The sequence below is a fragment of the Ranitomeya variabilis genome, chromosome 1 (genome assembly GCF_051348905.1).
Source record: "Ranitomeya variabilis isolate aRanVar5 chromosome 1, aRanVar5.hap1, whole genome shotgun sequence".
Lineage (NCBI taxonomy): Eukaryota > Metazoa > Chordata > Amphibia > Anura > Dendrobatidae > Ranitomeya > Ranitomeya variabilis.
In genome coordinates this window covers 1,166,644,816-1,166,933,173 of record NC_135232.1, presented here as the reverse complement: position 1 = coordinate 1,166,933,173, position 288,358 = coordinate 1,166,644,816, and the positions used below count along the sequence as shown (strand labels likewise).

The 288,358-nt window shown below is 45.5% G+C and overlaps 2 protein-coding genes and 1 long non-coding RNA gene across 3 annotated transcripts in view; 2 read left to right on the top strand and 1 right to left on the bottom strand.

Moving 5' to 3' along the window:
• LOC143801336 (matrix metalloproteinase-21-like) overlaps positions 1 to 38,786 on the top strand; it is a 119,124-nt gene extending 80,338 nt beyond the window's left edge. The window contains exons 7-10 of the mRNA XM_077281241.1: positions 28,319 to 28,373; positions 28,424 to 28,527; positions 36,694 to 36,866; positions 37,057 to 38,786. Coding sequence (XP_077137356.1) covers positions 28,319 to 28,373; positions 28,424 to 28,527; positions 36,694 to 36,866; positions 37,057 to 37,350 — 626 coding nt within the window. The 3' untranslated portion in view covers positions 37,351 to 38,786. The remainder of the gene's footprint in view (positions 1 to 28,318; positions 28,374 to 28,423; positions 28,528 to 36,693; positions 36,867 to 37,056) is intronic.
• A 69,085-nt stretch (positions 38,787 to 107,871) lies between these two features.
• Positions 107,872 to 279,734, bottom strand: TLX2 (T cell leukemia homeobox 2). Its single transcript, XM_077280476.1, has 3 exons — positions 277,802 to 279,734; positions 133,174 to 133,408; positions 107,872 to 109,576 (listed from the first exon to the last, which is right to left on the bottom strand). The coding sequence occupies exons 1-3, from the start codon at positions 278,190 to 278,192 to the stop codon at positions 109,387 to 109,389; spliced, it is 816 nt and encodes a 271-aa protein (XP_077136591.1). The 5' UTR covers positions 278,193 to 279,734; the 3' UTR covers positions 107,872 to 109,386.
• LOC143793477 (uncharacterized) lies at positions 138,125 to 139,346 on the top strand. Its single transcript, XR_013220133.1, has 2 exons — positions 138,125 to 138,197; positions 139,268 to 139,346. It is a non-coding gene; the product is annotated as an uncharacterized LOC143793477 (long non-coding RNA).
• Positions 279,735 to 288,358: the final 8,624 nt, after the last annotated feature.

Genomic DNA, 288,358 nt, shown 5'->3' with positions numbered 1-288,358 from the left:
GACCCGGGTCCCCCACGGCGTCATCAGATAACCACGCCCCTATGAAAGCCCGCCCAGGCAATCACGTGAGCGCAGGATCCGATGGAGACGCCAGTGAGCGACACACAGCCAAGTAGCGAGGGGCGCGCACGCGCACAAAGGCAGCCTCCTACGAAGCAAAGCGACCTTCTGAAAACAGGTACTGGCTTACAATTCTAATCCTACCCGAACGCCAAACATGGATGCCGGACTGCATGAATCCCATACATTACATATCAAAAATAACGTGCAAAATACAACAAATACATAAACATAGTGCACAGAAGGTATATATGAAAACATATATACAACATAAAAAATAAAAATATATTTTTTTATAGTATACACCCCATAAGAAAATAATAAGAAAGCCAGTCCCATTATGGAAATGGCTTCAAATACATTCCTTCAGGTACCTTAATAAATAAGTGTACAATATGTAAAGTGCTATTAATAAAGTGCAAACCGCCTGAACCAGCAGGCGTACTAAAAAATAATACTAGACAAATATCATGTACACATGAAATAAAAAACATACTTTCAAAATGTAGATATATATATAAACAGTGCAATTTTATTATAGAATAGATGCAATGTAAGAATTCTTCCGTATATCATCCGACTTCAATCACAACTCGCGCGGGTCAAGAAAAATCCTGGCGGAGACTACAAAAATAATAACAACAATTAAGATCAACATAAAAAGAAAGAAAGAAGTTAAAATCCAAAAAAAACACAAAATTAAAAGCAACACCCACATTAAAGAAAAGGGGCAAAGCTCAAGGTTTCATTTAGGCTGCCGTCACATGATCAGTATTCGGTCAGTATTTCACATCAGTATTTGTAGCCAAAACCAGGAGTGGAACAATTAGAGGGAAAGTATAATAGAAACATCTGCACCACTTCTGTATTTATCACCCACTCCTGGTTTTGGCTACAAATACTGATGTAAAATACTGACCAAATCCTGATCGTGTGACCGCAGCCTTAAACCATCAGGTTTCAAACTACGGAGTTCCCAAATCCAGCGGGATTCTTTTTGGGCCAACATTTTGCTCACACTCCCTCCCCGCGGATTTAAAGGGATACAATCTATCCCCTTAACCCTCAAACATGAAGGATCACTGGCATGAAATTGTTTCCTAGGGACACTTTTCAAAAGGTCTAGATTGTCTTCTTCCTTCCCGGCAATTATGTCTTTCACATGTTCTCTGATTCGTATCTTCAGGGCTCTTGTTGTTAGCCCTACTTTACATATTGTACACTTATTTATTAAGGTACCTGTAGGAATGTATTTAAAGCCATTTCCATAATGGGACTGGCTTTCTTATTATTTTCTTATGGGGTGTATACTATAAAAAAATATATTTTTATTTTTTATGTTGTATATGCAGCGCCCCAGAGTCCTGGTCGTTGCAGTACTGTGGCTCCGCCACTATGGGGAGCTATGGTACGTTTGATGGCACTGAAGGAGTTCATCGGATCAGGTATCACAGACACCAATACATTTCACAGCCGGGCCTCCGGGGGGAGCTAAGGGTTCTATTCACTAGGCCACTCCCCACCATTGTGGGTAAACTGGGGGTTAGGCAGGAAGTTAGATCAGAAAGCTGACTGGGTTGGAACCAGGCAACACCTTGTGGCAGAGGGTGTTGTGGGGGAAGATACAGTAGGGTCTCTGTCAGGGGTGGGATCCTGACAGGGGCTTGGCAACAAGAACGAACGTAACGGGACCGTGCCTGCTCAGGATAGCGGCGGTGCCCAAGAAAGGATTAGAAGCGAGATAGATTGTGCTGAGTGAGAAACGGGATCACGCAAAGGAGAAATACCAGTAGGAGTCGTGCTGTAAGACCGAAGCAACATCCTACTGAGGCGCACTACCGGTGGCCGGAACGCCGAGGGAGTATCATAACATTCAGCTTCAAGCAATACTCCAAACAGCGGCAGGACAGTCAGTCTGAGGCGGGCTGTCTAACCTAAATCACCTATGCAGTCTTGGGGGGCAACTTGTGGAGAGGGGCGACTCTAGGGTCCCGGAAGAGCTCCGAGCCTACCCGTCAAACGGGTGCCGTCCCAACCATAACACCAGGGAGGGACGGAGGATTAGCAGAACATCATCTAATCGAGTTGTGAGGGAACTTAAGAAACAGACACAACAGTTGTGGGGACTTTCTGTAAGCACAGCAGGGAAGGACCACAACACATAGCGCTAGCAGGAAGGCACAGATTTCCACCTGCTAAGAGAACTCCGGAGGTGCCATTGGGCCGGCCGGACTTGCGCAGCCTGGTTATCCGGATTCCGGACTGAGGATCCAGAGATCTTCAGTAAAGAGGTAAAGAGACTGCAACCTGGTGTCCTCGTTATTTACTGCACCGCACCACCACAGCCTCACCACCACTATCATCCGTCACATCTTTCACTGTGCGCCCCTCGGCAGGGTCACGGACTGGGCCTAGCCACCGTGACAACCCCAGAGCAGAGACTCAGAGGCCCGGTACCGGGTACCCCTCGGCCCTGCGGCAGTGGGGGCGCTACATATATATGTTTTCATATATACCTTCTGTGCACTATGTTTATGTATTTGTTGTATTTTGCACGTTATTTTTGATATGTAATGTATGGGATTCATGCAGTCCGGCATCCATGTTTGGCGTTCGGGTAGGATTAGAATTGTAAGCCAGTACCTGTTTTCAGAAGGTCGCTTTGCTTCGTAGGAGGCTGCCTTTGTGCGCGTGCGCGCCCCTCGCTACTTGGCTGTGTGTCGCTCACTGGCGTCTCCATCGGATCCTGCGCTCACGTGATTGCCTGGGCGGGCTTTCATAGGGGCGTGGTTATCTGAGGACGCCGTGGGGGACCCGGGTCTCGTGGCGGCGGTCGGAGCATGCGCCGCAACAAGGAGGTGGCCTCATGACGTTAAGCATTCTGATTTAATATGATTGGGCAGGAGTACTATTTAATGTGGTTAGAGATCTGATGATGCCACTCCCCTGGAAGAAGGCTGACGCTGCCGAAACGCGCGTAGGGGATCTGGCACCATCAGATCTGAGGTAACGTAGCGTGTTATTGATACATGTATTTTATTGCCGCACTGGAGATATGACATTACATTGAACAGGCCATTGAGCATAACGAGTGATTTCATGTATGGATACTGATATGTGTGGCAAGAGGGATATTGATGTTTACACGTGCCTCAGGTCTATGGGGCCATTTTTATATTGGTATATGTCACCATCAATGTTGTCTTTAGGTAACGTTTTGTTTCTTAATAAAATCTGGTATTTTTTGGTACTCTGAGGTCTGATTCGTACTTCTTTTGTTTAGGTTGGAACATCTCTATTAGTGCGGTTACCACAGCTGCAGTTCGCATGCAACACACAGTGACTGCACCAGTAGAATAGTGAGTGCAGCTCTGGCGTATAATACAGGCTGCAACTCAGGTTCAGTAAAGGTGGGGGCCGGAATGGGCGCAGCTAGATGGAGGCCCCTCCTGACTGCGTTGCCATGGGAGGGTCCTTCCATATTATTTTTTAAATGAACACTGGAGGTGATTGGTTGTAGGGGAATGGGGGAGGAGTCTGGGGGCTGGGGGATGGGCGACAAAGGGGGGGGAAAGTGTGGGAAAAGGCCAGTCACGAGGAAGAAGACAGCGGGGAAAGAACTCCTAGGAGAGACCCGCCATATTAAGCCCTTCCACAGACTTACCATGGATCCGGTTGAGGGCTTGGTGGATAGGTTGCGGGAGGTGGCGAGATCGTGCAGGGATGGATGGCTGCAGGAGCAGCTGGCCTCCTTGCTGGGCAGCACGGAGCCACGAGGCAGCCGGACGCGGAGGACCAGACCCCCGGAGCGTTTGTCACCTGAAATCGGGACGCGCGGCAGGTGGAGGCTGCGGAGCCCCTCACGGGACCCTGCGGAGGCTAGGTGTAGCGGTGCGGCCAACCCGCCCGGCGCCGCCTCCGGCAGGAATCCTGGCTCCCGACCTGCTGGCATGGGACGGCGCCGCACCACGGAGACGAGTAGCACGGCGGACAGGCAGGCATTGCCATAAATGCAGGCCGCATCGGTAGTTCGGTCTGCACCTGCACGCCGGGGGCCGGCGCAGACTAGGAGAGGACCCAGCAGCGGCGGTGAAGCTCCGGAGAGCGCGGCCCGGCCAGCGACGGTGAGAGGGAGGCAGGCAGCTATGACAGCTGCAGAAGGGAGCACAGCGGTGTCTGCGGCCGCAGGCACCAGTAGAGCTGCAGGAGGAAGGGCACCCGACGTCGCGAGCGGCATGCAGAGCAGGCTGAGGGGCAGGCAGCCTCCATGTGCTTCGCCTGGCTCTCTACCCGGCAATAGCAGCAGCACATCAAGAGGCACCAGGTTATGCGGGGCTGCGGCTGATTGCAGATCCCGGTGAACCAGATGGTCGAGGGAGCGATGAGGATCCCCTGCTCCGGTCCCCCTGGTGACGAGGAGGCCAGGGGCGCGGGCCTGGAGCTGCAGGGGGACGACTTCAGGAGCGATTCGGGCCTTGTGAGTATACGTCCATGTCTCGTTTGTCTCAGTTGGGGGGTCGGGTATTTGAGGTCGGGGGTAGTCAGGCTGCGGTAGTCGACGGCAGCATGCTGGCGGGTGTAGGGGGCCCTGGGGTGTCGGGAATTAGTGAGGTTCTAGCCGGGGTGTTGCATTTTTTAAAAAGTCTAGAAGGGGGAGTCGCGGAGGGGACGGGTGGGTCACCTCTTGGAGCTTGGCTACACGGTTTGGGTATTGGATCGCAGATGGCGAGCGACACAGCCAGGTCAGGGGGGTCAGCACAGGCATCGTCGGCCGGGGTATCGGTGTCGGTGCAGACCGAGAAGGATAAAGGGGAGGCAATAAAGTTGGATGACAGAGCAAAAGGGGAGGTGTATGTATGCTTTGAGGGTCCGCTCGGTGCGCATTTAAAGAAGGAGGTGAAGGAGAAAATTTGGAAAGATGAATATGTGGAGATTTTCTCCCTCCTTCCTTTAGAGAAGTTCAACTTGGACAAGAGTAAGAAGGAGGATAGTAAAAAGGAGGAGGAGAAGAGGAGGTGGCGGTTGATTCCGCAAACCTTCGTTAATTGGCAGCAGGCTTTTGCCATCCTGGCTAGCGTCATAGGGGAGAAATTTACGGATAATTGTTTCGGCTTTTTTGTTACTTTGACTCGATAGGTGAGGCATATCATACGTACGGGGGTCAGGCGTGGCTGCGTTCTGACGAGCAGTTCCGTCAGAGGAAGGCGGTTAGGCCAGAAATAAAATGGGAGCAAAAAGATATTGGGCTTTGGTTGAAAGTTATGGCCCCGGTGAGGTATGGGCAGTCCTTTCACGGGAGCGGAGGAGCCGGGAACCAACAGTCAGGACATGCCAGCAGAGGTCAGGGGGCCCAGGGAGGCAAAGAGAAGTTGGGAACCTGTTGGCAGTTTAATGACTGCCAATGTAAGTTCGGGAACTCCTGCAAATTTAAGCACGTTTGTTCCCATTGCAACGGAAGCTCCCACGAAACGTCAAAATGTTTCAAGAAAGCCAGGTGTAAGCCAGGAGTGGGTGGCAGTCAAGGGGGAGACCCCAGTGAGGCTTCAGAAGATGGCCCATTATCTAAATAGATACCCGGATCAAGAAAAGGCGGGCATTCTTTTACGCGGGTTTTCTGAGGGTTTTCGGATTCCGGCTCCTACTCATGCGGTCCTCTTTACAACCAAGAATTTGAGGTCAGCGGATCTACATGCAGCAGTAAGTTGGCGAAGGAGGTGGAATTGGGTAGGATGGCTGGGCCTTTTAGTTTATTGCCAATTGAAGGCATGATTGTTTCACCACTGGGCGTGGTGCCCAAGAAGGAGCCGAACAAGTTTCGGTTGATTCAACATTTGTCGTATCCCCGGGGTAGGTCAGTTAATGTCGGCATAGATGAGGAGTTATGTTCCGTGGTGTATACTTCGTTTGACGCAGCAGTGCAATGGGTACGGCGGTATGGCAAAGGGGCTTTATTAGCTAAGATGGATATTGAATCGGCCTTTCGGTTGCTCCCGGTTCACCCGGATAGCATTCCTTTGTTTGGTTGTTTTTGGAACGGTGGTTTTTATTTAGATAGATGTTTGCCTATGGGCTGTTCGATTTCTTGTTCACTGTTTGAGACGATTAGCACTTTTCTTGAATGGGTGATTAGGGACGTTTCCGGAGTTCCTTCAGCCATTCATTATTTGGATGATTTTTTGTTTATTGGCCCCCTGGACTCTGCAGTATGCAGGAATTTGTTGGCTACCATGGAGTGGATGGCTGGGCTTTTTGGCGTACCGTTGGCCAAAGAGAAGACGGAGGGACCGGGCAAGGTTTTGAGTTTTTTGGGCATTCTTATTGATTCGGAGAGAATGGAGTGTAGGTTGCCTGAGAACAAACTTTGGTTGCTGGTACAAGAAGTACAGAGGATTGGGCGGCTGCGTAAGGAGACTTTGAAGGAGTTACAGTCCCTTTTGGGGCGTTTGAACTTTGCGTGCCGGATTATGCCCATTGGTCGGATTTTTTGTTGCAGGTTGTCGTTGGCGACGGCCGGAATCAGGGCGGCACATCATTTCGTTCGTTTGACTAAGGAGCATAGAGAGGATTTGGTGGTTTGGCAGTGTTTTTTATCAAATTACAATGGTCGATTGTTGATCCAGTTGGAGACCGTGAATGATTTTGATTGTGAGATTTACACGGACGCAGCCGGTTTGGTTGATTATGGTGCGTATTGTGGAGGTCGATGGAGTGCCGGTATGTGGCCAGAGGGATGGCGGAGACAAGGTTTAAATAAGAATCTTGCACTCCTGGAATTGTTCCCAATTGTGGTGTCGGTTGTGATTTGGGGTGACATCTTTCAAAATCGGAAGGTCAGGTTTCACTGTGATAATCTAAGTGTGGTCTCTATTATCAATAGTTTAACTTCTTCCTCTCCCTGTCATGTCGACAGACAGCGGTAATTCCGCTTTTTTCCACTATGTGCTCAGTGGCGTCGGCTAGATTTTATCTAGCTGGTCCGGGGTTAATTTAGCTGGTGCTCGGATTGGAAGCTGGCGTGGCCCACTGCCTTTAAATAGTTCTTCTGAACGCCGATTATAGCTTCTGTCTAGTGCTTGGTTATCTCGGTCTGGAGTGGTGAGCTAGGAGTTGGAGTATCGTATCTGGTGGTGTATTTCCCGTTGTCTTATTTACTCCTTCCTATATTTGCATTTATTTTGCCCTGCGCATTTATAGTGTATTCCTGAGTGACTGCGGCGTGGTGTATATTTTCCGTTATCCTTGTCTGTGCTAACTGTGGGTATTGGTGTATGATCTTTTCACTGGGTGGTGGGCGGTGGTTTCAGCCTAGGGTTGAAACAGGAGACAGGGTGAGGGTCGAGGCCTAGACATGCACACCATCAGTGTAAACTCTAGGTAGAGGGTCAGTCAGGATTTCCCTAGTCTGAGAAAATTGCAGGGGCCCGGGTTATTAGCTCTTGCCCACCTAGTTATTCTGGATTATCTCAATGAGAATAACTGTGTAACTCCATATCAGCATGGGTTTATGAGAAATCGCTCATGTCAAACCAATCTAATCAGTTTTTATGAAGAGGTAAGCTATAGGCTAGACCACGGTGAGTCATTGGACGTGGTATATCTCGATTTTTCCAAAGCGTTTGATACCGTGCCGCACAAGAGGTTGGTACACAAAATGAGAATGCTTGTTCTGGGGGAAAATGTGTGTAAATGGGTTAGTAACTGGCTTAGTGATAGAAAGCAGAGGGTGGTTATAAATGGTATAGTCTCTAACTGGGTCGCTGTGACCAGTGGGGTACCGCAGGGGTCGGTATTGGGACCTGTTCTCTTCAACATATTCATTAATGATCTGGTAGAAGGTTTACACAGTAAAATATTGATATTTGCAGATGATACAAAACTATGTAAAGCAGTTAATACAAGAGAAGATAGTGTTCTGCTTAAGATGGATCTGGATAAGTTGGAAACTTGGGCTGAAAGGTGGCAGATGAGGTTTAACAATGATAAATGTAAGGTTATACACATGGGAAGAAGGAATCAATATCACCATTACACACTGAACGGGAAACCACTGGGTAAATCTGACAGGGATAAGGACTTGGGGATCCTAGTTAATGATAAACTTACCTGGAGCAGCCAGTGCCAGGCAGCAGCTGCCAAGGCAAACAGGATCATGGGGTGCATTAAAAGAGGTCTGGATACACATGATGAGAGCATTATACTGCCTCTGTACAAATCCCTAGTTAGACCGCACATGGAGTACTGTGTCCAGTTTTGGGCACCGGTGCTCAGGAAGGATATAATGGAACTAGAGAGAGTACAAAGGAGGGCAACAAAGTTAATAAAGGGGATGGGAGAACTACAATACCCAGATAGATTAGCGAAATTAGGATTATTTAGTCTAGAAAAAAGACGACTGAGGGGCGATCTAATAACCATGTATAAGTATATAAGGGGACAATACAAATATCTCGCTGAGGATCTGTTTGTACCAAGGAAGGTGACGGGCACAAGGGGGCATTCTTTGCGTCTGGAGGAGAGAAGGTTTTTCCACCAACATAGAAGAGGATTCTTTACTGTTAGGGCAGTGAGAATCTGGAATTGCTTGCCTGAGGAGGTGGTGATGGCGAACTCAGTCGAGGGGTTCAAGAGAGGCCTGGATGTCTTCCTGGAGCAGAACAATATTGTATCATACAATTATTAGGTTCTGTAGAAGGATGTAGATCTGGGGATTTATTATGATGGAATATAGGAATATAGGCTGAACTGGATGGACAAATGTCTTTTTTTGGCCTTACTAACTATGTTACTATGTTACTTACTAACTATGTTACTAGTCTTCCCGTGACACTCCCCCGGTGATTAGATTGGTTAGAGAGCTGGTGTTGCGATGCTTGGATTTAAATGCATACATTTCTGCAGTACATGTACCGGGTGTCCAAAATTCTATAGCAGATGCTTTGTCTCGTTCACAGTTGGAGCGTTTCCATGAGTTGGCGCCAAAAGCGGATGCCTCAGGAGTGGTATGCCCTTCATGTTTGTGGAAAATTGTTGCGGATGAGGAGGTCGGTTGATTCAGTCCTCGATCTCGAGGGCAACGTGGCTAGCTTATAAATCTGCTTGGGAAATCTGGGAGAGCTGGTCTGGTCAATGGGGAGGGTCTGAATCTGACAGTGACAGGACGCTAGCGGTGTTGTTTTTGGTGGGCAAAGCGGAGGAGTGGGGTTGGTCCGTATCAAAAGTGAATACATTTATGGCGGGTTTGGCTTTTGGTTTTAAGCTGCAGGGGTCGGTCGATATTACTAAAAGCTTTCTTGTAGTGCAGGCCCTGAAGGGCTTTCGTAGCGGGCACGTTAGCGTCGACAAGCGCAGACCTATTTCGTTTGGATTGTTAACTAGGATGGGAGAAGTTATTGGGAGAATTTGTTGTTCTCATTTTGAGGCTTCTTTGTTTAGGTTGGCATATTCTTGGGCGTTCTTCAGGGCTTTGAGATTGGGGAGCTGGTGTCCCCAACAAATTTAGGGCTGGAGGTTTGTTGGCAGAGGATGTTGATTTTTGGGCAGGAGGTATTTCTTTTTTGATTCGGCGGTCGAAAACTGACACGTATGGAAAAGGTAAGCAGGTGGTTTTAGGGAGGGTCGATGGATGTTTGATGTGCCCGCAGAGCAGTTTGGAGATGTACTGGAGTCTGTGGACTGGTAGGTCGGGCCCCCTGCTTTGTCACCAAGACGGGACCTTTTTGTCCTGTTTTCAATTTTCGGCGGTTTTAAAAAAGGTTTTGGTTGAGTTGGAATTTGATTCTGGGTCCTACGGGTCTCACTCTTTTAGAATTGGGGCCGAAACGGAGGCAGATGGTTTAGGTCTAGGGGCCGACGAGATTAAACAGATTGGGCGATGGAATTCTAATCGTTATTTGACTTACGTACGTCGTTAGGTGTTTCTTGGGGCGTATTTAGTCTGCTGGTATGTAATTGTTGTTCTGTTTTTTAGGTCGTCCCCCGTTATTGACCTGGATTTTCGGACATTCGTTCATGTATTGGGGTGCGGCGCTGGCCGACGCCAGGCCGGACGGCAGGCAGTTAGGATTTAGCCACGATACAGTAGTGATTCGATGGTTGGGGTTCCGGGGCATGTTATGGAAGAGGGTGTTGCCGGAATTTTCCCGGGCCACGCTTCTGGATAGGGCTCCGGACATCTTACTGGTACACATGGGGGGAAACGATTTAGGTACAAATTCGGTGAGGGAGTTGATCAGGGACATCCACTTTGATTTATTGGGATTGTGGGTCTCCCATCCGGGAGTTCTGACGGTGTGGTCTGACATCGTGCCTCGGAAGCAATGGAGGTTCGCTCGATCCTTGGAAGGTGTCATGATATGGTATGGAATATCATATAAGTTTAGTTTCTCTTGTTAGCCCAGGCTGTGGGCTAAAAACCCCCCTTCTCTTTCACTCAGGCAAGAGCTCGCCTTGTCAATGTATGTGGGGGAGTTTTATTGAAGAAAGGTATTTACGACCGGCATAGCTACAGTGGAAAAATTGTGCTAGCGGAAACTGGTCTGATCTCCCTTTTAATCCATGAGGGTCTTTGTTCTGTTTTAGTAAGATATTGGGCCAGCCATTTAGGCTAAGAAAATAATAAATACATATTGTTAATGTCCTTCGGCGGACCTATCAGCCACTCTAAACAAGTGCTTCTAACTCCATCAGGTAAAAAGTAGGGGTTTCTCTGTAATTATGCATCACAAATAGGACATATTTGATCTCATTAGAATGCCAACGTTAATACGAGATGAATGCTGGGTTTGTTATGACTATGACATGTTCTGTAGCGGAGATATAGGCATTAGACAAATTTAGGTTGAATTTAGTTAAACTGAAGAGATAGGAGGGTCTGGGAAAACCAACCCTTTTTGTGATGTCACCGAGCTACACTTTATAAGTTTCTACCCTCACCCCAGCCTGAAGTCTGTCTGCTGGAGTCTGTGTGAGCCTGAACTTAATCCAGAGCCCTGATGAATTGGGACATTGGGAACTCCGCCCACTAGCCTGGTTGCCTCAAATGATCTGAACACATGTAAGTGTTGTTTATCATTTTATCCCTGTTTGTTTTATAATTACCTTGTACATATTTGCAATTGTCTCCTTTGTAACATCCTTGTAATACCTTTTTATAAACACTGCCTTAAACTTTCGGAGTAAAATATATAAATTACTAGTTTGTTCTTCCTGTTCTAAAACGTACCTTAAGCCTTCTGAAGGGAATTACGCTACTGTTTTGGGTTAGCTTCGGACCCGTTTAATCGAAGCTGATGGCAGCAATACCATGCACTGTGCCTTTGGGAGTCGTTGTAGCGACGGCGACATTGATAATTATTGTTCCTGCCTGAGCGGGAGTAGTTAAATCGCCTCGCTGCAGCGTGCCCAATAGCCAGTACATAGCAGGCAGCCTTTCTGGCGACTAATTATCCTAGGTGCAGTACCTAATCTGACCTGAGGGTAAAGGGGACGCCAGAGAGCTGCAGGGTTCAAGTGGAACTTTAAGCGGGATATACAAAAATCCCTGCAGTTCGTGGTATATTGAAGAGCAGTGGGATAACTAAAACACGCTCCTGCTGTAAACTAAGAGGTCAATAGCCTTGTGTGTGTTTTTCATCACATTGCAGCAGTGGAGGGATAACTAAGATAAGCCCCCCTGCACATGTGATAACCGTCTGTTGGCCTAAAGTCACCCCGATCCGTGACGTAGGGGTGACGGTCAAGGTGTGAATCGTGACATATTGGCGGCAGCGGTGTGGATTCGTGACAAATTGGTGGCAAGGCGGTGGGATATTAGAGCATTAGTGATTTGGTTTGAGCAATCATTCCTCTCACTAAAAACTTGCAGAAAGTTCTTGCGAGGACTCTGCACAAATAAGTTTGGAGAACGAACTCAGTGTTTATTAGTCCTGAGACAATTGTGTGTACTGGTAATTATCCCTTCCCTTTCTCTTCGTTTTTCTATCATATCTTTTATTTGGCAACCATGGCTGCGAAAGGAGAAGCCTGGTACGCCCAGCAGAAGGACACTCTTGTTGGGATATGCACATACCATGGCCTGAACTCCCAGGGCAAGTCCAAGGCTCAAATGGTTGCTGAACTGGTGCAATTGGAACCAGACCAAGCCAGGCCACAGAGCCCAGAGGCCACAGAAGCCAGCACAAGTGAACATGGTGCTGCAGCAGAGGTCCAACCACTGAATATGAGCCCTACTAGCAACCAGGGCGGTTTGGACCCCAGTCTGCTGGCGGTCTTGGAACTACTCCCCACTGATGACCGTGATGGACGTCAGCAGCTGATCCAGCAATACCAGGAGCGGGAGTACCAGCTGCAGTTAGCCCGACTGCAAATGCAGGGGTCGTCCCAGTCCAGCCGTGAGCCCAGAAGCGCTCAGATACTGAAGCCCCGGCCTGATCACTTTCCTGTTATGGAAAAGGATGGGGACTTGGACACTTTTCTGCGGGGCTTTGAGAAAGCCTGCAGGCAGTACCAGCTGCCTACACAAGAATGGGCACGATACCTGACACCAGGGCTGAGAGGCAAAGCTCTGGAGGCGTTTGCTGCCCTCCCTCAAGAACAAGATAGTGACTATGAGGCCATCAAGCAGGCCCTGATAACCAAGTACCAGCTTACACCTGAGGTTTACCGTAGAAAGTTCCAGAACCACCAACGTGGCCCACATGACAGCTACAGCGATGTGGCGCATGGACTGGAGACCCACTTTGACCAGTGGACCCAAGGACTGTCAGTGACCACCTTTGCACAGCTGCGAGACCTGATGATCAAAGACCAGTTCTTACATCTTTGCCCAGCTGAGGTGTGACAGTTCGTGATGGACAGAGAACCCAAAGACGTGACAAAAGCAGCGCAGATTGACTGTCATGATCTCAATGGCAAGAGAACATAGCATAAGCATATATAGGAACTAGCTCTTGGAAGATGGGAACTGAGCTGACCATGAACTAAACCTAACGCACAACTAGCAGTGGCCGGGTAGCATGCCTACGTTGATTCTAGATGCCCAGCACCAGCCGGAGGACTAAATAAAGCTAGCAGAGGAAAATATTAGTCCTAGCTCACCTCTAGAGAAATACCCCGAAAGGAGACAGAGGCCCCCCACATGTATTGGCGGTGAGTAGAGATGAAATAACAAACGTAGTATGAAAATAGGTTTAGCAAATTTGAGGTCCACTTACTACATAGCAGAAGACAGAAAGGACACTTTCATGGTCAGCTGAAAACCCTATCAAAAACACCATCCAGAAATTACTTTAAAACTCTGGCATTAACTCATAACACCAGAGTGGCAATTCCTGTTCACAAGAGCTTTCCAGACACAGTAACGAAACTACAGCTGTGAACTGGAACAAAAATGCAAAAACAAACATGGACAAGAGTCCAACTTATCTAGTAGTTGTCTAGGAGCAGGAACAAGCACAGAGAGGCTTCTGATAACATTGTTGACCGGCAAGCAACTAACAGAGCAGCAAGGTTATATAGCGACTCCCACATCTTGATGGGAACAGGTGAACAGAGAAGATGAAGACACCAGTTCAATTCCACCAGAAGCCGCCGGGGGAGCCCAGAATCCAAATTCACAACAGTACCCCCCCCTCAAGGAGGGGGCACCGAACCCTCACCAGAACCACCAGGGCGATCAGGATGGGCCCTATGAAAGGCACGAACCAGATCGGAGGCATGAACATCAGATGCATTCACCCAAGAATTATCCTCCTGGCCGTATCCCTTCCACTTGACCAGATACTGGAGTCTCCGTCTGGAAACACGAGAGTCTAAGATTTTCTCCACAACGTACTCCAACTCACCCTCAACCAACACCGGAGCAGGAGGCTCAACGGAAGGCACAACCGGTACCTCATACCTGCGCAATAATGACCGATGAAAAACGTTATGAATAGAAAAGGATGCAGGGAGGTCCAAACGGAAGGAAACAGGATTAAGAATCTCCAATATCTTATACGGGCCGATAAACCGAGGCTTAAACTTAGGAGAAGAGACCCTCATAGGGACAAAACGAGAAGACAACCACACCAAATCCCCAACAGAAAGCCGAGGACCAACACGACGGTGGCGGTTGGCAAAAAGCTGAGTCTTCTCCTGGGACAACCTCAAATTGTCCACCACCTGCCCCCAGATCTGATGCAATCTCTCCACCACAGCATCCACTCCAGGACAATCCGAAGATTCCACCTGACCAGAGGAAAATCGAGGATGAAACCCCGAATTACAGAAAAACGGGGACACCAAAGTGGCAGAGCTGGCCCGATTATTGAGAGCGAACTCCGCCAATGGCAAAAAAGCAACCCAATCATCCTGGTCAGCAGACACAAAACACCTCAGATATGTCTCCAGGGTCTGATTAATCCGCTCGGTCTGGCCATTCGTCTGAGGATGGAAAGCGGACGAAAAAGATAAATCTATGCCCATCCTAGCACAGAATGCCCGCCAAAATCTAGACACGAATTGGGTCCCTCTGTCAGAAACGATATTCTCAGGAATACCATGCAAACGAACAACATTTTGAAAAAACAGAGGAACCAACTCGGAAGAAGAAGGTAACTTGGGCAGAGGAACCAAATGGACCATCTTAGAAAAACGGTCACACACCACCCAGATGACAGACATCTTCTGAGAAACAGGCAGATCTGAAATAAAATCCATCGAGATGTGCGTCCAAGGCCTCTTAGGAATAGGCAAGGGCAACAATAATCCACTAGCCCGAGAACAACAAGGCTTGGCCCGAGCACAAACGTCACAAGACTGCACAAAGCCTCGCACATCTCGTGACAGGGAAGGCCACCAGAAGGACCTTGCCACCAAATCCCTGGTACCAAAAATGCCAGGATGACCTGCCAACGCAGAAGAATGAACCTCAGAGATGACTCTACTGGTCCAATCATCAGGAACAAACAGTTTATCAGGTGGGCAACGATCAGGTCTATCCGCCTGAAACTCCTGCAAGGCCCGCCGCAGGTCTGGAGAAACGGCTGACAATACCACTCCATCCTTAAGGATAACTGTGGGCTCAGAGTTACCAGGCGAGTCAGGCTCAAAACTCCTAGAAAGGGCATCCGCCTTAACATTCTTAGAACCCGGTAGGTATGACACCACAAAATTAAACCGAGAGAAAAATAATGACCAGCGCGCCTGTCTAGGATTCAGGCGCCTGGCGGTCTCAAGATAAATCAAATTTTTGTGGTCAGTCAATACCACCACCTGATGTCTGGCCCCCTCAAGCCAATGGCGCCACTCCTCAAAAGCCCACTTCATGGCCAAAAGCTCCCGATTCCCAACATCATAATTCCGCTCAGCGGGCGAAAATTTACGGGAAAAGAAGGCACAAGGCCTCATCACGGAGCAGTCAGAACTTTTCTGCGACAACACTGCCCCAGCTCCGATCTCAGAAGCGTCGACCTCAACCTGAAAAGGTAGAGCAACATCAGGCTGACGCAACACAGGGGCAGAGGAAAAACGGCGCTTAAGCTCCCGAAAGGCCTCCACAGCATCAGGGGACCAATCAGCAACATCAGCACCCTTCTTAGTCAAATCGGTCAATGGCTTAGCAATATCCGAAAAACCAGCAATAAATCGACGATAAAAGTTAGCAAAGCCCAAAAATTTCTGAAGACTCTTAAGAGAAGAGGGTTGCGTCCAATCACAAATAGCTTGAACCTTGACAGGATCCATTTCAATGGAAGAGGGGGAAAAAATATATCCCAAAAAGGAAATCCTCTGTACCCCAAAAACACACTTAGAACCCTTCACACACAAAGAATTAGACCGCAAAACCTGAAAAACCCTCCTGACTTGCTGGACATGAGAGTCCCAGTCATCCGAAAAAATCAGAATATCATCCAGATACACAATCATAAATTTATCCAAATAATCGCGAAAAATATCATGCATAAAGGACTGGAAAACTGACGGAGCATTAGAAAGACCAAAAGGCATCACTAAATACTCAAAGTGGCCCTCGGGCGTATTAAATGCGGTTTTCCACTCATCCCCCTGCCTGATTCGCACCAAATTATACGCCCCACGAAGGTCAATCTTAGAGAACCACTTGGCCCCCTTTATGCGAGCAAACAAATCAGTCAGCAACGGCAATGGGTATTGATATTTAACAGTGATTTTATTCAAAAGCCGATAATCAATACATGGTCTCAAAGAGCCGTCTTTTTTTGACACAAAGAAAAAAACGGCTCCTAAGGGAGATGACGATGGACGAATATGTCCCTTTTCCAAGGACTCCTTTATATATTCTCGCATAGCAGCATGTTCAGGCACAGACAGATTAAATAAACGACCCTTTGGGTATTTACTACCCGGGATTAAATCTATGGCACAATCGCACTCTCGGTGCGGAGGTAACGAACCAAGCTTGGATTCTTCAAAGACGTCACGATAGTCAGACAGGAACTCAGGAATTTCAGAGGGAATGGATGATGAAATGGAAACCACAGGTACATCCCCATGAGCCCCCTTACATCCCCAGCTCAACACAGACATAGCTCTCCAGTCGAGGACTGGGTTGTGAGATTGCAGCCAAGGCAATCCTAGCACCAAATCATCATGTAGATTATACAGCACCAAAAAGCGAATAATCTCCTGGTGATCCGGATTAATACGCATAGTTACTTGTGTCCAGTATTGTGGTTTATTATTAGCCAATGGGGTGGAGTCAATCCCCTTCAGAGGAATAGAAGTCTCCAAAGGCTCTAAATCATACCCACAGCGTTTGGCAAAGGACCAATCCATAAGACTCAAAGCGGCGCCAGAGTCGACATAGGCGTCCGTGGTAATAGATGACAAAGAGCAAATCAGGGTCACAGATAGAATAAATTTAGACGGTAAGGTGCAAATGGAAACAGATTTACCAAGCTTTTTAGTGCGCTTAGAGCATGCTGATATAACATGAGTAGAATCACCACAATAGAAACACAACCCATTTTTCCGTCTAAAATTCTGCCGCTCGCTTCGGGACAGAATTCTATCACACTGCATACTCTCTGGCGACTTCTCAGTGGACACCGCCAGATGGTGCACTGGTTTGCGCTCCCGCAAACGCCTATCGATCTGAATAGCCATTGTCATGGACTCATTCAGACCCGCAGGCACAGGGAACCCCACCATAACATCCTTAATGGCATCAGAGAGACCCTCTCTGAAAGTCGCCGCCAGGGCGCACTCATTCCACTGAGTAAGCACAGACCATTTACGGAATCTTTGGCAGTAAATTTCCGCTTCATCTTGCCCCTGAGATAGGGACATCAAAGTTTTTTCTGCCTGAAGCTCCAAATGAGGTTCGTCATAAAGCAACCCCAAGGCCAGAAAAAACGCATCCACATTGAGCAACGCAGGATCCCCTGGTGTCAATGAAAAAGCCCAGTCTTGAGGGTCGCCCCGGAGCAAGGAAATCACAATCCTGACCTGCTGTGCAGGGTCTCCGGCAGAGCGAGATTTCAGGGACAAAAATAATTTGCAATTATTTTGAAAATTCTGAAACCCGGATCTATTCCCCGAGAAAAATTCCGGCAAAGGAATTCTCGGCTCAGATACAGGTGCATGACAAACAAAATCTTGCAAATTTTGTACCTTCGTGGCGAGATTATTCAAACCTGCAGTTACACTCTGAAGATCCATTACAAACAGGTGGACACAGAGCCATTCAAGGGTTAAGAGGAGGTAAGAAGCAGCTAGACAGCAATTAAGGGCTAGGCAGCAAAACTCTGAGGGGGAAAAAAAAAAAAAAAAAATTTCCCTTCAACACTTCTTTTTCTCCTGCTTCAGCCCAAACAATTAACACTTTGAGGGCCGGTCAAACTGTCATGATCTCAATGGCAAGAGAACATAGCATAAGCATATATAGGAACTAGCTCTTGGAAGATGGGAACTGAGCTGACCATGAACTAAACCTAACGCACAACTAGCAGTGGCCGGGTAGCATGCCTACGTTGATTCTAGATGCCCAGCACCAGCCGGAGGACTAAATAATGCTAGCAGAGGAAAATATTAGTCCTAGCTCACCTCTAGAGAAATACCCCGAAAGGAGACAGAGGCCCCCCACATGTATTGGCGGTGAGTAGAGATGAAATAACAAACGTAGTATGAAAATAGGTTTAGCAAATTTGAGGTCCACTTACTACATAGCAGAAGACAGAAAGGACACTTTCATGGTCAGCTGAAAACCCTATCAAAAACACCATCCAGAAATTACTTTAAAACTCTGGCATTAACTCATAACACCAGAGTGGCAATTCCTGTTCACAAGAGCTTTCCAGACACAGTAACGAAACTACAGCTGTGAACTGGAACAAAAATGCAAAAACAAACATGGACAAGAGTCCAACTTATCTAGTAGTTGTCTAGGAGCAGGAACAAGCACAGAGAGGCTTCTGATAACATTGTTGACCGGCAAGCAACTAACAGAGCAGCAAGGTTATATAGCGACTCCCACATCTTGATGGGAACAGGTGAACAGAGAAGATGAAGACACCAGTTCAATTCCACCAGAAGCCACCGGGGGAGCCCAGAATCCAAATTCACAACAATTGACGATGCCTATGAGGCCAACTGTAGATCGGAAGTGCGGAAGCCAGTCACCACCAGCTGGAGAGGGGTTAAGCCTGCAACCAACGCCAGTACCCCTGCCTGCCAACACACCAGAGGTCCTGTCCCCATAGCCAACAGCATCAGACCTACCACTGAACCTCGCCACTGTTACGTCTGCAAGCGGACTGGTCAAATCAGTCCCCACTGTCCAGACAAGCAGAAGAACACCTCAACCAAGGTCCCAGGGCCTAATGCAGCAGTTCTTTTGGTGGGTGGTGTGGCTGGGAGGGTGTGTGACAACGTACAGCACGTCACCGTGGGAGGCCATGTTGCTACAGGCCTTAAAGACACCGGAGCTGAACGAACCCTCATCCGACCCGAACTGGCGGCCCCTGAAGAAATCATTCCGGGGAAAACCCTAACTGAGTTGCATACTACGTCCCTGACACCCCTCCACAATCTGCTAATAAGGGTAACGTTAACCCTGATGATGTTGATGATGATGATGGGAAATCGCATGTGTTACCTGACCATCCTTTATCTTATAATGATGCATCTGATAACCATTTTTTCCCTAGGATTGATGGATGGGGAGGTAGAGCCCATAGCAGCGCCGGCTGATGGGTCTGTAGAAATCCCCGGGGAGAGAGCCTACGTAGCTGCTGTCAACCGCAGTCAGAGTGCCCGGAACGCGGATAACTGTCTGCCTTCCGGACTCTCCTCAGTCATCACCGTGACTGAACCAGAGGTGGACCCAGAGCAGGTCCCAGAGGGTTCCCGTGGGGAAGGGACCCTGACATCGCTTCTGGCTTCGCCTAGCCAGGAGTTTCAGGCAGATGCGAGCCTAGAGAGTTTGAGACAACTTGCCGAGACGCTCATCGCCGAGACTGATAAGGAGAGGGTGTTCTGGGAAAGAGGAAGGTTGTACCGGGAGACAATACCCGGAAAATCGCAAAAGGAGTGGTTGAGGGAAAGACAGCTAGTCGTCCCGCAGCAATTCCGGGGTGAGTTGTTACGGATTGCCCATGAGATCCCGATAGCTGGACACTTGGGGATCAGCAAAACAAAGGCCCGGCTGTCTCAACACTTCTATTGGCCTAAGATGGGGACAGATGTGTCAAACTACTGCCGCTCCTGTGTCACCTGTCAAAGAGTGGGGAAGGCGGGGCCTGCTCTTAAGGCTCCCCTGATCCCTTTGCCAGTGATAGAGGAGCCTTTCCAGAGGATCGCGGTGGACATTGTGGGCCCGCTGGCCGTCCCCAGCAGCTCTGGAAAGCGATACATTCTTACTGTTGTGGACTACGCTACCCGGTACCCAGAGGCAGTAGCTCTGACGTCAACTAGGGCAGATAAGGTGGCGGATGCCCTGTTGGCTATCTTTTCACGTGTAGGATTTCCCAGGGAGATGCTCACTGATCAAGGGACCCAATTCATGTCTCGCCTAATGGAGGCTCTCTGAAAGAGAATGCAGGTGAAGCACCTGGTATCGAGTGCGTAACACCCACAGACCAATGGCTTGTGTGAACGCTTCAATGATACCCTCAAACAGATGCTACGCATGCTGGTTGAGACACAAGGGCGCGACTGGGAGCGGTACCTCCCACACCTGCTGTTCGCTTACCGAGAGGTTCCGCAGGCCTCGACGGGGTTCTCCCCCTTCGAGCTCCTGTACGGCAGGCGAGTCCGGGGACCCCTTGGATTGGTCAGAGAATCCTGGGAAGAGGAGCCGAACCCTTCTGAAGTGTCCATAGTGGAGTATGTCATGCGCTTCCGTGACAAGATGCAGACCTTGACGCAGTTGGTGCATGACAACATGACGCAGGCTCAGGCTGATCAGAAGCACTGGTACGACCAGAACGCCCTTGAGCGGACCTACCACGTGGGTCAAAAGGTGTGGATGCTGGTCCCCGTGACAACGGATAAGCTTCAGGCAGCCTGGGAGGGCCTGTACGTCGTCCACCAACAGCTCAACCCGGTCACCTACTTGGTCACACTTGACCACGCTCGGGGTAGGCAAAAGGCCTTTCACGTCAACATGATGAAGGCTCATCACGAACGTGAACCTTTCGTCATACCGGTCTGCAGCATGCCCGAAGACGGGGAGCTGGACATGCTGGCCCAAGCCAAGGCCGGTGGGTCCATCGAGGACGTGGAGGTAAGCACCTCGTTAACTGAACCACAGCGGTTGCAGTTGCAAACCACACTGTAACCCTTCCAGGTCGTGTTCTCCAACCGCCCTGGAAGGACTGAGTTAGCAGTCCACGAGGTGGACACCGGGAATCATGCCCCACTACGGCAAACACCCTATCGAATCTCCGACCAGGTGCAGCAGGTTATGCGCCAGGAGATCGATGAGCTGTTACAGCTGGGGATGATTCGACGGTCAAAGAGCGCATGGGCATCCCCCGTAGTTCTCGTGCCAAAGAAGGACCGGACCACCTGGTTCTGCGTGGACTACAGGGGGCTCAACGCCATTACAGCCTCTGACGCGCACCCAATGCCGCGCATTGAGGAGCTGCTTGAGAAGTTAGCTGGCGCAAAACACCTGGCAATAATGGATCTGAGTCGAGGATACTGGCAGATTCCCCTGAGCCCCAAGGCGCAGGAGAAGTCCGCCTTTATCACACCCTTTGGACTGTACGAGTCCACGGTCATGCCCTTCGGCATGAAGAATGCCCCTGCTACTTTGCAGCGGATGGTCAGCCTCCTGCTTCAGGGACTGGAAAAGTACGCAGTGGCGTACTTGGATGACATTGCCATCTTCAGTCCCTCCTGGGAGGAACACCTGCAGCATCTCGAGGAGGTGCTCAGGTGAATTCACCGAGCAGGACTGACTATCAAGCCCGGAAAGTGCCAGATGGGCATGAGGGAGGTTCACTACCTGGGGCACTGGGTAGGCGGAGGCACCCTAAAGCCAGAGCCTCAGAAAGTGGGCGCAATTGTCCACTCCCGGGACCAAGAAACAGGTGATGTCCTTCCTGGGCACTGCAGGGTACTATAGGCGCTGCGTACAGCACTATAGTAGCATGGCAAAATCTTTGACGGACCTCACCAGGAAGAAGCTACCCCACATCGTCAACTGGACAGATGGCTGTGAGGGGGCCTTCCAGGCATTGAATACCGCACTGTGCAACGCCCCTGTGTTGAAAGCAGTCGACAGCAGTCGACCGTTCTTGGTACAGACTGATGCCAGCGAGTTTGGCCTTGGTGCTGTGCTCAGCCAGGTTGACTCGGAGGACCAAGAGCACCCCGTGTTGTACCTGAGCCGGAAACTTTTGCCGAGGGAAGAGGCCTACTCCACCATTGAGAAGGAGTGCCTGGCCATAGTCTGGGCCCTGCAGTGCTTGCAGCCCTACTTGTACGGTCGCAGCTTCACTGTGGTGACCGACCACAACCCTCTGCGCTGGCTAAACGCCATGTGTGGAACCAACGGCAGGTTGCTATGCTGGAGCCTTGCCCTTCAGCAGTTTGACTTCACCATTGAACACAAAATGGGCAGAGAGCATGGAAATGCAGATGGACTGTCCCACCAGGGTGAACCTACTGAGGTGCGCATGGAGGCATACTGAGAGGTTCTGCCTCCGTAGCACACACCAAAAGGGGGAGGTGTCACGATATGGTATGGAATACCATTTAAGTTTAGTTTCTCTTGTTAGCCCAGGCTGTGGGCTAAAAACCCCCCTTCTCTTTCACTCAGGCTAGAGCTCGCCTTGTCAATGTATGTGGGGGAGTTTTATTGAAGAAAGGTATTTACGACCGGCATAGCTACAGTGGAAAAATTGTGCTAGCAGAAACTGGTCTGATCTGGTCTGATCTCCCTTTTAATCCATGAGGGTCTTTGTTCTGTTTTAGTAAGATATTGGGCCAACCATTTAGGCTAAGAAAATATTAAATACATATTGTTAATGTCCTTCGGCAGACCTATCAGCCACTTTAAACAATTGCTTCTAACTCCATCAGGTAAAAAGTAAGGGTTTCTCTGTAATTATGCATCACAAATAGGACATATTTGATCTCATTAGAATGCCAACGTTAATACGAGATGAATGCTGGGTTTGTTATGACTATGACATGTTCTGTTGCGGAGTTATAGGCATTAGACAAATTGTTGAGGGGTTTAATAATAAATGACCCTCTGAAAAAACTTTTCACAATTTAAAAAAAAAATAAACAAAGAAATAACATTCTTTTTTGCTGCAGTGCATTTCACACTTCCAGGCTGATCTACAGTCCAAATGTCACAATGCCAAGTTAATTCCAAATGTGTAAACATGCTAAATCTGCAGGAGGTTGAATACTACTTGTAGGCACTGTAGGAGGGTCTGGGAAAACCAACCTTTTTTGTGATGTCACCGAGCTACACTTTATAAGTTTCTACCCTCACCCCAGCCTGAAGTCTGTCTGCTGGAGTCTGCGTGAGCCTGAACTTACTCCAGAGCCCTGATGAATTGGGACATTTGGGAACTCCGTCCACTAGCCTGGTTGCCTCAAATGATCTGAACACATGTAAGTGTTGTTTCTCATTTTATACCTGTTTGTTTCATAATTACCTTGTACATATTTGCAATTGTCTCCTTTGTAACATCCTTGTAATACCTTTTTATAAACACTGCCTTAAACTTTCGGAGTAAAATATATAAATTACTAGCTCGTTCTTCCTGTTCTAAAACGTACCTTAAGCCTTCTGAAGGGAATTACGCTACTGTTTTTGGGTTATCTTCGGACCCGTTTAATCGAAGCTGGTGGCAGCAATACCGTGCACTGTGCCTTTGGGAGTCGTTGTAGCGACGGCGACATTGATAATTATTGTTCCTGCCTGAGCGGGAGTAGTTAAATCGCCTCGCTGCAGCATGCCCAATAGCCAGTACATAGCAGGCAGCCTTTCTGGCGACTAATTATCCTAGGTGCAGTACCTAATCTGACCTGAGAGTAAGGGGGGCGCCAGAGAGCTGCAAGTTTCACGTGGAACTGTAAGCGGGATATACATAAATCCCTGTAGTTCGTGGTATATTGAAGAGCAGTGGGATACCTAGAATAAGCCCCTGCTGTAAACTAAGAGGTGAATAGCCTTGTGTGTGTTTTTCATCACATTGTAGCAGTGGAGGGATAACTAAGATAAGCCCCCTGCACATGTGATAACCGTTTGTTGGCCTAAAGTCACCCTGATCCATGACGTAGGGGTGACAGTCACGGTGTGAATCGTGACATATTGGCGGCAGCAGTGTGGATTTGTGACAGAAGGCATTAACAAGGCTAGGATAAAACTTAATAGGGCTGTGGCGAAGTTTGTTTCCAAGAATGGTGGAATTGCGGTGAGGCATATCGAGTTGGAGGATGGCGCCGGTAATTCTTGGAGGATGGCTTGCACCTGAATGATATTGGTATTGATTTCTGGGCGCTCGGTCTCCAGGAAGGAGTCGAAAGGGCGTTGGCTGTGGTGGGGCACTCACGAGCCTGAGTTGGTCAGGGCTGTTCGTGGTTGGCGGGGGGCGGGGGTTCTTGGAGTTGGTGAAGTTTTAATGGAGGAAGGTCAATTGGATTGGGGTGGATCTGGCTTGTGGTTACGGGCTCTGGACGGGGATTGGCCTCGGGAGCTTTGGGAGTTTTTTGGTCTGCCCTGAATAGGGTTACATGGTGCCCTCGAGCTGGTGCTTACGGCTGAGGGTAAAAAAGTGTTGGTTAAAGAAGTTTGGGGCATTTTGCCTATATATTTATGATGCCAGATATTTTAGCTCCAAGAACCCTCCCCCTTAATTTTTCAGTTAATTTTGTTATAATTATAATAATTAGTTGTTGTTTGTTAATAAACTGACCGCTGTGGCCAAAATTTTCCAAAGAAGTTAATGAGTTATGTTTTTATTTCATAATTAACGTTAAGTTGGGGGAGGTGGTTTTTGTTCAGTTACAAGTGGCGGGTTTGGGGGAGGGATGTTGGGAAGGAAATCCCAAAATGGGCTATACGCGGTCATGTAATGTATGTACACAGTGACTGCACCAGCAGAATAGTGAGTGCAGCTCTGGAGTTTAATACAGGATGCAACTCAGGATTAGTAATGTAATGTATGTACACAGTGACTGCACCAGCAGAATGGTGAGTGCAGCTCTGGAGTTTAATACAGGATGCAACTCAGGATTAGTAATGTAATGTATGTACACAGTGACTGCACCAGCAGAATGGTGAGTGCAGCTCTGGAGTATAATACAGGATGTAACTCAGGATCAGTAATGTAATGTATGTACACAGTGACTGCACCAGCAGAATAGTGAGTGCAGCTCTGGGTATAATACAGGAGGTAACTCAGGATCAGTAATGTAATGTATGTATACAGTGACTGCACCAGCAGAATAGTGAGTGCAGCTCTGTAGTATAATACAAGAGGTAACTCAGGATCAGTAATGTAATGTATGTGCACAGTGACTGCACCAGCAGAATAGTGAGTGCAGCTCTGTAGTATAATACAAGAGGTAACTCAGGATCAGTAATGTAATGTATGTACACAGTGACTGCACCAGCAGAATAGTGAGTGCAGCTCTGGAGTATAATACAGGAGGTAACTCAGGATCAGTAATGTAATGTATGTACACAGTGACTGCACCAGCAGAATAGTGAGTGCAGCTCTGGAGCATAATACAGGAGGTAACTCAGGATCACTAATGTAATGTATGTACACAGTGACTGCACCAGCAGAATAGTGAGCGCAGCTCTGGAGTATAATACAGGAGGTAACTCAGGATCAGTAATGTAATGTATGTGCACAGTGACTGCACCAGCAGAATAGTGAGTGCAGCTCTGTAGTATAATAGAAGAGGTAACTCAGGATCAGTAATGTAATGTATGTACACAGTGACTGCACCAGCAGAATAGTGAGCGCAGCTCTGGAGTATAATACAGGAGGTAACTCAGGATCAGTAATGTAATGTATGTGCACAGTGACTGCACCAGCAGAATAGTGAGTGCAGCTCTGTAGTATAATAGAAGAGGTAACTCAGGATCAGTAATGTAATGTATGTGCACAGTGACTGCACCAGCAGAATAGTGAGTGCAGCTCTGTAGTATAATAGAAGAGGTAACTCAGGATCAGTAATGTAATGTATGTACACAGTGACTGCACCAGCAGAATAGTGAGTGCAGCTCTGTAGTATAATAGAAGAGGTAACTCAGGATCAGTAATGTAATGTATGTGCACAGTGACTGCACCAGCAGAATAGTGAGTGCAGCTCTGTAGTATAATAGAAGAGGTAACTCAGGATCAGTAATGTAATGTATGTATATGCAGCGCCCTAAAGTCCTGGTTGCTGCAGTAATATTATTCTTCCACCAGGGGGAGTGATATTACGTCTGATGGCAATAAAGGAGATCTTCCTACCAGGTATCACAAACCATACACCACACTTCACACTCCAGACCACCAGGGGGAGCCTTGCACCTATCTACCAGGGCACTCCTCACAGAAGGGTAAAACTGGTGGTTTGGATAGAAAGTTAGAGAGAAGCTGACTGGGCTTTGCCCAGGCAACACCTGTCAGGCAGACAGGGGGGAAAGGATGAACATCTGAGCTGCAGACAGAGGGTCCCTGACAGGGGTGGGATCCTGTCGGAGGCCTAGCAAGACAGAAAGACACGGAGCTGCGCCTGCTCCACGTGCGGCAGCATCCTAAGAAAGGACACGAAGAGAATTGTATTGTAGAGGGTGAGACACGAAGTCATAGCACAAGGAGAAAACAGCTGAGGCGCGTAGCCGGAACACCGAGGGAGCAACCGTCTCCAAGCCTTGCTCCAGAGACCGGCAGGACAGTCAATTCCAATTTGGCTGCCCGACCTTAATACCTAGGAGACACGGTGGCAACTTGTGGGGGTCGGGGCGTCTCTAGGGTCCTTATAAACAAGCCTCAGGCCATCAGTCATACGGGTTTGTCCTGTCCATACCATCTGGGGGACAGAGAGGAAGAAATAACATCTAGAACATCTACAAGAGTTGTGAGGACCTTACCGAGAAGCTCAGCAGGGAGGGACTACAACACACAGGCGCTAGAGGAAGGCTACTGATTTCCACCTGGATAAGGGGACTCTGGATTTGCCTTCAGACTGGCCAGACGCTGCCTGCCCTGTGGTCTGTACCCTGGACTGTGGATGCTGAAGTCTTCAGTAAAGGTAAAGAGACTGCAACCTTGTGTCTGCGTTATTCCCTGCGCCTTACATCGTCCACCATCACCATCTACACTCCTGGGAAGCCCTGGGGATACACTTCACCTGTGGGAAGGTATACCATCTTGCTGCCATAACATCACCCCAGTGGACCCCTCACAGCAGCGTTGGTCACCCTGACCGAATATCACAGGTGGCGTCATGAACATTATCCCATACAAACTTTCCCTTTTCTTGGACGTCCCTCAAAGGGCCACGGACCGGGTCGGGCCACCGTGACATCCCTACCGAACCGAAGGACCCGGTACCGAGTACCCCATTGCCCTTACGTGGGGGCGCTCCATATACAGTTACTGCACCAGCAGTATAGTGAGTGCAGCTCTGGAGCATAATACAGGGTGTAACTTCGGATCAGTACAGGATCAGTAATGTAATGTATGTTCAACAGTGACTGCACCAGCAGAATAGTGAGTGCAGCTCTGGGGTATAATACAGGAGGTAACTCAGGATCAGTAATGTAATGTATGTACACAGTGACTGCACCAGCAGAATAGTGAGTGCAGCTGTGGGGTATAATACAGGAGGTAACTCAGGATCAGTAATGTAATGTATGTACACAGTGACTGCACCAGCAGAATAGTGAGTGCAGCTCTGGGGTATAATACAGGATGTAACTCAGGATCAGTAATGTAATGTATGTACACAGTGACTGCACCAGCAGAATAGTGAGTGCAGCTGTGGGGTATAATACAGGAGGTAACTCAGGATCAGTAATGTAATGTATGTACACAGTGACTGCACCAGCAGAATAGTGAGTGCAGCTCTGGGGTATAATACCGGATGTAACTCAGGATCAGTAATGTAATGTATGTACACAGTGACTGCACCAGCAGAATAGTGAGTGCAGCTCTGGGGTATAATACCGGATGTAACTCAGGATCAGTAATGTAATGTATGTACACAGTGACTGCACCAGCAGAATAGTGAGTGCAGCTCTGGGGTATAATACAGGATGTAACTCAGGATCAGTAATGTAATGTATGTACACAGTGACTGCACCAGCAGAATAGTGAGCGCAGCTCTGGGGTATAATACAGGATGTAACTCAGGATCAGTAATGTAATGTATGTACACAGTGACTGCACCAGCAGAATAGTGAGTGCAGCTCTGGGATATAATACAGGATGTAACTCAGGATCAGTAATGTAATGTATGTACACAGTGACTGCACCAGCAGAATAGTGAGTGCAGCTCTGGAGTATAATACAGGATGTAACTCAGGATCAGTGATGTAATGTATGTACACAGTGACTGCACCAGTAGAATAGTGAGTGCAGCTCTGTTCAGCTGTTGCTCATTGCGGTGATTGTGGGTGCGGTCGCTACTGATCCTGCTGTGTGCTCCTGACCTCCAGAGAACCACCACCTCTCCACCCGGGGACCAGCTCTCTCTCCTACCCAGGGAGGGAGTGGATTTTCTGGGATGAGTGAAGGAGCCAATTCTGTTCTTCTGTTTCCCGGACCAGCCCGGCAGGGGGCAGAAAAAATCAGCAACCAGCTTGCACATCAGAGAACTCGGGGGTGAGACGCTCCACCTGGAGTCTCAGCAATGTGGATCTTACTCCCCCCAGGTCTACGGAGACCCAGAGAAGTCGCAAGGCTTCCAACATGGAGGAGAAGCCTGCTAGCGTGCAAGATGGCTGTCCTTCCGGAGAAAAGCTGAGTACTCACGGACGTTAGGCTGACCTCACAGAGGAAGGTTGGAGGCGGCAGAGACCCAGGGAGTTGTATCCACCTATGCCTCCCAGGTCATGGGCCACCTCCGTGAGTATGAAGAGGTGAGTAAGACTCTAAGGAGGCTCCGGGAGGAGCTGCACTGCACAAATGCTAAAGCTGCTGGCACCTCCAAATCCAGGAAGATGCAATTCCAAGCAGAGGTAAAAAGGCTGAAGTTTGAAATCAATGAGCTAGAAGTACAAAAAGCGTTTATTAGAGAGAAAAGTGGACCATTTAAAGAAAAACTGTTGAATGAAGATCGATTCAGAGAAATGGCTGATAATTGAGAACAAAGGCAGATGGGGCTGCAGCCTTAGAGCCAGATGGATGATGATGATGATGTGACTGATGGGATACCAAAGCTCTTCAGCTCCAAGGACGTCCACCCATTTCTTCTGATACATGTTGGCACCAATGACACCGCAAGGAAGGACCTACCGACAATCTGCAAGGACTTTGAAGAGTTGGGGAAGAAAGTAAAGGAACTGGATGCACAGGTAGTTTTTTTTTCTATCCTTCCAGTAGACGGGCATGGCACCAGGAGATGGAACAGGATCCTTGATGCGAACAACTGGCTAAGACGATGGTGCAGACAACAAGGATTCGGATTCCTGGACCACGGTGTGAATTACTTGTACGATGGACTCCTCGCCAGAGATGGACTACACCTCAACAAACCTGGGAAACACACATTCGCCAGAAGACTCGCTACACTCATCAGGAGGGCGTTAAACTAGAAGAAGAGGGGACGGGAAGAAAAACATTAGACTCGAACAAAGAAGACCCAGGAAAACATACTCAGAAGGGAGGTAAGAACATTTCTAAAACAATCCACAGCGAGGAGATTGGAACAAAACAAAATCCTCTAAACTGCATGCTCGCAAACGCCCGAAGCCTGACAAACAAGATGGAAGAACTAGAAGCAGAAATATCTACAGGTAACTTTGACATAGTGGGAATAACCGAGACACGGTGAGATGAAAGCTATGACTGGGCAGATAACTTACAGGGTTACAGTCTGTTTAGAAAGGATCGTAAAAATCGGAGAGGAGGAGGGGTTTGTCTCTATGTAAAGTCTTGTCTAAAGTCCACTTTAAGGGAGGATATTAGCGAAGGGAATGAGGATGTCGAGTCCATATGGGTCGAAATTCATGGAGGGAAAAATGGTAACAAAATTCTCATTGGGGTCTGTTACAAACCCCCAAATATAACAGAAATCATGGAAAGTCTACTTCTAAAGCAGATAGATGAAGCTGCAACCCATAATGAGGTCCTGGTTATGGGGGACTTTAACTACCCGGATATTAACTGGGAAACAGAAACCTGTGAAACCCATAAAGGCAACAGGTTTCTGCTAATAACCAAGAAAAATTATCTTTCACAATTGGTGCAGAATCCAACCAGAGGAGCAGCACTTTTAGACCTAATCCTATCTAATAGACCTGACAGAATAACAAATCTGCAGGTGGTCGGGCATCTAGGAAATAGCGACCACAATATTGTACAGTTTCACCTGTCTTTCACTAGGGGGACTTGTCAGGGAGTCACAAAAACACTGAACTTTAGGAAGGCAAAGTTTGAGCAGCTTAGAGATGCCCTTAATCTTGTAGACTGGGACAATATCCTCAGAAATAAGAATACAGATAATAAATGGAAAATGTTTAAGAACATCCTAAATAGGCACTGTAAGCGGTTTATACCTTGTGGGAATAAAAGGACTAGAAATAGGAAAAACCCAATGTGGCTAAACAAAGAAGTAAGACAGGCAATTAACAGTAAAAAGAAAGCATTTGCACTACTAAAGCAGGATGGCACCATTGAAGCTCTAAAAAACTATAGGGAGAAAAATACTTTATCTAAAAAACTAATTAAAGCTGCCAAAAAGGAAACACAGAAGCACATTGCTAAGGAGAGTAAAACTAATCCCAAACTGTTCTTCAACTATATCAATAGTAAAAGAATAAAAACTGAAAATGTAGGCCCCTTAAAAAATAGTGAGGAAAGAATGGTTGTAGATGACGAGGAAAAGGCTAACATATTAAACACCTTCTTCTCCACGGTATTCACGGTGGAAAATGAAATGCTAGGTGAAATCCCAAGAAACAATGAAAACCCTATATTAAGGGTCACCAATCTAACCCAAGAAGAGGTGCGAAACCGGCTAAATAAGATTAAAATAGATAAATCTCCGGGTCCGGATGGCATACACCCACGAGTACTAAGAGCACATGGAGTACTGTGTCCAGTTTTGGGCACCGGTGCTCAGGAAGGATATAATGGAACTAGAGAGAGTACAAAGGAGGGCAACAAAGTTAATAAAGGGGATGGGAGAACTACAATACCCAGATAGATTAGCGAAATTAGGATTATTTAGTCTAGAAAAAAGACGACTGAGGGGCGATCTAATAACCATGTATAAGTATGTAAGGGGACAATACAAATATCTCGCTGAGGATCTGTTTATACCAAGGAAGGTGACGGGCACAAGGGGGCATTCTTTGCGTCTGGAGGAGAGAAGGTTTTTCCTCCAACATAGAAGAGGATTCTTTACTGTTAGGGCAGTGAGAATCTGGAATTGCTTGCCTGAGGAGGTGGTGATGGCGAACTCAGTCGAGGGGTTCAAGAGAGGCCTGGATGTCTTCCTGGAGCAGAACAATATTGTATCATACAATTATTAGGTTCTGTAGAAGGATGTAGAACTGGGGATTTATTATGATGGAATATAGGAATATAGGCTGAACTGGATGGACAAATGTCTTTTTTCGGCCTTACTAACTATGTTACTATGTTACTATGTTACCAGCAGAAAGCCCCACCTGGCAGCCTGCACAGTCACCCATAGGCCACGTGCAGCGAGCTCACTGAAGGACAAGTGGCCTTAACATCTGGGATCAGTTCTGCTGGCTCTGGGGAGGACAGTGACAACAGCAGCCAGGGAGGGGCGCTAATGGCAAAGATTAAACTTCTGGAGTCCCCGGTGTGCCTTCAGAACTTCCACCATTGTGATGATTTTCCAGAGAAAGCACCTGGGGTCCAGAAGAAAAAGGCAAAGAAGACCACCAAGCCAAAGCTGCAGGAAGCAGAAAGCTATGTGTATGCCCCCTCCCTGTGCCCCCTGAGTCAGCTGCAGGGTTAGCTCACTGTATAAGCCCCCTTGCCCAGCCCAGCCCGGGTTCTGCTGTGGATCCGGTGCAAAGGCGCGTGGAGATTAAAGAGCACGGTAGTGAGGTGCAGATCTCCGTCTCTGCTTATAGTAGCTGGAACGTAGCAGTAAGTGCATCAGCCGAGAGGCTGTTGGTGTGGATGTGGTTACTTGTCCGGTTGCCTCCCCCCGATGGTGGCAGAACCTGTCAGGAGTTATGCTGCTGTCACCTCCATGGGAAATAGGGCATCCTCCTCATCTCCGGGCTCTGGGGACAGCATGTTGCAGCCGCGTCTCCTGGAGGCTCTAAGAAGGGGGAGAGATAACTAATGATAGAGAGTCGAGAGGTTCATCTATCCATTTGGATAGAGAGGCATGGCCTCGGGGCCTTCCGAGAGCAAAAAGGGGGGGTACAGTGCCGTCCTTCCCAAGAGATGGGCCGGGTAGTGTGCATATAAATGTGATTGGTCTTCGGTGGAGGGGCAGTGATGCGTGTCCTCCAAGGTCTAAAGTTGTGGAGCTCCTGCTGAAGGTGGGCTACAAGGCAATTGACATCTACGCCTTGATACATCTCTATTCCACGCCTGAGTTTGATGTCAGCTTCGTTTGGCCAGAGGGGCTTGAGCTCTTCTGGTCGAATTATGAGTTGGCAAAAAATGATCCCGGCTGATGAAACTTTGCCATTCAGGCGGTGTCTTGCCAAAACCAAGTCAAGAAAGTGACCGGGATGACTTGCAACAAGTCGCTTTCTTGTTATGACATCATGACGTGGCTTGGCCGATATGGAGAGGTGGTGGAGATGCCAAAGAAAAACTGTGACGAGTTTGGTATCTGGTCAGGGGCCTGGGCGTTTTTGGTAAAAATTAAGAGTTCGGGTGGTACGGTTTCCCACATTCCATCATCTGCCTTCCTGGATAGGGATTGTATCCTGGTCTTCTACCAGGGACGACTGAAGTGTGTGGCGACCCCACACACTTCAGTGCAAACTGCACTGTGCAGAAATGTGCATTGTGTGGGTATATCGGTCATCTTGCTGCATCTTGTGTGGAGATTGGGTGCAACCTGTGTGGTGAGTTAGGTCACCCATTCAGTCGTTGTCCTCGCTCCTTCGCTAATGCAGTCGTGACCCCGGTGGGAGAAAGCCATGAAGCTGATTCTGCTGGGGAAGGGACTAGCAGGGGTGAGGGAGCTGAGGGGCCAAGGAGGAAAAGCAATAAAAAGACGCCTGCCCATCTGAGGCGTCTAGACAAACGCAGACAGTAAAGGGAGCTGGGCGAGCCCCAGGCTACTGTGGCGGCCCCTGTCCTGGATGCCAGTCTTGCTGCTGAGGTTTCGAGGGATGATGAGTTGGATGAGGAAGTCAGGAGGACCCACAGGGAGGAAAGGGCCACTGTCTCCGAATCCTCCCATTATGAAAGTATGAATGAGGATAATAGGCAGTGGGTAGATGACAAGCGTAAGCTTGGCACCAAAAAGAAGAGAAAGAAGGGAGATACAACATCTTCTCCCGCTCTGACCAACGTACCTAAGGAAGGAAAAACTGAATCCCCTCTGGTTGGTCTTTCTAACCGGTTCCAAGCCCCTGAAAACATCTCTTCCTCTGAGAAGGAAGCTGAGGGTGAGGTTCTGGCTTCGGCAGGGCTTAAGGGGGTGCCAAGTCTCCTTTTTCTGGGAATGTAAGGGCCTTGGAGGGAGGGACTGGCCCGGATCTCAGAGATGAGGACGATAAAAAAACAGGTAGGAATGGACACCTCAATGTCTTTAAAGAGGGGGAGAGATTCCTCCTCTGAGGCAGAAGGTAAGGGCAGTGGGAAGAAGGAAACCATCTAACTCAATCATCAATGATAATGGTACTCACTCCGTTGACGCTGACATCTATTAATGTCGCCAGCATAAAGTCAAATACAGCTATATTTGCGGCCTTTTCTGACATTTTCTTTTTGCAAGAGACCAGGCTGCCAAACATGGCAGACATGTTTAAAGCTAAGAGGGAGTGGAGACTCGGGCCCTCCTATTGGTCTCTTGCGGCCGAGCCGTATAGCGGAGTGGCGATCTTTTTTACCGCACTGGTGGAATGCCGATGGGTTATTGAGTTAGAAATGGGGTGGTGACCTTAAATGTCCTCATGAAGGGACAAGAGCTCCGGCTCATTAACATCTATGGTCCCCAATCTAAGTGGGACCGGAAGTGTCTCTTTATGAAGAGCAAGCCCTACCTTTTTACAAGTCGGCAGGTTGTCTTTGGAGGGGACTTCAATACTGTCAAGAGGCCCCAATATAGAGGAGGTTCCAGAGACAAGCTGACTTATGATAGTGTCGTCCTTAATAGTATAGCTAGTTGTCATGATCCAGACCTGGTTTTGAGTCCTGTCTTCCCTTTTCCCGGTCTGATCATGTCAGGGGTTAACTTTTCTCAGCCTCAGTCTGTTCTCAGGTTTGCTGTTTAGCCCACTGTGTCCGGCAAATCATGTCAGTTATAGTTTCTGCCTAGTGCTGCTGTAGCTGACTCTGATTGCTCCGTTTTGTCCTGCTGCGTTTTCTGTCTGAACCCGCATCTCTGTTTTCCCCTGTTCCCGTCTTGACTCAGTGTTTCCCTTTAGTGTGCAGACTCCCCGGTTTGACTTGGCGTGTATCCTGACCTATTTCTGTCCTTTGTCTTATCCGCTCCTGACTGTTACTGACCCACTGGCTTGTCTTCGACCTCGAGTTTGCTTTTTCCTTTGGTACTGTGCTACAGTCTAGGATTTGACCCGGCTTGTTTTGACTCTTCTGCTGCCACCTGTGGTAGCCTCACTGTTGCACTGCAGGTAGCTGCACCTACCTGCATTGCAGCAGCATGACACTATTGAAGCTCGCCTGGTGGATGTCCACAATCGGCACACATCAGGCCACGAGGGGTTCCCCTATCATAGAGGTAACTGTAGGTCCCAGATAGATAGGTTTTATTTAGAGGAGGAAGCTGTCTCTTCAGCAGTGTTTGGGGGGGGCAAACTGGCACTGGCTGATCTGTCCTATGGACGTTGGACATGGACTGAGGCATGAGACGCAGGACCAGGTCTCAGGTCAGTGCGGGGGATGGTGCGCTTGAGTGTGTGGTGGTGGTTAGCTTAGTATTGTATATATTTGTATAGTTTGTAGTTATTTTATTTAAAATTAAAAAAAATTATGATAAGTTAAAATTAAAATTATTTTTTTTTAAAGTTTATGTATATAGTTTTTGATTGCTATTGTTTATTTTATTTGGTAGACAACAATATATTTAGTGGCGCTATTGTAGATGCACAAAATCAGTGGCAAGTATAGCCCTAAACCACATAGGGAAATACTGATACTACAAGAAGGAACAAATGCTGTACTTGTGCTATATAAAATGCAATGTAATGTGATTCCCGATGACATAGGAGTCTGCTTTATGGGAATTTGGTGCTGAATAAATGCGGATAGGAATATGTCCATCTGAACTGGAGTCTAAAAAAATAGAAAGAAGGACTTAACATTTCAGGTAAACGCTGAGAACAAAGGGCACTTTCCCCTAGTTACACTATATATATATATATAGACACGTGCCATGGAGCAATCTGGTGGCTAGACACGCAGACTGACATGTAAAGGTTCAGTACCTGTGTCCGGGCACAAGTGTAGCTCCATCCAAAAATGTGAAAACAACCTTGCTGGAAATGAACAGAAGACTTTCATATACGTCACTTCCTGGGCAGGAGACTGGTGTAGGCGTCCTGAGCGCACTGTCCTGGCCGGTAGGCAGTGAGGAGATCAGATGCTTAGTTTCCCTGCGGCTGGCAGGACCTGTGTAGCATTCGGGTCACGTGGTGCCAATGTACGGAACACTGTAGGAGCCAAAATACAACCAACGCGTTTCAGGATAACAGCGGATTCCTTCATCAGGGTTGGCTCCGCCGTGTTGAAGGGCTTTATATACCCGTGGCTCCACGTGTGGATATCAGTCAAATGCAAACAATTCGACCTCATGATTTAATCCTTTAGGTTTAGGAGTGTCCAGTTCACAAATATAGCGGGTTTCCTCCCTGGACACCTGGTTAATGTAATCGCCATTGCGCCAGTCTCTTTGAACCACCTGTTCCAGTACATTGGCACCACGTGACCCGAACGCTACGCAGGTCCTGCCAGCCGCAGGGAAACTAAGCATCTGATCTCAGTTCCTACCGGCCAGGACAGTGCGCTCAGGACGCCTACACCAGTCTCCTGCCCAGGAAGTGACGTATATAAAAGTCGTCTTTTCATTTCCAGCGAGGTTGTTTTCACATTTTTTGGATGGAGCTACACTTGTGCCCGGACACAGGTACTGAACCTTTACATGTCAGTCTGCGTGTCTAGCCACCAGATTGCTCCATGGCACGTGTCTATATATATATATATATATATATATATATATATATATATATATATATATATATATATATATATTGTGTAACTAGGGGACAGCGCCCTTTGTTCTCAGCGTTCACCTGTCCCCCACACTATCTGCTTTCTTCTTTTTTTGATATGTCCATCTATATACAGCAGGATACCTTCTAGTAGGTTTTCATTTATCTGAAATGTTAAGTCCTTCTTTCTATTTTTTTAGACTCCAGTTCAGATGGACATATTCCTATCCGCATTTATTCAGCACCAAATTCCCATAAAGCAGACTCCTATGTCACCGGGAATCACATGACATTGCATTTTATATAGCCCAAGTACAGCATTTGTTCCTTCTTGTTTATTTTATTTGTTATTATTTAGTCTGGTGACCGGAGCAGAAGGTGTAAGTACTTAATGTCAGTTATTATTCTGTATATATAAAATGTGTGGGAGGAGAGACCAGTGTTCAGTATACTGATTATTTTCTGGCTGATATTTCTATTTAGTATCTGTTGTTATTATTAGTGTTATGTTTTTCATTTTTATAATGCAAGATCTTCAGGATGCAGCTCCGCAGTAAGAACTTCCCTTTCTCCCTCTCCAGGCACCCAGTACTGGCGTTATGACAATGAGAATGATAGGGCCTATGTGCTGGACCCTGATGGCCATGTCTATCCACGCCTCATTTCTGAAGGCTTCCCTGGTGTCAGTGGGCCCATCGACTCGGCCTTCTATGACCACGAGGAGAGGATCATTTATTTCTTCCGAGGAAGGAATGTAAGTTAATGATTTAGTCAACTTAAATCCTAGAAAGCTATAGGGGCAATTATAATGCACAATTTCTAAGAAACATCGGCAAACTAATGATATCAATGATGTCGGCCTCACACAGAGATAACTCTAGATGCCACGGCGCAATCGTCCTCCTCACTGATCTCATGCATTATAGTGTTTCCTCTTTCCCCAGGTCACGGCTTTCAGTGTGACTAGCTATAAGGTGGTCCCCGGCTACCCTAAAGCCATCATTGATGTGTTCCCTGCATATGTTCCTGGAGATCATCCCCAGAGTGACCTGGACGCTGTCTACTACTCATTCACTCATCGGAATGTATTCTTCATCAAGGGTGTACATGTCTGGAGGATGGCTGGAGGTCAGCAGGAGAGTGTGCACCATAATGCCCTTCTTCCACGAATCCCTATTAATGAGCAGTGGTTGGATATATGTGATGTCCATCCATCAATGCTTAGTGCACCCAGATGATAAACCTTCCGTGGACCCTGACCAACGATACTGTGTACCTGATCAAGGGTACAATGGACATGACCAAGGACACTATGGACCAGATTAACAATACTATGGACCTGATCAAAGAAACTATGGGCCTGACCAAGCATAATACTGACCTGGCCAAGGACACAATGGACCTGACCAATTATGGTCTGTGCACCTTAACCAAGATACTATGGACCTGATCAAAGATATTGTGTAGCTAACCAAAGATACTATGGACCTGACTGATCTTGTACGTTCTGGACCTGACCGTGGACTTTCTGGACTTGGCCTTAGATGTTCTGGACCTGACATTGGACATTCTTGACCTGGCATTGCATGTTCTGGACCTGATCAATAATTCTGTGCATCTCGCTGAGTATATCCTGGAGCAGAATTTTCACAGGACCCATCATTACAATAACTGATGAACATCCTAGTCATGCCTTAGCCACACAAAACGAGGCTTTGGGTATGTGCATACTATGTTTTTTAGGATAATTTAGAGCTGCCTGCTCTGAAAACAGTCTGAAAATGATAAAAAAAAAAGACCATCTTCACTTCTATGTAAAATGTATTTCTGTTCATAATATCTGGCCTTTGAACATCTTCAGGTTTTCTAAACACCAATCGATTAATAGAAGTGAGTGGGCCATTCTCCAGATGTTTTTCACTTTGAAGATGCTCCATATTTATAATTCAATTCAATGGAAAGGCTATAAAGACACCTAGAAGATGAACAAGAGACTTTTGAAGTGGTTTGTGAGCATTTTCACCCTAAAAATAAAAAAGCTCATGTTTTACTCATTGCTTAATGCACTTGTAAAACCACCTCAAAAGGTTCTACAAAAAAAAATATATTCATCAACAAAAAATGTTTTCTAACTGTTTTTGGAAGCATCCAGATCTGTGCAAAAAGACAAGTCAGACTTCTACTTGTAATCCTTGTCGGTTTTGCCTGCTTGGAAAAAATGTTGTGCGCACATACCATTAGTGGGATCACCTCTGGTACAACATAGGACAGATGGCTCAGTGGGATCAACTCTCGTGCAAGTGGGGCTGGTGGTTTAGTGGGACATTAAACACTGAAGTCTTGGTGGGGTCATCACTCGGTGGGGTCATCACTCGATGGTGGTCATCACTTGTAGGGTCATCATTTGTGGGGTCATCACTTGGCAGGGTCATTGTCACGCAATGAAGGCCAAAATGCTTGTTAAGGCCATTAGATATGTCTACCACTGCCCAGTAGAACACAAAATCCAAAGTTGTTGTTTCCAAAGTCCTCCTGCTCTCTCTAAGCCTTTCTTGTACCCTTTCCTACAGACCATAGCAGACTGAGCATAGTTTACCCAAGACAAATAGACCCAATGTCTTCTTGGTCTCATTGTGTCATATCCATCTAGGACAAGATTCCTTCCAGGAGTTACTCAGGCAGACAATACTTCTTGTTGCAATAAATTATAATATTCATTTTTTCAAACAATCGTTCTTCATTTCAAATGTAGATGATCCAGTACTGATAGTTCTGGTGGGGAGCTAGTGGGGCAACATGGGGGATGAAGCCAGATGGTCAGCTCTTACCTGAAGTCTAAACCTATAGACAGACGGAAGCATCTGCCAAATAGTTTAAAAAAATAACAGTTTTTATAAAACAATTTTAAAAAGCATAAATTGCATTCAGTGGGTAGATACACATATATGGACCTGACAACACAGGTATGATTACTCCATATGTTTGGTTAGGACTGAAGTCAATAACAGAGCAGATATCTGTCACGGGAAGACTAGGTGAGCTAATAACCCGGGCTCCTGCAATTTCCCTCAGACTAGGGAAATCCTGACTGACCCTCTACCTGGAGTTTACACTGATGGTGTGCATGTCTAGGCCTCGAACCTCACCCTGTCTCCTGTTTCAACCCTAGGCTGAAACCTCCGCCCACCACCCAGTGAAGAGGTAATACACCAATACCCACCGTTAGCACAGACAAGGATAAAGGAAAATATACACCACACCGCAGTCACTCAGGAATACACTATAAATGTGCAGGGCAAAACAAATGCAAATATAGGAAGGAGTAAATAAGACTAAGGAAAATACACGACCAGCAACAAATCTCCAACAACCAGCTCTCCACTCCAGACCGAGATAACAACGCACAAGACAGAAGCTATAATCGGCGACGCCCAAAGATCAGGAGAACTATAAAAAGGCAATGGGCATGGCCCAGCTTCCAATCCGAGGATCAGGTAAATTAACCCTGGAACAGCTAGATAAAATCTAGCCGACGCCAATGAGCAAATAGTGGTCAAAAGCGGAATTACCACTGTCTGTCGAACGACCTGGTCTGAACAGCGTCCGACATGACAGTACCCCGCCTTCTACGAGGGACCCCAGGGCCCTCACAGCTTATAGGACCCGGCTTGTCTGGATGGCGACGATGTAAAAACCTGACCAGCCGATCCGCATGAATATCCGAGGCTGGTACCCAGGACCTCTCCTCAGGCCCATAACCACGCCAGTGTACCAAGTACTGTAAAGTGCGACGCACTACACGAGAGTCAACCACCTTGGAGACTTCAAACTCCAAATTACCATCCACCAAGACTGGAGGTGGCATAGGCGCCGCGTCCACAGAACCCACCACCTTCTTTAGAAGAGAACTGTGGAACACGTTGTGTATCTTATACACCGTAGGGAGCTCCAATCGGTACGCTACTGGGTTAGTGACGGCGGTGACCCTAAATGGACCAATAAACCGTGGACCCAATTTAAGGGACGGTATTTTGAGTCTTATGTTTTTTGTGGATAACCACACCCAGTCATCCACACTCAGGACCGGACCTGGCACACGCCTACTGTCAGCCATAGGTTTGTACCTAGCACCCACACTCAACAGGCGCTGTCTAACTCTCCTCCAGACTGATGACAATTGTGCTCCTAACTGATCCTCCTCCGGAACGCTGGAAGAGCCCCTCTGACTCAAGGTACAAAATTGAGGATGTAGCCCGTAAACACAAAAAACGGAGACTCCCCAGAAGACTCCTGGCGGTGATTATTGATGGCAAACTCAGCCAAAGGAAAAAAGGTAGACCACTCCTCCTGGTTATCAGAGACAAAGCAGCGTAGGTACTGTTCCAAATTTTGGTTCATACGCTCAGTCTGACCATTTGACTGAGGATGGAACGCCGAAGAATGAGACAACTTGATCCCCAGCCGTGAACAAAATGCTTTCCAAAATTTTGCCACAAACTGAGACCCCCTATCAGACACGATGTCAGACGGAACCCCATGAAGTCTGACCACCTCTTGCACAAATACCTGAGCCAGAGTCTCAGTGTTAGGCAACGAAGGCAAAGACACAAAGTGCGACATTTTAGAAAACCGATCAACAATCACCAAGATGACCGTGTTCCCAGCTGATGAGGGCAAATCAGTGATGAAATCCATGGAGATTTCCGTCCATGGCTTACTAGGTACTTCAAGAGGAAGTAGTGTGCCAACAGGACGGGAGCGGGGCGTCTTAGCCTTAGCGCACGTGGTACAAGCTGACACGTATGAGACCACGTCCTGTCGGATCTTGGGCCACCAAAACCGAAGTGACACCAACTCCAAGGTACCTCTAACCCCTGGGTGGCCAGCCAGGACAGCATCATGATGCTCCGCCAAAACCTTTAAGCGGAGATGAAACAGTACAAAAGATTTGTTGATGGGAAGCTCAGATGGTACCTCCTCCTGAGCCTCGGCAATCTCAGCCTCAACCTCGGTAGTGAGAGCCGAAACCACAACACCCTTTTGGAGGATGGGTACTGAATCTTCCCGAGGTTCACCCCCCGGAAAACACCTGGACAGAGCATCCGCCTTAGTGTTTTTAGACCCCGGTCTGTAAGTGACAACAAAATTGAACCGCGTGAAAAACAATGCCCAGCAAGCCTGCCTGGGGGACAGACGCTTGGCTGACTCCAAATACAGCAGATTCTTATGATCGGTAATAACAGTAACCTGATGTACCAACCCCTCCAAGAAGTGTCGCCATTCCTCAAAGGCCAACTTGATTGCCAACAACTCCCTGTTGCCGATATCGTAGTTACGTTCGGCGGACGACAGTTTCTTGGAGAAATAGGCGCACGGACGTAAACCACTCAAAGATGAGCCTTGAGATAGTACCGCCCCCACACCAACCTCAGACGCATCGACTTCCACAACAAAAGGTTTCGATACATCTGGCTGCACAAGAATGGGGGCTGAAACAAAACTGTTCTTAAGAAATTCAATTGCGCGCACAGCAGCCTCAGGCCAAACAGAGAAATTGGTACCCTTTTTAGTCATGTCAGTTAGCGGTTTAGCAATGATGGAAAAATCCTTGATAAATTTCCTATAGTAGTTAGAAAACCCAAGGAACCGCTGAAGTGCTTTCAGGTTATCAGGACGTTCCCAATGTAGCACCGCTTGCACCCTAGCGGCGTCCATTTTAAAACCAGAAGCAGACACAATGTAACCCAAGAACGGCAACTCTTGAGCAAAAAATACACATTTCTCAAGTTTAGCATACAGCTTATTCTCTCTGAGAAGCTGTAACACCTGCCTGACATGATCTAAATGAGCCTCACGGTCGCAAGAATATATGAGAATGTCATCTAGGTACACGATAACGAATTTCCCCAAAACATGCGAGAACACGTCATTGATGAAATGTTGGAACACTGCAGGTGCGTTAGTCAACCCAAATGGCATCACCAAATTTTCAAAATGACCCTCAGGGGTGTTAAAAGCCGTCTTCCACTCATCACCTTGACGGACTCTTATGAGGTTGTACGACCCCCTGAGGTCAAGCTTGGTAAACCACTTAGCACCTGCCACCTGGTTGAACAAGTCAGGTATCAGTGGCATAGGGTATGGATCACGAACCGTAATCTGGTTCAACTCCCTGAAATCCAAACACGGGCGTAATCCGCCATCTTTCTTCTTCACGAAGAAGAACCCTGCTGCCACCGGCGAGGATGACGGCCTGATGTGCCCTTTGCTCAAGCTTTCAGCAATATAATCTTTTAACGCTTGTCTCTCCAGTCCGGAGATGTTAAACATCCTTGCTTTCGGCAACTTGGCCCCTGGTTTAAACCTGATAGAACAGTCATAGGGATGATGTGGCGGCAACTCTGAACAACCCTTTTCAGAGAACAGATCCACAAAATGCAGAAGTGACTCCGGAACGCTTGAAGTCACCGCAGCCACACATGTGGCCAGGCAATTCTCCTGGCAGAACTCGCTCCACTGAATTATGTCCTGAGTTTTCCAGTTAATTACTGGGTTGTGTGTTGTGAATTAGACTTTTTTGGCTCCCTCTTGTGGTCACTAGTGATATGACTCTGGGATTGTCTTTCCTCAGTTTGGCACCCACCTGGGTCGTTAGTCCAGGGGTGTTGCTATATAAACTTCCTGGTTTCTCAGTCCAGTGCCTGGCATCGTTGTAATCAGTTCCTTTCTGTTTGCTCCTGTCTGCTGGTCTTGGATCTTGCAAAATTAAGCTAAGTCCTGCTTCCTTGTTTTTTGGTTATTTGCTTTGCTCTTATTTTTTGTCCAGCTTGTACTAAATGTGATTCCTGATTTTGCTGGAAGCTCTAGGGGGCTGGTGTTCTCCCCCCAGGCCGTTAGACGGTTCGGGGGTTCTTGAATATCCAGCGTGGAAATTTTGATAGGGTTTTTGCTGACCATATAAGTCATCTTACTATATTCTGCTATTAGTCAGTGGGCCTCTCTTTGCTAAATATCTAGTTCATTCTTACGTTTGTCTTTTCTCCTTACCTCACCGTTATTATTTGTTGGGGGCTTGTATCCAACTTTTGGGGTCTTTTCTCTGGAGGCAAGAAAGGTCTATCTTTTCCCTTCTAGGGTTAGTTAGTTCTCCGGCTGGCGCGAGACGTCTAGAACCAACGTAGGCACGTTCCCCGGCTGCTGCTATTTGTGGTGCTAGGATTAGATATATGGTCAGCCCAGTTACCACTGCCCTATGAGCTGTTTTTTTGTGTTTGCAGACTTGGTATGTACTTTTGAGACCCTCTGCCATTGGGGTCATAACAGTATGCCAGGCCAAGGTTGAATGTTTAATGCATTGCAGAAGTGGGATTACAAGAAAGGAAAGTCTGAGTTTTTTTTTTTTTCTTTCCTCTCTTTTTTTCCCTCCCCTTTACCTCTGAATGGCTTGTGCTTGCTGCAGACATGAATGTCCAGACCTTGATTACAAGTGTGGACCAGCTTGCTGCTCGTGTGCAGGGCATACAAGATTTTGTTACCAGTAGTCCTATGTCTGAACCTAAGATACCTATTCCTGAACTGTTCTCTGGAGACCGATTTAAGTTTAGGAATTTCAGGAATAATTGTAAATTGTTTCTATCTCTGAGACCCCGTTCATCTGGAGACTCAGCTCAGCAAGTAAAAATTGTTATCTCTTTCTTACGGGGCGACCCTCAGGATTGGGCCTTCTCGCTAGCGCCAGGAGATCCGGCATTGGCAAATATTGATGCGTTTTTTCTGGCGCTCGGATTGCTTTACGAGGAACCCAATCTTGAAATTCAGGCAGAAAAAGCCTTGCTGGCTATTTCTCAGGGGCAGGATGAAGCTGAAGTGTATTGCCAAAAATTTCGGAAATGGTCCGTGCTTACTCAGTGGAATGAGTGTGCTCTGGCCGCAAATTTCAGAAATGGCCTTTCTGAAGCCATTAAGAATGTGATGGTGGGTTTCTCCATTCCTACAGGTCTGAATGATTCCATGGCGCTGGCTATTCAAATTGACCGGCGTTTGCGGGAGCGCAAAGCCGCGAATCCTCTGGTGGTGTTGTCTGAACAAACACCTGATTTAATGCAATGTGATAGAATTCAGACTAGAAATGAACGGAAAAATCATAGACGTCAGAATGGGTTGTGTTTTTACTGTGGTGATTCTACACATGTTATATCAGCATGCTCTAAACGCCTAACAAGGGTTGTTAGCCCTGTCGCCATTGGTAATTTGCAACCTAAATTTATTTTGTCTGTGACTTTAATTTGCTCATTGTCTTCCTACCCTGTTATGGCGTTTGTGGATTCAGGTGCTGCCCTGAGTCTTATGGATCTGTCATTTGCCAAGCGCTGTGGTTTTGTTCTTGAACCGTTGGTAAATCCTATTCCTCTTAGAGGTATTGATGCTACGCCATTGGCGGAAAATAAACCGCAGTTTTGGACGCAGGTGACCATGTGCATGACTCCTGAACATCGGGAGGTGATACGTTTTCTTGTTCTGCATAAAATGCATGATTTGGTCGTTTTGGGTCTGCTATGGTTACAGACCCATAATCCAGTCTTCGATTGGAAGGCTATGTCTGTGTCAAGTTGGGGCTGTCAGGGAATTCATGGTGATTCCCCGCCGGTGTCTATTGCTTCCTCTACTCCTTCGGAAGTTCCTGAGTATTTGTCTGATTACCAGGATGTATTTAGCGAGTCCAGGTCCAGTGCTCTTCCTCCTCATAGGGACTGTGACTGCGCTATAGATTTGATTCCAGGTAGTAAATTTCCTAAGGGAAGATTATTTAATCTGTCTGTACCTGAGCATACCGCAATGCGTTCGTATATCAAGGAATCTCTGGAGAAGGGGCATATCCGTCCATCCTCTTCCCCTCTTGGTGCGGGATTCTTTTTTGTGGCCAAGAAGGACGGATCTTTGAGACCTTGTATTGACTATCGGCTTCTGAATAAAATCACTGTTAAATTTCAGTATCCTTTGCCTCTGTTGTCGGACTTGTTTGCCCGGATTAAAGGTGCCAAGTGGTTCACCAAGATAGATCTTCGTGGTGCGTACAACCTTGTGCGCATTAAGCAAGGAGATGAATGGAAAACTGCATTTAATACGCCCGAAGGTCATTTTGAGTACTTGGTGATCCCTTTCGGGCTCTCTAATGCTCCTTCAGTGTTTCAGTCCTTTATGCATGATATTTTCCGGAAGTATCTGGATAAATTTATGATTCTTTATCTGGATGATATTCTGTTTTTTTCTGATGATTGGGACTCGCATGTAGAGCAGGTCAGGATGGTGTTTCAGGTTTTGCGTGAGAATGCTTTGTTTGTTAAGGGCTCAAAGTGTCTCTTTGGAGTACAGAAGGTTCCCTTTTTGGGTTTTATTTTTTCCCCTTCTGCAGTGGAGATGGACCCAGTCAAGGTCCGAGCTATTCATGATTGGACTCAACCCACGTCAGTTAAGAGTCTTCAGAAGTTCTTGGGTTTTGCTAACTTCTACCGTCGTTTTATCGCTAATTTTTCTAGCGTTGTTAAACCTTTGACGGATATGACCAAGAAAGGTTCTGATGTTGCTAACTGGGCTCCTGCAGCCGTGGAAGCCTTTCAAGAGTTGAAGCGCCGGTTTACTTCGGCGCCTGTTTTGTGCCAGCCTGATGTCTCACTTCCCTTTCAGGTTGAAGTGGATGCTTCTGAGATTGGGGCAGGGGCCGTTTTGTCGCAGAGAGGCCCTGGTTGCTCTGTAATGAGACCATGTGCTTTTTTCTCTAGGAAGTTTTCGCCTGCTGAGCGGAATTATGATGTTGGCAATCGGGAGTTGTTAGCCATGAAGTGGGCATTTGAGGAGTGGCGTCATTGGCTCGAGGGTGCTAAGCATCGTGTGGTGGTCTTGACTGATCACAAAAATCTGATGTATCTCGAGTCTGCTAAACGCCTGAATCCTAGACAGGCCCGCTGGTCATTGTTTTTCTCCCGTTTTGACTTTGTGGTCTCGTATTTACCAGGTTCAAAGAATGTGAAGGCTGATGCTCTTTCAAGGAGCTTTGTGCCTGACTCTCCTGGAGTCGCAGAACCAGTTGGTATTCTCAAAGAGGGAGTTATCCTGTCAGCCATTTCTCCGGATTTGCGACGTGTGTTGCAGAGATTTCAGGCTGGTAGACCTGACTCTTGTCCACCTGACAGACTGTTTGTTCCTGATAAGTGGACCAGCAGAGTCATTTCCGAGGTTCATTCCTCGGTGTTGGCAGGGCATCCGGGAATTTTTGGCACCAGAGATCTGGTGGCTAGGTCCTTTTGGTGGCCTTCCTTGTCACGGGATGTGCGGTCATTTGTGCAGTCCTGTGGGACTTGTGCTCGAGCTAAGCCTTGCTGTTCTCGTGCCAGCGGGTTGCTCTTGCCCTTGCCTGTCCCGAAGAGGCCTTGGACACACATTTCCATGGATTTCATTTCAGATCTTCCGGTGTCTCAGGGCATGTCTGTCATCTGGGTGGTATGTGATCGCTTTTCCAAGATGGTCCATTTGGTATCTTTGCCTAAGCTGCCTTCCTCTTCTGATCTTGTTCCTTTGTTCTTTCAGAATGTGGTTCGTTTACACGGCATTCCTGAGAATATTGTGTCTGACAGAGGATCCCAGTTTGTTTCCAGGTTCTGGCGATCCTTTTGTGCTAAGATGGGCATTGATTTGTCGTTTTCGTCTGCCTTTCATCCTCAGACTAATGGACAAACGGAGCGAACTAATCAGACTCTGGAGGCTTATTTGAGGTGTTTTGTTTCGGCAGATCAGGATGATTAGGTGACCTTCTTGCCGTTGGCTGAGTTTGCCCTTAATAATCGGGCTAGTTCCGCTACTTTGGTTTCGCCTTTTTTTTCAACTCTGGTTTCCATCCCCGTTTTTCCTCGGGACATGTGGAGCCTTCTGACTGTCCTGGGGTAGATTCCGTGGTGGATAGGTTGCAGCAGATCTGGAATCATGTGGTGGACAACTTGAAGTTGTCACAGGAGAAGGCTCAGCGTTTTGCCAACCGCCGCCGCGGTGTGGGTCCCCGACTTCGTGTTGGGGATTTGGTATGGCTGTCTTCTCGATTTGTTCCTATGAAGGTCTCCTCTCCTAAATTTAAGCCTCGCTTCATCGGTCCTTACAAGATATTGGAAATCCTTAATCCTGTGTCCTTTCGCTTGGATCTTCCGGTGTCGTTTGCCATTCACAACGTGTTCCATAGGTCTTTGTTGCGGCGGTACGTTGTACCTGTGGTTCCTTCTGTTGAGCCTCCTGCTCCGGTGTTGGTTGAGGGCGAGTTGGAGTACGTGGTGAAGAAGATCTTGGATTCTCGTCTCTCCAGGCGGAGGCTTCAGTATCTGGTCAAGTGGAAGGGCTATGGTCAGGAGGATAATTCCTGGGTGGTTGCCTCTGATGTGCATGCGGCCGATTTAGTTCGTGCCTTTCACGCTGCTCATCCCGATCGCCCTGGTGGTCTTGGTGAGGGTTCGGTGACCCCTCCTTAAAGGGGGGGTACTGTTGTGAATTAGACTTTTTTGGCTCCCTCTTGTGGTTACTAGTGATATGACTCTGGGATTGTCTTTCCTCAGTTTGGCACCCACCTGGGTCGTTAGTCCAGGGGTGTTGCTATATAAACTTCCTGGTTTCTCAGTCCAGTGCCTGGCATCGTTGTAATCAGTTCCTTTCTGTTTGCTCCTGTCTGCTGGTCTTGGATCTTGCAAAATTAAGCTAAGTCCTGCTTCCTTGTTTTTTGGTTATTTGCTTTGCTCTTATTTTTTGTCCAGCTTGTACTAAATGTGATTCCTGATTTTGCTGGAAGCTCTAGGGGGCTGGTGTTCTCCCCCCGGGCCGTTAGACGGTTCGGGGGTTCTTGAATATCCAGCGTGGAAATTTTGATAGGGTTTTTGCTGACCATATAAGTCATCTTACTATATTCTGCTATTAGTCAGTGGGCCTCTCTTTGCTAAATATCTAGTTCATTCTTACGTTTGTCTTTTCTCCTTACCTCACCGTTATTATTTGTTGGGGGCTTGTATCCAACTTTTGGGGTCTTTTCTCTGGAGGCAAGAAAGGTCTATCTTTTCCCTTCTAGGGTTAGTTAGTTCTCCGGCTGGCGCGAGACGTCTAGAACCAACGTAGGCACGTTCCCCGGCTGCTGCTATTTGTGGTGCTAGGATTAGCTATATGGTCAGCCCAGTTACCACTGCCCTATGAGCTGGTTTTTTGTGTTTGCAGACTTGGTATGTACTTTTGAGACCCTCTGCCATTGGGGTCATAACAGTTGTGCATGGACAACCAAGGAAAACCCAAAACCACCTGAGCAGGAAGATTCCTGAGCACCTTACATGTAACCCGCTCGGAATGTAGAACCCCAATGTGGAGTTTCACCTCAGCCACAAATTCAGTAATCTCCCCCTGAGAGAGAGGAGCAGCATTGATGGTGACCACACGGATAGGATGAGACAGTTTTTCAATCCTAAAACCTGCTGTGCGCGTAAACTCCTCATCAATGAGATTTGTGGCTGAACCACTATCCACAAAAACAGTAATTGGCAGCTCACTGCCAGCGATAAAAACCTTAGCAGGGAGCATGCATTGAGAAACCACCATGGAGGATATACATAAGCTCAGATTGGACTCCTCCACACCCTCTGAGCTTAGAAATTTTCCGCCGTTGCATTTTTCTTAGACAGCAGAGGACAGATATTACTAAAATGACCAATTTTACCACAGTAAAAACAGGCTCCCTGCTTCCTGAGCTCAGGGGCTCGACGCTTCACATGTGACACCCCTGCGATTTGCATAGGCTCCGTGGGCTCACCTGCAGCAACCTCACGTGAACCTAAACCCTCTCCCATAGGCGGTGTCTCATGCTCCCCCTAACGCAAACGGCGATCAATGCGGACAACCAGACTCATAGCGGAATCTAGAGAAGCAGGAGTCTCATACATCAGAAGGGCTTTTTTAACCCTTCCAGAAACCCCATGAATAAACTGACTCCGCAGCGCTGGATCATTCCACTGTGTATCGATCGCCCAGCGATGAAATTCAGAACAGTAATCCTCTGCAACTCGCTCCCCCTGGTGAATAGTGCGTATCTTAGATTCTGCTAGAGCCATTCTGTCAGGTTCATCGTAGATTTTTCCAAGAGAGGAAAAAAAACTCTCCACAGAGTCAAATGCAGCAGAATCAGATGGCAAAGAAAACGCCCATGCTTGGGGATCCCCGCTTAACAATGACAACACCAGGCCCACACGCTGAGCCTCATTACCCGAGGAGATCGGGCGCATACGGAAATATAGTTTGCAAGCTTCACGAAAAGAAACAAATTTACTGCGTTCCCCAGCAAATTTTTCAGGCAAAGGGAATTTAGGCTCAGCAACTCTTCCTGTCGCTCCAGCTTGCACACTAGATACTGCTAGTCCCTGTTGCTGAACTGCCCCCCTCAACTCAGTGACCTGTAGGGACAGCGCCTCCAACTGGCGGGTTATGGAAGTCTTGGGATCCATGACAAAACACAAAAAAAAAGAAACCCCTTTTTTTTGGGGGGGGCCTATTATAATGTCATGGGGGAACTAGGTGAGCGAGAGCTAATAACCCGGGCCCCTGCAATTTCCCTCAGACTAGGGAAAACCTGACTGACCCTCTACCTGGAGTTTACACTGATGGTGTGCATGTCCAGGCCTCGAACCTCACCCTGTCTCCTGTTTCAACCCTAGGCTGAAACCTCCGCCCACCACCCAGTGAAGAGGTAATTCACCAATACCCACAGTTATCACAGACAAGGATAAAGGAAAATATATACCACGCCGCAGTCACTCAGGAATACACTATAAATGTGCAGAGCAAAATAAATACAAATATAGGAAGGAGTAAATAAGACTAAGGAAAATACACCACCAGCAACGAATCTCCAACAACCAGCTCACCACTCCAGACCGAGATAACAACGCACAAGACAGAAGCTATAATCGGCGACGCCCAATGTTCAGGAGAACTATTTAAAGGCAGTGGGCATGGCCCAGCTTCCAATCCGAGGATCAGGTAAATTAACCCTGGAACAGCTAGATAAAATCTAGCCGACGCCAATGAGCAAATAGTGGTCAAAAGCGGAATTACCGCTGTCTGTCGGACGACCTGGTCTGATCAGCGTCCGACATGACAATATCCTTCAGCAATATTTCTATTAAATAGACCTTGGAGAGGGGACAGTTAGTGCTCATAAAGCTCTATATGTGAGCGAGTTACATCCTGTTTTCTCAAAGTGCAGGATGTGTTAGTTTTAATTATTGCTGGTATCAGTACAAGTGTTGTAGGGAATTCACATATACAAATGTCTCATCATGCGGAATTAGGACTGGAACTCCAGTGCCTCCTCGTGTAGATAGTTAATGTTGTGATGTCCTATCTGTATATATTATTCATAAACAACTAATACCAAAAAATACCTTTATTTAGAAAATTATTTAAAATTGTAGTAGACAAAACCCGTAGCCCTACAACAATGTGACCAAAATTTAAAACCAAGTACTTAGGACTACCGTTACCATATCCTTCCCTAATGTACTTTTCTTATCTATTAGGGGTGATACCACATCCGATATCTCATATCACCTCCCTACTTATTAGTTGTTTGTACACGCCTACAAGCAGTGTATGATGATGACCGTATGCTGCATCTCCGCATAGCGGTCTCTCCATCAGCCTCCTGATGAACTGGTATCGTGGCAGGGAAACGCGTTGAGGCATGAAATGATCGTCTGGACACCAGATAAGATAAATGCATAATATTATCAATCATTATGTGGTATATTTATGTGCTGGGTAGAGTATAATAAAAGGAGGCGGTTCGTTTGGTAGAACACAAAGCATATTAGTACGGTATTGGATGCACATGACATAGAAGGATGGTATCATTGTTGCATTAAGTAATTTTTTCTGTGCTTTGACCTTATTCTTATCTAAATACTCCCCATACCTACCTGTGTTATCATTGGTCCCTATATTATCTCATACCTATCCTCTTTCCCTCACTCCCTCTCTTTAGACCCATTATCCCATTGTATTTATGGGCGGCATATGGGTCAGGTAAAGCATAATAGGGTTACTGAGGGATAGTCGACGAGACCGGGGGCGCCATTTGCGTGATTATTTAGGGGTGCCAACCTCCGCATGCTAGGTAGGGACAGGGGCTATAGGGATTGGTAAGGTTAGACTATAGCACCTTTACAGCACATTATTAACCCCTATTCCAAATATTGCGGGTGTCCTACTATCATCTGGGAATATTAGGCTAGTGTGTACTTTAAACCATAGATAAAGCAATAGGTCTGTGGTATCGTGACAATTTGTTATCATTATTGCACATATCTTCTTTATGTACCATCTATCTTCCGTTTGCACATTTCTGTAGCGGCATACCCCTATAGGTACGAGATATGTTGTAGTCCTGGGGGCATTAGGGCCTACTATTGTTTTGGGTACAAACAACTAATAAGTAGGGAGGTGATATGAGATATCGGATGTGGTATCACCCCTAATAGATAAGAAAAGTACATTAGGGAAGGATATGGTAACGGTAGTCCTAAGTATTTGGTTTTAAATTTTGGTCACATTGTTGTAGGGCTACGGGTTTTGTCTACTACAATTTTAAATAATTTTCTAAATAAAGGTATTTTTTGGTATTAGTTGTTTATGAATAATATGTTTGATCACTACACCAACTCATTTGTTATTTGTATAGTCCTATCTGTATACTCAAATATTCCTAACCCTTAGGAACAGAGACAATTCTGATCTTAATGCACATCCCCCAGTTGAACTGGAGTCAGTGGGATTGTCAACAGTTAGGGAAGCTGTCCCGCTGTCCTGGGAGATCAGGGCTATGTCCCGCTGTCCTTTGAGGTCAGGGCTAAGTACCACTGTCCCAGGAGGTCAGGGCTATGTCACACTGTCCTGGGAGGTTAGGGCTAAGTACCACTGTCCCGAGAGATCAGGGCTATGTCATGCTGTCCTTTGAGGCCAGGGCTAAGTTCCACTGTCCCAGGAGGTCAGGGCTATGTCACGCTGTCCTGGGAGGTTAGGGATAAGTACCACTGTCCCGAGAGATCAGGGCTATGTCATGCTGTCCCAGGAGGTTAGGGCTAAGTACCACTGTCCTGGGATTTCAGGGCTATGTCACGCTGTCTTGAGAGGTCAGGGTTAAGTACCATTGTCCCAAGAGATCAGAGCTATGTCACGCTGTCCCTGGAGGTTAGGGCTAAGTACCACTGTCCTGGGAAGTCAGGGTAAGTACTGCTTTTCCGGGAGGTTAGGGCTATGTCCCGCTGATATGGATAGTCAGAGCTATGTCACACTGTCCTGGGAGGTCAGGGCTAAGTTCCACTGTCCTGAGAGGTCAGAGCTATGTCACGCTGTCCCGGGAGGTCAGGGCTATGTTCCGTTGATCTGGATGAGCAGGGCTGTGTCCCAGAAGGTCAGCGCTAAGTATCACTATCCCCAGAGGTCTGAGCTATGTTACGCTGTCTCGGGAGGTTAGGGCTAAGTACTGCTGTCTCGGAAGGTCAAAGCTATGTTATGCTGTCCCTGGAGGTCAGGGTAAGTACCACTGTCCTGGGAAGTCAGGGCTAAGTACCGCTGCCCCATGAGGTCAGGGCTAAGTACCACTCTCCTGGGAGGTCAGGGCTAAGTCCAGCTGTCCCAGGAGGTCAGGGTTATGTCTCGCTGTCCTGGGAGGTTATGGCTAAGTACCACTGTCCTGGGAGGTCAGGGCTAAGTACCGCTCTCCCGAGAGGTCAGGGCTACTTCACACTGTCCCAGAAGGTCAGGGCTAAGTACCGCTGTCCCGAGAGGTCAGAGCTATGTCACGCTGTCCCAGGAGGTTAGGGCTATGTACCGCTAATCTTTATGGTCAGGACTATGTCCCTTTGTCCCAGAAGGTCAGGGCTATCTCCCATTGTCCCAGAAGGTCAGGGCTATCTCCCACTGTCCCAGAAGGTCAGGGCTATATCTCGCTTTCCAATTACATTGTCTGCACCAACTCCTACAGTAATGGCTTCACTCGTCTTTAGTGCTTCTCCATTGTTCTTCCTCCTCCCTGGACTCAGAAGCAGGGTCACCAGCTGTCTAGAAATTCCTGTACAGGCCATAAAACAAGGATACGTTTTTCCCTGTCGATAAAAAAGTGATGCAGCTGTGATTTTTTTGAAGCTGGAGAAGATCATTCAGATGATTGACTGTAATTCTCTAACGTGGTGCGGGGCAGTAGCCATGGACGAGGCACGCTACAGGAAGATTGGGGTTCTGGCTGGGTGTGTAGGCTTTGTCTATGGAGGTGTTAGGCAGGCCACATGATGCCGGCGACTTTGGTTTGTCAGGACTTGATGTTAAACAGTTCATGAGGGAGACTACCACTCGAAAATAAAGAACCTTTTACTTAACATTGCCTTGGTGGGAAATATGTACAATAGATAGCAGGAGTATAACTTCAAAGACCTAAGGGGAAGGTGCGTGTGCAGGGGGTGCTTGAGCAGATTTAATCGAAGTGCTATATTTTTCTATGTGCCAGGCAGTTAAACATAGCAATTGGCCAGGCAGGAGACAAGTATGAGATTGAAAGAAACTTGTTTCCAGGTCACTTGAATTGCATTGTATGTATTTGAACCATCTATGTTCTAGCTGCTGCAGTCACTCACATCCACCATCCTTTCACACAATCTGTGCACTATATCCATATCAGCCCCTCTCTCATCTCCTCTCCTATGTGTGGCTCTCTTGTTCTTTTCACAACCTTAAACTGCACAGATCCATTCACTTCCAGCATACAACACAGGAGACGCTCTCACAAATCACTCAACCTTCTGCTCACTCTCTCTATCCTCCTTCTTCTAGTTTCACCTAATTATCTACACTTCCGTCCATCAGACAGTTACAAAGTCTCTTAGGGGCAATGTCCATTCTGGATTGGGATCAGTGCTTAACTGATTGTGTAGGGCCCTCTACTCGCTGAACGCCTCTCAATCCAACAGGGGAGGTACAATAAGCACAACAAAACTGGTGGGTAAACAACTTCAGCCATCCTCAGCTATCAACGTACGGGAGTCCCAGACATGTGGGTCAAATAAAAACTATATCAAAAACTTAAAACTGTTCCGGACTTTGTGGGTGCAGCATACACAATGTTGGTATTTCCAGCTTCCGACTCCATTTCATATTTTCTTCAACTGGACTTCCTATGATCTGGCTCAGACCCAGGTATTCTTTGGCTCCACTTCTCATATGTACAATATGAAGTGAGCATATTGGGTCACATAAACAACTGGATTCTCCATTACAAAAAGCAGCCCTGTGGGCACTTCACCTGCAGTCTCTAATTCCTCAGCAGAACTGTGGAGACTCAAGGTTGTCTCCCTGGCTTTGTACGGGTGATGGGGCTATGGTCTGTCTCCTGGCACTCTAAAGGGTTAAGTGTACTTGATATTTATGTATGTTATAAGAGGGTGACACACTAGCCCTAGCTTAGGCTGGGTTAAATGTAATGGCTGGCCCAGTTTGGGAGGGGGAACTGAGTGTTAGTAGCAAGTCCATGAAGTTACAGTGTGTGGAGAGCAGTGTGTGAAGCAGCAGGCTTAGGTCAGAGGCTGCTAGGAACAGTGTGGGCCTAATACTCGGGGCAGTGGATGGCCTGGCTGGGACGCACTCAGCCTGGGAAGCTACAAGGAAAGATGCACTCAGAATACATGGGGCGGAAAGTATTGCAATACGAATACACTACTAGTGGTGGAGGTGATTCTCTAGGGCTAGAGAAGCCAGTAAGAGGAACATTCTACCTTTACCGATAACCAGGGCTGAAGTTGTATCCGGTACCTGAGGGAAAGATGACAACCCGTTGGGCCTTATTATTATTATTATACATTATTATTATACATTTTATAGCGCCATTTATTTCATGGCACTTTACATATGAAAGGGGCAAATATAGAGAAGTACAATAAACATGAGCAAAACAAGGCACACAGGTACAGAAGGAGGGAGGACCCTGCCCGCGAGGGCTCACAGTCTGCAGGGGATGGGTGAGGATACACTAGGAGAGGGTAGAGCTGGTTGTGTGGTGGTTCGGTAGATTGAGGATCACTGCAGGCTGTAGTCTTGTTGGAAGAGGTGAGTCTTCAGGTTCTTTTTGAAGGTTTCCGTGGTAGGCAAGAGTCTGATGGGATAGAGCATTCCAGAGTACGAGGAAGCACGGGAGAAGTCTTGGATGCAGTTGTGGGAAGAAGAGATAAGAGGGGAGAAGAGAAGGAGATCTTGAGAGGATAGAAGGTTGCTTGTAGGTAAGTACCGGGAGACCATGTCACAGATGTATGGAGGAGACAGGTTGTGGATGTCTTTGTATGTCATAGTTAGGGTTTTGAACTGGATCCTCTGGACAATAGGAAGCCAGTGAAGGGCCTGGCAGAGAGGAGAGGCTGGGGAATAGCGGGGAGACAGGTAGATTAGTCGGGCAGCAGAGTGTAGGATGAATTGGAGTGGTGCTAGAGGGGAGGCCAGAGAGTAGGAGGTTGCAGTAGTTGAGGCGGGAGATGATAAGGGCATGCACTAGTGTTTTTGTGGTTTCATGGTCAAGGAATGCACGGATCTGGAAAATATTTTTGAGTTTGAGTTGGCAGGAGGAGGCAAGGGCTTGGATATGTGACTTGAAAGAGAGTGCAGAGTGGAGGATCACCCCGAGGCACCGAGCATGTGAGACTGGGGAAAGTGAGCAGCCATTGATATTGATGGATATGTCTGGTGGAGGGGCAGAGTGAGGTGGGGAAAGATGATGAATTCTGTTTTGTCCATGTTCAGTTTTAGAAATTGAGCAGAAAAGGCGGCTGAAATAGCAGACAAACATTGTGGGATTTTGGTCAGTAAGGAGGTGAGGGCAGGTCCAGGTACCGTATATATTCGAGTATAAGCCGACCCGAGTATAAGCCGAGACCCCTAATTTTGCCACAAAAAACTGGGAAAACGTAATGACTCGAGTACAAGCCTAGGGTGGGAAATGCAGCAGCTACCGGTAAATTTAAAAAATAAAAATAGATACCAATAAAAGTAAAATGAATTGAGACATCAGTAGCTTAACTGTTTTTGAATATCCATATTGAATCAGGAGCCCCATATAATGCTCCATACAGTTCATGATGGGCCCCATACGATGCTCCATACAAAATATGTCCCATATAATGCTCTATAAAGTTCATGATGGGCCCCATAAGATGCTCCATACAAAAATATGCCCTATATAATGGTGCTCAAAGGTTAATTATGGCCCCATAAGATGCTTCACAGAAACATTTGCCCCATATAATGCTGCATAAAGGTTGATTATGGCCCCAGAAGATGCTCCACATAAAATGTGCCCCATATAATGCTGCATAAAGATTGATTATGGCCCCATAGGATGCTCCATAGAAAATGTGCCCCATATAATGCTGCATAAAGGTTGATTATGGCCCCATAAGATGCTCCATAGAAACATTGGCCCCATATAATGCTGGATAAAGGTTGATTATGGCCCCAGAAGATGCTCCACATAAAATGTGCCCCATGTAATGCTGCATAAAGGTTGATTATGGCCCCATAAGATGCTCCATAGAAACATTTGCTCCATATGCTGCTGTGATTTAAAAAAAATGACATACTCACCTCTTGTCCTGAGCAGGCGGGGACACCGGCACTTGCAATATTCACCTGTCCCCTGCTCTATCTTCCGTCTCTCTGCAGTGACTGTTCAGGCAGAGGGCGGCGCGCACTAAGCACGTCATCGCGCCCTCTGACCTGAATGTCACAGCCAGAGGACGTGGAAGACGGAGTGGCGCGCAGCAGTGGAACAGGGACAGGTGAATATCAGAATGCTCACCCTCCCCCGTTATACTCTCCTGCTCCCGGCGCGGTCCCTGGCAGCTTCTCACTGACAGATGGTCTCCGGCCACCAGCAGCTTGTTCCTATGTTCAGCGGTCACATTGTACCACTCATTAAAGTAATGAATATGCACTCCACCCCTATGCGAGTGGAGTCGCGTCCATATTCATTACTTTAATGAGCGGTACCACATGATCGCTGAACACAGGAAGAGCTGCGGGTGCTGGAGAAGCAGGGACATGCAGAGACGCACAGGGAGCAGGTGAGTATGATTTGACAGCTGCCGCTCCCCCTCCCCCACGACCCCCTGGGACAATGACTCGAGCATAAGCCGAGAGGGGCACTTTCTGCCTAAAAAAATGGGCTGAAAATGTCGGCTTATACTCGAGTATATATGGTAGGTAGATCTGCGTGTCATCGGCGTAGAGATGATACTGCAAACCGAGGGATTCTATGAGCTGTCCCAGGCCGAAGGTGTAGATGGAGAAGAGTAGGGGTCCTAGAACTGAGCCTTGGGGAACACCGAAAGACAAGGACCGAGGTGAGGAGGTGGTGTGGGAGAGGGAAACACTGAATGTTCGGTCTGTTAGATATGACGAGATCCAGGATAGGGCCAAGTCTGTGATGCCATGAGATGAGAGAATCTGTAACAGGAGGGAGTGGTCCACAGTGTCAAAGGCAGAAGATGTCATGGTTCGATGGGTTTGCAGGTTAGGTGGTTTAAGAGTTAATGTGGATGGCCTCTCTTTGGGATCTTGGGAGGGCCTCATTGTGGGGTCATTCTCTGTCGTTTATACTCTGAACTGAGTGTGTCTGACCCTATTCTGCCTGTGCTTCGTGCCTATCTTTGTATATCTGCTTGGTTTTTTATCTGGTCTCGTCCCTGTTAAAGTCTTCCGTCTGCTGATTCTGTACCTCGCCGCCCTCTCTGTGTGTGACCTTTGGCTACGTCTTGATCTTCCTTTGGTTGTGTTGTCGCAGGTCTCGACCTACTTTCTGATGAGTCCACTGTAGAGATGACGTCACGGCATCGGAGAGACATGACACAGTACACCAGGGCTGTATCTGAAATATCTCTAGTTTATTTAAGCTTACACACACTTTTTATGCATTCTTGTGTTGGAGGCGGATTCTCCATATATTGGCTAAGCGTCGGAGTGTATTACTCCCTTGACTCCCTATGGTTTCGCAAACACATTTTTACACAGTACATTATTCGTTATTTTACCAAGGACATTCACTGCTACAATTAGTTCTTATGAATCAGCGATAACAGCACAATGAAGAATAGTGAATTATGTCTTATTTTGCTGACCTTAGGTAACACTTATACAAAATGGAGGCGAGCAAAATAAAATGGATTCTGCTCTAACATTCCCCCATTTTATTCACTATTCTGAATAAGCTGTACTGTTTCCTGGCTGTAGGATTTGTTAGTATATATCATCATCAGCTGTGTGAGTGCAGAATTTTCCAGCGCGTACTACACCAAGGACAGAAAATACAGAGAAAACTGGAACGCAGCTACGAGCCCCCTCCATCAGGTATTTTAGAAATTTCACACAGAAACAGAATACAGCAGTTCTCAGACTTAATTAATGTCTACAAAACCTTCATCACACAAATTCAAAGTCTTCTTCTTCCACGGAAACTGATTATCTAGCAGGGAGACCCTCTGTCCCAAATGTTTAACTGTTTGCTTTCCCGACACATTAATCTCAGTCACTTTCTCAGTTCCTTCTTGCACCACAAAACATCCAGTTTTTCATCATAGTAATAGACAACTTTCCTTTTTCAACGTGACAAAAACAATCAGAATTCACTTCCTCTGTTGATCTTCAATTTGCTATATATCAACCTCTCAACTTGAAGCAGATAAATCTTTTACCAATCTTTCAATCACACTGATAACCATCAATCACTTACAAGTTTCCTTCTAATACTAGGCACCATATTTCAACTTCCAACTTCAACTTACAATATTTCTTTCTACTGCAAAACAATATTGTTGCTTTAAACAAAACACAGATCTCCCAGTACATACAGAGATACACTTAAAAACTATTTTGAACACTATATATGCAATAAGGACAATCGCAACTATATGCAATAAGCTTTGTAAAATCCCAGCTACCCAGCCCCCGATCCCCTTAAACCAATTGGCTGGGCTTAGGAAAGAGAAAGTATCTGACCACCAGCTGTCCGTCGGTAGTGTTCCACAACTGAACATTGTTCGTGGCATTGTTGGCAAGTGTGTCAGAACAATCAGTCCAGGCAAGCAGTTCCTCAGGTGACACAAGGATAGCTAGGAAGGGGATACTTGTGGCTGACGTCGGTGAATGCGTACAGATCCAACTAGGTTTTCCTTCGAGCTTGACAGCTGTGGCTGTGGTCAGGAGCACTTGGTATGGTCCGTCAAATCTTGGTTCCAGGCTCTTCCGTACGTGCCGCTTTATCACTACCCAGTCTCCTGGCTCCAAGGGATGGTGTCCAGGAACCTTGTCTGGGTCTGGAAGAGAACTGAAGACAGTTAAATGCACTTTGGCAAGGTGTCCATGTAAGGCCTGCACATAGCTAGTCATGTCCTGGTACTTGAGCTGCAACTGTTGTGGAAAGAAACATCCAAGATTGGGGCCCCTGCCAAACAGAATCTCATACGGTGACAGTCCTGTCTTCCTGTTTGGGGTATATCTTACTGAAAACAAAGCTAGAGGAAGGCATTCTGTCCATGGTTTACCAGTCTCTGCCATTGCCTTCTGGATTTTAAGCTTAAGAGTTCCATTTAGTCTCTCCACTTTTCCACTACTCTGCGGATGGAGTATGCAATGCTTGACTTACCCCCAGTGCTGCCATTACCTCTGACATGATCTCTCCAGTAAAATGGGAACCCCGATCGCTTTCAATGACTTCAGGAACTCCATACCTGCATATGATCTCAGCCATCAGTTTCTTCGCCGTTGTCTTAGCCGTAGCTTTGGCAACTGGGTAGGCTTCTGGCCAACCTGAAAATAAATCAATGCAGACCAACACATACTCATACGTCCCTACCCTGAGTAACTGAATTTAATCAATCTGCAGTCTCTGGAATGGGTAAAGGGCCGGGGAGTGTGCTTGGATGGGGTTTTCACTGTCCTACCCTGATTATGTGTGGCACATATCATGCAGCTCTGTACCTGCCTTTCTGCGCAGGTGGAAAACCCGGGGGCAATCCATTGTTTCTGTAGGGTGTCACACATGGCCGTCTTCGAGTGGTGCACATTCCCGTGCAGAACCTGTGCCATCATTGGGTACAGTACCTGTGGTAGGCAGACCTTTTCATCCCTCCCCCATAACCCAGTGATGGTATCAGAGCAAGCCCCTATCTCTTGCCACCTATTTTTCTCCTCCTTACTTGCCTGTTCTTGTAACCGGGCTAAGATGTCTTTTGACACAAGTGGAGATGGTGGGGTGTCTAGGTGATGTACTTTAGAGGCTACAGGAGTGCTTGCTGCTTTCTTGGCAGCCTGGTCTGCCCAATGGTCTGGTCCATTTACAGTCTTACCTTCTGCTAGTTTGCACGCTTCTGTGAGCGCCTTGAGCTCTGCTTCTTGTGCAGACATATGAGCTGGCATTGACTCTGCCTTGATTACCTCATGTTCTGAGACCACAGCATATCTGGTACAGAAGCGTCCTTGGTCATCTTGGATCCATCTACAAAAAGCTCAAAATCAGCATTAGATATGGGCACACTAGAGACAGTAGGGAGACCAGCCGTTTCCTGAGACATCAATTCTAGACAATCATGTGGTTTGGAAACCTGATCTTGTTCCTCTGGATCCATTCTAGAAAGAAAAAGAGTGTCCTTTTCCATGTCACCTACCCCTCCCCCATTTGGATCCATGGGAACTGGGAGAAGAGTAGCGGGGTTCAGGACAGTGCACCTTTTCAAAGTCACATTAGTAGGCATGCGAATAGCACACCGAAGTCGCAGCTGTCTGGTCATGGACATGTGGCTAGGTTGTACTTGGTTAAGGATACTATGTACATCATGTGGGGTGTGGACCATCAGTGGGTGATCCAAAACAATCTCTGACGACTTGTGTAGCAACAGCTGGACAGACAACACAGCCCGAACACAGGAGGAACTTCCTCTTGCCACTTTATCCAGGCGGCCGCTGTAATAAGCAACAGATCTCTGTTTGTCTCCATGAAGCTGAGTCAGCACACCCGTAGCATGTCCTGCATTTTCATGAAGAAAAAGGATAAAAGGAAGGGCATAATTGGGGATGCCCAAAGCTGGAGAAGAAACAATGCACAATTTCAGAGAGTAAAAACAGTCAAGTGCCTCTGGTGTAAGACAGAAGGGGACAGATTGCATACAGTCATATAGAGGCTGCATTAAGATGGAGGCAGACCGAATCCATGGACGACAGTAGGAAGTTAGTCCTAGAAACACACGGAGGCCCTGCAAATTCCGCGGGGGCTGCATGTCCATGATAGCCTGTTTTCGCTCAGGGGTGAGGTGCTTTTTCCCTGGAGAGAGACAATGTCCTAGAAACACAACAGTACTTAACTGTAATTTTTGTTTGGATACCTTGCACCCCTGTTCATGGAGGAAAAAGAGTAAAGAGATTGTGGCCATTTTACACAGAGAACGAGAAGGAGCACACAGCAATAGGTCATCAACATACTGAATGAGAACTACTCCTTTAACATGCCAGCCTTGTGATACTGACAATCTGGGTACAATGGAACACTGAAAAAGGCATTTGCTAAGTCAATCACTGAAAAACAAATACTATTAACAGGTATGTGTGCCAGCAAGGTGTGTGGGTTAGGAACCAAGGGAGCAAGCAGTTCTGTGCGGCATTGACTGCTCTGAGGTCATGGACCATTCTATAATTCACCGGCTCCCCAGCCCTAACCTTCTTCTTTACTGGATACAGGGGAGTGTTGCAAACGGACTGTGTAGGCACAATAACCCCTGATTCCAGCAATTTTTGTAACTGTGCGTCTATTGCAGCCTCCTGAGCAGCACTCAGAGGGTACTGACGCAATAGGGGTGGTTCTACCCCTGGTTTCAATTTGACTATTATGGGAGGAACTTTGAGTTTTCCCACATCAGTTTTGCCTTTTGCCCACCGATCAGTGGGAGTTGATCCAAGGCAGGTGCAGTGAACGGATCACTTTCTGCAGTACTTGCAGCTGCATCCAGGGCCATAATCTTGCAGAGGGTACTGGGTTTAAGTTGAGGGGTCATAGTCACTGTTCCATCATCATGGTAAGTAATAACCGCCTGTAGTTTCCGTAACACATCAGCACCTAGCAAATTGGATTGTCCCCTGGGGGCTACCATTAACTGTGTCAGAATGGTCTTCCCACAAATGGAGAGGGGAATGGTTTCCGTCATTCCCAAGGTCTGGGTCGGCGCTTTGAAAGGTGTGGCCATGACAAAGTCGGTGGTGTCACGGAAGGGTAATGGACAGTCTGAAAGCGTGATTACTGAATTGTCAGCTCCTGTGTCAACCTGAAAGTCAGCTGTAGTTCCTCCTGGCAGGCTCACCTGTACTGTACAGTCGGGGTGGGAGTTAGAGTGACTAGAGGACACAGTTGCAGGCTGCCAGTTACCTATTCGTCGGTCTGGGGGGTAGCAGGGGTGGGATCCTTATCTGGGTATGGATTTGTGCGACAATCTTTCCTAAAATGTCCTGGTTTCTTACATCCGTAACACAATCTAGGACCCATAGTGGGTCGTCCACGTCCTCTACCTCTCTGTGAGGGTCCACTCCTCTGAAAGTGAACCTTAGTGTTTTGCTTCTGTGAGTCCAAACTGACTCCATGTGCAATCTTAGCAAGATCCCCTGGGGGCAGGATCTCCAATCTGGTCTACTTGTCATCACCTTCTCTCTCACATACTTATCAATCCCTTGCATATATGCATTACTTAACAAACGTGTCGCAGCTCTATCATCTTCACCATAACCCATATCAGACCACCATTGTTGCAACCTGTAGAAATAATCAATGGGGAGCTCCTTCGGGTCCTGGACACAGTGTTCTAAATGCACCGATACTTCCTCCTGTCTAATCTTACAGGCTTTTTCTAGTGCTTCAACAAAGTCAGACCCTGACCTGGCATTGTTAGGTTCTCCGTCTTGGGGACCATTTCCCCCTGGGTACATTTTAAATGTCTCAGCTGTCAGTCGGGTGGAAGGTGCTTCCCCCAGGGCTGAACGCACTAACTGTTGCATGTCCTGTCTGGTTGCCTGGTAAGTGTGCTGTATCACCCCACACTGTCTGGCAAAAGTCATAGGTCGTTGGTTAATGTCTGGCAGCTGGGCAGTCAAAGACATCTGTTCTGTGGGAGACCATGGCTGATACCTACTAGTAACATGGTAAGTCGGAGGTCCACTGTCAGCTGCGCCGTGTGGGTTTTCATGAAGTCATGCCATTTACCTGAATCTAATTCCCCTGAGGGGCGGAAGCCTCCTGCCTTCAAGAGCACACTAACCTGCTTCTGGGATTCCTTCCCTTCTGGACTATTCTCTGGACTAATTCTCTAGCACTATGGAACCCTGTACTTAGTTCCCAATTCTATTGCTAGTATACGTGCAGGCTGAAAACTATCAGACAGACCTTTCCTCCTCACCTAGAGTAGGCTATGTCCTCCTACGATACATGCAGGCTAAAAACTTATCAGACGGACCTTTCCTCCTCACCTAGAGTAGGCTATGTCATCCTGCGTTAGTCCTAAACCTAAACTATAGGTTTACTGTGCTTACAGGTTACTGTATTAGCTTGCTTCCAAGATTGATAACACAGGTATATGAACAGACAAACAACAAACACTCCACAAGCACAACATACAAAGAGTCAATCATTTTAGTCTAACAGTGGAGTCATCAGTAACCACACAATGAGGGTTAACATCTGGGTTCAAGGGTACCTGAGCCGGGCAAGCCCGTGATCTTACCTGGTCCCGGTCGACTAGAAGCAGGGGAAAACCCATCCACAAGTGGAATGACGTAGGCAGAATATAATCAGTATTCTCACCCCAGCGCTGTGTGATGCCACTAGTCCCGGGAAGTCCCCTGGTCCATTACTGGAGTCAGTCGGGTCCCAGATGAAGCACTCAGGTCCCTGTTCGGGCAGCCAGAATTGTTGTCGCAGGTCTCGACCTACTCTCTGATGAGTCCACTGTAGAGATGACGTCACGGCACCGGAGAGATAAGACACAATACACCAGGGCTGTATCAAAAGTATCTCTAGTTTTTAATAAGCTTACACACACTTTTTATGCATTCTTGTGTTGGAGGCGGATTCTCCATATATTGGCTAAGCGTCGGAGTGTATTACTCCCTTGCCCCCCTATGGTTTCGCAAACACATTTTTACACAGTACATTATTCGTTATTTTACCAAGGACATTGCCTGCTACAATTAGTTCTTATGAATCAGCGATAACAGCACAATGAAGAATAGTGAATTATGTCTCATTTTGCTGACCTTAGGTAACACTTATACAAAATGGAGGCAAGCAAAATAAAATGAATTCTGCTCTAACAGTTGTCCCTGCTGTACTTCGCCGCCCTCCTTGTGTATGACCTTCGGCTACGTCCTGACCTCCCTCCGCCCTCTCAGTGTATAACATTGTTGCTTTGCTGACCTGACTACTGTTTCCTCCTCTTCCTCCAATTTGGAAAACCATTTAGCCCCAGAAAGCTGATTGCAAAGATCTGGAATCAGAGGCAGGGGGTATGTGTTCCTGATAGTAATTTTATTAAGTTCTCGAAAGTCGAGGCAGGGACGTAGGCCGCCATCTTTCTTTTTAACAAAGAAAAAACCTGCTGCTACTGGGGAAACTGAAGGTCTTATATGCCCTTTACAAAGACTCTCAGCAATACAGGTCCCTCTCAAAAAATTAGCATATAGTGTTAAATTTCATTATTTACCATAATGTAATGATTACAATTAAACTTTCATATACTATAGATTCATTATCCACCAACTGAAATTTGTCAGGTCTTTTATTGTTTTAATACTGATGATTTTGGCATACAACTCCTGATAACCCAAAAAACCTGTCTCAATAAATTAGCATATCAAGAAAAGGTTCTCTAAATGACCTATTACCCTAATCTTCTGAATGAACTAATTAACTCTAAACACATGCAAAAGATACCTGAGGCTTTTAAAAACTCCCTGCCTGGTTCATTACTCAAAACCCCCATCATGGGTAAGACTAGCGACCTGACAGATGTCAAGAAGGCCATCATTGACACCCTCAAGCAAGAGGGTAAGACCCAGAAAGAAATTTCTCAACAAATAGGCTGTTCCCAGAGTGCTGTATCAAGGCACCTCAATGGTAAGTCTGTTGGAAGGAAACAATGTGGCAGAAAACGCTGTACAACGAGAAGAGGTGACCGGAACCTGAGGAAGCAGTGGACTGAGTCTGGTGTGGAAACATCCAGAGCCACCGTGCACAGGCGTGTGCAGGAAATGGGCTACAGGTGCCGCATTCCCCAGGTAAAGCCACTTTTGAACCATAAACAGCGGCAGAAGCGCCTGACCTGGGCTACAGAGAAGCAGCACTGGACTGTTGCTAAGTGGTCCCAAGTACTTTTTTCTGATGAAAGCAAATTTTGCATGTCATTCGGAAATCAAGGTGCCAGAGTCTGGAGGAAGACTGGGGAGAAGGAAATGCCAAAATGCCTGAAGTCCAGTGTCAAGTACCCACAGTCAGTGATGGTGTGGGGTGCCATGTCAGCTGCTGGTGTTGGTCCACTGTGTTTCATCAAGGGCAGGGTCAATGCAGCTAGCTATCAGGAGATTTTGGAGCACTTCATGCTTCCATCGGCTGAAATGCTTTATGGAGATGAAGATTTCATTTTTCAGCACGACCTGGCACCTGCTCACAGTGCCAAAACCACTGGTAAATGGTTTACTGACCATGGTATTACTGTGCTCAATTGGCCTGCCAACTCTCCTGACCTGAACCCCATAGAGAATCTGTGGGATATTGTGAAGAGAAAGTTGAGAGACGCAAGACCCAACACTCTGGATGAGCTTAAGGCCGCTATTGAAGCATCCTGGGCCTCCATAACATCTCAGCAGTGTCACAGGCTGATTGCCTCCATGCCACGCCGCATTGAAGCAGTCATTTCTGCCAAAGGATTCCCGACCAAGTATTGAGTGCATAACTGAACATTATTATTTGATGGTTTTTTTGTTTGGTATTAAAAAACACTTTTATTTGATTGGTTGGGTGAAATATGCTAATTTATTGAGACAGGTTTTTTGGGTTATCAGGAGTTGTATGCCAAAATCATCAGTATTAAAACAATAAAAGACCTGACAAATTTCAGTTGGTGGATAATGAATCTATAGTATATGAAAGTTTAATTGTAATCATTACATTATGGTAAATAATGAAATTTAACACTATATGCTAATTTTTTGAGAAGGACCTGTATATTCCTTCATGGCAAGACGTTCTGGGCCTGACAAATTAAATAAACGAGCTTTGGGCAATTTGGCCCCTGGAATAAGATCAATAGTACAATGAAATGGCCTATGCGGGGGTAATGCCTCTGCCTCACTTGCAGAAAACACATCCTCAAAGTCTTTTAGGTACTCCAGAATACCCGACAGAAGACTCTGAGACAGATTTTACAGGTGTCACACAAAGGACACATTTATAGCAACAGTCAATACATTTGGACCCCCATTTAACAATCTCCCCTTTTTACCAGTCAATCACCGGATTGTGCCGTTGAAGCCACGGCATGCCCAGTACCAGCCCCGCGGGCAATTTGTCTATAACAAAACATTTTATCTCTTCCTGATGAGAAGAACTGATTTGCAGAAAAAAACTTTCTGAAACACAAAGGATCCCAGTATGGGTGAGGGGGGAAGAATTGATGGCCACAATTTTTAGTGGAGTCTCCAGCCTTACTGTCCCTATCTTGTGTTGGGAGACGATACAGGAGCTAACCAGATTGAGAGATGAACCTCAGTCCACCAGTGCTGTAGAAAAAAAACAGTTCGACCTTAAGCAAGATTTTAGGGCATGAGGAAAGAAGAACCTGAACGTCTGGGCAGCCTCCTCGACCACTACCCAGACCTAGTTGTTTCCCTTTGCCTTAGAGGGTGACGGACACGATGGGCAATCCCTTCTCCAATGTCCAGACTCTCAGTAATAGAAAGAGTTGTTTCTCCCGACAATGTTTTCTCTCCTTTGAGCAACGTGACGCCAATCTCCATGGTCACGGGAGTGACATCAGACTCCCTACTACCAGAAAATAGTGATTATTCTGAGAGCATGACTCCTCTAGCCCGTAATCGGTGATCCATTCGCATGGCCTGAGTCATGGCATCTTCCAGAGTGTCAGGTGGTGTATGTAAGGCCAAAGCGTCCTGAAGGCGTTTGGATAGGCTTCTGCGGATTAGCCCCCGAAGGGCGGCATCGTTCCAGGAGACTTCCGCTGCCCACCGTCGGAACTCTGAACAAAACCACTCAGCTGAGTGTGGACCCTGACGTGCATTCATTACCATATCCTCAGCCAACCGGACCCCGTCTGGTTCATCATAGATGTGACCCAGGGCCTCCAAAAAGCCATCAACAGTTATCCGTTCAGGAGCAGTGGAAGCAAGAGAAAAAGCCCAGGCTTGTGGGGCACCCCAAAGGGAAATAATGACACCCACCCTCTGAAACCCATCCCCAGATGAACGGTGCTTCAGGGAGAACAACAGCTTACATCCCTCCCTGAAAGCCCTGAATTCCTTTTTGTCTCCAGAGAAGGGGTCAGGCAGTTTAACTAGAGACTCGGGGGACATAAGTGATACATCCCTAGCCCCAGAACCAAGAGCCCCCACAGAAACAGCCCCCTGCACAGTGTCCACCAGCTGCTGCTGGGTATTAACCATTGTGTGCTGTTCTACGTTTAGTTTCTGGGACATTTGTGTCAGATGTTTTACTTGATCTGACAACACCTGCATGGGATCCATGATACAAGTTTTGGTTTTTTTTAAAGAAAAAAAAAAACTGTAATGGTCGTTTATAATGTCAGATGAAGACCTTCGGTAACCACTATCCCAGCTACAGAGGACACAGAAAGGGAAATGCAGAGGACTCTTACCCGCAGGTACAAGGGGTCTAGGGTCCGGTGTCTATCGTAAGTATCAGCAGCCAGGAGCCGGGACCTGAGGGGAGTGTAGGTGCTCTGAATACTCTGCACCAACAAGACCTGCGGTCACGTGACCGCACTTCAGAGAAGGGGGCGGAGCTACTGCAAAGCCCCACTGGGAGCCGACAGCAGCTCAGGAAAGAAAAAGTGAAGAGGAAGAAACAGTAGTCAGGTCAGCATATCAACGTCATACACTGAGAGGGCGGTGTGGTACAGCAGGAATAGTCGGAGGGAGGTCAGGACGTAGCCGAAGGTCATACACAAAGAGGGCGGCGAAGTACAGCAGGGACAACCAAAGGAAGATCAAGACGTAGCCAAAGGTCATACACAAAGAGGGCGGCGAGGTACAGAATCAGCAGACAGAAGACTTTAACAGGGACGACACCAGATCAAAAACCAAGCAGACATACAAAGATAGGCACGAAGCACAGGCAGAACAGGGTAAAACACACTCAGCTCAGAGTATAAACGACAGAGAATGACCCCACAAAGAGGCTATAAAAACCCTCCCAAGATCCCAAAGAGAGGCCATCCACGTTAACTCTTAAACCACCTAACCTGCAAACCCAGTGAACCATGACAGAAGACAGGTCCAGGAGAAGGAGGACAGAGTAGTGTCGCTTGCTCTTGGCGGTTAGTAGGTCGTTGGTGACTTTAGTTAGGGCAGTTTCAGTTGAGTGATGCAGTCGGAAGCCTGATTGTAATTGGTCAAAGAGGGAGCAGGAGGAGAGGTAGGAGGACAGTTCAAGATGGACGTGTTGTTCCAGTAGTTTTGAGGCATAGGGGAGAAGAGATATCGGGGGATAGCTAGACACAGAGGATGGGTTGAGGGAGGGCATTTTGAGGATGGGTGTGATTGAGGCATGTTTGAAGGATGAGGGGAACACATCATTTGTAAGTGAGAGGTTGAAGAGGTGTGTTAGGGTTGGGATGAAGACTGTGGCGAGGTTAGGGATGAGGTGAGATAGGAGCGGGTCAAGCTTGCAAGTTGTGAGATGTGATCTTGACAGAAGGGTGGAGAGCTGATCTGTCATAGTGGAGAAACTGGTTTTGGAGGAACAGGGCTGAGCAGCTAAAAGGGGCATTGGGGCTGCAGGCCAAAGATTTTTCTTATCCTTTATATCTGCCTGTAAATACTGTACAAACTGCCATTTGCCAAGTAAAAGTCTGGTTGCTTTTTTGAACCTCGTGTCTCCTGGATTAATTGCTGTCCTAGTTCCAGAAGAGGAATTCCTGGAGTCAGAAGAGGCCTGCAGCCCTGAAGTAAGTGTGATGCACCTCACACATAGTAGCACACCAGGACTGGGGCACGAGTTGTCTGTATGATGCCAAAGCCATTGGGAACACAAGCTGTTCTGTCCTCACTAAATGAGGTAGGCTCATGTAGCTATACAGGCAGATAAACCGCTATACCGGGGTTCAATAAGGAGACTGTGGTCGAGTCTGTGCTTTTATTGAAAGTGATAGTATATTGACATAGTGAAACTGCAAACAATCATAAGACATACAATCAGAGCATGATACAGCAGAAATACATATTACACATGTTATATATTATGTATGAGGTTTACAAAGCTAGTAACTGACCCAGGGGTACGACTGACTAAGCTAAGCTAACATTAGAGCAGAAATTAACTATAGAAAGTATAAATAAATACCGGCAATGTAATCGCAAATGGACTGAAATGGAGATGTCCCTTCCTGAATCCAGGGTGAAGGGAAATGGAGGCTCAGCTACCATAATGCATTGCAAAGGGGAGGAGAATCAGGCATAAGGAATAGAAAATAGGACTGCAAACATGACTTTGGCTGCTAGAGGGAGCCAAAAACACTACAGACTAGATAAAGGTTATAAACTACTGAATATGCAAGTTTCCTATATTCGTATTAATTAATAACTGCAGCATTATGCAAACAAATAACCAGAGATAACAAATTATATGTCGGAGACAGAACACAAGCCCTCAGGTATGAGGAAATAAGGGCTATTGGAACTGGCACGTCCATTCCGGGCTGCACTGCCATTGGCTTTTGTTCAGTTTCCGTTCCCATCCTTACTCCGAGACAGCTACAGCGAGCCACCACCCCCATGGATCGTCTCCCTTAAGGAACCGTACCTGTTCCATTCCATGGACTGTAGGCTCTGGGATTTGGGGGGAAAGAGACTTCATTAGACTGAATGAAAGTTTACATAAACCGTGTGCTTGGTGCGCTCGTCCTCCAGGAAGCCATACCCCCTCTCCCGATGAAAGAACAGCACCATTCCCCACAACAAATGGCTACTGAGATCTTCACCCTTGGGGCTGTCTAACTGGGCTTACACCCATTCCTCCCTCTTCTTATCTTGAATCACATATGCGATCCAACATGACCTTGTAGTCTTGGTTTCCTTCTCAGGGGTGGGGACCAGTTTCTGAGTCAGTGGGGGGCTCATTGCTATCTGGGCCAGTAGGGTTTCCAGCTGTTTGGCTCTTCCATTGTGCGCAAACTAAACCAGGGTAAAGGTACCGTCACACTAGGCGATATCGCCAGCGATCCGTGACGTTGCAGCGACCTGGATAGCGATATCGCTGTATTTGACACGCAGCAGCGATCTGGATCCCGCTGTGAAATTGCTGGTCGCTGCTAGAAGGTCTGCACTTTATTTGGTCGCTAGGTCGCCGTGTATCGCCGTGTTTGACAGCAAAAGCAAGGATACCAGCGATATTTTACACTGGTAACCAGGGTAAACATCGGGTTACTAAGCGCAGGGCCGCGCTTAGTAACCCAATGTTTACCCTGGTTACCAGCGTAAAAGTTAAAAAAACAAACAGTACATACTCACCAGCGCGTCCCCCAGCCTCCGCTTCCTGACACTTACTGATCGCCGGCCCTAAACTGAAAGTGAAAGCACAGCGGTGACGTCACCGCTGTGCTGTTAGGGCCGGAGCTCAGTCAGTGTCAGGAAGCAGAGGCTGGGGGACGCGCTGGTGAGTATGTGCTGTTTGTTTTTTTAACTTTTACGCTGGTAACCAGGGTAAACATCGGGTTACTAAGCGCGGCCCTGCGCTTAGCAACCCGATGCTTACCCTGGTTACCCGGGGACCTCGGCATCGTTGGTCGCTGGAGAGCGGTCTGTGTGACAGCTCCCCAGCGATCAAACAGCGACGCTGCAGCGATCGGCATCGCTGTCGCTATCGCTGCAGCGTCGCTTAATGTGACGGTACCTTAAGGGTCATACAGTATTGCTCCTCTCTGGTTTTCGACCAACTAATGGCGCTGGCCTTCTTGCCGCTCATTGTCCCACATCATTACTCCTCCTTTCACTGTGTGGGGTCTCTTCAAGTACTCCTTCCAGTGTCATTAATGCCTGCACTTGTTTTCTTTCATGACGCCTCACTAGGTGGGCCTCCTCCTTCCACTTCACTTTACTCGGGAGGACACATCCCACTCAAGCTGGCACTTCCAGACAAGACACTGCCTTTGGTAGGCAAAATCTCTGGAGGGCTGGACGGATCTTTTGCATCTTTGATGCCCACGATGGGCAGGACCCTCTTTTTGTTCTGCACCACTAATTGCCATTTTATAGTTCTTGCTTGGCGCCATCGTAGACTGCATAACAGTTGTCACCCTCCATGTAACTCGAGTAGTCTGCACATCCCTTCCTTCTTCCTAGTACGAGACTGTATCCTGCCAACTACACACAATGCAACGAGGAGCTGGGCAGTAGCCCTGGGCGAGCTACTGTTAAATATATTTATCTTTTATATTTATTTATTCAGGACTCTTTACCAGATGCAATACTCCAAAGAAAATGTCACGATGATTCTTATTAAAAATGTAGTGGTTTATTGGATTGTCCACCAAAAAGCGTCATTGCAGCAAAACATAAAATAGGTGCAATAGTTACAAAGAGATTGTCCATTTGTCCAAATCCAAGTTCATTCCCCACCTTTCCTGGGATCCTGAATGGTCTGTCTGTGTCAATAGCATGGATATCAGCTGTCCAGCATCATACAACCGGGTGTTCATCTGGTGTCTGTGGTAAAGTGTGCGCCCCTCCTGTGGGTCACGTGGTTATATCTGTCCCACATAGCACGTGTTCTCCATATATGATGTTACCGTCTTCCCTGAGCTAAATGTACAGGAATAACACATGTGATGTCGGCTAAACCTTCCACGGGGCAATGTGCTCAGTACTGACTGAGAGAAATCAATAACCATTCATTAATATTTAGCAATTCCCACTTTTAAGGGTGACAGACATTAATTGGAACCTCAAAGTAGATATGTTTATCTTTACGATAATAAGATTTTTTTTCTTATTCTCTTCCTTTTTGGAAAAATAATTTAACGTTCATAATAATAATAATAATAGCATCAATATCAGACTATTGTTATACATACTCAAAAACATATTGATGTGAATTCATGTTCAGGTCAATTTGACTAATATTCATATAAAATGTATCATTATACTTCCCTAAATCTGAATGGAAGCTTCACAGGTCCGATCATCATCCTCTGATGTTCCCTGGTCTTCATCTTTATTCTTTTAAAGTACAGTCTTTATATGATAATTCCTTTGAAATAAATTATAGCATGTAGATATTGTACAGTCCATCATTGTATTCTCTATTGTTCAGTTCATAAATAGTTTTTCTTACTGTAGCAGCCGTGTGTCATACGGGCATCAGTGGTTAGCACTGCAGCCTTGCAGCGCTGGGGTCCTGGGTTCAAACCCCACCAAGGACAACATCTGCAAAGAGTTTGTATGTTCTCTCCATGTTTGCGTGGGTTTCCTCCGGGTTCTCCGGTTTCCTCCCACATTCCAAAGACGTACTGATAGGGAATTTAGATTGTGAGCCCCATCGGGGACAGTGCTGATAATGTGTGCAACCTGTAAAGCGCTGCGGAATATGTTAGCGCTATATAAAAATATAGATTATTATTATTATGTGTCAATCAAAGTTCATAAATTCAAATGTTGATAAGAAAACAAAGTCCATATGTGAAATGGAGCTTTAATATCTGTGCAGTGTCACCTAGGCAGACCTGGACTTACATTGGCTCGTCTTGGATATTTCTGGAATCCTCCATGTCATCTTAGAACAGCAAGCACAGCAAGGGTTCAAATGACTTTTCCTTGCTTTACATAGAACCATAACCAGTCCTTAGTTCTAATGCACAGGACACACGTCAGGGCTGTAGCTTCCTGACAATTACCTTATTGTTCACCAGCTTTCATTGAAGCTTTATAGGTGATAGGAAACCACTGGAACTTGATAAAAATGTGATGACACAGTTCATCTTAGCATTATAGGATCATCATCCTCTGTAATTGTGGTTGTCAGTTTACATCATCGTCCCCTGCAGTCGTGGTTGTCAGTTTAGATCATCATCCTTTGCAGTCGTGGTTGTCAGTTTAGATCATTGTTCTCTGCAGTCCTGGTTGTCAGTTTAGATCATTGTCCAAAAAATTAAAAATTGTAGCCAGCTCACAAAGTCTGTCGTCTTAAGGAGACCTGCTCACTGCCTGGAAGCCACACGGAGTTGAAATGGGAGAGGCACACCCATGATGCAATAGCCACAGGAAAGAATAAATAATTCCAGCGGATCTATCTTACTTGGCAGTTAAAATCCATTTTATTATTTCATCTTTAAAATAATCCATTTTGCAGAAATCCTTGATGTACACAGGGGGGGGTCAAAGAAAGGGCACACTGCAGCTTTATGAGTGCAGACAATGCGTTTCGACCTTTTGGGTCTTCTTCTAGGTCTGAGACCTAGAAGAAGACCTAAGAATGTCAAAATGCATTGTCAGACACCAACGCTGCTGCTGCTCTCTCACATGGTGGACTACACTTTTCTCATACCCCAAGATCGGACAACAGAGCAGGTGGAGGCGTTGATCTGCTCCTATCACCCAAATGTACCTTTCTGGTTATCCCCCAAGTACCCTCACTTGTATTCCCTTCCTTTGAGGTCCATGCTGTCAGACTCTACGTCCCCTTCTCCATGCGAGTGGCGGTGGTGTATCGTCCTCCTGGCCCCTCTCATCAGTTCCTGGATCACTTTGCCACCTGGCTTCCACACTTTCTCTCCTGTGACACCCCCACCCTTATCATGGGTGATTTTAACATCCCCATTGCTTCTCCCCTCTCCCCGTCTGCTTCTCACCTTTTATCTCTAACCTCCTCTTTCGGCCTCTCGCAGCATACTAATTCTCCAACACATGAAGATGGAAACTATAACGGCTTGGTCTTCTCCTGGCTTTTCTCAGTGGATGATTTCACAAACTCCCCTCTCCCGCTCTCTGACCACAACCTCTTTTCTTTCTCTATCAAGAACTGCCATCTTGCTCAGGTCATCGCCACTTTCCACATTTATAGAAACATCCAGGCCATTAACACCCAGAAACTTATGAAGAACTTGCAGTCCTCATTGGCCCCTATCTCCTCCATCTCAAGTCCTGATTCTGCTCTGGAGCATTACAATGAAACTCTGCAAAGTGCCCTGGATGAAGCTGCTCCTCCTATACATAGAGCAACTCGGCACAGACAGCGACAACCGTGGCACACGCTGCAAACACGTTTCCTGCAGCAGTGCTCCAGGTGCGCCGAACGTCTGTGGAGAAAATCTAATCTACCCGAAGATTTCATCCATTATAAGTTCATGCTAAAAACATACAACTCTGCCCTTCACCTCTCCAAACAAACCTATTTCAACACCCTCAACACATTGCTGTCCAATAATCCGAAGTGTCTCTTTCACACTTTTCATTCCCTACTCAACCCAAGAGTGCAGGCCCCAACCACGGATCTCTGCGGTGACGATCTCGCTCTTGTTATCTGCATCTCAAAAACATTTCTAGAATTCGCCCTTTTCTTACATTCGACACTGCAAAAACTCTTACTGTTTCACTTATTCATTCTCGTTTGGACTATTGTAACTCTCTACTAACCGGCCTCCCTCTTACCAAACTCTCGCCTCTTCAATCTGTCCTGAATGCTGCAGCCAGGATCATAATCCTCACCAACCGTTATTCTGATGCCTCTTTTCAGTTTTTGATTTTCCACAAAAATGTAAAATAACCAATAAATTTCGTTCAACTTCACAATTGTGTTCCACTTGTTGTTGATTCTTCACCAAAAATGTACATTTGGTATTTTTCTGTTTGAAGCACAATATGTGGGAAAAGGTTGAAAAGTTCCAGGGAGCCGAATATTTTCCCAAGACACTGTACCTTCTCTATATACAATATGAGCCCTCACTTAGCCCCTGTGTACTGTGTGTGGCCCCCCATATTCTCCTATATTCAGTACAGGCCAAAAGTTTGGACACACCTTCTCATTTAAAGATTTTTCTGTATTTTCATGACTATGAAAATTGTACATTCACACTGAAGGCATCAAAACTATGAATTAACACATGTGGAATTATATACTTAACAAAAAAGTGTGAAACAACTGAAAATATGTCTTATATTCTAGGTTCTTCAAAGCAGCCACCTTTTGCTTTGATGACTGCTTTGCACACTCTTGGCATTCTCTTGATGAGCTTCAAGAGGTAGTCACCGGGAATGGTTTTTACTTCACAGGTGTGCCCTGTCAGGTTTAATAAGTGGGATTTCTTGCCTTATAAATGGGGTTGGGACCATCAGTTGTGTTGTGCAGAAGTCTGGTGGATACACAGCTGATAGTCCTACTGAATAGACTGTTAGAATTTGTATTATGGCAAGAAAAAAGCAGCTAAGTAAAGAAAAACGAGTGGCCATCATTACTTTAAGAAATGAAGGTCAGTCAGTCTGAAAAATTGGGAAAACTTTAAATGATCTCATCTTTAAATGAGAAGATGTGTCCAAACTTTTGGTCTGTACTGTGTAGTATGAGCCCCGTTTAGCCTCTTATACACAGTATCATCCCCCACATAGCCTCCTAAATAGAGTATGAGCCCCTAGAAAGACTCCAAAATACAATGTGAGCCCAAAGTCTCCTAAATGCAGTAGACTCATACTGTATATAGACGGTTATTTGAGGGCTCATACTATATTTATGAGGCTATGAGGAGATGCATACTGTAAATAGGAGGCTATGCGCGGGATCGTACTGTAAATAGGAGGTTACGGTGTGGAAAATAAGTTTTTGATACACTGCCGATTTTGCAAAGAATGAAGAGGTCTGTAATTTTTATAGTAGCTACACTTCACCTGTGAGAGACAGAATCTAAAGATAAAATCCTGAAAATCACATTGAAGGATTTTTACATACCGTATATACTCGAGTATATGCCGAGATTTTCAACCCAAATTTTTGGGCTGAAAGTGCCCCTCTCGGCTTATACTCGAGTCATGATCGGTGGTGGGGTCGGCGGGTGAGGACTGTCATATACTCACCTAGTCCCAGCGTTCCTGTCGCTCCCCCTGCGCGTCACACTGTCTTCGGTGCCGCAGCCTCTTCCCCCGTTCAGCGGTCACCGGCACCGCTCATTAGAGAAATGAATAGGCTGCTCCACCTCCCATAGGGGCGGAGCCGCATAATTCATTTCTCTAATGAAGCGGTGCTGGTGACCGCTGACAGACGAAGAGGCTGCGGCACCGAAGACCAGCTGTCCGGGGGAAGGAGCGGGACGCCGGGAGCAGGTAAGTATGACATATTCACCTGTCCTCGTTCCACACGCCGGGCGCCGCGCCATCTTCCCGGCGTCTCTCCGCACTGACTGTGCAGGTCAGAGGGCGCGATGAGGCATATAGTGTGCGCGCCGCCCTCTGCCTGATCAGTCAGTGCGGAGAGACGCCGGGACGGGACGTGAGGAGCTGCGGCAAGAGAGGTGAGTATGTGTTTTTTTTTTTTTTTATTGCAGCAGCAGCAATGGCGATGGGGCAATAATGGACGGTGCAGAGCACTATATGGCACAGCTATGGGGCAACGGTGCAGAGCACTATATGGCACAGCTATGGGGCAACGGTGCAGAGCACTATATGGCACAGCTATGGGGCAATAACGGTGCAGAGCACTATATGGCACAGCTATGGGGCAACGGTGCAGAGCACTATATGGCACAGCTATGGGGCAATAACGGTGCAGAGCACTATATGGCACAGCTATGGGGCAACGGTGCAGAGCACTATATGGCACAGCTATGGGGCAACGGTGCAGAGCACTATATGGCACAGCTATGGGGCAACGGTGCAGAGCACTATATGGCACAGCTATGGGGCAATAATGGACGGTGCAGAGCACTACATGGCACAGCTATGGGGCAACGGTGCAGTGCACTATATGGCACAGCTATGGGGCAACGGTGCAGAGCACTATATGGCACAGCTATGGGGCAACGGTGCAGAGCACTATATGGCACATCTATGGGGCAATGGTGCAGAGCACTATATGGCACAGCTATGGGGCAATAATGGACGGTGCAGAGCACTATATGGCACAGCTATGGGGCAACGGTGCAGAGCACTATATGGCACAGCTATGGGGCAATAATGGACGGTGCAGAGCACTATATGGCACAGCTATGGGGCAATGGTGCAGAGCACTATATGGCACAGCTATGGGGCAATAATGGTGCAGAGCACTATATGGCACAGCTATGGGGCAACGGTGCAGAGCACTATATGGCACAGCTATGGGGCAATAATGGTGCAGAGCACTATATGGCACAGCTATGGGGCAACGGTGCAGAGCACTATATGGCACAGCTATGGGGCAACGGTGCAGAGCACTATATGGCACAGCTATGGGGCAATAACGGTGCAGAGCACTATATGGCACAGCTATGGGGCAACGGTGCAGAGCACTATATGGCACAGCTATGGGGCAACGGTGCAGAGCACTATATGGCACAGCTATGGGGCAACGGTGCAGAGCACTATATGGCACAGCTATGGGGCAATAATGGACGGTGCAGAGCACTACATGGCACAGCTATGGGGCAACGGTGCAGAGCACTATATGGCACAGCTATGGGGCAACGGTGCAGAGCACTATATGGCACAGCTATGGGGCAACGGTGCAGAGCACTATATGGCACATCTATGGGGCAATGGTGCAGAGCACTATATGGCACAGCTATGGGGCAATAATGGACGGTGCAGAGCACTATATGGCACAGCTATGGGGCAACGGTGCAGAGCACTATATGGCACAGCTATGGGGCAATAATGGACGGTGCAGAGCACTATATGGCACAGCTATGGGGCAATAATGGTGCAGAGCACTATATGGCACAGCTATGGGGCAACGGTGCAGAGCACTATATGGCACAGCTATGGGGCAATAATGGTGCAGAGCACTATATGGCACAGCTATGGGGCAACGGTGCAGAGCACTATATGGCACAGCTATGGGGCAACGGTGCAGAGCACTATATGGCACAGCTATGGGGCAATAATGGTGCAGAGCACTATATGGCACAGCTATGGGGCAACGGTGCAGAGCACTATATGGCACAGCTATGGGGCAACGGTGCAGAGCACTATATGGCACAGCTATGGGGCAACGGTGCAGAGCACTATATGGCACAGCTATGGGGCAACGGTGCAGAGCACTATATGGCACAGCTATGGGGCAATGGTGCAGAGCACTATATGGCACAGCTATGGGGCAATAATGGTGCAGAGCACTATATGGCACAGCTATGGGGCAACGGTGCAGAGCACTATATGGCACAGCTATGGGGCAACGGTGCAGAGCACTATATGGCACAGCTATGGGGCAATAATGGTGCAGAGCACTATATGGCACAGCTATGGGGCAACGGTGCAGAGCACTATATGGCACAGCTATGGGGCAACGGTGCAGAGCACTATATGGCACAGCTATGGGGCAACGGTGCAGAGCACTATATGGCACAGCTATGGGGCAATAATGGTGCAGAGCACTATATGGCACAGCTATGGGGCAATAATGGTGCAGAGCACTATATGGCACAGCTATGGGGCAACGGTGCAGAGCACTATATGGCACAGCTATGGGGCAATGGTGCAGAGCACTATATGGCACAGCTATGGGGCAATGGTGCAGAGCACTATATGGCACAGCTATGGGGCAAAGGTGCAGAGCACTATATGGCACAGCTATGGGGCAATAATGGACGGTGCAGAGCACTATATGGCACAGCTATGGGGCAATAACGGTGCAGAGCACTATATATATGGCACAGCTATGGGGCAATGGTGCAGAGCACTATATGGCACAGCTATGGGGCAATAACGGTGCAGAGCACTATATGGCACAGCTATGGGGCAACGGTGCAGAGCACTATATGGCACAGCTATGGGGCAACGGTGCAGAGCACTATATGGCACAGCTATGGGGCAACGGTGCAGAGCATACCTCCCAACCGTCCCGATTTCAGCGTGACAGTCCCGCTTTGGCACCGGGGTCCCGCTGTCCCGCTTCGGGCATTTAAAATCCCGAATTTGCGGCCGCCGGTGAAGCCCCGCCCACTTCCGGGACGTAGAGAGAGCCCGATTAGGTTTGTGGCTGTTTTTTTTTTCTTATACATGCTGGGTCTCCTCCCGACCGATCCCTCCCCCGCCCCCGCCCCCGCCCCCGCCCCCTGTGTGTGCGGCGCTGCCACGCTGAGGCAGAGAGCCAGCAGCGATCAAGATGAGAGGTCAGCGACTCACTACCTGAGGTGTGTGCACAGAGCTCCGGCGTCTCCTGCTCTTAGCTGCTATCCCGGCAGAGAAGGAGAGACGGGGGAGGTGCCGGGACAGTGCAGAGCTGTGAGCAGCCGGAGAAACTGAAGAGCTGCACATGGACAGATCAGCCGCCCCTGCACCACAGAGGAGATTGTGTGTGTGTGTGATGTGTGTGTGTGTGTGTGTGAGATGTGTGATGCTGCATTTGTGTGTGTGTCATGTGTGTATGAGGTATCTGGTGTGTGTGATGGCTGTGTGTGTGTGATGGCTGGGTGTGTGTGTGTGATGGCTGGGTGTGTGTGTGTGATGGCTGAGTGTGTGTGTGTGATGGCTGGGTGTGTGTGTGTGTGTGTGATGGCTGGGTGTGTGTGTGTGTGATGGCTGGGTGTGTGTGATGGCTGGGTGTGTGTGATGGCTGCATGTGTGTGATGGCTGCGTGTGTGTGTGTGTGATGGCTGCGTGTGTGTGTGTCTGTGATGGCTGCGTGTGTGTGTGTCTGTGATGGCTGCGTGTGTGTGTGTGATGGCTGCGTGTGTGTGATGGCTGCGTGTGTGTGATGACTGCGTGTGTGTGTGATGACTGCGTGTGTGTGTGTGATGGCTGCGTGTGTGTGTGATGACTGCGTGTGTGTGTGATGGCTGTGTGTGTGTGTGATGGCTGCATGTGTGATGCATTTGTGTCAAAGCTGCATGTGTTTGTGAGCTGCGTTTGTGATGCTGCGTGTGTATGTGTGATACTGTGTGTGTGTGATGCTGCATGTGTGTGAGCTGCGTGCCTGTATGTCATTATACAGTATGGAGAACTGTGGCCATAATACAGTATGGAGCATCATGTGGGGTCATTATACAGTATGGAGCATCATGTGCAGCCAGTATACAGTATGGAGCATCATGTACGGTCATTATACAATATGGAGCATCATGTGCAGCCAGTATACAGTATGGAGCATCATGTGCGGTCATTATACAATATGGGGCATCATGTGCGGTCATTATACAGTATGGAGCATCATGTGCGGTCATTATACAGTATGGAGCATCATGTGCGTTCATTATACAGTATGGAGCATCATGTGCGGCCATTATACAGTATGCATGCGGTCATTATACAGTATGGAGCATCATGTGCGGCCATTATACAGTATGGAGCATCATGTGCGGCCATTATACAGTATGGAGCATCATGTGCGGCCATTATACAGTATGCATGCGGTCATTATACAGTGTGGAGCATCATGTGCGGTCATTATACAGTATGGAGCATCATGTGCGGCCATTATACAGTATGCATGCGGTCATTATACAGTATGGAGCGTCATGTGTGTTCATTATACAGTATGGAGCGTCATGTGTGGCCATTATACAGTATGGGGCATCATGTGCGGTCATTATACAGTATGGAGCGTCATGTGTGTTCATTATACAGTATGGAGCGTCATGTGTGGCCATTATACAGTATGGGGCATCATGTGTGGTCATTATACAGTATGGAGCATCATGTGTGGCCATTATACAGTATGGAGCACTGTGTGGCCATATTTTTTTGTTTATAACTATTGTATATGAAACAGTGTGATCAGCAGTGCTAAATGGGTGTGCTTGGGACGTGGATATGGGTGTGACTAATTATGAATGGGTGTGGTCAGAGGCGTGGCCTAAAATTTGCCGTGGCGCGCTTTGCGCGCCGCAAACTTTGTCCCTCTTTCCCATCTTCAAAAGTTGGGAGGTATGTGCAGAGCATTATATATATGGCACAGCTATGGGGCAATGGTGCAGAGCATTATATATATGGCACAGCTATGGGGCAACGGTGCAGAGCACTATATGGCACAGCTATGGGGCAATGGTGCAGAGTACTATATTGCACAGCTATGGGGCAACGGTGCAGAGCATTATATATATGGCATAGCTATGGGGCAACGGTGCAGAGCATTATATATATGGCACAGCTATGGGGAAACAGTGCAGAGCACTATATGGCACAGCTATGGGGCAACGGTGCAGAGCACTATATGGCACAGCTATGGGGCAACGGTGCAGAGCACTATATGGCACAGCTATGGGGCAACGGTGCAGAGCATTATATGGCACAGCTATGGGGCAACGGTGCAGAGCACTATATGGCACAGCTATGGGGCAACGGTGCAGAGCATTATATGGCACAGCTATGGGGCAACGGTGCAGAGCACTATATGGCACAGCTATGGGGCAACGGTGCAGAGCACTATATGGCACAGCTATGGGGCAATGGTGCAGAGCATTATATATATGGCATAGCTATGGGGCAACGGTGCAGAGCACTATATGGCACAGCTATGGGGCAACGGTGCAGAGCACTATATGGCATAGCTATGGGGCAATGGTGCAGAGCATTATATATATGGCATAGCTATGGGGCAACGGTGCAGAGCACTATATGGCACAGCTATGGGGCAACGGTGCAGAGCACTATATGGCACATCTATGGGGCAATGGTGCAGAGCACTATATGGCACAGCTATGGGGCAATAATGGACGGTGCAGAGCACTATATGGCACAGCTATGGGGCAACGGTGCAGAGCACTATATGGCACAGCTATGGGGCAATAATGGACGGTGCAGAGCACTATATGGCACAGCTATGGGGCAATGGTGCAGAGCACTATATGGCACAGCTATGGGGCAATAATGGTGCAGAGCACTATATGGCACAGCTATGGGGCAACGGTGCAGAGCACTATATGGCACAGCTATGGGGCAATAATGGTGCAGAGCACTATATGGCACAGCTATGGGGCAACGGTGCAGAGCACTATATGGCACAGCTATGGGGCAACGGTGCAGAGCACTATATGGCACAGCTATGGGGCAATGGTGCAGAGCACTATATGGCACAGCTATGGGGCAATAATGGTGCAGAGCACTATATGGCACAGCTATGGGGCAACGGTGCAGAGCACTATATGGCACAGCTATGGGGCAACGGTGCAGAGCACTATATGGCACAGCTATGGGGCAATAATGGTGCAGAGCACCATATGGCACAGCTATGGGGCAACGGTGCAGAGCACTATATGGCACAGCTATGGGGCAACGGTGCAGAGCACTATATGGCACAGCTATGGGGCAACGGTGCAGAGCACTATATGGCACAGCTATGGGGCAATAATGGTGCAGAGCACTATATGGCACAGCTATGGGGCAATAATGGTGCAGAGCACTATATGGCACAGCTATGGGGCAACGGTGCAGAGCACTATATGGCACAGCTATGGGGCAATGGTGCAGAGCACTATATGGCACAGCTATGGGGCAACGGTGCAGAGCACTATATGGCACAGCTATGGGGCAACGGTGCAGAGCACTATATGGCACAGCTATGGGGCAATGGTGCAGAGCACTATATGGCACAGCTATGGGGCAATGGTGCAGAGCACTATATGGCACAGCTATGGGGCAAAGGTGCAGAGCACTATATGGCACAGCTATGGGGCAATAATGGACGGTGCAGAGCACTATATGGCACAGCTATGGGGCAATAACGGTGCAGAGCACTATATATATGGCACAGCTATGGGGCAATGGTGCAGAGCACTATATGGCACAGCTATGGGGCAATAACGGTGCAGAGCACTATATGGCACAGCTATGGGGCAATGGTGCAGAGCACTATATGGCACAGCTATGGGGCAACGGTGCAGAGCACTATATATATGGCACAGCTATGGGGCAATGGTGCAGAGTACTATATTGCACAGCTATGGGGCAACGGTGCAGAGCATTATATATATGGCACAGCTATGGGGCAATGGTGCAGAGCATTATATATATGGCATAGCTATGGGGCAACGGTGCAGAGCACTATATGGCACAGCTATGGGGCAACGGTGCAGAGCACTATATGGCACAGCTATGGGGCAATGGTGCAGAGCATTATATATATGGCATAGCTATGGGGCAACGGTGCAGAGCACTATATGGCACAGCTATGGGGCAACGGTGCAGAGCACTATATGGCATAGCTATGGGGCAATGGTGCAGAGCACTATATGGCACAGCTATGGGGCAATGGTGCAGAGTACTATATTGCACAGCTATGGGGCAACGGTGCAGAGCATTATATATATGGCACAGCTATGGGGCAACGGTGCAGAGCATTATATATATGGCACAGCTATGGGGCAACGGTGCAGAGCATTATATATATGGCACAGCTATGGGGCAATGGTGCAGAGCATTATATATATGGCATAGCTATGGGGCAACGGTGCAGAGCACTATATGGCACAGCTATGGGGCAACGGTGCAGAGCACTATATGGCACAGCTATGGGGCAATGGTGCAGAGCACTATATGGCACAGCTATGGGGCAACGGTGCAGAGCACTATATGGCACAGCTATGGGGCAACGGTGCAGAGCACTATATGGCACAGCTATGGGGCAATGGTGCAGAGCACTATATGGCACAGCTATGGGGCAACGGTGCAGAGCACTATATGGCACAGCTATGGGGCAACGGTGCAGAGCACTATATGGCACAGCTATGGGGCAACGGTGCAGAGCACTATATGGCACAGCTATGGGGCAATGGTGCAGAGCATTATATATATGGCACAGCTATGGGGCAATGGTGCAGAGCACTATATATATGGCACAGCTATGGGGCAACGGTGCAGAGCACTATATGGCACAGCTATGGGGCAACGGTGCAGAGCACTATATGGCAGAGCTATGGGGCAACGGTGCAGAGCACTATATATATGGCACAGCTATGGGGCAACGGTGCAGAGCACTATATGGCAGAGCTATGAGGCAACTGTGCAGAGCACTATATGGCACAGCTATGGGGCAACGGTGCAGAGCACTATATATATGGCACAGCTATGGGGCAATGGTGCAGAGCACTATATATATGGCACAGCTATGGGGCAATGGTGCAGAGCACTATATATATGGCACAGCTATGGGGCAACGGTGCAGAGCATTGTATATATGGCACAGCTATGGGGCAACGGTGCAGAGCATTATATATATGGCACAGCTATGGGGCAACGGTGCAGAGCACTATATGGCACAGCTATGGGGCAACGGTGCAGAGCATTATATATGGCACAGCTTTATGTGGAGCATCTATGGGGCCATAATGAACGGTGCAGAGCACTATATATATGGCACAGCTTTATGTGGAGCATCTATGGGGCCATAATGAACGGTATGGAGTATCTATTTTTAATTTTGAAACTCACCGGTACCTGCTGCATTTTCCACCCTAGGCTTATACTCGAGTCAATAAGTTTTCCCAGTTTTTTGTGGCAAAATTAGGGGGGTCGGCTTATACTCGGGTCGGCTTATACTCGAGTATATACGGTAATTAATTTGCATTTTATTTCATGAAATAAGTATTTGATACGATGGAAAAACAGAACTTAACATTTGGTCCTGAAACTTTGTTTGCAATTACAGAGGTCAGACCTTTCCTGCAGTTCTTGACCAGGTTTGCACACACTGCAGCAGGGATATTGGCCCCCTCCTCCATATAGATCTTCTGTTAGTCTTTCAAGTTTCGGGGCTGTCACTGGGCAACATTGAGTTTCAGCTCCCTCAAAAGATTACCTATTGGGTTCAGGTCTGGAGACTGGCTAGGTCACTCCAGGACCTTGAAATGATTCTTACGGAGCCACTACTTAGTTGCCCTGGCTGTGTGTTTCAGGTCATTGTCATGATCAAGGATCCAGCCATGACTGATCTTCAATACTCTTTCTGAGGGAAGAAGTTTGTTGGCCAAAATCTTACGATACATGACCCCATCCATCCTCCCTTCAATGCGGTGCAGTCATCCTGTCTCCTTTGCAGAAAAACAGCAAGAAACTCCAAAGTATGATGTTTCCCCCACCATGCTTTACAGTTGAGATGGTGTGCTTGGGGTTGTACTCATACTTCTTCTTCCTCCGAACTCGGCAAGTGGAGTTGATATCAAAAAGTTCTATTTTGGTCTCATCTGACCACATTACCTTGTCCCATGCCTCATCTGGATCATCCGGATGGTCATTTGTGAACTTCACAAGGGCCTGGACATGTGCTGGCGTGAGCAGCAGGACCTTGCGTGCCCTTCAGGATTTTAATCCATGACCTCGTAGTGTGTTACTAACAGTAATGTTTGAGACTGTGGTCCCAGCTCTCTTCTGGTCATTGACCATGTCCTGTCATGTAGTTTTGGGCTGATTTCTGACCTTTCTCAGAATCATCTTACTTCACGATTTGATATCTGGCATGGAGCCCCAGACCAAGGAAGATTGACAGTCATCTTGTGTTTCTTCCATTTTCTAATAATTCTGCCAACAGTTTCTCACCAAGCTTCTTGCCTATTGTGCTATAGCCTATCCCAGCCTCATGCAGGTCTACAATTTTGTCTCTAGTATCTTTAGACAGATCTTTGCTCTTGGCCATGGTGGAAGGGTTGGAGAGTTGATTGAGTGTGTGGACAGGTGTCTTTTATTCAGGTAATGAGGCCACACAGGAGCAATTAATCCAGGTAATGAGTGCAGAGTAGGAGGGCTTCTTAAAGAAACACTAACAGGTCTGTGAGAGACAGAATTCTTGCTGGTTGGTCGGTGATCAAATACTTATTTTATGAGATAAAATGAAATGTAATTATGTAAAAATCCTACAATGTGATTTTTTTATTTTTTCTTTAGATTCTGTCTCATACAGTGCAAGTCTACCTATAATAAAAATTACAGACCTGACCTTGACTAGGGTACTGAAAAACTTTATACGGCAGTAATGAAATAAATGACATGCTGCTGAGTGACAATGGAGAATAATGGCTACAGCAGACTTTATTGATTACAATATAAATATAACAAAAACTTAAATCACTCTTTTGTATGACGTGATCCTGAATGGCCAACAAAAAACACAATGGGCAGTACAAGCTCAAACACTCCCCAGTCGCACCGCTCCAACTCGGGGTTGACAAACTGTCGTAGTACTGCCCACACAACCATTTCTCTGTTCCCCGTAAACCGTCCCAGCGGGAACTAACCACACAGATTGATTAAGGGTCATCATCCCTCTGATGTGCCCAAACCATAATTAACCAAGGCCATCTCTGACCTCCTTACCTCTAGAGATGAGCGAATATTTCAATGTTTGGTTCGGATTACGTTTGCCGAATTTGCAATATTCGCCAATTAATTAGTTGAATATTCGCCAAACATAACCGAGCGCCATTAAGGCCAATGGGAGGCAAAAACAAACGCATGCACAACACCTTGTAACGGCCCCAAAAGCAGCCAAACACATCAAATGAGGGACAGACACCAGGAAAGTGGCCTCAATCCACCCACAGTACAGATTGTAGCATGGAACTGCAGCAATCAGCCAGGCATGAGGTATCGGGGTCGGGGACAGCATCTACAGCTTTCCAATGAACATCACAGTAAGATGAGGTGGGTGAGGGGTCGGTGTAGGCCTCCTGTGCTGGGTGAGGGGTCGGTGTAGGCCTCCTGTGCTGGGTGAGGGGTCGGTGTAGGCCTCCTTTGCTGGGTGAGGGGTCGGTGTAGGCCTCCTTTGCTGGGTGAGGGGTCGGTGTAGACCTCCTGTGCTGGGTGAGGGGTCGGTGTAGACCTCCTGTGCTGGGTGAGGGGTCGGTGTAGGCCTCCTTTGCTGGGTGAGGGGTCGGTGTAGGCCTCCTTTGCTGGGTGAGGGGTCGGTGTAGGCCTCCTGTGCTGGGTGAGGGGTCGGTGTAGACCTCCTGTGCTGGGTGAGGGGTCGGTGTAGGCCTCCTGTGCTGGGTGAGGGGTCGGTGTAGGCCTCCTGTGCTGGGTGAGGGATCGGTGTAGACCTCCTGTGCTGGGTGAGGGGTCGGTGTAGGCCTCCTTTGCTGGGTGAGGGGTCGGTGTAGGCCTCCTTTGCTGGGTGAGGGGTCGGTGTAGGCCTCCTTTGCTGGGTGAGGGGTCGGTGTAGACCTCCTGTGCTGGGAGCCCTGATACCACATGTAACACCTCTACCTGATCTCATGCTCAGCCACACTCAGGTGGCACAAATATCAGTTTTCTAGACTACCATTGTCAGAAAAATGTAAGGATAGTAACACGGGGAGTTGAGTACATGGTAGTGGAGGCCTGATGGTGTCGGTGGCCTACTGCTACAGGCAACACGCATGAAGGAGACCCAACCAGGAGTGTTCATATTTTCAAAAATTATCGGCAGACACCACAAAAGTGGCATCAATTTCACCACAGCAGAAATAGTAGAATAGGGAGCGACAGGTCTTCCACTACACCCAATCCAGCAGATGGACACCCAACCAGAAGTGTTCACATTTTAAAAACTGAGTGCCTGAAGTGGAATAATTGTCACATGAATAGAAATAGTATATAGTTGGGATTGACACGTCTTCCACTACAGCTAACCCAGCTGATGTAGACCAATAATGACTGTTCACATTTCCACAAATTTTTGTTAACATCAGCAGCAGCAGCAGCCACAGAAGCCACACTAAAGATATCACAGAGTACAATTACATGACATTAATGCATCACACTAAAAAATGCAATATCACCTAGTTAGTCTGCGATTGGGATGCAAACGTCCTTGGAGATCTATGACTTGTTCATCTTAATGAGAGTTAGGTGGTCTACACTTTCAGGGGACAACTGTATGCGCTTATCCATCAGGAAACCACCAGCAGCGCTGAAAACACATTCCGAGAGAACGCTGGCTGCCGGGCACAATAAAACCTCCAAGGCGTGTGAGGCGAGCTCAGGCTACTCCTCCATTTTGGAAGATCAAAATGTGAATGGGTCCAAACCCTCCCTGATGGTATTGATATTCAGTTCTAGATACTCCTGCACCATCCTCTCCATTCACCACATGTAAGACTTGGACTCTGTTGTGCTGGTGCACGAGCTGATCTAAAAAAAAGTGTCAAAGGACTCACAGAAATTGCTTTTTCCACTTCCACCACTGCTGCTGCTAATGTTTTGCCGTTGACTAATTAATGGGCCAGAGGTTGCAAGTCTACAGCTGCAATGCGAACTGTGTGTTTCACTGCTGTCTTGGGGAAAAGCTCTCTAAAGGTTGTGTAAAATCGTGTTTCGATACTCCAGCATTCGCGGGTCCCTTTCCAGGGTGGGAAGCATCTGGCAACATTTGGTGTTATAACATGAATCTAACAGAGTGGCAACCCAGTAATCAGCACTATTCCTAATCATTACTATACAGAGATCATGTTGCAGATAGTACAGCAAGAAGGCGCTCATATGTCGGGCTCTACCATGAGGTCCAAGCCCATGCTGTTTTGATGGCTGGGTAACAATGAGGCTTGCTTCCTCCATCCCCTCCCGTCAACCCCGAACAACAGAGAACAGAGAGGGGAGGATTATCCTCTTCTTCCTCCATTTGTTCCTTGGATCTTGCACCTTCTATAACAGTTTGTCTGTTATCACCAGCCCCCCACGATTACAGTAATCCACCCTCCCTTAGCACCCGCCTGTGTGACGACAGTCTTGAACTTAGAGACAATGTTATCCCTTCCGCATCCTCCTCTGCCTCCTCCTCTTCTTCTAGGACCACCATCTCCTCCCGCAGGCTATTCAAAGTCTGCTCCAGCATAAAGATGACCAGAATAGTGATGCTGATGATGGCTTCATCAGCACTAGCCATCTTTGTAGTCTTTTTGAAACAGTGCAGAAGTGTGCAGAGGGCCTTCATCTGTGCCCACTCTGTAAACGTGATGTGCGCCATGTCCGTACTGCGTTGGCCTATATGACATGACATACTGCATCAGGGCTCGTTGCTGCTGCCATAGTCGCTGCAACATGTGCAGAGTGGAATTACACTGTGTCGGCACATCGCATATGAACCTGTTAACTGGTATGGACAAAGACCACTGTATCGATGCAAGTCGATGAGCAGAAGGGTGCGAACAGTGGAAATGAGCACACAGCTTACATGCTTTCTGAAGCAGATCACCCAGGCCAGGATAGTGGAGGAAAAAAATGCTGTACCACCAGGATGAGGATGTGAGCCATGCAAGACACATGCTTCGCTGTAGGGCCGCCACAAGATTCACACCGTTATCAGACAAGGCCTTCCCTGGATGCAGGTTCAACAGAGACAGCCATTGATCAAACTCAGTCTGGAGAGCTGTCCTCAACTCTTCAGCTGTATGACTGCGATCTCCAAGGCATATCAATTTTAATACTGCCTGATTGCGGTGAGCCCTGGCTGTGCAGTACGGAGGTGGTGGGGATTCGCTCTGCACTGTTGGAACGCGTGTCTCATTAAAGCAGGGGTTGAGGGCGCAGGTGGATGCCCTAGAGGAGATGGAGGAGGAGGCAGAAGCCTTGGGGATTCCAAGACTTGTAGAGCAGCACCGGTCCCCACCGCCCCAGAGTCACCGAGTGCCCAGTCAGTGAGATGTAATGCACTTGGCCATGCCTACTCATCCAAGTGTCTGGTGAAATGCACCCTGGCAGACAGAGATTTAGTCAAGGAACGGGTGATATTGTCTGTGACAGGCTGGTGTAGCGCAGGCACAGGTTTCTTAGAAAAATAATGGCGACTGGGCAATTGGCACTGGGGGATTGTGATGGTCATCAGCTTTCGGATACCATCTATATCTACCAGGCGGAAAGGCAGCATTTCCGTGGCCAACAGATTGGAGATGATGGAGTTCAACCTCTTAGGTTTCTCATGCATAGGAGGAAACAATATTTTACGTGACCACAACTGCAGAACCGTGGGCTGGCTACAGTGCTGAGAAAGGGTGGAGTATGATGAACCAGTCAAACAGCTGGACCGTGAGAGAGGTGCAGGGGAGATGTTACGGTAGATTGATAAACTCGTGGTGGCTCGTTCTCTGAGATAGGTCAAAAACAGCAGGCATGTCTGCTTCCGTTACAGCTGAAGGCTCTCAGTCAGCGTGACTGGAGCCGGTAAAGAACCCAAGATTCTGCAGTCAAAGACCTGAGTCTCAATAGTTGGCACAGTAACAGAGGAGGAGGAAGAAGCAGCAGATGCGATGGGGCGACTGATGGTTGTTGAGGTCTGCTGGTCGGCATTTTTGCGCAGTGAGATTCCCACAGTAAAGCATGTTGATTGCGCATGTGAAGATTCATACATGTAAAAACTGAGAGGATAGCGGCACACCACTGATGAAAAAATGAAAAAAAACTTTATTCAGGCATAGCAAGCCATATTAACCCCTTCCCAACCTTTGACGCATACGCTGCGTCATGAAAGTCGGTGCCAATCCGACCTGTGATGCACCGTATGCGTCATGGAGGGATTGCGTCCCTGCAGATCGGGTGAAAGGGTTAACTCCAATTTCACCCGATCTGCAGGGACAGGGGGAGTTGTACTTTAGCCCGGGGGGGTGGCTTTGCCCCCACATGGCTACGATCGCTCTGATTGGCTGTTGAAAGTGCAACAGCCAATCAGAGCAATTTGCAATATTTCACCTATGAAAATGGTGAAATATTGCAATCCAGCCATGGCCGATGCTGCAATATCATCGGCCATGGCTGGAAATCCTGATCTGCCCCCCCCCCCCACTGCCACCGATCTGCTCCCCGGTCCTCCGTTCAGTCCGGTACTCCCCTGCGTCCACCTGTCCGCTCCCCCGTCCTAGTGTCCGCTCCCCACTGTGCTCCGATCCACCCCCCTGTGCTCCGATTCACCCCACCACCACCCCTTCATACTTACCGATCCTCCCGGAGTCGGTCCGTCTTCTCCCTGGGCGCCGCCATCTTCCAAAATGGCGGGCGCATGCGCAGTGCGCCCGCCGAATCTGCCGGCCGGCAGATTCGTTCAATGTACATTTTGATCACTGTGATATAACCTATCACAGTGATCAAAATAAAAAAAATAGTAAATGAACCCTCCCCTTTATCACCCCCATAGGTAGGGACAATAATAAAATAAAGAAAATATTTTTATTTTTTTTTCCACTAGGTTTAGGGTTAGGGGTAGGGTTAGGGGTAGGGTTAGGGGTAGGGTTAGGGGTAGGGTAAGGCTATGTGCACACGTATTGTGGTACTCTGCGGATTTTTCCGCAGCGGATTTGATAAATTCCGCAGTGCAAAACCGCTGCGGATTTACCGCGGATTTACCACGGTTTTTCTGCGTTTTTTCTGCAGATTTCACTGCGGTTTTACAACTGCGTTTTCTATTGGAACAGTTGTAAAACCGCTGCGGAATCTGCAAAAAGAAGTGACATGCTGCGGAATGTAAACCGCTGCGTTTCCACGCAGTTTTTTCCGCAGCATGTGCACAGCGTTTTTTGTTTCCCATAGCTTTACATTCAACTGTAAACTCATGGGAAACTGCTGCGGACCCGCAGCTGCGGAAACGCTGCTGCGGACCCGCAGCTGCGGAAACGCTGCTGCGGACCCGCAGCTGCGGAAACGCTGCTGCGGACCCGCAGCTGCGGAAATGCTGCTGCGGATCCGCAGCGTTTTCCGCAGCGTGTGCACATACCCTTAGAATTAGGCTATGTGCACATGGTGCGGATTTGGCTGCAGATCCGCAGCGGATTGGCCACTGCAGATTCGTAGCAGTGTTCCATCAGGTTTACAGTACCATGTAAACCTATGGAAAACCAAATCCGCTGTGCCCATGGTGCGGAAAATACCACGCAGAAATGCTGCGTTGTATTTTCCGCAGCATGTCAATTCTTTGTGTGGATTCCGCAGCGTTTTACACCTGTTCCTCAATAGCAATCCGCAGGTGTAATCCGCACAAAAAACACTGGAAATCTGCGGTAAATCTGCATGTAAAACGCAGTGCCTTTTACCTGCGGATTTTTCAAAAATGGTGCGAAAAAAATCTCACACGAATCCGCAACGTGGGCACATAGCCTTAGGGTTAGGGTTGGAAATAGGGTTAAGATTAGGCTTGTGGTTAGGGTTATGGTTAGGGTTAGGTGTTGTGAACTCTGTTTTCGGGCTCCCTCTTGTGGTCACAGGTGGTATTGCGTGAGTTTTATTTTTGGGCTCCCCCTGGTGGCTTTGTTTGTTATCTTGCGGGTCTGTGGCTGGATCAGCTGCCTCGTTATTCTCTAGGGAGGTTCCTATTTAGCTCTGCTTTACCTCCACTTGTTGCCGGCTGTCGATGTATTCAGTGCTATTCTGATTACTCCTGACTATCTTGGTTTTCTGTCTCTTCATGAGAAGCTAAGTTCTGTTTGATTATTTTTTGCTCATCTGTCTGCAATATGATTTATGTGTATGATGAGTCTAGTCCAGCTTGCTAATATGTGAGTTCTTGCTGCTGGTAAGCTCTGGGGTACGGAGTTGCTTCCCCCGCACCGTTAGTTGGTGCTGGGGCTCGAGCAATCTCTGCGTGGATATTTTGAATAGGGTTTTTCATTGACCGCACAGTACTCTTCCTATTTTCTGCTATCTAGTGTTAGTGGGCCTCATTTGCTAAATCTATTTCATCTCTGCGTATGTGCTTTCCCCTTAACTCACCGTTAATATTTGTGGGGGGCTTTTCTATATCTTTGGGGGTCATTTCTCTGAGGCAAGTGAGGACTTACTTTCTCTCTAGGAATAGTCAGTTTCTCAGGCCGTGAAGAGACGTCTAGGATTTTCAGGTAACGTTCCACGGCTGCCTATAGTTGTTTGCGGATAGGATCAGGTTGCGGTCAATTCAGTTACCACTTCCCCAGATCTAGTCGTCGGTTCAGTTTCTTAGCTAGTCAGATTTGCGATCCTTGCCACTAGGATCATAACAGTACAGCCGGCCTATAAAGTGTTAATTGCATGGCAGAAGCAGGAGAAGAGAAGCCTTGAGAATTTTTTTTTTCTTGTTGTTGCCGTGTGTCTAGCTGCTGTGTGTCTGGCCTCTCTCCTCCTCTTAATCTTGGTGTGGCTCTGAGTTCAGCTGCTGATATGGATATCCAGAGTTTGGCCTCCAGTGTAGATCATCTTGCTGCAAGGGTACAAAGTATTCAGGATTTTGTTGTTCACAGTCCTATGTCAGAGCCTAGAATACCTATTCCGGAGTTGTTTTCTGGAGATAGATCTAGGTTCCTGAATTTTAAGAACAATTGCAAGTTGTTTCTTTCTTTGAAACCTCGTTCCTCTGGTGATTCCGTTCAGCAAGTTAAGATTATTATTTCTTTCTTGCGCGGCGACCCTCAAGATTGGGCCTTCGCATTGGCGCCAGGGGATCCTGCATTGCTCAGTGTGGATGTGTTTTTTCTGGCCCTTGGATTGCTCTATGAGGAACCTAATCTTGAGAACCAGGCTGAAAAAGCTTTGTTGGCCCTCTCTCAGGGGCAAGATGAAGCAGAGGTGTATTGCCAGAAATTTCGGAAATGGTCGGTGCTTACTCAATGGAATGAGTGTGCCCTGGCTGCAAATTTCAGAAAAGGTCTTTCTGAAGCCATTAAGAATGTCATGGTGGGGTTCCCTACGCCTGCAGGTCTGAATGAGTCAATGACTCTGGCCATTCAGATTGGTCGGCGTTTGCGGGAGCGCAAACCTGCGCTCCATTTGGCGGTGTCTTCTGAACAGACACCTGAGTCTATGCAATGTGATAGAATTCTGACCAGAAGTGAACGGCAAAATTATAGACGGCAAAATGGGTTGTGCTTTTACTGTGGTGACTCAGCTCATGTTATCTCAGCATGCTCTAAGCGCACAAAAAAGATTGATAAATCTGTCACCATCGGTACTTTACAGCCTAAGTTTATTTTGTCTGTTACCCTGATTTGTTCCCTGTCATCTTACCCGGTTATGGCTTTTGTGGATTCAGGTGCTGCCCTGAGTCTGATGGATTTGTCATTTGCCAGGCGCTGTGGTTTTGTTTTGGAGCCTTTAAAATTCCCTATTCCACTAAGGGGAATTGATGCTACACCATTGGATTACGAATAAACCTCAGTACTGGACGCAAGTGACCATGTGCATGACTCCTGTTCATCAGGAGGTGATTCGCTTTCTTGTACTGCATAATTTGCATGATGTCGTCGTGTTGGGTCTGCCATGGTTGCAGACTCATAATCCAGTCCTGGATTGGAAAGCAATGTCTGTGTCAAGTTGGGGTTGCCAGGGAATTCATGGCGACGCTGCTGTGGTGTCAATTGCTTCATCCACTCCTTCTGAGGTCCCTGCGTTTTTGTCGGACTACCAGGATGTATTTGATGAGCCCAAACTCAGTTCTCTACCTCCTCATAGGGATTGTGATTGTGCTATAAATTTGATTCCTGGTAGTAAGTTTCCTAAGGGACGACTCTTCAATTTGCCAGTGCCGGAGCATGCTGCTATGTGGAGTTATATAAAGGAGTCTTTGGAGAAAGGACTTATTCGCCCCTCCTCCTCCCCTCTTGGTGCGGGGTTCTTTTTTGTGGCTAAGAAGGATGGTTCTCTGAGACCTTGTATTGATTATCGCCTTCTAAATAAAATCACGGTCAAATTTCAGTATCCTTTGCCATTGTTATCTGATCTGTTTGCTCGCATTAAGGGGTCTAGTTGGTTCACCAAGATAGATCTTCGTGGTGCGTATAACCTTGTGCGTATTAAGCAGGGTGATGAATGGAAAACTGCATTTAATACGCCCGAAGGCCATTTTGAGTACTTGGTGATGCCTTTTGGACTTTCTAACGCTCCTTCTGTCTTTCAGTCCTTCATGCACGACATCTTCCGCGAATATCTGGATAAATTTATGATTGTGTACCTGGATGATATTCTGGTTTTTTCTGATGATTGGGAGTCCCATGTTAAGCAGGTCAGGATGGTGTTTCAGGTCCTGCGTGCCAATGTTTTATTTGTGAAGGGCTCAAAATGTCTTTTTGGAGTCCAGAAGGTTTCTTTTTTGGGTTTCATTTTTTCTCCTTCTACTATTGAGATGGACCCAGTCAAGGTTCAGGCTATTCATGACTGGACTCAGCCTACATCTGTTAAGAGTCTTCAGAAGTTCTTGGGTTTTGCTAATTTTTACCGTCGCATCATCGCTAATTTTTCTGGTGTTGTTAAGCCTTTGACGGATTTGACCAAGAAGGGTTCTGATGTTACTAATTGGTCTCCTGCGGCTGTGGAGGCCTTTCAGGAGCTGAAGCACCGGTTTTCTTCTGCTCCGGTCTTATGTCAGCCAGATGTCTTTCTTCCTTTCCAGGTCGAGGTTGATGCTTCTGAGATTGGAGCGGGGGCTGTTTTGTCGCAGAGAAGCTCTGATGGCTCTGTGATGAAGCCATGTGCTTTCTTTTCAAGAAAGTTTTCGCCTGCCGAGTGGAATTATGATGTCGGTAATCGGGAGTTGTTGGCTATGAAGTGGGCATTTGAGGAGTGGCAACATTGGCTCGAGGGAGCTAAGCATCGTGTGGTGGTCTTGACTGATCACAAAAATCTGATTTATCTCGAGTCGGCCAAGCGGCTGAATCCTAGACAGGCTCGTTGGTCGTTGTTTTTCTCTCGTTTTGATTTCGTGGTCTCGTACCTGCCTGGTTCGAAGAATGTGACGGCTGATGCTCTGTCTAGGAGTTTTGTGCCTGACTCTCCTGGAGATTCAGAGCCGGCTTGTATCCTCAGAGAAGGGGTGATTTTGTCCGCCATCTCCCCAGATTTGCGACGAGTGTTGCAGAAGTTTCAGGCGGATAGACCTGATCGTTGTCCACCGGATAGACTGTTTGTCCCAGATAGATGGACCAGTAGAGTCATTTCCGAGGTTCATTCTTCGGTGTTGGCGGGCCATCCTGGAATATTTGGTACCAGAGATTTGGTGGCCAGGTCCTTTTGGTGGCCTTCCTTGTCGCGGGATGTGCGTTCCTTTGTGCTGTCTTGTGGAATTTGTGCTCGGGCTAAGCCTTGCTGTTCTCGTGCCAGTGGTTTGTTGTTACCTTTGCCTGTCCTGAAGAGGCCTTGGACGCACATTTCCATGGATTTTATTTCAGATCTTCCAGTCTCTCAGAGAATGTCTGTCATTTGGGTGGTGTGTGATCGTTTTTCTAAGATGGTCCATTTGGTGCCCTTGCCTAAGTTGCCTTCCTCCTCCGAGTTGGTTCCACTGTTTTTTCAAAATGTGGTTCGTTTGCACGGGATCCCTGAAAATATTGTTTCCGACAGAGGATCCCAGTTTGTGTCTAGATTTTGGCGGACCTTTTGTGTTAAGATGGGCATTGATTTGTCTTTTTCGTCAGCCTTCCATCCTCAGACGAATGGCCAAACCGAGCGAACTAATCAGACCTTGGAAACTTATTTAAGATGTTTTGTTTCTGCTGATCAGGACGACTGGGTCACTTTTTTGCCATTGGCCGAGTTTGCCCTTAATAATCGGGCTAGTTCTGCTACTTTGGTTTCTCCTTTTTTTTGTAATTCGGGGTTTCATCCTCGTTTTTCCTCGGGTCAGGTGGAGCCTTCTGACTGTCCTGGAGTGGATATTGTGGTGGATAGGTTGCATCAGATTTGGGATCATGTGGTGGACAATTTGAAGCTGTCACAAGAGAAGGCTCAGCGCTTTGCCAACCGCTGTCGCTGTGTGGGTCCCCGACTTCGCGTTGGGGACTTGGTGTGGTTGTCTTCTCGCTTTGTTCCTATGAAGGTCTCCTCTCCTAAGTTCAAGCCTCGGTTTATCGGTCCTTATAAGATTTTGGAAGTCCTTAACCCTGTGTCATTTCGTCTGGACCTCCCAGCATCGTTTGCTATTCATAATGTGTTCCATCGGTCGTTGTTGCGGAGGTATGTGGTGCCTGTGGTTCCTTCGGTTGAGCCTCCTGCCCCTGTGCTGGTTGAGGGTGAATTGGAATACGTGGTGGAGAAGATCTTGGATTCTCATGTTTCTAGACGGAGGCTTCAGTATTTGGTTAAGTGGAAGGGCTATGGTCAGGAGGATAATTCCTGGGTTGTCGCCTCTGATGTTCATGCGGCCGATTTGGTTCGTGCCTTCCATGTGGCTCACCCTGATCGCCCTGGGGGTTTTGATGAGGGTTCGGTGACCCCTCCTCAACGGGGGGGTACTGTTGTGAACTCTGTTTTCGGGCTCACTCTTGTGGTCACAGGTGGTATTGCGTGAGTTTTATTTTTGGGCTCCCCCTGGTGGCTTTGTTTGTTATCTTGCGGGTCTGTGGTAGGATCAGCTGCCTCGTTATTCTCTAGGGAGGTTCCTATTTAGCTCTGCTTTACCTCCACTTGTTGCCGGCTGTCGATGTATTCAGTGGTATTCTGATTACTCCTGACTATCTTGGTTTTCTGTCTCTTCATGAGAAGCTAAGTTCTGTTTGATTATTTTTTGCTCATCTGTCTGCAATATGATTTCTGTTTATGATGAGTTTAGTCCAGCTTGCTAATATGTGATTTCTTGCTGCTGGTAAGCTCTGGGGTACGGAGTTGCTTCCCCTGCACCGTTAGTTGGTGCGGGGGCTCGAGCAATCTCTGCGTGGATATTTTGAATAGGGTTTTTCATTGACCGCACAGTTCTCTTCCTATTTTCTGCTATCTAGTGTTAGCGGGCCTCATTTGCTAAATCTATTTCATCTCTGCATATGTGCTTTCCCCTTAACTCACCGTTAATATTTGTGGGGGGCTTTTCTATATCTTTGGGGGTCATTTCTCTGAGGCAAGTGAGGACTTACTTTCTCTCTAGGAATAGTCAGTTTCTCAGGCCGTGACGAGACGTCTAGGATTTCCAGGTAACGTTCCACGGCTACTTATAGTTGTTTGTGGATAGGATCAGGTTGCAGTCAATTCAGTTACCACTTCCCCAGAGCTAGTCGTCGGTTCAGTTTCTTAGCTAGTCAGATTTGCGATCCTTGCCACTAGGATCATAACAGTTAGGGGTGTGTTGGGGTTAGGGTTGTGGTTAGGGGTATGTTGGGGTTAGGGTTGTGATTAGGGTTATGGCTAGAGCTGGCATTAGGGTTAGGGGTGTGTTGGGGTTAGAATTGAGGGGTTTCCACTGTTTACTCACATCGGGGTCTCCAAACGCAACATGGTGCCACCATTGATTCCAGCCAATCTTGCGTTCAAAAAGTCAAATGGTGCTCCCTCCCTTCCGGGCCCTGACGTGCGCCCAAACAGTGGTTTACCCCCACATTTGGGGTACCAGCATACTCAGGACAAACTGGGCAACAACTATTGGGGTCCAATTTCTCCTGTTACCCTTGTGAAAATAAAAAATTGCGGGCTAAAAAATCATTTTTGAGGAAAGAAAAATGATTTTTTATTTTCACAGCTCTGCGTTGTAAACTTCTGTGAAGCACTTGGGGGTTCAAAGTGCTCACCACATATCTAGATAAGTTCCTTGGGGGGTCTAGTTTCCAAAATGGGGTCAATTGTGGGGGGTTTCTACTGTTTAGGCACATCAGGGGCTCTGCAAACGTAACATGATGCCCGCAGGCCATTCCATCAAAGTCTGCAATACAAAGCGTCACTACTTCCCTTCCGAGCCCCGGCATGTGCCCAAACAGTGGTTTTCCCCCACATATGGGGTATCGGCGTACTCAGGAGAAATTGCCCAACAAACTTTAGGATCCATTTTCTCCTGTTGCCCATGTGAAAATGAAAAAATTGAGGCTAAAAAAATTTTGTGTGAAAAAAAGTACTTTTTCATTTTTATGGATCAATTTGTGAAGCACCTGAGGGTTTAAAGTGCTCACTATGCTTCTAGATAAGTTCCTTGGGAGGTCTAGTTTCCAAAATGGGCTCACTTGTGGGGGAGCTCCAATGTTTAGGCACACAGGGGCTTTCCAAACGTGACATGGTGTCCGCTAACGATGGAGATAATTTTTCATTCAAAAAGTCAAATGGCGATCCTTCCCTTCCGAGCCTTACCGTGTGCCCAAACAGTGGTTTACCCCCACATGTGAAGTATCGGTGTACTCAGGAGAAATTGCCCAACAAAATTTAGGATCCATTTTATCCTGTTGCCCATGTGAAAATGAAAAAAATTGAGGCTAAAATAATTTTTTTGTGAAAAAAAAAGTACTTTTTCATTTTTACAGATCAATTTGTGAAGCACCTGAGGGTTTAAAGTGCTCACTATGCTTCTAGATAAGTTCCTTGTGGGGTCTAGTTTCCAAAATGGGGTCACTTGTGGGGGAGCTCCAATGTTTAGGCACACGGGGGCTCTCCAAACGCGACATGGTGTCCGCTAAAGATTGGAGCCAATTTTTCATTCAAAAAGTCAAATGGCGCTCCTTCCCTTCCGAGCCCTGCCGTGAGCCCAAACAGTGGTTTACCCCCACATATGAGGTACCAGCGTACTCAGAACAAATTGGACAACATCATTCGTGGTCCAGTTTCTCCTTTTACCCTTGGGGAAATAAAAAAATTGTTTCTAAAAATCATTTTTGTGACTAAAAATTTAAATGTTCATTTTTTCCTTCCATGTTGCTTCTGCTGCTGTGAAGCACCTGAAGGGTTAATAAACTTCTTGAATGTGGTTTTGAGCACCTTGAGGGGTGCAGTTTTTAGAATGGTGTCACTTTTGGGTATTTTCAGCCATATAGACCCCTCAAACTGACTTCAAATGTGAGGTGGTCCCTAAAAAAATGGTTTTGTAAATTTTGTTGTAAAAATGAGAAATCACTGGTCAAATTTTAACCCTTATAACTTCCTAGCAAAAAAAAAATTTGTTTCCAAAATTGTGCTGATGTAAAGTAGACATGTGGGAAATGTTATTTATTAACTATTTTGTGTCACATAACTCTCTGGTTTAACAGGATAAAAATTCAAAATGTGAAAATTGCGAAATTTTCAAAATTTTCGCCAAATTTCCGTTTTTTTCACAAATAAACTCAGAAATTATCGACCTAAATTTACCACTAACATGAAGCCCAATATGTCACGAAAAAACAATCTCAGAATCGCTAGGATCCGTTGAAGCGTTCCTGAGTTATTACCTCATAAAGGGACACTGGTCAGAATTGCAAAAAACGGCCAGGTCATTAAGGCCAAAATAGGCTGGGTCATGAAGGGGTTAAAAACATGAAAAGCCTTACACGCTTCAGGTGCATGCAGCACCCTTAGTCATAGGATATACAATTAAAATCACAGCCAGAATAAATATCAATGAACAACCAATCACAGATGACAAATAATTAATTACATATTCACAAGGTGTGGATGCAAGCACAGCAGCAAAAAATAAAATAAAAAAACATAGAAAAAACCATATCAATAAATATAAAATAGATTGTTTCTTGAGTTCATGCCCATCGGATATCTCGTGTCCAACTTTAGAATCCAGAAATCCTCCCTTGAAGTTAATAGTTTGTTTGTTTCCACCCCGATCTATTTTATTTTTATTGATATGTCTTTTACTATGTTGTTGTTTTTTTTTTTTTGATGCTGTGTTTGCATCCACACCTTGTGCATATGTAATTGATTGTCATCTGTGATTGGTTCTTCATTGATATTTATTCTGGCTGTGATTTTAATTGTACATCCTATGACTAAGGCCTCTTTCACACATCAGTGTCTCCGGTACGTGTACTGACAGTTTTCTCACGTACCGGAGACACTGACACACGTAGACCCATTCTAATGAATGGGTCTATGCACATGTGCGTGTTTTCACACGGACCGTATGTCCGTGCTGAAAACACATAGACATGTCCGTTTTTTACCGGCAGCACGTACAGCAATACGTCCTGCACACGTGCACACGGAGAACAGTGTGCACTCTCCTCCGTGTGCACGTACCGCCCGCAGGAGAGACAGCGCTACAGTGAGCGCTGTCCCCCCTGTGTGGTGCTGAAGGCGGAATACATCTCTTCTCCCCCGCTGGAGAGAAGAGATGAAAGATCAAGTTTTTGTTTTTTTTGTGAAAAATAAAGTTGGCATGTGCCCCCCGCCTCCCCCCCCAGTGCGCCGCCCGGCCCCTTGCAGAAGAAATACTCACCTAGCTCCCGCGATGTCTCCTCTCTCCTCTCAGCGCTGGTAGCGTCTCCTGTGTGAGCGGTCACGTGGTACCGCTCATTACAGTCAGGGAATATTCACTGACTAATGAGCGGTACCACGTGACCGCTCACACAGGAGACGCTGCCAGCGCTGAGAGGAGAGAGGAGCCATCGCGGGAGCTAGGTGAGTATTTCTTCTGCAAGGGGCCGGGCGGCACACTGGGGGGGGAGGCGGGGGGCACATGCCAACTTTATTTTTCACAAAAAAAACAAAAACTTGATCTTTCATCTCTTCTCTCCAGCGGGGGAGAAGAGATGTATTCCGCCTTCAGCACCACACAGGGGGGACAGCGCTCACTGTAGCTCTGTCTCTCCTGCACGGTCCGTGTGGTCCTCAGGTGGCACACGGGCGGCACACGGATGCCACACGTGTGCCACACTGATGTGCCACGTGAGCACACGGACACGGATATCTCCAGTACCGGTTTTTCCAGTACCGGAAATATCAGGACGTGTGAAAGAGGCCTAAAGGTGCTGCATGCATAAGCATAAGGCTTTTCATGTTTTCAATATGGCTTGCTATGCCAACATTACATTTTTTTTTCATTTTTTCATTAGTGGTGTGCCGCTATCCTCTCAATTTTTCCTGTTTGGCTGTGCTCACTAGTCTTGAGAGCACCCACCTGCCTTCTGATTTGGCTCTACCCATGTGGATCCTGTTGAAGCTCCCAGACCTCCTTCTCCGTTCATATATGTAGTAGTCAAATTATTGCACTTTTTACTTCAACTTTGCCAGTTACGTGAGTTGACTCATCCTTTGCAGTTTCAAAAAAGGCCCAGGCTAGGCAACCCTTGCTACCCCTGCGAGCTGCACACCCATGGATGCTGCTGGTCACAGGCACAGTTGTGGCTGAGGATGCATTGCTCGTAGTGGCCTCATCACTACATGTCTGCAACGTACGGTGCAACATAACCTCCTTGTCTTCCTCCTCAGATGACGTACTCAGCTGTGTGCCTCTATGTTCACACCAACTGGGACAAAACACCTCTACATCATCCTCTGTGTTATCACATTCCTCACATTTGGAGTCACCCTCCTCCTCTTCCTGCCCTGACAGCACAATACAGTTTGCGTGAGCCTCAGATATCTGAATCTCATCAGGATCACCTCCCCACCAGGGGTTAACGTTTGATGACGAGGGTCAAGATGCAGTTTGAACCCTAATTCGTCCTGCCCCGGATCCAAACTAAAAAAAATTTTGGGCATCGGTGCAGAATTCCTCCTCTTGACTCTGTGAAGCTTTTGAGTGCACTTCTGAGGACCATGGCATAGAATGTGTAAACAGCTCTTCAGACCCACCCATCTGTGGTTACGTACAGTCAGTTGTATGGTTGGAAAATTGGGGCAAGGGGGGAAGCATGGGGAATTTTGGGTGCCACCTCTGTGGACTGTACTGGGTATGATGTTGAGGTGGAGGAAGAGGAGGAGAGGCCAATTGAAGCTGCGATTGACATCCACTCGAGTACATGCTCTTTCTGGGCATCATCGATAAGGCGTACGCATCTGCCAAAGAAAGGTAGTGTAGTAGCCTGTCCAGTAACAGAAGTTGTCAGTTGTCTTTGCATATGACATAACGTTGCTTCTCTAGTGCTTTCACAAACATTACCACCTACCCTACGTACACCTTAAACACCAAGCCTAATTCCCCTTCCATCACGGCCTCGCTTTTTCCCAGTCATGTTGCTCAGATAGTGTGATAGGAGCACAGTATTAACAACTAAAAATAAGATTTTAAACTCTCCACCACCTCTGCAAACAGCTGAATTTCAGCAACAGTAAATTCAACCTTGAAATATGGCGTGCTGTATCGTGTTAGTCACAGAAAAAAAGAATTGTTTGAAAGTGGATGAGGCTTATATGACAAAGAAGATATGCTGCAAACAACTAAGGACAGAATAATTTTTTGTGGCTTCCTGATCAGGCCTCTATAACACACTAGATGCTACAAACTATCGGAATGTGAGATGTCCCCAACTGTATGACACTAGGAACAGAAGAATTTTTGGGTGGCCTCTGGATCAGGCCTCTACAGCTTAATTTCAACCCAACCAAATAACAAAATGTGATACTGCGGGCTAACTTTTTGCAACTGAAAAAATTATGATTTTTTTTAATGTGCCTTAGGTCTGCAGACAGTTTTATATCACCACAGCACTAAATGACAAGGTGGGACACAGCGGCTGGTTCACATTTAGTTAGTGAAGAAATATTATGTGATGGTGTGATATGTGGGTATCATTTTGTGTATATTTCTATTTTACTTATTTTCATGATGTTGAGTTGTTATTTGCCATCTGATATTCGCCCCACAGTCCTGTACTGTTATCTCTCCACAGGGTCAGTGAATAATGTTGTATGCTAATGACATGTTGACCTAGCTTGTTGAAACAATGAGCCCCTGCGACCCACCCCCCTAACCTGTGAATGGGGAGGTGAGACAGAGATCAGTTTTGTTTGGAACTATGAAGTGAAGACAGCACATCAGAGAGAAAGAAGGGAATATGGACTGTTATCCTCTGTGCTGGATTATTGGACTGTTGTATCCTCAGTGTGGTGGATCCTATATGGACCTTTCGTGTTTTTGCCTAAATAAAGGTTCTGGAATTGTTCACTATTCTCTTGCTCTGTTGATTGTGTGATACCGGAGAAGGAACCTGTGACATATTACTTAGAATGCTGTACTCGTGCATGAAGCAGTATAGAAGCAGTGCACAACACACTTGTAGGACATGTGTCCTGCTGGCTTTGTCTCTGGACCTCAGCCTCAGTAATGGCCAAAAAAAATAATTCCGGAGGGTAAATTTAACAGCCACATTGGACACTAGCTAGCTGCACCATCTGACTGATATACAACCACCTAACTAGCTATCTAAAATCTCGCTGCTATCAGTGCCAGCGTCAGGAGCAGCCTCTCTGTGCTGTTGTAGTGTCAAAATGGCGCTAGAACAAGATGTCCACTGTTTATATGGCGAGGGACATGTGATTTCAGCAGCCAATAACACAAGCCGTGGTGTCAGGACATTGTGGGTGTTTCCTGTGCCCTGATTGGCTGGCCGCAATGTGCACACAAAGTTAGGGAGAAAAAATGACTGTTTACAAGAATGCCGCGCCTCTGAGCTCTGCAAACCCCCATGTGGCATGGTCATGATACACCACCATTATCATTGCTGAAAATACTTTTGTGGCAACTCAAATATTTTAACGCACTTTTACCGAATGTTACCAATTTTTTCTGATTTTATAAAATTTTGCTCGTGTTTCCGATCACAAATCTGAATGTGTTATTCATGCAAAATTTATGTTTGCCAATCATTTTCCGAACAAATTCGCTCATCACTACTCACCTCCTCTCTCTTCTTTTCCCCTTGTTGTTTCCTATATTTCTGCTCTCTTCCTCTCCCTTTGTTGTTTCCTACTTTTTCTCTTTTCTCCCTTGTTGTTTCCTATATTTATCCTCTCTCTTCCTCTCTCCTTGTTGTTTGCTAGATTTATGCTCTCTTCTCCTCTTATTTCTTATATTTCTTCTCTCTCCTCTTCTTGTTGTCTCATATTTCTTCTCTCTCTCTTCCTCTCCCTTGTTGTTTCCTATATTTATGCTCTCTTCCTCTCCTCTTATATTTCTTCTCTCTCCTCCTCTCCTTGTTGTCTCATATTTCTTCTCTCTCTCTTCCTCTCCCTTGTTGTTTCCTATATTTCTTCTCTCTCTTCCTTGTTGTTTCCAATATTTCTCCTCTCTCTTCTTTTCCCCTTGTTTCCTATATTTATGCTCTCTACCTCTCCCTTGTTGTTTCCTATATTTCTCCTCTCTCTTCCTCTCTCCTTGCTGTTTCCTAGATTTATTCTCTCTTCTTCTTGTATATTTCTTCTCTCTCCTCTTCTTGTCTCATATTTCTTCTCTCTCTTCCTCTTCCTTGTTTCCAATATTTCTCCTCTCTTCTTTTCCCCTTGTTTCCTATATTTATGCTCTCTACCTCTCCCTTGTTGTTTCCTATATTTCTCCTCTCTCTTCCTCTCTCCTTGTTGTTTCCTATATTTATGCTCTCTTCCTCTCCTCTTATATTTCTTCTCTCCTCCTCTCCTTGTTGTCTCATATTTCTTCTCTCTCTCTTCCTCTCCCTTGTTGTTTCCTATATTTCTTCTCTCTCTTCCTTGTTGTTTCCAATATTTCTCCTCTCTCTTCTTTTCCCCTTGTTTCCTATATTTATGCTCTCTACCTCTCCCTTGTTGTTTCTTATATTTCTCCTCTCTCCTTGCTGTTTCCTAGATTTATGCTCTCTTCTCCTTGTATATTTCTTCTCTCTCCTCTTCTTGTCTCATATTTCTTCTCTCTCTCTTCCTCTTCCTTGTTTCCAATATTTCTCCTCGCTTCTTTTCCCCTTGTTTCCTATATTTATGCTCTCTACCTCTCCCTTGTTGTTTCCTATATTTCTCCTCTCTCTTCCTCTCTCCTTGTTGTTTCCTATATTTATGCTCTCTTCCTCTCCTCTTATATTTCTTCTCTCTCCTCCTCTCCTTGTTGTCTCATATTTCTTCTCTCTCTCTTCCTCTCCCTTGTTGTTTTCTACATTTCTTCTCTCTTCCTCTTCCTTGTTGTTTCCAATAATTCTCCTCTCTTCTTTTCACCTTATTGTTTCCTATTTCTTCTCTCTCTTCCCCTCTCCTTGTTGTCTCATATATTTCTCCCTCTCCCTTGATGTTTCCTACATTTCTTCTCTCTCTTCCTCGTTGTTTCCAATATTTCTCCTCTCTTCCTCTCCCTTGTTATTTCCTATATTTCTTCTCTCTTCCTCTTCCTTGTTGTTTCCAATATTCCTCCTCTCTTCTTTTCCCCTTGTTTCCTATATTTATGCTCTCTACCTCTCCCTTGTTGTTTCCTATATTTCTCCTCTCTTCCTCTCTCCTTGTTGTTTCCTATATTTATGCTCTCTTCCTCTCCTCTTATATTTCTTCTCTCTCCTCCTCTCCTTGTTGTCTCATATTTCTTCTCTCTCTCTTCCTCTTCCTTGTTGTTTCCAATAATTCTCCTCTTCTTTTCCCCTTATTGTTTCCTATATTTCTTCTCTCTTCCTCTCTCCTTGTTGTCTCATATATTTTCCCTCTCTTCCTCTCCCTTGTTGTTTCCTATATTTCTGCTCTCTTCCTCTTCCTTGTTGTTTCCAATATTTATCCTCTCTTCTTTTCCCCTTGTTTCCTACATTTCTGCTCTCTCTTCATCTCCCTTTGTTGTTTCCTATTTTTTCTCTCTTCTTCTCCCTTGTTGTTTCCTATATTTCTTCTCTCTCTTCCTCTCCTTGTTGTTTTCTACTCTCTCCCTCTCCCCCTCTCGCTAGTCACTTCTTACGACCAAGCCGACCAAGCTGTGTGTCAGGATAGTCAAGGATTCCAAGGTCAGAAGCCAAGTGTGTACGTCATAAACAGAAGGAAGAGACAAAAGCGTAGTCAGTTAATGTTCTGAGGTCAGAATACCAGAAGGAGAGCTGATCAGTGCAGAAGAGGTTAAACAGACGGGATCGTCGGAACAAGGTCCAAGGGCAGGCACCGAAAGGTCAACATACAGAACTCAAGGCACAGAGGAAACAAACCACCCTTAGCTGAATGTACATCTGGCAGAGGTCTGGGAGAAACAGCTCAGTTAAGTAGCATGGCAATCACCTGGGATAATGAACACTTGGACAAAGCCAGCACCTCCTAGTCTCAGACTGGGTAGTTGAGCTGTCCATCAACACACTGACAGCTCAGCACCCCTGTACCAGAATGGATGACTGAGCTGTCAAAGCATTGACAGCTTCAGCATGCCCCTGAACCAGATATTGATGGCTCAGCCTAACTGTATCCCAGACACATGGAGGGGTGGACCCGTGAAATATCCGAGCATTTTAGTGCTTGCTCATCTCTAGGGAGGATCTTTACAATCTGTATCTAGTCGTGGTTACATTCTTGACAGTAAAACTCAGAAATGGCTGACGTATTAATGATTACTTGGGAGGGCATATGACAGTATGTACATCAGTCTAGAAGGATGGTTTACTGCACATGGAGCATTGTACAGGTCCTTTACTTCCCCACTCATCCTGAAGGGCTGAGAGGGAACATATGTGTTGGGTGGTGGCTGACACTAAGGCTAGAACAAGAACAATTTTGAAGAAATAAAAATACTGGTTTATTGGATTCATAACATGTAAAACTGCATAGTAATGAGCCAGGAACTGGGAGCAACCAAACCACTTGGCTAGTCATTAACCCTTCTTATACTATACATATAAGATAAGGCAGCAATCCAACTTCACGAAAGAAGTGAGATATCAAAGGGGGAGGTTCTAGATAACCAAACGTCTAATGCAAGACAGCCTGGTGAGGTTCTAGATGGAAGAGACAAGCTCCTCACACGTCACCGACCACAGGGAAAATCATCTCTATAAACAGAAGAAGCCAGATGGCATAGATTGGGAAAGTGGAGAGGATGGAGGAGATTAAGACGGTGGAAGGGAAGGCTGAGAGTTAGCAAATGTAGGAAAGAGAGGACTTGGCAAGCATAGTGGGAGCAGGAAGAATATGGATGTGGATGATATTAGGTTTAATAAAGAAAATAGAAAGTGTGATGGTGTGATGCGCTATGTGGGTATCATTTTTGTGTATATTTCTATTTTACTTATTTTCATGGTGTTCTCTTGTAGAAGGAGTTATTTTCTAATTGATGAATGGCTGTTGCTGCCATCTGATATCAGCCCCACAGGACTGTATTGTTTGCTATTATGCTAATGACATGTTGACCTAGATTGTTGAAACAATGAGCCCCTGAGACCTTCCCCCTCCTGACCTGTGAAGAGGAGGGGGACTTGTAAATATCAGGGCAGTGAGACACAGATCAGATCCTGTGTGGAACCATGATGTGAAGACAGCACGTGAGAGAGAAAGAAGAGTATATGGACTATGCTATCCGCTGGATTGTTGGACTTTTATCCTGTTACTGAACTGCATTCGTGTTCTGGACTATTTTATCCATTGTGTGGTGGATCGTATATGGACCTTTCGTATTTTTGCCTAAATAAAGGTATTGGGATTGTTCACTCTTCGCTGGCTCTGTTGATTGTGTGGAACCGGAGAAGGACCCGTGACAGAAAGTAATAGAGAACATGGTCAAAATAAAGGCGATGGTTGAGAATAGGAATGTGGATTAGATGGTATAGACAAATGTAAGAAAGGGAGAAGGAGATATAGAGGAAATGGAGGATAAAGGACATAGTGTTTAAAAAGGCAAAGGAATAAATGGAAGCAACGATGGAGAAGGAGAGGAAGTAGGCGGTTGACATATGATACATGGTAGAAATGGAGGCAAGGAAGCAGACAGAGATGACCACCTCATCCTGCCCATAATCACAGAGAAAATATTTGAGATCCCATTAGTTTAACTAAGTTTGAGAATATGAAGATCCGCTGTACAAAATAGAAGGTTTTTCAGCATAAATCTGTGCCATTCGCTCCACATCCATGCTCTGCTTGTGAGCATTTACCATCATTATCTTCTGGGTTCAGAATTGAATTTACTTTCTATGTTGTCCACATTTTCCATGAAAACCAGAAGTCGCACTGAGCAGAGTCTGAGATGTCCATATGTAATCCTGGCCTTGTAGAGAACATCAAAACATCATGTCTTGTATCTCATATGTCCTTAATGCCCCAACAGTTAGTCACAAGATGGCTGTCTCGTCTGCCCATGGTTGTAGGTTCTGCAATGCACAGAGCGAGGAGTTATGAGTACACAGAGGGTCCCGTGGAAGAGACTGCTGTAGACTTTTCTGGAAGGCTTCCTGCTGAAGCTGAATCATCATACGATTAGTCTGCTGACGCTCAGATTCCCTTTCTTCAGCCGTTTGACGCCTGAGGACACAAATAAAATCAATCAGTTGAAACAAAAAAACAAAACAACTGCCATGATTTATATATGGGAAGCGATTAATGGAAATTTATGTGGAAAATCAGTCATTAATATGACTATCACTATGAAGAATAAGACACCACTAAGAGGATCAGTCATCAGTATGAGGATCAGTCACCACTATGAGGGTCAGGTCATCGCTATGAGGATCAGTCATCACTATGAGGGTCAGTCATCACTATGAGGGTCAGTCATCACTATGAGGGTCAGTCATCACTATGAGGGTCAGTCATCACTATGAGGATCAGTCATCACTATGAGGATCAGTCATCACTATGAGGATCAGTCATCACTATGAGGGTCAGTCATCACTATGAGGGTCAGTCATCACTATGAGGATCAGTCATCACTAGGAGGGTCAGTCATCACTATGAGGATCAGTCATCACTATGAGGATCAGTCATCACTAGGAGGATCAGTCATCACTATGAGGATCAGTCATCAGTATGAGGATCAGTCACCACTATGAGGGTCAGTCATCACTATGAGGATCAGTCACCACTATGAGGGTCAGGTCATCACTATGAGGATCAGTCATCACTATGAGGGTCAGTCATCACTATGAGGGTCAGTCATCACTATGAGGATCAGTCACCACTATGAGGATCAGTCATCACTATGAGGGTCAGTCATCACTATGAGGATCAGCCATCACTATGAGGTTCAGTCATCACTATGAGGATCAGTAATCACTATGAGGGTCAGTCATCACTATGAGGGTCAGTCACCACTATGAGGATCAGCCATCACTATGAGGATCAGTCATCACTATGAGGATCAGTCATCACTATGAGGATCAGTCATCACTATGAGGATCAGTCATCACTATGAGGATCAGTCATCACTATGAGGGTCAGTCATCACTATGAGGATCAGTCATCACTAGGAGGGTCAGTCATCACTATGAGGATCAGTCATCACTATGAGGATCAGTCATCACTATGAGGATCAGTCATCACTATGAGGGTCAGTCATCACTATGAGGATCAGTCATCACTAGGAGGATCAGTCATCACTATGAGGATCAGTCATCAGTATGAGGATCAGTCACCACTATGAGGGTCAGTCATCACTATGAGGATCAGTCACCACTATGAGGGTCAGGTCATCACTATGAGGATCAGTCATCACTATGAGGGTCAGTCATCACTATGAGGGTCAGTCATCACTATGAGGATCAGTCACCACTATGAGGATCAGTCATCACTATGAGGGTCAGTCATCACTATGAGGATCAGCCATCACTATGAGGTTCAGTCATCACTATGAGGATCAGTAATCACTATGAGGGTCAGTCATCACTATGAGGGTCAGTCACCACTATGAGGATCAGCCATCACTATGAGGATCAGTCATCACTATGAGGATCAGTCACCACTATGAGGGTCAGTCATCACTATGAGGATCAGTCACCACTATGAGGGTCAGGTCATCACTATGAGGATCAGTCATCACTATGAGGGTCAGTCATCACTATGAGGGTCAGTCATCACTATGAGGATCAGTCACCACTATGAGGATCAGTCACCACTATGAGGGTCAGTCATCACTATGAGGATCAGCCATCACTATGAGGTTCAGTCATCACTATGAGGATCAGTAATCACTATGAGGGTCAGTCATCACTATGAGGGTCAGTCATCACTATGAGGATCAGCCATCACTATGAGGATCAGTCATCACTATGAGGATCAGTCATCACTATGAGGGTCAGTCATCACTATGAGGGTCAGTCATCACTATGTGGATCACTCATCACTATGAGGGTCAGTCATCACTATGAGGATCAGCCATCACTATGAGGATCAGTTATCACTATGAGGGTCAGGTCATCACTATGAGGATCAGTCATCACTATGAGGGTCAGGTCATCGCTATGAGGATCAGTCACCACTATGAGGGTCAGTCACCACTATGAGGGTCAGTTATCACTAGGAGGATCAGTCATCACTAGGAGGATCAGTCATCACTAGGAGGGTATGTCATCACTATGAGGATCAGTCGTCACTATGAGGGTCAGTCACCACTATGAGGATCAGTCACCACTATGAGGATCAGCCATCACTATGAGGGTCAGGTCATCACTATGAGGGTCAGGTCATCACTATGAGGATCAGTCACCACTATGAGGATCAGTCATCACTATTGGGATCAGTCATCACTATGAGGATCAGTCATCACTATGATGACCAGTCACCACTATGAGGGTCAGTCATCACTATGAGGATCAGTCACCACTATGAGGATCAGTCACCACTATGAGGGTCAGTCATCACTATGAGGATCAGTCACCACTATGAGGATCAGTCATCACTATGAGGATCAGTCATCACTATGAGGATCAGTCATCACTATGAGGATCAGTCATCACTAGGAGGATCAGTCACCACTATGAGGGTCAGTTATCACTAGGAGGATCAGTCATCACTAGGAGGATCAGTCATCACTAGGAGGGTATGTCATCACTATGAGGATCAGTCATCACTATGAGGGTCAGTCATCACTATGAGGATCAGCCATCACTATGAGGATCAGCCATCACTATGAGGGTCAGTCATCACTATGAGGGTCAGTCATCACTATGAGGAGCAGTCATCACTATGAGGGTCAGTCATCACTATGAGGGTCAGTCATCACTATGAGGGTCAGTCATCACTATGTGGGTCAGTCATCACTATGAGGGTCAGTCATCACTATGAGGGTCAGGTCATCGCTATGAGGATCAGTCACCACTATGAGGGTCAGTCACCACTATGAGGGTCAGTTATCACTAGGAGGATCAGTCATCACTAGGAGGATCAGTCATCACTAGGAGGGTATGTCATCACTATGAGGATCAGTCATCACTATGAGGATCAGTCATCACTATGAGGATCAGCCATCACTATGAGGGTCAGTCATCACTATGAGGATCAGTCATCACTATGAGGATCAGTCATCACTATGAGGATCAGTCATCACTATGAGGATCAGTCATCACTATGAGGATCAGTCATCACTAGGGTTGAGCGAAACGGGTCGTTCATTTTCATAAGTCGCCGACTTTTGGCAAAGTCGGCGTCTCATGAAACCCGATCCGATCCCAGTGTGGGTCGGCCACGTGGAACGCGAACTTGGCGCCAAAGTCGCGTTTCGAATGACGCCTTACCCGCCATTTTTTTGAGCCAATTAATTGTGGGCAGCGTGATGACATAGGTTCCGGCTCCTGCGGCATCATAGTGCTATGTTACGTTTTCGGACGTAGTAATTTCCGGAGGGGGGGGGGGGGGGGGGGGAAGAGAGAGAGAGAGAGAGAGAGAGAGAGAGAGAGAGAGAGAAAAAAAAAATAAAAAATAATAATAATTTCATTGACATACATTGGGTTTCGTGTTCCGGAACCCGACTTTACAGTAGAATCGGCCGATTCCATACGATCCGACATCCGAGAAGGTCGGGTTTCACAAAACCCACCTCGATCCTAAAAAAGCTAAGGTCGCTCAACCCTAGTCATCACTATGAGGATCAGTCATCACTATGAGGATCAGTCATCACTATGAGGGTCAGTCATCACTATGAGGATCAGTCATCACTATGAGGGTCAGTCAGCACTGTGAGGATCAGCCATCACTATGAGGATCAGTCATCACTATGAGGGTCAGTCATCACTATGAGGGTCAGTCATCACTATGAGGATCAGTCATCACTATGAGGGTCAGTCATCACTATGAGGGTCAGTCATCACTATGAGGATCAGTCATCACTATGAGGGTCAGTCAGCACTGTGAGGATCAGCCATCACTATGAGGATCAGCCATCACTATGAGGGTCAGTCATCACTATGAGGGTCAGTCATCACTATGAGGGTCAGTCATCACTATGAGGGTCAGTCATCACTATGTGGATCAGTCATCACTATGAGTGTCAGTCATCACTATGAGGATCAGTCATCACTATGAGGGTCAGTCATCACTATGAGGATCAGCCTTCACTATGAGGATTATTATTATTATTATTATTGTTCATTTTTATAGCGCCATTTATTCCATGGCGCTTTACATGTGAAACACCGGATTACGTACCGGTAATGCTCTTTTATAGAGCCACGACAGCACCCACTGAGAGAGGGGATCCGCCCCTAGGAACAGGAAACCCTACGGAGAGATAAAAGGGGCGGTCCCCCTCGCTCCCACAGTTTGGGTTACAGAGATTGCGAGGAACCGCCCACAAGTTTTAGTAGGTCATTCTATATTAACATTTCATCTTTGACTTAATCACGTATATTTACAAGAACCAATCACCCTTATCAGTGCTCATATGTAAACTAATATATAAGGGAGGGAAGTGAAGGGGTGCTGTCGTGGCTCTATAAAAGAGCATTACCGGTACGTAATCCGGTGTTTTCTCTTCGCCATGACAGCACCCACTGAGAGACTTTCAGAGACAGCTATTTGGGGGGGATTATCGTGTTAAGAACTGATCTACCGAAACACAAATCAGTGGAAGCAGATAGATCTAATCTATAGTGACTATAGAAGGTAATAGGCGAAGACCAGGTTGCGGCCTTACATATGAGTTCTATTGGAACCTCTGCTCGCTCTGCCCAGGATGATGCTATTGCCCGGGTTGAGTGTGCCTTTACAGTCTTGGGTGGATCTTCCCCTTTAGATGAATAGGCCAGGTATATCGCCTCCCGAATCCATCGAGATAATGTGCCTTTTGTGACACCGGCTCCTTTCCTTTGACCCTGGAAGGAAACAAAGAGAGCCCTGCTCTTCCTCCAGGCGCTAGTCCTGTCTAAGTAAGTCATTACAGCCCTTTTCACATCTAAGGTATGGTATTTCTCCTCTTCCTGATTTGTAGGATTATCATAAAAAGTAGGAAGAAGAATTTCTTGAGATCTATGAAATTTAGTACATCTCTTAGGTAGGTAGGAAGGGTCTGTTTTCAGGACGATTCTATCTGGAAATATTGACAGAAAAGGAGGATCTACTGATAGTGCCTGTATGTCACTTACCCTTCTTGCCGATACTAATGCGACAAGAAGAGTAGTTTTGAGAGTAACGTGTTTAATGTGAGCTGAGTGTAGTGGCTCAAATGGATGACCTGTCAAGGCCTCAAGGACTAGATTAACATCCCAAGGCGGTATGCGGGGAATCTGAACTGGTTCTGACCTCTGGCAGGCTGAAATAAATCTAGTTATCCACCTATCACCCGCTACATTGTGACTATACAATGCCCCTAGAGCAGAGACTTGTACTTTTAAGGTATTAACTGAAAGACCTAAGTCACGTCCTTTCTGGAGAAATTCTAAAATGTTAAGTATAGGAATTTCGTTTGACAAGGCCAATGGATAAAGACTTAGAAACTTCCTCCATACTCTTACATATATAGAAGTAGTGGATCTTTTCCTACTTAATAATAGAGTATTAATTACTTGATCAGAGAAACCCCTTAATTTCAACAATTGCCTCTCAAATTCCAGGCTGTCAACCGTAGACCCTTCACATGAGGGTGGTTGAATGGCCCCTGGAAAAGAAGATCCTGATCCTCTGGGAGAATCCATGGATCTGAGATGGACATAGCTCTGAGCAGGGAGAACCATGGTCTCTTTGGCCAAAATGGGGCAATCAGGATTATATTGGCTTTGTCCTCTCTTATCTTCCTGATTACTGTTGGTAGAAGTATCAGAGGAGGAAAGGCATACGCTTTCTGAAATGTCCAGGGTACCTGGAGAGCATCGAGAAAATCGGGTTTGTCGGATTGGAACATTGAAGCGAACTTTTTTAATTGCCTGTTGTCTCTTGTAGCGAAGAGATCTACTTCTGGTAAACCCCATTTTACGGTTATCATTTTGAAGATTCGATGATTTAAAACCCACTCCCCTTGGTGGAGGGTATGGCGACTGAGGAAGTCCGCTTTTGAATTGTTCACTCCTCTGACATGTAGTGCTGATAGAGACAGTAGATGTTCCTCGGCTATAGTTAGGATGTCTTCGGCTATAGACATGAGTGTTCCTGATCTTGTTCCTCCTTGATGATTGATATACGCTACTGATGTCATGTTGTCTGACAGAATCCTTGTATGTGTTCCGTGTAGCTGCGGAAGGAATTCACAAAGAGCGTGATGGATAGCTTTCAGCTCTCTTATATTAGACGAGTCGTCTGACTCCGTAACCGACCATAGACCTTGTGCTACCTGATCTCTCATATGTGCTCCCCAACCACTAGGACTGGCATCCGTGAATATTGTGTTTGAAGGTTTAACTACCCAGGGGACCCCACTAACCAAGTGATCTGGTTCTAGCCACCAGGATAGAGATTTAATTACGTCTTCAGAAAGGGAAATTTTACCGTCTAGATGACCTTGTAATTTTATTTCCTCATGTAAAATTGCATATTGTAAACACCTTGAATGAAATTGGGCCCATGGTACTGCTGGGATACATGACGTGAAGGAGCCAAGGAGGGACATGCCTTGTCTTAAAGATATTAGAGGTTTATCTATTACCGACTGTACCTTATTTCTTATTGTCAATTGCTTGGATTGTGGTAAGAAACATTTTTGGCTTATGGAGTCTATTATAATCCCCAAGAATGTTTGTCGAGTAGTTGGAAGAAGTCTAGACTTTTCCCAATTCACCAACCACCCTAGCCTCTGCAGGGACGAGACCATATTACACAATCGTTGGTGACATTGTGACGGGGAACTTCCTACCACTAAAAGATCATCAAGGTACGGAATTATGAGGGTATCTTTTACTCTTAGGTATGACATTACTTCCGACATTAACTTAGTGAATACCCTTGGAGCTATTGATAGTCCAAAGGGCATTGCTGTATACTGAAAGTGTCGTATACGTCCATTCAACACAATCGCCACGCGGAGATATTGTTGATGTTCTATAAAAATTGGCAGATGGTAATACGCATCTTTTAGGTCGAGTACCGTCATAAAACAATGGGGAGACAACAGTTTTATGGTGGATCGGATAGACTCCATTTTAAAGGTTTGATTCTGCAAAAAGGTGTTCAATTTTTTAAGGTTCAATATGGTTCTGAAAGATCCATCTGGCTTTGGGATTAAAAATAGAGGGGAATAGAACCCCTTTTTTTGCTGAAAAAATGGGACTTCCACCAAAACCCCTTTGGCTAGAAGGTTCAATACCTCCTGCTCCAAAGCCTCCTGCTGTAACTGGGTTTTTAAAGAAGTCAATAGAAATGAGTCCGGCGGGACTCGGGAAAATTTTAATTTTAGGCCGAAGGTGATGATACTATTTGCCCAAATGTTCGAAGTTATTTTCTGCCATTGATCTGAGAAGGAAGACAATCTACCTCCGACAGGCAGATCTGTTCTAACGGGGTTTTTCCTCAGTTTTGTAAGGGCGCTTCCCAAAAAGTGCTCCTCTCTGTCTGGTGTCTCTAGTGGCCCAGCGATCTTGGCTCTTGAAATCCTTCCTCTTGTTAAACATGGGCTTTCGGAACGCCCTCCTATAAGATGGAAGGTAATTATTATTAGGGAAGCCCTTTTTCCTCTCCCCTGCTTTAGTCAGGATCTCGTCCAGCTTAGTACCAAATAGGTACTCACCCTGACATGGAAGACCACACAATTTGGATTTTGTCTGGGGATCGCCTTTCCAGCCCTTAAGCCACAGGGCTCTACGTGCTGCATTAGTCAGCCCCGCCGACTTGGCCGCTAATCGTATTGAGTCAGCAGATGAGTCTGCCAGGAAGGCTGTAGCACCCCTAATTAAAGGTATAGAGGCTCTCAACTTGTCTCTAGAGAGACCGTTTTTAAGTCCTTCTTCCAAGTCACTTAGCCAGACTAGCATGGACCTAGCGGTGCATGTAGCTGACACAGCCGGTTTTAGGGCTCCCGCACAAGATTCCCACGCTCTTTTAAGGAGAGAGTCGGCTTTGCGGTCCAAAGGATCTTGTAGTGAACCTGAATCCTCCACAGGTAGCAGGGATTTTTTAGATGTGGAAGCCACTGCTGCGTCTACTTTTGGGGCTTTTGACCAGGTCGAGAATTCCTCATCATTAAAGGGATAACGTCTCTTTGAAGATGGTGGTAGTCCCCTCTGCCCCTGGCTTTCCCACTCTTTTTTAATTAAATTTTTAACTGCTGCTATCACCGGAAAGGAGGGTCTTTTCCTTTCGGACAGCCCAGCGAACATTATGTCCTGCTGTGTTTTAGGGGTCTTAGAATCCTCAATGCCCATAGTGTTACGGACGGACTTCACCAGGTTATCTATACTGTCGGTGGGGAAGCACGTATCTTGATCCTCATCCGAGGAAACATAATCCCTAGAAACATCCGAATCTGCATTCTCTAATTCGGAAGATTGGTCAGATATGGGTGAAACATACTCTCTTGTCCCCTTAGGACGCGTTTCTTTTCCCGAACTATGCAGGGCTTGTAGTTCTTCTCTAATCAACACTCTAATGTCCTCAGATTTAACCGAGGCCTCTTCCCGTAAGGTGGAATCAATGCATGGTTTACAAAGTTTCTTTGTGTAACTATCCGGAAGGGGCTGAAGACATATCGCACACTGTTTGTGTTTCGTTTTTTCAGTACATTTTGCCTAGAGTGTTAGAGAAGAGGGGACAGCAATCAGCTTAATAGGGTAGATGTACACTCACCCCAGTGAAGCGTCTGTGAAGGTACCGGCTGACGGGGAGGAGACTGCAGAGGCTTGCTCTTTTTAGAAGATCCACTCCGCTTGGAGCGGCTGCTGCTGCTGGCATGGCTGCGAGGAGTAGTTGCGGTGGCCTCAATAGAAGACATCGCAGGGTCCTGTGCCGAATCCATATTGGACGCCGGAGCGTTACCGCCGGCGTCCTTTTCACATGGGGGCCGCCATCTTCTTCCTGTTGAACCCGGAAGTGCTAATCACTTCCGGGTCGCGGCCATATTCCATATGCCCGCGCTGTCACCGGCACCAGCGCCGGCGCCGTCTCCTCCCTCTCCTCGGAAGCTTTTCAGCTTATACTTCCGGGGGGCATACTGGGGCTCCACGCCGTATAAGCGCTCGCCGAGGACGGCGCAGCGTTCCCCATTACAGCGCTAACTCCCCGCAGACGTTCCGGATGATTTTCTGTGAGCCAGCACTCTCCAGCCCTGGCCTCACAGCGTCTGCCAGCAGAGGGGGGAAGCTGACACCAGGACCCCCGACGCTGCTTCCAGCTCTGGAGCCCTTGCCGTCCTCACAGGTAAACCGCGCAAGCGGCATCCAGGCTAGGCATCCTCTTCTCCGTGGATTTCCCATAGGAACAGGAAACCAAACTGTGGGAGCGAGGGGGACCGCCCCTTTTATCTCTCCGTAGGGTTTCCTGTTCCTAGGGGCGGATCCCCTCTCTCAGTGGGTGCTGTCGTGGCGAAGAGAAAATACGGGGCAAATATAGACAAATACATTAAACATGAGCAAAACCAAGGCACACGGGTACATAAGGAGGGAGGACCCTGCCCGCGAGGGCTCGCAGTCTGCAGGGGACGGGTGATGATACACTAGAAGAGGGCAGAGCTGGTTGTGCGGCGGTTCAGTAGGTTCAGGATCACTGCAGGCTGTAGGCTTGTCGGAAGAGGTGAGTCTTCAGGTTCTTTTTGAAAGTTTCTATGGTAGGCGAGAGTCTGATGTGCTGGGGTAGAGAGTTCCAGAGTATGGGGGAAGCACAGGAGAAGTCTTGGATGCGGTTGTGGGAAGAAGGGGTGAGAGGGGAGTAGAGAAGGAGGTCTTGAGAGGATCGGAGGTTGCGTGTTGGTAGGTACCGGGAGATCATGTCACAGATGTATGGAGGAGATAGGTTGTGGATGGCTTTGTAGGTCATTGTGAGGGTTTTGAACTGGAGTCTCTGGGCGATAGGAAGCCAGTGAAGGGCTTGGCATAGGGGAGAGGCTGGGGAATAGCGGGGATCAGAGGACCAGTCATCACTATGAGGATCAGTCACCACTATGAGGGTCAGGTCATCACTATGAGGATCAGCCATCACTATGAGGATCAGCCATCACTATGAGGATCAGCCATCACTATGAGGATCAGCCATCACTATGAGGATCAGCCATCACTATGAGGATCAGCCATCACTATGAGGATCAGCCATCACTATGAGGATCAGCCATCACTATGAGGATCAGCCATCACTATGAGGATCAGCCATCACTATGAGGATCAGCCATCACTATGAGGGTCAGTCATCACTATGAGGGTCAGTCATCACTATGAGGGTCAGTCAGCACTATGAGGGTCAGTCAGCACTATGGGGGTCAGTCAGCACTATGAGGGTCAGTCATCACTATGAGGGTCAGTCATCACTATGAGGATCAGTCATCACTATGAGGATCAGTCATCACTATGAGGATCAGTCATCACTATGAGGGTCAGTCATCACTATGAGGATCAGTCATCACTATGAGGGTCAGTCATCACTATGAGTATCAGTCACCACTATGAGGGTCAGTCACCATTATGAGGGTCAGTCATCACTATGAGGGTCAGTCATCACTATGAGGGTCAGTCATCACTATGAGGGTTAGTCATCACTAAGGAGAATGAGTCATCACTATGAGGGTCAGTCATCACTATGAGGATCAGTCATCACTATGAGGGTCAGTCATCACTATGAGGATCAGTCACCACTATGAGGGTCAGTCATCACTATGAAGGTCACTCATCACTAAGGAGAATCAGTCATCACTATGAGGGTCAGTCATCACTATGAGGATCAGTCACCACTATGAGGATCAGTCATCACTATGAGGATCAGTCACCACTATGAGGGTCAGTCACCACTATGAGGGTCAGTCATCACTATGAGGATCAGTCATCACTATGAGGGTCAGTCATCACTATGAGGATCAGTCACCACTATGAGGATCAGTCATCACTATGAGGATCAGTCACCACTATGAGGATCAGTCACCACTATGAGGGTCAGTCATCACTATGAGGATCAGTCACCACTATGAGGGTCAGTCATCACTATGAGGGTCAGTCATCACTATGAGGGTCAGTCACCACTATGAGGGTCAGTCACCACTATGAGGGTCAGTCACCACTATGAAGATCAGTCATCACTATGAGGATCAGTCATCACTATGAGGATCAGTCATCACTATGAGGGTCAGTTGTTGTGAATTGTATTTCTTGGCTCCCTCTTGTGTTCTCTAGCGGTATGACACTTGGATTGTCTGTCTCCAGGTTTTTACTCACCTGGCCTGGGTGTTCCTATTTAGACTTCCTTGAAACTCAGTATGGTGCCTGGAATCGATGTTACTAGTCTAGTCTTTTGGCTCCTGTCTCCTGCTTTTTGCAAGATAAGCTAAGTCCTGCTTTCTTATTTTTGTTTATCCGCATTTCTGATATTTTGTTCCAGCTAGTTACAATGCGATTCTGATTTTTGCTGGAAGCTCTAGGGGGCTGATATTCTCCCCCTGCACCGTTAGTCGGTGCGGGGGTTCTTGGATTTTCAGCGTGGATATTTTGATAGGGTTTTTTGCTGACCGAATAAGTTCTCTTTCTATTTTCTGCTATTATTTAGTGGGCCTCACTTTGCTAAATCTAGTTCATACTTAAGTTTGTCTTTTCTTCTTACCTCACCGTTATTATTTGTTGGGGGCTTGTATTTCATCTTTGGGGTCCCTTCTCTGGAGGCAAGTGAGGTCTTATTTTCTCTGAAAGGGTTAGTTAGTTCTCCGGCTGGTGCAAGACGTCTAGAATCAACGTAGGTACGTTCCCCGGCTACTGTTAGTTGTGTGCTAGGATCAGATATTCGGTCAGCCTAGTTACCACCTCCCTATGAGCTAGTTTTTGTGTTAGCAGACTTAGTTTGTACATTTGAGATCCTCTACCACTAGGATCACAACAGTATTCCAGGCCATTAATGCATTGCTGAAGCGGGATTAAAAGAAAAGAAGTTCTGAGTTTTTTTTTTTTTCTTCCTTCCCCTTTTTCTCTGAGTGGCTTGAAGCTCTGCTGTAGACATGAATGTTCAGACTCTGATTACTAGTGTGGATCAGCTTGCTGCAAGAGTGCAGGGCATTCAGGATTTCGTTACTAGCAGTCCTATGTCAGAGCCTAAGATACCTATTCCTGAGCTGTTCTCTGGTGATCGATTTAAATTTAGGAATTTCAGGAATAATTGTAAATTGTTTCTATCTTTGAGACCGCGTTCGTCTGGAGACTCAGCTCAGCAAGTTAAAATTGTTATCTCTTTCTTGCGCGGCGACCCTCAGGATTGGGCTTTTGCATTGGCGCCAGGAGATCCGGCATTGACAAACATTGATGCGTTTTTTCTGGCGCTCGGTTTACTTTATGAGGAGCCCAATCTTGAAATTCAGGCAGAGAAAGCGTTGCTGGCTATCTCTCAGGGCCAGGATGAGGCTGAAGTGTATTGCCAAAAATTTCGGAAATGGTCCGTGCTCACTCAGTGGAATGAGTGTGCCCTGGCCGCAATTTTCAGAAATGGCCTTTCTGAAGCCATTAAGAATGTGATGGTGGGTTTTACCATTCCTACAAGTCTGAGTGATTCTATGGCTTTGGCCATTCAGATAGATCGGCGTTTGCGGGAGCGCAAATCCGCTAATCCTCTGGCAGTGCTGTCTGAACAGGCACCTGACTCAATGTTATGTGATAGAATTCAGACTAGAGCTGAACGAAGAAATCATAGACGTCAGAATGGGTTATGTTTTTACTGTGGTGATTCTACACATGTTATCTCGGCATGCTGAGGGTCAGTCATCACTATGAGGATCAGTCATAACTATGAGGTTCAGTCACCACTATGAGGGTCAGTCATCACTATGCGGATCAGTCATCACTATGAGGATCAGTCATCACTATGAGGGTCAGTCATCACTATGAGGGTCAGTCATCACTATGATGAGCAGTCACCACTATGAGGGTCAGTCATCACTATGCGGATCAGTCATCACTATGCGGTTCAGTCACCACTATGAGGATCAGTCATCACTATGAGGGGCAGTCATCACTATGAGGGGCAGTCATCACTATGAGGGTCAGTCATCACTATGAGGGTCAGTCATCACTATGAGGGTCAGTCATCACTATGAGGGTCAGTCACCACTATGAGGGTCAGTCATCACTATGAGGGTCAGTCATCACTATGAGGGTCAGTCATCACTATGAGGGTCAGTCATCACTATGAGGGTCAGTCATCACTATGAGGGTCAGTCATCACTATGAGGGTCAGTCATCACTATGAGGATCAGTCATCACTATGAGGATCAGTCATCACTATGAGGATCAGTCATCACTATGAGGATCAGTCACCACTATGAGGGTCAGTCACCACTATGAGGGTCAGTCATCACTATGAGGGTCAGTCATCACTATGAGGATCAGTCATCACTATGAGGATCAGTCACCACTATGAGGATCAGTCATCACTATGAGGATCAGTCATCACTATGAGGGTCAGTCATCACTAAGGAGAATCAGTCATCACTATGAGGGTCAGTCACCACTATGAGGATCAGTCATCACTATGCGGATCAGTCACCACTATGAGGTTCAGTCACCACTATGAGGGTCAGTCATCACTATGAGGATCAGTCATCACTATGAGGTTCAGCCACCACTATGAGGATCAGTCATCACTATGAGGGTCAGTCATCACTATGAGGGTCAGTCACCACTATGAGGGTCAGTCACCACTATGAGGGTCAGTCACCACTATGAGGGTCAGTCACCACTATGAGGGTCATTCATCACTATGAGGGTCAGTCATCACTATGAGGCTCAGTCATCACTATGAGGCTCAGTCACCACTATGAGGCTCAGTCACCACTATGAGGGTCAGTCATCACTATGCGGATCAGTCATCACTATGAGGTTCAGTCACCACTATGAGGATCAGTCATCACTATGAGGGTCAGTCATCACTATGATGATCAGTCATCACTATGAGGGTCAGTCATCACTATGAGGGTCAGTCATCACTATGAGGGTCAGTCACCACTATGAGGGTCAGTCACCACTATGAGGGTCAGTCACCACTATGAGGATCAGTCATCACTATGAGGTTCAGTCACTACTATGAGGATCAGTCATCACTATGAGGATCAGTCATCACTATGAGGATCAGTCATCACTATGAGGGTCAGTCATCACTAAGGAGAATCAGTCATCACTATGAGGGTCAGTCACCACTATGAGGGTCAGTCATCACTATGAGGGTCAGTCATCACTATGAGGATCAGTCACCACTATGAGGGTCAGTCATCACTATGAGGATCAGTCACCACTATGAGGATCAGTCATCACTATGAGGATCAGTCATCACTATGAGGGTCAGTCACCACTATGAGGGTCAGTCATCACTATGAGGATCAGTCATCACTATGAGGATCAGTCATCACTATGAGGATCAGTCATCACTATGAGGATCAGTCATCACTATGAGGATCAGTCATCACTATGAGGATCAGTCACCACTGTGAGAGTCCTGTGAGTATTACACAATGGACAGTTTGATGACCAGGCTCATGTTTAAAGTGGTGGCCATAACTAGGACAACCCCTTTTTGATCTAAATGTTTGGCCTCAATAAAATATTAAAGCTCATACTCACGTCATGTGCTTGCGCAGTTCCAGAGGTGTCAGTATTTGCGGTCCAGGGGCTCTCGTGCGCTTGCTATGATACGTGATGCCCGGCGTCCAGTCAGTGCTGGCGTCATTGTCCCTGCCTTTATACGAACTGAACATGAAGAGAAAGTCCAGGCTGCATCTGATCTCTCACTTCCTCTTCCTGGTCAATTCATTCCAAGGCGGGGACAATGAGGCCAGCGCTGATTGGGCAGCGGCCATCTTGTGTCATAACTGCACGAGAGCCCCGGGACCAGGATTGCTGACACCACTGGAACAGCGCCATCACGGGAGGGGAGTATAAGCTGTTTTATTGTATCAGTGCAAAATATTTAGGTCAGGATCAGGAAAAGTTTGTCTTAGTAGTGGACAACCCTCTGTCCATCAGGAACAAGTGATCTGACAGGCGCAGCTCTTTTAGTATCATTTCTCCCTCCTCACCCTCACTACCTTCCTGACTCTTCATGCTTTGTGAAGCCTGATATCAGAGTTGTACTGGAGACTCAGGAGAGCACATCGATCTGTGCTGGCTTCTCAGGCACATTGTTCCCCAACACATCACACTCCAAGAAGTTCAAATTTTATGTTTTTTAGTAATCACAACAATTGCTAATTTAGCTTGTTTTATGAATGGATAGTGCAAAGTTTGTGGATATTTCATAGAAATAAGTACAGTTTTCTTGCAAATGAAAGTGTGCTTCTCAGGAACATTGTTCCCTAAAACATATTCTCTCTCTTGCTTCAGATTATCTGCTGAAATAGAGAGGAAAATGTCTGCTTTGTCAAAACCTCGTGTTATTGAAGGGAAGATGCTGTTAGAGGATGATGATTACGCAGACCCCACACTGCATGAGGATTTAGGGGAAGAACGTGAGATTGATTCTCTTGATGAGGTGGAAGTAGGGGAAATTGATTCGGAAACAGAGCAAGATGGTGAGAGTGATGAGGATGAAGAAGATATAGAAACATGAGATGGTGAGAGTGATGAGGATGAAGAAGATATAGAAACATGAGATGGTGAAAGTGATGAGGATGAGGAAGATATAGAAACATGAGATGGTGAAAGTGATGAGGATGAAGAAGATATAGAAACATGAGATGGTGAGAGTGATGAGGATGAAGAAGATATAGAAACATGAGATGGTGAGAGTGATGAGGATGAAGAGCATATAGAAACATGAGACGGTGAAAGTGATGAGGATGAAGAAGATATAGAAACATGAGATGGTGAAAGTGATGAGGATGAAGAAGATATAGAAACATGAGATGGTGAAAGTGATGAGGATGAAGAAGATATAGAAACATGAGATGGTGAGAGTGATGAGGATGAAGAAGATATAGAAACATGAGATGGTGAGAGTGATGAGGATGAAGAAGATATAGAAACATGAGATGGTGAAAGTGATGAGGATGAAGAAGATATAGAAACATGAGATGGTGAGAGTGATGAGGATGAAGAAGATATAGAAACATGAGATGGTGAAAGTGATGAGGATGAAGAAGATATAGAAACATGAGATGGTGAGAGTGATGAGGATGCAGAAGATATAGAAACATGAGATGGTGAGAGTGATGAGGATGAAGAAGATATAGAAACATGAGATGGTGAGAGTGATGAGGATGAAGAAGATATAGAAACATGAGATGGTGAGAGTGATGAGGATGAAGAGCATATAGAAACATGAGACGGTGAAAGTGATGAGGATGAAGAAGATATAGAAACATGAGATGGTGAAAGTGATGAGGATGAAGAAGATATAGAAACATGAGACGGTGAAAGTGATGAGGATGAAGAAGATATAGAAACATGAGATGGTGAGAGTGATGAGGATGAAGAAGATATAGAAACATGAGATGGTGAGAGTGATGAGGATGAAGAAGATATAGAAACATGAGATGGTGAAAGTGATGAGGATGAAGAAGATATAGAAACATGAGATGGTGAGAGTGATGAGGATGAAGATATAGAAACATGAGATGGTGAGAGTGATGAGGATGAAGAAGATATAGAAACATGAGATGGTGAAAGTGATGAGGATGAAGAAGATATAGAAACATGAGATGGTGAGAGTGATGAGGATGAAGAAGATATAGAAACATGAGATGGTGAAAGTGATGAGGATGAAGAAGATATAGAAACATGAGATGGTGAGAGTGATGAGGATGAAGAGCATATAGAAACATGAGATGGTGAGAGTGATGAGGATGAAGAAGATATAGAAACATGAGATGGTGAGAGTGATGAGGATGAAGAGCATATAGAAACATGAGATGGTGAAAGTGATGAGGATGAAGAAGATATAGAAACATGAGATGGTGAGAGTGATGAGGATGAAGAAGATATAGAAACATGAGATGGTGAGAGTGATGAGGATGAAGAGCATATAGAAACATGAGATGGTGAGAGTGATGAGGATGAAGAAGATATAGAAACATGAGATGGTGAGAGTGATGAGGATGAAGAAGATATAGAAACATGAGATGGTGAAAGTGATGAGGATGAAGAAGATATAGAAACATGAGATGGTAAGAGTGATGAGGATGAAGAGCATATAGAAACATGAGATGGTGAGAGTGATGAGGATGAAGAAGATATAGAAACATGAGATGGTGAGAGTGATGAGGATGAAGAGCATATAGAAACATGAGATGGTGAGAGTGATGAGGATGAAGAAGATATAGAAACATGAGATGGTGAGAGTGATGAGGATGAAGAGCATATAGAAACATGAGATGGTGAGAGTGATGAGGATGAAGAAGATATAGAAACATGAGATGGTGAGAGTGATGAGGATGAAGAAGATATAGAAACATGAGATGGTGAGAGTGAGGATGAAGAAGATATAGAAACATGAGATGGTGAGAGTGATGAGGATGAAGAAGATATAGAAACATGAGATGGTGAGAGTGATGAGGATGAAGAAGATATAGAAACATGAGATGGTGAGAGTGATGAGGATGAAGAAGATATAGAAACATGAGATGGTGAAAGTGATGAGGATGAAGAAGATATAGAAACATGAGATGGTGAGAGTGATGAGGATGAAGAGCATATAGAAACATGAGATGGTGAGAGTGATGAGGATGAAGAAGATATAGAAACATGAGATGGTGAAAGTGATGAGGATGAAGAAGATATAGAAACATGAGATGGTGAAAGTGATGAGGATGAAGAAGATATAGAAACATGAGATGGTGAGAGTGATGAGGATGAAGAGCATATAGAAACATGAGATGGTGAGAGTGATGAGGATGAAGAAGATATAGAAACATGAGATGGTGAAAGTGATGAGGATGAAGAAGATATAGAAACATGAGATGGTGAGAGTGATGAGGATGAAGAAGATATAGAAACATGAGATGGTGAAAGTGATGAGGATGAAGAAGATATAGAAACATGAGATGGTGAGAGTGATGAGGATGAAGAAGATATAGAAACATGAGATGGTGAAAGTGATGAGGATGAAGAGCATATAGAAACATGAGATGGTGAGAGTGATGAGGATGAAGAAGATATAGAAACATGAGATGGTGAGAGTGATGAGGATGAAGAGCATATAGAAACATGAGATGGTGAAAGTGATGAGGATGAAGAAGATATAGAAACATGAGATGGTGAGAGTGATGAGGATGAAGAAGATATAGAAACATGAGATGGTGAGAGTGATGAGGATGAAGAAGATATAGAAACATGAGATGGTGAGAGTGATGAGGATGAAGAGCATATAGAAACATGAGATGGTGAGAGTGATGAGGATGAAGAAGATATAGAAACAGGAGATGGTGAAAGTGATGAGGATGAAGAAGATATAGAAACATGAGATGGTGAGAGTGATGAGGATGAAGAGCATATAGAAACATGAGATGGTGAGAGTGATGAGGATGAAGAAGATATAGAAACATGAGATGGTGAGAGTGATGAGGATGAAGAGCATATAGAAACATGAGATGGTGAGAGTGATGAGGATGAAGAAGATATAGAAACATGAGATGGTGAGAGTGATGAGGATGAAGAAGATATAGAAACATGAGATGGTGAGAGTGAGGATGAAGAAGATATAGAAACATGAGATGGTGAGAGTGATGAGGATGAAGAAGATATAGAAACATGAGATGGTGAGAGTGATGAGGATGAAGAAGATATAGAAACATGAGATGGTGAGAGTGATGAGGATGAAGAAGATATAGAAACATGAGATGGTGAAAGTGATGAGGATGAAGAAGATATAGAAACATGAGATGGTGAGAGTGATGAGGATGAAGAAGATATAGAAACATGAGATGGTGAAAGTGATGAGGATGAAGAAGATATAGAAACATGAGATGGTGAGAGTGATGAGGATGAAGAGCATATAGAAACATGAGATGGTGAGAGTGATGAGGATGAAGAAGATATAGAAACATGAGATGGTGAAAGTGATGAGGATGAAGAAGATATAGAAACATGAGATGGTGAGAGTGATGAGGATGAAGAAGATATAGAAACATGAGATGGTGAAAGTGATGAGGATGAAGAAGATATAGAAACATGAGATGGTGAGAGTGATGAGGATGAAGAAGATATAGAAACATGAGATGGTGAAAGTGATGAGGATGAAGAAGATATAGAAACATGAGATGGTGAGAGTGATGAGGATGAAGAGCATATAGAAACATGAGATGGTGAGAGTGATGAGGATGAAGAAGTTATAGAAACATGAGATGGTGAGAGTGATGAGGATGAAGAGCATATAGAAACATGAGATGGTGAAAGTGATGAGGATGAAGAAGATATAGAAACATGAGATGGTGAGAGTGATGAGGATGAAGAAGATATAGAAACATGAGATGGTGAGAGTGATGAGGATGAAGAAGATATAGAAACATGAGATGGTGAGAGTGATGAGGATGAAGAGCATATAGAAACATGAGATGGTGAGAGTGATGAGGATGAAGAAGATATAGAAACATGAGATGGTGAAAGTGATGAGGATGAAGAAGATATAGAAACATGAGATGGTGAGAGTGATGAGGATGAAGAGCATATAGAAACATGAGATGGTGAGAGTGATGAGGATGAAGAAGATATAGAAACATGAGATGGTGAGAGTGATGAGGATGAAGAGCATATAGAAACATGAGATGGTGAGAGTGATGAGGATGAAGAAGATATAGAAACATGAGATGGTGAGAGTGATGAGGATGAAGAAGATATAGAAACATGAGATGGTGAGAGTGAGGATGAAGAAGATATAGAAACATGAGATGGTGAGAGTGATGAGGATGAAGAAGATATAGAAACATGAGATGGTGAGAGTGATGAGGATGAAGAAGATATAGAAACATGAGATGGTGAGAGTGATGAGGATGAAGAAGATATAGAAACATGAGATGGTGAAAGTGATGAGGATGAAGAAGATATAGAAACATGAGATGGTGAGAGTGATGAGGATGAAGAGCATATAGAAACATGAGATGGTGAGAGTGATGAGGATGAAGAAGATATAGAAACATGAGATGGTGAAAGTGATGAGGATGAAGAAGATATAGAAACATGAGATGGTGAAAGTGATGAGGATGAAGAAGATATAGAAACATGAGATGGTGAGAGTGATGAGGATGAAGAAGATATAGAAACATGAGATGGTGAAAGTGATGAGGATGAAGAAGATATAGAAACATGAGATGGTGAGAGTGATGAGGATGAAGAAGATATAGAAACATGAGATGGTGAAAGTGATGAGGATGAAGAAGATATAGAAACATGAGATGGTGAGAGTGATGAGGATGAAGAAGATATAGAAACATGAGATGGTGAGAGTGATGAGGATGAAGAGCATATAGAAACATGAGATGGTGAAAGTGATGAGGATGAAGAAGATATAGAAACATGAGATGGTGAAAGTGATGAGGATGAAGAAGATATAGAAACATGAGATGGTGAGAGTGATGAGGATGAAGAGCATATAGAAACATGAGATGGTGAGAGTGATGAGGATGAAGAAGATATAGAAACATGAGATGGTGAGAGTGATGAGGATGAAGAGCATATAGAAACATGAGATGGTGAAAGTGATGAGGATGAAGAAGATATAGAAACATGAGATGGTGAGAGTGATGAGGATGAAGAAGATATAGAAACATGAGATGGTGAGAGTGATGAGGATGAAGAAGATATAGAAACATGAGATGGTGAAAGTGATGAGGATGAAGAAGATATAGAAACATGAGATGGTGAGAGTGATGAGGATGAAGAGCATATAGAAACATGAGATGGTGAGAGTGATGAGGATGAAGAAGATATAGAAACATGAGATGGTGAGAGTGATGAGGATGAAGAGCATATAGAAACATGAGATGGTGAGAGTGATGAGGATGAAGAAGATATAGAAACATGAGATGGTGAGAGTGATGAGGATGAAGAGCATATAGAAACATGAGATGGTGAGAGTGATGAGGATGAAGAAGATATAGAAACATGAGATGGTGAAAGTGATGAGGATGAAGAGCATATAGAAACATGAGATGGTGAGAGTGATGAGGATGAAGAGCATATAGAAACATGAGATGGTGAGAGTGATGAGGATGAAGAAGATATAGAAACATGAGATGGTGAAAGTGATGAGGATGAAGAAGATATAGAGAAACATATTATATGGGAAGCGACAAAAAAACAAATGGAGCAATAAGCCAGCCATGCCAACTAAATGTAGGGAACCTCCAAACGTCCTCACTCACCTTCCTGCAATTAGAGGAACAGCGAGGAGCTAAAACTGCAGCTGAATGCTGGAATAGTTCATTCACAGATGACATTCTGGACTCTTGTCACACACACAAATCTATATATTAGAAAGGACAAGTTCATCTGCAGAATCCTCAAGCCCACACATGAGATAGACTGAAGGCTTTTTTTAGATTGACGGAGGGTTAAGCCTAAAGTTGCCATTATTATTTGTACTGCTGGAGTGCTGATGGTTGTCAAACTCCACACATGCCGCTATCTCTAGAGACAGCAGAATCTGAGAAGTTAAAATGCAGGGAACGGATCCAGCTCGGGTTCTAGCAGCAGCGCAGGAGCTCAGATACACTGCTTGCGCCATCCCATTGACGTCACTGTACGGCTCAATGCATTAAGTACCACCACATAAATGCAGCACCCCAGGTGACCGGTTGCTGCAGTAATGTTGCTTTCCTTTCGGAGAGAGTAATATCATGCTCAGAGGCAATGGAGTTCTCTTCACCAGGTAAGGTGAAATCCAGGCTAGGAGGGGGAGCTCAGGACCCGGATTCAGGGGAGCTTCCATAAGCTATATGTATCCTGACCTGGAGGAGGAGCGGGCCAGTCTGTGAGAGACAGTGGACAGAGACAGTTAATCTCCAGGAGCGAGAGATAGAAGAATCAAGTCTGGAACTGAGAGCAGACAGAGAGAGGCCTGGCAGCCACGAGGAAGCTGCAGCCTCTGGAAGGAAAGAGAACCTGATGGGTTGTTGTATGTGGTGGAGCTACAGAGGAAAAGAGCAGAGAAGAGAGAAAGGACCCAGAGGGGAACTGTGGCGCCCCAGGGTCCTGGTCGTCACAGTGGCATTGCTTTCCTCCCGGGGAGAGTGATGCTACGTTCGGAGGCAAGAAAGGATAACTGTAACCAGGTACCACAAACATGCGACACATTCACACTCCAGGCCACAAGGGGGAGCTTTTGATCCTATTTACTAGGTGACTCCCCATATACAGTATATATAACTGGTAGTCTGTAGGGAAAGTTAGTTAGTTCCAGACATCCGTCTGAGGAGGACAGAGGGTCAACAGAGCTGTGCATGCCCCAAGAGCTGCAGCTCCCGGAAAGAGACATTTTGAAGGCAGAATTGATTGCAGTAAGCGTGCCGGAGAGGAACCACAGGAGAGGATACCAGAAGGGGACCAGCAGCGAGCAGGCTGCTTCCTTCTGAGGCGCAGAAATACCGGTAGCCGGAACACCGAGGTTGTGAGGACCATCACGCCTTACATCAGAGACCGGCAGGACAGCTAATTGCATGTTACCTGTCCGCACCTACACCCCACAGAGCCGGGTCATCTAAGAAATCCTATAAACAGGCTCAAGTCACCAGTCATACGGGTTTTGTCCTATGCTATCCGGGTACAGAGAGAGAGAACATCTGTGAGGACCTTATGTGAAGCTTAGCAGTAAGGGACTACACCACTACAGCGCAAAGGAAGGCTTCTATTCTCCACCTGGATAAGAGGACTCTGGACTTGCTTCTGAACCGGCTGGACCCTGCCTGCCCTGTGATCTGGTGCCCTGGACTGTCGCTGCTGAAACCAACAGTAAACAAGGTAAAGAGACTGCAATCATGTGTCCTCGTTCTTCTCTGCACCTCTCACCATACCACCATCTACACACCGGGAGCCCTGGGGATATACTTCACCTGTGGGAAGGTATACCATCTAGCTGCCATAACATCACCCCAGCGGACCCCTTAAAGCAGCATCTGTCACACTGACCGAATGCCACAGGTGGCGTCACAAACATCCCTTTTAAGACCTTTCCCTTTTACATGGGCGCCCAGGGCCATGGACTGGGTCGTAGCCACCGCGACATCTCCCTGTGAACAGCTGGACCAGGTACCAAGTACCCCACGGCCCTGGCGGGCGACTCAGAACAGCTGAAGGACATCCCCAAGAGGACCCCTTTAAAGCAGTGTCGGTCCCACTATTGACCGAACACCACAGGTGGCGGCACGACAGACTTATTCACAATTCCCCTTTAAAGACCATTCCCGCTTAACGTTGAGCCCCAGGGCCATGGACCGGGTCGCAGCCACTGTGACATCCCCCTTGAGACCGGACCTGGTACCGAATACCCCGCTGCCCTGGCTGGGCGACTCATAAACATGTGTAAATATGTCCTTTCGTGAGAAGTATTTCATAATGATGGCTCCATGAAGAAGACCCTGCTTTGTCCCGCATTCCCTCCCATCCTCTCACCTCCACTTTGTCCTGCGGTTTTGGAACCATGTTTTGACTTGCGAGTCGCTCATATGCAGGGATTTGGCCAGAGTGGCTCTTTCGGCAGACGCCAGGTACTTCTGTCGGTGGAATCTCTTCTCCAGCTCACAGATCTGGAGTCGGCTGAATGAAGTTCGGGGTTTTTTCCTTTTTGGGGGCGTACGGTTCTGATATGGATGGCCAATCCTCCGAGACGAAAAGGCTGGGAGTGTAGCTGAAATAAGAAAACATGTATGATGAAAGGGCTTATATACTCATTAATCCACCACCATCTACCATAATTATTAATAATTGTAAAGCGCTGCGGAATATGTTGGCACTATATAAATAAAATTATTATTATTATTATTATTATTATTCGTCCACTCAGCCATGGAAAATTCGATCCACCCCCTCCACATGAATCCCATCTGACGATCTGCACACACAACGGTAATCCTTTCTTCTATTCTCCCATCCTCTTAATTCAGAAGTTTCTTTCACCCATTTCACTGCTATGCTACAAATAATGATGTTGTCGTGCAATACAGGAACAACCACCAGAGGTCAAGGAAGGGAGGTAACAGGAGCTCACCTCAAACAAAGACCAGTAGAGCTGAGCAAACACCACTAGGGGGCAGTAGAGAGGTTGTACAAGTCCAAGTCAGCAACAGCCAGGAATGCAGTGTCAGAGGGGAAGGCAGGAGCAAGGTCTGAAGCAAGCCAGAGGTCAAAAGCCAGTTGGGAGCGCGGGAACAAGAGAACAAGATGAAAGCACAGCCAGAAACATGCCAAAAGTCAGAGCCAGACAGAAAAATCCAAAACAGAAATGTGAGAGGGATGCACAGGTCAGAAGTCAAGCAGAGAAAATTAACCCCCGCCTGACCAGGTCGGAAAGCAGAAAGCAAACCCCGACCTGGATCATGACAGTACCCTTCTCTCAATGGGGGGCCACTGGACCCTCAGGCTTCTCAGGATATCTGGCATGAAAGGCCCGGACCAACCGATCCGCATGGACCGAACACGCTGGAACCAATCACCGGTCCTCAGGACCGTAACCTCTCCAATGAACAAGATATTGAAGAGAACAACAGACCATCTGAGAATCCACAATCCATTCCACTTCATACTCATCTTGCCCATTCACCGAGACCGGAGGCGGGGAAGATGGAGACCCCTCAAAGGAAGACCCCAACGGTTTCAAAAGGGCTTTGTGGAATACATTGGGGATCCGTAGAGATGGTGGAAGATGCAAACGGGAAGCCACAGGATTGACCACTTCCATAATCTCATAAGGACCAATGAACTTAGGGCCCAATTTAGCAGAAGGAACCTTAAGTCTAATATTCCTGGTAGATAACCAAGCCTTATCCCCTACCCGGAATACAGGCCCCACAGACCATCTTTTGTCAGCTAAAAATTTATATATGCCCTGAGCCTCCCCAATATTCTTCTGGACCTCCTTCCACACCTCCCCCAACTGCCGGATAGCCAAATCTGCCCTGGGACACCCCGAATCTAATCGAGAAAACTCCCCAAAATGAGGGTGAAAACCATAATTGCAGAAAAAAGGGAAGGTGCCCATGGACTGATTAATGCAGTTGTTAAAAGCAAACTCCACCAAAGGTAAAGAAGAGAACCAATCATCCTGCCGGGCAGCAGTCAGACCATGCAAAATTTGTTCCAGAGACTGATTGGTCCCCTCAGCTTGACCATTAGTCTCCGGATGGTAAGCGGATGAAAAAGTCAAATACCCAACCTTTTACAAAACACCCTCCAAAACTTGGACACAAACTGTACCCCCCTATCCGAGACCACACTCAAAGGCACACCATGCAACTGCACCACATGTTCAACAAACAATCTAGATAAAGTTTCAGCATTGGGCAGACCTGCTAAAGGTATAAAATGCGCCTGCTTACTAAATCTGTCCACAACCACCCAGATGACGGTATTACCATTAGAAGGGGAAAGATCGGTGATAAAATCCATGGACAGATGAGTCCGTGGTCTATCTGGAATCGGCAAAGGCACCAATTCCCCAGCCGGCCGGTTATGGGAGTTTTTGGCACGAGCACATAACTCACAGGCAGACAAAAATCTCACAACATCCGAGGTCAAACACGACCACCAAAACAACCTAGTGATGGCTTTACGGGTGTCTGAGATCCCAGGATGCCCACTCAGGGTTGAGTTGTGGAACTCCCAGAGCACTCAGACAAAATTGAACAGGCACAAAAAGCTTATTAATAGGCCTTGACGGAGGAGCCAGAGAGTGAGCTTCACGAATCTCCTGTTCCAGCACAGCGGAAATCCCAGACACAACCATCCCATGTTGAAGAATGGATGAAGGAGGTTCGGGAGGAGATTTTAGGTCCAGACTACGAGATAAGGCATCCGCCTTGACATTTTTAGAACCCTGACGAAAGGTGATAGAGAATTGGAATCCTGAAAAAAAAGTGACCATCTCGTCTGCCTAGGAGTGAACCTCTTAGCAGACTCAATGTAAGCTAAATTTTTTGTGGTCCGTAATTACAGTGATTGGGTGAACCGCCCCCCCAAAAAATGCCTCCATTTTTCAAACGCCAATTTAATGGCCAGCAGCTCCAGGATCCCCACATCATCATTTCTTTCTGCAGGCAAGAATTTCTTAGAAAAGAAAGCACAAGGACTTAAATTAGTTAAAGTGGTGGGTCCCTAGGACAACACCGCCCTCACCCCCACAATAAACGGTTCAGACGGATCTGTCTGAATCAACACAGAGACGGACATAAAACATTTCTTCAACAAAGAGAACGCCGCAACGGCTGAGGTTGACCAACTATTGATATCAGCCCTTCTTAGTTAAATCAGTGAGGGGCTTGACCACCTGAGAGAACCCCCCTTATGAACTTCCGATAATAATTGGCAAACCCCAGGAAGCATTGCAGACCTTTCAGATCTCTTGGTTGAACCCAATCAACAATGGCCTAAACCTTCCTAGGGTCCATACGGAGCCCCTCAGCAGACAGAATGAACCCCAGAAAGGATAATTCCTGAACAAAAAATGAACACTTTTCTAGTTTAGCAAATAGAGAGTTCTCCCGGAGCCTCTGGAGAACCGCACGAAGGTGACCCATGTGAGTCTGTTTATCCGGCAAGTAGATTAAAATATCGTCAAGGTAAACCACCATAAAATGCTCAATAAAGTCAGCAAAACATGGCTAATAAAGTTCTGGAAAACTGCCGGCACATTAGTCAGACCGAAAAGCATAACTAAATTCTCAAAAAGCCCCTCAGATGTGAGAAACACAGTTTTCCACTCATCCCCCTCCCGTATCCGGATAAGGTTATATGCCCCCCGGAGATCCAACTTGGAAAACCATTTTGCCCCAGATAATTGGTTGTATAAATCAGGAATAAGTGGTAGAGGGTACGTATTCCTCACAGTTATCTTATTTAACTCCCAAAAATCGAGGTATGGGCACAAACTACCGTCATTTGTCTTTACAAAAAAAACTCCCTCCGCCATGGAAGAACCGGAAGTCTAATGTGTCCTTTGCAAAGACTCTCGGAGATATATTCTTTCATGGCAACTCACTCTGGACCAGAGAGATTGTATAAACTGGCCTTGGGCAATTTAGCATTGGGAACAAGGTCAATACTACAATCAAAGGGGAGGTGAGGTGGTAAAATCTCAGCCTCTTTTTTTGAGAAAACATCCTCGAAGCCCTTCATGTACTCCAGAATACCCTCCAGACTGACGGATGACACAGATACAGGAACACAGCAATCATTGGAACAATTAGTTCCCATTTCACAATATCCCGCGAATCACAATCAATAACCGGGTTGTGTAGTTACAACCAGGGAAACCCCAACTCCAGCCCTGCAGGAAGATTGTCCAAAATAAAACATGAAATACTTTCCTGGAGTACAGACCCCACCTTGAGAATAAATTCTTCAGAGACAAAATGGATACCGTTCTTAGTGAGGGGTGTAGAATCAATGGCCACAACATTCATGGGGGTTTCCAACCTAACTGTCCCTAACTTGCAAGTGGCCACCAATTTAGAGTCAATCAGATTCACCGACGCCCCACAGTCCACAAATCCGAAGTTCCTAACACCAATTTCTACTTTAAGCAGTACTGAGCACTTTAAGCAGAAATGATGAAAAATGTACCTACCTGAGAGTCTGGGTAACCTCCTCGACAGTTACCCAGACTTAGGTGTTTCCTGACTCCTTGGAGGTCGAAGGACAATAGAGAAAATCCTTCTTCCAATGTCCCGGAGCACCGCAGTAAATGCAGAGCTTGCCTTCCCGTTGCCTTCTCCTCTCCCTCTCCTTGAAGAGGGTGTCCCCCACCCATGTCCATGGGTTCAGCTTGAGGCACCAACTCTGACTTGACCGGAAGCAACGGGGTCTCCTGGTGCATGTGAGTTGCCCGCCAGGTACCTGGTACCGGGTCCGATGTTCACAGGGGGATGTCATGGTGGCGACTCGGTCCGTGGCCCTGGGTGCTCATGTAAAAGGCGAAATAGAGTTTATGTTTCTGACTCCACCTGTGGTATTTGGTCAGTGGGGACAGACGCTGCTTTAAAGGGTCCGCTGGGGTGATGTTATGGCAGCTAGATGGTATAACTTCCCAAAGGTGAAGTGTACCCAGGGCCGCCATCAGGGCATGACAGCCATGACTGGCGTATGGGGCCCGGTGAGCAGAGGGGGCCCGCATCGGGCCCCGTCTAATCTGCTCACCGGGCCCCCCCCTGCCGGCGCTGCGGGCCCCCCACCTGCCGGCGCTGCGGGCCCCCCCCTGCCGGCGCTGCGGGACACTATTGACGTGCGGGCCTGTGCCCGCACGTCAATAGTTAACAGCTGCCGGCCGCCGCCAGCCAGTCGGAGGCTGGCAGCTGACTTCAGCGGCCGCAGTGCGCAGTCGCACTTCGCCGGCGTCTGACGTCATTGTCAGCCGCCGGCGAGTGCGTCCTTCACCTGCGGCTGCGTGGAGGAAGTGAGGTTCCCCGCCGCAGGAGCATGGCAAGGTAAGAACTCGGCTTTTTTTTTTTTCAGAGCGGCGATCCCAGGGGGGTGGGGCCCGGGGCAGAACGCTGGACATGCTGGGGCAGAAAGCTGGACACGGGCAGTATGCTGGACACAGGGGCAGAGATGCTGGACACAGGGGGCAGTATGCTGGACACAGGGGGCAGAGATGCTGGACACAGGGGGCAGAGATGCTGGACACAGGGGGCAGAGATGCTGGACACAGGGGGCAGAATGCTGGACACAGGGGGCAGAATGCTGGACACAGGGGGCAGAATGCTGGACACAGGGGGCAGAATGCTGGACACAGGGGGCAGAATGCTGGACACAGGGGGCAGAATGCTGGACACAGGGGGCAGAATGCTGGACACAGGGGGCAGAATGCTGGACACAGGGGGCAGAATGCTGGACACAGGGGGCAGAATGCTGGACACAGGGGGCAGAATGCTGGACACAGGGGGCAGAATGCTGGACACAGGGGCAGAGATGCTGGACACAGGGGCTGAGATGCTGGACACAGGGGCTGAGATGCTGGACACAGGGGCTGAGATGCTGGACACAGGGGCTGAGATGCTGGACACAGGGGCAGTATGCTGGACACAGGGGCTATGAATGATGCTGGACACAGGGGCAGAATGGAGATATGGGGTATGATGAAAGACATGGGGGCATGACTGGAGACACTGGGGGCAGAATTGGAGACAGGTTGTGCAGGATCATGGGGCAGGATGGATACGATGGAGACAGATGGGGCAGGATGGGGAGATCATATGGGGCAGGATGGATACTCATGAGGGCAGGATGGGAGAACATATGGCTGACGCCAGGAATGAGACACACGGGGGCCAGGATGGGGAATATTATTACCATAGGGACTAATTAAGGGATATTATTACTGCAGTGATGTATTTATTTTTTGAGGACAGTGTTTTAAATGGGGGGCGGTCCTGTTACTGTGTAGAGTGACACTATGTCGCCTTTTTTTCTTCATGTGGTGTAATGTAGAAGTTGGGAAAAATTAAGTAATGTGTTCTACAAGCGGAGCTCGAGATAACTGTGTTATTTCCTGCAGAAACGAGTCCTGGCTGGAAGACATGATGGCGGTCTGTGCTGGATGAAAGATGAAGGACTTCACATAGAGACGTCACTGGTGAGTCAGTGTTACCTATACACTGACACTATACACTGTATACTATATACTGAGGTCCTGTGTATAATTTCACTAGTGATCACTGTATTATCTGTACACAGACACTGCATACTAAGTACAGATCTCCTGTGTATAATGGCACTTATGGTGATAGTGTGGTGCTTTTTTTTTATTACTGATCAGAATTGTAGTATTCAGTCACTATGTGGTGGTAATATGTGGTCTGGACATGGTGTTGCGGTATTTGTCCCTTGTATGTGATATTATTCGATCACTGTGGTGGTAATATGCGGTCTGGTCATGGTGTAGCGGTATTTGTTCTTTGTATGTGATATTATTCGATCACTGTGGTGGTAATATGTCATCTTGTCATGGTGTAGCGGTATTTGTTCTTTTTATGTGATATTATTGGTCATTTTAAAAATTGAAAAATAAATAAAAATATACCTAAATTGTTTTGCATATTTTAACAAATATTTAATAGGTTACAGCAGAGTAGTGCCCGGCCAAAAGAGTCTACCGTGTTATGGTGGCAGCTTACAAAATCTTTTGGCCAAAACAAAAGCTGCCGGCTATATGTGTGATCTGGTGATGGGAACTGCTAGGGTATGTGTCCACGTTAAGTAAACGCTGCGTGTTTGACGCTGCGTGGGGCCACAGCGTCAAACACGCAGCGTCCAGATGTTCCAGCATAGTGAAGGGGATTTTAGGAAATCTCGTCTCCACTATGCGTGGTAACACGCACCCGGCGGCCCTGCGACTCCGGACATGCGGCGCTTCTTTTAAGATCGCAGCATGTCCGTGTTCCTTGCGGCAGCTGCGACGCCGCAAGCTATAACACAGGGACCTATGTGTGGGGTGCGATGATCCCGGATGTGTGCAATGAACACATCCGGCATCATCGCGTCACAGTAGGGGGCGGGGCTTAGCGCCGAGCGGGTTTGCTGCTCCGACGCAACCGCCGGCCATCCTGAAGGTGGACACGTACCCTCAATGTGTGATTGGTGAGAAGTGGAGTTTTTCCAAGAGAGAGCGGTGGGACCGTGGACAGTTCGAGGGGTGGAGAGTGGAGGCGGGGCTGGGGTGGAGCCTGGGCGGAGTCTCAAGGGGGCCCCGAAAATTTTGCCAGTATGGGGCCCCGAAATTTCTAGTGGCAGCCCTGAGTGTACCCCCAGGGCTCCAGGTGTGTAGATGGAAGATGGTGAATGGCGCAGTAAAGAACGAGGACACAGGTTTGCAGTCTCTTTACCTGGTTTACTGAAGACTTCAGGCAGCCACAGTCCAGGGCACCAGATCACAGGGCAGGCAGAGTCCGGCCGGCTTGGAAGTGAATCCAGAGTCCCCTTATCCAGGTGGAGTTGAAAGCCTTCCTCTAGCGCGGTGGTGTTGTAGTCCCTTACTGCCTATGGCTTCACATAAGGTCCTCACAATTCTTCTCTGTCCCCCATATAGGATAGGACAATACCTGTATGACAGGTAACGCAAGCCTTTTTACAGGGACTCTAGGATGCCCCGGGCTCTATGTGTTACTGTGTCTTCAGGTGTGTGTGGCGGACAGGTAACTTGCAATTCAGCTGTTCTGCCGGTGTCTGCTGCAAGTCATAGAGTCCATTACAACCTCGGTGGTCCGGCTACCGGTTATCTGCGCTTCAGAAGGAGGCAGCCTGCTCGTAGCTGGTCTCCCCTGATGTTACTCTCTTGTGCTTCGAATTGAGCTAACATAAACTAATACCTAAAATGTATTATCTTTATTAAGTACAAAATGACAAACAACACTTAAAGGCACCAGGCCTATACAAACTTATGATTTGGTGCTCCTATATGTACAAATCCCTATAAGGCCCTGATGGACCCTAATATACCTTCCTTACAGCGGAGGTTGGCGCCCCCGCTCACCGACGGCTGACCCTAAATGCACCGTTATTCCCTACAGAGGTGCAGAGTTCAGACAGTAACCAATCTTTAATTGATAAAACAGTTGTGCCGTGGTGATCGGAAGGAATAGGGAGAAAAGGGAGGAGAGGTGAACCCGATGAAGTGATAAACACTAGATAACAACCTGCTTATCATCAGGAACCCTACAGAGACGGTAGCACTCAAATCACAACAAAAAACCAACCAATAAAAACCGGATAACTCTGAATATGATTCAGTGATGGAGGGTGGCACGATAAAGCCTCATATAATCCTCCCTCAACTCACCCTAGTCAAGCTGTCCCTACCTGACTGCGGAGGTTGGCTCCCTAGATAATTACGCAATGTGCCGTCCCTACCTGACTGCGGAGGTTGGCACCCTAGATAATTACGCAATGTGCCGTCCCTACCTGACTGCGGAGGTTGGCACCCTAGATAATTACGCAATGTGGCGTCCCTACCTGACTGCGGAGGTTGGCTCCCTAATTACGCAATGTGGCGTCTCTACCTGACTGCGGAGGTTGGCTCCCTAATTACGCAATGTGGCGTCCCTACCTGACTGCGGACGTTGGCTCCCTAGATAATTACGCAATGTGCCGTCCCTACCTGACTGCGGAGGTTGGCACCCTAGATAATTACGCAATGTGGCGTCCCTACCTGACTGCGGAGGTTGGCTCCCTAATTACGCAATGTGGCGTCCCTACCTGACTGCGGAGGTTGGCTCCCTAATTACGCAATGTGGCGTCCCTACCTGACTGCGGAGGTTGGAACCCTAGATAATAATGCAATGTGGCACCCCTACCTGACTGCGGAGGTTGGCTCCCTATATAATTACGCAATGTGGCGCCCCTACCTGACTGCGGAGGCTGGCTCCCTAGATAATTATGCAATGTGGCGCCCCTACCTGACTGCGGAGGTTGGAACCCTAGATAATTATGCAATGTGGCGCCCCTACCTGACTGCGGAGGTTGGCTCCCTATATAATTACGCAATGTGGCGCCCCTACCTGACTGCGGAGGTTGGCTCCCTAGATAATTACGCAATGTGGCGCCCCTACCTGACTGCGGAGGCTGGCTCCCTAGATAATTATGCAATGTGGCGTCCCTACCTGACTGCGGAGGTTGGAACCCTAGATAATTATGCAATGTGGCGCCCCTACCTGACTGCGGAGGTTGGCTCCCTATATAATTACGCAATGTGGCGTCCCTACCTGACTGCGGACGTTGGCTCCCTATATAATTACGCAATGTGGCGCCCCTACCTGACTGCGGAGGCTGGCTCCCTAGATAATTACGCAATGTGGCGCCCCTACCTGACTGCGGAGGTTGGCTCCCTAGATAATTACGCAATGTGGCGCCCCTACCTGACTGCGGAGGTTGGCTCCCTATATAATTACGCAATGTGGCGCCCCTACCTGACTGCGGAGGCTGGCTCCCTAGATAATTACGCAATGTGGCGCCCCTACCTGACTGCGGAGGCTGGCTCCCTAGATAATTACGCAATGTGGCGCCCCTACCTGACTGCGGGGGTTGGCTCCCTAGATAATTACGCAATGTGGCGCCCCCGCTCCCATCGACTTACCCTCACTTTCCATTCGAGTTAACCCTCTCTGCTCTCAAGCAAAAAAGAAGATAGAAGAGCAAGAAGGAAAAACCAAGACGTGAGGGGAACAAAAACTTTTTTTGTGAGTGATAGGAGCGGGTCAGGATCCCAGAAAAGAATAATGGTGCATTCAGGGATTCTATCCCTCTATTGTACAGTCTATCAGACACAGTGCAGCATGCTGAATGAAAATGGCCAGCCGAAGACACCTGTGTCCTACTCATGGACGAGTCACTGTCCTTCTAACATGCTCAGCATTAGAGCCGCAAAGGCCATGTAGATTGCCCCAGTTCCCTTATTGCCCTCTCCCCAATAATAAGCAGTCACAGTGAAATCCGGACAGTATGGAGAGGCCTCCCATAGGAGGCAGATGGAGGAGCCGATGGCCGTCACAACATCTTGTGTGCAGGCGCAGTGTGCCCGGTAATCACTGGGGTTAAATAGCCGCTCTATCAGGAACCATTGATGGAACCATTGCTAGAGACTGAGCTCAGCGTGATCACACCTGATAGACATGTCTCCTAGTTCAGACTGCGCATGCCCCAACGTAACACAAACACTAGAGGTAACACGCCATCTCCAGTGTTAGTGCGCATGTCATCTCACCTCAACCTCAAATTACTTTTAGGAGGGGCAGGTCCCTTAAAGACCGACTGGTGCATAGCCACTATGTAAGACCAAAACCTGAAAGGGGTTGTCCACTACTTTCAGTTAACCCCCCAATGTATCCCCCCGAGGCCCCTAATGAATTTTATAAATACCTTCTGTTGCCTGTGAGCGGCGCTATGGTGGCGGCTGAGTCCGGGTCACGTGACCCCCAGGCTGCAGCCACCGCTAATTTCCGCCGACATCATGTCAATTTCCAGATTCTGGAAATTGACGTGACGTCAGTAACAGGCGTGTCCCAGCCGCACAGTCACTCAAGAGTGACTGGGCTGTGGGCTGCCTGCGGGGCTGTGCTGGGGGCGGGCGGGGCTGTGCTGCTGTCTGTGCTGGGATCTGCTGGCCGAGATGTGCGGCGGCCGGTCCCGTGGCGGCGGCTGGTGTGTCGGCGGGGGTCTGCGCGGTGAAACCGAAGGTGCTGGAGTGTGGCTGTGCGGTGGTGGCGGCGTTGTCTCTGTGTGCAGGCATCGTCCAATGGGACTACAAGTCCCATCGGGCTCTGTCTGCTACAGTGACAGTGGGTGACACATTAGCCAATGATGGGACAGTAGTAGTCCCATCATCCGGCTAATGTGTTGAATGTAAAAAAAAAAACACCACACATATACAGTACATACATACATACATAGAACACACATACAGAACATGCGACATGCGACGACATGCGCCATGCGACGACATGCAACATGTGACATCATGCGACATGCACCATGTGACAACATGCGACATGCAGCATGCGAAATGTGACATGCACCATGTGACATGCAGCATGCGACATGCGACAACATGCAACATGTGACATCATGCGACATGCAGCATGCTACATGTGACAACATGTGACGACATGCACCATGCGACGACATGCAACATGTGACATCATGTGACATGCACCGTGCGACATGTGACGGCATGCGATGACATGCACCATGCGACGACATGCAACATGCGACATGCAACACGTGACATCATGCGACATGCCACATACAGTACATACATACAACATACATATAGACATACAGTGCATATAACAGAGTACAATACTCACCATCACTTGTCACTTTGATCCCCGAAGCCAGTGTCATCTGTAAAAAATATTAAAATAATAAACAACCAATATACTCCCTGATCCGCAGAAATCCAATTAAAACGAGTGTCCCTCGATCTCCCGTGGAGAGCAGGAGCATCAGCTGATGCGACCACTCTCCAGGGGCTCCAGGAACACAATGAGGGGAGGAAGGTATCCTTCCACAATGTATTCCCCACAATGTATTCCTACACCCCTGTGAAAAAATAGTCCCTAGTCTCACTTTATGGCATTGCTGTGTGAGAAAATTCCCACGCAGCTTTTAGCCATAAAGTGAGACCAGTGAACTTTAGTAACCTCTCAGTGATGCACTGCAGGAGCCATTGTCTCCTGTCAGTGTGTCACTGAGGGTCTTATAGAGCAGTGACATCACCCGATGTCACTGCTCTATAGGGGAGATCGTCGTGGGACACTCGTTATTAATTGGACTACGGCGGACAGGTAGTATACGGTTTATTATTTTACGTTTTCTGCAGGCGCTGAAGTATGGTAAGTATGGTGAAATGAAGAATAATAAAATACTTTTTTCTAATGTGTTTTATTAACCCTTTCCTACTATTGGATTAATAATGGATAGGTGTCTTATTGACGCCTCTCCGTTATTAACCCGGCTTAATGTCACCTTACAATAGCAAGGTGACATTAACCCCTTATTACCCCATATCCCACCGCTACATGGAGTGGGAAGAGAGGGGCTAAGTGCTGGAATTGGCGCATCTTACAGATGCGCCATTTCTGGGGCGGCTGCGGACTGGTATTTGTAACCGGGGGGGGGGGACCAATATCCATGGCCCCTCTCTAGGCTATGAATATCAGCCCGCAGCTGTCTGCGTAGCCTTTCTGGCTATAAAATATAGGGGGACCCCACGTCATTTTTTTTGGGGTCCCCCTATTTTAATAGCCAGTAAAGGCTACGCAGACAGCTGCGGGCTGATATTCATAGCAGGCTACAAATATTGGCCCCCGGCCGTCGGCTTTCCCCCTCTGGCGCAGAAAATTTTGCGGGAGCCCACGACATTTTTTTTTTTCTTTTTTTTACTGAAACATTGTTCATTAACCCCTTTCTGCCAGCTGACGGAATAGTACGTCAGCTGGCAGTATCCCCCGCTTTGAGGTGGGCTTCGGCGGTGAGCCCGCTTCAAAGCCGCAACATGTCAGCTGTTTTCAATACAACAAAAAAATGTACATGATCACTAAAGGCATAGCGAGAAAAAAAAATCAAAAGACAAAATTATGTTTTTTTGGTCGCCGCGACACTGCATTAAAATGCAATAATGGGCGATCAAAAGAACGTATCTGCACAAAAGTGGTATCATTAAAAACGTCAGCTCGGCGCGCAAAAAAATAGCCCTCACCGGACCCGATATCTCAGAAAATATAGACGCTACAGGTATCAGAAAATGGCGCAATTATTTTATTTCTTTTTAGCAAACTTTGGAATTTTTTTTCACCACTTAGATAAAAAATAACCTAGACGTGTTTGGTGTCTATGAACTCGTAATGACCTGGAGAATCAGAATGGCAGGTCAGTTTTAGGCTGTGTGCACACGTTGCAGATTTGGGTGCAGAATTTTCTGCACAAAATCTGCATCTCCTTGCAGAAAACGCCGCTGCGTTTTGGATGCATTTTTTTCACGTTTTTTCATTTTTTTTGCGCGGTTTTGATGCAGTCCTTGGTGTGGTTTTTGTTGCGGTTTTTGCGTGTTTTTTATGCGTTTTGGTGCGTTTTTGAAACCTAAATAAAGATGTATTATTGAACAAAAAAAAAAGATTTGTGATGTCATTATTGTCCAACCTCCTCTTTTACATTTGTCCAACCCACACTCCATTACACACAGATAGACATATAGATGATAGATGAGATGGATAGACAGATCTACATATAGATAGATCTATAGATGCATACATCTACCTATTCCTATATCTATCTGTAGATGTGTCTGGATAGATACAGTGGGGCAAAAAAGTATTTAGTCAGTCAGCAATAGTGCAAGTTCCACCACTTAAAAAGATGAGAGGCGTCTGTAATTTACATCATAGGTAGACCTCAACTATGGGAGACAAACTGAGAAAAAAAAATACAGAAAATCACATTGTCTGTTTTTTTATCATTTTATTTGCATATTATGGTGGAAAATAAGTATTTGGTCAGAAACAAACAATGAAGATTTCTGGCTCTCACAGACCTGTAACTTCTTCTTTAAGAGTCTCCTCTTTCCTCCACTCATTACCTGTAGTAATGGCACCTGTTTAAACTTGTTATCAGTATAAAAAGACACCTGTGCACACCCTCAAACAGTCTGACTCCTAACTCCACTATGGTGAAGACCAAAGAGCTGTCAAAGGACACCAGAAACAAAATTGTAGCCCTGCACCAGGCTGGGAAGACTGAATCTGCAATAGCCAACCAGCTTGGAGTGAAGAAATCAACAGTGGGAGCAATAATTAGAAAATGGAAGACATTCAAGACCACTGATAATCTCCCTCCATCTGGGGCTCCACACAAAATCCCACCCCGTGGGGTCAGAATGATCACAAGAACGGTGAGCAAAAATCCCAGGACCACGCGGGGGGACCTAGTGAATGAACTGCAGAGAGCTGGGACCAATGTAACAAGGCCTACCATAAGTAACACACTACGCCACCATGGACTCAGATCCTGCAGTGCCAGACGTGTCCCACTGCTTAAGCCAGTACATGTCCGGGCCCGCCTGAAGTTTGCTAGAGAGCATTTGGATGATCCAGAGGAGTTTTGGGAGAATGTCCTATGGTCTGATGAAACCAAACTGGAACTGTTTGGTAGAAACACAACTTGTCGTGTTTGGAGGAAAAAGAATACTGAGTTGCATCCATCAAACACCATACCTACTGTAAAGCATGGTGGTGGAAACATCATGCTTTGGGGCGGTTTCTCTGCAAAGGGGCCAGGACGACTGATCCGGGTACATGAAAGAATGAATGGGGCCATGTATCGTGAGATTTTGAGTGCAAACCTCCTTCCATCAGCAAGGGCATTGAAGATGAAACGTGGCTGGGTCTTTCAACATGACAATGATCCAAAGCACACCGCCAGGGCAACGAAGGAGTGGCTTCGTAAGAAGCATTTCAAGGTCCTGGAGTGGCCTAGCCAGTCTCCAGATCTCAACCCTATAGAAAACCTTTGGAGGGAGTTGAAAGTCCGTGTTGCCAATCGAAAAGCCAAAAACATCACTGCTCTAGAGGAGATCTGCATGGAGGAATGGGCCAACATACCAACAACAGTGTGTGGCAAACTTGTGAAGACTTACAGAAAACGTTTGACCTCTGTCATTGCCAACAAAGGATTTATTACAAAGTATTGAGATGAAATTTTGTTTCTAACCAAATACTTATTTTCCACCATAAAATGCAAATAAAATGATAACAAAAACAGACAATGTGATTATCTGGATTTTTTTTTCTCAGTTTGTCTCCCATAGTTGAGGTCTACCTATGATGTAAATTACAGACGCCTCTCATCTTTTTAAGTGGTGGAACTTGCACTATTGCTGACTGACTAAATACTTTTTTGCCCCACTGTATATCTATTGATAGATGTATGGATAGTGTAGGGTGTGTGTCCACTGTCCAGATTACATCCGAATGAGCTGCAGATTGGATGCTGCGTACTTGTAGTCCCATCGGATGATGCCTGCACACACACCCCAAAAGACCCCCGCACAGCCCCGCACACACCTGAACAGTCCCGCACACACCCGAACAGTCCCGCACAGCGCCGCACACATCCAAACAGTCCCGCACAGCGCCGAACACATCTGAACAGTCCCGCACACATCCGAACAGCCCGCAGACCCCGCACACACCTGAACAGCCCCGCACACACACGAACAGCCCACAGACCCCGCACACCCCTGAACAGTCCCGCACACACACGAACAGCCCGCAGACCCCGCACACACCTGAACAGCCGCGCACACACACGAACAGCCCACAGACCCCGCACACACCTGAACAGTCCCGCACACACCTGAACAGCCCCGTACAGCGCCGCACACATCCAAACAGTCCTGCACACATCCGAACAGCCCACAGACCCCGCACACACCTGAACAGTCCCGCACAGCGCCGCACACATCCGAACAGCCCACAGACCCCGCACACCCCTGAACAGTCCCGCACACACACGAACAGCCCGCAGACCCCGCACACACCTGAACAGCCGCGCACACACACGAACAGCCCACAGACCCCGCACACACCTGAACAGTCCCGCACACACCTGAACAGCCCCGTACAGCGCCGCACACATCCAAACAGTCCTGCACACATCCGAACAGCCCACAGACCCCGCACACACCTGAACAGTCCCGCACAGCGCCGCACACATCCGAACAGCCTGCAGACCCCGCCCGCACACACATACACGCACACCGTCACCGCCCACACACTTCCATCCTCCCAAGTTGCAGCGTTTCTCGGACCCACATCCGCATCTAAACTGCAGATCTTTTTTACATCTGCGGTTTTGCTGCGGATGTGCCCGACTCAATGAAAGTCTAAAGGTGCAGAAACGCTGCAGTTCGGCACAAGAAGTGACATGCTGCGGGAAAAAAAAGCTGTGTTTCGGTGCGGCCTTTTCCGCAGCATGTGCACAACAAGTCTGCGGCTCCCATAGACTTACATTGGTTGTGCTCTACACTGCGGATTTGATGCAATTCAGTGCGGCAAAAAACCCTGCGGATCTGCAATCAAATCCACAATGTGTGCACACAGCCTTAGCATTTAGGGAACCGAGCAAAAAAGCCAAAAACAAGTGTGGGATTGCAGTTTATTTGCAATTTCATTGCACTTTGACTTTTTTTCACATTTTCTGTTACACGACATGGTAAAACCAATGGTGTCGTTCAAAAGTAGAACTTGTCCCGCAAAAGATAAGCCCTCACATGGCCATATTGATGGAAAAATGATGGCTCTGGAAAGAAGGGGAGCGATAAACGAAAACAAAAAAGCTCCAGGGGTGAAGGGGTTTAGAAACATGGATATGGACATACCTATGGAAATAGACATAGATGAATACATACAGATATATCTATATATCTATCTATCTGTCTATCCATCCATCCATCCGTGTGTAATGGAGGGTGGGTTGGACAGAAATCTTTTTGAAGCTAGAGGAGGAAGGGGTTGGGGTGTGTTTTGGAGGGGGTGTGGTAGGTTCGTGCTTAGTGGCAGTGCAATGCATCATGGAACTTGTAGTATTAGAGCACAATAAGTCAGGAGAAAGGAAGTTGTCGATTAACCCCATGAGAGCTGGATCCAGCACTGAAGATGTGCTGCTACAGCATGATAAAAGGTAATATTGCTAAAATAAAGACAATGGATGTTTTCAGTGGCACAAAATAGCAAGATTTATGGAAAAAAAAAAAAGTTATAGTAGTGGACAACTTTTTGAAGGAACATGGTTGGATAGGAAGGTCTGTGGGACGTTTAGATGTGGGAATGGTAGTGACACCATGGAAGGGATTTCAGAGTGCTCCAACAGGACGGAGGCTCTTCACTAGAGATTATGCCAACTGTAAAACAACTGGGGTAGTATAATGGCGACCTGCTCGTGCCCCATGAATTATGGAGGGAAAGCAAGGAGAGCGCTTAGGAAGAGAGTGAACATCTTGGTGATGTGAGGAATAAGAGGGACGCCCCGTAGCGAGGCCCATGTGGGGATGTGACACCCTCAGGGTCTGTGTGTAGGAAGTAGTCAGACCCAGTGGGAGACAGGGCGACTGGGAGACAGGGCGACAGGGCGACTGGGAGACAGGGCGACTGGGAGACAGAGCGAATGGGAGACAGAGCGAATGGGAGACAGGGCGACTGGGAGACAGGGCGACTGGGAGACAGGGCGACTGGGAGACAGGGAGACAGGGAGACAGGGCGAATGGGAGACAGGGCGACTGGGAGACAGGGCGACTGGGAGACAGGGCGACTGGGAGACAGGGCGACTGGGAGACAGGGCGAATGGGAGACAGAGCGAATGGGAGACAGGGCGACTGGGAGACAGGGCGACTGGGAGACAGGGCGACTGGGAGACAGGGCGACTGGGAGACAGGGAGACAGGGCGAATGGGAGACAGGGAGACAGGGCGAATGGGAGACAGGGCGACTGGGAGACAGGGCGACTGGGAGACAGGGCGACTGGGAGACAGGGCGACTGGGAGACAGGGCGACTGAGAGACAGGGCGACTGAGAGACAGGGCGAATGGGAGACAGGGCGACTGGGAGACAGGGAGACAGGGCGAATGGGAGACAGGGCGACTGGGAGACAGGGCGACTGGGAGACAGGGCGACTGGGAGACAGGGAGACAGGGCGAATGGGAGACAGGGAGACAGGGCGAATGGGAGACAGGGCGACTGGGAGACAGGGCGACTGGGAGACAGGGCGACTGGGAGACAGGGCGACTGAGAGACAGGGCGACTGAGAGACAGGGCGAATGGGAGACAGGGCGACTGGGAGACAGGGAGACAGGGCGAATGGGAGACAGGGCGACTGGGAGACAGGGCGACTGGGAGACAGGGCGACTGGGAGACAGGGAGACAGGGCGAATGGGAGACAGGGAGACAGGGCGAATGGGAGACAGGGCGACTGGGAGACAGGGCGACTGGGAGACAGGGCGACTGGGAGACAGGGCGACTGAGAGACAGGGCGACTGAGAGACAGGGCGAATGGGAGACAGGGCGACTGGGAGACAGGGCGACTGGGAGACAGGGCGACTGGGAGACAGGGAGACAGGGAGACAGGGCGAATGGGAGACAGGGCGACTGGGAGACAGGGCGACTGGGAGACAGGGCGACTGGGAGACAGGGCGACTGGGAGACAGGGCGAATGGGAGACAGAGCGAATGGGAGACAGGGCGACTGGGAGACAGGGCGACTGGGAGACAGGGCGACTGGGAGACAGGGCGACTGGGAGACAGGGAGACAGGGCGAATGGGAGACAGGGAGACAGGGCGAATGGGAGACAGGGCGACTGGGAGACAGGGCGACTGGGAGACAGGGCGACTGGGAGACAGGGCGACTGGGAGACAGGGCGACTGAGAGACAGGGCGACTGAGAGACAGGGCGAATGGGAGACAGGGCGACTGGGAGACAGGGAGACAGGGCGAATGGGAGACAGGGCGACTGGGAGACAGGGCGACTGGGAGACAGGGCGACTGGGAGACAGGGAGACAGGGCGAATGGGAGACAGGGAGACAGGGCGAATGGGAGACAGGGCGACTGGGAGACAGGGCGACTGGGAGACAGGGCGACTGGGAGACAGGGCGACTGAGAGACAGGGCGACTGAGAGACAGGGCGAATGGGAGACAGGGCGACTGGGAGACAGGGAGACAGGGCGAATGGGAGACAGGGCGACTGGGAGACAGGGCGACTGGGAGACAGGGCGACTGGGAGACAGGGAGACAGGGCGAATGGGAGACAGGGAGACAGGGCGAATGGGAGACAGGGCGACTGGGAGACAGGGCGACTGGGAGACAGGGCGACTGGGAGACAGGGCGACTGAGAGACAGGGCGACTGAGAGACAGGGCGAATGGGAGACAGGGCGACTGGGAGACAGGGCGACTGGGAGACAGGGCGACTGGGAGACAGGGAGACAGGGCGAATGGGAGACAGGGAGACAGGGCGAATGGGAGACAGGGCGACTGGGAGACAGGGCGACTGGGAGACAGGGCGACTGGGAGACAGGGCGACTGAGAGACAGGGCGACTGAGAGACAGGGCGAATGGGAGACAGGGCGACTGGGAGACAGGGAGACAGGGCGAATGGGAGACAGGGCGACTGGGAGACAGGGCGACTGGGAGACAGGGCGACTGGGAGACAGGGCGACTGGGAGACAGGGCGACTGAGAGACAGGGCGACTGAGAGACAGGGCGACTGAGAGACAGGGCGAATGGGAGACAGGGCGACTGGGAGACAGGGAGACAGGGCGAATGGGAGACAGGGCGACTGGGAGACAGGGCGACTGGGAGACAGGGAGACTGGGCGACTGGGAGACTGGGAGACTGGGCGACTGGGAGACTGGGCGAATGGGAGACTGGGCGAATGGGAGACAGGGCGACTGGGAGACAGGGCGACTGGGAGACAGGGCGACTGGGAGACTGGGCGACTGGGAGACTGGGCGAATGGGAGACAGGGCGAATGGGAGACAGGGCGACTGGGAGACAGGGCGACTGGGAGACAGGGCGACTGGGAGACAGGGCGACTGGGAGACAGGGCGACTGGGAGACTGGGAGACAGGGCGACTGGGAGACAGGGCGACAGGGCGACAGGGCGACTGGGAGACAGGGCGAATGGGAGACAGGGCGACTGGGAGACAGGGAGACAGGGAGACAGGGCGACAGGGCGACTGGGAGACAGGGCGACTGGGAGACAGGGCGAATGGGAGACAGGGCGAATGGGAGACAGGGCGAATGGGAGACAGGGCGAATGGGAGACAGGGCGAATGGGAGACAGGGAGACAGGGCGACTGGGAGACAGGGCGACTGGGAGACAGGGCGACTGGGAGACAGGGCGACTGGGAGACAGGGCGACTGGGAGACAGGGCGACTGGGAGACAGGGAGACAGGGCGACTGGGAGACAGGGCGACTGGGAGACAGGGAGACAGGGCGACTGGGAGACAGGGCGACAGGGCGACTGGGAGACAGGGCGACTGGGAGACAGGGCGACTGGGAGACAGGGAGACAGGGCGACTGGGAGACAGGGCGACTGGGAGACAGGGAGACAGGGCGACTGGGAGACAGGGAGACAGGGCGACAGGGCGACAGGGCGACTGGGAGACAGGGCGACTGGGAGACAGGGCGACTGGGAGACAGGGCGAATGGGAGACAGGGCGACAGGGCGACTGGGAGACAGGGCGACTGGGAGACAGGGCGAATGGGAGACAGGGCGAATGGGAGACAGGGCGACTGGGAGACAGGGTGAATGGGAGACAGGGAGACTGGGAGACAGGGAGACTGGGAGACAGGGCGACAGGGCGAATGGGAGACAGGGCGAATGGGAGACAGGGCGACTGGGAGACAGGGCGACTGGGAGACTGGGCGACTGGGAGACAGGGCGACTGGGAGACAGGGCGAATGGGAGACAGGGCGAATGGGAGACAGGGCGAATGGGAGATAGGGCGAATGGGAGACAGGGAGACAGGGCGACTGGGAGACAGGGCGACTGGGAGACAGGGCGACTGGGAGACAGGGCGACTGGGAGACAGGGCGACTGGGAGACTGGGCGACTGGGAGACTGGGCGACTGGGAGACTGGGCGACTGAGAGACAGGGCGAATGGGAGACAGGGCGACTGGGATAGGCCTCAGTGGATCTGTAGAATGGAGTCAGTAGCCCCGAGGGTACATATATAGCTGCTTTATCTTTTCATCGCTGTTATGGCTAGTGACACCTTATAATTTAGTGCTTTTCGGCCATACCACTTAGGAGACACTGTTTGATTAACATCTATTTCGAAGTGGCCACAATTTGGTCACTGATTCATCTATCACTGGGTCATCACTGACACATTTTTAGAACAATGCTGGGGCTATAGAAAGTGACTTTTCGTGGGTGTGCTATAACGTGAATTGAGAATTGGGGGCTGAGTATCGGTGTCTATAACCAACGTTTGCCGGTATTTCTGGCCTATTACTTTGTACAGTACGAAGAGGGTACGGCACTTCTTTCGCACATGTTATCCCCTTAAATGGGGGCATGTGCTGGTATAATACAGTGTAAACACATTATTATTGTAATATGGGGACCTACAGACGACCCACATGTACAGCGGCCCTCGCCTACAATGGATTGAGGGGACCCACATGCTGTGAGCATTAGGCTATTTGTATATATGTATTTGTGGTGATTACTGCCTTTATTCCAATGTGCATGTGAGGTGTATGGAGAGCAGGCGGGTATTGTGTGAAAGCAGGCGGGTATTGTGTGAAAGCAGGCGGATACTGTGTGAAAGCAGGCGGGTATTGTGTGAAAGCAGGCGGGTATTGTGTGAAAGCAGGCGGGTAGTGTGTGAAAGCAGGCGGGTATTGTGTGAAAGCAGGCGGGTATTGTGTGAAAGCAGGCGGGTATTGTGTGAAAGCAGGCGGGTATTGTGTGAAAGCAGGCGGGTATTGTGTGAAAGCAGGCGGGTATTGTGTGAAAGCAGGCGGGTAGTGTGTGAAAGCAGGCGGGTAGTGTGTGAAAGCAGGCGGGTAGTGTGTGAAAGCAGGCGGGTAGTGTGTGAAAGCAGGCGGGTACTGTGTGAGAGCAGGCGGGTATTGTGTGAAAGCAGGCGGGTATTGTGTGAAAGCAGGCGGATACTGTGTGAAAGCAGGCGGGTATTGTGTGAAAGCAGGCGGGTATTGTGTGAAAGCAGGCGGGTAGTGTGTGAAAGCAGGCGGGTATTGTGTGAAAGCAGGCGGGTATTGTGTGAAAGCAGGCGGGTATTGTGTGAAAGCAGGCGGGTATTGTGTGAAAGCAGGCGGGTATTGTGTGAAAGCAGGCGGGTATTGTGTGAAAGCAGGCGGGTATTGTGTGAAAGCAGGCGGGTAGTGTGTGAAAGCAGGCGGGTAGTGTGTGAAAGCAGGCGGGTAGTGTGTGAAAGCAGGCGGGTAGTGTGTGAAAGCAGGCGGGTACTGTGTGAGAGCAGGCGGGTATTGTGTGAAAGCAGGCGGGTATTGTGTGAAAGCAGGCGGGTATTGTGTGAAAGCAGGCGGGTAGTGTGTGAAAGCAGGCTGGTATTGTGTGAGAGCAGGCGGGTATTGTGTGAAAGCAGGCGGGTATTGTGTGAAAGCAGGCGGGTAGTGTGTGAAAGCAGGCGGGTAGTGTGTGAAAGCAGGCGGGTACTGTGTGAAAGCAGGCGGGTAGTGTGTGAAAGCAGGCGGGTACTGTGTGAAAGCAGGCGGGTAGTGTGTGAAAGCAGGCGGGTAGTGTGTGAGAGCAGGCGGGTATTGTGTGAGAGCAGGCGGGTAGTGTGTGAGAGCAGGCGGGTAGTGTGTGAAAGCAGGCGGGTAGTGTGTGAAAGCAGGCGGGTACTGTGTGAAAGCAGGCGGGTAGTGTGTGAAAGCAGGCGGGTACTGTGTGAAAGCAGGGGGGTAGTGTGTGAAAGCAGGCGGGTAGTGTGTGAAAGCAGGCGGGTAGTGTGTGAAAGCAGGCGGGTATTGTGTGAAAGCAGGCGGGTATTGTGTGAAAGCAGGCGGGTAGTGTGTGAAAGCAGGCGGGTAGTGTGTGAGAGCAGGCGGGTATTGTGTGAGAGCAGGCGGGTAGTGTGTGAGAGCAGGCGGGTAGTGTGTGAGAGCAGGCGGGTATTGTGTGAGAGCAGGCGGGTAGTGTGTGAGAGCAGGCGGGTAGTGTGTGAGAGCAGGCGGGTAGTGTGTGAGAGCAGGCGGGTAGTGTGTGAGAGCAGGCGGGTATTGTGTGAGAGCAGGCGGGTATTGTGTGAAAGCAGGCGGGTATTGTGTGAAAGCAGGCGGGTATTGTGTGAGAGCAGGCGGGTATTGTGTGAGAGCAGGCGGGTATTGTGTGAAAGCAGGCGGGTAGTGTGTGAAAGCAGGCGGGTAGTGTGTGAAAGCAGGCGGGTAGTGTGTGAAAGCAGGCGGGTAGTGTGTGAAAGCAGGCGGGTAGTGTGTGAAAGCAGGCGGGTAGTGTGTGAAAGCAGGCGGGTAGTGTGTGAGAGCAGGCGGGTAATGTGTGAGAGCAGGCGGGTAGTGTGTGAGAGCAGGCGGGTAGTGTGTGAGAGCAGGCGGGTAGTGTGTGAGAGCAGGCGGGTAGTGTGTGAGAGCAGGCGGGTAGTGTGTGAGAGCAGGCGGGTAGTGTGTGAGAGCAGGCGGGTAGTGTGTGAGAGCAGGCGGGTAGTGTGTGAGAGCAGGCGGGTAGTGTGTGAGAGCAGGCGGGTAGTGTGTGAGAGCAGGCGGGTAGTGTGTGAGAGCAGGCGGGTAGTGTGTGAGAGCAGGCGGGTAGTGTGTGAGAGCAGGCGGGTACTGTGTGAGAGCAGGCGGGTACTGTGTGAGAGCAGGCGGGTACTGTGTGAGAGCAGGCGGGTAGTGTGTGAGAGCAGGCGGGTAGTGTGTGAGAGCAGGCGGGTATTGTGTGAGAGCAGGCGGGTAGTGTGTGAGAGCAGGCGGGTATTGTGTGAGAGCAGGCGGGTAGTGTGTGAGAGCAGGCGGGTAGTGTGTGAGAGCAGGCGGGTACTGTGTGAGAGCAGGCGGGTATTGTGTGAGAGCAGGCGGGTAGTGTGTGAGAGCAGGCGGGTATTGTGTGAGAGCAGGCGGGTAGTGTGTGAGAGCAGGCGGGTAGTGTGTGAGAGCAGGCGGGTATTGTGTGAGAGCAGGCGGGTTGTGTGTGAGAGCAGGCGGGTATTGTGTGAGAGCAGGCGGGTTGTGTGTGAGAGCAGGCGGGTATTGTGTGAGAGCAGGCGGGTATTGTGTGAGAGCAGGCGGGTAGTGTGTGAGAGCAGGCGGGTAGTGTGTGAGAGCAGGCGGGTAGTGTGTGAGAGCAGGCGGGTAGTGTGTGAGAGCAGGCGGGTAGTGTGTGAGAGCAGGCGGGTAGTGTGTGAGAGCAGGCGGGTAGTGTGTGAGAGCAGGCGGGTAGTGTGTGAGAGCAGGCGGGTAGTGTGTGAGAGCAGGCGGGTAGTGTGTGAGAGCAGGCGGGTATTGTGTGAGAGCAGGCGGGTAGTGTGTGAGAGCAGGCGGGTATTGTGTGAGAGCAGGCGGGTAGTGTGTGAGAGCAGGCGGGTATTGTGTGAGAGCAGGCGGGTAGTGTGTGAGAGCAGGCGGGTAGTGTGTGAGAGCAGGCGGGTATTGTGTGAGAGCAGGCGGGTAGTGTGTGAGAGCAGGCGGGTAGTGTGTGAGAGCAGGCGGGTATTGTGTGAGAGCAGGCGGGTTGTGTGTGAGAGCAGGCGGGTATTGTGTGAGAGCAGGCGGGTATTGTGTGAGAGCAGGCGGGTACTGTGTGAGAGCAGGCGGGTACTGTGTGAGAGCAGGCGGGTACTGTGTGAGAGCAGGCGGGTATTGTGTGAGAGCAGGCGGGTATTGTGTGAGAGCAGGCGGGTAGTGTGTGAGAGCAGGCGGGTAGTGTGTGAGAGCAGGCGGGTATTGTGTGAGAGCAGGCGGGTATTGTGTGAGAGCAGGCGGGTATTGTGTGAGAGCAGGCGGGTAGTGTGTGAGAGCAGGCGGGTAGTGTGTGAGAGCAGGCGGGTATTGTGTGAGAGCAGGCGGGTAGTGTGTGAGAGCAGGCGGGTAGTGTGTGAGAGCAGGCGGGTAGTGTGTGAGAGCAGGCGGGTAGTGTGTGAGAGCAGGCGGGTATTGTGTGAGAGCAGGCGGGTTGTGTGTGAGAGCAGGCGGGTTGTGTGTGAGAGCAGGCGGGTATTGTGTGAGAGCAGGCGGGTATTGTGTGAGAGCAGGCGGGTAGTGTGTGAGAGCAGGCGGGTAGTGTGTGAGAGCAGGCGGGTAGTGTGTGAGAGCAGGCGGGTAGTGTGTGAGAGCAGGCGGGTAGTGTGTGAGAGCAGGCGGGTAGTGTGTGAGAGCAGGCGGGTAGTGTGTGAGAGCAGGCGGGTATTGTGTGAGAGCAGGCGGGTAGTGTGTGAGAGCAGGCGGGTATTGTGTGAGAGCAGGCGGGTAGTGTGTGAGAGCAGGCGGGTATTGTGTGAGAGCAGGCGGGTAGTGTGTGAGAGCAGGCGGGTAGTGTGTGAGAGCAGGCGGGTATTGTGTGAGAGCAGGCGGGTATTGTGTGAGAGCAGGCGGGTAGTGTGTGAGAGCAGGCGGGTAGTGTGTGAGAGCAGGCGGGTAGTGTGTGAGAGCAGGCGGGTAGTGTGTGAGAGCAGGCGGGTATTGTGTGAGAGCAGGCGGGTAGTGTGTGAGAGCAGGCGGGTATTGTGTGAGAGCAGGCGGGTAGTGTGTGAGAGCAGGCGGGTAGTGTGTGAGAGCAGGCGGGTAGTGTGTGAGAGCAGGCGGGTAGTGTGTGAGAGCAGGCGGGTATTGTGTGAGAGCAGGCGGGTAGTGTGTGAGAGCAGGCGGGTAGTGTGTGAGAGCAGGCGGGTAGTGTGTGAGAGCAGGCGGGTATTGTGTGAGAGCAGGCGGGTAGTGTGTGAGAGCAGGCTGGTATTGTGTGAGAGCAGGCGGGTAGTGTGTGAGAGCAGGCGGGTAGTGTGTGAGAGCAGGCGGGTATTGTGTGAGAGCAGGCGGGTAGTGTGTGAGAGCAGGCGGGTAGTGTGTGAGAGCAGGCGGGTATTGTGTGAGAGCAGGCGGGTTGTGTGTGAGAGCAGGCGGGTATTGTGTGAGAGCAGGCGGGTATTGTGTGAGAGCAGGCGGGTATTGTGTGAGAGCAGGCGGGTAGTGTGTGAGAGCAGGCGGGTAGTGTGTGAGAGCAGGCGGGTATTGTGTGAGAGCAGGCGGGTATTGTGTGAGAGCAGGCGGGTAGTGTGTGAGAGCAGGCGGGTAGTGTGTGAGAGCAGGCGGGTATTGTGTGAGAGCAGGCGGGTAGTGTGTGAGAGCAGGCGGGTAGTGTGTGAGAGCAGGCGGGTATTGTGTGAGAGCAGGCGGGTAGTGTGTGAGAGCAGGCGGGTAGTGTGTGAGAGCAGGCGGGTAGTGTGTGAGAGCAGGCGGGTATTGTGTGAGAGCAGGCGGGTATTGTGTGAGAGCAGGCGGGTAGTGTGTGAGAGCAGGCGGGTAGTGTGTGAGAGCAGGCGGGTATTGTGTGAGAGCAGGCGGGTAGTGTGTGAGAGCAGGCTGGTATTGTGTGAGAGCAGGCGGGTAGTGTGTGAGAGCAGGCGGGTAGTGTGTGAGAGCAGGCGGGTATTGTGTGAGAGCAGGCGGGTAGTGTGTGAGAGCAGGCGGGTAGTGTGTGAGAGCAGGCGGGTATTGTGTGAGAGCAGGCGGGTTGTGTGTGAGAGCAGGCGGGTATTGTGTGAGAGCAGGCGGGTATTGTGTGAGAGCAGGCGGGTATTGTGTGAGAGCAGGCGGGTAGTGTGTGAGAGCAGGCGGGTAGTGTGTGAGAGCAGGCGGGTATTGTGTGAGAGCAGGCGGGTATTGTGTGAGAGCAGGCGGGTATTGTGTGAGAGCAGGCGGGTAGTGTGTGAGAGCAGGCGGGTAGTGTGTGAGAGCAGGCGGGTATTGCGTGAGAGCAGGCGGGTAGTGTGTGAGAGCAGGCGGGTATTGTGTGAGAGCAGGCGGGTAGTGTGTGAGAGCAGGCGGGTAGTGTGTGAGAGCAGGCGGGTATTGTGTGAGAGCAGGCGGGTTGTGTGTGAGAGCAGGCGGGTATTGTGTGAGAGCAGGCGGGTATTGTGTGAGAGCAGGCGGGTAGTGTGTGAGAGCAGGCGGGTAGTGTGTGAGAGCAGGCGGGTAGTGTGTGAGAGCAGGCGGGTAGTGTGTGAGAGCAGGCGGGTAGTGTGTGAGAGCAGGCGGGTAGTGTGTGAGAGCAGGCGGGTAGTGTGTGAGAGCAGGCGGGTATTGTGTGAGAGCAGGCGGGTAGTGTGTGAGAGCAGGCGGGTAGTGTGTGAGAGCAGGCGGGTATTGTGTGAGAGCAGGCGGGTAGTGTGTGAGAGCAGGCGGGTAGTGTGTGAGAGCAGGCGGGTAGTGTGTGAGAGCAGGCGGGTATTGTGTGAGAGCAGGCGGGTAGTGTGTGAGAGCAGGCGGGTATTGTGTGAGAGCAGGCGGGTATTGTGTGAGAGCAGGCGGGTAGTGTGTGAGAGCAGGCGGGTATTGTGTGAGAGCAGGCGGGTAGTGTGTGAGAGCAGGCGGGTAGTGTGTGAGAGCAGGCGGGTATTGTGTGAGAGCAGGCGGGTATTGTGTGAGAGCAGGCGGGTAGTGTGTGAGAGCAGGCGGGTAGTGTGTGAGAGCAGGCGGGTAGTGTGTGAGAGCAGGCGGGTAGTGTGTGAGAGCAGGCGGGTAGTGTGTGAGAGCAGGCGGGTATTGTGTGAGAGCAGGCGGGTAGTGTGTGAGAGCAGGCGGGTAGTGTGTGAGAGCAGGCGGGTAGTGTGTGAGAGCAGGCGGGTAGTGTGTGAGAGCAGGCGGGTAGTGTGTGAGAGCAGGCGGGTAGTGTGTGAGAGCAGGCGGGTAGTGTGTGAGAGCAGGCGGGTAGTGTGTGAGAGCAGGCGGGTAGTGTGTGAGAGCAGGCGGGTAGTGTGTGAGAGCAGGCGGGTAGTGTGTGAGAGCAGGCGGGTATTGTGTGAGAGCAGGCGGGTAGTGTGTGAGAGCAGGCGGGTATTGTGTGAGAGCAGGCGGGTAGTGTGTGAGAGCAGGCGGGTAGTGTGTGAGAGCAGGCGGGTATTGTGTGAGAGCAGGCGGGTATTGTGTGAGAGCAGGCGGGTAGTGTGTGAGAGCAGGCGGGTAGTGTGTGAGAGCAGGCGGGTAGTGTGTGAGAGCAGGCGGGTATTGTGTGAGAGCAGGCGGGTAGTGTGTGAGAGCAGGCGGGTAGTGTGTGAGAGCAGGCGGGTATTGTGTGAGAGCAGGCGGGTAGTGTGTGAGAGCAGGCGGGTAGTGTGTGAGAGCAGGCGGGTAGTGTGTGAGAGCAGGCGGGTAGTGTGTGAGAGCAGGCGGGTATTGTGTGAGAGCAGGCGGGTAGTGTGTGAGAGCAGGCGGGTAGTGTGTGAGAGCAGGCGGGTAGTGTGTGAGAGCAGGCGGGTAGTGTGTGACAGCAGGCGGGTATTGTGTGAGAGCAGGCGGGTATTGTGTGAGAGCAGGCGGGTAGTGTGTGAGAGCAGGCTGGTATTGTGTGAGAGCAGGCGGGTATTGTGTGAGAGCAGGCGGGTAGTGTGTGACAGCAGGCGGGTATTGTGTGAGAGCAGGCGGGTAGTGTGTGACAGCAGGCGGGTATTGTGTGAGAGCAGGCGGGTAGTGTGTGACAGCAGGCGGGTATTGTGTGAGAGCAGGCGGGTAGTGTGTGAGAGCAGGCGGGTATTGTGTGAGAGCAGGCGGGTATTGTGTGAGAGCAGGCGGGTAGTGTGTGAGAGCAGGCGGGTAGTGTGTGAGAGCAGGCGGGTAGTGTGTGACAGCAGGCGGGTATTGTGTGAGAGCAGGCGGGTAGTGTGTGACAGCAGGCGGGTATTGTGTGAGAGCAGGCGGGTATTGTGTGAGAGCAGGCGGGTAGTGTGTGAGAGCAGGCGGGTAGTGTGTGAGAGCAGGCGGGTATTGTGTGAGAGCAGGCGGGTAGTGTGTGACAGCAGGCGGGTAGTGTGTGAGAGCAGGCGGGTATTGTGTGAGAGCAGGCGGGTAGTGTGTGACAGCAGGCGGGTATTGTGTGACAGCAGGCGGGTAGTGTGTGAGAGCAGGCGGGTATTGTGTGACAGCAGGCGGGTAGTGTGTGAGAGCAGGCGGGTAGTGTGTGACAGCAGGCGGGTAGTGTGTGACAGCAGGCGGGTAGTGTGTGACAGCAGGCGGGTATTGTGTGAGAGCAGGCGGGTATTGTGTGAGAGCAGGCGGGTAGTGTGTGACAGCAGGCGGGTATTGTGTGAGAGCAGGCGGGTAGTGTGTGACAGCAGGCGGGTATTGTGTGAGAGCAGGCGGGTAGTGTGTGACAGCAGGCGGGTATTGTGTGAGAGCAGGCGGGTAGTGTGTGAGAGCAGGCGGGTAGTGTGTGAGAGCAGGCGGGTAGTGTGTGAGAGCAGGCGGGTATTGTGTGAGAGCAGGCGGGTAGTGTGTGACAGCAGGCGGGTAGTGTGTGAGAGCAGGCGGGTATTGTGTGAGAGCAGGCGGGTAGTGTGTGAGAGCAGGCGGGTAGTGTGTGAGAGCAGGCGGGTATTGTGTGAGAGCAGGCGGGTAGTGTGTGACAGCAGGCGGGTATTGTGTGACAGCAGGCGGGTAGTGTGTGAGAGCAGGCGGGTAGTGTGTGAGAGCAGGCGGGTAGTGTGTGAGAGCAGGCGGGTATTGTGTGAGAGCAGGCGGGTATTGTGTGAGAGCAGGCGGGTATTGTGTGAGAGCAGGCGGGTATTGTGTGAGAGCAGGCGGGTATTGTGTGAGAGCAGGCGGGTATTGTGTGAGAGCAGGCGGGTAGTGTGTGACAGCAGGCGGGTATTGTGTGACAGCAGGCGGGTATTGTGTGACAGCAGGCGGGTAGTGTGTGAGAGCAGGCGGGTACTGTGTGAGAGCAGGCGGGTAGTGTGTGAGAGCAGGCGGGTATTGTGTGAGAGCAGGCGGGTATTGTGTGAGAGCAGGCGGGTATTGTGTGAGAGCAGGCGGGTATTGTGTGAGAGCAGGCGGGTATTGTGTGAGAGCAGGCGGGTATTGTGTGAGAGCAGGCGGGTAGTGTGTGACAGCAGGCGGGTATTGTGTGACAGCAGGCGGGTAGTGTGTGAGAGCAGGCGGGTATTGTGTGAGAGCAGGCGGGTAGTGTGTGACAGCAGGCGGGTATTGTGTGACAGCAGGCGGGTAGTGTGTGAGAGCAGGCGGGTATTGTGTGACAGCAGGCGGGTAGTGTGTGAGAGCAGGCGGGTAGTGTGTGACAGCAGGCGGGTAGTGTGTGACAGCAGGCGGGTAGTGTGTGACAGCAGGCGGGTATTGTGTGAGAGCAGGCGGGTATTGTGTGAGAGCAGGCGGGTAGTGTGTGACAGCAGGCGGGTATTGTGTGAGAGCAGGCGGGTAGTGTGTGACAGCAGGCGGGTATTGTGTGAGAGCAGGCGGGTAGTGTGTGACAGCAGGCGGGTATTGTGTGAGAGCAGGCGGGTAGTGTGTGAGAGCAGGCGGGTAGTGTGTGAGAGCAGGCGGGTAGTGTGTGAGAGCAGGCGGGTATTGTGTGAGAGCAGGCGGGTAGTGTGTGACAGCAGGCGGGTAGTGTGTGAGAGCAGGCGGGTATTGTGTGAGAGCAGGCGGGTAGTGTGTGAGAGCAGGCGGGTAGTGTGTGAGAGCAGGCGGGTATTGTGTGAGAGCAGGCGGGTAGTGTGTGACAGCAGGCGGGTATTGTGTGACAGCAGGCGGGTAGTGTGTGAGAGCAGGCGGGTAGTGTGTGAGAGCAGGCGGGTAGTGTGTGAGAGCAGGCGGGTATTGTGTGAGAGCAGGCGGGTATTGTGTGAGAGCAGGCGGGTATTGTGTGAGAGCAGGCGGGTATTGTGTGAGAGCAGGCGGGTATTGTGTGAGAGCAGGCGGGTATTGTGTGAGAGCAGGCGGGTAGTGTGTGACAGCAGGCGGGTATTGTGTGACAGCAGGCGGGTATTGTGTGACAGCAGGCGGGTATTGTGTGAGAGCAGGCGGGTACTGTGTGAGAGCAGGCGGGTAGTGTGTGAGAGCAGGCGGGTATTGTGTGAGAGCAGGCGGGTATTGTGTGAGAGCAGGCGGGTATTGTGTGAGAGCAGGCGGGTATTGTGTGAGAGCAGGCGGGTATTGTGTGAGAGCAGGCGGGTATTGTGTGAGAGCAGGCGGGTAGTGTGTGACAGCAGGCGGGTATTGTGTGACAGCAGGCGGGTAGTGTGTGACAGCAGGCGGGTATTGTGTGACAGCAGGCGGGTATTGTGTGAGAGCAGGCGGGTACTGTGTGAGAGCAGGCGGGTATTGTGTGAGAGCAGGCGGGTATTGTGTGAGAGCAGGCGGGTAGTGTGTGAGAGCAGGCGGGTATTGTGTGAGAGCAGGCGGGTAGTGTGTGAGAGCAGGCGGGTACTGTGTGAGAGCAGGCGGGTATTGTGTGAGAGCAGGCGGGTATTGTGTGAGAGCAGGCGGGTATTGTGTGAGAGCAGGCGGGTATTGTGTGAGAGCAGGCGGGTAGTGTGTGAGAGCAGGCGGGTAGTGTGTGAGAGCAGGCGGGTAGTGTGTGAGAGCAGGCGGGTAGTGTGTGAGAGCAGGCGGGTAGTGTGTGAGAGCAGGCGGGTAGTGTGTGAGAGCAGGCGGGTAGTGTGTGAGAGCAGGCGGGTAGTGTGTGAGAGCAGGCGGGTAGTGTGTGAGAGCAGGCGGGTAGTGTGTGAGAGCAGGCGGGTAGTGTGTGAGAGCAGGCGGGTAGTGTGTGAGAGCAGGCGGGTAGTGTGTGAAAGCAGGCGGGTACTGTGTGAGAGCAGGCGGGTAGTGTGTGAGAGCAGGCGGGTAGTGTGTGAGAGCAGGCGGGTAGTGTGTGAAAGCAGGCGGGTACTGTGTGAGAGCAGGCGGGTACTGTGTGAGAGCAGGCGGGTACTGTGTGAGAGCAGGCGGGTACTGTGTGAGAGCAGGCGGGTATTGTGTGAGAGCAGGCGGGTAGTGTGTGAGAGCAGGCGGGTAGTGTGTGAGAGCAGGCGGGTATTGTGTGAGAGCAGGCGGGTAGTGTGTGAGAGCAGGCTGGTATTGTGTGAGAGCAGGCGGGTAGTGTGTGAGAGCAGGCGGGTAGTGTGTGAGAGCAGGCGGGTAGTGTGTGAGAGCAGGCGGGTATTGTGTGAGAGCAGGCGGGTTGTGTGTGAGAGCAGGCGGGTATTGTGTGAGAGCAGGCGGGTATTGTGTGAGAGCAGGCGGGTATTGTGTGAGAGCAGGCGGGTAGTGTGTGAGAGCAGGCGGGTAGTGTGTGAGAGCAGGCGGGTATTGTGTGAGAGCAGGCGGGTATTGTGTGAGAGCAGGCGGGTATTGTGTGAGAGCAGGCGGGTAGTGTGTGAGAGCAGGCGGGTAGTGTGTGAGAGCAGGCGGGTATTGTGTGAGAGCAGGCGGGTAGTGTGTGAGAGCAGGCGGGTATTGTGTGAGAGCAGGCGGGTAGTGTGTGAGAGCAGGCGGGTAGTGTGTGAGAGCAGGCGGGTATTGTGTGAGAGCAGGCGGGTTGTGTGTGAGAGCAGGCGGGTTGTGTGTGAGAGCAGGCGGGTATTGTGTGAGAGCAGGCGGGTATTGTGTGAGAGCAGGCGGGTAGTGTGTGAGAGCAGGCGGGTAGTGTGTGAGAGCAGGCGGGTATTGTGTGAGAGCAGGCGGGTATTGTGTGAGAGCAGGCGGGTATTGTGTGAGAGCAGGCGGGTAGTGTGTGAGAGCAGGCGGGTAGTGTGTGAGAGCAGGCGGGTAGTGTGTGAGAGCAGGCGGGTAGTGTGTGAGAGCAGGCGGGTATTGTGTGAGAGCAGGCGGGTAGTGTGTGAGAGCAGGCGGGTAGTGTGTGAGAGCAGGCGGGTATTGTGTGAGAGCAGGCGGGTTGTGTGTGAGAGCAGGCGGGTATTGTGTGAGAGCAGGCGGGTAGTGTGTGAGAGCAGGCGGGTAGTGTGTGAGAGCAGGCGGGTAGTGTGTGAGAGCAGGCGGGTAGTGTGTGAGAGCAGGCGGGTAGTGTGTGAGAGCAGGCGGGTAGTGTGTGAGAGCAGGCGGGTAGTGTGTGAGAGCAGGCGGGTATTGTGTGAGAGCAGGCGGGTAGTGTGTGAGAGCAGGCGGGTAGTGTGTGAGAGCAGGCGGGTATTGTGTGAGAGCAGGCGGGTAGTGTGTGAGAGCAGCCGGGTAGTGTGTGAGAGCAGCCGGGTAGTGTGTGAGAGCAGGCGGGTATTGTGTGAGAGCAGGCGGGTAGTGTGTGAGAGCAGGCGGGTATTGTGTGAGAGCAGGCGGGTAGTGTGTGAGAGCAGGCGGGTATTGTGTGAGAGCAGGCGGGTAGTGTGTGAGAGCAGGCGGGTAGTGTGTGAGAGCAGGCGGGTATTGTGTGAGAGCAGGCGGGTATTGTGTGAGAGCAGGCGGGTAGTGTGTGAGAGCAGGCGGGTAGTGTGTGAGAGCAGGCGGGTAGTGTGTGAGAGCAGGCGGGTAGTGTGTGAGAGCAGGCGGGTAGTGTGTGAGAGCAGGCGGGTAGTGTGTGAGAGCAGGCGGGTAGTGTGTGAGAGCAGGCGGGTAGTGTGTGAGAGCAGGCGGGTAGTGTGTGAGAGCAGGCGGGTAGTGTGTGAGAGCAGGCGGGTAGTGTGTGAGAGCAGGCGGGTAGTGTGTGAGAGCAGGCGGGTAGTGTGTGAGAGCAGGCGGGTAGTGTGTGAGAGCAGGCGGGTATTGTGTGAGAGCAGGCGGGTAGTGTGTGAGAGCAGGCGGGTAGTGTGTGAGAGCAGGCGGGTAGTGTGTGAGAGCAGGCGGGTAGTGTGTGAGAGCAGGCGGGTAGTGTGTGAGAGCAGGCGGGTAGTGTGTGAGAGCAGGCGGGTAGTGTGTGAGAGCAGGCGGGTATTGTGTGAGAGCAGGCGGGTAGTGTGTGAGAGCAGGCGGGTAGTGTGTGAGAGCAGGCGGGTAGTGTGTGAGAGCAGGCGGGTATTGTGTGAGAGCAGGCGGGTAGTGTGTGAGAGCAGGCGGGTAGTGTGTGAGAGCAGGCGGGTAGTGTGTGACAGCAGGCGGGTAGTGTGTGAGAGCAGGCGGGTATTGTGTGAGAGCAGGCTGGTATTGTGTGAGAGCAGGCGGGTATTGTGTGAGAGCAGGCGGGTATTGTGTGAGAGCAGGCGGGTAGTGTGTGAGAGCAGGCGGGTAGTGTGTGAGAGCAGGCGGGTACTGTGTGAGAGCAGGCGGGTATTGTGTGAGAGCAGGCTGGTATTGTGTGAGAGCAGGCGGGTATTGTGTGAGAGCAGGCGGGTATTGTGTGAGAGCAGGCGGGTAGTGTGTGAGAGCAGGCGGGTAGTGTGTGAGAGCAGGCGGGTAGTGTGTGAGAGCAGGCGGGTAGTGTGTGAGAGCAGGCGGGTAGTGTGTGAGAGCAGGCGGGTATTGTGTGAGAGCAGGCGGGTATTGTGTGAGAGCAGGCGGGTATTGTGTGAGAGCAGGCGGGTATTGTGTGAGAGCAGGCTGGTATTGTGTGAGAGCAGGCGGGTATTGTGTGAGAGCAGGCGGGTAGTGTGTGAGAGCAGGCGGGTAGTGTGTGAGAGCAGGCGGGTATTGTGTGACAGCAGGCGGGTAGTGTGTGAGAGCAGGCGGGTAGTGTGTGACAGCAGGCGGGTAGTGTGTGAGAGCAGGCGGGTAGTGTGTGACAGCAGGCGGGTAGTGTGTGAGAGCAGGCGGGTAGTGTGTGAGAGCAGGCGGGTAGTGTGTGAGAGCAGGCGGGTAGTGTGTGACAGCAGGCGGGTAGTGTGTGAGAGCAGGCGGGTAGTGTGTGAGAGCAGGCGGGTATTGTGTGACAGCAGGCGGGTAGTGTGTGAGAGCAGGCGGGTATTGTGTGACAGCAGGCGGGTAGTGTGTGAGAGCAGGCGGGTATTGTGTGAGAGCAGGCGGGTAGTGTGTGAGAGCAGGCGGGTAGTGTGTGACAGCAGGCGGGTAGTGTGTGAGAGCAGGCGGGTAGTGTGTGACAGCAGGCGGGTAGTGTGTGAGAGCAGGCGGGTAGTGTGTGACAGCAGGCGGGTATTGTGTGAGAGCAGGCGGGTAGTGTGTGACAGCAGGCGGGTATTGTGTGAGAGCAGGCGGGTATTGTGTGAGAGCAGGCGGGTAGTGTGTGAGAGCAGGCTGGTAGTGTGTGAGAGCAGGCGGGTATTGTGTGAGAGCAGGCGGGTAGTGTGTGACAGCAGGCGGGTATTGTGTGAGAGCAGGCGGGTAGTGTGTGACAGCAGGCGGGTATTGTGTGAGAGCAGGCGGGTAGTGTGTGACAGCAGGCGGGTATTGTGTGAGAGCAGGCGGGTAGTGTGTGAGAGCAGGCGGGTATTGTGTGAGAGCAGGCGGGTATTGTGTGAGAGCAGGCGGGTATTGTGTGAGAGCAGGCGGGTAGTGTGTGAGAGCAGGCGGGTAGTGTGTGAGAGCAGGCGGGTACTGTGTGAGAGCAGGCGGGTATTGTGTGAGAGCAGGCTGGTATTGTGTGAGAGCAGGCGGGTATTGTGTGAGAGCAGGCGGGTATTGTGTGAGAGCAGGCGGGTAGTGTGTGAGAGCAGGCGGGTAGTGTGTGAGAGCAGGCGGGTAGTGTGTGAGAGCAGGCGGGTAGTGTGTGAGAGCAGGCGGGTAGTGTGTGAGAGCAGGCGGGTATTGTGTGAGAGCAGGCGGGTATTGTGTGAGAGCAGGCGGGTATTGTGTGAGAGCAGGCGGGTATTGTGTGAGAGCAGGCTGGTATTGTGTGAGAGCAGGCGGGTATTGTGTGAGAGCAGGCGGGTAGTGTGTGAGAGCAGGCGGGTAGTGTGTGAGAGCAGGCGGGTATTGTGTGACAGCAGGCGGGTAGTGTGTGAGAGCAGGCGGGTAGTGTGTGACAGCAGGCGGGTAGTGTGTGAGAGCAGGCGGGTAGTGTGTGACAGCAGGCGGGTAGTGTGTGAGAGCAGGCGGGTAGTGTGTGAGAGCAGGCGGGTAGTGTGTGAGAGCAGGCGGGTAGTGTGTGACAGCAGGCGGGTAGTGTGTGAGAGCAGGCGGGTAGTGTGTGAGAGCAGGCGGGTATTGTGTGACAGCAGGCGGGTAGTGTGTGAGAGCAGGCGGGTATTGTGTGACAGCAGGCGGGTAGTGTGTGAGAGCAGGCGGGTATTGTGTGAGAGCAGGCGGGTAGTGTGTGAGAGCAGGCGGGTAGTGTGTGACAGCAGGCGGGTAGTGTGTGAGAGCAGGCGGGTAGTGTGTGACAGCAGGCGGGTAGTGTGTGAGAGCAGGCGGGTAGTGTGTGACAGCAGGCGGGTATTGTGTGAGAGCAGGCGGGTAGTGTGTGACAGCAGGCGGGTATTGTGTGAGAGCAGGCGGGTATTGTGTGAGAGCAGGCGGGTAGTGTGTGAGAGCAGGCTGGTAGTGTGTGAGAGCAGGCGGGTATTGTGTGAGAGCAGGCGGGTAGTGTGTGACAGCAGGCGGGTATTGTGTGAGAGCAGGCGGGTAGTGTGTGACAGCAGGCGGGTATTGTGTGAGAGCAGGCGGGTAGTGTGTGACAGCAGGCGGGTATTGTGTGAGAGCAGGCGGGTAGTGTGTGAGAGCAGGCGGGTATTGTGTGAGAGCAGGCGGGTAGTGTGTGAGAGCAGGCGGGTAGTGTGTGAGAGCAGGCGGGTAGTGTGTGAGAGCAGGCGGGTAGTGTGTGAGAGCAGGCGGGTAGTGTGTGAGAGCAGGCGGGTAGTGTGTGAGAGCAGGCGGGTAGTGTGTGAGAGCAGGCGGGTAGTGTGTGAGAGCAGGCGGGTAGTGTGTGAGAGCAGGCGGGTAGTGTGTGAGAGCAGGCGGGTATTGTGTGAGAGCAGGCGGGTAGTGTGTGAGAGCAGCCGGGTAGTGTGTGAGAGCAGCCGGGTAGTGTGTGAGAGCAGGCGGGTATTGTGTGAGAGCAGGCGGGTAGTGTGTGAGAGCAGGCGGGTATTGTGTGAGAGCAGGCGGGTAGTGTGTGAGAGCAGGCGGGTATTGTGTGAGAGCAGGCGGGTAGTGTGTGAGAGCAGGCGGGTAGTGTGTGAGAGCAGGCGGGTATTGTGTGAGAGCAGGCGGGTATTGTGTGAGAGCAGGCGGGTAGTGTGTGAGAGCAGGCGGGTAGTGTGTGAGAGCAGGCGGGTAGTGTGTGAGAGCAGGCGGGTAGTGTGTGAGAGCAGGCGGGTAGTGTGTGAGAGCAGGCGGGTAGTGTGTGAGAGCAGGCGGGTAGTGTGTGAGAGCAGGCGGGTAGTGTGTGAGAGCAGGCGGGTAGTGTGTGAGAGCAGGCGGGTAGTGTGTGAGAGCAGGCGGGTAGTGTGTGAGAGCAGGCGGGTAGTGTGTGAGAGCAGGCGGGTAGTGTGTGAGAGCAGGCGGGTAGTGTGTGAGAGCAGGCGGGTAGTGTGTGAGAGCAGGCGGGTAGTGTGTGAGAGCAGGCGGGTAGTGTGTGAGAGCAGGCGGGTAGTGTGTGAGAGCAGGCGGGTAGTGTGTGAGAGCAGGCGGGTAGTGTGTGAGAGCAGGCGGGTAGTGTGTGAGAGCAGGCGGGTATTGTGTGAGAGCAGGCGGGTAGTGTGTGAGAGCAGGCGGGTAGTGTGTGAGAGCAGGCGGGTAGTGTGTGAGAGCAGGCGGGTATTGTGTGAGAGCAGGCGGGTAGTGTGTGAGAGCAGGCGGGTAGTGTGTGAGAGCAGGCGGGTAGTGTGTGACAGCAGGCGGGTAGTGTGTGAGAGCAGGCGGGTATTGTGTGAGAGCAGGCTGGTATTGTGTGAGAGCAGGCGGGTATTGTGTGAGAGCAGGCGGGTATTGTGTGAGAGCAGGCGGGTAGTGTGTGAGAGCAGGCGGGTAGTGTGTGAGAGCAGGCGGGTACTGTGTGAGAGCAGGCGGGTATTGTGTGAGAGCAGGCTGGTATTGTGTGAGAGCAGGCGGGTATTGTGTGAGAGCAGGCGGGTATTGTGTGAGAGCAGGCGGGTAGTGTGTGAGAGCAGGCGGGTAGTGTGTGAGAGCAGGCGGGTAGTGTGTGAGAGCAGGCGGGTAGTGTGTGAGAGCAGGCGGGTAGTGTGTGAAAGCAGGCGGGTATTGTGTGAGAGCAGGCGGGTATTGTGTGAGAGCAGGCGGGTATTGTGTGAGAGCAGGCGGGTATTGTGTGAGAGCAGGCTGGTATTGTGTGAGAGCAGGCGGGTATTGTGTGAGAGCAGGCGGGTAGTGTGTGAGAGCAGGCGGGTAGTGTGTGAGAGCAGGCGGGTATTGTGTGACAGCAGGCGGGTAGTGTGTGAGAGCAGGCGGGTAGTGTGTGACAGCAGGCGGGTAGTGTGTGAGAGCAGGCGGGTAGTGTGTGACAGCAGGCGGGTAGTGTGTGAGAGCAGGCGGGTAGTGTGTGAGAGCAGGCGGGTAGTGTGTGAGAGCAGGCGGGTAGTGTGTGACAGCAGGCGGGTAGTGTGTGAGAGCAGGCGGGTAGTGTGTGAGAGCAGGCGGGTATTGTGTGACAGCAGGCGGGTAGTGTGTGAGAGCAGGCGGGTATTGTGTGACAGCAGGCGGGTAGTGTGTGAGAGCAGGCGGGTATTGTGTGAGAGCAGGCGGGTAGTGTGTGAGAGCAGGCGGGTAGTGTGTGACAGCAGGCGGGTAGTGTGTGAGAGCAGGCGGGTAGTGTGTGACAGCAGGCGGGTAGTGTGTGAGAGCAGGCGGGTAGTGTGTGACAGCAGGCGGGTATTGTGTGAGAGCAGGCGGGTAGTGTGTGACAGCAGGCGGGTATTGTGTGAGAGCAGGCGGGTATTGTGTGAGAGCAGGCGGGTAGTGTGTGAGAGCAGGCTGGTAGTGTGTGAGAGCAGGCGGGTATTGTGTGAGAGCAGGCGGGTAGTGTGTGACAGCAGGCGGGTATTGTGTGAGAGCAGGCGGGTAGTGTGTGACAGCAGGCGGGTATTGTGTGAGAGCAGGCGGGTAGTGTGTGACAGCAGGCGGGTATTGTGTGAGAGCAGGCGGGTAGTGTGTGAGAGCAGGCGGGTATTGTGTGAGAGCAGGCGGGTATTGTGTGAGAGCAGGCGGGTAGTGTGTGAGAGCAGGCGGGTAGTGTGTGAGAGCAGGCGGGTAGTGTGTGACAGCAGGCGGGTATTGTGTGAGAGCAGGCGGGTAGTGTGTGACAGCAGGCGGGTATTGTGTGAGAGCAGGCGGGTATTGTGTGAGAGCAGGCGGGTAGTGTGTGAGAGCAGGCGGGTAGTGTGTGAGAGCAGGCGGGTATTGTGTGAGAGCAGGCGGGTAGTGTGTGACAGCAGGCGGGTAGTGTGTGAGAGCAGGCGGGTATTGTGTGAGAGCAGGCGGGTAGTGTGTGACAGCAGGCGGGTATTGTGTGACAGCAGGCGGGTAGTGTGTGAGAGCAGGCGGGTATTGTGTGACAGCAGGCGGGTAGTGTGTGAGAGCAGGCGGGTAGTGTGTGACAGCAGGCGGGTAGTGTGTGACAGCAGGCGGGTAGTGTGTGACAGCAGGCGGGTATTGTGTGAGAGCAGGCGGGTATTGTGTGAGAGCAGGCGGGTAGTGTGTGACAGCAGGCGGGTATTGTGTGAGAGCAGGCGGGTAGTGTGTGACAGCAGGCGGGTATTGTGTGAGAGCAGGCGGGTAGTGTGTGACAGCAGGCGGGTATTGTGTGAGAGCAGGCGGGTAGTGTGTGAGAGCAGGCGGGTAGTGTGTGAGAGCAGGCGGGTAGTGTGTGAGAGCAGGCGGGTAGTGTGTGAGAGCAGGCGGGTAGTGTGTGACAGCAGGCGGGTAGTGTGTGAGAGCAGGCGGGTAGTGTGTGAGAGCAGGCGGGTAGTGTGTGAGAGCAGGCGGGTAGTGTGTGAGAGCAGGCGGGTATTGTGTGAGAGCAGGCGGGTAGTGTGTGACAGCAGGCGGGTATTGTGTGACAGCAGGCGGGTAGTGTGTGAGAGCAGGCGGGTAGTGTGTGAGAGCAGGCGGGTAGTGTGTGAGAGCAGGCGGGTAGTGTGTGAGAGCAGGCGGGTATTGTGTGAGAGCAGGCGGGTATTGTGTGAGAGCAGGCGGGTATTGTGTGAGAGCAGGCGGGTAGTGTGTGACAGCAGGCGGGTATTGTGTGACAGCAGGCGGGTAGTGTGTGACAGCAGGCGGGTATTGTGTGACAGCAGGCGGGTATTGTGTGAGAGCAGGCGGGTATTGTGTGAGAGCAGGCGGGTAGTGTGTGAGAGCAGGCGGGTAGTGTGTGAGAGCAGGCGGGTAGTGTGTGAGAGCAGGCGGGTAGTGTGTGAGAGCAGGCGGGTAGTGTGTGAAAGCAGGCGGGTACTGTGTGAGAGCAGGCGGGTAGTGTGTGAGAGCAGGCGGGTAGTGTGTGAGAGCAGGCGGGTAGTGTGTGAGAGCAGGCGGGTAGTGTGTGAGAGCAGGCGGGTAGTGTGTGAGAGCAGGCGGGTACTGTGTGAGAGCAGGCGGGTACTGTGTGAGAGCAGGCGGGTAGTGTGTGAGAGCAGGCGGGTAGTGTGTGAGAGCAGGCGGGTAGTGTGTGAGAGCAGGCGGGTAGTGTGTGAGAGCAGGCGGGTAGTGTGTGAGAGCAGGCGGGTAGTGTGTGAGAGCAGGCGGGTAGTGTGTGAGAGCAGGCGGGTAGTGTGTGAGAGCAGGCGGGTATTGTGTGAGAGCAGGCGGGTATTGTGTGAGAGCAGGCGGGTATTGTGTGAGAGCAGGCTGGTATTGTGTGAGAGCAGGCTGGTATTGTGTGAGAGCAGGCGGGTATTGTGTGAGAGCAGGCGGGTATTGTGTGAGAGCAGGCGGGTAGTGTGTGAGAGCAGGCGGGTAGTGTGTGAGAGCAGGCGGGTAGTGTGTGAGAGCAGGCGGGTAGTGTGTGAGAGCAGGCGGGTAGTGTGTGCACCGAGTCATTATCCAACACGAGAATGTGAGCAGGCGATGAGGAACACAATGAGGACAGCTGCGCACGCGCAGTCGGAGTGAAGAGACGCGCCTTGTGTACGTCATCCTGGGGTCCGCAGGACATGACTGGCTGTCATGGGTTAACGCAAATGTGCGCGTGCGCTAGATTTGAACCTAGTACCGATAACCGCGCACATAGCGGTGACATGCGCACTAACACTGGAGATGGCGTGTTACCTCTAGTGTTTGTGTTACGTTGGGGCATGCGCAGTGTGAACTAGGAGACATGTCTATCAGGTGTGATCACGCTGAGCTCAGTCTCTAGCAATGGTTCCATCAATGGTTCCTGATAGAGCGGCTATTTAACCCCAGTGATTACCGGGCACACTGCGCCTGCACACAAGATGTTGTGACGGCCATCGGCTCCTCCATCTGCCTCCTATGGGAGGCCTCTCCATACTATCCGGATTTCACTTGTGACTGCTTATTATTGGGGAGAATAAGGGAACTGGGGCAATCTACATGGCCTTTGCGGCTGTAATGCTGAGCATGTTAGGAGGACAGTGAATCGTCCATGACACAGGTGTCTTCGGCTGGCCATTTTCATTCAGCATGCTGCACTGTGTCTGATACACTGTACAATAGAGGGATAGAATCCCTGAATGCACCATTATTCTTTTCTGGGATCCTGACCCGCTCCTATCACTCACAAAAAAAGTTTTTGTTCCCCTCACGTCTTGGTTTTTCCTTCTTGCTCTTCTATCTTCTTTTTCGCTTGAGAGCAGAGAGGGTTAACTCTAAGGGAAAGTGAGTGTAAGTCGATGGGAGCGGGGGCGCCACATTGCGTAATTATCTAGGGAGCCAACCTCCGCAGTCAGGTAGGGACGCCACATTGCGTAATTATCTAGGGAGCCAACGTCCGCAGTCAGGTAGGGGCGCCACATTGCGTAATTATCTAGGGAGCCAACCTCCGCAGTCAGGTAGGGACGCCACATTGCATAATTATCTAGGGAGCCAACCTCCGCAGTCGGGTAGGGACGCCACATTGCGTAATTATCTAGGGAGCCAACCTCCGCAGTCGGGTAGGGACGCCACATTGCGTAATTATCTAGGGAGCCAACCTCCGCAGTCAGGTAGGGGCGCCACATTGCGTAATTATCTAGGGAGCCAGCCTCCGCAGTCAGGTAGGGGCGCCACATTGCGTAATTATCTAGGGAGCCAACCTCCGCAGTCAGGTAGGGACGCCACATTGCGTAATTATCTAGGGAGCCAACGTCCGCAGTCAGGTAGGGGCGCCACATTGCGTAATTATCTAGGGAGCCAACCTCCGCAGTCAGGTAGGGGCGCCACATGGCATAATTATCTAGGGAGCCAACGTCCGCAGTCAGGTAGGGACGCCACATTGCGTAATTATCTAGGGAGCCAACGTCCGCAGTCAGGTAGGGGCGCCACATTGCGTAATTATCTAGGGAGCCAGCCTCCGCAGTCAGGTAGGGACGCCACATTGCGTAATTATCTAGGGAGCCAACGTCCGCAGTCAGGTAGGGGCGCCACATTGCGTAATTATCTAGGGAGCCAGCCTCCGCAGTCAGGTAGGGGCGCCACATTGCGTAATTATCTAGGGAGCCAACCTCCGCAGTCAGGTAGGGGCGCCACATTGCGTAATTATCTAGGGAGCCAGCCTCCGCAGTCAGGTAGGGGCGCCACATTGCGTAATTATATAGGGAGCCAGCGTCCACAGTCAGGTAGGGGCGCCACATTGCGTAATTATCTAGGGAGCCAACGTCCGCAGTCAGGTAGAGACGCCACATTGCGTAATTATCTAGGGAGCCAGCCTCCGCAGTCAGGTAGGGGCGCCACATTGCGTAATTATCTAGGGAGCCAGCCTCCGCAGTCAGGTAGGGACGCCATATTGCGTAATTATCTAGGGAGCCAACCTCCGCAGTCAGGTAGGGGCGCCACATTGCGTAATTATCTAGGGAGCCAACCTCCGCAGTCAGGTAGGGGCGCCACATTGCGTAATTATATAGGGAGCCAACCTCCGCAGTCAGGTAGGGGCGCCACATTGCATAATTATCTAGGGTTCCAACCTCCGCAGTCAGGTAGGGACGCCACATTGCGTAATTAGGGAGCCAACCTCCGCAGTCAGGTAGGGACGCCACATTGCGTAATTATCTAGGGAGCCAACGTCCGCAGTCAGGTAGGGACGCCACATGGCATAATTATCTAGGGAGCCAACGTCCGCAGTCAGGTAGGGGCGCCACATGGCATAATTATCTAGGGAGCCAACGTCCGCAGTCAGGTAGGGGCGCCACATTGCGTAATTATCTAGGGAGCCAACATCCGCAGTCAGGTAGGGACGCCACATGGCATAATTATCTAGGGAGCCAACGTCCGCAGTCAGGTAGGGGCGCCACATGGCATAATTATCTAGGGAGCCAACGTCCGCAGTCAGGTAGGGGCGCCACATTGCGTAATTATCTAGGCAGCCAGCCTCCGCAGTCAGGTAGGGACGCCACATTGCGTAATTATCTAGGGAGCCAACGTCCGCAGTCAGGTAGGGGCGCCACATGGCATAATTATCTAGGGAGCCAACGTCCGCAGTCAGGTAGGGGCGCCACATTGCGTAATTATCTAGGGAGCCAACCTCCGCAGTCAGGTAGGGACGCCACATTGCGTAATTATCTAGGGAGCCAACGTCCGCAGTCAGGTAGGGGCGCCACATTGCGTAATTATCTAGGGAGCCAACGTCCGCAGTCAGGTAGGGACGCCACATGGCATAATTATCTAGGGAGCCAACGTCCGCAGTCAGGTAGGGGCGCCACATGGCATAATTATCTAGGGAGCCAACGTCCGCAGTCAGGTAGGGGCGCCACATTGCGTAATTATCTAGGCAGCCAGCCTCCGCAGTCAGGTAGGGACGCCACATTGCGTAATTATCTAGGGAGCCAACGTCCGCAGTCAGGTAGGGGCGCCACATGGCATAATTATCTAGGGAGCCAACGTCCGCAGTCAGGTAGGGACGCCACATTGCGTAATTATCTAGGGAGCCAACGTCCGCAGTCAGGTAGGGGCGCCACATTGCGTAATTATCTAGGGAGCCAACCTCCGCAGTCAGGTAGAGACGCCACATTGCGTAATTATCTAGGGAGCCAACGTCCGCAGTCAGGTAGGGGCGCCACATGGCATAATTATCTAGGGAGCCAACGTCCGCAGTCAGGTAGGGGCGCCACATTGCGTAATTATCTAGGGAGCCAACCTCCGCAGTCAGGTAGGGACGGCACATTGCGTAATTATATAGGGTGCCAACCTCCGCAGTCAGGTAGGGACGCCACATTGCGTAATTATCTAGGGAGCCAACCTCCGCAGTCAGGTAGGGACGCCACATTGCGTAATTAGGGAGCCAACCTCCGCAGTCAGGTAGGGGCGCCACATTGCGTAATTATATAGGGTGCCAACCTCCGCAGTCAGGTAGGGACGCCACATTGCGTAATTATCTAGGGAGCCAACCTCCGCAGTCAGGTAGGGACGGCACATTGCGTAATTATCTAGGGAGCCAACCTCCGCAGTCAGGTAGGGGCGCCACATTGCGTAATTATCTAGGGAGCCAACCTCCGCAGTCAGGTAGGGACGGCTTGACTAGGGTGAGTTGAGGGAGGATTATATGAGGCTTTATCGTGCCACCCTCCATCACTGAATCATATTCAGAGTTATCCGGTTTTTATTGGTTGGTTTTTTGTTGTGATTTGAGTGCTACCGTCTCTGTAGGGTTCCTGATGATAAGCAGGTTGTTATCTAGTGTTTATCACTTCATCGGGTTCACCTCTCCTCCCTTTTCTCCCTATTCCTTCCGATCACCACGGCACAACTGTTTTAGCAATTAAAGATTGGTTACTGTCTGAACTCTGCACCTCTGTAGGGAATAACGGTGCATTTAGGGTCAGCCGTCGGTGAGCGGGGGCGCCAACCTCCGCTGTAAGGAAGGTATATTAGGGTCCATCAGGGCCTTATAGGGATTTGTACATATAGGAGCACCAAATCATAAGTTTGTATAGGCCTGGTGCCTTTAAGTGTTGTTTGTCATTTTGTACTTAATAAAGATAATACATTTTAGGTATTCGTTTGTTAGCTCAATTTGAATTCTATACCTGTGTATCTAGCTTTTGGTTGATTGATTTTTCTGTTGTGCTTCGCTCTCCTTCACGCTCACTGAGCAATGTTCGGCTTTCTGTATGTCTCTTTCCAGGAGCTGTAGTACTTCAGACTACACAGCTCCTTCATACGTTCTTCCTGCCTCTGACTTCTCCAGTTTACTTCCTGGCACTTTCTGACTGAAACTGAACTCCCTTTCCCTCCAAAACACAATATATCTCCATATGCCGGGGAGTCACCTAGCAATAGCATAAAAAGCTCCCCCTTGTGGCCTGGAGTGTGAACATGTTGTGTGTATGGTGGTTACCTGATAAAAGTTATCCTTCATCGCTTCCAATCGTAACATCACTCACCCCGTGAGGAAAGCAATGCTACTGTGAGGACCAGGACCCTGGGGCGCCACACATGACTCCTCTCTCCCGTACTCTCTGATCCATACTGACAGCCTGCGTCATTGCCTCATCCAGGGAACTGGGCAGTGGATGAAGGGTCAGAGCATCCTTTAGATGATCAGATAGTCCCCTCCGAAATTCACACCTCAGCACTTAGGCTACGTTCACATTTGCGTTTTGCACCGCATGCGTCCTTTTTTTTCATTGATTTTGGACGCAGCAAAAATGCAACTTGCTGCGTCCTCTGCGCCCGGATGCGGGCGCCGCAGGGACGCATGCGGCGCAAAACGCAAGTGCGACGCATGTCCATGCGCCCCCATGTTAAATATAGGGGCACATGACGCATGCGGCGACGCTGCGGCGCCGACCGCAAATGTGAACGTAGCCTTAGTCGTTTCAGGATACCTTGGGGGACCATCACCTAAATTCTGAGCAGTACCACTTGACAGAGAGCTTCCCTGAGAGAGACCCATAATTGTCTCCTCCTCTAATCTAACCTGGTCAGGTTCATCATAAAACCTATCCACAGACACTCTCTGGGACGATCGGGGGTAGAGAAAAGGCCAAGACTGCGTACCTGCCCTCAGTAAAGATATGATAATTCCCACCCGCTGACTCTCATCTCCCGAAGATCAGGGTCTAAGGGAAAACAACAACTGACAACTTTCCCTGAACACACGGAACTTTTCCTTCTCACCGGAGAAGGTGTCAGGGAGATTAACAGAAGGTTCAGGGGAACCCAACAAAACATCAGTATCATCACCCTCCTTACTGACAGACGCCAAGGCAGCACCTCGGGCAGTCCTAACGGTCTCAGCCAGCTCTCTATACTTGCTGGTGGGACGTAGCCAAGGCCCTATGCTCTACAGACAAATTCTGCATCATTTGTGTAAGACTGGTTACTTGATCTGCCAAGGTGTGGAGCGGATCCATACCACAGAAAAAAAGATAGACCTCCACTAGGTTAAATATTGGTCAGGTGATAAAGTCGTGAAATACAGGAACAACCACCAGAGGGTGAGGAAGGGAGGTAACAGGAGCTCACCTCAATCGAAGACCAGTAGAGCTGAGCAAACACTAGTAGGGGGCAGTAGAGAGGGCGTACAAGTCCAAGTCAGCAACAGAAAGGAACGCAGTGTCAGAGGGGAAGGTAGGAGCAAGGTCTGAAGCAAGCCAGAGGTCAAAAGCCGGTTGGGAGCATGGTAACAAGAGGACAGGACGAAAGAACAGCCAGAAACATGCCAAAGGTCAGAACCAGACAGAACAATCCAAAACAGAAATGGGAGACGGATGCACAGGTCAGAAGTCAAGCACAGAAGATTAACCCCCGCCTGACCAGGTCAGAAAGCAAACCCCGGCCTGGATCATGACAGATGTCAAATGTTCTAAGTTGAGACTTCAGTAATCTACAGATGGAAGAACAGAAAGAGCTGACATTCCCACAATTCACTATAGAATAGTATTCCACTGGAGGATAGAATTCACAATGTAATAAGTTCCATGTTGCCACTGCTTCTAGTAAGAGTCTTATTCCACCTCACTGATGGATGCACAGCTCCATAGCTCAGTACATATTGTAACAGTGCTACTCACTGAGGAGCGAGATGAGCTATCACAGGAATCATTTCTATTTATAAGTCCGTCTGATTTATTACAGTTCTCATAAATAATATTACATTGTAGCAAAACTCAAATGCAGCCCTTGTCCGGCACAAAGTGGAACATAAAGCAAACAGTGCGTACAATAGTTCAGGTTCACTGAGTTAAGGCCCCGTCACACACAGCGACGCTGCAGCGATACAGACAATGATGCTGATCGCTGCACCGTCGCTGTTTAGTCGCTGTGTGGTCGCTGGGGAGCTGTCACACAGACCGCTCTCCAGCGACCAACGATGCCGAGGTCCCCGGGTAACCAGGGTAAACATCGGGTTGCTAAGTTCAGGGCCGCGCGTAGTAACCCGATGTTTACCCTGGTTACCAGTGTAAAATGTAAAATAACAAACAGTACATACTCACCTTCGCGTCCCCCGGCGTCCGCTTCCTGCACTGACTGAGCGCCGGCCCTTACAGCAGAGCGGTGACGTCACCGCTGTGCTGTGTGTTATGACCCCAATGGCGAGGGTCTCAGAGAAACAAGTAAGTCTGCGACGTACAAAAATCCAGCTCATAGGGCAGTGGTAACTGGGTTGACCATATATCTACTCCTAACGCCAACACTAGCAGTAGCCGGGGAACATGCCTACGTTGGTCGCTAGATGTCTCGCGCCAGCCGGAGGACTAACTACCCCTAGAAGAGGAAAACAAAGACCTCTTGCCTCCAGAGAATAGACCCCAAAAGTAGGATAGTAGCCCCCCACAAATAATAACGGTGAGGTAAGAGGAAATGACAAACACAGAGATGAACTAGATTTTAGCAAAGAGAGGCCCACTTACTAATAGCAGAATGTAGTAAGATAACTTATATGGTCAACAAAAACCCTATCAAAATCCACGCTGGAGATTCAAGAACCCCCGAACCGTCTAACGGTCCGGGGGGAGAACACCAGCCCCCCTAGAGCTTCCAGCAAGGTCAGGATACAGATTATATACAAGCTGGACAAAAATGCAAACAAAAACAAATAGCAAAAAGCAAGAAAGCAGACTTAGCTTAATCAAGCAGGAAACAGGATCAGTAGACAAGAGCACAACAGATTAGCTCTGATTACAACGTTGCCAGGCATTGAACTGAAGGTCCAGGGAGCTTATATAGCAACACCCCTGACCTAACGACCCAGGTGAGCATACAAGGGATGAATGACATACCCAGAGTCAAATCACTAGTAGCCACTAGAGGGAGCCAAAAGGTAAATTCACAACAGTACCCCCCCCTTAGTGAGGGGTCACCGAACCCTCACCAAGACCACCAGGGCGATCAGGATGAGCGGCGTGAAAGGCACAAACTAAATCGGCCGCATGCACATCAGAGGCGACCACCCAGGAATTATCCTCCTGACCATAGCCCTTCCACTTGACCAGGTACTGAAGCCTCCGCCTGGAGAGACGAGAATCTAAGATCTTCTCCACCACGTACTCCAACTCGCCCTCAACCAACACCGGAGCAGGAGGCTCAGCAGAAGGAACCACAGGCACAACGTACCGCCGCAACAAGGACCTATGAAATACGTTGTGGATGGCAAACGACACCGGAAGATCCAGGCGAAAGGATACAGGATTAATGATTTCCAATATCTTGTACGGACCAATGAAGCGAGGCTTAAATTTGGGAGAGGAGACCTTCATAGGAACAAATCGAGAAGACAGCCATACCAAATCCCCAACGCGAAGTCGGGGACCCACACCGCGGCGGCGGTTGGCAAAACGCTGAGCCTTCTCCTGTGACAACTTCAAGTTGTCCATCACATGCCCCCAGATCCGCTGCAACCTATCCACCACGGAATCCACCCCAGGACAGTCAGAAGGCTCCACATGTCCCGAGGAAAAACGAGGATGGAAACCAGAGTTGCAGAAAAATGGCGAAACCAAGGTGGCGGAACTAGCCCGATTATTAAGGGCAAATTCAGCCAACGGCAAGAAGGTCACCCAATCATCCTGATCAGAAGAGACAAAACACCTCAAATAAGCCTCCAGAGTCTGATTTGTTCGCTCCGTTTGTCCGTTAGTCTGGGGATGGAAAGCGGATGAAAACGATAACTCAATGCCCATCCTACCACAAAAGGATCGCCAGAACCTGGAAACAAACTGGGATCCTCTGTCCGACACAATATTCTCAGGAATGCCGTGCAAACGAACCACGTTCTGGAAGAACACAGGAACCAGATCAGAAGAAGAGGGCAGCTTAGGCAAAGGAACCAAATGGACCATCTTGGAGAAACGATCACATATCACCCAGATGACAGACATGCCCTGAGACACCGGAAGATCAGAAATGAAATCCATAGAGATGTGTGTCCAAGGTCTCTTCGGGACAGGCAAGGGCAAGAGCAACCCGCTGGCACGAGAGCAGCAAGGCTTAGCTCGAGCACAAGTCCCACAGGACTGTACAAATGACCGCACATCCCTAGACAAGGAAGGCCACCAAAAGGACCTGGCCACCAGATCTCTGGTGCCAAAAATTCCCGGGTGCCCTGCCAGCACCGAGGAATGAACCTCGGAAATGACTCTGCTGGTCCATCTAGCAGGCACAAACAATCTGTCAGGTGGACAAGAGTCAGGCCTACCAGCCTGAAATCTCTGCAACACACGTCGGAGATCTGGAGAAATAGCAGACACGATAACTCCTTCCTTAAGAATACCCACAGGTTCAGCGACTCCAGGAGCATCAGGCACAAAGCTCCTAGACAGAGCGTCGGCCTTCACATTCTTAGAACCTGGTAAATACGAAACCACAAACTCAAAACGGGAGAAAAACAATGACCAGCGGGCCTGTCTAGGATTCAGGCGTTTAGCAGACTCGAGATACATCAAATTTTTGTGATCAGTCAAGACCACCACACGATGCTTAGCACCCTCGAGCCAATGACGCCACTCCTCAAATGCCCACTTCATGGCCAACAACTCCCGATTGCCCACATCATAATTTCGCTCTGCCGGCGAAAACTTCCTAGAGAAAAAGGCACAAGGTCTCATAGTAGAGCAACCCGGGCCTCTCTGTGACAAAACGGCCCCTGCCCCAATCTCCGAAGCATCCACCTCAACCTGAAAGGGAAGTGAGACGTCAGGCTGGCACAAAAGAGGCGCCGAAGTAAACCGGCGTTTTAACTCCTGGAAAGCCTCCACGGCAGCAGGAGCCCAGTTAGCTACATCACAGCCTTTCTTGGTCATATCCGTCAGCAGTTTAACAACGCTAGAGAAATTTGCGATAAAACGACGGTAGAAGTTAGCAAAACCCAAGAACTTCTGAAGACTCTTAACTGACGAGGGTTGAGTCCAATCATGAATAGCTCGGACCTTGACTGGATCCATCTCAGCAGAAGGGGAAAAAATGAACCCCAAAAAGGGAACCTTCTGTACACCAAAGAGACACTTTGAGCCTTTTACAAACAAAGAATTTTCACGCAGAATCTCAAAAACCATCCTGACCTGCTCCACATGCGAGTCCCAATCATCAGAAAAAAACAGAATATCATCCAGATAAACAATCAAAAATTTATCCAGATACTTCCGGAAAATGTCATGCATGAAGGACTGAAAAACTGAAGGTGCATTAGAGAGACCGAATGGCATCACCAAGTACTCAAAATGACCTTCGGGCGTATTGAATGCGGTTTTCCATTCATCGCCTTGCTTAATGCGCACAAGGTTGTACGCACCACGAAGGTCTATCTTGGTGAACCACTTGGCACCCTTAATCCGGGCAAACAAGTCAGACAACAGCGGTAAAGGATACTGAAATTTGACAGTGATCTTGTTTAAAAGCCGATAGTCAATACAAGGCCTCAAAGATCCGTCCTTTTTGGCCACAAAAAAGAATCCCGCACCAAGAGGGGAAGAAGAAGGACGGATATGCCCCTTCTCAAGAGACTCCTTGATATATGAACGCATCGCGGTATGTTCAGGTACCGACAGATTAAACAGTCTCCCCTTAGGAAACTTACTGCCTGGGATCAAATCTATAGCACAGTCACATTCCCTATGAGGAGGCAGTGCACTGGACTCAGACTCACTGAAGACATCCTGATAATCAGACAAATACTCCGGAACTTCCGAAGGCGTAGAAGAAGCAATAGACACAGGCAGGGAATCCTCATGAATACCATGACAGCCCCAACTAGACACTGACATAGCCTTCCAGTCAAGGACTGGATTATGGGTCTGTAACCATGACAGCCCCAAAACAACCAAATCATGCATTTTATGTAGAACGAGAAAACGTATCACCTCGCGGTGTTCAGGAGTCATGCACATGGTAACCTGTGTCCAATACTGCGGTTTATTTTCTGCTAATGGCGTAGCATCAATACCCCTAAGAGGAATAGGATTTTCTAATGGCTCAAGAACAAATCCGCAGCGCTTGGCAAATGAGAGATCCATGAGACTCAGGGCAGCACCTGAATCTACAAACGCCATGACAGGATAAGATGACAGTGAGCAAATCAAAGTTACAGATAGAATAAACTTAGGATGCAAATTACCAACGGTGACAGGACTAACAACCTTAGTAAGACGTTTAGAGCATGCTGAGATAACATGTGTAGAATCACCACAGTAGTAGCACAAGCCATTCCGGCGTCTATGAATTTTCCGCTCATTTCTAGTCAGGATTCTATCACATTGCATTAAATCAGGTGTCTGTTCAGACAACACCATGAGGGAATTAGCGGATTTGCGCTCCCGCAACCGCCGGTCGATTTGAATAGCCAGGGCCATAGAATCATTCAGACCTGTGGGAATGGGAAAACCCACCATCACATTCTTAATGGCTTCAGAAAGGCCATTTCTAAAATTAGCAGCCAATGCACACTCGTTCCACTGAGTCAGCACGGACCATTTCCGAAATTTTTGGCAATACACTTCAGCCTCGTCCTGCCCCTGAGACATAGCCAGCAAGGCTTTTTCTGCCTGAATCTCAAGATTGGGTTCCTCATAAAGCAAACCGAGCGCCAGAAAAAACGCATCAATGTCAGCCAATGCCGGATCTCCTGGCGCCAGCGAGAAGGCCCAATCCTGAGGGTCGCCCCGTAAAAAAGAAATAACAATTTTTACTTGCTGAGCGGAGTCTCCAGATGAACAGGGTCTCAGGGACAAAAACAATTTACAATTGTTCCTGAAATTTCTAAATTTAAATCGGTCTCCGGAAAACGGTTCAGGAATCGGTATCTTAGGTTCTGACATAGGATTTCTGATAACATAATCTTGTATACCCTGCACACGAGCAGCAAGCTGGTCCACACTTGTAATCAAGGTCTGGACATTCATGTCTGCAGCAAACACAAGCCACTCAGAGGTAAAGGGGAAAAGAAAAAAAAATGAGAGAGAGAAAAAAAAACTCAGAACTTTCTTTCTTATAATCCCGCTTCTGCAATGCATTTAACATTTAATACTGGCCTGGCAAACTGTTATGACCCCAATGGCGAGGGTCTCAGAGATATCAGCAAGTCTGCGAAGTACAAAAATCCAGCTCATAGGGCAGTGGTAACTGGGTTGACCATATATCTACTCCTAACGCCAACACTAGAAGTAGCCGGGGAACATGCCTACGTTGGTCGCTAGATGTCTCGCGCCAGCCGGAGGACTAACTACCCCTAGAAGAGGAAAACAAAGACCTCTCTTGCCTCCAGAGAAAGGACCCCAAAAGTAGGATACAAGCCCCCCACAAATAATAACGGTGAGGTAAGAGGAAATGACAAACATAGAAATGAACTAGGTATAGCAAAGAGAGGCCCACTTACTAATAGCAGAATATAGTAAGATAACTTATATGGTCAACAAAAACCCTATCAAAAATCCACGCTGGAGATTCAAGAACCCCCGAACCGTCTAACGGCCCGGGGGGAGAACACCAGCCGCCCTAGAGCTTCCAGCAAGGTTAGGATACAGATTATGTACAAGCTGGACAAAAATACAAACAAAAACAAATAGCAAAAAGCAAGAAAGCAGACTTAGCTTAATCAAGCAGGAACCAGGATCAGTAGACAAGAGCACTACAGATTAGCTCTGATATCAACGATGCCAGGCATTGAACTGAAGGTCCAGGGAGCTTATATAGCAACACCCCTGACCTAACGACCCAGGTGAGTATACAAGGGATGGCAGACATTCCCAGAGTCAAATCACTAGTAGCCACTAGAGGGAGCCAAAAGGTAAATTCACAACAGCTGTGCTTTCACTTTACGGCCGGCAGTCAGTCAGTGCGGGAAGCAGACGGCGAGGGACCTGACGGACACCGGAATGTGAGTATGTACTGTTTGGTTTTTTTTACATTTACGATGGTAACCAGGGTAAACATCGGGTTACTAAGCGCGGCCCTGCGCTTAGTAACCCGATGTTTACCCTGGTTACCAGTGAAGACATTGCTGGATCCGTGTCACACACACCGATTCAGCGATGTCAGCGGGACCTCAACGACCAAAAAAAGGTCCAGGCCATTCCGACACGACCAGCGAGCTCGCAGCAGGGGTCTGGTCGCTGGTACGTGTCACACATAGCGAGATCGCTACTGAGGTTTGCTGTTGCAAACTTGTGACTCAGCAGCGATCTCGCTATGTGAGATGGGGCCTTTAGAGTCCAACTTCCTAATCCTTTAAAAGCACACAATCCTGGAGGTCTGCACACAATCCTGGAGGTCTGCACACAATCCTGGAGGTCTGCACACAATCCTGGAGGTCTGCACACAATCCTGGAGGTCTGCACACAATCCTGGAGGTCTGCACACAATCCTGGAGGTCTGCACACAATCCTGGAGGTCTGCACACAATCCTGGAGGTCTGCACACAATCCTGGAGGTCTGCACACAATCCTGGAGGTCTGCACACAATCCTGGAGGTCTGCACACAATCCTGGAGGTCTGCACACAATCCTGGAGGTCTGCACACAATCCTGGAGTCAATGTGGCCATTGTCTGGCATGTGCCAATATGTTTCAAACATCCACATTTAGTTCGGTAGATCAAAAAATATATCACATTCGGGAATATATTTCCTGCGGTACTCAAAATGTGATATATTATGCGACATGTAGCTGCTCCCTCATATACGTGGGACTCACGTCACGTGAATTGAGGGTACGTGTCAGAGAACACGTGAGGGACATTTTAGCAGCTAAAACAGTGGAAGATGTATTAACCCTCAAAACTATCCCCAAACACTTCCGTCTGGCGCATAACTGTGACCCTAAGGACTTCAGAGTAAGAGCCATTGATGTTGTACATATGGGCATTAGGGGTGGCAATATTAAAAAACTATTAGCCCAACGAGAACTAAAGTGGATAGTGACTCTTGGGACCATGAAACCCGCTGGGTTAAATGAATCCCTTAATTTTTGGGTTTATTTGTAATTACGCATTAATGTGGCGTGATCCTGTTCGCATTTTTTCATTCATTCTTTTCCCCATTTTTCCCTTCTTTTTGTCTCGCCCCCCCCCCCTTTTTCCTTGCATTTTCTTTCCTTTCCAATCCCATCCCTGTATTTTATTGTACATTTATTGTTTCTAATGCTTATATGTGTTTATGTTTATGTTTAGGTCACTGTTATACATGTCCGATCTATGTGGCGTATTCTTTCCTCCTTTACATGGGAGATAATTGTCATCAAGCGGATCTGATCTTAGGGGGTGAAATATGTAGTTGCTGACTGGAAAAATTGTTAGACCCATCTCTGTGCTGTACGAATTTGTGAAGACTCTCCGGTTTATCTATTATACAAAGAATTTGACGAACTGACGAATATCCAGCGATGCTACTTGGAAGGAGGTCTTCATATTGATTATAATCACCACTGACCGTACAATTATGTTATATTGTGTTTGCTTTAGATGTTTATGCGCGTGCGCACACTGCGGCCCTTTGGTACCACCCCACCTCTGACTGACATGTGGGGTATAGATGGATTTTTCTGCCATTTAGCTCGTGGTGTGCCTGCATACATTACCCTCACGGTTCCGGTCCCTTCCTCCTCCTCCCCCCTTTTTTTCGCCCCTATTCCCCGCTGTATGGACTTTGCGTGTGGCTGTGGTGCGCGTGCGCGCGCAGCCCTCGCGGCTCCGCCCTCCTCCCCCCGGCGACTTCCTGCGTCTGGCGCATACGGGACCCAATGGTGCCCGTCTGCTCCTGATGCCGGATAGGTCCGGACGGGGGTGGGTGGATCCGGATGGCTGTGCGCGCACGCGCCGTGTTCACAGCTACTAGCGTCACGTGACCGGTCAGGTGACCGGATTTTTAGTATTAAAAAGCGCTATAGGCAATTACAATTACACTCCCCTTGAGAAAGCAAGGCGATTAGCGGCGAAACGCGCGTCGGGGCATGTGCAATTGGTCTACTGGCACTCTGGTAATGTATGCTTGCATTCACCTTTGACTATCTAGGCACTTTGATATGGGGCATGGAGCATGGACTCAGCCCCCTGCCCTGAGTGATTGTATACCCATAGATCATCAGTGTGATTAGGATCAAATGTGACTTAGGTTGAATACCAAACATACGTGTACAAATTACCTGCACTGAATGCATATGGGTCAGGTCGCATGGGACCATTGCTATCAGGGTATATTGCTTGCATATATGTTATTTGCACCTCTATTATTCATATAGGTTTTTTCCTTTTCTTACCAGACTACTTTCTGTGTGGTAGACCTTTCTTGTCTGGTGTCTTTTTGCATTTTTGTATGTCTATGGCACCATCACTATATGATGGTTGCCTTTGGTTTTAATATGTCATTGTTAATAAAGATCATTTTCTAACTTTTAATATAAAACTTCCAATTGTCCTCCTTCTTTTCATATTAGTGATTCATGGAAGTACATAGTACTGTTTGTGACTGATGGGAGTCACAAAAATGTATCTGGAAATTTTGGTACACAATCCTGGAGGTCTGCACACAATCCTGGAGGTCTGCACACAATCCTGGAGGTCTGCACACAATCCTGGAGGTCTGCACACAATCCTGGAGGTCTGCACACAATCCTGGAGGTCTGCACACAATCCTGGAGGTCTGCACACAATCCTGGAGGTCTGCACACAATCCTGGAGGTCTGCACACAATCCTGGAGGTCTGCACACAATCCTGGAGGTCTGCACACAATCCTGGAGGTCTGCACACAATCCTGGAGGTCTGCACACAATCCTGGAGGTCTGCACACAATCCTGGAGGTCTGCACACAATCCTGGAGGTCTGCACACAATCCTGGAGGTCTGCACACCTTCACATACAGACGTGTGAGACAAACACGCCTCGTTTTACAATGTGAACACCACCCAGGGGTGGAGATATGGTGAACAGCTGTCCTGCCCTAACTCCTCAACTGCTCACATTAAAGCCAAATAATAGCTGTGGGAGAAAATAGCGCAGAATAGGGTCTTATCCGAGATATTCAAGGTTAATACAATGCAATGTCCTCCCCAGACGCAGCTCTTATTAGAGCATGTAGGATTATCACCAGTGGGACAGAGTTGTATGGATGAATGGGCGAGCGTGGATTTTATCTGCTGAATAAATGAAGATCCAGAATTGTTCACGTACTAAAGTGTGGATTAGTCAACGCTTTTCTCCTCATACAGTATGTATCTGGCAAATCCTGATGAAGAGGTCACTGTACCTCAAAACGAGATGAATAAACCACACTTTATTATGTGAACAATTCCGGACCTTCATTCATTCGGCAGATAAAATCCACGCTCACCCATTCATCTACACATTATAACCTAGCGCTATCACGGCCAATTAACTCCTCCTAGTACTACGTATACTAGAGCATTACTCCAGATATGATTAACAGAGAACATTCACCTCTGTTATACCAATGTCCCCTCCACTACGTACCTGGCAGCCACCGTACAATACATATAACGTCCGTCATGAGGCCACGACTTATAGTCAGTATTTCACTCCACCTCAGTGCTGGATGCACAGAATCATATAATCCCCCGACTCCAGGAGATATCACCCCGATATATTCATATATACAGAATATAATCCCCAGACTCCAGGAGATAACACCCGATATATTCATATATACAGAATATAATCCTCCGACTCCAGGAGATAACACCCGATATATACAGAATATAATCCCCCGACTCCAGGAGATAACACCCCGATATATACAGAATATAATCCTCCGACTCCAGGAGATAACACCCCGATATATTCATATATACAGAATATAATCCCCCGACTCCAGGAGATAACACCCGATATATTCATATATACAGAATATAATCCCCCGACTCCAGGAGATAACACCCGATATATTCATATATACAGAATATAATCCCCCGACTCCAGGAGATAACACCCCGATATATACAGAATATAATCCTCCGACTCCAGGAGATAACACCCCGATATATTCATATATACAGAATATAATCCTCCGACTCCAGGAGATAACACCCCGATATATTCATATATACAGAATATAATCCCCCGACTCCAGGAGATAACACCCGATATATTCATATATACAGAATATAATCCTCCGACTCCAGGAGATAACACCCCGATATATTCATATATACAGAATATAATCCCCCGACTCCAGGAGATATCACCCCGATATATTCATATATACAGAATATAATCCCCCGACTCCAGGAGATAACACCCCGATATATTCATATATACAGAATATAATCCCCCGACTCCAGGAGATAACACCCGATATATACAGAATATAATCCTCCGACTCCAGGAGATAACACCCGATATATTCATATATACAGAATATAATCCTCCGACTCCAGGAGATAACACCCGATATATTCATATATACAGAATATAATCCTCCGACTCCAGGAGATAACACCCCGATATATTCATATATACAGAATATAATCCTCCGACTCCAGGAGATAACACCCCGATATATTCATATATACAGAATATAATCCCCCGACTCCAGGAGATAACACCCCGATATAATCATATATACAGAATATAATCCTCCGACTCCAGGAGATAACACCCCGATATATTCATATATACAGAATATAATCCTCCGACTCCAGGAGATAACACCCCGATATATTCATATATACAGAATATAATCCTCCGACTCCAGGAGATAACACCCCGATATATTCATATATACAGAATATAATCCCCCGACTCCAGGAGATAACACCCCGATATATTCATATATACAGAATATAATCCCCCCGACTCCAGGAGATAACACCCCGATATATTCATATATACAGAATATAATCCCCCGACTCCAGGAGATAACACCCCGATATATTCATATATACAGAATATAATCCCCCGACTCCAGGAGATAACACCCGATATATTCATATATACAGAATATAATCCTCCGACTCCAGGAGATAACACCCCGATATATTCATATATACAGAATATAATCCCCCGACTCCAGGAGATATCACCCCGATATATTCATATATACAGAATATAATCCCCCGACTCCAGGAGATAACACCCCGATATATTCATATATACAGAATATAATCCCCCGACTCCAGGAGATATCACCCCGATATATTCATATATACAGAATATAATCCCCCGACTCCAGGAGATAACACCCCGATATATTCATATATACAGAATATAATCCCCCGACTCCAGGAGATAACACCCCGATATATTCATATATACAGAATATAATCCCCCGACTCCAGGAGATAACACCCCGATATATTCATATATACAGAATATAATCCCCCGACTCCAGGAGATAACACCCCGATATATTCATATATACAGAATATAATCCTCCGACTCCAGGAGATAACACCCCGATATATTCATATATACAGAATATAATCCCCCGACTCCAGGAGATAACACCCCGATATATTCATATATACAGAATATAATCCCCCGACTCCAGGAGATATCACCCGATATATTCATATATACAGAATATAATCCCCCGACTCCAGCAGATAACACCCCGATATATTCATATATACAGAATATAATCCCCCGACTCCAGGAGATAACACCCCGATATATTCATATATACAGAATATAATCCCCCGACTACAGGAGATAACACCCCGATATATTCATATATACAGAATATAATCCTCCGACTCCAGGAGATAACACTCCGATATATTCATATATACAGAATATAATCCTCCGACTCCAGGAGATAACACCCCGATATATACAGAATATAATCCCCCGACTCCAGGAGATAACACCCGATATATTCATATATACAGAATATAATCCTCCGACTCCAGGAGATAACACCCGATATATTCATATATACAGAATATAATCCTCCGACTCCAGGAGATAACACCCGATATATTCATATATACAGAATATAATCCTCCGACTCCAGGAGATAACACCCGATATATACATATATACAGAATATAATCCTCCGACTCCAGGAGATAACACCCCGATATATACATATATACAGAATATAATCCTCCGACTCCAGGAGATAACACCCCGATATATTCATATATACAGAATATAATCCTCCGACTCCAGGAGATAACACCCCGATATATTCATATATACAGAATATAATCCTCCGACTCCAGGAGATAACACCCAGATATATTCATATATACAGAATATAATCCTCCGACTCCAGGAGATAACACCCCGATATATTCATATATACAGAATATAATCCCCCGACTCCAGGAGATAACACCCCGATATATACAGAATATAATCCCCCGACTCCAGGAGATAACACCCCGATATATTCATATATACAGAATATAATCCTCCGACTCCAGGAGATAACACCCCGATATATTCATATATACAGAATATAATCCCCCGACTCCAGGAGATAACACCCGATATATTCATATATACAGAATATAATCCCCCGACTCCAGGAGATAACACCCCGATATATTCATATATACAGAATATAATCCTCCGACTCCAGGAGATAACACCCGATATATTCATATATACAGAATATAATCCCCCGACTCCAGGAGATAACACCCCGATATATTCATATATACAGAATATAATCCCCCGACTCCAGGAGATAACACCCCGATATATTCATATATACAGAATATAATCCTCCGACTCCAGGAGATATCACCCCGATATATTCATATATACAGAATATAATCCCCCGACTCCAGGAGATAACACCCCGATATATTCATATATACAGAATATAATCCCCCGACTCCAGGAGATAACACCCGATATATTCATATATACAGAATATAATCCTCCGACTCCAGGAGATAACACCCCGATATATTCATATATACAGAATATAATCCCCCGACTCCAGGAGATATCACCCCGATATATTCATATATACAGAATATAATCCCCCGACTCCAGGAGATAACACCCCGATATATTCATATATACAGAATATAATCCCCCGACTCCAGGAGATATCACCCCGATATATTCATATATACAGAATATAATCCCCCGACTCCAGGAGATAACACCCCGATATATTCATATATACAGAATATAATCCCCCGACTCCAGGAGATAACACCCCGATATATTCATATATACAGAATATAATCCCCCGACTCCAGGAGATAACACCCCGATATATTCATATATACAGAATATAATCCCCCGACTCCAGGAGATAACACCCCGATATATTCATATATACAGAATATAATCCTCCGACTCCAGGAGATAACACCCCGATATATTCATATATACAGAATATAATCCCCCGACTCCAGGAGATAACACCCCGATATATTCATATATACAGAATATAATCCCCCGACTCCAGGAGATAACACCCCGATATATTCATATATACAGAATATAATCCCCCGACTCCAGGAGATATCACCCGATATATTCATATATACAGAATATAATCCCCCGACTCCAGCAGATAACACCCCGATATATTCATATATACAGAATATAATCCCCCGACTACAGGAGATAACACCCCGATATATTCATATATACAGAATATAATCCCCCGACTCCAGGAGATAACACCCGATATATTCATATATACAGAATATAATCCTCCGACTCCAGGAGATAACACCCCGATATATTCATATATACAGAATATAATCCTCCGACTCCAGGAGATAACACCCCGATATATTCATATATACAGAATATAATCCCCCGACTACAGGAGATAACACCCCGATATATTCATATATACAGAATATAATCCTCCGACTCCAGGAGATAACACTCCGATATATTCATATATACAGAATATAATCCTCCGACTCCAGGAGATAACACCCCGATATATACAGAATATAATCCCCCGACTCCAGGAGATAACACCCGATATATTCATATATACAGAATATAATCCTCCGACTCCAGGAGATAACACCCGATATATTCATATATACAGAATATAATCCTCCGACTCCAGGAGATAACACCCGATATATTCATATATACAGAATATAATCCTCCGACTCCAGGAGATAACACCCGATATATACATATATACAGAATATAATCCTCCGACTCCAGGAGATAACACCCCGATATATACATATATACAGAATATAATCCTCCGACTCCAGGAGATAACACCCCGATATATTCATATATACAGAATATAATCCTCCGACTCCAGGAGATAACACCCCGATATATTCATATATACAGAATATAATCCTCCGACTCCAGGAGATAACACCCAGATATATTCATATATACAGAATATAATCCTCCGACTCCAGGAGATAACACCCCGATATATTCATATATACAGAATATAATCCCCCGACTCCAGGAGATAACACCCCGATATATACAGAATATAATCCCCCGACTCCAGGAGATAACACCCCGATATATTCATATATACAGAATATAATCCTCCGACTCCAGGAGATAACACCCCGATATATTCATATATACAGAATATAATCCCCCGACTCCAGGAGATAACACCCGATATATTCATATATACAGAATATAATCCCCCGACTCCAGGAGATAACACCCCGATATATTCATATATACAGAATATAATCCTCCGACTCCAGGAGATAACACCCCGATATATTCATATATACAGAATATAATCCTCCGACTCCAGGAGATAACACCCCGATATATTCATATATACAGAATATAATCCTCCGACTCCAGGAGATAACACCCGATATATTCATATATACAGAATATAATCCTCCGACTCCAGGAGATAACACCCGATATATACATATATACAGAATATAATCCCCCGATATATTCATATATACAGAATATAATCCCCCGACTCCAGGAGATAACACCCCGATATATTCATATATACAGAATATAATCCTCCGACTCCAGGAGATAACACCCCGATATATTCATATATACAGAATATAATCCTCCGACTCCAGGAGATAACACCCGATATATTCATATATACAGAATATAATCCCCCGACTCCAGGAGATAACACCCGATATATTCATATATACAGAATATAATCCCCCGACTCCAGGAGATAACACCCCGATATATTCATATATACAGAATATAATCCTCCGACTCCAGGAGATAACACCCCGATATATACAGAATATAATCCCCCGACTCCAGGAGATAACACCCCGATATATTCATATATACAGAATATAATCCCCCAACTCCAGGAGATAACACCCCGATATATTCATATATACAGAATATAATCCTCCGACTCCAGGAGATAACACCCGATATATTCATATATACAGAATATAATCCCCCGACTCCAGGAGATAACACCCGATATATTCATATATACAGAATATAATCCCCCGACTCCAGGAGATAACACCCCGATATATTCATATATACAGAATATAATCCTCCGACTCCAGGAGATAACACCCCGATATATTCATATATACAGAATATAATCCCCCGACTCCAGGAGATAACACCCCGATATATTCATATATACAGAATATAATCCTCCGACTCCAGGAGATAACACCCGATATATTCATATATACAGAATATAATCCCCCGACTCCAGGAGATAACACCCCGATATATTCATATATACAGAATATAATCCTCCGACTCCAGGAGATAACACCCCGATATATTCATATATACAGAATATAATCCTCCGACTCCAGGAGATAACACCCCGATATATTCATATATACAGAATATAATCCTCCGACTCCAGGAGATAACAACCCGATATATTCATATATACAGAATATAATCCTCCGACTCCAGGAGATAACACCCGATATATTCATATATACAGAATATAATCCCCGACTCCAGGAGATAACACCCCGATATATTCATATATACAGAATATAATCCTCCGACTCCAGGAAATAACACCCCGATATATACAGAATATAATCCCCCGACTCCAGGAGATAACACCCCGATATATTCATATATACAGAATATAATCCCCCGACTCCAGGAGATAACACCCCGATATATACAGAATATAATCCTCCGACTCCAGGAGATAACACCCGATATATTCATATATACAGAATATAATCCCCCGACTCCAGGAGATAACACCCCGATATATTCATATATACAGAATATAATCCTCCGACTCCAGGAGATAACACCCCGATATATTCATATATACAGAATATAATCCTCCGACTCCAGGAGATAACACCCCGATATATTCATATATACAGAATATAATCCTCCGACTCCAGGAGATAACACCCCGATATATTCATATATACAGAATATAATCCTCCGACTCCAGGAGATAACACCCCGATATATTCATATATACAGAATATAATCCCCCGACTCCAGGAGATAACACCCCGATATATACAGAATATAATCCTCCGACTCCAGGAGATAACACCCGATATATTCATATATACAGAATATAATCCCCCGACTCCAGGAGATAACACCCCGATATATTCATATATGCAGAATATAATCCTCCGACTCCAGGAGATAACACCCCGATATATTCATATATACAGAATATAATCCTCCGACTCCAGGAGATAACACCCCGATATAATCATATATACAGAATATAATCCCCCGACTCCAGGAGATAACACCCGATATATTCATATATACAGAATATAATCCCCCGACTCCAGGAGATAACACCCCGATATATTCATATATACAGAATATAATCCTCCGACTCCAGGAGATAACACCCCGATATATTCATATATACAGAATATAATCCTCCGACTCCAGGAGATAACACCCGATATATTCATATATACAGAATATAATCCTCCGACTCCAGGAGATAACACCCCGATATATTCATATATACAGAATATAATCCTCCGACTCCAGGAGATAACACCCCGATATATTCATATATACAGAATATAATCCCCCGACTCCAGGAGATAACACCCGATATATACAGAATATAATCCCCCGACTCCAGGAGATAACACCCGATATATTCATATATACAGAATATAATCCCCCGACTCCAGGAGATAACACCCCGATATATTCATATATACAGAATATAATCCCCCGACTCCAGGAGATAACACCCCGATATATTCATATATACAGAATATAATCCCCCGACTCCAGGAGATAACACCCCGATATATACAGAATATAATCCTCCGACTCCAGGAGATAACACCCGATATATTCATATATACAGAATATAATCCTCCGACTCCAGGAGATAACACCCCGATATATTCATATGTACAGAATATAATCCCCCGACTCCAGGAGATAACACCCGATATATACATATATACAGAATATAATCCCCCGACTCCAGGAGATAACACCCCGATATATTCATATGTACAGAATATAATCCTCCGACTCCAGGAGATAACACCCCGATATATTCATATATACAGAATATAATCCTCCGACTCCAGGAGATAACACCCGATATATACATATATACAGAATATAATCCCCCGACTCCAGGAGATATCACCCCGATATATTCATATATACAGAATATAATCCCCCGACTCCAGGAGATAACACCCCGATATATTCATATATACAGAATATAATCCTCCGACTCCAGGAGATAACACCCGATATATTCATATATACAGAATATAATCCCCCGACTCCAGGAGATAACACCCGATATATTCATATATACAGAATATAATCCTCCGACTCCAGGAGATAACACCCCGATATATTCATATATACAGAATATAATCCTCCGACTCCAGGAGATAACACCCCGATATATTCATATATACAGAATATAATCCTCCGACTCCAGGAGATAACACCCCGATATATTCATATATACAGAATATAATCCTCCGACTCCAGGAGATAACACCCCGATATATTCATATATACAGAATATAATCCTCCGACTCCAGGAGATAACACCCGATATATTCATATATACAGAATATAATCCCCCGACTCCAGGAGATAACACCCCGATATATTCATATATACACAGAATATAATCCTCCGACTCCAGGAGATAACACCCGATATATTCATATATACAGAATATAATCCCCCGACTCCAGGAGATAACACCCGATATATTCATATATACAGAATATAATCCCCCGACTCCAGGAGATAACACCCGATATATTCATATATACAGAATATAATCCTCCGACTCCAGGAGATAACACCCCGATATATTCATATATACAGAATATAATCCTCCGACTCCAGGAGATAACACCCCGATATATTCATATATACAGAATATAATCCTCCGACTCCAGGAGATAACACCCCGATATATTCATATATACAGAATATAATCCTCCGACTCCAGGAGATAACACCCCGATATATTCATATATACAGAATATAATCCTCCGACTCCAGGAGATAACACCCCGATATATTCATATATACAGAATATAATCCCCCGACTCCAGGAGATAACACCCCGATATATTCATATATACAGAATATAATCCTCCGACTCCAGGAGATAACACCCCGATATATTCATATATACAGAATATAATCCTCCGACTCCAGGAGATAACACCCCGATATATTCATATATACAGAATATAATCCCCCGACTCCAGGAGATAACACCCGATATATTCATATATACAGAATATAATCCCCCGACTCCAGGAGATAACACCCGATATATTCATATATACAGAATATAATCCTCCGACTCCAGGAGATAACACCCCGATATATTCATATATACAGAATATAATCCTCCGACTCCAGGAGATAACACCCCGATATATTCATATATACAGAATATAATCCTCCGACTCCAGGAGATAACACCCCGATATATTCATATATACAGAATATAATCCTCCGACTCCAGGAGATAACACCCCGATATATTCATATATACAGAATATAATCCTCCGACTCCAGGAGATAACACCCCGATATATTCATATATACAGAATATAATCCCCCGACTCCAGGAGATAACACCCCGATATATTCATATATACAGAATATAATCCTCCGACTCCAGGAGATAACACCCCGATATATTCATATATACAGAATATAATCCCCCGACTCCAGGAGATAACACCCGATATATTCATATATACAGAATATAATCCTCCGACTCCAGGAGATAACACCCCGATATATTCATATATACAGAATATAATCCCCGACTCCAGGAGATAACACCCCGATATATTCATATATACAGAATATAATCCTCCGACTCCAGGAGATAACACCCCGATATATTCATATATACAGAATATAATCCCCCGACTCCAGGAGATAACACCCGATATATTCATATATACAGAATATAATCCTCCGACTCCAGGAGATAACACCCCGATATATTCATATATACAGAATATAATCCTCCGACTCCAGGAGATAACACCCCGATATATTCATATATACAGAATATAATCCCCCGACTCCAGGAGATAACACCCCGATATATTCATATATACAGAATATAATCCTCCGACTCCAGGAGATAACACCCCGATATATTCATATATACAGAATATAATCCTCCGACTCCAGGAGATAACACCCCGATATATTCATATGTACAGAATATAATCCTCCGACTCCAGGAGATAACACCCCGATATATTCATATGTACAGAATATAATCCCCCGACTCCAGGAGATAACACCCGATATATTCATATATACAGAATATAATCCTCCGACTCCAGGAGATTACACCCCGATATATTCATATATACAGAATATAATCCCCCGACTCCAGGAGATATCACCCCGATATATTCATATATACAGAATATAATCCCCCGACTCCAGGAGATAACACCCCGATATATTCATATATACAGAATATAATCCCCCGACTCCAGGAGATAACACCCGATATATTCATATATACAGAATATAATCCTCCGACTCCAGGAGATAACACCCCGATATATTCATATATACAGAATATAATCCCCCGACTCCAGGAGATATCCCCCGATATATTCATATATACAGAATATAATCCTCCGACTCCAGGAGATAACACCCCGATATATTCATATATACAGAATATAATCCTCCGACTCCAGGAGATAACACCCGATATATTCATATGTACAGAATATAATCCCCCGACTACAGGAGATAACACCCCGATATATTCATATATACAGAATATAATCCTCCGACTCCAGGAGATATCACCCCGATATATTCATATATACAGAATATAATCCTCCGACTCCAGGAGATAACACCCGATATATTCATATATACAGAATATAATCCTCCGACTCCAGGAGATAACACCCGATATATTCATATATACAGAATATAATCCTCCGACTCCAGGAGATAACACCCCGATATATTCATACATACAGAATATAATCCTCCGACTCCAGGAGATAACACCCCGATATATTCATATATACAGAATATAATCCCCCGACTCCAGGAGATAACACCCCGATATATTCATATATACAGAATATAATCCTCCGACTCCAGGAGATAACACCCCGATATATTCATATATACAGAATATAATCCTCCGACTCCAGGAGATAACACCCCGATATATTCATATATACAGAATATAATCCCCCCGACTCCAGGAGATAACACCCGATATATTCATATATACAGAATATAATCCTCCGACTCCAGGAGATAACACCCCGATATATTCATATATACAGAATATAATCCTCCGACTCCAGGAGATAACACCCCGATATATTCATATATACAGAATATAATCCTCCGACTCCAGGAGATAACACCCCGATATATTCATATATACAGAATATAATCCCCCGACTCCAGGAGATAACACCCCGATATATTCATATATACAGAATATAATCCCCCGACTCCAGAAGATAACACCCCGATATATTCATATATACAGAATATAATCCTCCGACTCCAGGAGATAACACCCCGATATATTCATATATACAGAATATAATCCTCCGACTCCAGGAGATAACACCCCGATATATTCATATATACAGAATATAATCCTCCGACTCCAGGAGATAACACCCCGATATATTCATATATACAGAATATAATCCTCCGACTACAGGAGATAACACCCCGATATATTCATATATACAGAATATAATCCCCCGACTCCAGGAGATAACACCCGATATATTCATATATACAGAATATAATCCCCCGACTCCAGGAGATAACACCCCGATATATTCATATATACAGAATATAATCCTCCGACTCCAGGAGATAACACCCCGATATATTCATATATACAGAATATAATCCTCCGACTCCAGGAGATAACACCCCGATATATTCATATATACAGAATATAATCCTCCGACTCCAGGAGATAACACCCGATATATTCATATGTACAGAATATAATCCCCCGACTCCAGGAGATAACACCCCGATATATTCATATATACAGAATATAATCCCCCGACTCCAGGAGATAACACCCGATATATTCATATATACAGAATATAATCCTCCGACTCCAGGAGATAACACCCCGATATATTCATATATACAGAATATAATCCTCCGACTCCAGGAGATAACACCCGATATATTCATATATACAGAATATAATCCTCCGACTCCAGGAGATAACACCCGATATATTCATATATACAGAATATAATCCCCCGACTCCAGGAGATAACACCCCGATATATTCATATATACAGAATATAATCCTCCGACTCCAGGAGATAACACCCCGATATATTCATATATACAGAATATAATCCCCCGACTCCAGGAGATAACACCCCGATATATTCATATATACAGAATATAATCCCCCGACTACAGGAGATAACACCCCGATATATTCATATATACAGAATATAATCCTCCGACTCCAGGAGATAACACCCGATATATTCATATATACAGAATATAATCCTCCGACTCCAGGAGATAACACCCGATATATTCATATATACAGAATATAATCCCCCGACTCCAGGAGATAACACCCCGCTATATTCATATATACAGAATATAATCCTCCGACTCCAGGAGATAACACCCCGATATATTCATATATACAGAATATAATCCCCCGACTCCAGGAGATAACACCCCGATATATTCATATATACAGAATATAATCCCCGACTCCAGGAGATAACACCCGATATATTCATATATACAGAATATAATCCTCCGACTCCAGGAGATATCACCCCGATATATTCATATATACAGAATATAATCCCCCGACTCCAGGAGATAACACCCGATATATTCATATATACAGAATATAATCCCCCGACTCCAGGAGATAACACCCGATATATACAGAATATAATCCCCCGACTACAGGAGATAACACCCCGATATATTCATATATACAGAATATAATCCCCGACTCCAGGAGATAACACCCGATATATTCATATATACAGAATATAATCCCCCGACTCCAGGAGATATCACCCCGATATATTCATATATACAGAATATAATCCTCCGACTCCAGGAGATAACACCCGATATATTCATATATACAGAATATAATCCCCCGACTCCAGGAGATAACACCCGATATATACATATATACAGAATATAATCCCCCGACTCCAGGAGATAACACCCCGATATATTCATATATACAGAATATAATCCCCCGACTCCAGGAGATAACACCCCGATATATTCATATATACAGAATATAATCCTCCGACTCCAGGAGATAACACCCCGATATATTCATATATACAGAATATAATCCTCCGACTCCAGGAGATAACACCCCGATATATTCATATATACAGAATATAATCCTCCGACTCCAGGAGATAACACCCGATATATACATATATACAGAATATAATCCCCCGACTCCAGGAGATATCACCCCGATATATTCATATATACAGAATATAATCCCCCGACTCCAGGAGATAACACCCCGATATATTCATATATACAGAATATAATCCCCCGACTCCAGGAGATAACACCCGATATATTCATATGTACAGAATATAATCCCCCGACTACAGGAGATAACACCCCGATATATTCATATATACAGAATATAATCCTCCGACTCCAGGAGATAACACCCCGATATATTCATATATACAGAATATAATCCTCCGACTCCAGGAGATAACACCCGATATATTCATATATACAGAATATAATCCTCCGACTCCAGGAGATAACACCCGATATATTCATATATACAGAATATAATCCCCCGACTCCAGGAGATAACACCCCGATATATACATATATACAGAATATAATCCCCCGACTCCAGGAGATAACACCCCGATATATTCATATATACAGAATATAATCCCCCGACTCCAGGAGATAACACCCCGATATATTCATATATACAGAATATAATCCTCCGACTCCAGGAGATAACACCCCGATATATTCATATATACAGAATATAATCCTCCGACTCCAGGAGATAACACCCCGATATATTCATATATACAGAATATAATCCTCCGACTCCAGGAGATAACACCCCGATATATTCATATATACAGAATATAATCCTCCGACTCCAGGAGATAACACCCCGATATATTCATATATACAGAATATAATCCTCCGACTCCAGGAGATAACACCCCGATATATTCATATATACAGAATATAATCCTCCGACTCCAGGAGATAACACCCCGATATATTCATATATACAGAATATAATCCCCCGACTCCAGGAGATAACACCCCGATATATTCATATATACAGAATATAATCCCCCGACTCCAGGAGATAACACCCGATATATTCATATATACAGAATATAATCCCCCGACTCCAGGAGATAACACCCGATATATTCATATATACAGAATATAATCCTCCGACTCCAGGAGATAACACCCGATATATTCATATATACAGAATATAATCCCCCGACTCCAGGAGATAACACCCCAATATATTCATATATACAGAATATAATCCTCCGACTCCAGGAGATAACACCCCGATATATTCATATATACAGAATATAATCCCCCGACTCCAGGAGATAACACCCGATATATACAGAATATAATCCCCCGACTCCAGGAGATAACACCCCGATATATACAGAATATAATCCCCCGACTCCAGGAGATAACACCCGATATATTCATATGTACAGAATATAATCCCCCGACTCCAGGAAATAACACCCGATATATACAGAATATAATCCCCCGACTCCAGGAGATAACACCCGATATATACAGAATATAATCCCCCGACTCCAGGAGATAACACCCGATATATTCATATATACAGAATATAATCCCCCGACTCCAGGAGATAACACCCGATATATACAGAATATAATCCCCCGACTCCAGGAGATAACACCCCGATATATACAGAATATAATCCCCCGACTCCAGGAGATAACACCCCGATATATTCATATATACAGAATATAATCCCCCGACTCCAGGAAATAACACCCGATATATACAGAATATAATCCCCCGACTCCAGGAGATAACACCCCGATATATACAGAATATAATCCCCCGACTCCAGGAGATAACACCCCGATATATTCATATATACAGAATATAATCCTCCGACTCCAGGAGATAACACCCCGATATATTCATATATACAGAATATAATCCCCCGACTCCAGGAGATAACACCCCGATATATTCATATATACAGAATATAATCCCCCGACTCCAGGAGATAACACCCCGATATATTTATATATACAGAATATAATCCTCCGACTCCAGGAGATAACACCCGATATATTCATATATACAGAATATAATCCTCCGACTCCAGGAGATAACACCCGATATATTCATATATACAGAATATAATCCCCCGACTCCAGGAGATAACACCCCGATATATACAGAATATAATCCCCCGACTCCAGGAGATAACACCCCGATATATACAGAATATAATCCTCCGACTCCAGGAGATAACACCCCGATATATTCATATATACAGAATATAATCCTCCGACTCCAGGAGATAACACCCCGATATATTCATATATACAGAATATAATCCCCCGACTCCAGGAGATAACACCCCGATATATTCATATATACAGAATATAATCCTCCGACTCCAGGAGATAACACCCCGATATATTCATATATACAGAATATAATCCTCAGACTCCAGGAGATAACACCCCGATATATACAGAATATAATCCCCCGACTCCAGGAGATAACACCCGATATATTCATATATACAGAATATAATCCCCCGACTCCAGGAGATAACACCCCGATATATTCATATATACAGAATATAATCCCCCGACTCCAGGAGATAACACCCCGATATATACAGAATATAATCCCCCGACTCCAGGAGATAACACCCCGATATATTCATATATACAGAATATAATCCTCCGACTCCAGGAGATAACACCTGATATATTCATATATACAGAATATAATCCCCCGACTCCAGGAGATAACACCCCGATATATTCATATATACAGAATATAATCCTCCGACTCCAGGAGATAACACCCCGATATATTCATATATACAGAATATAATCCCCCGACTCCAGGAGATAACACCCCGATATATTCATATATACAGAATATAATCCTCCGACTCCAGGAGATAACACCCCGATATATTCATATATACAGAATATAATCCTCCGACTCCAGGAGATAACACCCCGATATATTCATATATACAGAATATAATCCTCCGACTCCAGGAGATAACACCCGATATATTCATATATACAGAATATAATCCTCCGACTCCAGGAGATAACACCCCGATATATTCATATATACAGAATATAATCCCCCGACTCCAGGAGATAACACCCGATATATTCATATATACAGAATATAATCCTCCGACTCCAGGAGATAACACCCCGATATATTCATATATACAGAATATAATCCCCCGACTCCAGGAGATAACACCCCGATATATTCATATATACAGAATATAATCCCCGACTCCAGGAGATAACACCCGATATATTCATATATACAGAATATAATCCTCCGACTCCAGGAGATAACACCCCGATATATTCATATATACAGAATATAATCCCCCGACTCCAGGAGATAACACCCGATATATTCATATATACAGAATATAATCCCCCGACTCCAGGAGATAACACCCCGATATATTCATATATACAGAATATAATCCCCCGACTCCAGGAGATAACACCCCGATATATTCATATATACAGAATATAATCCCCGACTCCAGGAGATAACACCCCGATATATACAGAATATAATCCCCCGACTCCAGGAGATAACACCCCGATATATTCATATATACAGAATATAATCCCCCGACTCCAGGAGATAACACCCCGATATATTCATATATACAGAATATAATCCCCCGACTCCAGGAGATAACACCCCGATATATACATATATACAGAACATAATCCCCCGACTCCAGGAGATAACACCCCGATATATTCATATATACAGAATATAATCCTCCGACTCCAGGAGATAACACCCCGATATATTCATATATACAGAATATAATCCTCCGACTCCAGGAGATAACATCCCGATATATTCATATATACAGAATATAATCCTCCGACTCCAGGAGATAACACCCCGATATATTCATATATACAGAATATAATCCTCCGACTCCAGGAGATAACACCCCGATATATTCATATGTACAGAATATAATCCTCCGACTCCAGGAGATATCACCCGATATATTCATATATACAGAATATAATCCTCCGACTCCAGGAGATAACACCCCGATATATTCATATATACAGAATATAATCCTCCGACTCCAGGAGATATCACCCCGATATATTCATATATACAGAATATAATCCCCCGACTCCAGGAGATAACACCCCGATATATTCATATATACAGAATATAATCCCCCGACTCCAGGAGATAACACCCCGATATATTCATATATACAGAATATAATCCCCGACTCCAGGAGATAACACCCCGATATATTCATATATACAGAATATAATCCCCCGACTCCAGGAGATAACACCCCGATATATTCATATATACAGAATATAATCCTCCGACTCCAGGAGATAACACCCCGATATATTCATATATACAGAATATAATCCTCCGACTCCAGGAGATAACACCCCGATATATTCATATATACAGAATATAATCCTCCGACTCCAGGAGATAACACCCCGATATATTCATATATACAGAATATAATCCCCCGACTCCAGGAGATAACACTCCGATATATTCATATATACAGAATATAATCCTCCGACTCCAGGAGATAACACCCGATATATTCATATATACAGAATATAATCCCCCGACTCCAGGAGATAACACCCGATATATTCAGAATATAATCCTCCGACTCCAGGAGATAACACCGATATATTCATATATACAGAATATAATCCTCAGACTCCAGGAGATAACACCCCGATATATTCATATATACAGAATATAATTCCCCGACTCCAGGAGATAACACCCCGATATATTCATATATACAGAATATAATCCTCCGACTCCAGGAGATATCACCCCGATATATTCATATATACAGAATATAATCCCCCGACTCCAGGAGATAACACCCGATATATTCATATATACAGAATATAATCCCCGACTCCAGGAGATAACACCCGATATATTCATATATACAGAATATAATCCCCCGACTCCAGGAGATAACACCCCGATATATTCATATATACAGAATATAATCCTCCGACTCCAGGAGATAACACCCCGATATATTCATATATACAGAATATAATCCCCCGACTCCAGGAGATAACACCCCGATATATTCATATATACAGAATATAATCCTCCGACTCCAGGAGATAACACCCCGATATATTCATATATACAGAATATAATCCTCCGACTCCAGGAGATAACACCCCGATATATTCATATATACAGAATATAATCCTCCGACTCCAGGAGATAACACCCCGATATATTCATATATACAGAATATAATCCCCCGACTCCAGGAGATAACACCCCGATATATTCATATATACAGAATATAATCCTCCGACTCCAGGAGATAACACCCGATATATTCATATATACAGAATATAATCCTCCAACTCCAGGAGATAACACCCCGATATATTCATATATACAGAATATAATCCCCCGACTCCAGGAGATAACACCCGATATATTCATATATACAGAATATAATCCCCCGACTCCAGGAGATAACACCCCGATATATTCATATATACAGAATATAATCCTCCGACTCCAGGAGATAACACCCCGATATATTCATATATACAGAATATAATCCCCCGACTCCAGGAGATAACACCCCGATATATTCATATATACAGAATATAATCCCCCCGACTCCAGGAGATAACACCCCGATATATTCATATATACAGAATATAATCCCCCGACTCCAGGAGATAACACCCCGATATATACAGAATATAATCCCCCGACTCCAGGAGATAACACCCGATATATTCATATATACAGAATATAATCCTCCGACTCCAGGAGATAACACCCGATATATTCATATATACAGAATATAATCCCCCGACTTCAGGAGATAACACCCGATATATTCATATATACAGAATATAATCCTCCGACTCCAGGAGATAACACCCGATATATACAGAATATAATCCTCCGACTCCAGGAGATAACACCCGATATATTCATATATACAGAATATAATCCTCCGACTCCAGGAGATAACACCCGATATATTCATATATACAGAATATAATCCCCCGACTCCAGGAGATAACACCCGATATATTCATATATACAGAATATAATCCTCCGACTCCAGGAGATAACACCCGATATATTCATATATACAGAATATAATCCCCGACTCCAGGAGATAACACCCCGATATATTCATATATACAGAATATAATCCTCCGACTCCAGGAAATAACACCCCGATATATACAGAATATAATCCCCCGACTCCAGGAGATAACACCCCGATATATTCATATATACAGAATATAATCCCCCGACTCCAGGAGATAACACCCCGATATATACAGAATATAATCCTCCGACTCCAGGAGATAACACCCGATATATTCATATATACAGAATATAATCCCCCGACTCCAGGAGATAACACCCCGATATATTCATATATACAGAATATAATCCTCCGACTCCAGGAGATAACACCCCGATATATTCATATATACAGAATATAATCCTCCGACTCCAGGAGATAACACCCCGATATATTCATATATACAGAATATAATCCTCCGACTCCAGGAGATAACACCCCGATATATTCATATATACAGAATATAATCCTCCGACTCCAGGAGATAACACCCCGATATATTCATATATACAGAATATAATCCCCCGACTCCAGGAGATAACACCCCGATATATACAGAATATAATCCTCCGACTCCAGGAGATAACACCCGATATATTCATATATACAGAATATAATCCCCCGACTCCAGGAGATAACACCCCGATATATTCATATATGCAGAATATAATCCTCCGACTCCAGGAGATAACACCCCGATATATTCATATATACAGAATATAATCCCCCGACTCCAGGAGATAACACCCGATATATTCATATATACAGAATATAATCCCCCGACTCCAGGAGATAACACCCCGATATATTCATATATACAGAATATAATCCTCCGACTCCAGGAGATAACACCCCGATATATTCATATATACAGAATATAATCCTCCGACTCCAGGAGATAACACCCGATATATTCATATATACAGAATATAATCCTCCGACTCCAGGAGATAACACCCCGATATATTCATATATACAGAATATAATCCTCCGACTCCAGGAGATAACACCCCGATATATTCATATATACAGAATATAATCCCCCGACTCCAGGAGATAACACCCGATATATACAGAATATAATCCCCCGACTCCAGGAGATAACACCCGATATATTCATATATACAGAATATAATCCCCCGACTCCAGGAGATAACACCCCGATATATTCATATATACAGAATATAATCCCCCGACTCCAGGAGATAACACCCCGATATATTCATATATACAGAATATAATCCCCCGACTCCAGGAGATAACACCCCGATATATACAGAATATAATCCTCCGACTCCAGGAGATAACACCCGATATATTCATATATACAGAATATAATCCTCCGACTCCAGGAGATAACACCCCGATATATTCATATGTACAGAATATAATCCCCCGACTCCAGGAGATAACACCCGATATATACATATATACAGAATATAATCCCCCGACTCCAGGAGATAACACCCCGATATATTCATATGTACAGAATATAATCCTCCGACTCCAGGAGATAACACCCCGATATATTCATATATACAGAATATAATCCTCCGACTCCAGGAGATAACACCCGATATATACATATATACAGAATATAATCCCCCGACTCCAGGAGATATCACCCCGATATATTCATATATACAGAATATAATCCCCCGACTCCAGGAGATAACACCCCGATATATTCATATATACAGAATATAATCCTCCGACTCCAGGAGATAACACCCGATATATTCATATATACAGAATATAATCCCCCGACTCCAGGAGATAACACCCGATATATTCATATATACAGAATATAATCCTCCGACTCCAGGAGATAACACCCCGATATATTCATATATACAGAATATAATCCTCCGACTCCAGGAGATAACACCCCGATATATTCATATATACAGAATATAATCCTCCGACTCCAGGAGATAACACCCCGATATATTCATATATACAGAATATAATCCTCCGACTCCAGGAGATAACACCCCGATATATTCATATATACAGAATATAATCCTCCGACTCCAGGAGATAACACCCGATATATTCATATATACAGAATATAATCCCCCGACTCCAGGAGATAACACCCCGATATATTCATATATACACAGAATATAATCCTCCGACTCCAGGAGATAACACCCGATATATTCATATATACAGAATATAATCCCCCGACTCCAGGAGATAACACCCGATATATTCATATATACAGAATATAATCCCCCGACTCCAGGAGATAACACCCGATATATTCATATATACAGAATATAATCCTCCGACTCCAGGAGATAACACCCCGATATATTCATATATACAGAATATAATCCTCCGACTCCAGGAGATAACACCCCGATATATTCATATATACAGAATATAATCCTCCGACTCCAGGAGATAACACCCCGATATATTCATATATACAGAATATAATCCTCCGACTCCAGGAGATAACACCCCGATATATTCATATATACAGAATATAATCCTCCGACTCCAGGAGATAACACCCCGATATATTCATATATACAGAATATAATCCCCCGACTCCAGGAGATAACACCCCGATATATTCATATATACAGAATATAATCCTCCGACTCCAGGAGATAACACCCCGATATATTCATATATACAGAATATAATCCTCCGACTCCAGGAGATAACACCCCGATATATTCATATATACAGAATATAATCCCCCGACTCCAGGAGATAACACCCGATATATTCATATATACAGAATATAATCCCCCGACTCCAGGAGATAACACCCGATATATTCATATATACAGAATATAATCCTCCGACTCCAGGAGATAACACCCCGATATATTCATATATACAGAATATAATCCTCCGACTCCAGGAGATAACACCCCGATATATTCATATATACAGAATATAATCCTCCGACTCCAGGAGATAACACCCCGATATATTCATATATACAGAATATAATCCTCCGACTCCAGGAGATAACACCCCGATATATTCATATATACAGAATATAATCCTCCGACTCCAGGAGATAACACCCCGATATATTCATATATACAGAATATAATCCCCCGACTCCAGGAGATAACACCCCGATATATTCATATATACAGAATATAATCCTCCGACTCCAGGAGATAACACCCCGATATATTCATATATACAGAATATAATCCCCCGACTCCAGGAGATAACACCCGATATATTCATATATACAGAATATAATCCTCCGACTCCAGGAGATAACACCCCGATATATTCATATATACAGAATATAATCCCCGACTCCAGGAGATAACACCCCGATATATTCATATATACAGAATATAATCCTCCGACTCCAGGAGATAACACCCCGATATATTCATATATACAGAATATAATCCCCCGACTCCAGGAGATAACACCCGATATATTCATATATACAGAATATAATCCTCCGACTCCAGGAGATAACACCCCGATATATTCATATATACAGAATATAATCCTCCGACTCCAGGAGATAACACCCCGATATATTCATATATACAGAATATAATCCCCCGACTCCAGGAGATAACACCCCGATATATTCATATATACAGAATATAATCCTCCGACTCCAGGAGATAACACCCCGATATATTCATATATACAGAATATAATCCTCCGACTCCAGGAGATAACACCCCGATATATTCATATGTACAGAATATAATCCTCCGACTCCAGGAGATAACACCCCGATATATTCATATGTACAGAATATAATCCCCCGACTCCAGGAGATAACACCCGATATATTCATATATACAGAATATAATCCTCCGACTCCAGGAGATTACACCCCGATATATTCATATATACAGAATATAATCCCCCGACTCCAGGAGATATCACCCCGATATATTCATATATACAGAATATAATCCCCCGACTCCAGGAGATAACACCCCGATATATTCATATATACAGAATATAATCCCCCGACTCCAGGAGATAACACCCGATATATTCATATATACAGAATATAATCCTCCGACTCCAGGAGATAACACCCCGATATATTCATATATACAGAATATAATCCCCCGACTCCAGGAGATATCCCCCGATATATTCATATATACAGAATATAATCCTCCGACTCCAGGAGATAACACCCCGATATATTCATATATACAGAATATAATCCTCCGACTCCAGGAGATAACACCCGATATATTCATATGTACAGAATATAATCCCCCGACTACAGGAGATAACACCCCGATATATTCATATATACAGAATATAATCCTCCGACTCCAGGAGATATCACCCCGATATATTCATATATACAGAATATAATCCTCCGACTCCAGGAGATAACACCCGATATATTCATATATACAGAATATAATCCTCCGACTCCAGGAGATAACACCCGATATATTCATATATACAGAATATAATCCTCCGACTCCAGGAGATAACACCCCGATATATTCATACATACAGAATATAATCCTCCGACTCCAGGAGATAACACCCCGATATATTCATATATACAGAATATAATCCCCCGACTCCAGGAGATAACACCCCGATATATTCATATATACAGAATATAATCCTCCGACTCCAGGAGATAACACCCCGATATATTCATATATACAGAATATAATCCTCCGACTCCAGGAGATAACACCCCGATATATTCATATATACAGAATATAATCCCCCCGACTCCAGGAGATAACACCCGATATATTCATATATACAGAATATAATCCTCCGACTCCAGGAGATAACACCCCGATATATTCATATATACAGAATATAATCCTCCGACTCCAGGAGATAACACCCCGATATATTCATATATACAGAATATAATCCTCCGACTCCAGGAGATAACACCCCGATATATTCATATATACAGAATATAATCCTCCGACTCCAGGAGATAACACCCCGATATATTCATATATACAGAATATAATCCTCCGACTACAGGAGATAACACCCCGATATATTCATATATACAGAATATAATCCCCCGACTCCAGGAGATAACACCCGATATATTCATATATACAGAATATAATCCCCCGACTCCAGGAGATAACACCCCGATATATTCATATATACAGAATATAATCCTCCGACTCCAGGAGATAACACCCCGATATATTCATATATACAGAATATAATCCTCCGACTCCAGGAGATAACACCCCGATATATTCATATATACAGAATATAATCCTCCGACTCCAGGAGATAACACCCGATATATTCATATGTACAGAATATAATCCCCCGACTCCAGGAGATAACACCCCGATATATTCATATATACAGAATATAATCCCCCGACTCCAGGAGATAACACCCGATATATTCATATATACAGAATATAATCCTCCGACTCCAGGAGATAACACCCCGATATATTCATATATACAGAATATAATCCTCCGACTCCAGGAGATAACACCCGATATATTCATATATACAGAATATAATCCTCCGACTCCAGGAGATAACACCCGATATATTCATATATACAGAATATAATCCCCCGACTCCAGGAGATAACACCCCGATATATTCATATATACAGAATATAATCCTCCGACTCCAGGAGATAACACCCCGATATATTCATATATACAGAATATAATCCCCCGACTCCAGGAGATAACACCCCGATATATTCATATATACAGAATATAATCCCCCGACTACAGGAGATAACACCCCGATATATTCATATATACAGAATATAATCCTCCGACTCCAGGAGATAACACCCGATATATTCATATATACAGAATATAATCCTCCGACTCCAGGAGATAACACCCGATATATTCATATATACAGAATATAATCCCCCGACTCCAGGAGATAACACCCCGCTATATTCATATATACAGAATATAATCCTCCGACTCCAGGAGATAACACCCCGATATATTCATATATACAGAATATAATCCCCCGACTCCAGGAGATAACACCCCGATATATTCATATATACAGAATATAATCCCCGACTCCAGGAGATAACACCCGATATATTCATATATACAGAATATAATCCTCCGACTCCAGGAGATATCACCCCGATATATTCATATATACAGAATATAATCCCCCGACTCCAGGAGATAACACCCGATATATTCATATATACAGAATATAATCCCCCGACTCCAGGAGATAACACCCGATATATACAGAATATAATCCCCCGACTACAGGAGATAACACCCCGATATATTCATATATACAGAATATAATCCCCGACTCCAGGAGATAACACCCGATATATTCATATATACAGAATATAATCCCCCGACTCCAGGAGATATCACCCCGATATATTCATATATACAGAATATAATCCTCCGACTCCAGGAGATAACACCCGATATATTCATATATACAGAATATAATCCCCCGACTCCAGGAGATAACACCCGATATATACATATATACAGAATATAATCCCCCGACTCCAGGAGATAACACCCCGATATATTCATATATACAGAATATAATCCCCCGACTCCAGGAGATAACACCCCGATATATTCATATATACAGAATATAATCCTCCGACTCCAGGAGATAACACCCCGATATATTCATATATACAGAATATAATCCTCCGACTCCAGGAGATAACACCCCGATATATTCATATATACAGAATATAATCCTCCGACTCCAGGAGATAACACCCGATATATACATATATACAGAATATAATCCCCCGACTCCAGGAGATATCACCCCGATATATTCATATATACAGAATATAATCCCCCGACTCCAGGAGATAACACCCCGATATATTCATATATACAGAATATAATCCCCCGACTCCAGGAGATAACACCCGATATATTCATATGTACAGAATATAATCCCCCGACTACAGGAGATAACACCCCGATATATTCATATATACAGAATATAATCCTCCGACTCCAGGAGATAACACCCCGATATATTCATATATACAGAATATAATCCTCCGACTCCAGGAGATAACACCCCGATATATTCATATATACAGAATATAATCCTCCGACTCCAGGAGATAACACCCGATATATTCATATATACAGAATATAATCCCCCGACTCCAGGAGATAACACCCCGATATATACATATATACAGAATATAATCCCCCGACTCCAGGAGATAACACCCCGATATATTCATATATACAGAATATAATCCCCCGACTCCAGGAGATAACACCCCGATATATTCATATATACAGAATATAATCCTCCGACTCCAGGAGATAACACCCCGATATATTCATATATACAGAATATAATCCTCCGACTCCAGGAGATAACACCCCGATATATTCATATATACAGAATATAATCCTCCGACTCCAGGAGATAACACCCCGATATATTCATATATACAGAATATAATCCTCCGACTCCAGGAGATAACACCCCGATATATTCATATATACAGAATATAATCCTCCGACTCCAGGAGATAACACCCCGATATATTCATATATACAGAATATAATCCTCCGACTCCAGGAGATAACACCCCGATATATTCATATATACAGAATATAATCCCCCGACTCCAGGAGATAACACCCCGATATATTCATATATACAGAATATAATCCCCCGACTCCAGGAGATAACACCCGATATATTCATATATACAGAATATAATCCCCCGACTCCAGGAGATAACACCCGATATATTCATATATACAGAATATAATCCTCCGACTCCAGGAGATAACACCCGATATATTCATATATACAGAATATAATCCCCCGACTCCAGGAGATAACACCCCAATATATTCATATATACAGAATATAATCCTCCGACTCCAGGAGATAACACCCCGATATATTCATATATACAGAATATAATCCCCCGACTCCAGGAGATAACACCCGATATATACAGAATATAATCCCCCGACTCCAGGAGATAACACCCCGATATATACAGAATATAATCCCCCGACTCCAGGAGATAACACCCGATATATTCATATGTACAGAATATAATCCCCCGACTCCAGGAAATAACACCCGATATATACAGAATATAATCCCCCGACTCCAGGAGATAACACCCGATATATACAGAATATAATCCCCCGACTCCAGGAGATAACACCCGATATATTCATATATACAGAATATAATCCCCCGACTCCAGGAGATAACACCCGATATATACAGAATATAATCCCCCGACTCCAGGAGATAACACCCCGATATATACAGAATATAATCCCCCGACTCCAGGAGATAACACCCCGATATATTCATATATACAGAATATAATCCCCCGACTCCAGGAAATAACACCCGATATATACAGAATATAATCCCCCGACTCCAGGAGATAACACCCCGATATATACAGAATATAATCCCCCGACTCCAGGAGATAACACCCCGATATATTCATATATACAGAATATAATCCTCCGACTCCAGGAGATAACACCCCGATATATTCATATATACAGAATATAATCCCCCGACTCCAGGAGATAACACCCCGATATATTCATATATACAGAATATAATCCCCCGACTCCAGGAGATAACACCCCGATATATTTATATATACAGAATATAATCCTCCGACTCCAGGAGATAACACCCGATATATTCATATATACAGAATATAATCCTCCGACTCCAGGAGATAACACCCGATATATTCATATATACAGAATATAATCCCCCGACTCCAGGAGATAACACCCCGATATATACAGAATATAATCCCCCGACTCCAGGAGATAACACCCCGATATATACAGAATATAATCCTCCGACTCCAGGAGATAACACCCCGATATATTCATATATACAGAATATAATCCTCCGACTCCAGGAGATAACACCCCGATATATTCATATATACAGAATATAATCCCCCGACTCCAGGAGATAACACCCCGATATATTCATATATACAGAATATAATCCTCCGACTCCAGGAGATAACACCCCGATATATTCATATATACAGAATATAATCCTCAGACTCCAGGAGATAACACCCCGATATATACAGAATATAATCCCCCGACTCCAGGAGATAACACCCGATATATTCATATATACAGAATATAATCCCCCGACTCCAGGAGATAACACCCCGATATATTCATATATACAGAATATAATCCCCCGACTCCAGGAGATAACACCCCGATATATACAGAATATAATCCCCCGACTCCAGGAGATAACACCCCGATATATTCATATATACAGAATATAATCCTCCGACTCCAGGAGATAACACCTGATATATTCATATATACAGAATATAATCCCCCGACTCCAGGAGATAACACCCCGATATATTCATATATACAGAATATAATCCTCCGACTCCAGGAGATAACACCCCGATATATTCATATATACAGAATATAATCCCCCGACTCCAGGAGATAACACCCCGATATATTCATATATACAGAATATAATCCTCCGACTCCAGGAGATAACACCCCGATATATTCATATATACAGAATATAATCCTCCGACTCCAGGAGATAACACCCCGATATATTCATATATACAGAATATAATCCTCCGACTCCAGGAGATAACACCCGATATATTCATATATACAGAATATAATCCTCCGACTCCAGGAGATAACACCCCGATATATTCATATATACAGAATATAATCCCCCGACTCCAGGAGATAACACCCGATATATTCATATATACAGAATATAATCCTCCGACTCCAGGAGATAACACCCCGATATATTCATATATACAGAATATAATCCCCCGACTCCAGGAGATAACACCCCGATATATTCATATATACAGAATATAATCCCCGACTCCAGGAGATAACACCCGATATATTCATATATACAGAATATAATCCTCCGACTCCAGGAGATAACACCCCGATATATTCATATATACAGAATATAATCCCCCGACTCCAGGAGATAACACCCGATATATTCATATATACAGAATATAATCCCCCGACTCCAGGAGATAACACCCCGATATATTCATATATACAGAATATAATCCCCGACTCCAGGAGATAACACCCCGATATATACAGAATATAATCCCCCGACTCCAGGAGATAACACCCCGATATATTCATATATACAGAATATAATCCCCCGACTCCAGGAGATAACACCCCGATATATTCATATATACAGAATATAATCCCCCGACTCCAGGAGATAACACCCCGATATATACATATATACAGAACATAATCCCCCGACTCCAGGAGATAACACCCCGATATATTCATATATACAGAATATAATCCTCCGACTCCAGGAGATAACACCCCGATATATTCATATATACAGAATATAATCCTCCGACTCCAGGAGATAACATCCCGATATATTCATATATACAGAATATAATCCTCCGACTCCAGGAGATAACACCCCGATATATTCATATATACAGAATATAATCCTCCGACTCCAGGAGATAACACCCCGATATATTCATATGTACAGAATATAATCCTCCGACTCCAGGAGATATCACCCGATATATTCATATATACAGAATATAATCCTCCGACTCCAGGAGATAACACCCCGATATATTCATATATACAGAATATAATCCTCCGACTCCAGGAGATATCACCCCGATATATTCATATATACAGAATATAATCCCCCGACTCCAGGAGATAACACCCCGATATATTCATATATACAGAATATAATCCCCCGACTCCAGGAGATAACACCCCGATATATTCATATATACAGAATATAATCCCCGACTCCAGGAGATAACACCCCGATATATTCATATATACAGAATATAATCCCCCGACTCCAGGAGATAACACCCCGATATATTCATATATACAGAATATAATCCTCCGACTCCAGGAGATAACACCCCGATATATTCATATATACAGAATATAATCCTCCGACTCCAGGAGATAACACCCCGATATATTCATATATACAGAATATAATCCTCCGACTCCAGGAGATAACACCCCGATATATTCATATATACAGAATATAATCCCCCGACTCCAGGAGATAACACTCCGATATATTCATATATACAGAATATAATCCTCCGACTCCAGGAGATAACACCCGATATATTCATATATACAGAATATAATCCCCCGACTCCAGGAGATAACACCCGATATATTCAGAATATAATCCTCCGACTCCAGGAGATAACACCGATATATTCATATATACAGAATATAATCCTCAGACTCCAGGAGATAACACCCCGATATATTCATATATACAGAATATAATTCCCCGACTCCAGGAGATAACACCCCGATATATTCATATATACAGAATATAATCCTCCGACTCCAGGAGATATCACCCCGATATATTCATATATACAGAATATAATCCCCCGACTCCAGGAGATAACACCCGATATATTCATATATACAGAATATAATCCCCGACTCCAGGAGATAACACCCGATATATTCATATATACAGAATATAATCCCCCGACTCCAGGAGATAACACCCCGATATATTCATATATACAGAATATAATCCTCCGACTCCAGGAGATAACACCCCGATATATTCATATATACAGAATATAATCCCCCGACTCCAGGAGATAACACCCCGATATATTCATATATACAGAATATAATCCTCCGACTCCAGGAGATAACACCCCGATATATTCATATATACAGAATATAATCCTCCGACTCCAGGAGATAACACCCCGATATATTCATATATACAGAATATAATCCTCCGACTCCAGGAGATAACACCCCGATATATTCATATATACAGAATATAATCCCCCGACTCCAGGAGATAACACCCCGATATATTCATATATACAGAATATAATCCTCCGACTCCAGGAGATAACACCCGATATATTCATATATACAGAATATAATCCTCCAACTCCAGGAGATAACACCCCGATATATTCATATATACAGAATATAATCCCCCGACTCCAGGAGATAACACCCGATATATTCATATATACAGAATATAATCCCCCGACTCCAGGAGATAACACCCCGATATATTCATATATACAGAATATAATCCTCCGACTCCAGGAGATAACACCCCGATATATTCATATATACAGAATATAATCCCCCGACTCCAGGAGATAACACCCCGATATATTCATATATACAGAATATAATCCCCCCGACTCCAGGAGATAACACCCCGATATATTCATATATACAGAATATAATCCCCCGACTCCAGGAGATAACACCCCGATATATACAGAATATAATCCCCCGACTCCAGGAGATAACACCCGATATATTCATATATACAGAATATAATCCTCCGACTCCAGGAGATAACACCCAGATATATTCATATATACAGAATATAATCCCCCGACTTCAGGAGATAACACCCGATATATTCATATATACAGAATATAATCCTCCGACTCCAGGAGATAACACCCGATATATACAGAATATAATCCTCCGACTCCAGGAGATAACACCCGATATATTCATATATACAGAATATAATCCTCCGACTCCAGGAGATAACACCCGATATATTCATATATACAGAATATAATCCCCCGACTCCAGGAGATAACACCCGATATATTCATATATACAGAATATAATCCTCCGACTCCAGGAGATAACACCCGATATATTCATATATACAGAATATAATCCTCCGACTCCAGGAGATAACACCCCAATATATACATATATACAGAATATAATCCTCCGACTCCAGGAGATAACACCCCGATATATTCATATATACAGAATATAATCCCCCGACTCCAGGAGATAACACCCGATATATTCATATATACAGAATATAATCCCCCGACTCCAGGAGATAACACCCCGATATATTCATATATACAGAATATAATCCTCCGACTCCAGGAGATAACACCCCGATATATTCATATATACAGAATATAATCCCCCGACTCCAGGAGATAACACCCCGATATATTCATATATACAGAATATAATCCTCCGATTCCAGGAGATATCACCCCGATATATTCATATATACAGAATATAATCCCCCGACTCCAGGAGATAACACCCGATATATTCATATATACAGAATATAATCCCCCGACTCCAGGAGATAACACCCCGATATATTCATATATACAGAATATAATCCTCCGACTCCAGGAGATAACACCCCGATATATTCATATATACAGAATATAATCCTCCGACTCCAGGAGATAACACCCCGATATATTCATATATACAGAATATAATCCCCCGACTCCAGGAGATAACACCCCGATATATTCATATATACAGAATATAATCCTCCGACTCCAGGAGATAACACCCCGATATATTCATATATACAGAATATAATCCCCCGACTCCAGGAGATAACACCCGATATATTCATATATACAGAATATAATCCCCCGACTCCAGGAGATAACACCCAGATATATTCATATATACAGAATATAATCCTCCGACTCCAGGAGATAACACCCGATATATTCATATATACAGAATATAATCCCCCGACTCCAGGAGATAACACCCCGATATATTCATATATACAGAATATAATCCTCCGACTCCAGGAGATAACACCCCGATATATTCATATATACAGAATATAATCCCCCGACTCCAGGAGATAACACCCCGATATATTCATATATACAGAATATAATCCTCCGACTCCAGGAGATAACACCCCGATATATACAGAATATAATCCCCCGACTCCAGGAGATAACACCCCGATATATTCATATATACAGAATATAATCCTCCGACTCCAGGAGATAACACCCCGATATATTCATATATACAGAATATAATCCTCCGACTCCAGGAGATAACACCCCGATATATTCATATATACAGAATATAATCCCCCGACTCCAGGAGATAACACCCGATATATTCATATATACAGAATATAATCCCCCGACTCCAGGAGATAACACCCCGATATATTCATATATACAGAATATAATCCTCCGACTCCAGGAGATAACACCCCGATATATTCATATATACAGAATATAATCCCCCGACTCCAGGAGATAACACCCCGATATATTCATATATACAGAATATAATCCTCCGACTCCAGGAGATAACACCCCGATATATTCATATATACAGAATATAATCCTCCGACTCCAGGAGATAACACCCGATATATTCATATATACAGAATATAATCCCCCGACTCCAGGAGATAACACCCCGATATATTCATATATACAGAATATAATCCTCCGACTCCAGGAGATAACACCCCGATATATTCATATATACAGAATATAATCCCCCCGACTCCAGGAGATAACACCCCGATATATTCATATATACAGAATATAATCCTCCGACTCCAGGAGATAACACCCCGATATATTCATATATACAGAATATAATCCCCCGACTCCAGGAGATAACACCCGATATATTCATATATACAGAATATAATCCCCCGACTCCAGGAGATAACACCCCGATATATTCATATATACAGAATATAATCCCCCGACTCCAGGAGATAACACCCCGATATATTCATATATACAGAATATAATCCTCCGACTCCAGGAGATAACACCCCGATATATTCATATATACAGAATATAATCCCCCGACTCCAGGAGATAACACCCCGATATATACAGAATATAATCCTCCGACTCCAGGAGATAACACCCCGATATATTCATATATACAGAATATAATCCTCCGACTCCAGGAGATGACACCCCGATATATACAGAATATAATCCCCCGACTCCAGGAGATAACACCCGATATATTCATATATACAGAATATAATCCCCCGACTCCAGGAGATAACACCCGATATATTCATATATACAGAATATAATCCTCCGACTCCAGGAGATAACACCCCGATATATTCATATATACAGAATATAATCCTCCGACTCCAGGAGATAACACCCCGATATATTCATATATACAGAATATAATCCTCCGACTCCAGGAGATAACACCCCGATATATTCATATATACACAGAATATAATCCTCCGACTCCAGGAGATAACACCCGATATATTCATATATATAGAATATAATCCTCCGACTCCAGGAGATAACACCCCGATATATACATATATACAGAATATAATCCCCCCCGACTCCAGGAGATAACACCCCGATATATTCATATATACAGAATATAATCCCCCGACTCCAGGAGATAACACCCCGATATATTCATATATACAGAATATAATCCCCCGACTCCAGGAGATAACACCCCGATATATTCATATATACAGAATATAATCCTCCGACTCCAGGAGATAACACCCCGATATATTCATATATATAGAATATAATCCTCCGACTCCAGGAGATAACACCCCGATATATTCATATATACAGAATATAATCCTCCGACTCCAGGAGATATCACCCGATATATTCATATATACAGAATATAATCCTCCGACTCCAGGAGATAACACACCGATATATTCATATATACAGAATATAATCCTCCGACTCCAGGAGATAACACCCCGATATATTCATATATACAGAATATAATCCTCCGACTCCAGGAGATAACACCCCGATATATTCATATGTACAGAATATAATCCCCCGACTCCAGGAGATAACACCCGATATATACATATATACAGAATATAATCCCCCGACTCCAGGAGATAACACCCGATATATTCATATATACAGAATATAATCCCCCGACTCCAGGAGATAACACCCCGATATATTCATATATACAGAATATAATCCTCCGACTCCAGGAGATAACACCCCGATATATTCAAATATACAGAATATAATCCCCCGACTCCAGGAGATAACACCCCGATATATTCATATATACAGAATATAATCCTCCGACTACAGGAGATAACACCCGATATATTCATATATACAGAATATAATCCTCCGACTCCAGGACATAACACCCCGATATATTCATATATACAGAATATAATCCCCCGACTCCAGGAGATATCACCCCGATATATTCATATATACAGAATATAATCCCCCGACTCCAGGAGATAACACCCCGATATATTCATATATACAGAATATAATCCTCCGACTCCAGGAGATAACACCCCGATATATTCATATATACAGAATATAATCCTCCGACTCCAGGAGATAACACCCGATATATTCATATATACAGAATATAATCCTCCGACTCCTGTAGATAACACCCAGATATATTCATATATACAGAATATAATCCCCCGACTCCAGGAGATAACACCCCGATATATTCATATATACAGAATATAATCCTCCGACTCCAGGAGATAACACCCGATATATTCATATATACAGAATATAATCCTCCGACTCCAGGAGATAACACCCCGATATATTCATATGTACAGAATATAATCCTCCGACTCCAGGAGATAACACCCCGATATATTCATATATACAGAATATAATCCCCCGACTCCAGGAGATAACACCCTGATATATTCATATATACAGAATATAATCCTCCGACTCCAGGAGATAACACCCCGATATATTCATATGTACAGAATATAATCCTCCGACTCCAGGAGATAACACCCCGATATATTCATATATACAGAATATAATCCTCCGACTCCAGGAGATAACACCCCGATATATTCATATATACAGAATATAATCCCCCGACTCCAGGAGATAACACCCCGATATATTCATATATACAGAATATAATCCTCCGACTCCAGGAGATAACACCCCAATATATTCATATGTACAGAATATAATCCCCCGACTCCAGGAGATAACACCCGATATATTCATATATACAGAATATAATCCCCCGACTCCAGGAGATAACACCCCGATATATCCATATATACAGAATATAATCCTCCGACTCCAGGAGATAACACCCCGATATATTCATATATACAGAATATAATCCTCCGACTCCAGGAGATAACACCCCGATATATTCATATATACAGAATATAATCCCCCGACTCCAGGAGATAACACCCTGATATATTCATATATACAGAATATAATCCTCCGACTCCAGGAGATAACACCCCGATATATTCATATATACAGAATATAATCCTCCGACTCCAGGAGATAACACCCCGATATATTCATATATACAGAATATAATCCCCCGACTCCAGGAGATAACACCCGATATTCATATATACAGAATATAATCCTCCGACTCCAGGAGATAACACCCGATATATTCATATACACAGAATATAATCCTCCGACTCCAGGAGATAACACCCCGATATATTCATATATACAGAATATAATCCCCCGACTCCAGGAGATAACACCCCGATATATTCATATATACAGAATATAATCCTCCGACTCCAGGAGATAACACCCCGATATATTCATATATACAGAATATAATCCCCCGACTCCAGGAGATAACACCCCGATATATTCATATATACAGAATATAATCCCCCGACTCCAGGAGATAACACCCGATATATTCATATATACAGAATATAATCCCCCGACTCCAGGAGATAACACCCCGATATATTCATATATACAGAATATAATCCCCCGACTCCAGGAGATAACACCCCGATATACTCATATATACAGAATATAATCCCCCGACTCCAGGAGATAACACCCCGATATATTCATATATACAGAATATAATCCCCCGACTCCAGGAGATTAACACCCCGATATATTCATATATACAGAATATAATCCCCCGACTCCAGGAGATAACACCCCGATATATTCATATATACAGAATATAATCCTCCGACTCCAGGAGATAACACCCCGATATATTCATATATACAGAATATAATCCCCCCGACTCCAGGAGATAACACCCGATATATTCATATATACAGAATATAATCCCCCGACTCCAGGAGATAACACCCGATATATTCATATATACAGAATATAATCCTCCGACTCCAGGAGATAACACCCCGATATATTCATATATACAGAATATAATCCTCCGACTCCAGTAGATAACACCCGATATATTCATATATACAGAATATAATCCTCCGACTCCAGGAGATAACACCCCGATATATACATATATACAGAATATAATCCTCCGACTCCAGGAGATAACACCCCGATATATACAGAATATAATCCCCCGACTCCAGGAGATAACACCCGATATATTCATATGTACAGAATATAATCCCCCGACTCCAGGAGATAACACCCCGATATATTCATATATACAGAATATAATCCTCCGACTCCAGGAGATAACACCCCGATATATTCATATATACAGAATATAATTCTCCGACTCCAGGAGATAACACCCCGATATATTCATATATACAGAATATAATCCTCCGACTCCAGGAGATAGCACCCCGATATATTCATATATACAGAATATAATCCTCCGACTCCAGGAGATAACACCCGATATATTCATATATACAGAATATAATCCCCCGACTCCAGGAGATAACACCCCGATATATTCATATATACAGAATATAATCCTCCGACTCCAGGAGATATCACCCGATATATTCATATATACAGAATATAATCCTCCGACTCCAGGAGATATCACCCCGATATATTCATATATACAGAATATAATCCTCCGACTCCAGGAGATAACACCCCGATATATTCATATATACAGAATATAATCCTCCGACTCCAGGAGATATCACCCGATATATTCATATATACAGAATATAATCCCCCGACTCCAGGAGATAACACCCCGATATATTCATATATACAGAATATAATCCTCCGACTCCAGGAGATAACACCCCGATATATTCATATATACAGAATATAATCCCCCGACTCCAGGAGATAACACCCGATATATTCATATATACAGAATATAATCCCCCGACTCCAGGAGATTACACCCCGATATATTCATATATACAGAATATAATCCTCCGACTCCAGGAGATAACACCCCGATATATTCATATATACAGAATATAATCCCCCGACTCCAGGAGATAACACCCGATATATTCATATATACAGAATATAATCCTCCGACTCCAGGAGATAACACCCCGATATATTCATATATACAGAATACAATCCCCCGACTCCAGGAGATAACACCCCGATATATTCATATATACAGAATATAATCCCCCGACTCCAGGAGATAACACCCAGATATATTCATATATACAGAATATAATCCTGCGACTCCAGGAGATAACACCCCGATATATTCATATATACAGAATATAATCCCCCGACTCCAGGAGATAACACCCGGATATATTCATATATACAGAATATAATCCTCCGACTCCAGGAGATAACACCCCGATATATTCATATATACAGAATATAATCCTCCGACTCCAGGAGATAACACCCCGATATATTCATATATACAGAATATAATCCTCCGACTCCAGGAGATAACACCTGATATATTCATATATACAGAATATAATCCCCCGACTCCAGGAGATAACACCCGATATATTCATATATACAGAATATAATCCTCCGACTCCAGGAGATAACACCCCGATATATTCATATATACAGAATATAATCCCCCGACTCCAGGAGATAACACCCCGATATATTCATATATACAGAATATAATCCCCCGACTCCAGGAGATAACACCCCGATATATTCATATATACAGAATATAATCCCCCGACTCCAGGAGATAACACCCGATATATTCATATATACAGAATATAATCCCCCGACTCCAGGAGATAACACCCGATATATTCATATATACAGAATATAATCCTCCGACTTCAGGAGATAACACCCCGATATATTCATATATACAGAATATAATCCTCCGACTCCAGGAGATAACACCCCGATATATACAGAATATAATCCTCCGACTTCAGGAGATAACACCCCGATATATTCATATATACAGAATATAATCCCCCGACTCCAGGAGATAACACCCCGATATATTCATATATACAGAATATAATCCCCCGACTCCAGGAGATAACACCCGATATATTCATATATACAGAATATAATCCCCCGACTCCAGGAGATAACACCCGATATATTCATATATACAGAATATAATCCTCCGACTCCAGGAGATAACACCCCGATATATTCATATATACAGAATATAATCCCCCGACTCCAGGAGATAACACCCCGATATATTCATATATACAGAATATAATCCCCCGACTCCAGGAGATAACACCCAGATATATTCATATATACAGAATATAATCCTCCGACTCCAGGAGATAACACCCCGATATATTCATATATACAGAATATAATCCTCCGACTCCAGGAGATAACACCCCGATATATTCATATATACAGAATATAATCCTCCGACTCCAGGAGATAACACCCCGATATATTCATATATACAGAATATAATCCCCGACTCCAGGAGATAACACCCCGATATATTCATATATACAGAATATAATCCTCCGACTCCAGGAGATAACACCCCGATATATTCATATATACAGAATATAATCCCCCGACTCCAGGAGATAACACCCCGATATATTCATATATACAGAATATAATCCCCCGACTCCAGGAGATAACACCCCGATATATTCATATATACAGAATATAATCCTCCGACTCCAGGAGATAACACCCCGATATATTCATATATACAGAATATAATCCCCCGACTCCAGGAGATAACACCCGATATATTCATATATACAGAATATAATCCCCCGACTCCAGGAGATAACACCCGATATATTCATATATACAGAATATAATCCCCCGACTCCAGGAGATAACACCCCGATATATTCATATATACAGAATATAATCCTCCGACTCCAGGAGATAACACCCCGATATATTCAGATATACAGAATATAATCCTCCGACTCCAGGAGATAACACCCCGATATATTCATATATACAGAATATAATCCTCCGACTCCAGGAGATAACACCCCGATATATTCATATATACAGAATATAATCCTCCGACTCCAGGAGATAACACCCCGATATATTCATATATACAGAATATAATCCCCCGACTCCAGGAGATAACACCCGATATATTCATATATACAGAATATAATCCCCCGACTCCAGGAGATAACACCCCGATATATTCATATATACAGAATATAATCCCCCGACTCCAGGAGATAACACCCCGATATATTCATATATACAGAATATAATCCTCCGACTCCAGGAGATAACACCCCGATATATTCATATATACAGAATATAATCCTCCGACTCCAGGAGATAACACCCCGATATATTCATATATACAGAATATAATCCTCCGACTCCAGGAGATAACACCCGATATATTCATATATACAGAATATAATCCTCCGACTACAGGAGATAACACCCCGATATATACAGAATATAATCCCCCGACTCCAGGAGATAACACCCGATATATTCATATATACAGAATATAATCCTCAGACTCCAGGAGATAACACCCCGATATATACAGAATATAATCCCCCGACTCCAGGAGATAACACCTCGATATATTCATATATACAGAATATAATCCTCCGACTCCAGGAGATAACACCCGATATATTCATATATACAGAATATAATCCCCCGACTCCAGGAGATGACACCCCGATATATTCATATATACAGAATATAATCCCCCGACTCCAGGAGATAACACCCGATATATTCATATATACAGAATATAATCCTCCGACTCCAGGAGATAACACCCGATATATTCATATATACAGAATATAATCCTCCGACTCCAGGAGATAACACCCCGATATATTCATATATACAGAATATAATCCTCCGACTCCAGGAGATAACACCCGATATATTCATATATACAGAATATAATCCTCAGACTCCAGGAGATAACACCCCGATATATACAGAATATAATCCCCCGACTCCAGGAGATAACACCCGATATATTCATATATACAGAATATAATCCTCCGACTCCAGGAGATAACACCCCGATATATTCATATATACAGAATATAATCCTCCGACTCCAGGAGATAACACCCGATATATTCATATATACAGAATATAATCCCCCGACTCCAGGAGATAACACCCCGATATATTCATATATACAGAATATAATCCTCCGACTCCAGGAGATAACACCCCGATATATACAGAATATAATCCCCCGACTCCAGGAGATAACACCCCGATATATTCATATATACAGAATATAATCCCCCGACTACAGGAGATAACACCCCGATATATTCATATATACAGAATATAATCCCCCGACTCCAGGAGATAACACCCCGATATATACATATATACAGAATATAATCCCCCGACTCCAGGAGATAACACCCCGATATATTCATATATACAGAATATAATCCCCCGACTACAGGAGATAACACCCCGATATATTCATATATACAGAATATAATCCCCCGACTCCAGGAGATAACACCCCGATATATACATATATACAGAATATAATCCTCCGACTCCAGGAGATAACACCCCGATATATACATATATACAGAATATAATCCCCCGACTCCAGGAGATAACACCCCGATATATTCATATATACAGAATATAATCCTCCGACTCCAGGAGATAACACCCCGATATATTCATATATACAGAATATAATCCCCCGACTCCAGGAGATAACACCCCGATATATTCATATATACAGAATATAATCCCCCGACTCCAGGAGATAACACCCCGATATATTCATATATACAGAATATAATCCCCCGACTCCAGGAGATAACACCCCGATATATTCATATATACAGAATATAATCCCCCGACTCCAGGAGATAACACCCCGATATATTCATATATACAGAATATAATCCTCCGACTCCAGGAGATAACACCCCGATATATTCATATATACAGAATATAATCCCCCGACTCCAGGAGATAACACCCGATATATTCATATATACAGAATATAATCATCCGACTCCAGGAGATAACACCCCGATATATTCATATATACAGAATATAATCCCCCGACTCCAGGAGATAACACCCCGATATATTCATATATACAGAATATAATCCCCCGACTCCAGGAGAGAACACCCGATATATTCATATATACAGAATATAATCCTCCGACTCCAGGAGATAACACCCCGATATATTCATATATACAGAATATAATCCCCCGACTCCAGGAGATAACACCCCGATATATTCATATATACAGAATATAATCCTCCGACTCCAGGAGATAACACCCGATATATTCATATATACAGAATATAATCCTCCGACTCCAGGAGATAACACCCGATATATACATATATACAGAATATAATCCTCCGACTCCAGGAGATAACACCCCGATATATTCATATATACAGAATATAATCCCCCGACTCCAGGAGATAACACCCGATATATACAGAATATAATCCCCCGACTCCAGGAGATAACACCCCGATATATTCATATATACAGAATATAATCCCCCGACTCCAGGAGATAACACCCCGATATATTCATATATACAGAATATAATCCTCCGACTCCAGGAGATAACACCCCGATATATTCATATATACAGAATATAATCCTCCGACTCCAGGAGATAACACCCCGATATATTCATATATACAGAATATAATCCCCCGACTCCAGGAGATAACACCCCGATATATTCATATATACAGAATATAATCCTCCGACTCCAGGAGATAACACCCCGATATATTCATATATACAGAATATAATCCCCCGACTCCAGGAGACAACACCCCGATATATTCATATATACAGAATATAATCCTCCGACTCCAGGAGATAACACCCCGATATATTCATATATACAGAATATAATCCCCCGACTCCAGGAGATAACACCCCGATATATTCATATATACAGAATATAATCCCCCCGACTCCAGGAGATAACACCCGATATATTCATATATACAGAATATAATCCTCCGACTCCAGGAGATAACACCCGATATATTCATATATACAGAATATAATCCCCCGACTCCAGGAGATAACACCCGATATATTCATATATACAGAATATAATCCTCCGACTCCAGGAGATAACACCCGATATATTCATATATACAGAATATAATCCCCCGACTCCAGGAGATAACACCCCGATATATTCATATATACAGAATATAATCCTCCGACTCCAGGAGATAACACCCCGATATATTCATATGTACAGAATATAATCCTCCGACTCCAGGAGATAACACCCGATATATTCATATATACAGAATATAATCCCCCGACTCCAGGAGATAACACCCCGATATATTCATATATACAGAATATAATCCTCCGACTCCAGGAGATATCACCCCGATATATTCATATATTCAGAATATAATCCCCCGACTCCAGGAGATAACACCCCGATATATTCATATATACAGAATATAATCCTCCGACTCCAGGAGATAACACCCGATATATTCATATATACAGAATATAATCCCCCGACTCCAGGAGATAACACCCCGATATATTCATATATACAGAATATAATCCTCCGACTCCAGGAGATAACACCCCGATATATTCATATGTACAGAATATAATCCTCCGACTCCAGGAGATAACACCCCGCTATATTCATATATACAGAATATAATCCTCCGACTCCAGGAGATATCACCCCGATATATTCATATATTCAGAATATAATCCCCCGACTCCAGGAGATAACACCCGATATATTCATATATACAGAATATAATCCTCCGACTCCAGGAGATAACACCCCGATATATTCATATATACAGAATATAATCCTCCGACTCCAGGAGATAACACCCGATATATACATATATACAGAATATAATCCTCCGACTCCAGGAGATAACACCCCGATATATTCATATATACAGAATATAATCCTCCGACTACAGGAGATAACACCCCGATATATTCATATATACAGAATATAATCATCCGACTCCAGGAGATAACACCCCGATATATTCATATATACAGAATATAATCCCCCGACTCCAGGAGATAACACCCCGATATATTCATATATACAGAATATAATCCCCCGACTCCAGGAGATAACACCCCGATATATTCATATATGCAGAATATAATCCTCCGACTCCAGGAGATAACACCCCGATATATTCATATATACAGAATATAATCCTCCGACTCCAGGAGATAACACCCCGATATATTCATATATACAGAACATAATCCCCCGACTCCAGGAGATAACACCCCGATATATTCATATATACAGAATATAATCCTCCGACTCCAGGAGATAACACCCGATATATTCATATATACAGAATATAATCCTCCGACTCCAGGAGATATCACCCCGATATATTCAGAATATAATCCCCCGACTCCAGGAGATAACACCCCGATATATTCATATATACAGAATATAATCCCCCGACTCCAGGAGATAACACCCGATATATTCATATATACAGAATATAATCCTCCGACTCCAGGAGATAACACCCGATATATTCATATATACAGAATATAATCCTCCGACTCCAGGAGATATCACCCCGATATATTCAGAATATAATCCTCCGACTCCAGGAGATAACACCCCGATATATTCATATATTCAGAATATAATCCCCCGACTCCAGGAGATAACACCCGATATATTCATATATACAGAATATAATCCTCCGACTCCAGGAGATATCACCCCGATATATTCATATATTCAGAATATAATCCCCCGACTCCAGGAGATAACACCCCGATATATTCATATATACAGAATATAATCCCCCGACTCCAGGAGATAACACCCCGATATATTCATATATACAGAATATAATCCCCCGACTCCAGGAGATAACACCCGATATATTCATATATACAGAATATAATCCTCCGACTCCAGGAGATATCACCCCGATATATTCATATATTCAGAATATAATCCCCCGACTCCAGGAGATATCACCCCGATATATTCATATATACAGAATATAATCCCCCGACTCCAGGAGATAACACCCCGATATATTCATATATACAGAATATAATCCCCCGACTCCAGGAGATAACACCCCGATATATTCATATATACAGAATATAATCCCCCGACTCCAGGAGATAACACCCGATATATTCATATATACAGAATATAATCCTCCGACTCCAGGAGATAACACCCCGATATATTCATATATACAGAATATAATCCTCCGACTCCAGGAGATAACACCCCGCTATATTCATATATACAGAATATAATCCCCCGACTCCTGGAGATAACACCCCGATATATTCATATATACAGAATATAATCCTCCGACTCCAGGAGATAACACCCCGATATATTCATATGTACAGAATATAATCCTCCGACTCCAGGAGATAACACCCCGATATATTCATATATACAGAATATAATCCCCGACTCCAGGAGATAACACCCGATATATTCATATATACAGAATATAATCCCCCCGACTCCAGGAGATAACACCCCGATATATTCATATATACAGAATATAATCCTCCGACTCCAGGAGATAACACCCGATATATTCATATATACAGAATATAATCCCCCGACTCCAGGAGATAACACCCCGATATATTCATATATACAGAATATAATCCCCCGACTCCAGGAGATAACACCCGATATATTCATATATACAGAATATAATCCCCCCGACTCCAGGAGATAACACCCGATATATTCATATATACAGAATATAATCCTCCGACTCCAGGAGATAACACCCCGATATATTCATATATACAGAATATAATCCTCCGACTCCAGGAGATAACACCCGATATATTCATATATACAGAATATAATCCTCCGACTCCAGGAGATAACACCCGATATATTCATATATACAGAATATAATCCTCCGACTCCAGGAGATAACACCCGATATATTCATATATACAGAATATAATCCTCCGACTCCAGGAGATAACACCCCGCTATATTCATATATACAGAATATAATCCCCCGACTCCTGGAGATAACACCCCGATATATTCATATATACAGAATATAATCCCCCGACTCCTGGAGATAACACCCCGATATATTCATATATACAGAATATAATCCTCCGACTCCAGGAGATAACACCCCGATATATTCATATGTACAGAATATAATCCCCCGACTCCTGGAGATAACACCCCGATATATTCATATATACAGAATATAATCCTCCGACTCCAGGAGATAACACCCCGCTATATTCATATATACAGAATATAATCCCCCGACTCCTGGAGATAACACCCCGATATATTCATATATACAGAATATAATCCCCCGACTCCTGGAGATAACACCCCGATATATTCATATATACAGAATATAATCCTCCGACTCCAGGAGATAACACCCCGCTATATTCATATATACAGAATATAATCCCCCGACTCCTGGAGATAACACCCCGATATATTCATATATACAGAATATAATCCTCCGACTCCAGGAGATAACACCCCGATATATTCATATGTACAGAATATAATCCTCCGACTCCAGGAGATAACACCCCGATATATTCATATATACAGAATATAATCCCCGACTCCAGGAGATAACACCCGATATATTCATATATACAGAATATAATCCCCCCGACTCCAGGAGATAACACCCCGATATATTCATATATACAGAATATAATCCTCCGACTCCAGGAGATAACACCCGATATATTCATATATACAGAATATAATCCCCCGACTCCAGGAGATAACACCCCGATATATTCATATATACAGAATATAATCCCCCGACTCCAGGAGATAACACCCGATATATTCATATATACAGAATATAATCCCCCCGACTCCAGGAGATAACACCCGATATATTCATATATACAGAATATAATCCTCCGACTCCAGGAGATAACACCCCGATATATTCATATATACAGAATATAATCCTCCGACTCCAGGAGATAACACCCGATATATTCATATATACAGAATATAATCCTCCGACTCCAGGAGATAACACCCGATATATTCATATATACAGAATATAATCCTCCGACTCCAGGAGATAACACCCGATATATTCATATATACAGAATATAATCCTCCGACTCCAGGAGATAACACCCGATATATTCATATATACAGAATATAATCCCCCGACTCCAGGAGATAACACCCGATATATTCATATATACAGAATATAATCCCCCGACTCCTGGAGATAACACCCCGATATATTCATATATACAGAATATAATCCTCCGACTCCAGGAGATAACACCCCGATATATTCATATGTACAGAATATAATCCTCCGACTCCAGGAGATAACACCCCGATATATTCATATATACAGAATATAATCCTCCGACTCCAGGAGATAACACCCCGATATATTCATATATACAGAATATAATCCCCGACTCCAGGAGATAACACCCGATATATTCATATATACAGAATATAATCCTCCGACTCCAGGAGATAACACCCCGATATATTCATATATACAGAATATAATCCCCCGACTCCAGGAGATAACACCCGATATATTCATATACACAGAATATAATCCTCCGACTCCAGGAGATAACACCCCGATATATTCATATATACAGAATATAATCCTCCGACTCCAGGAGATAACACCCGATATATTCATATATACAGAATATAATCCTCCGACTCCAGGAGATAACACCCGATATATTCATATATACAGAATATAATCCCCCCGACTCCAGGAGATAACACCCGATATATTCATATATACAGAATATAATCCTCCGACTCCAGGAGATAACACCCCGATATATTCATATATACAGAATATAATCCCCCCGACTCCAGGAGATAACACCCGATATATTCATATATACAGAATATAATCCTCCGACTCCAGGAGATAACACCCCGATATATTCATATATACAGAATATAATCCCCCGACTCCAGGAGATAACACCCGATATATTCATATATACAGAATATAATCCCCCCGACTCCAGGAGATAACACCCCGATATATTCATATATACAGAATATAATCCTCCGACTCCAGGAGATAACACCCGATATATTCATATATACAGAATATAATCCCCCGACTCCAGGAGATAACACCCCGATATATTCATATATACAGAATATAATCCCCCGACTCCAGGAGATAACACCCGATATATTCATATATACAGAATATAATCCCCCCGACTCCAGGAGATAACACCCGATATATTCATATATACAGAATATAATCCTCCGACTCCAGGAGATAACACCCCGATATATTCATATATACAGAATATAATCCTCCGACTCCAGGAGATAACACCCGATATATTCATATATACAGAATATAATCCTCCGACTCCAGGAGATAACACCCGATATATTCATATATACAGAATATAATCCCCCGACTCCAGGAGATAACACCCCGATATATACATATATACAGAATATAATCCCCCGACTCCAGGAGATAACACCCCGATATATTCATATATACAGAATATAATCCCCCGACTCCAGGAGATAACACCCCGATATATTCATATATACAGAATATAATCCCCCGACTCCAGGAGATAACACCCCGATATATTCATATATACAGAATATAATCCCCCCGACTCCAGGAGATAACACCCCGATATATTCATATATACAGAATATAATCCCCCGACTCCAGAAGATAACACCCCGATATATTCATATATACAGAATATAATCCTCCGACTACAGGAGATAACACCCCGATATATTCATATATACAGAATATAATCCCCCGACTCCAGGAGATAACACCCCGATATATTCATATATACAGAATATAATCCCCCGACTCCAGGAGATAACACCCAGATATATTCATATATACAGAATATAATCCTCCGACTCCAGGAGATAACACCCCGATATATACAGAATATAATCCCCCGACTCCAGGAGATAACACCCAGATATATTCATATATACAGAATATAATCCCCCGACTCCAGGAGATAACACCCGATATATTCATATATACAGAATATAATCCCCCGACTCCAGGAGATAACACCCGATATATTCATATATACAGAATATAATCCTCCGACTCCAGGAGATAACACCCCGATATATTCATATATACAGAATATAATCCCCCGACTCCAGGAGATAACACCCCGATATATTCAGAATATAATCCCCCCGACTCCAGGAGATAACACCCCGATATATTCATATATACAGAATATAATCCTCCGACTCCAGGAGATAACACCCCGATATATTCATATATACAGAATATAATCCTCCGACTCCAGGAGATAACACCCCGATATATTCATATATACAGAATATAATCCCCCGACTCCAGGAGATAACACCCGATATATTCATATATACAGAATATAATCCCCCGACTCCAGGAGATAACACCCCGATATATTCATATATACAGAATATAATCCTCCGACTCCAGGAGATAACACCCCGATATATTCATATATACAGAATATAATCCTCCGACTCCAGGAGATAACACCCCGATATATTCATATATACAGAATATAATCCCCCGACTCCAGGAGATAACACCCCGATATATTCATATATACAGAATATAATCCTCCGACTCCAGGAGATAACACCCCGATATATTCATATATACAGAATATAATCCTCCGACTCCAGGAGATAACACCCCGATATATTCATATATACAGAATATAATCCTCCGACTCCAGGAGATAACACCCCGATATATTCATATATACAGAATATAATCCCCCGACTCCAGGAGATAACACCCCGATATATTCATATATACAGAATATAATCCCCCGACTCCAGGAGATAACACCCCGATATATTCATATATACAGAATATAATCCTCCGACTCTAGGAGATATCACCCGATATATTTATATATACAGAATATAATCCTCCGACTCCAGGAGATATCACCCCGATATATTCATATATACAGAATATAATCCTCCGACTCCAGGAGATAACACCCCGATATATTCATATATACAGAATATAATCCCCCGACTCCAGGAGATAACACCCCGATATATACATATATACAGAATATAATCCCCCGACTCCAGGAGATAACACCCCGATATATTCATATATACAGAATATAATCCTCCGACTCCAGGAGATAACACCCGATATATTCATATATACAGAATATAATCCTCCGACTCCAGGAGATAACACCCGATATATTCATATATACAGAATATAATCCCCCGACTCCTGGAGATAACACCCCGATATATTCATATATACAGAATATAATCCTCCGACTCCAGGAGATAACACCCCGATATATTCATATATACAGAATATAATCCCCCGACTCCAGGAGATAACACCCCGATATATTCATATATACAGAATATAATCCCCCGACTCCAGGAGATAACACCCCGATATATACAGAATATAATCCTCCGACTCCAGGAGATAACACCCCGATATATACATATATACAGAATATAATCCCCCGACTCCAGGAGATAACACCCGATATATTCATATATACAGAATATAATCCCCCGACTCCAGGAGATAACACCCGATATATTCATATATACAGAATATAATCCTCCGACTCCAGGAGATAACACCCGATATATTCATATATACAGAATATAATCCTCCGACTCCAGGAGATAACACCCCGATATATTCATATATACAGAATATAATCCTCCGACTCCAGGAGATAACACCCGATATATTCATATATACAGAATATAATCCCCCGACTCCTGGAGATAACACCCCGATATATTCATATATACAGAATATAATCCTCCGACTCCAGGAGATAACACCCCGATATATTCATATATACAGAATATAATCCCCCGACTCCAGGAGATAACACCCCGATATATTCATATATACAGAATATAATCCCCCGACTCCAGGAGATAACACCCCGATATATACAGAATATAATCCTCCGACTCCAGGAGATAACACCCCGATATATACATATATACAGAATATAATCCCCCGACTCCAGGAGATAACACCCGATATATTCATATATACAGAATATAATCCTCCGACTCCAGGAGATAACACCCCGATATATTCATATATACAGAATATAATCCTCCGACTCCAGGAGATAACACCCCGATATATTCATATATACAGAATATAATCCTCCGACTCCAGGAGATAACACCCCGCTATATACAGAATATAATCCCCCGACTCCAGGAGATAACACCCCGATATATTCATATATACAGAATATAATCCCCCGACTCCAGGAGATAACACCCCGATATATTCATATATACAGAATATAATCCTCCGACTCCAGGAGATAACACCCGATATATTCATATATACAGAATATAATCCCCCGACTCCAGGAGATAACACCCGATATATACATATATACAGAATATAATCCCCCGACTCCAGGAGATAACACCCGATATATTCATATATACAGAATATAATCCTCCGACTCCAGGAGATAACACCCCGATATATTCATATATACAGAATATAATCCCCCGACTCCAGGAGATAACACCCCGATATATTCATATATACAGAATATAATCCCCCGACTCCAGGAGATAACACCCGATATATTCATATATACAGAATATAATCCTCCGACTCCAGGAGATAACACCCGATATATTCATATATACAGAATATAATCCCCCGACTCCAGGAGATAACACCCCGATATATTCATATATACAGAATATAATCCCCCGACTCCAGGAGATATCACCCGATATATTCATATATACAGAATATAATCCCCCGACTCCAGGAGATAACACCCCGATATATTCATATATACAGAATATAATCCCCCGACTCCAGGAGATAACACCCGATATATTCATATATACAGAATATAATCCTCCGACTCCAGGAGATAACACCCCGATATATACAGAATATAATCCCCCGACTCCAGGAGATAACACCCCGATATATACAGAATATAATCCTCCGACTCCAGGAGATAACACCCGATATATTCATATATACAGAATATAATCCCCCGACTCCAGGAGATAACACCCGATATATTCATATATACAGAATATAATCCTCCGACTCCAGGAGATGACACCCCGATATATTCATATATACAGAATATAATCCCCCGACTCCAGGAGATAACACCCCGATATATTCATATATACAGAATATAATCCCCCGACTCCAGGAGATAACACCCCGATATATTCATATATACAGAATATAATCCCCCGACTCCAGGAGATAACACCCGATATATTCATATATACAGAATATAATCCCCCGACTCCAGGAGATAACACCCCGATATATTCATATATACAGAATATAATCCTCCGACTCCAGGAGATAACACCCGATATATTCATATATACAGAATATAATCCCCCGACTCCAGGAGATAACACCCCGATATATTCATATATACAGAATATAATCCTCCGACTCCAGGAGATAACAACCCGATATATTCATATATACAGAATATAATCCTCCGACTCCAGGAGATAACACCCGATATATTCATATATACAGAATATAATCCCCCGACTCCAGGAGATAACACCCGATATATTCATATATACAGAATATAATCCCCCGACTCCAGGAGATAACACCCGATATATTCATATATACAGAATATAATCCCCCGACTCCAGGAGATAACACCCCGATATATTCATATATACAGAATATAATCCCCCGACTCCAGGAGATAACACCCCGATATATTCATATATACAGAATATAATCCCCCGACTCCAGGAGATAACACCCCGATATATTCATATATACAGAATATAATCCCCCGACTCCAGGAGATAACACCCGATATATTCATATATACAGAATATAATCCCCCGACTCCAGGAGATAACACCCCGATATATTCATATATACAGAATATAATCCTCCGACTCCAGGAGATAACACCCGATATATTCATATATACAGAATATAATCCTCCGACTCCAGGAGATAACACCCCGATATATTCATATATACAGAATATAATCCCCCGACTCCAGGAGATAACACCCCGATATATTCATATATACAGAATATAATCCTCCGACTCCAGGAGATAACACCCCGATATATTCATATATACAGAATATAATCCCCCGACTCCAGGAGATAACACCCGATATATTCATATATACAGAATATAATCCCCCGACTCCAGGAGATAACACCCCGATATATTCATATATACAGAATATAATCCCCCGACTCCAGGAGATAACACCCCGATATATTCATATATACAGAATATAATCCTCCGACTCCAGGAGATAACACCCGATATATTCATATATACAGAATATAATCCCCCGACTCCAGGAGATAACACCCCGATATATTCATATATACAGAATATAATCCTCCGACTCCAGGAGATAACACCCGATATATTCATATATACAGAATATAATCCCCCGACTCCAGGAGATAACACCCCGATATATTCATATATACAGAATATAATCCCCCGACTCCAGGAGATAACACTCCGATATATTCATATATACAGAATATAATCCCCCGACTCCAGGAGATAACACCCCGATATATTCATATGTACAGAATATAATCCCCCGACTCCAGGAGATAACACCCCGATATATTCATATATACAGAATATAATCCTCCGACTCCAGGAGATAACACCCCGATATATTCATATATACAGAATATAATCCTCCGACTCCAGGAGATAACACCCGATATATTCATATATACAGAATATAATCCCCCGACTCCAGGAGATAACACCCGATATATTCATATATACAGAATATAATCCCCCGACTCCAGGAGATAACACCCCGATATATTCATATATACAGAATATAATCCTCCGACTCCAGGAGATAACACCCGATATATTCATATATACAGAATATAATCCCCCGACTCCAGGAGATAACACCCCGATATATTCATATATACAGAATATAATCCTCCGACTCCAGGAGATAACACCCCGATATATTCATATATACAGAATATAATCCCCCGACTCCAGGAGATAACACCCCGATATATTCATATGTACAGAATATAATCCCCCGACTCCAGGAGATAACACCCCAATATATTCATATATACAGAATATAATCCTCCGACTCCAGGAGATAACACCCCGATATATTCATATATACAGAATATAATCCTCCGACTCCAGGAGATAACACCCCGATATATTCATGTATACAGAATATAATCCTCCGACTCCAGGAGATAACACCCGATATATTCATATATACAGAATATAATCCCCCGACTCCAGGAGATAACACCCGATATATTCATATATACAGAATATAATCCTCCGACTCCAGGAGATAACACCCGATATATTCATATATACAGAATATAATCCCCCGACTCCAGGAGATAACACCCCGATATATACATATATACAGAATATAATCCCCCGACTCCAGGAGATAACACCCGATATATTCATATATACAGAATATAATCCCCCGACTCCAGGAGATAACACCCCGATATATTCATATATACAGAATATAATCCCCCGACTCCAGGAGATAACACCCCGATATATTCATATATACAGAATATAATCCTCCGACTCCAGGAGATAACACCCCGATATATTCATATGTACAGAATATAATCCCCCGACTCCAGGAGATAACACCCCGATATATTCATATATACAGAATATAATCCCCCGACTCCAGGAGATAACACCCGATATATTCAGATATACAGAATATAATCCCCCGACTCCAGGAGATTACACCCCGATATATACAGAATATAATCCTCCGACTCCAGGAGATAACACCCCGATATATTCATATATACAGAATATAATCCCCCGACTCCAGGAGATAACACCCCGATATATTCATATATACAGAATATAATCCTCCGACTCCAGGAGATAACACCCGATATATTCATATATACAGAATATAATCCTCCGACTCCAGGAGATAACACCCCGATATATTCATATATACAGAATATAATCCTCCGACTCCAGGAGATAACACCCGATATATTCATATATACAGAATATAATCCCCCGACTCCAGGAGATAACACCCCGATATATTCATATATACAGAATATAATCCTCCGACTCCAGGAGATAACACCCCGATATATTCATATATACAGAATATAATCCCCCGACTCCAGGAGATAACACCCGATATATTCATATATACAGAATATAATCCTCCGACTCCAGGAGATAACACCCCGATATATTCATATATACAGAATATAATCCCCCGACTCCAGGAGATAACACCCCGATATATTCATATATACAGAATATAATCCCCCGACTCCAGGAGATAACACCCGATATTTTCATATATACAGAATATAATCCTCCGACTCCAGGAGATAACACCCGATATATTCATATATACAGAATATAATCCCCCGACTCCAGGACATAACACCCCGATATATTCATATATACAGAATATAATCCCCCGACTCCAGGAGATATCACCCGATATATTCATATATACAGAATATAATCCTCCGACTCCAGGAGATAACACCCGATATATTCATATATACAGAATATAATCCCCCGACTCCAGGAGATAACTTCCCGATATATTCATATATACAGAATATAATCCTCCGACTCCAGGAGATAACACCCCGATATATTCATATATACAGAATATAATCCCCCGACTCCAGGAGATAACACCCCGATATATTCATATATACAGAATATAATCCTCCGACTCCAGGAGATAACACCCCGATATATTCATATATACAGAATATAATCCTCCGACTCCAGGAGATAACACCCCGATATATTCATATATACAGAATATAATCCTCCGACTCCAGGAGATAACACCCCGATATATTCATATATACAGAATATAATCCCCCGACTCCAGGAGATATCACCCCGATATATTCATATATACAGAATATAATCCTCCGACTCCAGGAGATAACACCCCGATATATTCATATATACAGAATATAATCCTCCGACTCCAGGAGATAACACCCCGATATATACAGAATATAATCCCCCGACTCCAGGAGATAACACCCCGATATATTCATATATACAGAATATAATCCCCCGACTCCAGGAGATAACACCCCGATATATTCATATATACAGAATATAATCCTCCGACTCCAGGAGATAACACCCCGATATATTCATATATACAGAATATAATCCTCCGACTCCAGGAGATAACACCCCGATATATTCATATATACAGAATATAATCCTCCGACTCCAGGAGATAACACCCCGATATATTCATATATACAGAATATAATCCCCCGACTCCAGGAGATATCACCCCGATATATTCATATATACAGAATATAATCCTCCGACTCCAGGAGATAACACCCCGATATATTCATATATACAGAATATAATCCTCCGACTCCAGGAGATAACACCCCGATATATACAGAATATAATCCTCCGACTCCAGGAGATAACACCCCGATATATACAGAATATAATCCTCCGACTCCAGGAGATAACACCCCTATATATACAGAATATAATCCCCCGACTCCAGGAGATAACACCCCGATATATTCATATATACAGAATATAATCCTCCGACTCCAGGAGATAACACCCCGATATATTCATATATACAGAATATAATCCCCCGACTCCAGGAAATAACACCCCGATATATACATATATACAGAATATAATCCCCCGACTCCAGGAGATAACACCCCGATATATTCGTATATACAGAATATAATCCCCCGACTCCAGGAGATAACACCCCGATATATTCATATATACAGAATATAATCCTCCGACTCCAGGAGATAACACCCGATATATTCATATATACAGAATATAATCCTCCGACTCCAGGAGATAACACCCCGATATATTCATATATACAGAATATAATCCTCCGACTCCAGGAGATATCACCCCGATATATTCATATATACAGAATATAATCCTCCGACTCCAGGAGATAACACCCCGATATATTCATATATACAGAATATAATCCCCCGACTCCAGGAGATAACACCCCGATATATTCATATATACAGAATATAATCCTCCGACTCCAGGAGATATCACCCCGATATATTCATATATACAGAATATAATCCTCCGACTCCAGGAGATAACACCCCGATATATTCATATATACAGAATATAATCCTCCGACTCCAGGAGATATCACCCCGATATATTCATATATACAGAATATAATCCTCCGACTCCAGGAGATATCACCCCGATATATTCATATATACAGAATATAATCCCCCGACTCCAGGAGATAACACCCCGATATATTCATATATACAGAATATAATCCCCCGACTCCAGGAGATATCACCCCGATATATTCATATATACAGAATATAATCCTCCGACTCCAGGAGATATCACCCGATATATTCATATATACAGAATATAATCCTCCGACTCCAGGAGATATCACCCCGATATATTCATATATACAGAATATAATCCTCCGACTCCAGGAGATAACACCCCGATATATTCATATATACAGAATATAATCCTCCGACTCCAGGAGATAACACCCCGATATATACAGAATATAATCCCCCGACTCCAGGAGATAACACCCCGATATATTCATATATACAGAATATAATCCTCCGACTCCAGGAGATAACACCCGATATATTCATATATACAGAATATAATCCTCCGACTCCAGGAGATAACACCCCGATATATTCATATATACAGAATATAATCCTCCGACTCCAGGAGATAACACCCCGATATATTCATATATACAGAATATAATCCTCCGACTCCAGGAGATAACACCCGATATATTCATATATACAGAATATAATCCTCCGACTCCAGGAGATAACACCCCGATATATTCATATATACAGAATATAATCCTCCGACTCCAGGAGATAACACCCCGATATATTCATATATACAGAATATAATCCTCCGACTCCAGGAGATAACACCCCGATATATTCATATATACAGAATATAATCCCCCGACTCCAGGAGATAACACCCCGATATATTCATATATACAGAATATAATCCTCCGACTCCAGGAGATAACACCCCGATATATTCATATATACAGAATATAATCCCCCGACTCCAGGAGATAACACCCCGATATATTCATATGTACAGAATATAATCCTCCGACTCCAGGAGATAACACCCCGATATATTCATATATACAGAATATAATCCCCCGACTCCAGGAAATAACACCCCGATATATACATATATACAGAATATAATCCCCCGACTCCAGGAGATAACACCCCGATATATTCGTATATACAGAATATAATCCCCCGACTCCAGGAGATAACACCCCGATATATTCATATATACAGAATATAATCCTCCGACTCCAGGAGATAACACCCGATATATTCATATATACAGAATATAATCCCCCGACTCCAGGAGATAACACCCCGATATATTCATATATACAGAATATAATCCCCCGACTCCAGGAGATAACACCCGATATATTCATATATACAGAATATAATCCTCCGACTCCAGGAGATAACACCCCGATATATTCATATATACAGAATATAATCCTCCGACTCCAGGAGATAACACCCCGATATATTCATATATACAGAATATAATCCTCCGACTCCAGGAGATAACACCCCGATATATTCATATATACAGAATATAATCCTCCGACTCCAGGACATAACACCCCGATATATTCATATATACAGAATATAATCCTCCGACTCCAGGAGATAACACCCCGATATATACATATATACAGAATATAATCCTCCGACTCCAGGAGATAACACCCGATATATTCATATATACAGAATATAATCCCCCGACTCCAGGAGATAACACCCCGATATATTCATATATACAGAATATAATCCTCCGACTCCAGGAGATAACACCCCGATATATTCATATATACAGAATATAATCCCCCGACTCCAGGAGATATCACCCCGATATATTCATATATACAGAATATAATCCTCCGACTCCAGGAGATATCACCCGATATATTCATATATACAGAATATAATCCTCCGACTCCAGGAGATATCACCCCGATATATTCATATATACAGAATATAATCCTCCGACTCCAGGAGATAACACCCCGATATATTCATATATACAGAATATAATCCTCCGACTCCAGGAGATAACACCCCGATATATACAGAATATAATCCCCCGACTCCAGGAGATAACACCCCGATATATTCATATATACAGAATATAATCCTCCGACTCCAGGAGATAACACCCGATATATTCATATATACAGAATATAATCCTCCGACTCCAGGAGATAACACCCCGATATATTCATATATACAGAATATAATCCCCCGACTCCAGGAGATAACACCCCGATATATTCATATATACAGAATATAATCCCCCGACTCCAGGAGATAACACCCGATATATTCATATATACAGAATATAATCCTCCGACTACAGGAGATAACACCCCGATATATTCATATATACAGAATATAATCCCCCGACTCCAGGAGATAACACCCCGATATATTCATATATACAGAATATAATCCTCCGACTCCAGGAGATAACACCCCGATATATTCATATATACAGAATATAATCCTCCGACTTCAGGAGATAACACCCGATATATTCATATATACAGAATATAATCCCCCGACTCCAGGAGATAACACCCGATATATTCATATATACAGAATATAATCCCCCGACTCCAGGAGATAACACCCCGATATATTCATATATACAGAATATAATCCTCCGACTACAGGAGATAACACCCCGATATATTCATATATACAGAATATAATCCTCCGACTCCAGGAGATAACACCCCGATATATTCATATATACAGAATATAATCCCCCGACTCCAGGAGATATCACCCCGATATATTCATATATACAGAATATAATCCTCCGACTCCAGGAGATATCACCCCGATATATTCATATATACAGAATATAATCCCCCGACTCCAGGAGATAACACCCCGATATATTCATATATACAGAATATAATCCTCCGACTCCAGGAGATAACACCCGATATATTCAGAATATAATCCCCCGACTCCAGGAGATAACACCCCGATATATTCATATATACAGAATATAATCCCCCGACTCCAGGAGATAACACCCGATATATTCATATATACAGAATATAATCCTCCGACTCCAGGAGATAACACCCGATATATTCATATATACAGAATATAATCCTCCGACTCCAGGAGATAACACCCCGATATATTCATATATACAGAATATAATCCTCCGACTCCAGGAGATAACACCCCGATATATTCATATATACAGAATATAATCCTCCGACTCCAGGAGATATCACCCCGATATATTCATATATTCAGAATATAATCCCCCGACTCCAGGAGATAACACCCCGATATATTCATATATACAGAATATAATCCTCCGACTCCAGGAGATAACACCCCGATATATTCATATATACAGAATATAATCCCCCGACTCCAGGAGATAACACCCGATATATTCATATATACAGAATATAATCCTCCGACTCCAGGAGATAACACCCCGATATATTCATATATACAGAATATAATCCCCCGACTCCAGGAGATAACACCCGATATATTCATATATACAGAATATAATCCTCCGACTCCAGGAGATAACACCCCGATATATTCATATATACAGAATATAATCCTCCGACTCCAGGAGATAACACCCCGATATATTCATATATACAGAATATAATCCTCCGACTCCAGGAGATAACACCCGATATATTCATATATACAGAATATAATCCCCCAACTCCAGGAGATAACACCCCGATATATTCATATATACAGAATATAATCCTCCGACTCCAGGAGATAACACCCTGATATATTCATATATACAGAATATAATCCTCCGACTCCAGGAGATAACACCCTGATATATTCATATATACAGAATATAATCCTCCGACTCCAGGAGATAACACCCGATATATTCATATATACAGAATATAATCCTCCGACTCCAGGAGATAACACCCCAATATATTCATATATACAGAATACAATCCCCCGACTCCAGGAGATAACACCCCGATATATTCATATATACAGAATATAATCCTCCGACTCCAGGAGATAACACCCCGATATATTCATATATACAGAATATAATCCTCCGACTCCAGGAGATAACACCCGATATATTCATATATACAGAATATAATCCCCCGACTCCAGGAGATAACACCCCGATATATTCATATATACAGAATATAATCCTCCGACTCCAGGAGATAACACCCCGATATATTCATATATACAGAATATAATCCTCCGACTCCAGGAGATAACACCCGATATATTCATATATACAGAATATAATCCTCCGACTCCAGGAGATAACACCCCGATATATTCATATATACAGAATATAATCCCCCGACTCCAGGAGATAACACCCGATATATTCATATATACAGAATATAAACCTCCGACTCCAGGAGATAACAGCCGATATATTCATATATACAGAATATAATCCCCCGACTCCAGGAGATAACACCCCGATATATTCATATATACAGAATATAATCCCCCGACTCCAGGAGATAACACCCCGATATATTCATATATACAGAATATAATCCCCCGACTCCAGGAGATAACACCCCGATATATTCATATATACAGAATATAATCCCCCGACTCCAGGAGATAACACCCCGATATATACATATATACAGAATATAATCCTCCGACTCCAGGAGATAACACCCCGATATATTCATATATACAGAATATAATCCTCCGACTCCAGGAGATAACACCCGATATATTCATATATACAGAATATAATCCTCCCGACTCCAGGAGATAACACCCCGATATATTCATATATACAGAATATAATCCTCCGACTCCAGGAGATAACACCCGATATATTCATATATACAGAATATAATCCCCCGACTCCAGGAGATAACACCCCGATATATTCATATATACAGAATATAATCCTCCGACTCCAGGAGATAACACCCCGATATATTCATATATACAGAATATAATCCCCCGACTCCAGGAGATAACACCCCGATATATACAGAATATAATCCCCCGACTCCAGGAGATAACACCCCGCTATATTCATATATACAGAATATAATCCCCCGACTCCAGGAGATATCACCCGATATATTCATATATACAGAATATAATCCTCCGACTCCAGGAGATAACACCCCGATATATTCATATATACAGAATATAATCCTCCGACTCCAGGAGATAACACCCCGATATATTCATATATACAGAATATAATCCTCCGACTCCAGGAGATAACACCCCGATATATTCATATATACAGAATATAATCCCCCGACTCCAGGAGATAACACCCCGATATATTCATATATACAGAATATAATCCCCCGACTCCAGGAGATAACACCCCGATATATTCATATATACAGAATATAATCCTCCGACTCCAGGAGATAACACCCCGATATATTCATATATACAGAATATAATCCTCCGACTCCAGGAGATAACACCCCGATATATTCATATATACAGAATATAATCCTCCGACTCCAGGAGATAACACCCCGATATATTCATATATACAGAATATAATCCTCCGACTCCAGGAGATAACACCCCGATATATTCATATATACAGAATATAATCCCCCGACTCCAGGAGATAACACCCGATATATTCATATATACAGAATATAATCCCCCGACTCCAGGAGATAACACCCCGATATAATCATATATACAGAATATAATCCCCCGACTCCAGGAGATAACACCCGATATATTCATATATACAGAATATAATCCTCCGACTCCAGGAGATAACACCCCGATATATTCATATATACAGAATATAATCCTCCGACTCCAGGAGATAACACCCCGATATATTCATATATACAGAATATAATCCCCCGACTCCAGGAGATAACACCCGATATATTCATATATACAGAATATAATCCTCCGACTCCAGGAGATATCACCCCGATATATTCATATATACAGAATATAATCCCCCGACTCCAGGAGATATCACCCGATATATACATATATACAGAATATAATCCCCCGACTCCAGGAGATAACACCCGATATATTCATATATACAGAATATAATCCTCCGACTCCAGGAAATAACACCCGATATATACAGAATATAATCCCCCGACTCCAGGAGATAACACCCCGATATATTCATATATACAGAATATAATCCTCCGACTCCAGGAGATAACACCCGATATATTCAGAATATAATCCCCCGACTCCAGGAGATAACACCCCGATATATTCATATATACAGAATATAATCCTCCGACTCCAGGAGATAACACCCCGATATATTCATATATACAGAATATAATCCCCCCGACTCCAGGAGATAACACCCCGATATATTCATATATACAGAATATAATCCTCCGACTCCAGGAGATAACACCCCGATATATTCATATATACAGAATATAATCCCCCGACTCCAGGAGATAACACCCCGATATATTCATATATACAGAATATAATCCTCCGACTCCAGGAGATAACACCCGATATATTCATATATACAGAATATAATCCTCCGACTCCAGGAGATAACACCCCGATATATTCATATATACAGAATATAATCCCCCGACTCCAGGAGATATCACCCCGATATATTCATATATACAGAATATAATCCTCCGACTCCAGGAGATATCACCCGATATATACATATATACAGAATATAATCCCCCGACTCCAGGAGATAACACCCCGATATATTCATATATACAGAATATAATCCTCCGACTCCAGGAGATAACACCCCGATATATTCATATATACAGAATATAATCCTCCGACTCCAGGAGATAACACCCCGATATATTCATATATACAGAATATAATCCCCCGACTCCAGGAGATAACACCCGATATATTCATATATACAGAATATAATCCTCCGACTCCAGGAGATAACACCCGATATATTCATATATACAGAATATAATCCCCCGACTCCAGGAGATAACACCCGATATATTCATATATACAGAATATAATCCCCCGACTCCAGGAGATAACACCCCGATATATTCATATATACAGAATATAATCCTCCGACTCCAGGAGATAACACCCGATATATTCATATATACAGAATATAATCCTCCGACTCCAGGAGATAACACCCGATATATTCATATATACAGAATATAATCCCCCGACTCCAGGAGATAACACCCCGATATACTCATATATACAGAATATAATCCTCCGACTCCAGGAGATAACACCCCGATATAATCATATATACAGAATATAATCCCCCGACTCCAGGAGATAACACCCCGATATATTCATATATACAGAATATAATCCCCCGACTCCAGGAGATAACACCCGATATATTCATATATACAGAATATAATCCCCCGACTCCAGGAGATAACACCCGATATATTCATATATACAGAATATAATCCTCCGACTCCAGGAGATATCACCCGATATATTCATATATACAGAATATAATCCCCCGACTCCAGGAGATAACACCCCGATATATTCATATATACAGAACATAATCCTCCGACTCCAGGAGATAACACCCCGATATATTCATATATACAGAATATAATCCTCCGACTCCAGGAGATAACACCCCGATATATTCATATATACAGAATATAATCCTCCGACTCCAGGAGATAACACCCGATATATTCATATATACAGAATATAATCCCCCGACTCCAGGAGATAACACCCGATATATTCATATATACAGAATATAATCCCCCGACTCCAGGAGATAACACCCCGATATATTCATATATACAGAATATAATCCCCCGACTCCAGGAGATAACACCCCGATATATTCATATATACAGAATATAATCCCCCGACTCCAGGAGATAACACCCGATATATTCAGAATATAATCCCCCGACTCCAGGAGATAACACCCCGATATATTCATATATACAGAATATAATCCTCCGACTCCAGGAGATAACACCCCGATATATTCATATATACAGAATATAATCCTCCGACTCCAGGAGATAACACCCCGATATATTCATATATACAGAATATAATCCTCCGACTCCAGGAGATAACACCCGATATATTCATATATACAGAATATAATCCTCCGACTCCAGGAGATAACACCCCGATATATTCATATATACAGAATATAATCCCCCGACTCCAGGAGATAACACCCGATATATTCATATATACAGAATATAATCCTCCGACTCCAGGAGATAACACCCCGATATATACATATATACAGAATATAATCCCCCGACTCCAGGAGATAACACCTGATATATTCATATATACAGAATATAATCCCCCGACTCCAGGAGATAACACCCCGATATATTCATATATATACAGAATATAATCCTCCGACTCCAGGAGATAACACCCCGATATATTCATATATACAGAATATAATCCTCCGACTCCAGGAGATAACACCCGATATATTCATATATACAGAATATAATCCTCCGACTCCAGGAGATAACACCCGATATATACATATATACAGAATATAATCCCCTGACTCCAGGAGATAACACCCCGATATATTCATATATACAGAATATAATCCCCCGACTCCAGGAGATAACACCCCGATATATTCATATATACAGAATATAATCCCCCGACTCCAGGAGATAACACCCCGATATATACAGAATATAATCCTCCGACTCCAGGAGATAACACCCCGATATATTCATATATACAGAATATGATCCTCCGACTCCAGGAGATAACACCCCGATATATTCATATATACAGAATATAATCCTCCGACTCCAGGAGATAACACCCCGATATATTCATATATACAGAATATAATCCCCCGACTCCAGGAGATAACACCCCGATATATACAGAATATAATCCTCCGACTCCAGGAGATAACACCCCATATATTCATATATACAGAATATAATCCCCCGACTCCAGGAGATAACACCCGATATATTCATATATACAGAATATAATCCTCCGACTCCAGGAGATAACACCCGATATATTCATATATACAGAATATAATCCTCCGACTCCAGGAGATAACACCCGATATATTCATATATACAGAATATAATCCTCCGACTCCAGGAGATAACACCCCGATATATTCATATATACAGAATATAATCCCCCGACTCCAGGAGATAACACCCCGATATATTCATATATACAGAATATAATCCTCCGACTCCAGGAGATAACACCCCGATATATTCATATATACAGAATATAATCCCCCGACTCCAGGAGATAACACCCCGATATATTCATATATACAGAATATAATCCTCCGACTCCAGGAGATAACACCCCGATATATTCATATATACAGAATATAATCCCCCGACTCCAGGAGATAACACCCCGATATATTCATATATACAGAATATAATCCCCCGACTCCAGGAGATAACACCCCGATATATTCATATATACAGAATATAATCCCCCGACTCCAGGAGATAACACCCGATATATTCATATATACAGAATATAATCCTCCGACTCCAGGAGATAACACCCGATATATTCATATATACAGAATATAATCCCCGACTCCAGGAGATAACACCCGATATATTCATATATACAGAATATAATCCCCCGACTCCAGGAGATAACACCCCGATATATTCATATATACAGAATATAATCCCCCGACTCCAGGAGATAACACCCCGATATATTCATATATACAGAATATAATCCTCCGACTCCAGGAGATATCACCCGATATATTCATATATACAGAATATAATCCTCCGACTCCAGGAGATATCACCCCGATATATTCATATATACAGAATATAATCCCCCGACTCCAGGAGATAACACCCCGATATATTCATATATACAGAATATAATCCCCCGACTCCAGGAGATAACACCCCGATATATACAGAATATAATCCCCCGACTCCAGGAGATAACACCCGATAGATTCATATATACAGAATATAATCCCCCGACTCCAGGAGATAACACCCCGATATATTCATATATACAGAATATAATCCTCCGACTCCAGGAGATATCACCCCGATATATTCATATATACAGAATATAATCCTCCGACTCCAGGAGATATCACCCGATATATTCATATATACAGAATATAATCCTCCGACTCCAGGAGATAACACCCCGATATATACAGAATATAATCCCCCGACTCCAGGAGATAACACCCGATATATTCATATATACAGAATATAATCCCCCGACTCCAGGACATAACACCCCGGTATATTCATATATACAGAATATAATCCCCCGACTCCAGGAGATAACACCCCGATATACTCATATATACAGAATATAATCCTCCGACTCCAGGAGATAACACCCCGATATATTCATATATACAGAATATAATCCTCCGACTCCAGGAGATATCACCCCGATATATTCATATATACAGAATATAATCCCCCGACTCCAGGAGATAACACCCGATATATTCATATATACAGAATATAATCCTCCGACTCCAGGAGATAACACCCCGATATATACAGAATATAATCCCCCGACTCCAGGAGATAACACCCGATATATTCATATATACAGAATATAATCCTCAGACTCCAGGAGATATCACCCGATATATTCATATATACAGAATATAATCCTCCGACTCCAGGAGATAACACCCCGATATATTCATATATACAGAATATAATCCTCCGACTCCAGGAGATAACACCCCGATATATACAGAATATAATCCCCCGACTCCAGGAGATATCACCCGATATATTCATATATACAGAATATAATCCTCCGACTCCAGGAGATATCACCCGATATATTCATATATACAGAATATAATCCTCCGACTCCAGGAGATAACACCCCGATATATTCATATATACAGAATATAATCCCCCGACTCCAGGAGATAACACCCGATATATTCATATATACAGAATATAATCCCCCGACTCCAGGAGATAACACCCGATATATTCATATATACAGAATATAATCCCCCGACTCCAGGAGATAACACCCGATATATTCATATATACAGAATATAATCCTCCGACTCCAGGAGATAACACCCCGATATATTCATATATACAGAATATAATCCTCCGACTCCAGGAGATAACACCCCGATATATTCATATATACAGAATATAATCCTCCGACTCCAGGAGATAACACCCCGATATATTCATATATACAGAATATAATCCTCCGACTCCAGGAGATAACACCCGATATATTCATATATACAGAATATAATCCTCCGACTCCAGGAGATAACACCCGATATATTCATATATACAGAATATAATCCTCCGACTCCAGGAGATAACACCCCGATATATTCATATATACAGAATATAATCCTCCGACTCCAGGAGATAACACCCGATATATTCATATATACAGAATATAATCCTCCGACTCCAGGAGATAACACCCGATATATTCATATATACAGAATATAATCCTCCGACTCCAGGAGATAACACCCCGATATATTCATATATACAGAATATAATCCCCCGACTCCAGGAGATAACACCCCGATATATACAGAATATAATCCTCCGACTCCAGGAGATAACACCCCGATATATTCATATATACAGAATATAATCCCCCGACTCCAGGAGATAACACCCGATATATTCATATATACAGAATATAATCCTCAGACTCCAGGAGATAACACCCCGATATATACAGAATATAATCCCCCGACTCCAGGAGATAACACCCCGATATATTCATATATACAGAATATAATCCCCCGACTCCAGGAGATAACACCCCGATATATTCATATATACAGAATATAATCCCCCGACTCCAGGAGATAACACCCCGATATATTCATATATACAGAATATAATCCTCCGACTCCAGGAGATAACACCCCGATATATTCATATATACAGAATATAATCCTCCGACTCCAGGAGATAACACCCGATATATTCATATATACAGAATATAATCCTCCGACTCCAGGAGATAACACCCCGATATATTCATATGTACAGAATATAATCCCCCGACTCCAGGAGATAACACCCCGATATATTCATATATACAGAATATAATCCCCCGACTCCTGGAGATAACACCCCGATATATTCATATATACAGAATATAATCCCCCGACTCCAGGAGATAACACCCGATATATTCATATATACAGAATATAATCCCCCGACTCCAGGAGATAACACCCGATATATTCATATATACAGAATATAATCCTCCGACTCCAGGAGATAACACCCGATATATTCATATATACAGAATATAATCCCCCGACTCCAGGAGATAACACCCCGATATATTCATATATACAGAATATAATCCCCCGACTCCAGGAGATAACACCCCGATATATTCATATATACAGAATATAATCCTCCGACTACAGGAGATAACACCCCGATATATTCATATATACAGAATATAATCCCCCCGACTCCAGGAGATAACACCCCGATATATTCATATATACAGAATATAATCCCCCGACTCCAGGAGATAACACCCCGATATATACATATATACAGAATATAATCCCCCGACTCCAGGAGATAACACCCCGATATATTCATATATACAGAATATAATCCTCCGACTACAGGAGATAACACCCCGATATATTCATATATACAGAATATAATCCCCCCGACTCCAGGAGATAACACCCCGATATATTCATATATACAGAATATAATCCCCCGACTCCAGGAGATAACACCCCGATATATTCATATATACAGAATATAATCCTCCGACTACAGGAGATAACACCCCGATATATTCATATATACAGAATATAATCCCCCCGACTCCAGGAGATAACACCCGATATATTCATATATACAGAATATAATCCTCCGACTCCAGGAGATAACACCCCGATATATTCATATATACAGAATATAATCCTCCGACTCCAGGAGATAACACCCGATATATTCATATATACAGAATATAATCCTCCGACTCCAGGAGATAACACCCGATATATTCATATATACAGAATATAATCCCCCGACTCCAGGAGATAACACCCCGATATATTCATATATACAGAATATAATCCTCCGACTCCAGGAGATAACACCCGATATATTCATATATACAGAATATAATCCCCCGACTCCAGGAGATAACACCCGATATATTCATATATACAGAATATAATCCCCCGACTCCAGGAGATAACACCCCGATATATACAGAATATAATCCTCCGACTCCAGGAGATAACACCCCGATATATTCATATATACAGAATATAATCCTCCGACTCCAGGAGATAACACCCCGATATATTCATATATACAGAATATAATCCCCCGACTCCAGGAGATAACACCCCGATATATTCATATATACAGAATATAATCCTCCGACTCCAGGAGATAACACCCGATATATTCATATATACAGAATATAATCCCCCGACTCCAGGAGATAACACCCCGATATATTCATATATACAGAATATAATCCTCCGACTCCAGGAGATATCACCCCGATATATTCATATATACAGAATATAATCCTCCGACTCCAGGAGATAACACCCGATATATTCATATATACAGAATATAATCCCCCGACTCCAGGAGATAACACCCCGATATATTCATATATACAGAATATAATCCCGCGACTCCAGGAGATAACACCCCGATATATTCATATATACAGAATATAATCCCCCGACTCCAGGAGATAACACCCGATATATTCATATATACAGAATATAATCCTCCGACTCCAGGAGATAACACCCCGATATATTCATATATACAGAATATAATCCTCCGACTCCAGGAGATAACACCCGATATATTCATATATACAGAATATAATCCTCCGACTCCAGGAGATAACACCCGATATATTCATATATACAGAATATAATCCTCCGACTCCAGGAGATAACACCCCGATATATTCATATATACAGAATATAATCCTCCGACTCCAGGAGATAACACCCGATATATTCATATATACAGAATATAATCCTCCGACTCCAGGAGATAACACCCGATATATTCATATATACAGAATATAATCCCCCGACTCCAGGAGATAACACCCAGATATATTCATATATACAGAATATAATCCTCCGACTCCAGGAGATAACACCCGATATATTCATATATACAGAATATAATCCCCCGACTCCAGGAGATAACACCCCGATATATTCATATATACAGAATATAATCCTCCGACTCCAGGAGATAACACCCGATATATTCATATATACAGAATATAATCCCCCGACTCCAGGAGATAACACCCCGATATATTCATATATACAGAATATAATCCTCCGACTCCAGGAGATAACACCCCGATATATTCATATATACAGAATATAATCCCCCGACTCCAGGAGATAACACCCCGATATATTCATATATACAGAATATAATCCTCCGACTCCAGGAGATAACACCCCGATATATTCATATATACAGAATATAATCCCCCGACTCCAGGAGATAACACCCCGATATATTCATATATACAGAATATAATCCTCCGACTCCAGGAGATAACACCCCGATATATTCATATATACAGAATATAATCCCCCGACTCCAGGAGATAACACCCCGATATATTCATATATACAGAATATAATCCTCCGACTCCAGGAGATAACACCCCGATATATTCATATATACAGAATATAATCCCCCGACTCCAGGAGATAACACCCGATATATTCATATATACAGAATATAATCCCCCGACTCCAGGAGGTAACACCCCGATATATTCATATATACAGAATATAATCCCCCGACTCCAGGAGATAACACCCGATATATTCATATATACAGAATATAATCCCCCGACTCCAGGAGATAACACCCCGATATATTCATATATACAGAATATAATCCTCCGACTCCAGGAGATAACACCCCGCTATATTCATATATACAGAATATAATCCTCCGACTCCAGGAGATAACACCCCGATATATTCATATATACAGAATATAATCCTCCGACTCCAGGAGATAACACCCAGATATATTCATATATACAGAATATAATCCTCCGACTCCAGGAGATAACACCCGATATATTCATATATACAGAATATAATCCTCCGACTCCAGGAGATAACACCCGATATATTCATATATACAGAATATAATCCCCTGACTCCAGGAGATAACACCCCGATATATTCATATATACAGAATATAAACCTCCGACTCCAGGAGATAACACCCGATATATTCATATATACAGAATATAATCCCCCGACTCCAGGAGATAACACCCCGATATATTCATATATACAGAATATAATCCTCCGACTACAGGAGATAACACCCCGATATATTCATATATACAGAATATAATCCTCCGACTCCAGGAGATAACACCCGATATATTCATATATACAGAATATAATCCCCCGACTCCAGGAGATAACACCCCGATATATTCATATATACAGAATATAATCCCCCGACTCCAGGAGATAACACCCCGATATATTCATATATACAGAATATAATCCTCCGACTCCAGGAGATAACACCCCGATATATTCATATATACAGAATATAATCCTCCGACTCCATGAGATAACACCCCGATATATTCATATATACAGAATATAATCCTCGGACTCCAGAAGATAACACCCCGATATATTCATATATACAGAATATAATCCCCCGACTCCAGGAGATAACACCCGATATATTCATATATACAGAATATAATCCTCCGACTCCAGGAGATAACACCCGATATATTCATATATACAGAATATAATCCTGCGACTCCAGGAGATAACACCCCGATATATTCATATATACAGAATATAATCCCCCGACTCCAGGAGATAACACCCCGATATATTCATATATACAGAATATAATCCCCCGACTCCAGGAGATAACACCCCGATATATTCATATATACAGAATATAATCCCCCGACTCCAGGAGATAACACCCCGATATATTCATATATACAGAATATAATCCCCCGACTCCAGGAGATAACACCCGATATATTCATATATACAGAATATAATCCTCCGACTCCAGGAGATAACACCCCGATATATACATATATACAGAATATAATCCTCCGACTACAGGAGATAACACCCCGATATATTCATATATACAGAATATAATCCCCCGACTCCAGGAGATAACACCCGATATATTCATATATACAGAATATAATCCTCCGACTCCAGGAGATAACACCCGATATATTCATATATACAGAATATAATCCCCCGACTCCAGGAGATAACACCCCGATATACTCATATATACAGAATATAATCCTCCGACTCCAGGAGATAACACCCCGATATAATCATATATACAGAATATAATCCCCCGACTCCAGGAGATAACACCCCGATATATTCATATATACAGAATATAATCCTCCGACTCCATGAGATAACACCCCGATATATTCATATATACAGAATATAATCCTCGGACTCCAGGAGATAACACCCGATATATTCATATATACAGAATATAATCCTCCGACTCCAGGAGATAACACCCGATATATTCATATATACAGAATATAATCCTCCGACTCCAGGAGATAACACCCGATATATTCATATATACAGAATATAATCCTCCGACTCCAGGAGATAACACCCCGATATATTCATATATACAGAATATAATCCTCCGACTCCAGGAGATAACACCCGATATATTCATATATACAGAATATAATCCCCCGACTCCAGGAGATAAGACCCCGATATATTCATATATACAGAATATAATCCTCCGACTCCAGGAGATAACACCCCGATATATTCATATGTACAGAATATAATCCCCCGACTCCTGGAGATAACACCCCGATATATTCATATATACAGAATATAATCCCCCGACTCCAGGAGATAACACCCCGATATATTCATATATACAGAATATAATCCTCCGACTCCAGGAGATAACACCCCGATATATTCATATATACAGAATATAATCCCCCGACTCCAGGAGATAACACCCGATATATTCATATATACAGAATATAATCCCCCGACTCCAGGAGATAACACCCCGATATATTCATATATACAGAATATAATCCTCCGACTCCAGGAGATAACACCCCGATATATTCATATATACAGAATATAATCCTCCGACTCCAGGAGATAACACCCGATATATTCATATATACAGAATATAATCCCCCGACTCCAGGAGATAACACCCGATATATTCATATATACAGAATATAATCCTCCGACTCCAGGAGATAACACCCCGATATATATAGAATATAATCCTCCGACTCCAGGAGATAACACCCGATATATTCATATATACAGAATATAATCCCCCGACTCCAGGAGATAACACCCGATATATTCATATATACAGAATATAATCCCCCGACTCCAGGAGATATCACCCCGATATATTCATATATACAGAATATAATCCTCCGACTCCAGGAGATAACACCCCGATATATACATATATACAGAATATAATCCCCCGACTCCAGGAGATAACACCCCGATATATTCATATATACAGAATATAATCCTCCGACTCCAGGAGATAACACCCCGATATATTCATATATACAGAATATAATCCCCCGACTCCAGGAGATATCACCCCGATATATTCAAATATACAGAATATAATCCTCCGACTCCAGGAGATATCACCCGATATATTCATATATACAGAATATAATCCTCCGACTCCAGGAGATATCACCCCGATATATTCATATATACAGAATATAATCCTCCGACTCCAGGAGATAACACCCCGATATATACATATATACAGAATATAATCCCCCGACTCCAGGAGATAACACCCCGATATATTCATATATACAGAATATAATCCTCCGACTCCAGGAGATAACACCCCGATATATTCATATATACAGAATATAATCCCCCGACTCCAGGAGATAACACCCCGATATATTCATATATACAGAATATAATCCTCCGACTCCAGGAGATAACACCCCGATATATTCATATATACAGAATATAATCCTCCGACTCCAGGAGATAACACCCCGATATATTCATATATACAGAATATAATCCTCCGACTCCAGGAGATAACACCCCGATATATTCATATATACAGAATATAATCCCCCCGACTCCAGGAGATAACACCCCGATATATTCATATATACAGAATATAATCCTCCGACTCCAGGAGATAACACCCGATATATTCATATATACAGAATATAATCCCCCGACTCCAGGAGATAACACCCCGATATATTCATATATACAGAATATAATCCTCCGACTCCAGGAGATAACACCCGATATATTCATATATACAGAATGTAATCCTCCGACTCCAGGAGATAACACCCGATATATTCATATATACAGAATATAATCCTCCGACTCCAGGAGATAACACCCGATATATTCATATATACAGAATATAATCCCCCGACTCCAGGAGATAACACCCCGATATATTCATATATACAGAATATAATCCCCCGACTCCAGGAGATAACACCCCGATATATTCATATATACAGAATATAATCCTCCGACTCCAGGAGATAACACCCGATATATTCATATATACAGAATATAATCCTCCGACTCCAGGAGATAACACCCGATATATTCATATATACAGAATATAATCCCCCGACTCCAGGAGATAACACCCCGATATATTCATATATACAGAATATAATCCCCCGACTCCAGGAGATAACACCCCGATATATTCATATATACAGAATATAATCCTCCGACTCCAGGACATAACACCCCGATATATTCATATATACAGAATATAATCCCCCGACTCCAGGAGATAACACCCGATATATTCATATATACAGAATATAATCCCCCGACTCCAGGAGATAACACCCCGATATATTCATATATACAGAATATAATCCCCCCGACTCCAGGAGATAACACCCCGATATATTCATATATACAGAATATAATCCTCCGACTCCAGGAGATAACACCCCGATATATTCATATATACAGAATATAATCCTCCGACTCCAGGAGATAACACCCCGATATATTCATATATACAGAATATAATCCTCGGACTCCAGGAGATAACACCCGATATATTCATATATACAGAATATAATCCCCCGACTCCAGGAGATAACACCCCGATATATTCATATATACAGAATATAATCCCCCGACTCCAGGAGATAACACCCCGATATATTCATATATACAGAATATAATCCTCCGACTCCAGGAGATAACACCCGATATATTCATATATACAGAATATAATCCCCCGACTCCAGGACATAACACCCCGATATATTCATATATACAGAATATAATCATCCGACTCCAGGAGATAACACCCGATATATTCATATATACAGAATATAATCCCCCGACTCCAGGAGATAACACCCCGATATATTCATATATACAGAATATAATCCCCCGACTCCAGGAGATAACACCCCGATATATTCATATATACAGAATATAATCCTCCGACTCCAGGAGATAACACCCCGATATATTCATATATACAGAATATAATCCCCCGACTCCAGGAGATATCACCCCGATATATTCATATATACAGAATATAATCCTCCGACTCCAGGAGATATCACCCGATATATTCATATATACAGAATATAATCCTCCGACTCCAGGAGATATCACCCCGATATATTCATATATACAGAATATAATCCCCCGACTCCAGGAGATAACACCCGATATATTCATATATACAGAATATAATCCTCCGACTCCAGGAGATAACACCCCGATATATACAGAATATAATCCCCCGACTCCAGGAGATAACACCCCGATATATTCATATATACAGAATATAATCCCCCGACTCCAGGAGATAACACCCCGATATATTCATATATACAGAATATAATCCCCCGACTCCAGGAGATAACACCCGATATATTCATATATACAGAATATAATCCCCCGACTCCAGGAGATAACACCCCGATATATTCATATATACAGAATATAATCCCCCGACTCCAGGAGATAACACCCCGATATATACTGAATATAATCCTCCGACTCCAGGAGATAACACCCCGATATATTCATATATACAGAATATAATCCCCCGACTCCAGGAGATAACACCCCGATATATTCATATATACAGAATATAATCCCCCGACTCCAGGAGATAACACCCCGATATATACTGAATATAATCCTCCGACTCCAGGAGATAACACCCCGATATATTCATATATACAGAATATAATCCTCCGACTCCAGGAAATAACACCCCGATATATTCATATATACAGAATATAATCCCCCGACTCCAGGAGATAACACCCCGATATATACTGAATATAATCCTCCGACTCCAGGAGATAACACCCCGATATATTCATATATACAGAATATAATCCTCCGACTCCAGGAGATAACACCCCGATATATACAGAATATAATCCCCCGACTCCAGGAGATATCACCCGATATATTCATATATACAGAATATAATCCTCCGACTCCAGGAGATATCACCCGATATATTCATATATACAGAATATAATCCTCCGACTCCAGGAGATAACACCCCGATATATTCATATATACAGAATATAATCCCCCGACTCCAGGAGATAACACCCGATATATTCATATATACAGAATATAATCCCCCGACTCCAGGAGATAACACCCGATATATTCATATATACAGAATATAATCCCCCGACTCCAGGAGATAACACCCGATATATTCATATATACAGAATATAATCCTCAGACTCCAGGAGATAACACCCCGATATATACAGAATATAATCCCCCGACTCCAGGAGATAACACCCCGATATATTCATATATACAGAATATAATCCCCCGACTCCAGGAGATAACACCCCGATATATTCATATATACAGAATATAATCCCCCGACTCCAGGAGATAACACCCCGATATATTCATATATACAGAATATAATCCTCCGACTCCAGGAGATAACACCCCGATATATTCATATATACAGAATATAATCCTCCGACTCCAGGAGATAACACCCGATATATTCATATATACAGAATATAATCCTCCGACTCCAGGAGATAACACCCCGATATATTCATATGTACAGAATATAATCCCCCGACTCCAGGAGATAACACCCCGATATATTCATATATACAGAATATAATCCCCCGACTCCTGGAGATAACACCCGATATATTCATATATACAGAATATAATCCCCCGACTCCAGGAGATAACACCCGATATATTCATATATACAGAATATAATCCTCCGACTCCAGGAGATAACACCCGATATATTCATATATACAGAATATAATCCCCCGACTCCAGGAGATAACACCCCGATATATTCATATATACAGAATATAATCCTCCGACTACAGGAGATAACACCCCGATATATTCATATATACAGAATATAATCCCCCCGACTCCAGGAGATAACACCCCGATATATTCATATATACAGAATATAATCCCCCGACTCCAGGAGATAACACCCGATATATTCATATATACAGAATATAATCCCCCGACTCCAGGACATAACACCCCGATATATTCATATATACAGAATATAATCCCCCGACTCCAGGAGATAACACCCCGATATATTCATATATACAGAATATAATCCTCCGACTCCAGGAGATAACACCCCGATATATTCATATATACAGAATATAATCCTCCGACTCCAGGAGATAACACCCCGATATATTCATATATACAGAATATAATCCTCCGACTCCAGGAGATAACACCCGATATATTCATATATACAGAATATAATCCTCCGACTCCAGGAGATAACACCCGATATATTCATATATACAGAATATAATCCCCCGACTCCAGGAGATAACACCCCGATATATACAGAATATAATCCTCCGACTCCAGGAGATAACACCCCGATATATTCATATATACAGAATATAATCCTCCGACTCCAGGAGATAACACCCCGATATATTCATATATACAGAATATAATCCTCCGACTCCAGGAGATAACACCCCGATATATTCATATATACAGAATATAATCCCCCGACTCCAGGAGATAACACCCCGATATATTCATATATACAGAATATAATCCCCCGACTCCAGGAGATAACACCCGATATATTCATATATACAGAATATAATCCTCCGACTCCAGGAGATATCACCCCGATATATTCATATATACAGAATATAATCCCCCCGACTCCAGGAGATAACACCCCGATATATTCATATATACAGAATATAATCCTCCGACTCCAGGAGATAACACCCCGATATATTCATATATACAGAATATAATCCCCCGACTCCAGGAGATAACACCCGATATATTCATATATACAGAATATAATCCCCCGACTCCAGGAGATAACACCCCGATATATTCATATATACAGAATATAATCCCCCGACTCCAGGAGATAACACCCCGATATATTCATATATACAGAATATAATCCTCCGACTTCAGGAGATAACACCCGATATATTCATATATACAGAATATAATCCCCCGACTCCAGGAGATAACACCCGATATATTCATATATACAGAATATAATCCCCCGACTCCAGGAGATAACACCCCGATATATTCATATATACAGAATATAATCCCCCGACTCCAGGAGATAACACCCCGATATATTCATATATACAGAATATAATCCCCCGACTCCAGGAGATAACACCCCGATATATTCATATATACAGAATATAATCCCCCGACTCCAGGAGATAACACCCCGATATATTCATATATACAGAATATAATCCCCCGACTCCAGGAGATAACACCCCGATATATTCATATATACAGAATATAATCCTCCGACTCCAGGAGATAACACCCCGATATATTCATATATACAGAATATAATCCTCCGACTCCAGGAGATAACACCCCGATATATTCATATGTACAGAATATAATCCTCCGACTCCAGGAGATAACACCCCGCTATATTCATATATACAGAATATAATCCTCCGACTCCAGGAGATAACACCCCGATATATTCATATATACAGAATATAATCCCCCGACTCCAGGAGATAACACCCCGATATATTCATATATACAGAATATAATCCTCCGACTCCAGGAGATAACACCCGATATATTCATATATACAGAATATAATCCTCCGACTCCAGGAGATAACACCCCGATATATTCATATGTACAGAATATAATCCTCCAACTCCAGGAGATAACACCCCGATATATTCATATATACAGAATATAATCCCCCGACTCCAGGAGATAACACCCCGATATATTCATATATACAGAATATAATCCCCCGACTCCAGGAGATAACACCCCGATATATTCATATATACAGAATATAATCCCCCGACTCCAGGAGATAACACCCGATATTCATATATACAGAACATAGTCCCCCGACTCCAGGAGATAACACCCGATATATTCATATATACAGAATATAATCCCCCGACTACAGGAGATAACACCCCGATATATTCATATATACAGAATATAATCCCCCGACTCCAGGAGATAACACCCCGATATATTCATATATACAGAATATAATCCCCCGACTCCAGGAGATAACACCCCGATATATTCATATATACAGAATATAATCCTCCGACTCCAGGAGATAACACCCCGATATATTCATATATACAGAATATAATCCTCCGACTCCAGGAGATAACACCCCGATATATTCATATATACAGAATATAATCCTCCGACTCCAGGAGATAACACCCCGATATATACATATATACAGAATATAATCCCCCGACTCCAGGAGATAACACCCCGATATATTCATATATACAGAATATAATCCTCCGACTCCAGGAGATAACACCCGATATATTCATATATACAGAATATAATCCTCCGACTCCAGGAGATAACACCCCGATATATTCATATATACAGAATATAATCCTCCGACTCCAGGAGATAACACCCGATATATTCATATATACAGAATATAATCCCCCGACTCCAGGAGATAACACCCCGATATATACAGAATATAATCCTCCGACTCCAGGAGATATCACCCCGATGTATTCATATATACAGAATATAATCCTCCGACTCCAGGAGATAACACCCGATATATTCATATATACAGAATATAATCCCCCCGACTCCAGGAGATAACACCCCGATATATTCATATATACAGAATATAATCCCCCGACTCCAGGAGATAACACCCGATATATTCATATATACAGAATATAATCCTCCGACTCCAGGAGATAACACCCCGATATATTCATATATACAGAATATAATCCTCCGACTCCAGGAGATAACACCCCGATATATTCATATATACAGAATATAATCCCCCGACTCCAGGAGATAACACCCCGATATATTCATATATACAGAATATAATCCCCCGACTCCAGGAGATAACACCCCGATATATTCATATATACAGAATATAATCCTCCGACTCCAGGAGATAACACCCCGATATATTCATATATACAGAATATAATCCTCCGACTCCAGGAGATAACACCCCGATATATTCATATATACAGAATATAATCCCCCGACTCCAGGAGATAACACCCCGATATATTCATATATACAGAATATAATCCCCCGACTCCAGGAGATAACACCCCGATATATTCATATATACAGAATATAATCCTCCGACTCCAGGAGATAACACCCGATATATTCATATATACAGAATATAATCCCCGACTCCAGGAGATAACACCCCGATATATTCATATATACAGAATATAATCCCCCGACTCCAGGAGATAACACCCGATATATTCATATATACAGAACATAGTCCCCCGACTCCAGGAGATAACACCCGATATATTCATATATACAGAATATAATCCCCCGACTACAGGAGATAACACCCCGATATATTCATATATACAGAATATAATCCCCCGACTCCAGGAGATAACACCCCGATATATTCATATATACAGAATATAATCCCCCGACTCCAGGAGATAACACCCCGATATATTCATATATACAGAATATAATCCTCCGACTCCAGGAGATAACACCCCGATATATTCATATATACAGAATATAATCCTCCGACTCCAGGAGATAACACCCCGATATATTCATATATACAGAATATAATCCTCCGACTCCAGGAGATAACACCCCGATATATACATATATACAGAATATAATCCCCCGACTCCAGGAGATAACACCCCGATATATTCATATATACAGAATATAATCCTCCGACTCCAGGAGATAACACCCGATATATTCATATATACAGAATATAATCCTCCGACTCCAGGAGATAACACCCCGATATATTCATATATACAGAATATAATCCTCCGACTCCAGGAGATAACACCCCGATATATACAGAATATAATCCTCCGACTCCAGGAGATATCACCCCGATGTATTCATATATACAGAATATAATCCTCCGACTCCAGGAGATAACACCCGATATATTCATATATACAGAATATAATCCCCCCGACTCCAGGAGATAACACCCCGATATATTCATATATACAGAATATAATCCCCCGACTCCAGGAGATAACACCCGATATATTCATATATACAGAATATAATCCTCCGACTCCAGGAGATAACACCCCGATATATTCATATATACAGAATATAATCCTCCGACTCCAGGAGATAACACCCCGATATATTCATATATACAGAATATAATCCCCCGACTCCAGGAGATAACACCCCGATATATTCATATATACAGAATATAATCCCCCGACTCCAGGAGATAACACCCCGATATATTCATATATACAGAATATAATCCTCCGACTCCAGGAGATAACACCCCGATATATTCATATATACAGAATATAATCCTCCGACTCCAGGAGATAACACCCCGATATATTCATATATACAGAATATAATCCCCCGACTCCAGGAGATAACACCCGATATATTCATATATACAGAATATAATCCCCGACTCCAGGAGATAACACCCCGATATATTCATATATACAGAATATAATCCTCCGACTCCAGGAGATAACACCCGATATATTCATATATACAGAATATAATCCCCGACTCCAGGAGATAACACCCGATATATTCATATATACAGAATATAATCCCCCGACTCCAGGAGATAACACCCAGATATATTCATATATACAGAATATAATCCTCCGACTCCAGGAGATAACACCCCGATATATTCATATATACAGAATATAATCCCCCGACTCCAGGAGATATCCCCCGATATATTCATATATACAGAATATAATCCCCCCGACTCCAGGAGATAACACCCCGATATATTCATATATACAGAATATAATCCCCCGACTCCAGGAGATAACACCCGATATATTCATATATACAGAATATAATCCCCCGACTCCAGGAGATAACACCCCGATATATTCATATATACAGAATATAATCCTCCGACTCCAGGAGATATTACCCCGATATATTCATATATACAGAATATAATCCTCCGACTCCAGGAGATAACACCCAGATATATTCATATATACAGAATATAATCCCCCGACTCCAGGAGATAACACCCCGATATATTCATATATACAGAATATAATCCTCCGACTCCAGGAGATAACACCCGATATATTCATATATACAGAATATAATCCCCCGACTCCAGGAGATAACACCCCGATATATTCATATATACAGAATATAATCCCCCGACTCCAGGAGATAACACCCCGCTATATTCATATATACAGAATATAATCCCCCGACTCCAGGAGATAACACCCCGATATATACAGAATATAATCCTCCGACTCCAGGAGATAACACCCCGATATATTCATATATACAGAATATAATCCCCCGACTCCAGGAGATAACACCCCGATATATTCATATATACAGAATATAATCCCCCGACTCCAGGAGATAACACCCGATATATTCATATATACAGAATATAATCCCCCGACTCCAGGAGATAACACCCCGATATATTCATATATACAGAATATAATCCTCCGACTCCAGGAGATAACACCCCGATATATTCATATATACAGAATATAATCCCCCGACTCCAGGAGATAACACCCTGATATATACATATATACAGAATATAATCCCCCGACTCCAGGAGATAACACCCCGATATATTCATATATACAGAATATAATCCTCCGACTCCAGGAGATAACACCCGATATATTCATATATACAGAATATAATCCCCCGACTCCAGGAGATAACACCCCGATATATTCATATATACAGAATATAATCCCCCCGACTCCAGGAGATAACACCCGATATAATCATATATACAGAATATAATCATCCGACTCCAGGAGATAACACCCCGATATATTCATATATACAGAATATAATCCTCCGACTCCAGGAGATAACACCCCGATATATTTATATATACAGAATATAATCCTCCGACTCCAGGAGATAACACCCCGATATATTCATATATACAGAATATAATCCCCCGACTCCAGGAGATAACACCCCGATATATTCATATATACAGAATATAATCCCCCGACTCCAGGAGATAACACCCCGATATATTCATATATACAGAATATAATCCTCCGACTCCAGGAGATAACACCCGATATATTCATATATACAGAATATAATCCCCCGACTCCAGGAGATAACACCCCGATATATTCATATATACAGAATATAATCCTCCGACTCCAGGAAATAACACCCCGATATATTCATATATACAGAATATAATCCCCCGACTCCAGGAGATAACACCCCGATATATTCATATATACAGAATATAATCCTCCGACTCCAGGAGATAACACCCCAATATATTCATATATACAGAATATAATCCTCCGACTCCAGGAGATAACACCCCGATATATTCATATATACAGAATATAATCCCCCGACTCCAGGAGATAACACCCGATATATTCATATATACAGAATATAATCCCCCGACTCCAGGAGATAACACCCCGATATATTCATATATACAGAATATAATCCCCCGACTCCAGGAGATAACACCCCGATATATTCATATATACAGAATATAATCCTCCGACTCCAGGAGATAACACCCCGATATATTCATATATACAGAATATAATCCTCCGACTCCAGGAGATAACACCCCGATATATTCATATATACAGAATATAATCCTCCGACTCCAGGAGATAACACCCCGATATATTCATATATACAAAATATAATCCTCCGACTCCAGGAGATAACACCCGATATATTCATATATACAGAATATAATCCTCCGACTCCAGGAGATAACACCCCGATATATTCATATATACAGAATATAATCCTCCGACTCCAGGAGATAACACCCCGATATATTCAAATATACAGAATATAATCCCCCGACTCCAGGAGATAACACCCCGATATATTCATATATACAGAATATAATCCTCCGACTCCAGGAGATAACACCCCGATATATTCATATATACAGAATATAATCCTCCGACTCCAGGAGATAACACCCCGATATATTCATATATACAGAATATAATCCTCCGACTCCAGGAGATAACACCCCGATATATTCATATATACAGAATATAATCCCCCGACTCCAGGAGATAACACCCCGATATATTCATATATACAGAATATAATCCTCCGACTCCAGGAGATAACACCCCGATATATTCATATATACAGAATATAATCCTCCGACTCCAGGAGATAACACCCCGATATATTCATATATACAGAATATAATCCCCCGACTCCAGGAGATAACACCCCGATATATTCATATATACAGAATATAATCCTCCGACTCCAGGAGATAACACCCCGATATATTCATATATACAGAATATAATCCTCCGACTCCAGGAGATAACACCCCGATATATACATATATACAGAATATAATCCTCCGACTCCAGGAGATAACACCCGATATATTCATATATACAGAATATAATCCCCCGACTCCAGGAGATAACACCCGATATATTCATATATACAGAATATAATCCTCCGACTCCAGGAGATAACACCCGATATATTCATATATACAGAATATAATCCCCCGACTCCAGGAGATAACACCCGATATATACATATATACAGAATATAATCCTCCGACTCCAGGAGATAACACCCCGATATATTCATATATACAGAATATAATCCTCCGACTCCAGGAGATAACACCCCGATATATTCATATATACAGAATATAATCCTCCGACTCCAGGAGATAACACCCCGATATATTCATATATACAGAATATAATCCTCCGACTCCAGGAGATAACACCCCGATATATTCATATATACAGAATATAACCCCCGACTCCAGGAGATAACACCCCGATATATTCATATATACAGAATATAATCCTCCGACTCCAGGAGATAACACCCCGATATATTCATATATACAGAATATAATCCCCCGACTCCAGGAGATAACACCCCGATATATTCATATATACAGAATATAATCCTCCGACTCCAGGAGATATCACCCCGATATATTCATATATACAGAATATAATCCTCCGACTCCAGGAGATAACACCCCGATATATTCATATATACAGAATATAATCCCCCGACTCCAGGAGATAACACCCCGATATATTCATATATACAGAATATAATCCTCCGACTCCAGGAGATAACACCCCGATATATTCATATATACAGAATATAATCCTCCGACTCCAGGAGATAACACCCCGATATATTCATATATACAGAATATAATCCTCCGACTCCAGGAGATAACACCCCGATATATTCATATATACAGAATATAATCCTCCGACTCCAGGAGATAACACCCCAATATATTCATATATACAGAATATAATCCTCCGACTCCAGGAGATAACACCCCGATATATTCATATATACAGAATATAATCCCCCGACTCCAGGAGATAACACCCCGATATATTCATATATACAGAATATAATCCTCCGACTCCAGGAGATAACACCCCGATATATACAGAATATAATCCCCCGACTCCAGGAGATAACACCCCGATATATTCATATATACAGAATATAATCCCCCAACTCCAGGAGATAACACCCGATATATTCATATATACAGAATATAATACCCCGACTCCAGGAGATAACACCCCGATATATTCATATATACAGAATATAATCCTCCGACTCCAGGAGATAACACCCCGATATAATCATATATACAGAATATAATCCCCCGACTCCAGGAGATAACACCCCGCTATATTCATATATACAGAATATAATCCTCCGACTCCAGGAGATAACACCCCGATATATACAGAATATAATCCCCCGACTCCAGGAGATAACACCCCGATATAGTCATTTATTAGCAGTATGTATGTCCATCACCTGCATCCTCTTTCCCCCATTCACCTGTCATCCTTTCCTTTGGGGGTCTTTTGCTGGTTTCCATCCATGGGAATGAGATTGTAGAGAATCCTGACATTCTTGTCATTGTGGGGAGGTTTGGGGATCCTTGTGTAGGGGCCACTTGCGGCAGCGGCCTGTGAGCGGGCACTCTTATCACCCCTGCTTGTCGGACATTGACATTCATACTGACGTCCATCCTCATGTTGAGGCTGTAGGAAGAGCTGGCTGGACCAAACATGGTGCTGTAGGCTCCAGCTCCCTGAAGCTCCTGCTCCTCCGTCCTTGTATACTGGTAGCCTGCAGTCTGCTCTGGGCTATTTAGGATCTGGTCAATCCCAAAGTTGATGGGTTCATGGTGACTTGCAGAGTTTTGTGCCATGTCCATAGCATCCATGAAGTTTGAGCTATGAAGGTTTTTTGCGCTATGTTTTAACACCTCTAAACGGTTTCTTGGAAAAAGTGGGAAGTTTGGGGCTGGCACGGCATCTATACCATGGAACCACCGGATGCGTACAAAGTTTAGAAGTGTAGTGTTGGGGGATTAGGACATAGTGAGAATGCAGATGACGATGTCCAGGGGTGCAGAGAGTTGCTCCACTCAGTTGCAGGATTATTTTGGTGGGATTAATACTGCTAATGATGTGTAGTGAAGATCTCATTGGGTGCAGGCCAGGGATCTCCTCTGTGAAGGTCAACGATGGAGTACAGATTTAGCTTGGGGTTCGTGGCTGAGGAGATGAGCCGTGACTCTGCGTTTCACAATAATCCTGCCTTACTCTCGACCGTGTGTAGCTTACCTCCAGAATAGTGTGTATTTTCGATTGGGCCAGAATCTTGAAAGACCTTTTTAATGGCCTAATTGTCCAGAGGAAACCTTTTAATAGAGGTCACGGGAGAATTTTTGAAGCATTCTTGGGTTTCCATTGTACTATAAAGCTATGCAGGGAACCAACTGTTCTACAGGACAATGACTGAAGCCACAGCATCCTGGAGGTGGAGCGTTTACCACTTGGCTTGGTTCGGTTTCAATGTCATCATTATTCGGTATTGTTTAGCGACTGCGCGGCTTAATATAACCTACTGTTCCTGAATGTGTTTCTGTCTCAATAACCGACCGGTTCTCCTTTAGTCTCCAGCAAGTATCACAGAACTAGGTCACAGCCTGTTCATGTAACCCCAAATTTTCATGGACAAGAGCTTCATGTTGGGCTGTGGCTGAGTTGAGAACCAGTGGAGAGACAGAGAGGGGTTGGTACTTCATAATCACTGGATTCTAAGGTCATGTAAATGTTTGGTCTGAATGCTCCTGTTCACGGTTTTATTTTCCAGATCCTCACATTGTCCTTAATATTGTTCACTGAAATGTGGCCACAGGTGACCTAGGACTGGACACATCTTATCTATAACATTGCTGTCCTCCATCAAAGTCAGGTTCTGCTCCTCTTTACCAATACTGTCCGCCACAAGGGTAAGGTCCTTCAGGGTCAGATCAGGTCAGGTCCTCCACCAGGTCAGGTTCTTTACCTATATAAATAATTGTGTATTCCAGAAGGTTCAAGTGCTGCTTTTGTATATCATTGATACATTTCCTCAGAGTTACTTCCTTCCTATAGTCTCAGGTCCTGTTTCTTAATATAATAGTTGTACTTCCCTCATGGTCAGGTCCTTATCTCAGGATCAAATCCTTCCCTCAGGGTCAGGTGTGTTTCTCAGGGTCAGGTCCTTCCTACTGGGTCTTGTCCTTCACTCAGGGTCAGGTCCATCTCTTGTGATCAGGTCCATCTCTCGTGGTCAGGTCCATCTCTCAGGAACAGGTTCTTCTCTCAGGGTCATGTCCTTCCCTCAGGATCAGGTCCGTCTCTCAGGGTTAGATCTTGTAGGTCATGCTCCTCTGTCCAGTGCACTAGTTCTGGATAGTTGGGGCCATCTCACACAATAATCACTGTGAGTTTCATGTGTCTGTCCTGGAAATCACATAAACCAGAGGCAAAGACCAAAAAGCAGCCTCCCCCAATACTCACACTGGGAGGGAGTCAATCTTTAACTCCTTTTCTACTGGACAAGAGAAAGGATGAGAGGAGCAGACTCATTAGCAATGAGCAATATCCATCACGGGCCCCGGGTCACTGGCAGGAGAAGATCACACAACAGAAGAGGAACACGTAAAAGACAATGCACAAGCAACGAGGCTTGTAAGAAGTCATGCCAACCACGAAACCACAGAAGAAAAACCTAGATAGATGAGCGCCTGATTATCAGCCCTCACTCCTGCTCCGATCACCAGTGACATTACTATCACCATTATTGTCACTACTGTTACTGTTAATTCCATTGTGACCATAATTTCTTATAAATGTCAGTATTATGTATACGACACCGAGGATGGATCCGAGAATGAAAGTCACGATAGCGCTGTTATACTGACTAACAAAAGCAGCAATACCCCCTCCGTTATTATTAATACCATCATCATTATTATCACTATTATTACTTATTTCTTTTACTCACTTATATAGCGCCATTCACTCCGCAGCACTTTACAGACATTATCGCTGTCCCCGTTGGGGCTCACCATATAATTTCCTTATCAGTATGTCTTATGTTATTATCACTATTATTATTATCATTATTATTATTAGCTTCAGTTTGTACCCCAATTAGTAATTGGTGGAGACATTTTCTGTTACACAATTATTAGTATGATTATTATAGGGGGCGATGTAATTATAATAACTATTTGAATTATCAGATCGTGGGGGTGATGTTGTTTCTGTTTTATTATTATTACTATGTTTCCGTAAGATGATAATTTGTATTATCGCCACTATTTTATTTGCGATATAGGGATTTTGTCGTTTCTGTATTTTATTATTAGTATTGTATAAATACTCCCCCTCCTATATTATTACTACTATTATAGGGACAATATTTTCAGTAATCATAGTAATGTTGGGTGCGGGAAGTATTCAGCCCTCTGTAATGATCCTCCTCTGGTCTGACATGCACGGTGAGCGGTGAGGTCTTCTATAGACCGGTGTGCGCCTTATATCACGTCCTATCCGTGTAATTACACACGGCCGGACTCCAGTGAAGGAGGAGAACCATCTCCAGGAGGATCACAAGGAAGTGGACGGCATGGGACTTACATATGAGAGTCTGAGCAAAGGGGCTGAAGACTTATGACCATGGGAGATTTCAGGTTTTCTTTTTTAATAAATTTGCAAAAATTTCTAAATTTCTGTTTTTTTTAGTCAAGATGGGTGCAGAGTGGACATTAATGAGAAACATGAACTTTACTGTATTCACCAAATGGCTGCAATGAAAAATGAGTCTAAATATTGTGTATTCTGCACCCACTGTATACAGCTCTCCAATAATAATATAACAGAGGCATCAACATCCTAATAACACCAGTAATAATGGGAAGACTGGGACTGCTAGCTGCTTAAGGCCGGCCTCACACTCAGCGTAAGACAATACGGTACGTGTTTTATGACCGTAATACGGAGAAATGTTCCCAAAATAGTGGTCAGTATGTCCTCCGTAGGCAGGGTGTGGCAGCGTATTTTGCGCATGGCATCCTCCGTATGTAATCCGTATGGCATCCGTACTGCGAGATTTTCTCGCAGGCTTGCAAAACCGACATCTAATGGATTTATGTGCTCAAATGTTCGGGAAAACATATATACAGTATATATATGTCATTGAGACACATATATATATATTCTGTATTTATATAGGCGCTCTCTGCAGGATGTCCTCATATGAACTCGAGCGTGGGAACTTTTCCAAGGCTCCAGTTCATGAGGACATCCAGCAGAGGGCGCCTCACCGCGACTCAATGTAAGTACAGATCACCCTGCTTTCCTTTCAGCACCCGGGGTTTACAGGCAGGAGCGAATGCTTTAGCGCAGCTCCTGGCTGTAAAATGATTTAACCCCTTCAGATGGATTTACTTTGTGGGACCTGACAGTTCATCAGAAGGTATGTATATTGTTGGTTTATTATTTTGCCAAGCGAGGGTCTTCCGGATGGATTGAGAGAGCAATAAAATACTAAAACAACCTGTGTGTTTATTTCATTAAAATACTTTTTAATAATGTGTGTGTGTTTTTTTAACCCTTTCATACAATTGGATTAATAATGGATAGGTGTCATAATTGACGCCTCTCCATTATTAATCTGGCTTAATGTCACCTTACAATAGCAAGGTGACATTAACCCTTCATTACCCCATATCCCACCACTACAGGGAGTGGGAAGAGAGTGGCCAAGTGCCAGAATAGGCGCATCTTCCAGATGTGCCTTTTCTGGGGTGGCTGGGGCAGATGTTTGTAGCCAGGGGGGGCAATAACCATGGACCCTCTCCTGGCTATTAATATCTGCCCTCAGTCACTGGCTTTACCACTCTGGCGGAGAAAATTGCACGGGAGCCCACGCCAATTTTTTCCGCGATTTAACCCTTTATTTTACAAGCTACAGTGCCCAAATTTTGCACATACACACTGCTAACATTAGTAGTGTGGAATATGCAAAAAAAAAAGGGGGATATGAGATGGTTTACTGTATGTAATCATGTCTCATATCATGTCGGGTTTGGGAAGGAGAAATGAAAAGCCGGCAATTGAATTACCGACTTTTCACTAACACCGGTGCGTATTTCTCACAGGTCACACTGCTGGTCCGTGTGGAATCCGTATTTTTCTCGCCCCCATAGACTTTCATTGGCATATTATTTGCGCAATACGCTGACAAATGTGTGCTGTGATTTTGTACGGCCGTAGAAGACCGTATAATACGGATCCATAATATACGGCTGATAGGACCTGACCCATTGAGAATAATTGTGCCGTTTGTTTGGCGAGTTTTACGGACGTATTTTCTGCGCTCTTACGTCCGTAAAACTCGCTAGTGTGACGCCGGCCTAAGGAGTTTTGTTGTATCATTAATAACAACAATAATCATCATCATCATCCAGCAGTAACAACAACCCCCATTCTCTAGGTGTAAGTTGAATGTTCCTGGTCAGATTTGACTTTAGTCAGATGTGACATCATTTCAAGTGACATCTTTAAGTGTATCGTCAGAAATATACCAGAAATAGTCCAGGAATCGGCCAGACTGTAAGACTAATCACTGTATTCTAATTTTACTTGCTTCTCCTTCTTCCCCTGCTCTTTAACCACACTCACATTTGCCCTATTTTTGCTCCACTAATCCTCACTCTCCTTCACTAACCCCTACCCCTGCACCCTCAAACCAAACAACTATCTCCCTCTCTCCCACCCCCCACCTCGCTTCACCTGCAGACCTGATCTACAACCTCAAACCTCTCCTACTAACATAATATAAGCCGACTGCTCTCCTTCACCCACCTGTTTTCCCTTTTTTCCCCCTCATTTTCACTGCTGGCGACACATCCCCCCAATCCTGCCTCATTCATCACTAATCCTCACCCCTATCCTTCTCACACTATGAGAAACTATCGCAATCCCTCACACTTAAAATCTGTGCCACTGACCCCCAGCCCCCTGCTTCCTCTCTCTGGGGCACTTTGGAATGCCCGCTCTGTCTGCAACAAGCTCCACATGGTCCATGATCTCTTCACTTCCCACAACCTTTCCTTCCTGGCCCTCACTGAGACCTGGCTGACGCCCCCTGACACGGCCTCGCCTGCAGCACTGAGTTACGGTGGCCTCCAATTTACCCACACTCCTCGCTCTGGCAACAGACATGGCGGAGGAGTGGGTTTCCTTTTTTCTAAAAACTGTTCCTTCAACCCTATCCAACCCCCACCCTCCCTTATCCTCCCTTCTTTCGTTGTTCACTCTGTCCGTATCTACTCCCCTCTACTGTAATCTCCAAATGGCTGTCATATACCAACCACCGGGCTCAGCCCCTGCCTTGAACAATTCTCCACCTGGCTCCTTCACTTTCTCTCTGCTGACATCCCCACCATCATCATGGGTGACTTTAATATCCCTACTGACACCCGCCAGCCAGCAGCCTCCAAGCTCCTGGCCCTTACCTCATCCTTTGGACTTACTCAGTGGTCCTCCACAGCCACCCACACAGATGGACATACATTAGACCTCATCTTCACCCGCCTCTGATCCTTATCTAATCTCACAACCTCTCCCTTCCCACTATCTGACCACCATCTACTCACCTTCTCATCCCTGTCCTCCTCACCCGCCCCCCATGTCCAGCCATTACCACATCCACGCAGAAACCTTGCACACCTAGACATTCACAGACTCTCAGACTCTCTTCTACCCCTGTCCTCCATATCTTCACTCCACAACACGGATAGCGCCACTGCTTTCTATAACTCCACCCTCACATCAACCATAGACTCAGTCGCCCCTCTCATGAATGGCAAAGTGTGACAAATCAATAGGCAACCCTGGCATAACAACCTCACCAAAAAACTCCGACAAGCATTCAGGGTCGCGGAGTGGCGTTGGAAAAAAAAACACGCCTGCCAGACGACTTCACCGCTTTCAAACAAGCTACACTTGCCTTCAAACTAGCCCTCACTTCTGCCAAACAGACCTATTTCACTAACCTTGTATCTTCACTATCCCACAACCCAAAACAACTGTCCAGCACATTTAACTCTCTCCTCCGCCCACCACTGCCACCTCCAACTCCCCTCATCTTTTCTGAGGACTTTGCCACCTACTTCAAAAACAAGATCGACCAAACAAGGCAAACCTTTACTGTTCCACAACCCCAACCACTCCATATACCAGACCTCTGCCCTTCCCCAATAACTTCCCTCTCCAACATGACTGAAGGAGAACTTACTCGCCTCTTTTCCAAATCACACCTCACCACCTGTGCACTTGACCCCATCCCTTCCCACCTGCTTCCCAACCTCACTAACATGCTCAATCCAGCCCTAACCCATCTCTTCAACCTATCGCTATCTTCTGGTACTTTCCCCTCTGCCTTCAAACACGCCACCATCACACCCATCCTCAAAAAAGCTAACCTTGACCCAACTTCTATGCCCAGCTATCTCCCCATATCACTGCTCCCGTTTGCTTCCAAACTCCTTGAGAAGCATGTCCATGGTCAACTTTCCTCCCACCTCTCATCTAACTCTCTCCTTCACAACCTCCAATCTGGCTTCCGCCCCCACCACTCCACTGAATCTATTCTGACCAAAATTACTAATGACTTACTCACAGGTAGTTCTCCATCCTCCTTCTCGACCTGTCCTCTGCTTTCGACACAGTCGACCACTGCCTATTGCTACAGATTCTTTCTTCCCTCGGCATCAAAGGCCTTGCCCTGTCCTGGATTGTCTCATACCTTCCAACCGCACAGCGTTTCCCACTCCCACACTACCTCCTCACCCCGCCCCCTCTCTGTTAGAGTCCCTCAAGGCTCTGTCCTAGGGCTTCTAGTTTTTTCCATCTATACCCTTGGCCTTGGACAACTCATAAGGTCCCATGGCTTCCAGTACCACCTATATGCGGACGACACTCAGATCTACCTCTCTGGCTCAGATGTCGCCTCTCTTCTGTCCAGAATCCCGGAGTGTCTGTCAGCCATATACTCCTTCTTCACCTCTCGCTTCCTAAAACTCAATGTAGACAAAACTGAACTCATCATCTTTCCCCCATCAGCGTATCCCCCCTACCTGATCTATCTATTATGGTAAACGGCATCACGCTCTCTCCCACACCTGAAATCCGCTGCCTCGGGGTAACTCTCGATTCTGCCTTGTCCTTCAAACTGAATGCCCAAACTCTTGCCACCCCAGCTCAAAAATATTGCCAAAATCCATCCCTTCCTCAGCCCACAATCTACTAAAACTCTTGTGCATGCCCTCATCATCTCCCGCCTCGATAACTGCAACACCCTCCTCTGTGGCCTCCCTGCTAACTCTCTTGCATCACTCCAGTCTGTCCTCAACTCTGCTGCTCGGCTAATCCACCTCTCTCCTCGCTACTCCCCTGCTTCTCCCCTTTGCAAATCCCTCCACTGGCTCCCAATTCTCCAACGAATCTATCATGCTGCAGCAATGCAGGTATGTGCAGACTCCATGAAGGAGAGTGGGTGACAGAAAAAGAGGTCACACTTACCACACCGCAGCCCAGTGCAAGCTGCACTGCGCCACCAGGTGGCGACAGAGTGGTCAAAACAAGCCAAGTCCGTAACAGTCAGTAAGCGTATTGTTTAAAGGGGAAAACAGAAACCGTGGTCAATAAACAAGCCGAGGGTCCGAACCAACCAGGAGCAAAGGTACCAGAGACGTGAGACAGAGAACGGAGTCAGAGTAAGCCAAAGGGTCAAAAAGCCAGACAGACGTGTGGTAACAAAAACAGGAAGCAGGAGACAAAGTCAGAGTCTTAGCCGGGTCACAAACGGAGGGGATACACACAAGAGTCAGCCTAGGTTGGGTACAGAAGACAGGGCAGGTACAGGTAAGGGAGGTCAGAGGCAAAAGGAACACAGGGGTATCACCGGTAGCAGTCTCAGCAAGCCCAAAACTATCACTGACACAAGCTGCCAGCAAGAGAACCAATAAATAGCCACTCCCAAATCAAAGAGAGGCAGGAATAGTTAACCCCACCATGACCAGGCCGGAGCAGGGGAAAAATGGCAAACTCCGACCCGGATCATGACAGTACCCTTCTCTCAAGGGGGGGGCCACTGGACCCCCAGGTTTCCCAGGATAGCGGGTGTGAAAGGCCCGGACAAATCGATCCGCATGGACCGACCGTGCCAGAACCCAGGACCGGTCCTCTGGACCGTAACCCTTCCAATGAATGAGGTACTGGAGGGAACGATGGACCATGCGGGAGTCCACAATCCGATCCACCTCAAATTCATTCTGGCCTTCCACCGACACGGGTGGTGGAGGAGAAGGATACCCCCCTGAGGAAGGACCCAACGGTTTCAAAAGGGCTTTATGGAACACGTTGGGAATCCGGAAAGATGGAGGAAGACATAAACGAAAGGACACCGGGTTGACCACCTCCATAATCTCGTAAGGGCCAATGAACTTAGGCCCCAACTTAGCTGAAGGAATCTTGAGCTTTATATTCCGGGTAGACAACCATACCTTATCCCCAACCCGGAATACAGGCCCTACAGATCGTTTTTTGTCAGCAAAGAATTTATATTTACCCTGAGCCCCGCCAGTATTCTTTTGAACTTCCTGCCACACCTCCCCTAACCATTGAATCGCAAAATCAGCCCCAGGACATCCCGAATCCAGTCGGGAAAATTCCCCAAAATGAGGGTGGAAACCATAGTTACAGAAGAAAGGGGAGGTACCTGTGGACTGATTAATGCGATTATTAAAAGCAAACTCAGCCACAGGCAAAGAGGAACACCAATCGTCCTGCCGAGCCGTGACCAGGCATCGCAAAATTTGTTCCAGAGACTGATTGGTTCTCTCTGTCTGACCATTAGTCTCAGGATGGTAAGCAGAAGAAAAGGTCAAACAGACACCCAGCCTTTTACAAAAATCCCTCCAGAACTTGGACACAAACTGCACCCCTCTATCTGAAACCACATTCAAAGGCACACCATGCAATCGCACCACATGTTCCACAAACAACTTAGCAAGCGTCTCAGCATTCGGCAAACCTGACAAAGGCACAAAATGCGCCTGCTTACTAAATCTGTCCACCACCACCCAAATGACAGTTTTTCCATTAGAAGGAGGAAGATCGGTGATAAAATCCATGGACAGATGGGTCCATGGTCTATCAGGAATTGGCAATGGCACCAATTCCCCGGCCGGCCGATTATGCGAGTTCTTAGCACGGGCACATACAAAACAGGAGGACACAAATCTAACCACATCCGAGGCCAATGAGGACCACCAAAACAACCTAGCAATCGCTCTACGGGTGGCCGCGATTCCAGGGTGCCCACTCAAAACAGAATCATGAAACTCTCGGAGAACCCTGAGACGAAGTTGAACAGGCACAAAGAGCTTACCCACAGGCATAGACAGAGGAGCAAGAGACTGGGCCTCCCGAATCTCTCGCTCCAACTCAGAGGAAAGCCCGGCCACCACCACACCAGGCTGAAGAATGGAGGAAGGAGGCTCATTAGGTGACATCGGGTCCAGACTACGAGACAAGGCATCAGCCTTAATGTTTTTAGAACCTGGCCGAAAGGTGATAGAGAACTGAAACCGAGAGAAAAATAGTGACCATCTAGCCTGTCTCGGAGTCAGTCTTTTGGCCGACTCAATATAAGCCAGATTCTTATGGTCCGCAATTACAGTGATTTTATGGACAGCCCCCTCCAAAAAATGCCTCCATTCTTCAAAAGCCAATTTAATGGCCAACAATTCTCTATTCCCCACATCATAATTCTTTTCTGTGGGAGAGAATTTCCTAGAGAAGAAAGCACAGGGTCTTAAGTTAGTTAGAGTGGCAGGTCCCTGGGACAACACCGCTCCCACCCCCACCTCAGAGGCGTCCACCTCTACAATAAATGGTTCTGATGGATCTGGTTGAATCAAAACAGGGGCGGACATTAAACATTTTTTTAATGCTGAAAAGGCCGCTACAGCAGGAGCCGACC

Bases quoted from the DNA above. Each gene is read 5' to 3' on its own strand.
- TLX2 (XM_077280476.1), bottom strand. From the start codon at position 278,192: ATGGATGCTATGGACATGGCACAAAACTCTGCAAGTCACCATGAACCC. The intron at 133,409-277,801 runs GTGAATGGGGGA...TTCTTATTTCAG, and splicing joins CCCAAAGGAAAGGATGACAG to CTACACTCCCAGCCTTTTCG. The intron at 109,577-133,173 runs GTGAGAGGATGG...TTGTGTCCTCAG, and splicing joins AACCGCAGGACAAAGTGGAG to GCGTCAAACGGCTGAAGAAA.